Raw genomic sequence first — 288358 nt, forward strand, 5'->3', positions numbered from 1 at the left:
CTCAAACCAATTTGGGATGTGGTGGGATGTGTGATGCTGTCAAGTCAAATCTCTCAGAAATATTCTCAGCACCATTAAGAATAAAGGCAAAAGGTGGCCCAAGCCAGTAATAGAGACTGAATATGAGTAAATAGCATAACTATACGCTTTAGAATTCCTTCAACTGCTTCTGTCCTCTGTCACATTATCGAGAAGTGCTAATGAAGTCATCCATGTTCATGGATTACTCTGTATCAACTCTCGTACAGATATATTTTATCTTCATGTGTTCAAAAAAAATACAGTTCCAGAACAGGTTTGTCTTTTTTTTTTTACTTCATTCTAATTCATCTTCTTTTTTCTTTTTAATGCAGATGGATGGTGTGCAGCTTGTTAGTCTTTTGTCTTTATGGCAGCCTTGAAGAAAGTGAATGATGTTAAGGGGCCGATTTACTAAACGATCCTGCAATCACCCACCACACTTGTCTTTGAAGATATCAACGTTTTGTTTTATATTGCCAAAAACCATTGTTGGTCTTCCCAGAACATCCTAAACCACTGATGTGACCACTCCAAATACTCATGCTCTCTCTGATTAAACAGTTTTGATTTTGCAGCTTAAGGAATGGCCTCTCTTATCTGCATAAAGAGCTCCTTTGACCACATATTGTGGATTCACACAAAACAGTGTTCAAATTCCCCTTGTATGTTTTATTCAGTGACACGTTAATTACTTAAATGTAAAAAAAAATCCATTTAGGATGGGTCTGACAAATCTGTGTGTGTGTGTGTGTATTAGTAGGGGTGTCAAACGTAAGGCACAGGGGCCGGAAATAGCCCGGCAAAGACTTCAATCCAGCCAAATAGAAGGCTTTGGAAAATAACTAGCGCATCAATTTTTGGACTTTCAACTGTATCTGTAGAAGTCTTACAAGTTTTTGGGCTGATAAAGACTTCCCACATAGCCATTCAAAAATACCAAAGTATTACAGGGAGTGCAGAATTATTAGGCAAGTGAGTATTTTGTCCACATCATCCTCTTCATGCATGTTGTCTTACTCCAAGCTGTATAGGCTCGAAAGCCAATTAAGCATATTAGGTGATGTGCATCTCTGTAATGAGAAGGGGTGTGGTCTAATGACATCAACACCCTATATCAGGTGTGCATAATTATTAGGCAACGTCCTTTTCTTTGGCAAAATGGGTCAAAAGAAGGACTTGACAGGCTCAGAAAAGTCGAAAATAGTGAGATATCTTGCAGAGGGATGCAGCAGTCTCAAAATTGCAAAGCTTCTGAAGCGTGATCATCGAACAATCAAGCGTTTCATTCAAAATAGTCAACAGGGTCGCAAGAAGCGTGTGGAAAAACCAAGGCGCAAAATAACTGCCCATGAACTGAGAAAAGTCAAGCGTGCAGCTGCCAAGATGCCACTTGCCACCAGTTTGGCCATATTTCAGAGCTGCAACATCACTGGAGTGCCCAAAAGCACAAGGTGTGCAATACTCAGAGACATGGCCAAGGTAAGAAAGGCTGAAAGACGACCACCACTGAACAAGACACACAAGCTGAAACGTCAAGACTGGGCCAAGAAATATCTCAAGACTGATTTTTCTAAGGTTTTATGGACTGATGAAATGAGAGTGAGTCTTGATGGGCCAGATGGATGGGCCCGTGGCTGGATTGGTAAAGGGCAGAGAGCTCCAGTCCCACTCAGACGCCAGCAAGGTGGAGGTGGAGTACTGGTTTGGGCTGGTATCATCAAAGATGAGCTTGTGGGGCCCTTTTCGGGTTGAGGATGGAGTCAAGCTCAACTCCCAGTCCTACTGCCAGTTTCTGGAAGACACCTTCTTCAAGCAGTGGTACAGGAAGAAGTCTGCATCCTTCAAGAAAAACATGATTTTCATGCAGGACAATGTTCCATCACATGCGTCCAAGTACTCCACTGCGTGGCTGGCAAGAAAGGGTATAAAAGAAGAAAAACTAATGACATGGCCACCTTGTTCACCTGATCTGAACCCCATTGAGAACCTGTGGTCCATCATCAAATGTGAGATTTACAAGGAGGGAAAACAGTACACCTCTCTGAACAGTGTCTGGGAGGCTGTGGTTGCTGCTGCACGCAATGTTGATGGTGAACAGATCAAAACACTGACAGAATCCATGGATGGCAGGCTTTTGAGTGTCCTTGCAAAGAAAGGTGGCTATATTGGTCGCTGATTTGTTTTTGTTTTGTTTTTGAATGTCAGAAATGTATATTTGTGAATGTGGAGATGTTATATTGGTTTCACTGGTAAAAATAAATAATTGAAATGGGTATATATTTGTTTTTTGTTAAGTTGCCTAATAATTATGCACAGTAATAGTCACCTGCACACACAGATATCCCCCTAAAATAGCTAAAACTAAAAACAAACTAAAAACTACTTCCAAAAACATTCAGCTTTGATATTAATGAGTTTTTTGGGTTCATTGAGAACATGGTTGTTGTTCAATAATAAAATTATTCCTCAAAAATACAACTTGCCTAATAATTCTGCACTCCCTGTATTAGATAATCAATGAAATGACACAAATGCTCCTATTTTTTTTTCACCATCTACTAGAAATTGATAATTTCATTAATCAATGAAAACTACAGGAAGGTCTGGGCAATAACTTACCAGAATTTTTTTCTGCAATTTTACGCATTCATCATATAGGAAACAGACATTAAGATCAAAGTGAGTGAGTCTGACAGCTCTGCCTTAGAGTAAATGCATTTTAAACACTTTTCCCAAACATGAAGCGTGTCTTTGTTTAAAAGTGATAAGATGCACATGAAAACCAGAAGATGATGTGCCACATACAGTATACAGAAGGATGTTTTTACAGAACTTTGTTTCAACTTTCAGAGTCTATGATCATATTGAAGCCGTTTACAAAACATCCATCACTGATTATCTTCTGCTTTAAACTGACCAAGGCGTCAGTCTTTAATAACCCACGCAGAGTATTTGTCAGCAGTACACCAATAATAAGACTGACATATTTAACATGATGTTTTTATTCCAAATGCAGTACAGGTCATTTATCAAGCAAATCCAATAACAGTTTAATGGCTGTGGCATAAAGAGCTACAGGATTAAAACCCCTTAATTATGGCATTTCACTTTGGGCTTCATGCATTAGTGGCATACAGCATCAGCTCACACACTATGCTGGCATCATCTAATGGAGGCATAAGTGATCAGAAAGCTGAGACACACAAAGCTATGGCAGACTTTCACTTCAAACAGAAAACATGGCACATTAGCCTTTCGAGCAAAGCTCACACCTTTCACACTTTAATGTACATTACTACTATAGATGGAAGATAAAGTCAGCTATGTTGGGTCGTTGCATCAACTTACCATTAAGTGCAGGACCCAGAAATTACAGGATTTATATGTTTAGAAACAAAGTAGCCATCTAGTGGCCGTAAAAGGCATTCTGATAGTGATAAGATGCAATAACAGTCTATGATGTAAAAGAATGGAGTGTAGAAATCAATAATTCATGCTGTGTGTCCCTACAGTGCTGTAACTCACCAGCAAACACAAATCTGTGAGCCAGTACAGTCTCAGTGAGCACAAATCTACAGTCAGAGGAGCTGGGGCTGGTTTCACAAACGCTGAATATAGGGTTGAAAAGTTTAACATCAGCGGTCTCTTCCATGGCAGAGTCTCAGCAAGGATACGGTGCTCATACCTGTTTTATAAAATTAAACCTCTTTCTCTGAGCTGCATGGGTGTGCACAGACTGACAGCCTGTTTATCCTGTTGCTCATGCTTGCTTAGACACACCCATAACATTTAGAACTGCAAGAGATGTGGCCACATGTTACACTGTATGGGCTCACTCTTCAGCCACAACACCTGAAAACAGCTCTTGGTATCACTGCATGAGTGACAGCCATGATAAGAGGAGGTCAATGGAAATGTGTTTATTTGTTAATAATAATAATAATAATAATAATGTCTCTACATAATTTCTTCTGGAAGGAATATTCAGAGTGACACATCATTCAGTTAGGTGTGAGCTGCCTTTGGGGGTTTTTTGCTGCAACTATGCTTTGTCCTCTGCTCAGGATGAAACTGGGTGGAACTACTGAGAATTTATGAAATTCTAAGGACCTACATGTTTACTGATGAAATAGGCTACCTGCCCCAACAGGTGTAACAGAACTAATAGCAGCCACAAAGAGTTGTCAACACAGCAATCAGCGCTCACACACCCACACAATTCCTAGAAAGATCTAAGCTAATAGAACGGGTGGAAAGAGGTGTGCGATGCCTAGTCTACCACATCACAGCTGACCTGTGCTCAGAGAACAGAAGTCACATCTTTAATAAAGTGACACCTGAAGGAGGTTTGTGTGTCTTTTACAACACTTGTGCAGCCCACAGGTGCATTCCCAGCAAAGTTTGGAGTTAAAAGGCAGAAAAAGAAGAAAAAAAAAAGCCAGCTGACAATCAGGTTTTAGGATAAAAACAACCAATGAGCAAAAACATGTTTCTACCAATTCTCTAAGACATGGTGATTGTCAAATCAGCCCCAGACAAAGAGCAATACTGCTTTCACATTAGATTTTAAATTACAAATCCCAGGGCAGCAGAAGCAGGATCTTCTTTTGCCATTTAGAAATTTGGGGTGTGAGGAAGATCAAAAGAAAATGCCAAAAAACTGGCAGCAATTCAACATACTATCACTTTTACACAACTATGTGATTTCACAGCTGTCCAAAGCGTTTATTAGCATTCACCTTTGATGGTCGTCAGCTACGGGCAGCATTCTGCATGCAGCTTTGTTAACAGTGTTTTCCAATCTTTCGTGTAAGTTTTAAGAGCTGTGAAGAATACCACATGTTTCCATTAACATGCAATTGTGAAAATAAGCCTGCACGCACAAGGGATTTGCTAACACAGGAAGTTATTGGGATGATGATTAAAATATCTCGAATTGTGTATATAAACAAAGTGGTTCCATGAAACAAGCCGGAGAAACATGATCTGGACTTAAGAGTACATGGTGAGCTGGAGCCACTGAAAAGACACAAAGAAGAGCAAAGAACAAAACAATCAGTCAAATACTTTAAAACGGTCTGAACTGAAGTCAAAACCCACTGATACAAACAACAAAGATTACTTTACCTCTTGAACATTAACTTTGATGGTCCCGTTGCTATCCTTATCCAAGGTTTTGAAGGCACCTGATTCAGAACAGGTATTAAACTTCCGAGTCAATCATTCCTATCACACTAAACTATAAAGAATTAATTTAGTGATTGGTCTTTAAAATGAAACTTACGGCACATTGCATCCAGCCTTACGAGACAGCCAATGTAGTTGTCAAAATCCATGTTTCCACTTTCATCGCTGTATCTGCGAATGATCATCTGGTACAGCTGACCACTGAGAGGGAAGCCTAACGAAGAGACGCACAACTGTGTGTTACAATTAAGCAGTACAACAACAGGTACATGTGCATTATGTCTGGATAAGGCTGTGCTGCTTATATCTAGGGATGGGTATCGTTTAGGTTTTATCCGATACCGGTGCCAAACCTGTACTTTTGAAACGGTGCTGGTGCTTAAAGAATCAAGAACACAAACTTTGTCCTAAAACCTCTCATGTTTAACGGTTTTCCAATTTTTCTTTGGTCACTTTAGCCTTTTTGGCCAGGGTGAAGGGAGTATCTGCCATCAAACAAGAAGACAGCCGCATGTAACTACGACGGTGTTTGCTAGTTCACCTTACATGCATTAATGTGATAACGTGGTTAAACTACGTAACGTAAATTACACACGAACAACATTGAGCTACTCATGCAGAGAAGAACGGCTGCTGCTGCCATCATCATCCGTCATCATTTCTGCTACACTGGCAGGGCTAGGGGCCAGGACTCTCCTCTTCGGGTTCTTGGGGAATGTTGCTAACTCCGGGTCCGATAACAGGCACCACACCCGCAGTAGGTACGGTGCATTTCTCGGCTTTAAAAATAAACCCGCTATGCGTCGCCAGGTGTTTCATCAGATCCGAGGTCTTACCTCCTTTGCACAGTATCACCTTAAAGCACTTGTTGCAGGCTGCTGAGTTTGCATTGCAAGTGAAACAATGTGAGTCTACATACTGTATCCATTCCATTGACATTTTCAATCTTCTATTGTGAACATGCTGTTTTCCATTACATTTCATACAGTGTCCTAAATTTTTCAGACCTGGGGTTGTAAATGACTAATTATTAAACCAAGCCTCAAACTTTTTCTGGCTTATTAAACTAAACACAAACCTTAACATCATATACATACAACAGTTATTGTATGTATAGGTATTGTTTTTCCAGTGTCTCTTCTTAGAGGATTAAGTAAATCTTTTCCCTTCATTCTTGTGAAGTGCTGTGGAACCACTTGAACAATGCAGAAGAACAAAAAAAATTCTCACCAGCAGCTCTGAAAGCATCAGGCAGCTCATTTGCCCCAATGACACCGGAGTGATCGGAGTCGTGGGCCTTGTACACTCCCTAAGTAAGAACAATAGAAGCATTTAAAACATTTGTGGCAACCCAGGTTTCCTGGTAAGATCACTGACAACCTAAAAAGGGTAAAAGAAAAAAAGGAAAACAGCTGCTTTCACAACTCCCAAGCCATAAAGGTTTAAATTCAATCACCACCATATACAAGTTACAACTTGTATCTCCTTTCAGCCAAAAAAAAAAAAAAAAAAAATTATACAGATCACATTTCTATGTTGTAAAAACATGGCGGCTAACCAAATTAGGGAGAAGTTTGGCACAGTGTGTATTCAAATCAGCCCGCCTAAGCAGCTGATGCTGTAAAATCTTTAAGCCACTTATTCTTCTGTGACCCCTCCCCCTGCTGTAAATGGTTAAGCCTGGCCACAGTAATGCCTTAGACTATGCAACAGAGAAACAGATGTGCAGGATAAATAAAATGAAACTGTACTTGCCTGCCATCTTTTTATATTGTCCCAGAGGTGTTTGAATTCATGAAAGCCAAGTTTTCCAGTGCTGTCAGACTGAAAAAGCGTTAAGGCCAAAAGACAACAACTTCTCTAGTTAAGCAAATAGTTGCGAAGTTACTTGCACAGTGTTTGCACAATGGGTTTCACATGCCTTTTCAGTAGGGAATCCACCACATATTACAAATTTCTCATTTAACTTTTCTTTTCATAAACATGCAAATAAAAATGTCAGCTGAAACTTTGTGGTCCTCTCAATGTTCAACTTCCCAAACATTTTAATGTGATTAATCCTCCCCATCCACTGCTACAATATTATGTTGGCTCAGGAGAAAAAAAGTCTTTAAGTTTGAGTCCGTCAGATGTTTTTTAAATCCACAACTTAGTAATACATGAAGGGCTAGCTAAAGCGTTTTGTTATTGTTCAATTAGGACGATGAACAGAATTACAGAATATATACCCCAGTCAAACAGCCAACTGCGGACAGCAGAGATGAGCAGTCATTCCTGTCATACTACAACAACCCAGTGAACTATAACGTGCCTATAAATGTGTCACCCATAGTGCTACGTGCAGTGCTATATTACCAGACCACCTTGAACTGTTAAAAATGAACTAAAATGAACCGTTTCGTTGCCTTTCAATAGGCCATTCAGATTTTAACTAACACACTTCTGTATATACAATTTAACAGTGCTCAAGTCGTTTTCAAAAGACATATTTAGACATGTTCAAAGCAACATCCATTTCTGCATTTTGTAAAGTCGCCGTTCTAAATTGTATAATTGCTTAGTGTCATTTTTTACTTTTACCCAGATATGAACTGTGTGATGGGAGGAGCCTAGAACAGAGAGGGTAAAAGAAAATGTGTATGAAGGCTTCAATTGTTTTTGGTTTTCTCTGGATTTCAGTCCACTGCAGCTTTAAGGTTTTAGTAAGCCACAGGTATGAATGGGCCTGTTAAGCCAACATATCCCCACTTTAGTTGTCTGTTTCTATTTGTTCTGCATCATTTTTTAAACTTTTGCTGTCAGTGACAGTTCAATACTGTCACCCAGATTATATAAAACACACAGAGTACTAATGAAGGAAAAGATACATCCATGACTGCCACCATGCTCCTGCAAGACTCAATGCTGAAACCATCTGTCTTCAGATCATGATCTAAAACATAACAAAAAAAATCTATTAGTAAAAAAAGAGAAAGAAAGAAAAGAGACCCTAAAATGTATATGTATTCTGAAGAATTGAATCATAAGCACACTGAAAACAAGTATGACAAATGCAGACACATCTTACGCTTTGCAATGATTCTGTTCAGGATGTTCATCAGCTCGTTTGGGCTCACTTCCATATCCTACATGACAAATATGGAATATCATTAAAAAACATGAAGAAACCTGCAGAGACACAGCTGTATGGTTTAGCTAAATGATCAAAACAATATCCATATTACTGCTGGGTCATACACCTGATGTATAGGTTTGATTTTATTTATTTTAATGAGATGAGTTTTTCAAAAGAAGCATAACATGGTATACTCTTTTAACCACTGGGAAGGGCTCGGGGGCTACATTCAGCAACAGTATAACAGATGTTCCAAAACAACCCATGACTGTTTAACAGTTAACAGGTTAACAGGCATTGTGGGTGGAGCTCAAGCAGCTCCTCCACAATGACAGATGGGTTTATTGTGAACACAGTCAGGCTTTTTTTTTCCTTTTTTTTTGCCTTAGCTGGCCCAGCAAAACCTAAAACTCCAGCTGGGGATTGAATTTAATTAAATTTAAAGTTGTCTCCTCACATACAAAGTCTTGGATAATCTCGCCCCATCATATCTTAAAGAGGTTGTAGTATCATACTGTCCCAACAGAGCACTTCACTCTCAGACTACTTGTGGTCCCTAGAGTTTAAAAGTAGAATGGGAGGGAGAGCCTTCAGCTTTAAGGCCTGCAGTGCCAGCTGCCCATTAGAGCGCTGCAACTTAAAAATGTTTAAATGTATCCAGTTTAATTAGCCTATTGGATAGTGACCTAAAGAGTTATATTTTTTAGCTTTATTATGTCAGTAGATCAAAGTGAAATTATTTTTTCTAACTAAACCAGTATTCTTGGTTTGTGTCCTTAGCAGCAGATTAGAGTCACATATAAAAACATTGATATATTTTTCTGCATCAGAGTAATATATTTACATTCCTGTGGCAATAAAATGCATGGTGGGCCAGGTTATGTGTTTGGCATGAGTTACTACAGTGAATTATCCAGATAACAAGAGAGCCACTTTTAGGACACAGAAAAATCTTTATGCTCAACTCAGTTTGCGAAGCCATAAACTTAGCTTCATAGTACACCCGTCAGAAGAGGAAAAGGTAATTATTCAGTCAATGAAAAATAAATAAAACAGGTGTGAAAAATGGAATAGTCTAAGTTCAAACTGAGTTTTTTAAGCTGCATTTGACAGTTCTGCTGGACACATTAACATTAATGTCAACAAAAAGCAAACAGGGAATCCCAGAAGTTAGAAAAACCAAACCAAAACACCATAATACAATCTTTTGGCCATACCTCTTAGCACTAAATTACAATTGTATGTTTTCACATTAAAAATGAAACAGATCACTGCAAAAAAAAAAAAAAAAAAAAAAAAAAAAAAAAAAAAAGCAACAGATTTAAAGAGAAGCATAACTAGGCATTGCACTTACATCTCCAGCAATCTGTTGGAAAACTCTGCGGAACTGCTTTTCTTCTTCACTCTCATTTTGTGCTGCATACGTAACTGGCATGCGTGGTGGAGGCTGTGGGACAGATGCCCGAGAAAATATTAGAAATGCTATCACCAATCACCAATCTAGAAATTAGAAGTGATGGGCAGTGATGAAACGATGTAAACTCACGGGTTGAGAAGGCACAAACTGGTTTGGGTCGATGTTGCTACAAAGGCAGGAGCAGAGATCAAAAGCAGATGTTAGACCAACAGACTGACCAAATTTTTGCCTACCTGGTACTTGGTACTTATTTCAGAATCTCACCCAGCAGCATCAATGATGCCTCCAATAATCGCTTTGACAAAATTCATCTTCTGTCAACTGTGAATGCAAAATGCAAATATTCATTTGTTTTTTCTTGAATAAATATATAAACACACGGTAAAATGAATGACACCCTTCACAAACACTGAATCACACGTATCACACTCTTGATCAGTGGTTGTTGATCAATGATTATGAGAATTTGCATAATTATGATGAAGGAACTGACCTCCCAGCCCATTGTTCCTTCAGTGGGCTGGTTTCAGTCATTAAGCAAATGTAGTGTTTATAAGATTGGGGAAACCTGCAGTCAGCTGAGACTGAAAAAGTCATTTGGATGAGTGAGGAAACGTTTCTCCCACTGAAACCGCCCCGTCCAGATGAACAGAATCAACTTTTGGAGATTGGATTACCTGAATGATTGAGCATGCATCAAGACGCACAAACACTGTAGTTTTTAAACACACTGTTTGTTTTCTTCATAGACTCATTAATTAACGACACACCCAAAAGACCCTGTTAAAATGTTTCCTGATATGGAAGAAAATCCATGACGCACCCAGACTGAAACGGGATGAGATTTGGAAAGTTATCTTTGTTCTTCGCAAATCGATAATGACATCTCTGAACATATATGAGGGGTATAGTCAGTAAAACGTCCCCCTCTAAACAGCACTGCTAGATTGTGTGGTTAGGTAACGACGCAAACTGAATATATATCCGCATGCTATGTAGCGTTATGCTTCAAAACTAGCACTGTTTCAGGTCAGCTTGTTATTCGCCCTGCAGCTGCTCAGTGGCGTTAAAATATCGTGTAAAAACGAAAAACTCGTAACGTCGCAGCACGCACTTAAACTAACGATATACTGGAAAGCAGCTGATTTACACTTGCTATCTTAGCTCTGAGCTAATTCAGCTACACGAGTAAACATAGCCGTCATATTCAGTAAAACTTGACACTTAACTAAAACCGAACTGTTTTCATTTGTTCTATGAAATCGCTACGTTTAATGTATATTTACCTGTAACGCAGCAAGCTTTGTAAAGTTGACCGCAGGATATTTGGGGAGGCTTGCGTGACTTCCACTAACTCAGCTGGTAGGAGGAGCTCTTCAACACGCCCCAACTGACGACCACACATCGGAGGAAGGAGGAGGGCTGGTGGTTTATTTCCGCCTGTGCTCCGGGCTTCTATCTTTACCAAATTCAGTATGATGGAATACAAGTGATTTCTGTCTTTATACTACTCGGTGATACTAACAGCGTTTTATGACGTACCTTCAAATCGTTACCTTGTGTTTGTTATCAGACACGCATAATGTCATAAGCATGAAAATACCACTTCCCTTGTATTAGCTACTTGTATTTACAAAGAAACACATTTTCCATAAATTAGCTCTGTTTGTATACTCTTGTTGATAGACTTTAGATCTCAGTCAAAAATAATTCAAGACACTGAGCATCAACGCTAAGACAGATAAACTATGATACATTAATGCCAGGATTTTTTTTCCCTGCAAAGCCCTAACTGTAAAATCACATGATCAACAATGCCGCTTCTCATTTGTGAAGTGGGTGGGGCAGGAATCGAAAAAGAAGGTTTGATGAAGTATTTTTTTTATAAGGTCTAAAGACTTCCAACAGATTGTTGTAATTATTGTTGTATGTGGTTCCCAAACTGCAGTTTGGAGGACTGGTATTTGCCAGTGACCTTCTAAACCCATACACCTAGAGCTCCTGCTCATGAAACTGGAACACTTACTTGGTTGTAGTGGTTGCTAATGTAGTAATCCACTTCCTATTCTGAGTCATGACATGGCACATATAGTACACCTAAAAAAGGTGTGTACTGTGAAAACACAGTGATAGAAGCAGCCATGTCATGCTCACCTACTTTAACAGGTAAGGGAACTGGTGAGGCAGTGAGGAAAGGCAGCTTTTGAGGTCTGGGCCCTTGTAATTGTATTGATTCTTTTAAAAACAAAACAGTAAAACTTGGCACAAATAATTATCTGACAATCTGGATGGCATTTACTTTGAAAAGACTACAGGATTTCTACAAGGTTATGGCTGGACCTACAGTGCCCCTCACTGGATTGTGTTTGGGGGGGTATATTGACCCATGACTCAGAATTGATAAATGGTTGGTTTAGGCACCAGGACTGAATCAGATATACAGTAGGGTTAAGGCCATTGAGTAAGTTTTTTCTTTGTGCTACTTTCATTTCAAGTGAAGAGATAATTCTGTATTTTGTTATTTTTGTTTTATTTCCAACCCAGCTATGGCAGGGAGAGAGACTCTAAATCTAAAATCTATGACTGGAAAAGCGAGCGAGCTAGTTGATATGACAAAACAAAGGTAGATCTATTGTGTGTGCAGAACACCGGGTGAAAGGGAAGCAAGGCCATATACGAGCTAGATTCAAAATGATCTGCCATGGTGTACATTGGAAGGAAAATGGAGTTGGGAAATAATGAAGAAAGAGTATGGGAATAGTATTGTGGAGGTCGGGAGATTGTCAGATAGGATGGAAATGGTTGCGGTGAACAGATAAGTATTACATAAATTATGCAAACACATATTAGACAATCGTAGTAAATACAAAATGCATTTTTTATTGATCTGAAACATTTAATCGGAAAAGGCAAAGGGAATGATCTAGGACAAGATGCCAAAGGCAAGGCAACCTGTTAATTGTGAGTGCACAGCACTTAGTACTTAAAAAATACTTCAAGCTTGATTTTCATGAGTGAGCAATAGTAACAATTGTCATGGTCTGTGGTGGGTGGCTGGAATTTCCGTAAGGCTCCTGAACTTATCTGGGATCCGCCCCTGGGCAGGGCCAACTCCTCCAGCTCATGCAAGCCTGGAGCCTATTGCAGGCAACCAAGTCAGAGGGATTTAAGCCACACATTGATGTTCATTCACTGCCAGTTCGTCATCAACACATGTTGGTAACAGGCCGTTATAGTTCAAGTTCTTGCTGTGATCTATCTTGTTAACAAGACTCTCTTGTGCTGCAGTTGCTGGATTCACCTTGGCTCACGCTCCACCTCTGGATTCAGGATACCAAGCAATCATTTTGAAAATCTCTTTGTGCCTCACCTGACTGCCCTCCTGCCATCACACTCCATCTGAAGCCCCGGATCTCAGGTCAGCCTTTCCACGCCACTCAGCCTCCCCTGGATTCTCATCACCCCCCTCTCAACACTCCATGTCCCCTACTGCAAGTGAGAATTGCTACTCTTACAACTTGCCACTTCAGAGCTGCCTCCACTACTTCCCTAACTCCACTATCTTCTCTCTTCAGTCTGACTTCCCTGCTCAGCTCCACTCTGCATCTCAGGCCCCATTCCCTCGCCCTAGCCACGTTTCCCAGGCCACGCCACGTCAATCTCCACGTCTTATTGTTTTTTTTTGTCCTTGCTACGTTTCTTGCACTTAAGCCTAATAAATAATTGTTACATCATCTGCTGTTTCTGCTCTGGGTTTCTGCACCTGAGTCCTGTTCAGTACAGGCCACTCGGCCCCCTGACAGTAATACTATAATTAGTTCAACTGATATAAACTTTTCAAGTGAAATTAAAATACATAATTTGTGGTAACTATTTTTAATTTAGTTTGATTAGAAATTAAATGCAATTTAATCAGCACAATTTTTTTTCAATGCAATAACAGATTAATTTATCAATATGAACAAAGTCTGAAGCTCATTTAAAACACTAATTTAACTACATTCCAACTTTTCAAATCCAAAACAGTACTATATCCAACACGTGATCCTGGACAGTTCTGCAGAATGATAAACAAATATACTGACACTATTGTAGTTGAAGTTATTTAAGAATTATTATTTATTGTCAAACCTAAATTTATATTTGCTTGTTATGCAATTTAGAACTTTAATAACCTTACAATAAAACAGTAAATAACAGTCTCAGATTTAATATTCATTTGAAAAGTTTAACCTTTCCTTAAACTTTGTAAGACTAGTTACATTACTGAATAAGAAACACGAAATGTATTTATTGTTCAGTCTCAAGTGCATAAATCAATTTTCAATTCTCATTTTTTAAAGTATGAAGCAGGGGCGATTTTAGCCCATTTTTGGGGGTGCTTCAGCAAAATGAATCAAAGCACCCCCAAAGATTTCTTACTTTGTTGACAATATTTGCTGTTTGTGTGACACACTACTAAAAATAAAGCGTACAGTACTTGGTTGAGACGTAACACTTTAATAACAAAAGTATAGATAACCTCCCTCCTTCCCAAAATGGTTTGTTCCAGCTCGGCTCTCCCCTGCTCTGGCTCTAGCGCCCTTGCTGCCAGCGCGATGGTGGCTGAGACGCAGAGGTGTAAGTGCCTGGCTTAAAACAGGACATATTGGCTGCATTTAACCTTCAGTTACTCTTTATATAGTTAGGTAGGAGTCAGACCATGTTTCTTTTTAGCTGAAAAACATTACACCAGGTAACCTGCAGTGTTGAAAACGTGTTTTCCCACGATGTTTGCTGCCCTACAACCCGTCCTGCTCTGTAGTAAAATCAGCGACCGTCCTGTTGCTCCCATTGAAATGTATACAGCCTATTTAAAATCTAAAACTTATAATTGTCCGTAGCCTACTGTTGTTACCACTGTCCTGTTTGAAATGGATACTAACTAGCTAACTGACTGAATGCCCATTAACCTTATAACTCCTGGTGTGTGTGTGTGTGTGTGTGTGTGTGTGTGTGTGTGTGTGTGTGTGTGTGTGTGTGTGTGTGTGTGTGTACAGAGAGACAGCGAGGTTCATAATGGATATAGGGAAGTTTTTTTCAAAAAAGGAGCCACATTCAGGTAAAAGTGTAAAATCAAATGATCCGTTAATCAAGAATAATGTTGGATCAGTGTTTCAATGTTTATATCTTTTATTAGATGTTCATGTGGTTTGGTTATTTGCCTTTTGGTTGAAAATACACTGAGAGAGGACTTTTTGTTAGTGATCTTAATAGTATTTTTTTTTTTATATTAATTTCATTTTTCATCTAATTGAATACAATCTATTTGTGTATGATTGTCAGTCCAAAGAGGGAGAGAGGAAAGAGGGAATGTGAGGAGAAAGTACAAGGTCAGGAAGAACCAGGTAAGAAAACAGACAGGGAACAGTGACAGGCACAACACAAACTGTTAAACTGACAAAGAGAGAAAAAAAACGAATTTTACTCACAATCTGGAAGTTGTTCTCTCCCTATATTAAAGCTGCTGTACAGAATCTGCAAAACAAACTGGGTTGAAACATTTTTGACCCTCTTTAACAACATTCCAACATAACATTATAATTGATTGGGGAGATTAAAATTAATGATGTATTTTTATGTGGTTCAGCCACAACTCTACTAAAACCTCAGCCAGTAATAGGTAGGCCAACGTTTGGACCGTCCAGTTGTCTGTATGACTGCCGTAGTACGTGCACCACATTTGCGCACTATCAGAAAGAGCCAAACAGCCCTGGTGGAGTGAGGAGCTGTAAAGAGAAGCAGATGCTCTGTTTATATTCTAAAAATGTTTTAAGCTTGTTTCAAAGATTCTGTACAGCAGCTTTTCCAAAAGCACACATACACTTATCTGTGTTTCCCAAACTTTTTACAGTGTGTACCACTTGATTAAAAAATGTCAAGCTCTCCTAAGTACCACTATGAAAGCATGAAACATGAAATCTTACAACACAAAATTAGTATCTGCAGTAAAGATTTTTTCATGCATTGTATACATTCTACCACAGGCAAAGTTGCCTCCATTTTTATATTCTTTTTTTAATATTTTTTAATAATTTATTCTGTTTCCGGAGTGTTTTTTATGTATCTGTATTATATTATACATACACATTAAAAGTGAATCTCTGTCCAAAAAATGCACTCAGTTTACTTTTTACTCACTGTGAGCATCATTCATTATTCTCCCCCAGTAATTAAGGTTAGGATATGTTTGTTTTTTTTATTCCAGTCCATTCTTCTTTAGCAGCATTTAAATAACCTTTATCAGATTTGATGGTTTTGTTACAGACTTTTCAAAAAAAGTGTTTTGCTTTTCTTTCACAAATGTGGGGATTCAATTGTTAAAATGTACAAAACAGTGATGTCATGTTTTGTGACGAGGACCCAGGGACAGAGAGACTTGATGAATTTAAGAATGTTATGATTTAATAAAGAAATTTGCAGACTTGCACAGAGATGGTAAAATTATGATGACTGATAATGGAGACGAAGACAACAGACGACGAGGACAGGGAGGATGCAGGGACCGAAAGAGACAGGGAAAAAGTCTCATTGTGATGAGTAAAGTGTATCTTAGCTGGCTGGGCAGCTCTCTGGGTGCTCAGCACCCCCAAAGCTCTGATCCTAGAATCGCCCCTGGTATGAAGCACAAAAACAAACAATAATTTTTCGTTGCATTCAATCACAGCACATGAAGCTTGGTTGGAGGGTTTTGCTTCCTGATCCAAGCATTGCTGCCTGAATGAACCAGATTGAATGAAATGAAAGCATTTTTTGAAATGGACTGTTCGTAGTGTTAATGGAGCACTTCGCTCTCAGACTGTGGGCTTACCTGTGGTTCCTCGGATATTTAAAAGTAGAATGGGAGGCAGAGCCTTCAGCTTCCAGAGCTTGGACTCGGGTGACAGAGACAGACACCCTTTCTACTTTTAAGATTATGCTTAAGACTTTCCTTTTTGACAAAAATTACAGTTAGGGCTGGTCAGGTGAATCCACCCTTATTAAGCTGCAATAGAATTGGGCTACTTCCAATGCACTCAGCATTTCTCCTTCTCTCACCCCTTTTCACTCACTATGTGTTTATAAACCACTCTGTATTTAAATCAAATAAAATCACTTTTATTGTCACGTCACATGTGCAGGTACACTGGTACAGTACATGTGAGTGAAATTCTTGTGTGCGAGCTTCACAAGCAACAGAGGTGTGCAAAGTACAATAACATAAGAACAAGCAAATATAAGAATGGCTAAATCTGAGAATTATATGAATAAATATATGTACAATATAAGCGTGTATGCATATTACTGAATGTGTATACTAAATATGTATGTCTACGTGTGTGTATATATGTGTGTGTGTGTGTGTGTGTGTGTGTGTGTGTGTGTGTGTGTGTGTGTGTGTGTGTGTGTATACATATTTTATAAATTAAATAGAGTAAAAATAAAATAAATATATAAAATATACAGAGGTTGGTAGTTGGATATTGTGCAAAACAAGTGGCATTTATATACAGTATGGAGTGCATACTGTTGAAGTTCCAGTAGTGAAGGTGAGGTGTTTATGAAGTGTTCAGCAGTCTGATGGCCTGGTGGAAACTCAAACAAGATTTGAAGAATGAGATCACAGATATAAGAAGTGGAAATGAGCTTCCTCTTAAGGGTGGCTGACATCTCCCATAGAGATGGGGTGAGGAGCTCACCCCATCTCTATGGGGTGAGCTTTAATTTTTAATTTAATTCTTAATCTCTAGTTCTCATCCACAGCATGTCTTTTGTATGTCTTCCTCCCTGAGCCTGGTTCTGCTGGAAGTTTGTTCCTGTTAAAAGGGAGCTTTTCCTTCTCACTGTTGCCAAAGTGCTTGCTCATAGGTGGTTTTCTGATTATTGGAGTTTCTGTGTATTATTGTAGGGTCTTCACCTTACAATATCAAGCACCTTGAGGCAACTGATATTGTGATTTTGGGCTATATAAAAAATGTGGAGGAGTAGCAGCTCTAGTCTAAGTCCCTCCCAGATGGGTGAGCTCCTCACCCCATCTCTATGGGAGACGTCAGCCACCCTTAAGAGGAAGCTCATTTCCACTTCTTATATCTGTGATCTCATTCTTCAAATCTTGTTTGAGTTTGAGAGATCGACCAAAGAAGAATGAGCTGAGATTGTCAGGACATATGTGTGAGATTTGTTGAAAATAACAACCAACGACAGGCTGATATCCAGCAAAGGGATACACAATTGACTTTTAGCATAAGGGGATCATAATTTTGAACCTTGTAATTTTTGTTTTTTCTGAAAAAAATTTGTTTCTGTGTGCAAATTAAAAAATGTACTTTAAAAATTTCATTTGTCATAGGTGGCTGATATTTCTGTTCATTGTAAATGAGCAGGTCAAAAAGTCAAAAAAGGAGCAGGCATGATGTGGGTGTGTTTTGGGACACTGGAAACATCTTTCCTTTAACCTCCTAGGACCTGGCATCCACATATGTGGACATCACATTTTGGGCTATTTAGACCAAAACACTCAATTTTGCTCTACAAGGGCCTGATATACGAGGACATTATACTGCTACTGTTCTATCGAATTTTTTGACGAATATGTGGCTCTCTTTTTTCTTAGAAACAAAAATTAGGTGGAAAAAAAATCTGGTAATTCTTTGTTTTTACATTCATCAGGTCCCAAACAGCCCAAATATCAAAGAGAAATTAAAAATGCATGCCGTGGAAGAGTTCAGGTCTTTGGAGGTTAAAGACACTTTCAGAAAAGTTATAATATTGAATTAGATGGGTGTCAGTATTCGATATTGTACTATTCAGATTCAGATCAATGTAACATAAATCAGATGATCTGAGTTTTATTCATAGCTGTATTTTGAACAACATTTGAATCTTGATGTGCCTGAGCCAAAAGCTTTTTTCACCATGCTCACCTGCACCAGTCCCTCTCTCATTCATAATCAGTGATCACTCCTAGTGGCAGTTATAGCAACTACACTGGATAAAATCAAAAATTACCTTCACAGAATTACATTCAGAACAGTATCAGTAAGCATGTTTGCCTTCTCATTTGCCCTAATGTGCTCAAATATTTACAAATGCTAACCGGGTTGTTGTGACAGATATCACATATTGCTTTGACAACTGCCATTCAAGAACTGTGCCTAACAATATAGAAAAAGTGTAGCAATTATTTTAAAATTGAGATGAAATGCATAATGGTGAGCTGCTTGAACCATGTTCAAGGACAAACACAAACTATTGTCTAATTATAGTAACAGGACTGTATAGCCTACATATAGCCATTTCTTCATGTTCAAGATTAAAATACCGCAAGATTTTTAGTTTCACAAGATGTAGCCTTACCCATTATATTATAATCTATTAGCATTTAATTCTATCTATATTATTAACCATTATAATATTTTGTAATAATTAACTAAATGTAGTATTTCTTGGGCAAACTAATTGTTAGTCAATTAATTGTGGATGTCAATTGCTATAGTGACTTATACCACCAGATAACAACAAACTGATATTCTTTAGTATATGTACGACAAGTCTAGGTAATGATATTTGTCAGAACTAAAGGTATTAAGCCAATCAAAGGCTTCTGTTGTCATCTATTATTTCCTGTTATTCATGGTGTGCTATTTCTCTCCTGTGCCTTTTGTTTTGTGGCGAATCAACATTCGAATCTGTCCATGAACATGAACAGGCCTTCATGGTCATGTACAGTTAACTGTTGGGCTTAAAAACTACTCAGACTGTTATTGCTTAGGTTACATTATCCTATTCTGTATTCATAAGATTCATGTTGGTGCATCTTTAAGCATTCACATTTGGTCATTTAATAGACAAAGAATTAATAAGCAATGTTTAATGATTAAGCTCTGCAGTGCACTTAATGGTGTATAGATGGATAGAAGGACAGATATTCCTTGCCATAAATCCTTTCACTTCACTTTGTTATATGTATAAATAAATGATTTTATAGAAATTTATGACAGTTTCGAAGAGGAACTGGAGCACTGTTTAAAGCTTTTAACAATTCCTCTGAAGATTTGCCAATGGACTTCAGGCGTGTTTGAAAATGGCAGCACACCACATTGAATCATTAAACAGAGCTTAATGATAGTGGAGAGAAAATTGTGTCTTCGTTTATTCTAACAAAATCCTATTCTCTGATAATTGGATTGTATAAGCAGTGATTACTCTTTACTCGTAATAAATTATACCATTTTTTTTGTTGTTGTCTGGGAACAACTATGTATAATTTCTGCAAGCAATCATAGCTACAGCTGCCAAGTTAGAAGCTACTATTCCTCCACTGGCCTGGAGATGCTGACCATGAAGCAAAATACACCTGGTACTTATATAAATTACTTATGGAAAGGTTAAACATAAATAATTTGAATAAGGGTACAAAGATCAAAGATCATCACTGGCTTTAATTAGGCGTTTCCTGTCACGGCTGTACACAGGCCAAGCTGCATCCTCCTTAGGTTCAATTAGCTCCACATGGGATACCAGTTTATGTTTATCTACCACCTGCAAAGTAGCAACCCGTCACGTTATGACTGTAGAGCCTTTTTGTGTGAGGACTAATATGACAGTGTGTGTGTGTGTGTGTGTGCCTGTAAATGCAGAATAAAACCACTAAGTGGAGTCAAAGAGCATTTGAATGAGGTGAATGACAACGAACACACAACTGTATTTTTGCATCCAGGTATGAGCCATTTACCCAAATGTAGCTCAGCCATTAATCATCTAAATATGGACACTTTTTCATGGCTGAGATCACAGTTTTCTTTCACTATTGTTTATCTCTCAGTTTGCATTGCTACTTATCAACTAGGCTGGTAAAGCTTTGTATAAAATATAGAGCTTTGAGGCATAATTACCTTTTTATAGCTACAAGGTTTGTGATGGATTTCTTGAAATGAAATAAGAAAAAACAACCAGCTTTCCTGGTACAATGCTAACGCTACTTCTTTACTTCCTGACTTAATACTTCTTTGTAATCGTCACATTTTATGTTTCCTTCATTGTTAAATGAAAGAACTATGGACAAAGAAAACATTTTAATGTATTTTTCATGCATTTATCCTAGATAAGTGTTATAGCTCCATGACATGTTGACACTGCGTCTTTACTTCAAGAAACCGAGTTTGTCTCTGAGCTGCTGTGTTTTTATCATGGCTGCATCTCCTCTTAATCCCTCATGCCCAGCGCTATCATGGTTGCCTTGACAGTGGAGACAGTTCACTCACGTTCTCTGCAGCTACTTTGTCTCAGCTCTATCGTCTATTCCCACAGCACAAAGAAACAGCAACGTGTCCATGAAAAAGTGTTTCAGAAGTGTTAATAACTGCTGCTATCAGCAGTAACATACAATATCCCTCCTGTTTGTGTTCCTCACAAACTCATGTAGTACAAAAATGATTTGTTAGTATCGATGATGTCATTATTATTATTTTTTTCTTCCTGAAATCAACTCTGTAATTTTTTCTCTTGCTGGAATATCATCTGTAAGCTTGGCTATGACACCTGCTGTTTACTATAGTTCAATAAAATAAATAGAGTGCCGTCACATATTGCATCAGTAACACCTGCCTGCATATTGTGAATATACTTTTAATGCCGCAAACAACATATCCCATATGTCAGTAGTTTTCTATGGAGTATGCAAGAGTACAAAGCATACACATTTCCAGGACTTTCTGATTGCGTGACCTTCAGCATATATGCTCTTTAACTTTCTATTTACGATGTGATAATATCTGATATTTAGTGCAGGAACAGTGTTATGTATCCTTCAGATCCCACTCCAGCTAAAATTACTCCATCCATGAAATAGAGGTATCCATGGTTACTTCAGGAGCCATGTTATAGGGTGCTGAGTGTATCTCTGCACAGTTTCCACCTTTTTCTCTCATTCATCATTTGAAAGAAATCATTGTGCCACCTCAAGGTTTCTGACAGTTACAATTTGGTTTTGCAAATGGGATTTGCAGTGACTAATCTCAATAATATTGATGAAGATAAACTGACTATTAAATGTCTCTGAATTATGAATGCGAGGCATATTACATCTGCAGTTAACCTGCTTGACTCTGAGGGAGGGAAACGCATAGCTTGTGTAGTTCAGTGCTACACAGGCTGCAGGATGAAATATTGTATGGGAGCATCCCCAGTACGACATATTTGCAGTCTTCAGAACAACCTGTTACCTTGACAACGCAATTTTATCATTCAAGCCCATTGCTACCTTCTCTTACAGCAGGAATCAAATGTGCCTTAAACCTATAGTGCTGCAGGGTTTTACACCTCAATTCAAGGTAGAAATGAAAAATTAAATGGGTTAAGATGTGCAGAATTATGATTTCACTCCATCACTGCACCGTGTGCAATATCAGATTTGCCATTTCTTAAATTTACAGGATTTGAAAGATGGTTTATTCTATAGGGCTTAACAGAAAGCAGGTAAGGCAGACAGCAGAAGGTAAGGTTATAAGGACTTGAAATGATTTCGTTCTCCAAGAAATACCACATGAAATATTTTAAGCTTTTGGGGTACGTGCTATACGTGGCACTATGATAACTACAGGGGGATTGGACAGATGAGTTCATCAGTTCAAAGTGGCAACATGTAATTTCCCAAAATACAAGTGACCTCATGATGTTTAGCATTTCACCTGACTTATTCATGCGTAACTGTCAGGCCATATTCGCAAGTCAGTAAGTCTGATAATTCTTATGTAAGCTCCACGAGAGCTTTTCACGAGGAGAGCCCATCTGCTGTCGTTTCTTTTTCACAGAATTCCACAAGCATTCAGGAAGATTTCCCAAAGGCATCTAAATCAAATTAGCAATAAACATTTATCATTTTTATCACATGAGAAAAGAGATAAAATGCACATTTTAAGCAGGACTGGATTTATATGACTATTGGTTGATATGACAGATATACAATCTTACCAGTTTTAGGAAAATGAATTACTTACGAGTGCATTTTTAACCTATCGCTGCACAAACTGATGTGAGGTGAATGACTTTCAATAGCTGATGAAAAGGCATGCTTGAAGATTGCTTATTATTTACTTATGGCGTTTGGAATTCCTGAAAATAACTGAAGAACATATAATGCAAGTAGCTGCAGTGCTGTGCAAAAGTATGGAGCCATCCCTTGTTTCTTTATATTTTGCTTCCAGACTTAAAATAGTTCTCTGGGCTTTTTAAAGGTCTTTCAAACTTTCAAAGTTTCCTTTGGACACTGGCTGCTCTTTCACTCATTTTGAGCTGAGTTTTTATACCAGACCATTTTCAGAGGAATGTTTTTTGGTTGTTTGTTTGTTAAAAAAGAAAAGAAAAAAAACTTAACACTGGCCTATGAATTATTCAAGCATGAAGCTAACTCACATAACTGAGATAACTAGCTGAAAAATGTGTCTAATGTGTTTTTAAATAACTTAAGAAACTGGGAGGGTAGAGGGAAAAAGAAGAAGTGGCAAGCCTAAAAAAAAAAAAAACTATCTATAGCAGAAGGACAGTATCTGACAGTCATGTCCTTAAGCTGGTCTTTCAGTTTACTGAAGCCTCACCACTAGAGTGGAAGGGTGGCTACCAAGAAGGCATTTTTAATAAAGACGATAGAACTAGACAGTAAATTAGTGGCAACAGTTAAAATGGAGTGATGAATCAAAATCTTAACCCTCTGGTTCAAATTCTCAATACGTATGGAGGAGTTCAGGAGGAGAGAGGCGCAACAGTGAGTGGCTATCTGTAAAACACAGTGGAGCTTATCGTGGTTTGGGGCTGCATTTAAACCAGTGCTGTTGGGAAGCTTGTCAAAGTTGGTGTGATTATGATGCAACATCATCTGGAAAGCACTTGACAATTCCAAACACACCAATATAGTAAAAGTATACGTAGACAGGTGAACACAGAATGGAACACAAACATGATCTCCACAGAGCCTGGACCGCCACGCTTTTAAAGCACTTGTAATTGTATAAACTCAGTTAGCACCTTATATACTGTATTTCCATGTACAGTATTGTTGCACCTATTTTCCATTTTCCTAATAAAAAATAAAGAAGCAAGGGCTAGATCAGGACTTTTGCACAGTACCCTACATGATCGTTTGACTAATAATAGATTACTTTAGTTAAAAATAGTAAGGCGTAAACATAAACATTATACCGTGCTCAAAAAATAAATAAAAGGAGCACTTGTTAATCAGAGTATAGCATCAAGTCAATTTAACTTCTGAGATTATGATCCGGCTAGTTAAGTAGCAGAGTTAATCAGTTTCAGCTGCTTTGGTGTTAATTAAATTAGCAACAGGTGCACAAGAGGGAAACAATGAGACAACCCTAAAAATAATCATGGTTTTACAAGTGGAGGCCACTGACAATGTTTTCCTTCCTCATCTTTTTTTGACTGCTTTGTCACTAGTTTGATAAGGCCAGTCCACTATTGAGCCAGTCTTGGTATAACTTTGTGCTTTTACTAGCATGAGGCAATACCTGGATTCTACAGAGGTTACACAGGTTGTCCAACTCCTCCATGATGGCATATCATTGCCCCTAGCATGGAAGAGATTCCAGGAAACAGCCAGTTACTGTCGGAGAGCTGGACAAGGCCTTAGAAGGTCCTTAACCTTTAGCAGGAATGGTATTTGCTTTGTGCAATGAGGACCTGACTTCCTCTTCCTAGAGGATGAAGTAATTGATAACAAATCACACAAATCAAGTGTGTGATCATGTATAAGTTGTATAGTTTTAATGTTTTATTTGGGAACAGAATGGTGTGTATGTGTAAGTTTGGTGATGGAGTTTTTATTATGAATGAATGATGAATTTTTATGAATTATTATGTCTATTTTTTATGTTTAAGGACAACAGATGGAAATTAGCCCTTGGCTATAATCTGGTATGTTTACATTCATGTAATTTTTTTACAGTTATGTTCATTAACATGTACTGTCCTAAATAAATTAAATTAAACACTGGCCCCCAAAATCACCTGAACCAAATCCAATAGAACACCTCTGGGACATTATGTTTTTGTCCATCCAACACCACCAGGTTGCACCTTAGAATGTCCATGAGCTCAGTGATGCCTTTTCTCTAGGTCTAGGATGAGATCCCCCAGGAAATGATGTCGTCTCATTATGAGCATGCCCGGACGTTGTCAGGCATGCCTAAAAGCACTTGGGGGCCATACAAACTACTGATACCATTTTCAGTTACTACAATAACATTTCAGTAAAATAGACTGCCACATCATTTTTTGTTCACTTTGATTTTCTGAGTATTTTGGAATTCAGTGCTCTGTAGGTTGATCATTTTCTTTTTTTTGTCTTTTCTTTCCTAACAGATTACACGGTCCTTGTCAGTATATAGATACCCCACATGATTTTCTTTCCCGTTGAGATCTGATATGTTTTTAAAGTGTTCATTTAATTTTGTTGAGCAGTGTAGCAGTGACAATGATGTCATTTATTAGTTTAAGACTGCATTTTTAAGATTTAGCATTTTATTTTGGCATTCATGCCAGTTCATCAAGCCAAAGTCGTTAAATTTTAATAAGAGGTTGACATGCTGAGTAATCAGTCAACAGTAGCAAACATTTTTAGAAAGCTGTACATGTTCATCAGATAAACAAACATACTAAACAGTCCTAGGTTACATGCTAATAAAATACTAGCATTGTACTCACCAAAACAGAATCACACCTTCTTGGAAAGGCTGCATCAACAGCAAGCTAGCGTTTGCCACATGGTACCTCTAAAAAAGGCAGCAACACCATAAACAAGGTGGGGAGCTCCAGTTCAGTGAAAATTCACAAGGTGAGACCAAGCCTGTTGTTGTTTAATTTGTTAATGTCCAATAAGAAATTATAAAGTGTAGAAGCTAAACTTTTTCCAGCTATAGCATGACGTGAACAAGCTAAATAAAATATCTGAGAACCATTGTTAGCCCAGGTACTCTGTTCTACTTTGTAAACCAAACACCACTAACTATCTAGCCAGACAGTTAGTAGCTGCTAATGATTTTTTATTTGGCAAATGATAATATAAAAACCACAGACATTATAAAACACTGGTGTAAATTCTGATTCTGAGAAATGAAGCCATTACAGAATCCATCGTTTTATCTGAAGGCCACCAGATGGCAAAAACTTTGATTACAAAAAGATTTCTGGTCCTAAAGAAGTCTATGGGAAAATGACTTTCTGACCTGATCTTAATAAAAATGTTCCTGATGGGTTTATTGCCCCAGGGTGCATTTTGTGTCACGCTAAATAAAAGCTTAAGTCTGTTGTGTAAATATTGGTCATGCTGCATTTTAAAAAGTGGGGTTATGTGTGGCATGTTCACTGTCTAACGGTTTGTGATCGACAAATCATTTGCCAAGTCAGAGTCACTTACATTCATGGATAGAGCCTGGTCAGAGCGTAATTACTGACTCACAAATACACAAAACAGTGGCAGTAGATTAAAATGCTTACAGTTTTACTACAGTTTATGTTTAGTGCCACTATCTTGGATTGTTAGCTTGCGGTTGCAGGAGCTGCTCCAATTTTCCAAGTGAAAAATCCAAGTTGAGGGGACATTCCATATTCAAATTACAGCTTATTCAGGAAAGCACCATCAGGATCGAGGACTTTAACAGTGCACCCGCCCTCCCTCACCAGTGATTACTGAGCACATTTTGATTAAAATTAGTAAAACTAGCGCAGGATGTCTATCTTCACACTGTGTCACGCTTACATTCACTTACCAAAGTGTTTTCACTGCAGTTATTTTTGTATAGTGTGTCATCCTGACAGGTCAGTGAGTATAGTTATTGATCAGGTCATCGTAGCATAAATTCACCCATTTTAATCAACCCAGTAGGGTAAAAGAAAAATACCAGGGTAAAAACTGTGGACTGGCCTCCACCTATAAAATCCCCCGTTTTGACTGTGATCACAGAAAAGTCAAACATTTCAATGTTTCCCTTGAATGCTTAACTAAATGAGATAAAATGTTTATATTTGTATGTGAGGTCTGATCAGAGTCACTCAATGCAAGGCAACACAACACGCCGAGCAACATAATGATGTAAATATAGTATCGACTGTCTAAAACTCTGTCTTCAGTAAATAAACCCAGCTATTAGATAAATCCATGGTGTGAAATTGATGCCGCTTTCCCTCACGTAACTAGTCCGATTCCTCGTGTGAGCACTGCGTCTATGTAAACATACTCGCTGTTCACGTTTAGTGCGTGCTCAGATTCGGCTCTTCAGAAATCGATCTATTCATAGAACGTGTTGGTTGCAATTATGTAAACACTCAACCTTTCACTCAAGTGAGACAGAGCAGAGGGACGGGGTGGAGAATAAAAGCAACGGAAGACAAGTGATGTTAAAATGAACATTTATAATGACTCTTTGTTGCCGTCGCAAAAATAATCTTTAAAAAACAATTCAATTATTAACACTGAAATGCTGACTTCACTGGTAGTCCACGAGTCATAAAACACAACTCACTGAATTTTCTTTTACAAACACAGTACTACAGTTACATTAAATAGTCATTACCGTTAAATCTATTAATGAATAATGTTCAAATTAACTAAATAATAAAATCAATGACACTTTTAAAATCCTCTCATTCCCTCACCATAGTAGCTGTTTTCTTTTTATTAACGGTGTATCATTTAGAAAATATACTGCTTCTGAGATGTTCCTTTAACAAAAGCAGAAAACAGACTGGCAGCATAACAATAATGGTACATGAGCTCAAACATTGTACAATTAGGGTGATGTTTTTCAAGGGGAGTGGAAATGGGACGGAACCATTCCAGTGATCTCACATTTAGAATGTAGGCTGGCTGCCTTTTGGCTCAGTATGGAATTATTTGGCACTCTTGCTGACAAACATTTGCCATAAAAAGCTTTCGCACTTTTTCTAAAATGGCACAAGAAGGCATTTTCCTTTCTGAATATATTCAGAGGACTTTAAATGCTGTCCTAGAAAGCCCTTTAAGTAGGTAACACTGTGGACTTTCACAGATTCTCCGCGCTCGTCACAGATGAAAGACAGAACTGTCGTCGCTAATATCAAAGAGAACCCAATCAACAAAACATCACTTTGCTTAGGTTGGAATATTTGATCTTATGCTGTCAGTCCATTTTTTTTCTTCTGAGATGTAAAGAACAGAGGTTAAACAACATTAAAACCGAACCCCAGAAAGAAAATTTACAATGGCATGAAAATGTTTGCAAGGTACGGCATGCTTTACACTTAAGCAAGCAGTCAACCCCGCAGAGTAGTCCAAATAACTGGAAATGAAAGAACAGTCTGGCAGAGTTTGACAGTTAAAGTGGCGTAAAATATCCAACACATATATGAGTTCTCGAGGATGGAAAAGGTCAACAAAGTTCATGGGAGGTTCAGAGGGTCAAACACAATAATGGCCTCATGTGTGGTTGGCAAAGAATCCTGTATTTTCCTCAGACGAAAGGGCTCAGAAATACCTAAAAACCATTTAAAGGGTGGACATGGTAGCAGGTGCTCCGTGTAATGAAACAAATTGTGATATTGTGTTGGCTGAGAGTGTGAGACTCAGGTAGAAGAGGTTTAAAGAGAGGAGCGACCAGCCTTAGCCAGTTTGTAACATTTAAAACCAGTCCTAGCCTTCTTTGTGAAAGGGCTCCGTGGGGCTGGATGGATGTCCCGAATACATTTGGACTGAAAATCAAAAACAAACATCACAGCTTTTGGAATGATACCGCAGCTCGGATAGCGCTCGGATGGGAAGCAGTCAATGCAACAACAGGGGATTTGCAACACAGAATGAGACAGAAACATCACTCGCGTAACTAGACCTTAACCGTTCGAACGTTTCCTCTGATTTTCATTACGTTGAGGTGGCAGAGGCAATCTTCGTGTTTGCTGGTGCCGATTAAGTCTCTCAGACCCGGCCTTTGTGTCAGCCGGACCTTGAGCTTGCATCCTTCAGTCCAGTGTTTCGATGCCAGTGTGCTGGATGCGTTAAAACCGCTTTCAAATTTTGGAATTTCAAAGCAAAAGAGGGATAAAAAGGCATACAGATCCTTTGTGGTTTCACATTCTAGTGCCAAACAATGCACACAGTGATTGACACAGACCTCTGCTGAAGGAAATGTGAAGGAGAAGCCTTCGCGTGAGGGAACAGATGCTACTTTTCGATTTCGTCTGAGACTCCAGCCCTTTCCATCATTCATGAGACCCGACAGGATCAGGGAATAAATAAAGTCACATCATAGCAACAGCAAAGAATGGCAACCAAATCAAATCGACTAAACTGGTTTGCTTCATTTCACACCCAGTATGACCCACTGATCAGTAAAGTGCATTTATGCAACACCAAACAAACAAGATAATGTTGACAGCGAATCGGAAGTTGTGTTAAAACATATCTGATTCATGACTGTGGCCATGTTAGGCCTACCTGACTGTAGCTGAAATCTGTTATTGACATAGATATTCTCTACATGTATTTGACATTCCTGCCCTGAATTTACATTAAAGACCATTTGACAGAACGTAAAATAAAAGAAACAGGAAATGGTTACATTCATAGATTAGATCTGGGCTTTCAAGCTGTGACATAAAGAGATTATGGGACGTGAGGTTCAACCTGTTTGTAAAAGAAACGAATGCCTGATATCCTATAAACACAAGGAGCCAATGCACTGAGTAACATTTTCACGTTTGCTTGTTTCACATTTGTAATACTCCTCACTGTACCTAAAAATCTAACGATGCGTTCAAAGACGACTGACGAGGAATTTTGATCTCTGATGTGTTTTCGTGTGTGTGGTTTTTTTTTGTTTTGTTTTTTCGGGCCAACATGACAATAATGAGCTCCCTCCCAACTCACAACATAAAATAAAAAAAACAACTTTCTTTTTTTTGTTTTCTAAACATGAGGCGAGTAAAACTGAAGTGCTTTACATTTGACTGCATGCAGCGTTATGTCTTTGAACGTTTGCGAGACACCTCGCAAACTTTTGTACGTTTTTTTTTCCTCCATAATTTACTTTGATACCATGCAATAGAAGACGTGCAAAAAGATAACACCTAACTCCACAAACACATTTTTGATTGTTAATGGCTATGTTATGAATGCTTATAACATGTTATGCTTAGTCCATGCTGGCCTATAGAGACATTTGTGAGAAAACAGCAGTACTTAAGCCACAGGTCAAACAAACACACAAGGGATGCATGGAGTGTAAAACAACATGGATCCATAAAAATCACAATCTTTAACTCTTACTCTATGTACCTATGGGATAAAACAACGCACAAAAAGTTCTTTGTCCTTTGTTTTCTTAAGTCATGTATTTGATTATCTTTTCTTAACTTAAAAGACAGTGTTTGATTGGCACTTGATCAGCACTTCTAAACAAGTTATTGATATCTAACATTTGATCGCACATCTACAATTTCAGAAGCTGCAGAGGTCTAGTTTGGCACAGGTTGTACTATGGAGTCTATTATTACTTTTGCTATCTTACCAATACTGTATAGTATTCTATACACCTCGTTTTATGCTCCAGCCTTTTAGAGCATGTTTCTAATCAACAGACCAGACATCTTTTCAACTAAAATATTTTGTATAGTTTACTTATCAAATAGCAGCATTTTCATAACTTACAAAAAGTACATGTAAACCTATTCATTCAAAATCTTAGTAATTTCAAAGGTTCATACAACAGACATAAAACACAAAACAGGACAACATGCTACTATATTGCTTCCAATATTCTTTACATTTTCTTACTGTCAAACTAAATCATCAATGACAGAAATATGGACACCACCGGTCGATGATGAGTCATCGTAATGCACAAACAAATCGCGAAGCTAATCTTAATCAGGCTTAGTTGGCACTCTCATCATCCACACAAATATAACATAGTTTCACATTGTATCGACAACGCTGGACTGCATTTGGACTACAAACTAGAATAGCTACAATAAAGTACATATAGATCATATGACATGACATATTGTATTCCACAGAAATGAAGTCTAGTCATTTTCAGATAAGAGGATATGCATAAAGGATGTCATTGTTTCGGCTTGAGGTCACAAACGAGTTCCCACCTTATTCTCGCTAACCTATGCGCTCTGTCCGTACTATGCTTTCTTTTGGAGGCTGTAACTTGAGCTCAGCCAGTGTATGAATATTTATTCGACCTTGACTCGCTTTCTTTTGGGAAAAAAACAACGCTTCCTCTTCCCTTGAAAGGCCATAGTTCACTATCTAAACCTGTCTGCTTGTTCTTCTTAGAGAGGAAATCTGATACTTTGAGCTGACGCTGCTGGTTGGTCTTGGTGGGTGTCACAGTTTTTGGAGGCAGGTGTTTTCTATGCATGTTAGCCTTGTGAACTTTGCGGCCCGCAGAAATATTTTCATACCCTCATGACCTACAGTGCATAACTTGCCCACCAGCAGCACATCCAACACACCACCCATGAGAAGACAAGACAGGAGGAAGGAGAAAGAGGGGGAGAGCACAGTATAGGAAGAAGCACGGACAGGGAGTAGGACACAGGAGGAATCTCAGAACAGTGAGAAACGACAGCATGCAGGGGAATAAAATGTTGAGAGAAAGAGGAAAGTTAATGAGGGGCAGAGAGAAATAGCGTTTGGCACGATGTATCGATCAGAGAGCCGTCGAAGGACAGCTCTCTGCAGTCAAGCAGTCCAGTTGCATTGATAGAACATATCCTTGTTTTGTGCTTGTATCTTATTACATGCTAAAATTTTGGGCAGTAAAAGGTTAGCCTATGCTGTGAATTCACTGGTGGCCAGATTGGATTAATGGATGACTGCGAAGCCCTCCAGACACAAAGTGAAAGGAAAGATTTAAGAAGGCTCACAGCTGTTGCAGTTGTCACACACAATATTCAGACACAAAGAGTTATTTCGAATGCTTTCATAGCCATTTGACTTTCAAACATGATTCGTGAAAATGAAAAGGCTCTTCATTAAATTTTTCCAAAACATGGGTGTGGTTCTGGTTTTCTTGGACATAACTCAGCACCAACCCTCACAGCTGTGTATTCAGAAAGCTGATCATAGAGCTTGGGTTGATGGGGACAACAATTGAAAGATGCCTTTAGAGCTGGGTGGTGGGGGGGTGTGGACATAACAGGACTGTGCAAGAAAATGCGATGGGAATAATTTGTCGTTGGGAAAAAATGTCTGCTAATTTAAGTGCAGTGCATTGGTAAACAGAAACGTCACAAGATGCTTGAGTATAAATGCTCTTGTGGCAATATCCCTTCTGTCAGTATTGGTAGTTTTTGTGTATGTGACATACATGTGCACATTAAAATATACTTATGTCCCAAGCAGGGATAGACACACCTTACATTGTGTTCTTAATGTCTCACAGTGCAGTCTTCAGAGACCCAGTGTACTCAGGATGAACACTATGGATAGCAGCACAGAAGGAAGCCAAGGTAATCTTCGAGTGCTTGGAAATACTCAAGACAATTAGCCTGCCTGCCTCAGACAAACAATTGCCCATAAAAGACAACAATGCCAAAACATTTTATGTTGTAATATGTGCTTCACTTGAGGTTAGTGAGCGTTAACATGTTTTGGGAACAATAAAAGGCTGCCTGGATGAACTGCAGAATCATCCTTTTTTCCCTTTTTTGTCTTAATGCAAATTGGCAAGGACGGCTCACACAAAAAGTGAATCCAAGCCTCTTTTTTTTTTTTTATTTCAAGTGTCGTTTTACTTCCCTTTCATTAGTGTATGTCTCTTGACTATTTGGTACCCTTAATGTAAAGGCAATAGTTTCTTTGTTCACAGACATTGGTTCATACAGCTTTACTTATCAAAATGCTTTTGTAGTGCTTTGTTCCTTTTGCGAACTGAACTGGTTAGACACACTGCTTGAAGGTAGTCTGAGCTTTCAGTTAAATCTAGGGAGTTACAAATGTCTAAGGTAGAACAAAAGATTTGCATTGAATGGATTTAATTATTAAGACTGGATTGCTTTCTTCATCTTTGATCCTGAAATCGATCGTTTGTCATTACGTGAGAGGCTGCGTCAGATCCAATGGGCTACTAATGGCTGGACGAGACAGCAGCTCTTTTTAAAATAAGTCGCAAGGTTAGTCGCCACAGAGAGATTCTGATTCCATGGTAAAGGAGATATCAACCTAATTCTATAGCACCAAAAATGGGTTAAATGACATATTTCTGCATGTTTTGTGACTGAATATGCAACTATGTTTCAGTGTTTGTGCGTTTGTGGGAGCATCGTCTATGTGTGTTCGTGTAAAATATATTTATACATTCCTGTGTGTCTCCTCTATCCTCTCACATTGATTATTTAACCCCTGAACTATACTTGCGAACAGCAACAGTGAAGTTCAGACTGGGTTTGAGTTATACATTTCTTTCACTGCAACACAATATTTGATCCCTGTAAATAAAAAATAGCAATAGTCTAATAATGTTTTTACATTCAGATCAACCTGCAGTCACAGGTTTAAATAATCTATTTGTGTTTGAATGAGACCATGTCAATAAATAAAGGATGAAAATATAAAATACCCAGATTTAGAAACTTCAATTATGATATGAGCCAGAATTGAACATATGTCAACAAAGATGTTTTTTTTGTTTTTTTTTTTAGAAATTATTCTCAGATTGCTTCCCCATAAACTGAGATGACCTCAGGTGCGTGTCATAAAACCACACCCCTGTTCACAATGCCTTCTGCATTGTATACAACAAGCAAGGTTTGTAAAACAGCTCTATTAGCTGGCTGGAACTTCATCTGACACACTCAACTCACCGGGAGCCGAGGTTTGCAATGAAATTAAAACCAACAAAACCAAACACAAGAAATAAAATAAAAGCTATGAGGTTTTGGAGGAGGGTGAAACCCTTTGGCCTCACCCTTGAATCTGCAGCTTGGCAGTGGACCAGTTCAGCTTACTCTGATCACCATCATCAAAAGGACTCGACACAAACTTTTAAAAAACATCAGGACGTCAGTCCTAAAAACACATTCACATATCACACACACTTATCTTGGTTGTCTCCCCCACCTCCTCCTTTGTGATTCTCTCATTTGATACTGAAATATTGAACAGATATTTGGACGTTTCTTTTCTTCCTTATCCATTATGACTCTCTCTCAATTCCCTTCTATCTCTGTCTTCATCCTTTCCTTCTTTCCTCTTCTTTTTCCTTTTAGCCCACTTTTTGTGGGTTGGTAGCGCGCACGCCCTGCTCGTAGGTGATCCGCTGGCTGATCAGATACTGTGCTGCTTGCGTAGCGGCTGGCGACCCTGTTATGGTAACTTTACGGTTCCGAGTACCAGGAATGAACTCTCCTTTTTTGGAGATCTGGATGCGGGCTCCTGTTAGCTCCTGGTACTCTACCAGCGTTTTCCCTCCTTTCCCTAAGATGGCACCCACCAGATTCTCGGGCACAGCAATCTCAACCACGTCCTTGGCACCATCTGCCAGCTTCTCTGTTGCCAATAGGGAGGAGGCCATCAGTGGGGATGAAGCATTTAGGTAACCGTTGGAAGCCCCAGTAGCAGCTGCTAGAGACCCCAAGGAAAACCCACCGAGACCTGTAGCAGGGTGGCCCGCACTGCTGGAGGCATCGCTAGCATAGGAGGCCAGAAGGTTAGCTGCAGCAGCAGCAGCCGGGTTAGCACTAGCTGCTACTGCAGCAAGGACCCCTGAAGCAGCTGCTGGGTTGAGGCCCAGGCCGAGGGTGTTAGTGTTGTAGCCGTAGCTGGCCAGTGTGTTGAGAGCTGAGGTGATGGCCAGCAGATCATTACCGGATAAGCTGGACATGGCGGCAGGGAAGGCGCCCATTCCTGTCAATCCGGCCTGACCCAGAAGGCTAGAGGCAGTGGCAGCCGCTGCAGCTGCATTGGGCAGCACTTCGCCTGTATTAGCATAGGGGGAGCCAGTGGGGTTGGAATTGGCAACTGGGCCTGAAACATTGGAGTAACTTATGTTGAGGCAGCTGCTGCTCTGAGGGTCCTCCTGAATTTTCTGCACTATGATTTCCACGGCCTTTCGGTTCTGTTCGGGCTCCCCGCTGATGGTTACTACTCGCTCCTGCAGGTTGATGCCTTCTGGTTTCTGTGAGAGCTGCACCCAAGCCCCTGACTGCTCCATCACCGCTTTCACTGTGGCTCCACCCTTGCCAATGATCAGCCCAGCTGTGCTATTGGGCACAATCAATTTAGCCTGTAGAGAAACAGAAACACTTTGGTAGCAATAAAAGATAACATGAGGAATATACCATGCCTCAAATGGCTGACAGAAAGAGGGATGTCTCTCAGTGAGTCAGAGTACTATACCAGCCCCCGCTTTACTCAGCGATTTGTTAATCCCAGGGGTTTAAGCTGCAGCTGCCACACGGCTCTGTCTAGCTATGAAAGACTGGAGGTAAAAATAACCATATACCCTCACATTTTCCTGACCCTACCAGACTGTGGGTCATGGCCCAGAGCACAACTATTACTCACAACTAATAAACGAGGTGTTGTGGAAATGAAGTGTTACTATCACACAGTGAATACACACCCTAATGACCCCACTAACTGCCTAGGATCTCACCTGTTTGACTCGGTCAGGGTTGACTGTGGTCTGTGGCTGCAGTATGCTGACTGGTTCTGGTTTCTGGGCGCTCTGGGGCATCTCGCGAACTTTCTCCGCAATGAAGTTGTGGACACCATTGAGGGCTTCGACCGTACCCTGTATCAGACAGACTCGTTCTGTTGTTCCTGTTACGAGAGAGCAGGATAGGACAAACACAGCAGAATGGTTACTCTAACGTGCTCTGAGCGGGTACTTGGCAAGCAGATTTAAGGGATTTGGACTGAACTAAAATCTACATTTATGTTAAGATGTCTTGGCAATGAAGACTGCTCTTTGACATATCACAAAGACACCCAATTACTAAGCTATTGCTCGCTTCCTCCATTTATCCAATAAATAGAGAAACAGCTGAAAGACTGAGCCATGCTTGGTTAGCAAGCCATGGGGGGGAGAAGGATTCCTCTTGAATGATGTAATACTTTCAGTGCTGTAACACTCAGCTTGTCCTTGCCTTGCAGCTCTAATAGACTAAACACACAGTTGTCCTTCCTCTGGACTTTTTTCTACACCCACATTGATGACCCAACCGGCATTCTGTTGCCATGGTAAAGGGGCTGAGCCATGGAAACAGGTGATGCAACAGTGAGTCCTTTATACTCGCTTGCACGATTTTTAAAACACTCTTCCTTTTGTATCAAGCTTCCTGCTCTGCTTTTCTGTTTTCTGGCTGAAATTGAAATGTCTCTCGATTTCCTTTGCCGGCCTGGCATACGGATTACATTTGAGTAAACAATGAAAGCAACATGACCAATGATAAGAACAGCTGAAGAGCCTCATTGTTGGCATTTCCATCTTTAATTAAATTTCAATATTTTATACATATATCTGCATCTGTCCTCCAGCAATTTAGGAAATACTTAGTGAAAATATGTCACATGTTATCAGCTTCATGCCACACACATGTCAAATAATGTATTTAGACAGTCAATAGGTCAGTCCAAGCATATCAAGAAAATCTAATTGGACAAAAGTTCACATGTACTGCACTAGACTTTATTTCCTTTGTTTCTTTTGGGTTCCAGACATTCAGTATTGCATCATGTAAGCAGAACAATAAATGAAACGGCTGGAGACTGGTCCTTTTACATTTTATTAGGTGTGTATACATCGATCAACCACCTATATCAGCCCACGTCACATCAGAGTTAATTTACGTCTCAGAATCGACTGGATTGTTGATATCATCTCATCCAACTAAATTCTTATTGGTCAGACAGTTGACAGTGTTATTCTCATCAGGAGAAAGGCAATCACTTAACCCATCCAGAGATGGACTGAAATTCTACTCTTGAGTCAGCTCCAAACTAACTGACAACATGTCAATGAAATCACAGGTATGTCTGGATTTTGACAGAAGTCCAAAAGGCAGATAAAGTGTGCAGCAGTTTCCATATCACAGCTCATCAACCAACAAGTCATATCTAAAAACATTAAGTTACCATGTCTGTCAAATGAGGCGACTGTTGCTCAGAAGGTAGAGCAGGTCGTCTGCTAATCAGAAGATTGGTGATTTGATCCTTGGATCCTCCAGTCTGCACGTCAAAGTACACTTGGGCAACATGTTGAAATCCGAGTTTCCCCCGACACGTCTAACAGATCATGAATGTGTGTTTGACAGTTAGGCAAAGCACTTAAGCATAGAATAAAAGCACTGTGTCACTGGAGGGAAAAGTGGTAAAGAAAAATATGAGGGCTCAATTGGAGTAGAAAAGCACTATGCAAGTACCACTCCATTTATCATATCCCACCAAATGTAATCTTCCAAGCTTTAAGCTTCCATTCTGAACATATCAAAACTAGTATATTTAAACATTTTGGGTTGAATAAAAGTTTTATAACAAGCAGATGCTTTTTACAACTTCACTGCCATCTGCATCTGTCAGCAACAGCAGCTAAACCTAAAACAAGCCTGCTCACTCATCTAAGTGGAGAAAAATCAGAATATGTTACACTTTCTGTTTAAAACAGCAAGAATTAAGCTCAAGATGCTAATAAGTACAGTGTTAACCTAGCGGTAACACACACACTCATCACATAAATTGCACCCTGCAGCCCTACTTATGTCTAATGAAGATTTTTGTTGTTTTTGTTCTCCACACACAAAAACAGGAATAAGCTAAATTTCACAATCATTGTACTCTTACTCTTTTAACTCCTACCATACTTTTTCACACAGTTATAGTATATTAGCACCAGTGGCAACAAAAGCTCATTTGGCATCTCTTAGTGTTTTGCTGCACCTGCCTGTCCTTCATGAAATAACAAAGTGACAGACTGCAGCTTGTGCGTGCACGTGCTTCACTGGCTGCAGACTCTTATGTCAGCACATGTATCACAGAACACTATTAGCAATATTTCATAATGATAATGGATATCATTCATTATATAAAACACACAATACTTTCTAGATATATGCTGCATTGGGGGAAAAGCCCAGCCATTAGAAAATGAATCTGTGACTGAACAGTGGGTGTTATTCCCTATTAAGCCTAATTGCTTCCATTTCTCTATCACGTTTATTAATAGCAAGTATGCTGGAGGAAATGGTAAAAAGATTAATTCTTGTGTATGAATTGAACTTTAATATGCAGTCAGGATACGAACAACAAGGACAAAATCCCAGGAACCAGTCTGTTTGCAAAATTGAATCACACCCACACAGAACTGCGACTTCAATAAATTCACCTTAGCCTGACTTACTATAATTTTTTAGACTGAGCAACCTCATTCCTTGAAAAAGCCCCATAAACTAGGCCATCTTAAGTGATGTAACGCATCCTTAGAAGATACGTTGCCCCGAGTCTTTGTTGTTTCTGCATTAAATGCTGAAGAGGTCCTTCTGCTTTGCTTGCTACAGTAGTTATCAGTTAAACGTCTCTGCTTCTGCAAAGGTTTTCACAGATCAATACGGTTGTTTTTGCTAAGAGCACATCTCATGATGTGTTACTATAACTTTTGTCACTAATGAGTCACTATACAGAGGATGTGAAACTGTCTGAATTTTCCCCCCCACCCTTTTCACATCCTCGATTGTGTGCATCAGATGACAGTGTTGTAAGAAAAGCTCCACTCTTGAGTCACAGAGTAAGACCGGCAGCAACAGAGAGAAATGTGTCAGTGCCCCTGAGATCAAACATCTCAGTCTTCAGCTTTCCCCACGAGACCAGTGACTTAGGTCTTCTATCTCCATCCTAAAGTAAGAAAGTTTCAAAGTTTCTCTCTAGTTGACAGAAAATACACATCTGCATTAGCCGGTCCAAATCGTTTGCCTGATTTATTTAGACTCTTTGCCTGCCACACAAAAAATATCACCCATAATTACTGTCATCACATCAGCAGATTTTCCAAGTAATTATTCACACTACAAATTGAGCTGAAAATTCTTTGTTGGAAAGCTCCATTCTGAATATATTCATGCCATGTTGTTGCAACATGGCATGAATATCCAAAATGTAAACACTGATTTTAAATGTGGGGATCTTTTTGTAATCTGCCATTGATATCCACAAATATTCCATTTTTGCCTGACCAAAAGTTTCAGCCAATCCCACTGTCAATCTTTTAAAAAACACAGTAAACACATCCAGCACAACAAAATAAGCCACTAAATTAGACACCAATTAGCTTTATGCACTGGGTTCTAGGACACTATGAGACAAGTAGTCCCTCTTTCTCACTGTCGATACTAATGGGATTTCTGTAAGAAAAAGATTCTGTCTGATTTCATGAAGAGCAGCTATTCCAAATATGGTCATATCAGCACTAGCTGTGAGAACAGGAACCCCACACACCTGCTGCCCCACCCTTTTGTTTGCAATGGGAAGCTAATCAGGAGGAAGCTGGCTTAAAGCAGTGGCATTTTTTTTTAAACACCTAACACTGAAAATGTCTTCTCAATTATTTAAAAAGGATCAAGTTGTCTTTTACTTAAATTGAGGTTAGTAGATAACAACAGAAAACTCTTGTTCCCTAAACAGATCACATTCATTTGCCTTAGTTTTACTGCATATCTCCAGCAGTTCCCCACCAAACCAGTGGTGCCCACACCGTTTATGAACCACTAACTTAAAGGGAGAGTTTAATGTTTTCATGTTTTTTTCAAACTGTACATTATGCAAATTATTCTAATAGAATCCAAGCTGAAAATGAGAATAATAGTTTTATGCTACATGACATTTATGACTCAAAAAATAAAAGTACAAAATTTAAGAAAATAAGGTATTTGCAGGTAGCAGAACCTCAGATGGAGGTTCAAAAAGAAATTACCTTTCAGCGTACTGTCAAATAAATAAGGCCACTAACAAGTGACTAGACCAACTGCTAATGTAGCACAAAAGGTACTGTGTTACAGCCAAGTCGAGGTCTAGCAATACCTGACCTTACAATATAACAAGATCCTTCAGTTGTACCAGTCTCCAATCCAAGGCCAGTTCCATATACTTCCACCCAGGAAAAAAAAAAGACCGGTGCCAAAAAACCTGGAGGGCCCAAGCTTCAAACCAGTGACTAGTGGGTATGGGAGGGGCTACAACAAAAAATAAATTCTGCAATGATTGACATAGAGAGACAGATTGTACGCATCCATTACCTTAACTGCTGCTTGTAGTGCTACATAATTTTTAATTGTTAAACCACTGCTGTAATGTAGGGTGTTACTCAAAAGACAGAACCTGTTTGGAACCAGCGCTGCACTGACTGACATTGATTAAAAATGTCTATTTTGTTGGGTTTAATACTAAGTTATAACCAAGGTTATTATCCTTAACGAAAACTAACGAAATAACGAAAACTAGAAGTGAAAAAACATTTTCGTTAACGGAAATAAAAATAAAAACGAGACTTTGCGAAAAAAGGAAAACTAACTAAAACTGTAATGAGTGTTCACAAAACTAACTAAAATTAACTGAATTTATAGCAAAAATGTGTTTAGTTTTCGTTGATGTGTGTGTCATACAATAGTCAAAGGTGAAAATGAAGTTTAGTTTCCAGGTTTTGTTCTTGCTGTGTCTCATTATGCCAGCAGGTGGCAGTACGTTAGTCGAGTCGTCTGTGTTGCTGCTTCGTCCACAAAGCAGATTCATGTCAGGAAAAGTCGGGAGAAAGCGCCAGAGTCCAATTTGGGATTACTTTGAATATGACTGTGTTTTGGATAAAGCAAGTGTCTTGTAGTGGAAAGAGACAAATTATGAGGGACATTTCTAAAGGGAAAAAAATCCCACAACCCTTAAAGTGCACTTGAAAAGCTCACACAAGAAGGCTAACCTAGTTTACCTTGAGAAGGTAAGGGAGCACACTCAACCCTCATCCCCAGAAACAGAAGCTAACCCAGGCAAGGCAGCGTGATGCATCCCAAGACAACAGGACGGGGATATCTACACAACTGTGTGAGTCAATTGCCTTCCAAAAGTTTAGCAATTCACTTGAACCAAAATTACAAACACCCGGTGCTGCAAGAGTTAATAGTCTCATTGGGGCCAAGATATACCTTTTATAGTTGCCTGGTATCAATGGTTGTTCTAATTTATTTATTTATTTATTTATCTAAAGAACCCATAGGTGGGAATGTGAGTTGTCTGTCTCTGCGTGTTAGCCTTGCAACAGACAGGTGACCTGTCCAGGGTGCAGGGTATGGTAGCTTGAATAGCAACATACCCAATGATAAGCAAAAGAGAATGACTGATATGATGAAACTGGGATTTTGTTACACTTAATTATTGCAAACACAACTAAAACTATAACTGAAACTAATCAAAACTAAACTGAAACTATGGATTTTCAAAAAAATTAAAACTAAACTAGCAAACAATTGATAAAAACTAATTAAAACTGATATAAAATTGAAAATCTGAAGTCAAAACTAAATAAAAATAAAAACTAATGAAAATTGCAAAACTATTAAAACCCTGGTTATAACATTTAGTATTAGTTTTGCACCGGGCATTTCACAGCTTTCATGGTGTAACGTTATATTTACTTTACTCTTCATTCCAAAACCAACCTTTCAGTTTGAGGCTTGCACAGAAGTCCTGTGAAGGACGACGTCATTTGTAAATCTGTGTGCAGACTGCAACTCTGTGCATGGAAATTTCTATTCACGGTTTATTAAGCCATGTGTGCAAATTTACACACAGCTCTTTTTCCCTCGACAAAACCCAACAGGGGAGTGGGGGTCTGTAGTAAACTGACCTCTGAGTGTAAAACTGGTGTCCTTTTAATCAGCTGACCTTTGTCAATCACCAAGAACAGCAGTGATTGTGTTGTTTTTTTTAATGCAATGATACATCCTGTATTGTACTTGCAGCTCAGGTCATCTTGCTCTCTGCATCATATTAGCACCAGAAAGTAGAACAGCACAGACACAATAGCACACAATTATGAGTCACTGGAGGCACAGCCATAAACCTGGGAAAAGTTCCAGTTTTAATCAGTTTGAAATCCTCACCTATAGTGACACTGTCCATATGGGTGCATGAGTATGTGATGCACATAGATAGTAAAACAGAAAGTTTACTTTAACACAGTTTCTTTGTCTGCTCTTCTTTGAAGAAAAGACCTCATCTTATACTCTGTGGAATAGTGGTGGTTTCCAGCATGATGTCATGATTTCTTTATGATTAGACAATGAAAAACATACTTCAGCGACGTCACGACAACCTCATCTGTTCTGTGCTGTACAAATTAAGATGCTGGCTGAAGGCCAACTGCACAAAGTAAAGGGTTGAAATCTGGCTCTAAGTTTATGTTCAAATCCCAAACTCCCACGGGTCTCTTTGCAGCTGCTTGTGTGTGTGTGTGTGTGTGTGTGTGTGTGTGTGTGTGTGTGTGTGTGTGTGTGTGTGTGTGTGTGTGTGTGTGTGTGTGTAAAAGAAGGTGCAAGTAGAGATGTATATGTGCTTAATGCATAGTGTACAGCATTTATACAGGCTTCAGTAATACAATCAAGGAACATCTCAGATGAGGCTGGCAGGTCATTAAAGAGTCAGCATTCATGTGTTAAAAAGTGAGCACGCAAACTAAAGTTTAGCTAAAGAATTATGTCATGGTATCTGGCCCGAACTCTCCTGAATACCAGGAACCAAATCTGAACAAAACAGTGTGTGGAGAGGAGGGAAGGGGAAACTTGGCGTGTGCTGGAGAAGCTCGGGTGCAGCTGGGAGGGGTCAAGTCCACAGAGAGAGATTGAAATAGGCTATTTCTGGGCCTGCCCTGCTGTCCCCACGCTCACATACAATCATGCATCATCCACACCCTTCACTATCTCCGGTCATCCATCACAGTCGGCCGCAGCAGGGCCCGGTTGTACAGATCCCCACCAAGACTACTGAATTCACAGTTTGAAGCTGTCCACTGATGGGTGGGTGATGTGGGGAGGGTGAGAACCACTACAGAGACAACTGCAAAAGAAAATGGCTGCACTGGTTTCTTTAGGATGCAATTTTGAGCGTTGTGGTGAGCGAGCTCAGTCTGCTGGTGGGTGAGCAACGATGGTGTGAACTGTGTGCAATGGCATTAGCATGCTACGCTAACCCAAAATGCAGCAGATTCATCACTGAAGGTCACACAGATGTGGCGCGTAAGTTTAGGAATCCAGAAGAGTTAAATCAGCATCGTTTAGTCTCCACAGGCTACTTCGTAAAGCAGCGCTCTCAACTGTTGTACAGTAGCAGTCCTAATTTGACTTGTGTGGGCCAGAACAACCACCCAGTCAAATTCCTGCCAGCTCCCTCTCCCTGAACTCTTCTTCTCACTCAACACGATGATGAGTAGGGGGATGGGCAGAGCAGGTGGTGGCCTATGAGCACATCCAGAGACCAAGCGGGAAATAAGGATATACATATCACTCCTTTCATTTGTTCCAGTGCTTGAGTAGTAGCTGTAATCCATTCCCTCAAAATGGCTGGCCTCCTTTGTTGAGAATTTCAAGCCATGCCCTCCAAACATGTATCCTCTCACCGTGGTTAACAGAAACACGGTGGAAAAATATTTCCCAACACATCCTCATTCTCCTCTCCCCCAGCGTTCAGTAATTCTTTGCCGCAGTCCAGTACGTCCAATAGACTATGTGCACGTTAGCATATGCTACTTCTGGTGCGGAAACTCCTGTGGGGAGCTTTGTTTCCGGTGTTCTATTCGCACCTTGTTTACGGTCCAAAACAAGTTAAGCAAATGAACGAATCATGCAGCGATTTACATTTCTATAGATGTCTTGGGCATTTACCCAATATATCTGTAAATGATGTTCATCGACTTGTCGATATTTTTTTCCCCCACGCCTCAGAGCAAAAGAGAAAAGGGATTCAAATGTTATATTTCTCAGCTGTCCCTCGTTTATCGCGGGTGTTATGTTCTAAAAATAACCAGCAATAGGTGAAATCAAGTAGCCAATTTTATTTTTTGACGGTGCAAAACGTTTCGTGGACATCGTGGACATACAGTACTGCACTTCAGAGTCACACTGCTAGCGATCGATGCAGCGATTCTGTACTGTACAGGAGAGACGTCACGGAGGAGATCGTCTGCAGCGATCAGGACGCAGGACACAATGTGACGTAAAAATAAGCATGCAAACTTGCACTAAAAAATCTGCGAAACAGCGAGGTGAAAGGTGAACCGCGTTATAGCGAGGGACCACTGTAATTTTGAAGGTAAGTCACAACATACTCTTCGTAAATACTAATGTATAGAAACCCTTACCAGCAATCGTTCATTTTTTGTGTGGCTTTTTTTCACGGTTTGTTAACATGTAGTGTAGGTGTGTACTTGACTAGCTGATATCGACATAACGGGGAAACATCTGGTTTGACTATTCTTCACCTGTAGTTTGAATGCTGAACATTTGCCTGTTTAAATCATAAGACCAGTCACTATACAGAGATGTGCTTCTGAATGTGGACGATGTGTCTTCTGATTTTGTAATGCAGCTCTGCTTTCCTTGAGTGATGTAAACAACTGATCGATCTAAACTCTTTAAACGTCAAAATTGATCATTAGATTTTTTTATGACACAACAGTGGTGAGTGTTCCCACCTTCTGATCTTTGTAACTTAACGCGATCTTTCCGTTTCCGAGTTTTGGACATGATTTTGGAGTATATCTTCGCAGTAGCGATTGACCGCAAAGTAAAGCTACCGGAAATGTACAACCCCACATCCGGTCTCAAACCAGGAAGTTAGCATTTTCTCGTGCACGGGGTCTGTATATCACATCCAGGTCCCAAAGGAACAGGCCACATTCAAACGATACCGTGTAGTTAAATTAAAGGAACCTTGTGATGATCCTGCTGTCACCAAGCAAATAACCTAATACAAAGTGTTCAGTGTTCAAAACTTCAAAAAAAAATTTGAGGATAGCATGTAGCAGCTGCTAAAAGCAATTGGAGAACTGTCTGTAAGTCCAATGTGAACACATCTGGAGACTTTCTCACAAATCTACACACCTACATTTCCCATCAAAAGAGGTAATTTGCTCTTCAATACATCTAAACTAAAAGTACACTCCTACACAGGGATTATTTGCTTGCATCAGATATCACAGAAAACATCTGGACCTAATGAGCAGCAAGACGCTAAGCACCTGTTATTTTTCAGCAGGTTGAAGTGTCCTCTGAGGCATGAAGGACAAACAGCCAGACTCCTCTACAACTCAGCCGTTTTGTGTTTGGAGGATAAGATGGTTCAGCTTTGACCTCCGTATGATAGGGGTCAGTGAGCTGCACGGACATCCGTCTCCTGGTCTGAGTGACACCCTCCAACACAGCTAATGCTTTGGATGCATCTCCTCTGCAGCACAGCATTTGCACTTGCATTTCAGAGGAGGCGAACAAGATGGCAGCCCTGCATAATTTTTCCAGAAGTGCGAGACAGTTGATGTATTGCAATGATATAAATACATATAACAAATAAATGCGCAACCTGCTAGCTATGTAACCGCGCTGAATACGAGAAAGCTTGGCATTTCTTGAACCTGGTTCACCTCCCAGCAACGGGACTTTTGTTCCCTGCAATAATAGAGCTGGGCGAGATATCGATATTTTAAAAAGGTTAAATGTCATGAGAATGAGTTTTTATGGTGTTATAAGATTTCTGAAGTCTAAAATCATCTAATGTCAGCATTCGTCTGGGACCCTGGCAACAAACCACCTTCCAGTGTTACAAGCCAATAAGAATCTTCTCTTTTTTTCTATAAAGAGATTAAGTAACCAATAGCAGCTGAGCTAAAATTCGTTCATAGTCCTGCCCACTCACTCTTTACTTTTTTCTGGGGTCAGTGAAAGTGGAGGATCATAGCCTGCTGCTAACAGGGATTGGCTAGATATGCAACAAAGCAAATTTTTATCAACAAAGATCACTATCAGTTTAACTGTAGGGTGTACTTACAGTGTTTTGGGGGCTTGTGTTTTTGTTATACCAGGACCTGAAGCCATTCTAGCTGGTTAAAGCAACCAGATGCCGCTGAAAGCAAAATTTTACTTACGTAGCACAAACCCAAAGGCCCTACATGCAATACTGTCCGTGTTTATATGAAAAGAATTCTGATACATTTTTAAGTATAGCATGAGATAAGCCACAGAGTCATGTGTGGCATCTGGGGCTTGACCCCCAGATTTGAGGATCTGTGACAGCAAATAAAGTAATGAAAATTAAAATAGCCAATAAGTAGACACTTTCATGTTTTCCCATCACCTGAATACCTGTCTCCAGTGGAACACGACAACCCCGTTGTTGATTCATGGGTCTAATGTGGCTTGTGTGTTTAATGTAATTATTAGCTTTGACTGTATGCACACAGGTTAGCGCTCTAGGGAAAATGAAATGATGAAGGAAGACCCTGACCTGTACAAAGTTTAAGGAACAATTTACAACAAATAGTGAACTAGTGAGTGCGTGTTACTATCTGTGATGGTACTTTATGTGCGTCAGTCTACTTTCAAAGTCTACTTTCATGGCCACATTTTTTTTCTTAACTACTATGAAATATTGAATCAAATGTGGCCCAGAACCTAACACACTCAAGACACAGACGTGCTGCTCTGCACTGCTAAAATCTGGATTTTTGTAACTGTAACACTATCTGACAAGCTACTTATTCACATACAAGAAAAAGACTGCGCTAAGAATGTGGCTGTATTTACATGTTAAGTTATCGTTCAGAGAGAAAGAAGCCGTGGACAGTTTTTATTCAGGATTGTATCGGCAGCCATGTCGTCTACTAACCGACTGCACTGCTCCTATTGTCTGCGCCTCTGTCATTCACAGACATCTTCCTGAAACGGACAGGTGCAGCAGCTGTTCCAGTACAATTTGAGTCTACAGAAACTGAAACAGCTATTTTAAAAAAAAGACTAAAAAAAAACGACCATCTGTGTAGTATGTTGGGCTGATATTTGAATTTTATTCTGGGGACACCCGAGACTTTTAAAATCTGCCTGTATGGGACAATATTAGAGATTTTATGTTACATTACATAAAACATTTTCTACAGTAAAGCTCTCACTGCACTCTTCAGTATCTCTTTGCTTTAACTTCACTGACAAAGTTCTCCTGTAGCAATCAGGGACACACACACAGCGCCGCTCCGACAATAAGAAATAACTCAAAGTTTGATGCCGTGGGTTAATGTGAACAAAAACAAGAAGCTAGTAGCCAGTGGACATCGCTGAAGAATAAATAACTATTCTTACCTCACAGAAAACAGGGGCTGCTGGTGTGACTTGTGTTTTTTATGCATTTGGATACAAACTAACCATTTAAAACACCGAAGTCACACAAGGTGAGACAACAGCAAACAATCAACTCCCATGTTTTATGCATCTAACCTTAACCTCTTCATGGAAAGCAGCTGACAGTAGGTAAAACTGTGAAGCTTTTCTAGACATACACTGAAACTGTTATTGATTCTATTAATAGACTAAAGCAGTATCTGTAGCAAAGATTTAGCTCCTGTTCGAGTCCATGCCCCTGCCATCGACACACTGACTGTGCACCAGAATCTGATACAGCCCCACTTAAAAGAAACAGAGCCGTGCCTGACTGAGTGAAAACAGTTCAGACAATTAAAAATATATCCTCTAAACATCCATTAAGTCACCTGCAATCAAGCTAGGGTTATGTTTGATTTGTGTTTTTGCCACATGCTAAATAAGCAAATATTCCAATATTTGCAGACGTTAACAAAGTCTTATAAAATCATTTTGGCACTGCGGGTTGTTTGTTAAAATCTTTTTCCTCTTGGGTGTTCAAATAAGCAGATTATCTATAGAAAGGAGTCAGCATTCAACAAACCCTAATCATATGAGCTGCTGGTGACCTGGTAGATTTTGAATATCAAGAAGAAAATATGGAAAATGATTTTACAAAACGGTTTCTTAAAAATTGCAGCAGCTTCTGGTGGAAGTATTAAAAATGACTTTTACAATTTCTTTTTTGTTGTTGTTAACAGAGCACGCATATTTGCACTTGTACCATATATCAAACGCATATCATGTATCGCCATTCAGTCCTAAAGATAACGAGATGTATTTTTTTTCCCGTATCGCTCAGCCCTGTGTCATAGCCCCGTCACTGCCAGCACACATTTCTTGTTTTTATTCCCAACATCGCTGTCAGCAGGAAAATGTGAAAAAGTAATTTTATAAATTCAAAGAAAGTCTGGAATTGTCTGCAACTGTCTGCCACTGTAACATCTCCATGCATCTTTAGTCTCTCAAGGACAAAAGGATAATAAGTTCAAAGAGTTCATGATTACTGCGTGATTAAAATGTAGTGCAATTATTCCTGGGAAGCCAAATGAAGAGGAAATATCAAAATCAGCCTTCCACTACGACGTCGCTCCTTTGGCCGGGTGATGAGTCAGACGACTCGTGTATATGAGCCTTTGTGATCATCAATCTTAATTACCGAGTGCTCATTCTTACCTGGGTAGAAGTCTTTGGATTTGGACAGCTTAATGGTGGCACCCGTCTCTTTCTGCAGTTGTACGATGGTCTGGCCGCCCTTGCCAATTATAGAGCCGGCTGCATAGCTGGGGATCAGCACCTTCAGGAAGTACTCACCCTCCTCTGGGGAGAGAGACACAAAACGGGAAAGGGTCACATCTTATAAAGCATCTCTGCAATTTTTGTATACACCAAACTGTTACCATAAAAAAAGACTAGAGTAAGAAAAAATAGCTTTCACATAAAAATTATAACCAAGTTCCTGTATTACTCTGGTGAAGGAAAGATCTAGAAGTAGATTTTGTCTTTTGAGTCTTTGTAGCTTTCAGTACATTCACATTCTATCAGAGATCATGTTCTGTGTCCTGTCCCAGATTTCTTGTAGAGTAAATGATGACCTCCTTTCCAGTTTGCAGAGGTCTAAATTTATCTATTTTCAAGGAGTTTTTGCAACCTCTGACTGAATTCAAAGCCAAACCCAGTGTTACTAATCATTTCTCACACGTGAACAACAGGAAAGTAGAAGGAGCAGTTCAGTCTGAATCTGAAAATGTATCTTGTAAAAAACACAAACTCATTATCCATACAGTTCATGGATGCCAGTACAGAGTGAGCCTTTGTAATTAGAAGACGCGTGGAGAACATATGGGAACCAATCCCACAGATTTGCTCAAAGGGTATACTGCCAAGATGGTCTAAATCTCCTCCATTTTGGAAGGGGCTTCTGTGGCTTACATTTGCTTGTAGCAGTCAGTGAGTGACAGAACGTCAGTTCGAAGAATTTCAAACCCGCGTTTGCCTTTTAGCTTGGGAACTTCATTTTCCTACAGTGGCAATTAAGAATTAATCAACCAGTGGGCAAAGTGTCCTTCCAAGAAAGCCCCGATCATATTGAGTGTGTAATCTAGTAAAAAGCAAATCAGCCACATATTGAGCCCAAATGTAATAAAAGAACCTGCCAACAATGCATCAAATATGCTGTATTTATAGATGCGTGGCAGCTGGGTTTACCCACTGAATTACTGATATTATACCAATGACGTCATAGTAAACACTTGATACAGGTGCGTACTTAGTATACCAAAGCACTGATACATAATCTGCCTTGCACGCTGATCTGGATGCAATGACGTCATGTTCGATCCTTTTTCAGCTGCCTCAAGGGTGACGTCACTGGAGCGGGCAGAGATGTAAAAAGGCACTGTCCACGTTAGTCTGAAGAGATTTCTGATGCATTTTCAAGCACAGAGACAAGATCGCTTTTTGACAGCAAAGCCACGGCGTCTGTCACCACATCGCTGCGTCCCGTGTCAAGCCGAGGGTATCGAATGTTGGAGCTTGACCGGCACGGTGGATGGATGGATTGAGGTGGACCAACCTGTTGCCTCAGTCATGCCCTCATTAGAATCAGATGTGAATGAACATGGCACTGTGACATGAAGGGATTTCACAGCCTACACGTTACTTCTTCTTATTGCATTAATATGCCCCTCATGTTTCATTCAGACACAGGCTTGTTGTGGTGCACATCACCCAAAACCAACAGCTCTGACAAATGCACATGATTGCCATGCCATGATGGTTAATTTCACCTAATTGTCCATACTCGTGTGAGATGTCCAAATTCACAGGACTGCTACATTAATATGAAATGACACATATGAACGCGATGAACAGCTCGTGGTGCTGGTCAATACGTTGGTCTTCTCAGAACAAAAGGACGATTTGCAAAACTCACTCTAATCACCCCTGCTTCTCTCACAATGAGCAACAATAAAATGACCTTGGAGAACAAATAAGCGTGATTCATGACTGACATGGTCGCTGTAAAGCTTTTCAGCCCTCCATCACCCTATCACGAATATTGGCTACCGTAGCCACACAAAGAAATTCATTTGAGTGATGCTGATTGCAGGATCTAAACATCCAACGACCTGTTGTTGACAGACAAGCCCAAACCCACTGCGTAACTTTCTGCTCATCTTCAGCCAGAGTAAACCCAGCAGGGGAGGAAGCCACTAAGATTCCCTCCATCGCCCTTACAGCCACGTTTGCTGTCATTAGTCAATAATTAATTCTGTCCTAGTGTCTGAGATCACAGTAACAGGTTTTAATGGCGTCATGTGGTAGAGTAAACATGGCAATCTGTTGCTGCAATCCGCCAGGGAACGGGAGCAGTGGGGCACATTGGGAAGCTGAGCCAGTGGGGTGTTAGTTCAGACCCCTGCTTCCAGTGCTGGAAGGATGGCTTGGAGACGCGGACTTTGAGCCAAATGTGTTTAGTTAAGTCACTGGAGGGGGGTGGGTCAGAAGGAAATGCCTTGTGACCGTACTCCCTCCTTCTCACTACCCCTCCAAGTACCCATTCTGCATTTCAATGGACTAACCTGCTCCTGACAGCCAGCAAGGACGACGGAACTCAAATGAGCAATAATGAACAAACGAGCTCTCGGTGTGTAAAATTGCATGTAGTCTAGCACGATGGATCAATTCAACAAGTCAGACAAAAAGAGTTTGAGGCTTACCCATTCTGAGATCTGCTGCTTCTCAAGTCCTCTGTCAGATCGCCATCAATGCCGGGACACAATCTCTAAATGGGATCTTAACATTAGCCTAGGCATAGGTGCAATGGTAGTGTTGAGGAATGCGGCCAGTCGACCTTTTTCACCGAGGTCTAATTCATCAGTGGGTGCAGAAAAAGAGATTTCACCGCAGCATCCGAGCCATGCTTGCAGCTGGCCAGAGCCTCAATTGTCCAAGAAAATGCTAATGCAGGCTCTCGGTGTTTTCAGTGAAAGACGGCACGCATTGTTCAAGCCTGCATCGGTTTGAAGGGGGGGGTCTTCCCTGCCGCATCACCCTTTTCACTGCTCTCATCCATATTCATCGAGTGGCCTGTCTGTCTGCAGCAGCACGCAGGACTGACGCCTCGCTCGGCCAATGGGTAGCCTGCTTCCTCCAGCACGTCATATCCCCACCCCCTGATGCCGGTCCCAAAAAATTGAATTTTCTCCCCTACTCCGCCTCTTTTGACGCAGCACTATAAAGTATGGCAGTCCATTCACTCACTTTTTTTAGTGGAAAGTGACAAAGGTGAAGTGGCGGAGGGAGCGGGTTTCAGCGCTGAGCACAGAAGCATGTGGAGTGACCTTCAATAGTGGCTGAAGAGGTGTATGGAGAACATAAGCAGATGATGAAGGAGGTGGAGGAGGAGTGATCTGAGACGGCGTGCCTTACGCCACCCACCCTCCTCCTCTCCTTTTCCCCACCCCCAATCCCTTAGACGGCCATGTTTGAGAGGGCGGAGGGGCTCATCAACCATTGCAAATGGCAGTGCCGCAGAATGGTGGAGGGGGGTGATGAAGCCAATCACTACGACTATAAATCTTACACCGAGAGGTATCTCAAGCGAGCGTAAATGTGTGTAAAAACTGCAGCGTGAGCATGTCAGTGTCTGTGTGTGGACCTGAGGGTGGCAGGTTCATTTTATGGTGATTTCCAGGGAAACTGTTAAAAAAGCAGCCTTTTTCCTGGCTTTCTGATGACTTTCATCCACAAATCAAACCTGAGCATCGTGGCCCATTTGGCTTTGGAGGGAATGCCTTCCAGAAAATTCTAGCAGTCTCATTCACTGAGAGATGCTCTGGTATATAGACACAGTTCCCCTGTAGACTCCACTCCCTCCTAATGGTCTATCTCTCTCTGCTTTTCTCTGTCTTCATTTCTATCGCTCTCTCATTCTCTCTTTAACTGCCACCTGGCAAATTCACAGTCCGCTCACGTCACATCGCTCTGCAAGGGCACCTGTGTCCTTCCCACCAAAAAATTAAAAAAAGAAAAATAGCTCACATTCCACTGCCAACCTTTCCATTAGCAACATTACGAGATCATACCTAATCCCTGAGCCACACAACCTTTTTGGAAGGCACATGCTTGGCAGCAACATAGGCTCAGAGTGTGGGTAATTAGAAAGAGGAACGAATAAAAGATGTTCACTTTAAGGACAGAAGAGCAACGCTGATAAAAGAGGAGCAGTGTTTTTCCTCGTTCAGTGTCCACAACTCTTAATGCACAACCAGGGGATCGGCTTTGAAAGAGCACGGCTTCCTTCTCTTTGTTGTAACTGCCAGTCATGTTAATGATCGGTTCGGTAGGAATAGCATGATCAATATCAGACGTAGTCAAGGGCTTGGTGATTACAAGCATGATTGAAGATTATCAGGCTGTCTAGCCCTACTGCTAACAGAAAGGCTGGGGGCTTGCATTGTTACATGCGATGCATGCAGATCATATGAGATGAAACAGGAGGTGACATCAAAAAATGTTACATAAAGCAGAGGGGGGGATATTTATGAAACAGCTGTTTTGTATAGGCCGTTACAAACCTCTGAATGTGCATTTCAGGTAAGCAAGGATACGCGACTATGTTTCAGTGAAACTGTTAAACTCTGCCTTATTGCTTTGGATGCTTTTATTATTATAAAACACAGTATACACGTTTGCTGGGATTTCAGTATAAAGGCAGTATATGCTGCAAGGCGGCCATATAGAGGTGCTGCTTGACTATACTCAGGTTAGCTAACTAAACTGCAAATGTTACTACACTGGTTGTAAATTGAATTAGCCTTAAGTTGCCAGGGGCTTTTTAGCATGCATAGCAGCGCATCCTTTAGATTTTAAAGGGAAACACCATTTCATCGTTGACCACAGACCAAACATACATCTTTTCTTCAAAGCTGGACATGCTACAGTAAGCTCATAAAGTTCTTCAATCTTCACATTTATTTATGCACACTCATTATAATTTGCTATGTGAATTATCTGTCTACCTTTTTTTCAAAATAAGAGGAGGTTTGGGGATGAGACGCTAATGATTACAAATGGGATTTTCACTTTGTTTTCCTTGATAAAGCAATCAGGTATTCTCCACACTGATACAATCTCTTTCAGGAAGTCATCTGAATCACCCCTGAGACAACAAGACAGCCTCTTCAGAGTTAGACGTTCATCAGCACACGATTAATTGTGCGGCTGCGTTTTCTGAAAATACGATGGAGGCGTGATGCAGAAATGAACACAGAGTGGGGCTGGTAAAACGCTGTCTGATGCCATCATACAAAACCCAGCACTAAAAAACCTGAGCTGTCGGTGTAGTGATTTATATATATATTTTTTAGAATCTACCCAAATGTTCAAAATTTCAATTCACACCACCAGGATGGGAACAATGCGGCAATGTCTCTGTGCCGCAGCTAAATGGTGAAAACTCTCCTAGAAGCAGGAGCGCTGCGTGACTTCTCTTTTCTACAGTGGTTTTAGGGGTGCTAATGGATGACATATGGTGGTTGGATGTGTTCTAAAATACTGTCTGGTAGCTCGATGGTCCATGCGTATCTTGCTGAAATTACATTTCTGGGGTTCAGTGAAGTGCAGCAAAGATGCACTTGTACTGTTGGAAATGGGATATAATGCTGCCATCACTGAGTGCTGGGCTGTCAGGGACACAAAGACAAAAAGAATTTCAGTGACATATGGCGAAGAAACTGCTTGTTCTCTGCAGACGTCTAATTAACAACAAGTTCTCGAATAAGTGGTCCCTGTGAGTTGCAGACCAGAACAATCACGAGCTGGAATAAGATGTACAGGAGCTGGAATCAACCATCCTCACTGCTGCACTCCAGCATCTTACTGACAAATAATAAAGCATGAGCGCTCCACACTCCTCCACAAAAACAAATCAGGATCAATTTGTTCAAATAGCACTGCAGTGTTTTTGTAGTACCCTTCTCCTGCACCTCACCATTCCCCCATTTAAAATGACGTTTGCCTTCAATTTAATGCATAGATTCTCATGCACGATTCTGGACTACAGCACCCAGCTCTGCTTCTCAAGCACTTACATGCTTTCAATTAGTGTTCTAGTGTTTTACAGTTGTTCTTTTATCATTATACAGAGGCAAGCTAGAAGGTGGCATGTCAGACATCATGAGGCTAAAACAATTCCAAACAGATGCTGAGTTCTGGCTCAGCGCACACCCTATAAATAACCTGGGTTTACTAGGAATTGGGCCTGCAAGTGCTGATGAGCACAAACCCTACAGGGTGGTATGAGTTTCATCTGTTGGCTTTTTTGCTCATTTCATCTTAAAAGCACAAAAAAGAAAATGAAAAAAATCTGAAAACTCCAACTCAGCATAAATCAGGATTATGATGCTCCAATCTCACAAATCACCAACACAATAATAGGCTCTGTTGTTTCGCCACTTGTTTTAAAAGGCTCACAAATCAACACTAAAGTGTCCAAGATCAAAGAGCAGCTTCCTTTCCAGTGCGCTGCTAAAAGTTTGGCTCACATACTTGTCATATTTGTACTGGTCAAAGGTAAAGGTGAGTGCTTTGCAGATCCTATGACTCAGGGCCCAGGCATCAGTACTGATTCACATTCAGGGTAACGTTTGAAGACTGTGATGACATTTCTGTCACTCCTCCTCAGATTTGTCTATAGCCTCTGCAGAAGAAACCCGTGCCTAATGTTCCAACAGACACAAACTCTGATGAACAGAGACTTCGGAGAACTTTTATGTTAAATAAGGTGCACACAAATCATCAGCTGTCTACTGAATTACAACTTGCCAGCAAAAGCTCCAGATGTGGAGTAGAAAGGTTGCCGAGTTCAAATTCTGAGCTGACCTAAGATGAGGAGGCCGCTCACTCAGTCGGGCTGCTCGAGCATGCAGCGTATGAAGTAACAGCCATAAACACACTCAGTATCTCAAAGTGCCAAGTGCACAGGTGCTGCATGTTAAAGCCAACATGCCGCCCAGAACTGCTCATATGGGGCTTCGGTATCACACTGAAGGCTGTGCTTTGCCGTTGCGCACAACAAAGGCTCAGAGTTAATGTGGAGAAGAAGAGGTGGATGGGCTGCTGGTTATTGCTTTTCTCTTACCTCCAGTGTTGGTGCGTTTGGTACAGCCGGCCTCCTCAGCCGGAGTTTCCAGCGGCCGTTTGCGGGAGTCTGGGTTATCGGCGTCCATATGGGTCTGCTGCAGGCTGTGGAGATTTGGATTTGTGAATATCCCGTTGTGGTCAACGGCTGCTCCGCCACCACCACCACCACCGGCCATCATCATCTTTCCTCTCCGGAGCTGTAGATAAAATTGCGCTATTCCCCCGTCTTTCTCACACACTCACAGCGCCCTCATCACCACATAGCCGTGCACCGTGATATGAACGACAAGTTTGGGGGGCTCGAAGCGGTCTCAAAACGATAAACACCAGGATCAGGGTTTCCTCTTTCCTCTGCTCGTCTGGCTGGTCCCTCACGGAGCTAAATATAAGAATTCCATTGAGTGAAATGCGCTCTTTTAATGCGCTCTCCGTCGCTCCAACAGCATGCTCCTTATTGTTGACGCGCAAAACAACCCGCGCCTTAAAATAAAAAAAGCAACCCCACACTCCGAGAGAAGACAAGTGCAACAGCTTCGCAGAGGTGGAAAACGTCTTTCTTAACTTCTCTTAACGCCATACTTCTGTTTTAAGTCCAGTGCGATGAGTGCAGCTGTTGTTATTGTTGCCTTTGTAGTGCAAGAGGGGAGAAATATAGTTTGAGGGCTCCAGAGAGGACTACAGTGCCACAGACCGGCCAAAAGACACGGGACCAGATCAGCTAAGACTGATGTGAATTTGCTGCATTCCTTTTTTTTCTGTGTGAACACTGAAGTTATTTATTTAGTCCAGGTTTCTTATGGTCAGTTTGCCAGTTTTGTTTTTGGTTTGTTTGGTTGGTTGGTTTTCTTTTGAGTGAAGCTTAAGCCGATTTGGAAATCTATCTTTGCAATAATACATTCATACAAAGTGAAACATTTAAAAAAAAAGGGGGGGGGGGGGGATAAACATGGAAATGAATGTAACTTTTGAAAGAATTGTTTCCAGGATGTTTTAAATGAAAGAGTTCATGAAAAAAAAGGTAAACATATCAGAATGAAATACGCTAAACCATTTTTGTTTGATTTTGTTCATTCTTTTTAAATTAAACAAGTTATAATGATTTTCACTGAGGACAGACTTCCTCAGTTCTGTAGCCAAAAGTGGCCATATTTGGGTGAGAGGGTGGATATGCTAAGTTAAGCCTAATGCTTAACTAAAGTTTAGTTAACAAGCTACGACCATAAAACCCAAATATTTGCATAATAAGCTGACTCATAAAATCTTTTTCCTACTAATCTGATCAAAAACCTCTCTATCACATAGTATCACTCTAAAGGTAATTCCAATTCAATTCAGTGTTTTTTATACAGCGCCAAATTACAACAGCAGTCGCCTCAAGGCTCTTCATATAAAAGGTAGACCCTACAATAATACATACAGAGAAAAACCCAACAATTATATGACCCCATATGAGCAAGCACTTTGGCGACAGTGGGAAGGAAAAACTTCCTTTTACCAGGAAGAAACCTCTCAGGTTTCAAACCAGCTCAGGGAGGGGCAGCCATCTGCTGTGAAGGGAGAAAGACGAAATAAACGACATGTGGAAGAAATTCCATCAGAAATGCTCCAAAAGGAACCAACACTGACTCCAGCTGGCTGAGTTGAGGCCTGGCTAACAAACTATGTTTAGGACATCTGTCACTCAAAACAGTGACACCTCTGACTCCAGTGTCCAGTTCAATAAGCGGAGGTCACTTGGAAAAGGTGATCATTGTTTATTGAGATATAGGAGTTAATGTATTTGGCAATTAGACTGTGATGATCCATCACGGCAAAATGGAATCCGTCGGTGATAGGATTTAGGACAGGACCCCCGGAGTCCAGATGCTGGGGGTGGTGAAGATGAAAACTGAGGCACAGTTGGACCTCTGACTGAGGTGTCTTTGAGGTGGAGATGAGGAGGAGGTGGGTTCCACAAATGAGAGTCTGAAAGGCAGGAGAGCACAGATTTAAACCATACAACGTGGAGGCTGATTGGCTCACAGGAGACGGGTAAGAAGATGATTGGACTAAAGCAATAATGACACTATTGATATTTACAGTGCGGGAAAGTGGTAGTCATGTAAAGAACAGGAAGCAAAAACCCAGAAAAGCCGGCAGATGAATGATTACAGATATTCCTTATTGAACTTATGTATAAGCTTCATTTAGAAATAAATAATCCCCAAAATCATGTAAAGAGAAACTACCCATAAAGACCAAATTGTACTGGGCTGAATATATGGCACTTTTTCTTTTCCGCTCTAGAATTGGCTCTTTAACACAGGACTCTGTCATTTTGACTGACTGTTGGAGCCACTGTTAAGTGGCTAAAGAGGGAAGGACAGTTTTGGGCTTAATATTTAGCCCCCAGACAAATTGATTGGCAGCTTTTGTCATAAATTTAAAATCCCATTTTTACATACTGCTTTGCTCAGTTTTACATCATTGTTGGCAGAATATTGTATCCATCAATTTTGGCTTTTAGTGTCAGATAAAGATAATCAAAGCAGATGAAACAAGACTGAAAATGTTAGTTTTAGAAATACAAATTTGAATATCTTTATTTAATTAGTTCTTTGTGGCTACATTACAAATATTCTTGCTGCTGGATCAAGATTTAATTGATCTCTATCCTATTTAAATATGATATATATCACTACTCTTTATATATACAGAATTTTGCCCAACCTCTTGGTGCAGAGAACGGCAGTGGGTTTCATTTCTGAGCACTTTATTATAGATAAAGGGCTCTTCCCTGTGTGTTCTGGGACAGGATGTTTAATGTGGTGAAGGAAGTACTTCAGCATCTACTGACAGCAGACTAAAGTGGAAGACCAACACAGACGCTGTATAAAAAAAGAGAATGAGCAGGTTCTAATTCTTCAAAACACTATTCTAGTCTGCTGTGGCAAACATGTGCAGCATCAGAGCTGGTGACACCAACAGACTAACTAAACTGATGAGGACGACAGGCTCTGTGACAAACTAGAGACTATTAAAGCTATGTTAGACAGAAGTGACTGAACAAACTGTTGTGGATATTGGGTACTTCTAACCACCCTCTGTGTCACTTACTGGACAAGCAGCAGAAAACTTCCTCTAAGAGACTGATTCATCTCCACTACCACAAGGAAAGCCGCAGCAAATCTTTCCTCACTCAGTTTGTGAGCTCCACTCACTTCTAGTATTCTCTTCACGGCACAATTGCTAAGAAGGTCCTTTAAATTGGACATTTCAAAAAAAGTTTATAATGGATGCATCATTGGGAAAGATGTGTTCCCCTGGAACAGAAAACATTTAAGTTCAACAAAAATCAAGAAACTCATATACCCCTGTTACTATACTACAGCTTTACACACACACACACACATCAGGTGTTGCTATCCTAGTGGGGACATCTCATTGACATAATGCTTTTCCTAGCCTTTTCCCCTAAACCTAACCATAACCCAACTGTAATCCTGAAACTAAAACCACATTTTGAGTGTGAAAAATGCCTTCAACCCCGTGGGGACCTGGATTTTGGTCTCCACGTGGGCTGCTGGTCCCCACCAGTATAGTAAATTTCAGATTTTGGTCCCCACCAAGATAGCAAGAACTGGAACACGCATGCACACAGACACATACACACCAAGGTCTTCCAGGTCAACCTAATGATTTGTTGGTTGAAAATTGACTTTATAACATAGAAACTAGGATTCTTGTGTGTGGTGTGTATTGTCAGCATATCCACACCGCATAAAGCTATTTAAAACTACTACCATTGTTTCTACTGACAATCTATTGGCATATGGTCAATAATATATGGCAGTTCTAAATATCACATTATTTTACTATTTATTATTATTTCATTATTTTACTTTGTTTTGTACAATACTGTAACATTACAGAGATATCCACTTAAAACATGTCAGCTTCAATATATGTATGTTCCTGAATAAGTATCATAGTCTTTTTTTTCATTGTGGTTAAAGAGTGTCACAGTCTTAGAAATGGCTTTGTAACCATTCTTACACTAAAGGACCTCAATGATGTTGTTTCTCAGCTGTTCATGAGTTTGTTTAGAACAGGGGTGTCAAACTCCAGGCCTCGAGGGCCGGTGTCCTGCAGGTTTTAGATCTCACCTGAAACAAATGATTAGTTCGTTACCAGGCCTCTGGAGAACTTCAAGACATGTTGAGGGGGCAATTTAGCCATTTAAATCAGCTGTGTTGGATCAAGGACACATCTAAAACCTGCAGGACACCGGCCCTCGAGGCCTGGAGTTCGACACCTGTGGTTTAGGACATACATGACACATCATGTGTTGCTTTTTGGGATGTTTTGGCCTACATCACTTTGTCAGACAAGATTTTATTTATGTGTTTTCTCATTTCAACAGGTTTGACAGTAATCAGGCTTTGGTGATGCTAGTCAGCTTGGCTTGACCACTAAATGTGGTTAATCACAGTTAATTTATTATTATGACCGTGGCTCAGGGGGTTGGCAATCGCATCTGTAACCGGAAGGTTGCCGGTTTGATCCCCTGGGCTCTCTGTCCTGGTCGTTGTGTCCTTGGGCAAGACACTTTACCCTACTTGCCTACTGGTGTTGGCCAGAGGGGCCGATGGCGCGATATGGCAGCCTCGCTTCTGTCAGTCTGCCCCAGGGCAGCTGTGGCTACAACCGTAGCTGCTTCCACCAGTGTATGAATGTGAGAGTGAATGAATAGTGGTATTGTAAAGCGCTTTGGGTGCCTTGAAAAGTGCTATATAAATCCAATCTATTATTATTATTATTACATCATTTCCACGTACATCCATGTTTGGATAGCTTTTTTCCTGTAATAAATGTAACAAGTTTAAAAAACTGCATTTTATATTTACTTAGGTTAATTTTTGTCTGATAATCTGAAACAAGTAAGTGTGACAAATATACAAGAAAGGAAGGGAGAAATAAATTCCATGAACAGTGCAGGAGTGAGTTTCAAAGATGAGGGCTACTCAAGAGATTAGAGAATTGTCAGCATATAGAGACAGAATTATTGCAAGAATATGGTTAAAAGCCCAGTGTCAGCCTTGTACCTTGTATTTAGTATTACTTCCCATGTCTCGTTAGTTTTATTCAGTTCACCTGCTCCTTGTTTTCCCCAGCTCTGTTGTCTCTCCCTGACCGCCTCTTATGTATATTTAAGCACAGTTTGCCTCAGGTCTTTGTTGCGTCATACTGTTGTTTCCCATCCTGCATGTTGCTTATATGATTCCTGCTTGGATTTATAGCTTTTGTTTTTATCGGACTGAAATTGTTCAGATGATTGTTAGTGAGGTGAGAGTAAAAAAAAAAGTATATTTGTAACTGGACAATAACTATTTTGGTTTGCAATGGGTTTCTTAAGAACTGGAATTATCCCAGCTGTTTTGAGATGTAGATTAGGGAAGACAATATAATGACAATTATTAAAGTAGAAGAACAGGACAAATGGAATTTAACCACATGAATTGAAGTGGGTAAAAATGAGAGGTAGGTTTAATTTTCTTAACAAATCCAGATATTTCCTCTAAAGTCAGGAGTTCGGTGCTAGAAAGAAAAGAGGGGCTCAAGTGGTTAAAGAGTGGTGTTTTTACAGCAGCAGAAAGAGCCCTAGTATTCAGCACACCTGATTAGTGTTGCATAATATTCAGATTTAGCTGTAGACAGAGCATCCTTAAAGAGCATATTCTTAAGAACAACGAGACAGGTCTTTGTATGGAGGTGTTCCAAGTGGCAGCCTTTAACTTTAAGCTGAGGCAATTTCGGGGTGAAGCAGGGAGTGGACTGGATGTGAAAAACAGTTCAAAATTTCAAAGGAGCAGAAGACCGTGTAGTCTATTGTTAAAGGATACCTGTTCATCAGAAATAGATAAACTGAGTCTATTATGCATGCTGTCAATTCCATTGGAAAAGGCAGTGGTATCAATGTTTTTAATGTTGCAATATGAAATAGAGTGAAAAGAGTTTGTTTAGATAATAACATTAAAAAACAGCTTATGGACTGATATAGAGGTCAGATGTTACTCAGTTCTGAGGAATAACAGAACAACAGATAAGGCTAAAAATATGAACTTAAGAGTGGATGGGAAAAATCAAATTGCTCCAGGCCAAAACTATTGAGATGATGTGAAATCCCCTGTAAGATTATTAGTGATAGTCCATACGTACATTAAAATCACCCAGCAGAAAAACATTTCAGGACATGGAACAGACTGAATTAGCAAACTCAGAAAATTCACTTAAGAAGTCCTTGTTCAACTTGGGTAGGCGATAGACTTATCAAGTATAGTGGGAGTCTATTGTAAAACAATGGACTCAAATGAGGCATAGTTTTAGATATTTTTCTACTTTCCCCTCATTGTAGAGTATCAAGAGACCAGCACCACGACCACGCTCATACATACTCCCCTGCCCATGGAGAATAACAACAGGTGACTACTGTGGAGAAGATAAAACCATTGTTTTATTACACTGTCTGATTCTGACCAGATTCTTACTCTGGATGGCATTACAGTGGCCTCCAGTAACACTGAAGAATCTAGGAGTCGTTTTTGACCAGAATATGTCCTTCAGTGTGCATATTAAATGAATATGCAGGACTGCTGACTTACATGTGTGCTCTCGTCTATTCCCAGTCACTTCTGGTGTTCCCCAAGGCTCGGTCTTAGGCCCTCTAGTCTTCATAATAGGAGGAGCACCTCCTTACCTTTCTGATCTGTTAAGCATTACTTCTTCTGCCCGCTCACTTCGATCTTCTTCTATCCAACTTGCTCTGCCTTCTTTCGGCCTCACCATGGGAAGCAGAGCCTTCAGCTGCTCTGCTCCCAGCCTGTGGAGCTCTCTACCCCCAGATATAAGAAACATTGGTTCTCTCCCTCAGTTTAAATCCCAACTCAAAACCCATCTGTTCAAATCTGCATATTCACTGTAAACTAATTATTTTATCTTGTGCTTTTTGTTTTTTTTTATTGTTCTTCATTGTCATTGTTCTATTATGTGTCTTATTCTATATTAAGTGTCCTTGGGTGTCTTGAAAGGTGCTTTTAAATAAATAATGTGGTTCCTGGAGTATTTAAAAGCAGAATGGGAGGCAGAGCCTTCAGCTTCCAGGCCCCACTTCTGCAGAACCAGCTCCAGTTTGGATTCAGGAGACAGACACTATCTCTACTTTTAAGATTAGGCTTCAAACTTTCCTTTTTTTAAAAAGAATAAAGGTTGGATCAGGTTATCCAGAATCCTCCCTTAGTTACCCTGCAATAGGTCTAGGGATTCCCATGATGCACTGTTTGTTCTTTACTCAGCTTTTTCACCACTCTGCATTTAATCATTATTTACTCTCAGCATGTCTTGTCCGGTTCTTCCTGTTGAAAATGGGTTTTTCCTTCCCACTCTCCCAAGGCGCTTGCTCATAGGGGCTCATCTGATTTCTGGGGTTTTCTCTGTATTATTGAAGAGTCTCTACCTTGCATTATAAAGTACCTTGAGACGACTGTTGTGATGTTGTTGCGCTATATAAATAAAATTTAACTAAGCAGCCATATTCCATTTTCCAAGAGACTAAGCTGTTGATAGGATTTGAGTTCTTATTTTCTCTTTGAGGCCAAGTGGTGCTAGAGTTTTGTAGTTTGATTTTTTTTTTTTTTTTTACGTGTGACTGTCAAGCAAAATCTGCCTGGTTTGCGCTTTGGAGGGGACATAAATGCCTTCTCGGTTGTGTCAGCAAATGCATCCAGTGTGTTTAAAAAAACAATAAATGAATAAAAACTGTAAAAATCCTTTGTGAATAAAAAAGTGACTGCAAGTATCTTATAACATTCTGGTCCAGTTTCCACACTGGCAGTAATTCATCATGGTGGTCTCAGTCCCAGTAGTGTGAAATTTGGGGCATATCTGGGCCCCAAACCACGGGGTCTGGTTGGCCACTCTGCTTAATCTGGGCCTCAAGCTCCACCTTGGACACTGGTATTGCCGCCCACATTCTGCTCTGGTTTGTGTGGGCTGGGTCTGCCCACCTTGTCCTCATTTGGGGCGCAAAGGAGCATGTTTGCTGGGGTATAAGTTTGCAATGTTTATATTGTTAAAGAATAATTTAGAAAAAGTGGTATCTTGTCAGAGTGAAGCCATTACTACTTATGCCTAAAAGAATACAAAGCTTAACAAATGAAAGCCAGATCAGGTTATCTATATTGGTAGAAAAGCATTTTTTGTCCAGCTTTGCACATTTTCTGCATTTTTGAATGATGTGATTTGTTGTTTTCATCTTGAGGAGCCACAGTAACCAGTGTCATGAGCAGTAAAGCTGTAGCATTATTAATCAAAATAATCACCTTCTGGAGGAGCGAACGCTTGGTAACTGTTCTGCACTGAGCTAGACTTTAAGTGTAAGCAGCATACTTAAGATGGCAACTTGCGGCATGTTACAGAAGTAACAATGTGTTTTATTATAAATAAAATGTCAGAAAATATTTAACTTTATCACTCTACTGAATCTGCTAAACCATAAAAACAAACAAACCAATCAGCTAACCTCCTTGACACAGGGAAAGATCAAATCAGACAAAAACAGGATATAAATATGATGTCCTTTATTACCTGCAAATAACTGTACACTGTCATCATGTCAGAATTCAGCCTTTTTTACAACTATACCATGAAGCAGACCTGAGCAGTTACATATGACTTCTGAAACCAGTGTCTCTCATCAGCCTCCAAGAAGATGAACCCCTGAGAAAAATCTTCACGTTGCACCTTTAAGAGATTTCATTCTGAACCACCAGGATTTACACGTGGGGAGAAAAATGCAATACATTTGTTAATCTGAGGGTGTCTGCATTATACACTCCAGTTTCTGAGCTGGAGCCTCATTGTCTTCAGTGTGTTGTGCTCTCGCTGACTCCACCTCCGAGCTGGCCATTAGTGCTGACACCCTCTGTGTGAGCCGCTCAAGGACCAAATCAGCGGTGCTGGAGAGACTGTGCTGCAAAGACAAAGGGGAGTGAAATAATGAGTGTCTGCAGGGGTGACAACGCTAACGTGTGGATTAAGATATTTATTTTTCCACAAGCAGATCATGGTGATTCTTTTTCTTTGGAGCTTAATATGGATGCTTTCTCATTCCAGCTGCTCAGTGATGAAGAATAGCACTTGAATCACAAAAGCTCATTCTGAAGGCGAAATCCAACTAAAATCATTAATGAAGTCATAAACGTGGGCTAAAAACCACATGAAATCATTTTCCGTTTAAAGTTCTGCAGCTGGCAACTCGATGTCAGCTCAAATACTTCTTCTTAGCTTGAGTTCAGCAGGCAGTGACCATGAGGACGCTACACAGTACCATGACTGTCACACAGGTTTCAGCTACAAACCTGTAAGATGTGCAGTCCCTTCAGTGTGAGAACAGCCAGCTCTCTCAAACCATCTGCAGTTAAATCCAAGTATATGAGGGACAGCAAAGGACTTTTGAAGCTCCGTCTCCACTGCAGCTGAAACTGTCCATTTTGTCCACTTCCCATGGGCTGGAATTTATAACACAGCAATTCCTGCATTATAGAAAAAGAGGATTTATATATAAATCTATCATTTTAAATCAAAAAACAAAACCTATAATCTTTCCCTTTCAATCATACTCACTTCCTCCGTACCTACTTTGCCACTTTATTCATGAGCAGATCTTCTATATTCTTACAATCAGAAAATCCCATGAAGACAGAAAGCTGTTAGTGTATCCTGCTAACGATACGGTGCCTATGTTTCATTTATTCCTCTGAGCCAGCGAGGTCCATTTATATTCAAAAACTATTAAAAACAGATCAAGAAGTCACAACAATGCACCGGCTCATATCTTCCTTCTTTGCTGTGAACAAACAGTGCAGTTTGTTTTGAGTCAATCCCACACATCCACAGCATCCCGCTGGTGAAACTAATCACCAGAGTAGAAATAATTTTTCTACAGCTACAAGTAGTTCAATAAATGCACTCCTTTTTTCCCAGTTAAGACCTACAATAAGTAGCATTTCCATGAAATGACTGAGCCTTTATCTTAAGTGGCAAGCAGTGAAAAAGATTTGTGTTCAATGGCAACCATCAATCATGGAGCTAAGGGCTTCAGGCCAAGGGTTTAAGTATTAAGAGATGGATAAATACATTGACTTTTATTAAAAAAGTTAAATAAATAAATAAAATACAGCCTATCCATTAGTAAAGGTCTTACCTGTCCATATGTGCCCAACAGCACCTCCTTCTGCCCATCAAAATCCAGATCGATGACCAGAGCACAAACTACTGCATCCCACTGGTCACTTTCCAAGAGGCATGTGGCCTGGGACAAACCGTCCTTCTGGACATCTCTGCAATAAAAGACATGCAACAAAAAAACCTACAATTTCTTCGTCTTCAGAGAGAAAGCAAAACTGCACAAAACCAGTCATTTGTCTCTGACCTGTACACAACTGCCATCTCTATGGTACTGGCCACTAGTAGGTTATAGCTTTCCATTTCCACACCTGGAAAAGAAGAAGAAACAGACAATCTTGAGGTGCGCTGCAGATTCACAAAGTGAAGCAGAGATCAGATGTAACAGAGGAGTATCGTACCGGCCTCTGTGTGGAAGCTCAGAGGGAACAGCAGCACGGTAGAGATTGGACTGTCAAACTGGACCCGCCAGCTCTGCAAAACCTCTGACATAAACACACACATACACAATACTGAAAACACAAATACAGAAACACACTTGGAGTCATCAATGATAAAGCCAAATTGATGGATAGACACACCCATAAACTTAATATTGCATGGACGTAATTAGGATTAGGCTTCTTTTAACATACTTCAACAAATCTTTAATCGAACTAGACAACTTTTTATTGTAGAGAGTATTGTATGGTGGAATGTAACCTATGTTATGCTACGTGTGGGAAAGAATCTAATTTAACATTTTAAAGATTTATAGTCAAGAACTCTCACTCTGGTCTTGATGCCAAGTGTCATGTCTGGGGAAAACCAGACACCTCTCACCACCTTGCCAATACCATCGCTACAGCGAAGCATGGTGGTGGCTGCATCACGCTATGCAGCAGGAACTGGGAGACCAGTCGAGGGAAAGATGAATGTATCAATATACAGAGCCATTCCTGATGATAACCAGAGTGGTCTGGACCTCAGGGTGGGAGTAGATTCATCTTCCAGCAGGACAACAACCCTAAACACAGCCTCCATAACAAAGGAGTAGCTTTGGGTGAGTGGCCCAGCCAGAGCCCAGACTTTAATCCGATTGAAAGAGAATGGAGAGATTTGAAAGTGAACCGACACTCCAACCTGTTGGAGCTTGAGCGATTCTGTAAGAAGAAACTTCTCAAAAATAGGTGTGCTAGCTTGTAGCTTCATACTGAAAAAGACTTGAGACTGCAATTGCTGCCAAAGGTGCTTCAACAAAGGACTGAACAAAGGCTGTGAATACTTACATGTACATCCATGTCATATTTTTGGTTTTTCACCTTGTGATTATGGAGCATTGTGTGCACAATTTTGAGGTGAAAAATGAATTTCATTTATTTTTGGAATAAGGCTGTAATGTAACAAAATGTGTAACAAGTGACGTTGTGAATACTTTTCGGATGCACTGTATGTTCAGCATTCCTGCAGAGAAGCCGGGAGTTCAGTTTGACTAAGTCAGTGGTGGTTAAGGAATCATGAGACAGTCGTGTGATGGAGCGACTCTAAGAGGAACGTTCAAGTACGTTCCACTCGCCTCACCTAGCTCAGTCTGGCTGACCACAGCTAGCCCAACACAGCCATTCTGACAGCCAAACACCGAGAGCCGCCGGCCTCCAGCTATGCTCTGTATATCCATCCATAACACACTGCACAGAGAGAAGGAAACAAAAACGTGTTTACAGATGATACGTGTGTTTTTTTCTCGTATCGATAACAATAAAAGTATTTACCCAACTATCATAGTTTGCTTCCAAGAAGCCAAACGTTCTTGTCATTGTTAAAGTAGACACACTTGTTCAGGCTTTCTGGGAGTCATTCAAACTTTTTCTTTGGACACTGGCTACTTTTTCCCTTTTTTCAGAGAAATGCTTTTTGTTTGTTAAGCCATTATTATGATGCTAAATAAACAACAGCTTGATTAAAAAGGCACCTAACTCAAGGGACGAATCTTTGCTTTCTACACATAATAGACAACTTAGTAAAAAACTAATTTTAACTTGTATCATTAGACAGTTCGTTATTAGCGGTCCATCACAAAAAATACAAATTGCTCTCAGTTCATTAGTTTAATCTTTGGAAAATTTCCAGAGATGTGCCTGACAGTTTGACGGGCATAAAATTATATTTTTGTGCCAACGAGGTGATTCCCAAAGAGCTACAGTACTGGGAATAATTATTTGGCCTCTTCCTGATTACTTAGCTTTGCGTAAATCTATCATACTTAAATGTTTCAAATCATCAAAGGAATTTTTATATTCAAAGATAACCCGAGGAAATGCAAAACTCAGTTTTTAAATTATGAATTTAATTTATTTTATGAAGAAAAAAACTATTCAAGCCTACCTGACCCGTCAGAAAAAGAAAGGAAAGCGTCTGGCACTCTCGGAGTAATTCGGGTAGGCTGGCTGGGTAGGAAGGTTCCTGCTATTGCGGGTTTTTTCTGTTTGTTAATAATGGCTCTCACTGTGATTTGCTGAAGTCCCACATCTTTGGAAATTTCTTTTTTACACTTCCCAGACTGACAGATATCAGTGACTTTGTTTTTCATCTCTTGCTGAGTTTCTTTAGGTCCTGACATGATGTGCTGCTTTTTCTTTTAGAGCTCTTTTTCACAGTAAATCTATTCATTTCATTTTGTTGCCTGGTGTATAACAATGATCACTTTATGAGTTTTAGTATTATCTGTATTTATTTGTTTCGCGTTAAATCATTATTGTATGGGAGGTGTCAGGCAGGTATTACACAACAAATCCAACATTTTTTGAAGGCACTGAGCAAAGAACAAGACCAAAAACTGAAGACTTTCCCCACACTGAGGGTGTGAATGTGTGTCTGTCTCTCTGTGTTAGCCCTGCTGCAGGTTGGCAACCAGTCTAGCGTGTAGCCGCATCTTGCCCTATGGGAGCTGCCTCGAGCCTCGTCGTGACCCTTAATCGGATAAGTGGAATAAGAATGGATGATAGATCTGAAACATGTGGGACTTGTCTCTGTCTCATTGTTCAACTCTCAGTGTTGCTGACTGTTATTATATGCACCATCCTCTTCGTAACTTCGTATCTTAAAACATTCTTTCCACATTTCCATGCTTCCTTCGTTACTCAAACTTCAGTAAATGACACTATAATGACATTATCGTTCTTGTGTATAGTAATAGACCTGCTAACTGAGTACAAACAAACTGTACAAACAGTGATCAGAACAGTAAGCTGGATAATGTGGGAAATCATGAATCTGATTAACAGAGAAACACATAATGCTCATCCCTCATCAAACCCAATCAGCCCAGCGGCCACATCCAGAGAGATGAGAGCTGAAGGGACTCACTTGCTGGGAAGCTGCTGCAGCTCGGGGAAGAGTCTCTCCACTGGCTGCTCTTCAAACTGATGCAAGGAGGCGTTCTGTTAGACACAAGAGAGTCAGGCTGAATGCAACGCTGATGTTTGCATGATCAAAGTAAACATCTTCAGATATACAAAGTTACAACAGATTACAATCATATTTTATCTCCAATGCTTCCTGTAGTATTAGTTCTGTTGCATGCATCTATATGGTCTCATTTTAAATTATGGAAGACGATTAGGATTTTTTTTTGCACAGTTTTGGAACAAAAATCAGAATTCTGACTTTTTTTTTCATAAAATTCTTTTAAAAAGAATTTTTTTAATGATTTTTCCTGTCTGATTATATTCAGGTTCCTGCGTGAACACTAAAGCAGGGTTTACTTGCTGTGATCTTTCCTCCTGTTCATGCTAGCCATAACAAAATCCCTTTATTATGTGCTTCCAGTGGAGGTGACGAGGAAGAACAAAGCACAGTTCTTGTTTTCTGCTAGTATGAGGCTTCAGAAGTATGACTGAGACAAATCCAATGGCTGTTTGGTCCAACACTCCCTCTGGAATTTCCAGGGATGGTGTCCCTGCTGAGCTGCAGTGGAGCTTAGACAACACATAGAGTGGGTTTCACAGTAAACAGGCTCTCACTGTGGAAGACATTTTTATTTTTGGCTCTTCTGAAAGGCTGAAGCCAGATTTTACTTTATGTTCAACAATATTTTTAAAGAAAGATGTTTGAAGATTTTTTCCCCACAGCTTCCACTGGGAACACAAAGAGAAGCCATCCAACTGTTTACTTTCTGATGGTTAGACATGAGAGGTGATTCCCAACTCTAATGTCTGCAATCCCCTGCTTAGTCTGCTGCTACCGTGACTCCACATAATGGATAAAGGGACTTACTAGAGAATACATTGATACACAGATGAGAAGGAGACAAATATTTTAAGTTGTCATTAGAATGCACTGATCTGGTATTGTCTCTGACCTCCTTGTAAAGGTGGATCCTCTGGTCATGACCGCTTAGCAGAAACACCGTCTCACTCCCTCCTTCAGCACACTGCACTCTGACAGACAGAGGGAGACAAGCTCACTCACATGAAAAATGGTAAATGGACTGGTACTTATATACTGCTACCTCGATATATTTCTACTTAATTTGAGCACTAAATGCTTTCTACTTCGAGTCTCACTCACCCAATCACACATTCATACAGCTTCTATCTATACCTAAGCATTTTAATTGTACTGGTACTTTAACACAGACAGAAGGAGCCAGGAGTCAAGCTACCGACACCCTGACTGGTAGACGACCTGCTCTACCTGAGAAAAACATTACATTTACTATCCAGACACACACACACACAGTCTGTACTTAAACTGCTCAGTGACTGAGCACAGCCATAAAGACACTAAAGCCCATTCATGAATATTCGTGTACCAGCTCATGGAAAATGATGGACTCCAGCTGAGAAACTGAGTCAGCCTGCAGAAACACGATGATTCAGCACAGCAATAGGATATAAAATGTGGTAACAATAGATTTATCAGTACTTGAGAAAAACATTAAATATTTAACAGCACTGAAATCTCAGTTGTCAAGTAGCTAAAGTTGTAATGCTACCAGCCTGGAGTTGTGTTTCTGTATTTTGTAATGATTGATAATCATATAAACAGTCCACAGTTCTGCAGAATGATTATTGTGCATGTATTTTTTATTTACTTTTAATTGTTTTCCATGTATTCTTGTTTTAAAATGTCTACAAAATGTGTGATTTTTTTAGCAATTTTCTGAGATACTTTTAAGCTAAACTGTCCAACATGAATCTAATAGACTTGGGCAGGACATCAGCTCACCTCCTGAATGTGAGCCAGGATGTATGTGTGTTATTCCTCTGCTGTCTGTTTCTATGATAACAGCAGGGGAAGCACACAAACAAGCTTCTGCTCCGTCAACTAAAGTGGATTTTCTTCCTTGCTGGAATCCCAAACACAGGTGCCAGCATCATATTGATCAGCGTGTCATTTCATGCTGCTTGATTAGTAGGAGTACGCTGCAGCAGCACGTACACTCAGACACTGTCAGAGTTTTGGCCATTAGAACTCTGAACTCTTTCACCATGTAAGCAAAAACAGCATGAGCAAAGACATCACGAATATCTTTTACATGAGTCATCTTTCACGTTAAACTGCCAAAAATCACATTTTGCATATCCAGCTTCAGTCTGAAGCCCTTACAGCCACCACCTGTATTGTGCCTATTTGTCTCTTAGTAATTTCTGATTGATGCAACAGCCCAAAGGAGATCGTCATAACCTGCAGCAGGAGATCAGGAAGAGCTCGGTTTTCTCTTTTAATTCTTGGTTAAAACTATGTGGCAAAATCTGCAAGGTTAGTTACCATGGTGACTATAGTCAGCAAGAACTATCTTTGTACAGCAGCAAACTTACTCTGTGTGGTAAAGCTGGAAGGGCGTGAACTGCAGCTCCAGATTCAGGCAGCTCTCTGTTCAGAGAAACACGACATGATCAGGACATGTCAGCGAGAGCACAACACATACGCAGACAATGCATCGCTCACGTGCAATAGAGTCCAGGTTGAACTCTGAGCCAGGTTCATAGTCACAGTAGATATTTAGGAATGGAGTGGCTTTGTCCCCAGAGTCCTGCGAGGAGATCAGCCATGAATCAGTATGCTTCTACCATGGCACAGTTCATACTTCACACACGCTCTGATTTTAAAGTTACAATACCTTAATGAAGGTGATGCCCACCACCAGACCTCTCTTGGGTGGAGACTTGATGAAAGCATCGATTGATACGATCTCTGCATCAACTAGATAAGAAAACAGAGTCAAACCTTTTCAGCACTGAGCGACTACAAACAACAACGTGCATCATAACAGAATTAACATACGACCGTACACCGACAGCTTCATCATTTATTTCAGACTTACAGAATGATTTATCGTGTTTGTTTTTTCTGAAATAACAGGATAAATATTCAGAGAAAATGTTTCATTATAAGGCAGAAAATCTGTTTTGTTGCTCTGCGCTAATGAGAGAGAGATGCTCTCCTTCATGGAGTAAGATCTATATTGTTAACCTCCACCAATATCATCTACAGTATATTGCTCAGACCCTTTATGTTTACTTGAAAACTTTTTTAGAATACAAAATATATTCAGCAGATACACTGTGATGTCATTTAAAACGAAAACAAAAATGTATGCTCTACGCAAACTCTACAGACTAGAAGAAGAAATATAAAACGTATATTAAAGCAGTAAATATTCAACATCACCATTAAAATAAAGAACACATTCATGTATCAGTTCTGAAGAGTTCTTCACCACCCTTCACACCATTTATATGAAACGCAGCAACACTTTCTCTTCTGTTGTGAAAGTATTTCATTGATCATATCACAATGCCTTCATTTATTACCCGATTCACTTATTAAGCTCCCTGTACCACTGTATTTAAGTTTGATCACTATGGCCACTGATTATTTTTTTTATTTTGCTTTTTTCTGTTTTGTTTGATTTTCTGTCATTTGTATCTTTTTAGTGCTGTTACATTGTATTTATTCATACTGTATCCCAGCGGTCCCCAGCCTTTTTTGCATCACAGACCGGTTTATGTCCGACAATATTTTCACGGACCGGCATTTAAAGTGTCGCGGAAAAATACAACAAAATAAAACCAAAAGAAAAGATTTATTAATAACACACTGGAAAAGACCCAGGGAAACCAAGTTTACGATAAAAACGTTAAAAAAATAATGATAAAAACCCTGAAAACCATCAATTTTACACCCGGGCCTCAACTCTCGCAGCCTGGTACCAAACGACCACGGACCGGACCGGACTTGTACTGGTGCGTGGCCCAGGGGTTGGGGACCGCTGCTGTATGCTGTCTCAAATCGCATACAGCAGGAGAATATGTATATTCTCCTTTATTTAATCTGTTTTGTTGAAGGCTGGTTTTAAAGTTTTGGCTTCTGTGACACAATAAATTCCAGTCTTCAGCATAAATCAACAATCTTATCATTTTATAATAATATAGAAGGGATGCACTGATTGGGCGAAGGAAACAAAAAATCTTCATTACAATAACTGTTTCAAGTCTTCATCCTACTATCTGTGACATCTAATCTCAACAGAAAACCACGGGTGAGCTGAAATAATAAACATGACATGAGTCAAAAAGACTAATATCAGACCATATTTGTGCATTCCTATAGGTCATTCTGAAATATACAATCTGTACAATTGTTTAGTTGTTGCTTGAAGTGTTAAACTTCTGTAATTTTACGTGAGTAAAATATTCAGTGCACGCAGTTTACGTTGAAACACAGTCTTTCTATTGTGTTGTGTAGCTTCCTTACCTTAAGGACAAGCTCTGTAGCAACATCTATGTGCACATATCTGAGTACTTGCACAACAAAGGAGTAAAACAAGAGTTCTTTCCAGTCCCCACTCACTGGGGCCCCTATAGCTTCATTTTAAGTCGTCTATTGGTTGTTAAGGGGGGGAGGGGATAAAGTCTGTCAGACCTCAGAGACCCCAAAAACCAGGGGCCCCAATCATTGAACCTGTCTGTTTCTATGTGGCTTTTTTGTCATGCAAATTACTTTTTAGCCACTTACTTCCATTCACTCTTATTCCACAAGGACCATCTCATCACATGCTGGAGCCCTGACTTAACTGCAGCAGACTTCTGTACTTTGAACAAGTCTGCTGTTTACTGCACAGTATTGCCTGGATTGTGTCTTACGGTTCAGAACCAATGGGTGACAGCAGTTACGTCCTATCTGTTATGTACAGTCTATTTTCCAAACCCAGGGGTCAGTCCATAAGAAAAAGACTGTTAACACAGAGATGTTAATATACAGTCAGGTCTCTTCAAAGAGTCACACAAATGTAAGGAGTTTATAGACGACAGGAGAAGGTATAAGTTGTTCTGATCCAAAAATCCACTTTGACGGATGCTGTCTTCTATAATTGCTTTTAAGATTTATTTATTTATTTAATTTTTATTTTATTTGATAGAAGATCCAGGAAACAGGAAAGGAGGTCTAGGTCTAATGTTTAATGTGTAGGAAATAGTAGAAATAAACATAATTTCTTCAGTACTGAAACTTGAGTTCTTGAGCACTTGACCCGTCTTTCCCCTGCGTACCTGGGATGTAAGTGAACTGAACCTCCTTGGCCACTGGTCGGATCTTCTGCTGCAGCTCCTGGTATCTGAAACACACCACCTTCCCCTTGAGAGTGGCCGCTAACAGCTCCTGCTCCCCGGCCTGACACAGCCCGTAAATGTTGCTCTGCGACGGGAAGCGGCTGAAACTGTCCTCCACGAAGGGATACGACTCTCGGAGCATCTTGCAGGATACAAGCACAGTCACTGGTTTACATTAAGATTTGTATTAAATATTTAGACTTTTCCCCGTTCATGCTTGTGTAGTGGCTGCAGAGCCCTCAAACTCCACAACAATGAGTTGGATTAAAAATGTTCCCGCTCGTTCATTTCGAAATTCAGCTAACACTCTCCACAAATTGCATATCGACGCTAAAACAACTCAGTTAATATTATTTTATTCTGATATCACATATCCTCTAACGAGTGTCTCTAAGATATAATAAACAACTCGAATAGCCATAGACAGTACGCATGAAGAAAAACATCCGGGTTTGACCCGAGCTGCGTTCACTTTCATTGGAAATATGGGATTTAATATCTATAAGGGACTTGGGGGAGAGAAAACCCGGGCCACTGTGGACAAAACCGCTATCGGAATAATTGAAAATATTGCTATATTTTAGAAAGTAATTTTAAGGTAGATTTGTCGTTGTTCCCGTGAAATTTCTTCATTCTGTGGTCAAAACACAGCTGCCAGCTGACATTTTACGTGCATTTAAAATGTCACACATCCTTTACAGAGTGAAATCAGCCATTCTTTTTGAGGTACAAAAACGCTTAAATTGGTTGTAATTTAATATAAGCCTTCTCCCAGTTTGGTTTAATTCCTCCACTTTACTACGCCATGAAAGGCAGCGCGTGGCTTTTTTTCTTCGTGTAGTAAACGGGTCACAGATTCAGTGCATCGCTTGTATCGTGCTGCCATCTAGTGGCACTAAATCCCTCCTTTTTAAACAAGAAAGCGTGTGCTGAAGTTTTTTTGTCTGGGATTTTAATTTTCTGGTTGCATTTATTTCAGTTCTAAAAATGTCTTTTTCCACGTACACCTTTGACAATTCCTGATTCAGTATTATTATATGCATGTGTGTTTAATTAATGATTGCTGCAACAAAACAATTAGTTGCATGAATACATTGATGCTCAACCACCAGAGGTCAGAGCTAACCCACTCATGCAGATGAAGAAATTCCAGAGACGCGTAGTGCGGTGATTAGCACTGACCTCTGCTCAAGTCCAGGCAGTGGGTTCTGCTTCCTCCTACAGTCCAAAAACACGCGTGGGTTTAGGTTAACTTGTGATTCTGAATTGGCTCTAGGCGTGAATGGTTGTCTGTGTGTTATCCAGGCGTGCGGCTTGGATGGAACAACTTGCTCTGCTAAAACAGGCTTTCTGATCATTTCTACGGCGGAGGGTGAACATTAGAGCTCTAAACATTTAAGGATATTGTCTCACAGCATAATAAATGAGATGTGGGAACCGCCTTAGTTTACCTGCAGATCAAAGTGAAAATGATTTGATTGATGGACAGAACATGTATTTTTAGTGTGACCTGTGCGCTGTGAGCTGCTGTTCAAGCAGTCTAAAATATACTCAACAGCAGATTAGAATCATGCCGATATTTTATGCATGCACATTTCCGCACTTCACCCAGTCAAGTTAGACATTAGAAAGCTATACAATTCGTGCATATAACTCGTATTCCCCATCAGAGACTCAATAATGCACCTAAAACATGCTGTAAATAACAGAATAAGTGAAAAGGGGACTTCCAGCAGACTTTAAATCCTAACTCGGAACCTGCTGCAGATCAGGTTATGTGTTCAGTAAAGGTTAGCACAATGATTTAACGTTTCTTTTATGCCCGAGGATTTATCTAAGCTTCAGCGTCTGAATGATTGCTTAGATTTGATCAAACGTTGGATGGCTGCAAATTTCCTCCAACTCAACGAGGGGAAAACCGAAGTCCTCGTATGCGCCCCTGATAGGTTTCTATCGCAGATAGTGAAAGCTCTTGGTCCTCTCTCACTTTATGTTAAATCCTCTATCAGGAATTTAGGTGTCACCTTTGACTCGAGTCTCACATTGGATGGGCATGTGAAATCTCTGATTCGGTCTTGTTTTTATCATTTAAGAAATGTGGCTAGGCTAAGCCCGGTTCTATCTCGCTCTGAACTTGAGATTGCTATACATGCATTTATTTCGTCACGCTTGGATTATTGTAATTCTCTGTTTATGTGTCTAAGCAAAGGTTCTCTGGATCGTCTGCAGGTTGTGCAAAACGCTGCAGCTCGACTTTTGACAAAATCCTCCAAGTACTCACATGTGACACCGTTATTATCTCAGTTACACTGGCTTCCTGTTGAATTTAGAGTCGATTTTAAGATCCTGGTCTTGACCTACAGAGCTGTGCACGGACTGGCACCTGCCTACATCTTTGATCTGCTACAGCCCGATGTCCCTAGCAGGTCTTTGAGGTCATCTGATCAGGGCTTACTTGCTATAAAAAAATACTAAGAGGAGGACTGAGGGTGATAGAGCTTTTGCCACTGTGGCCCCGAGACTGGGGAACTCTCTCCCCCAAACATTAAGAACTGTGGACTCAGTAGCTGTTTTTAAAAAACAACTCAAAACTCACCTTTTTAAAACTGCTTTTGGTTAATTTTTTGCCCGTTTTATTTTCTCTTTTTAAATCTTTTTATGACTTGTAATCTTATGTGCAGCACTTTGTGATTCTGTCTTGAAAGGTGCTATATAAATAAAAATTTATTTATTTAAAAAAACAAGAACAATGGGGTATCTATCTATCGTCCTCCTCCCGATCTGATTTACTCCTGAGGAAAGTAGAGAAGATTAAACGGCAGGTCAAAGTCTCCTGAGTTTATGTTATTTAAAGCAAAATTGTTATTTGTTCAAACCATATAAAGTCCTCCAACCAGCATTGTGCTTTTCTAATGTAGAAATTTTAACAAACCAACCCAGGTAGGTCAAAGCATTTCACTGAGAATTGAGTGGAAGAAGAAGGCTGTGTATATAGTAGACACACATGAGAATTATTAATCAATAATTCATTTATTAATTATTACTTTTAATCAATTAGCTTAGATGAAGCTGAAGCGCAGATTAGTTTGTTCTTGCCTGATCTGTAATCACATTTGTTTGAGCGACGGAAGGATGAGAAGTCACTGATTCAACTGAAAACGATTTCTTCAATTATTTCTTGAAATATTAGATTAGACCAACCAAAACATCAGACCGTCTGTTTTAAGGCACTGACTTCTCGGGCGATTTTTCACCTTATCCATAAGAAAGCAGACTGTCCAGAGGTTATAAGCTGCGTCTGTGCAGCAGCATCAATACCAAACTGCTTTGCACAAACCCACGTTATTAAAGCTTCATATTTAATTAGTTTGAATCTTTATTTTGTTTTTTAAGTTTAGATTTCAGTTCAGTTTGGCATCAGCTTTTTTCACAGTGAATTTGTTCATTTTGTTGTTTGGTGCTTAGCAATGATCCCTTTCATGAGTTTCAGTATTATTTTTATTTATTTGTTTCTCCTTAAATCATTATTTAAGGAGAAACAAGGTATTACACCGCAAATTCAACATTTTATGAAATGTTTTGTTGCGCTCACCAACTTTACCTCCCTGGCTAGAACAAATACAAAGGGTTACCGCTTTGTTGTAACATCTGAAATTCCTTTGAAAGTCTTCATATCATTACAACGATGAACAATCTTTAAGAAGAAGAAGAAACAAGCTTTATTGGTCACATACACAATCATACAGAGTACAACATGCAGTGAAATGTGTCGTTTCCAAGCTGTAGACAACTTTAAACTTTCTAATATGGATCACAAGCACTTAGGACTTAGAAATGCTTGGAAAGTAATAGTTCACAACAGAAGTATATCTGTGGGTAACTGACATCAATACACTGTTAAAGGGTCATATGGGAGAGTAGAATCACTGCATCTATAGATGAATGCCTTACTGACTTATATTGGTTTTATTTCAGTTCTAAGTTTGGTTGCTCAGTTTGATTTCAATCTAAATGGAGAAACCCAGAAAAAAGAATCCTCAGTGACCTTTGTCTTTGTTGTCAGATCCTTGGACAGTGTGTGTTACAGTGTCCTGTGCATGTTGTGTTGAGGTGAAGCAGATGGAGGTGAGGTCCCTCATGCTGCTGCTCTATGTTGTGATGGTTCAGAGGTGGCAATGTGCTACACCCCCACTTCTCCTAATGCCACCTGCTAATCCACCTGCAGGATTACTGTCCACTGTAATCACTCATCCTTCACTGTGACACACCTCACCTCACAGTGCAACTCCTGAGTCATTAAACACACACACACACACACACACACACACACACACACACACACACACACACACACACACACACACACACACACACACACAGAGGGAGACGTGTACCTTGCTTAGGATGTTTCTTATGGCTGTAGTTTTATATGGAATGTAAAACCTGTTAATCAGGTTTACCATCACTGTGTGATTTATCACTTATTGGATTTGGTTATAATAGTGACTTTCATGCACAGTACCTGGACAAACTATTAATAAGCATCGCCAATATAAATATAAATTAACAAACCATTTGTGTTAGATATACAGACAAAGCAAAAACCAGAAGAGATTAACAATAAAAACATGAAGGAACAAGAAGCACTCTGAGAGCACTAACCTCTCCAAGGCAGCTCACTCTATGGGCAGTACTGTATGTACTTTTAAGGGGACAGTATCATGTTTTCATTTTGTTTACTTTGGTCTTTTTAAACATCATTTAAAAAGTTTTAGTGCAGTAAAAATCAGATAAGATTAGCGTGACAGATGTTACTTTGATTCCACCAACATTATGTGGGATTCCAAGATTCTTTACTTGTCACATGCATAGTCATACAACACACAGTGAAATGTGTCCCGAACTGCTCCTTGACTGTGCAAAACATTAAAAACAATAAGTCACTTTAAATAAAAAAAATGGAAATTTTAAATTAAAAAACTGAAAATGTACAATGAATGTTAAATTGCTTTGTGCCATATTAGCACAGCAATGTACTGACTGAGCTTAAACTAAATGACCAAAGTCATGTAAACAGAGTGATCAGAGCAGGCGATGGATAGTAGGTGTGGATTTGTAAACAACTGGACATGAATAACTTGAGCTTATTATATAATTATATACTACAGTATGATATAGAATATGCGTATCCAGTATATACACATTCAAGGCTTTCTGACAATTCACAATCTTTATATATATATTTGTTTAAACAGCCAAAGAGTACAGTTTCTCCACGGAGAATGAAAACGTCAGAAAACATCAGGTAAGCAAAATATCAAAAAACTGTCTATGTTCCAAACAGCTGCAGATGCACCTGCTGGAGACAGGAACAAAAGCATCAGTACAGACCAAGACAACAAATAAACAATGAATTAATGTTCAAAAAGTCTTGTTGGAACACATTATACAGGGAAAAAATCACACAAACATCAACTTGAACATCCCAGAATGATCAGTGAAGTTCTGGGAGTCTGTTTTAGACAATTCCAGCAGTCAGACACAATTTATCCTGTTGTCACTGTGTTTTACTGTTAGAGCGCCTAGATTTGACCCTCGCAGCTGATACTGTGAAATGCCGGAGCTCTTTGAAGAAAAATGCGATGCTCTCAGTGTGTAAACAGTAGCTTGGTAATAACAGACTTTTCTGTGGAGGCTATAATCCCAAACATACGCCCGGGTCAACCCAAGGAGCAAATCAATCCAATCCAGGAACAGTTTGAGGGGTTGTTTCATTCTCTAGATGTCAATCCCCTTAAAAGGTCTTTAGTGGGATTTGAGGAAACAAAATGTATATTACAGGGATGGAAACTTTACTAAATGATGAATGGGCTGAGACTGCAAAAGAAAATCTTTTAGAATAGAGTTTGATATTTAGTGATCGCATCATTAAGATTACTAATTATATTACCAATCTTATCATTATGCCAACACCTGGTTATCATGTTACCTGCCTTACCTTAAACCAAGTGTGCAGTGAATAACATGAAACATAACACATATGATAATAACTAATTAGTCCAGTAACATGATGTACAGTCAGAAACCTTTTGTCTGAGGTGTATTTTTGATTTTCTAATCCTGTTTTGTTCCTACCACAGCTTTGTCCAGTACGATATATGCTGACTTCACTGTGCTCGATTCTTCAGGCTGGGATTTTACTTCATTTGAAGTATTTGTTCATTATTTCATTGGAAATTTTAGCTGGTTAAATGACCTTGCACTGCAGTTTCCTGTTTCAGAGGGTGAGTATTCCTCAGTTTAGGTGTAGAAAAGGAGAAAGAGACAGCGACTAAAATTTAAGCTGTTGTAACTGTATGTAAGGACAGCGCTCTCACTGATATATGAATATGCTAGATTCTCTCTCTTTGTCTGTTTTTGTCTCTACGCCAGCAACAGTTCAGTCCCAAAAGTGAATTTCTACAAATCTGACTTGAATCATAACCTCATCTCAGAGTTGAACAGATTAGATGTCAGTGTTGATAGTCAGAGGCCTCAAGTTTATTCTTGTTAAAAGATCAGGTCAGGAGATAGTGACCAAATTACACATTTAATTAAAAAAAGAAATAGATTTGTGCAGCTCATTTATTTATTTTCCATATCTGTAAACACGTCTGTTGTCATGGTAAAAATAAACAAAAACAACAAAAATAAACTGATAACATCTACATAAATTCCTTCAGAGTCTTCAGTAAATATATTAATCTATAGAAATGTGGATGCAAACTTCAGCTTGACAGGATGACATACAACACAATTTTCTGCAGAAGCATGTGACTGCATGTCAGCCGTGTTTTATGAGTTAAACACACTTAACTTTGATAGTGTTGCCAAATTGGACAAACTGTGACTGTGTACAAATAAAATAAAACAGCTTGTGTAGATAACTACTGACTCAAGCTTGATTCTTTCTACTTTGAATATAATCTATACACAGATAGCAAATCAGCAAATGAAGTCAATGTTTCAATCCTGCATATACTGTTATGAAAAAAACCCTTTGTGATTTCTTTCTTTGTTTTCTTGCATATTTGTCACACTTACATGATTCAGATTTTCAAATAAATTTTAATACTAGACAGAAATAATAAAACGAACTAAAATAATTCTTTACAGTATTGCTTTGTCTTGATACGTGCTCAATCATCCAGGTAAGTAAATCCCAAAAGGTTGATTGTGTTCATCTGGCCGTAGTGTTTTCAGTGGGAGAAACGTTTCGACTTCTTCAGTCTCAGCTAACTGCAGGTTTCCCCAATCATATAAACAGGACATTTGCGTGACTGAAACCAGCTCAGCTCAGTGGACCAACACCTCAAATTCACCAGGGAGGATATGAAAAGTGGCAGGTTGGCTTCCATAGAAGCAGAAATTGGGGACATTTAAAAATTGATGTGTACCGTAAACCTACGCATACGGATCAGTATTTAAGGTTTGACTCTCATCATCCACTGGAGCATAAACTGGGTGTCATCAGGACGCTACAACGCAAAGCGAACACCAGAAGAACATCACATCAAGAAGGCCCTGAGTAAATGTGGTTATCCCAGCTGGACATTTGTCAAAGCTGGGAAGGTGCCTAAAGAAAGCTCCAGCCGATCCAGGAGAGAAGGACAACCGCTGCGAAAATTAGTAGTGAACCTGTACGTGTCAGGAATATCGGAACAGTTGAGACACATTTTTTTCTAAACACCGCATCTCCGTGGCTTTTAAACCCCAAATCCTTGGGGCTCCACCCCAAGGATCGGGTCCCCTGACACAAACATAGTAACATAGTGTACGCTGTTAAGTACCAGGAGGATTCCCAGGATTTATACATCGGCGAAACCAAACAATCTCTGGTGAAGCGGATGGCACAACACAGAAGAGCTACCTCGTCAGGCCAGGACTCTGCAGTCTATTTACACCTACAGGCCACATGACACTCTTTCAATGATGAGGATGTTCACATCCTGGACAGGGAGGAACGCTGGTTTGAATCAAGGAGGCCATTTACGTGAAAAGGGAAAGACCATCTCTGAATCGAGGAGGGGGCCTAAGGATACATCTTTCACCATCTGACAATGCTGTGATTGCAGCCATTCCCCACCTCTCTGTGAATGGGACTCATGGCCATTAATCAATGATCAGTTTACCTTGATCAGTGGTTGTTGATCAGTGGTTATGATAATTTGCATGTTATTGATCAAGGACCTGACCTCACAGCCCATTGTACCATCTTTTGGAATTCACAGTACTGATTTGATTCAGCTAAACTGGACACTTTTTGCACATGAATGGCCTGTTGGACTATTTTAGGTTATGCCAAAGCATCTCATCATTGTTTTAAACCCCAAAATAGCATATATCAATAAATCAGAATCATTTGGAACCAACAGTCTTTCTGCAGTTTCCATATAATCTAATATCCCCCTATATGCTAGCATGTTTACATTCAGGTAACCATGTTGTAAGAGACAGGCCTGAACGTTTAAGGCAACAAAGTGTGACTGCAGAAAATTAAATAATAGGTTCTGAGGTCGTCAGAAGAAGCAATAAGAGGCACAGCTTTCCAAAGTCAGAGTGATTAAAAATAAATAGAAAAAATAAAAAACAGCAAACACTGTGGCTCAAGTAAAAAAAAAAAAAAAATCAAAGTTGATATGAAAAAGACTAACAGACAAAAGAGGAAAACAGCTGGAAGTCAAGAGCCAAATTCTCCCTGTAAAGAACACAAATCCATTTTCTTCAACATCTATGGGATAGTGCCAAGAAATTATAATATAAGTGACAACATCTAATAATGACAGAAGGATTTTTTTTGTTGAAATATTAACACGGTTAAGATATGATATGATGAGATAAGGGATAGTGTTTTTAATATAAATTAAAAAGGTTAAAGCTCACACCTTTACCTTTAGTATTTATTTATTTATTTAAATTCAAATTTTAATTAATTAGTCTTAGCAGTGAGTCATGGAGTTCCACAGGGTTCTGTGCTGGGACCAACATCTTTCTTACTGTACATGTTTCTCTTAGGCAGTTAGTAGAACGTTTTATAATTAGAACACACAGAAGACATTTCCCCTGGTATGCAGATGAGTTATACTGAAGCCAGATGGCACAAATCAGTTAAACTATATTCATGGTAGGACATTCAAATTCACTCACTTGTAGTCATTCCCAGTACTCACTTGTGCCTCCCCTTCCTCTTGGGCACAAGTAGCCTTGCCTAAAAACCCCATCTTTGTAAACTACCATCTCTGACTGTCTGTTGCGTCGTGTCACCACATCCTATAGGGACACATCTTTTATTAATAAAATCAGTGGAAATTGACTTTAATCTCGTCATTCTGCATTTTTGAGTCCACCTGTTCTTGTTGAGTTTAAAACACATCCCATGTCAGGATGATGATTTCTAACTTCCAACTCTTAGATAAGTGTAATTCCCTATTATCAGGATTAAAATCTCTATCATTGGGTTTTTATGTGTAATATTTTTTTCTTGCTGCAAGGTCTCATCTTATCTTTAGATATTTACTTTCATAGTTGCAATATATAATTAAAATTAAACAGAATTAAATTAATGTGCAACCACGAAAGAACTGGGTGAGACAAATGTCTCTGACAGTACAGTGCTCCAACGGGTGTGAGTCCCAACTTGGCTGGTAGTTGGAGGCGGGGGCTGGTGGGCTGTTTAATGGTGTTCTGTGTGGAGCTGCTGGTGGCACCTGGTTTGCACAGAGGAGATTACTAAAATGTGTGTGTGTGTGTGTGTGTGTGTGTGTGTGTGTGTGTGTGTGTGTGTGTGTGTGTGTGTGTGTGTGTGTGTGCAGGGTGAGTGATTGGTCCTGACAGCGGTCTCTGTATTGCTGGCTGGCCTGCAGATTTAGCCGACCTGTTTTAGACACTCTAATCTGGATTAACTGCAGCAGTGTGTCAGCTGGGACGAGGACCGGAGCCTCCCCCACCCCCTACCCCTTCACCTGCTTTTCCTCTCACTTCCCCTCCATCCACCCATCCATCTGTATGTGGGTCTTTTCTCCCTGCCTTCCATCCACCTGGATACCTGGTCTCTGTCTTCTTTACCATCTTTCTGAGCTTTAAGGCCTCGTTCAGCACACAAATCAGAAAATGTTCAGTTTCATATATAGACGTTGGCTCACTTGATTCACTCTGAAAATGTCTCTGTAAGTCCTGTCTTGGGGGGAAGGGTAGGGATTAAACCAGCTCAGTCCTCTTCCCTATTTCCCTATTTGTTGTTGCAGCCGTAGGAAGAACTGTCCCACTGATGAACAGAGAGCACATTGCAATCATCAAGCGGGCAGTGTTTGAACACCACTTTTATTTTAAACAAACATAAATCAGTCCAAAAAGATTAGCAGTGTTTAATAAAAAGAACATCACTATTCAACAACACCAACGCCCTAAAAGAAAATAAAACAGAACGATTACATAGCTAAAAGTAAAACATTACTCTTTAATAAGTCATGATTTAACAATCTAATAAAACAACAACAAAGCTCGTCGAGGCCAGAACCCTATAAGCCTGTAAAGGTGCCTGTCAGTCACACATGTACAGTATGATACACTCACTCCTGAGGATGATTCTTTCATCACTGGCAACAACCTGCTCCACAAGAACAGTTTGGGACTAACGCGACCCCAACTGTGTGTTTTTAATCCATTCCCATGTAAACCCGAGGTGTCCCCTTCAGGTGCAGCAGCTCTGAGTTCTCTGTTGTGCGCTCTCTCCTCTCCTTCCAGTGCATCTTCTTCTCTTACCTTTTTTGGTTAAGTTTACCTGCTGACCCATCCAATTCACACCCCTGCAGTGCTGCTGCTGTTGTTCCATCCCGCACCGCCACTGAACGGATTGCTCTGTCTTTCCTCTCTTTATCTGGAGATAAGATACTTACTTTTGAGATAAAGCATATTATGATAAATCAAATGAGCTTTATCGCTTTTGTGCATCTGGGTGTTTGTGTGTGTGCGTGTGTGTGTGTTAATACAGCTGCTTTGCAGATAGATATAATCTGTGAATCCATGAAGTGTTGCAGATGTGCACCAGGTTCACTGATCAGGGAGGGAAAATGACTGAACATGATCTGTGGGAACTAACTTCTTGTAGGCATCATAGTTTTTATTCTAGAAATTATTTTTTATTTTGATAAACTACACAGGTTAGGATTGTGGACTGTATGTTTAAAATATACAATCAGACTGAAAATTATATATTTAATATGGTATATTAGAAGTTTGGGGGAGATATCTATATTATTTATACTTGGAGGACTTTCTTTGTATGTATTCAGGTTAGAATAAATTGTTCAGGCAAAGTATTGCGCGTGCCTGCCTCTGTGTATATGTGTGTGTGCGTGTGTGTGTGGGAGGGGTTTGTTGGAGACACTTGCTCCCTCTAATTAGCAGTGTGCGCCGGTAAAGAAATTCAGTAGAGCGACCTCACCAAGGCGCAAAGGCATCCGAAGGCCACTTCACCTGTGTGACTTTGACTGTGTGAAGTTGGACAGAGAGGCGGTCCGGATGCTCGCGGCTCTGCGGTGTGCTGCCCAGCTTAGCTGACAGTCGGTTACAGCTGAAAGAGCAGTTTAAGAAAAAAGGAAAGAGAAAGAAGAAAAAAAGCACTTTGACGCTTGTCTTGTGAACTCCTGCGCGCCCCGCTTATCCGTTCAGCGCCTGGCCTAGGACGCACCGACTTGTTGCCCCGGCTGAGCTCTGAGGGGGCCACGGTTGCTGCGTTGCGTGTCCGACCTACAAGTCAGCGAGAGGACTTAAAAGGCTGCTGTAAGGATGATGTCCTACATAAAGCAACCCCATTACACTATGAACGGGTTAAACGTGCCTGCCCCTGGAATGGATGTGCTTCATACAACCGTCGCTTATCCACGTAAGTTTGAACTTTTATAGGAAAAAACAAAAAATACGCATTTCTGTCCTCACAGTTTCTAGAATCACGTTTGTCAGAATGGTGCGTAAAACGCACAGGTTTCGATGCTTTAGCAAACGAAAACATTCTTTTCTGTTAGTGACCGATGCTGAATATAGTCTCTAATTATTACGCTGGACTGAATAAAATTGAATATTTCGGAAGAACTCTGTAGTAAGAGATATTTTGTCCGTCGGTCTTTAAACTTCCACATTATGCGGCTCTGTGGATAAATTTATACGTGAGATTTATTTTTTAATTAAATGGAAAACTATTAGTTCTGAATTCAGATGAACATAGATTGTTGTTGTTGTTACCGTTTTGTTAACTTTTCTTAGCGGCTTCATTAACGCTCAGATTGGTATTTTATATATTAGAAATTCTAATATATAAAATATTTGTAATAATTCTTGTTCTTCTGCAAATACAACAAGGCAGTTGGCTCTATGCACCATGAAGGGTAGACTCACAGCACTTTTAATGGAAATCCTATTTTATGAAATAAAAAGTCGCCGTTTCTGCTTTTCAAAGTAAAGGGAACTCCTCTAACAACCTCTGACTATGATACTTCATTTTGAGACTTATTCTATTTATTTTTTGTCTTTTCCGTGGGGAAAACATATTAACAACTGGCATGGCATAATACTGAGATATTTCTATTAATACTTTTTAGTATTTGTTGTCATCCACACACATAGCTGGAAAATAAAACTGTCCAAAGAATCACTTGAGCGCTTGTTGTGTTCTTTTTCTACAAAGATGATTCAAATCACTCACATAAAAACTCATAATTCATGCCACCCCTCTGTTGATGTTAGCACGATAATCCCCTCTCTATGTCATTTCTTTCAGCCACTCCCAGGAAGCAGCGCAGGGAGCGCACCACCTTCACCCGCACACAGCTGGACATCCTGGAGGCGCTCTTCTCAAAGACCCGCTACCCAGACATCTTCATGAGGGAGGAGGTGGCCCTCAAGATCAACCTGCCTGAGTCACGTGTCCAGGTACTGGAGAAGTAGGCTACTGCCAAGATGGAGGCCACTGTGTTCAGGCCTTGTGGGTTCCTCATAGTGAGCTGTGTTATGAACTTCTGCATAGAAGTCTATGTCTATGCCTCTGTAACCCAAACCTCTGATTATTAATACGTTATGACATGTCTGCATGACTGGTAACATGTTGAATCTATTTTGTTTTGGTGACCTCAGGTTTGGTTTAAAAACCGCCGTGCCAAGTGCCGCCAGCAGCAGCAGCAGAGCAGCGGCCAGTCCAAGCCCCGGCCTCCCAAAAAGAAGGCCTCGCCAGCGCAGGAGCCTAGCGCTCCTGATCCTGTTCCTAACCCATCTGGCTCATTCAGCCCCTCCTCAGCCCATTCTGGCCCCAGCCTGGCCCCGAGCTCCAGCACCGGAAACACTGCCGTGTCCATTTGGAGCCCAGCCATCTCACCCCTGCCAGACCCCTTGGCCTCCTCCTCGGCGCCCTGCATGCAGCGGCCCTCACCTTACCCTATGAGCTATGGCCAGCCGTCAGCCTACACCCAGGGCTATGCTAGCACAACCTCCTACTTCACTGGCCTGGACTGCAGCGCCTATCTGTCCCCCATGCATTCACAGTTGTCAGGCACCGGAGGTGCTCTCAGCCCCATTGCTGTGCCCTCTATGGGGGGCTCCTTAAGCCAGTCCCCAGCATCTCTGTCTTCACAGGGCTACAGCACTGCCTCTTCCCTGGGCTTCACCTCTGTCGACTGCCTGGACTACAAGGACCAGCAGGCCTGGAAGCTGGGCTTCACCACAATGGATTGCCTGGATCACAAGGACCAAAACTCCTGGAAGTTCCAGGTTCTCTAGAAAGGGTGTCAACATGCCACGTGCATCAGTGAATCCCATGTAAGATAGGGCAAAGCAGTTCTCCCAGAGGACTTAACATTGATTTCTCAGTTTGTCATTTGTAAGATTTTCTGTAGGAAATGCATTTGATTTAAAAGGTTTGGAGATGAAAAAATGAATGAGTGTCATCGATGCTGCCTGACTGCAAATCATGTCTGTTTTCTTCTTCGTGTTATCTTAAATAAGAGAACAAACGCCTTTAAACAGTTTGAAGGAAAAGACTGGAGAAACAACACAAGCTATCTCTTTCTCTCGCACACACACACACACACACACACACACACACACACACACACACACACACACACACACACACACACACACACTTACTTTGTGTTCCATTTGCATAGAGTGAAAGGAGAGCTTTTTGTCCTGGAGGAGCTCCTGTAGGTCCTCCTTCAGGGTTACGTTATTTTGAGCTATTTATTATTATTAATATTATTATTTGAAGTTCCATTTGAATATCTAATTTGACTGCATTTAGATCTTTTTTAGCTTTCGTGTTAAGTATTACAGTGTTCACCTTTAGTGTCATCATCCTGATCTGTTTGATGGAGAAAAAAATAGATTTTCTGTTTTAAATGTGACACATTAAAGTGATCTATTCTTTACATGTTTGCGCACTGATGATCTTTGGGATGAGTTCCAGTTTGAAAGTGTAGCTTTAGTGGATTTGGAAGACACAGTTAGGGGTCAGTGTGAAGTGGACTTTGGATGTAAAGTGGCCATGTTGTAGCAGTGGGCTCTGGAGCCGCCATGTTTGTCATAAGGCCTGCATGGCTCTCACTGTTCCATCTTGGTTATTTTAGCTTATCTGATTCTGGGAGTGTTCCAATCCTCTTAGAATCCCTTCAGCAATGCCCTAAGTGAATTAGTTAGGATTATTGCCCTACCTCCCTCTGTCTGTCACCTACCTCAGCCTCTTCTTCCACTTCCATTCCCCTCTTTCTCCTGTTTCCCTCCATCTTTTCTGTCTATTCTCTCCCATCAGCTTTGCAGTATTACTTTTTCCTCCACCTCTGGCTGTTTTCTCTCTTAAAGCCTTTTCAGTTTAGCTGCATCTCTGTTGTCATGCACATCTCCCAAAAACAGCTGTCTCACTGACCACAGTGCAGTTTAATAAAGTGCTTTTTGCTTACAGTTGTTTCATTAATTGTGTTAGCTCACTATCAGCTGAGCGGTTCCACTTATTTCACCGCTCCTCTGACAGTCCCAACATGATTACTGCAACACCAACTTACTGCTGACATCACATAGGAGCAGTTTGTGTGTTGCAGTAGGTTTGGTCAAATGTTTTAAATAAATTCCATGTTTTTACCCAAAAATGGAACAGTTTGCCATTTAAGCTGAGTATCACAAAAACTGTTCATGTCAGCCACACTAGCATAAAAGGTTTGATGACACATTTCTGATGCCATTCTGATATTTACAGTAATAAGTAATACCAGTTTTTGTTGCCATGCAAATGGTCTGATCACAGCCCTTGACTATGAAAATGTAGCGCAGCGAGAGTAGTGAGAGGATAGCAACGGACATTTCAAAGCATTTTTCTGCACTCGACACTGACCTAATCCCACTCTGTGCTCTGTTTAATCCCTCTGCCCTCCCTCTCTGTGGTGCAATTGGTTAATCCCTGCATCTGCATGCCCTGATTGGTTAACCTCTCTTGGACGGTGCAGTGCACTTGTAATCTCCCCCCTCAGCACAGAGTGTTTCAGACAGACATTTGCGCTGTAATCCCACAGAGGAGCAGATGTGATGGGGGATGGATGGCACTGAGCAGACCTTGAGGAAGGTGAATACGGGAAAGCTAAAACACCACAGACAGACTGCGAAGGAAAGCTTCAGGCTCTGAAGAAGAAAGAAACCTAATCAAGAAGTTTAAGTGTTATTACAAGTAAACGTTACAGGTTAAAAACATAACAGAAACTAAATGTTAAATATCTAGAGCCTAGAGGTCAGCCGAATGTACCTTCATTTCCAGTTGGTGCGCGGACTAAACTAGGCTTAACTCGGTTGTTTTAATAGAGTGGAGAAAATACAACACAGCTAAAAGTAAAAAAAAAAAAAAAAGATGATGATGATTATTAATATCATTATTATTTTATATCCGAAGTTTTTTAACTTCAAAACAGAGGTCAGATTTAAAAACATCTCCATGGTTTTATCAGTCTGCTTGGTGTCTTTAGTCCATGAACCAAGCTCACTGTGGGCAGAGGTGATATAAGAAACTCTACTCATAACCAACACATCAGATTTGTTTTCAGGGAAGTTTATAAAATGTTGGCATCACTCAAGAATTTAAGATAATCGATGTTGCTTTTGGATAGCAGTGAGGACTCTAACGGTGTCATTTCCATAGAATTGGTGGGGAACACTATCAAAGATCACATTTTTCCTGGCCAAAATATATTTCAAATATATGGTAAATATATGTTGTATTTGTGATGTTCAAAAAAAGTATATTTTTGAAATTGAAAATATATTTTTTTCAAACCAAAATGCATTTCAAAAGATATTTCAGAGTGAAGAAAACACATTTCCAACCTTACAGTAGAATGTATATCAAAGTATCCTTTATTTAAAATGTATTTAGTGCAATAATGATGATGATAATAATAATAATACTAAAAGTAACAACATGTTTTATGTTCATCTGCAAAAAACAGTTGGATTAAAAAAAACAGAGTCAAAGGTTTAGCAAGAATTAGGTTGTTTATTCATTTGCTTACAGTATTTCACATTACACAATATCTCACTATAATGTAGCGTTCACTTGACTTTGAAATTATCTGTCAGTGATACAGTAAACAAGATACAACAACTGCTATGTACACTTTAGTTTGTGACAATATATACAATATAGTACTTAAAGGAACACACTCCACTTTTTTTTGGAAATAGGCTCATTCTCCATCTCCCTCAGAGTTAAAAATGCAGCGTCTTCTTTCTAGATCCGTACGTTAATAGGGCTCTGGAGCGTGATCTTACCGGATGGGCGTAGCCAGGATTTTTGGTTGAGGCGCCATATTAGCAGGCCAAACAAATGCTTGCTGTGTGGTCGGTTGTAATGTTAGATTGCACTACCGGCAAGGGAATAAGCTTGAAAATGGGCTCTCTTTTCATTGTTTCCTCACCTGGAAGCATCATGAGGGAGCTTATGTGTTGGATGTTACCAAAAGAAGGCGTCTAGCCTGGATAGCAGCTGTGAGACGAGCTGATATTCAGATCTCTACGAGCCACAGATATCTGTTGGTGTGTTTCAGTAGTTTCATTCTGGTAAGTTCTAAATAAGTTCATATTACTCTTTTTATTTTCAATGCGCTCTGAGGTCATAGCAAATTAGAACAAACATGCAGAACTACCTTTATTTATAGAGTTGCTAATTATTTGGCATTATTGCAGAAAACCAGCCTATGAAATGAATGAAACAAATCCTGACTGGGTTCCAACACTACACATGGGGCACTACAAAATCTTTGTACATGCTACATACATACTACATGCTACATACATACTACATGCTACATACCACCATGCCAATCAGATTACTTTTTCCATGTGAGGGTGAAAAGGTGACCCTCCTGGATAAGATGGCAAAGGTTTGCTGCGTTTTGGTGAACATGTGCCCCAGTGTGTTAGTAAAACCAGGGAAAAATGCTCTTGTTAAATACTCTTAAAAGTCTTGTGCTGTATATGCAGTGATACATTTTCAAAAGAGACAGTAAATTACAGAATTACAGAAAGTGGGTGATATTATATAAATGCTGTCATGATTTTATGTAAACATTTTGTCATTTGTAAACTATACATGACATTGACTCTACATTGTAACTGATGTGATGTTCTATAAAGTGGTTTTAATTAAAAATAGGTAAACATTTGTTTGTTTCTTTATTCAACTTTTGAACAGTGGTAATTAGTAAGTACATAATCAGTAAATGCAAATTATTTACAGGCCCCCCTAAATTAAAACATTACGGGCTATTCAGAACAGAACTATGCTTGGAAAATATTTTTCCTCCACAGTAGCAGGTGGAATTTTTCTGTTTTGAGGACGGCTTCTTTTACCTGTCACTACAGATGGTCTGTTTATGTTTTGATTGAGAGCCTTTTTTTGGGCAGCTGAAGAGGAGAAGTCTATCTTATGGCCAACCTCTGGCTGTATCTTGGTCATATTACCCAGCAAAATCAAGTATGCAGGTTCATCTGTAACAGTCCTTGTGCCACAGATCCACACTGTTGCTTCTACTTTAAACAGAAGAGCAGAGACATGGGTGCAGGTCTCCGCGACTCCGGCCATACAGCTGCAGTGGGCGGCTTCAACCTTCCCTGTGATGCTCACAATGACCCATGGCTGCAAGGCTGGTTGATTCAGTCTTTGAGAGTGCAGTACCTGAAACACACACAGGCAAAGTTCAAGACACGAACTTTAATAAGCCAATAAGCCAACACAAATGTGTTGTGTCTACATTCAAATACATTAATCATAAATGTAACAAATAAAGTGTTTTTATGTATCCATATATAGAAAGCTGCATGTTATATTTTAAATCTGCATGTTTCTTTTTAGAAACCTATCAGCAAAAAACTTAAGTATGTAATGCAAGGATGTAATCACTTTCAAGAGTGAGAAAGCATAAAGTTCGACTTTAAGTGACAATTGTGGACACCTAATATGATAAGGCGATTCTGCAGGTCATTAATCAATGTATAAAACTAAAATAAAATGTGTCACTAAAATGTATTTAGTGACACAGCACAAAAACACGGAAGCAAGATGTGTAATTAGGATTATTTATAATAAATATGAATTAATTAGTGCAATTTCATTAACCATAGAGAATAACTAAATCCTTCACAATGTCACATCAGTGCACTGAACTCACTATGGCATCCATCTAACAGAGCTTTCACATGTTCTCACTGTAATTTCCCCTCATGAATGAATTTATGCTGCACTAATCTGAATGCTCGGAGGGAAATCAAACGCATTTTACTCGTAGTACTCAAGCTGACTTCACTTGGTTTGAATGACGGCGTACTCACAATTGCACCCAGTCCTTGGTGAATTGGATGTGCGCCTCCAGAGATTTATAACGGCGAAATTGGTGCGCCGTGTATGCGCTGACTTTACAGACAAGGTACGAGAACAGATCATGCTAAGTCAATAGCGGTTTGGTCTTCAGGGTTTCTACTCCACTGCCTACTCCACTTTCATACGGGTCCACATTTCCGATGCACGCTATTGTTTGCAAGTACCGTCTATTTGCATCTGGACATAACCTGTCTCTACACCGTCCTTTTCATTTTGAGCTACAGTGTGTTTGTTTTGATTCGTGGCCTGTCAATATGGTGCTCCCACAATGCATTGCGGCGTTACGTCAACTCCAAAGCCCGTTGCGTGCAGGAGAATATGCGCATGCGCATTGCCATGGTGATTTTAAAAATAAAGATAAAATGAAAAGTAATTAATAAAAAGTAAATATTTAAACATTCCCACAAATGTGCAATGAACGTGCAAAAATTCTGTTTAGTAGTTGTTGCTGTTTCTTTCTCTCTTTCTTTTTCTTTTTTCTTTATGAAAAATAACGACGCCTCTGAGGCGCGAATTACTACGTGAAAAATGGCGCCATCTTGTGGCCCCTTTCTGTCACTATAATTCATTCAAGGCTTTGTGGGAAATGCTTCACCTGTAAAAGTTTCAGTCACCGGCGACATTTTTTCATCAGCAGAATGTTGACCGTCATCACAATGAACCAAATTCGATGACGTCACAAAAGTCAGCTCAAAGCACAACCAATCAAAATCTTGACTTTGATCTCTGAAAATCCTTAAATAGCCGTTAGTTGGCAGTGTTCCTCACAGCAATCAGTTGCGATTAGTTCACATTTGCTCCGTGTTTTTAAACAGTTTGCTAAAGAGATTTAAACTCTTTTTCAAGGACATTTTAAAAGTTCTATACCAATCAGCTAAAGTTTGACAGCTGTACCGACCAGTTTCCTCCAGTCTATTAAAGCAGACTGTTTTCAAAAAATGGATAGAGGAGACGGCTCACAAAACCATGACGATGGTGAACAAAACCATGTTGGTGTAGGACTAGCAGTCAATGAGCTGCTTTTGGCACTGCTGCAACAGGGAAATCTTAGAGCAGTTGACAGGATGTTCCCCTGGATTGAAATCAATCAGTTGCGTGGTTTAGTTGATAATCAACTGCCACAACAAGAGGAGGCAGTTGATGTTCCGGCAGGAGGCATCGAAATAAATCCTCCCCAGGAAATAGCAGGACCCTGGGAAAATTATAGAGCAGAGATGGGAGTAGGCGATGGCATTGAAAGAAATCTACCCCAACAGATAGAACGACCCTTGGTCATTAATGGAGCAGAGATGGGAGTAGGAGATAACATAGAAAGAAATCCACCCCAACAGATAGAACGACCATTGGTCATTAATGGAGCAGAGATGGGAGCAGGAGATTACACAGAAAGAAATCCACCTCTAGAAATAGAACAACCCGTGTACAATAATGTAGCAGAAGAAGATCCAATTATTGACGAAATCAGGTGGTGGGAAGATGAGGGATCTGAGAGCGACACTGAAAGTGTTCCTGATAGTGACACAGATGATGATGGAGACAATGGCCAGGATGCTCCTGTGCTATTGCCCCCCAACCCAGTACCAGGCGGTTCGAGGAGGAGACCAAGGGAGGAGGAGGATGAAGAAGAAGAAGATGGGAGAGCTAGGAAAATGTCTAAACACTGAATTTTGAGCTGAGCTGGACAGTCAGTGTTGCACCCATCTTCCAAAGCTACATGTGTCCTACATTGCGTTTCTTTCTGCAGAGGAGCTTGCTTCCAATAAAAGCAGCAGGAACAAAGACAGGAAACAAATAAAAAGGAAAAAGTGAAAAACTGCAAAGCAGAAAAGGAGGAAACAGAGACTCAACGAAGGAAGATAAATAACAGAAAAAAAAAGAAGAAAATGTCATGGCTGTGTGAAGGCAGGCAGGAACCCAAGAGCAGGACTCACAGAGGCAAATTTGAAGTCAAAACACCCGTCTTTATTGGGTGTTTGCCGATTGAACAGAAAACTAACTAAACTGGAAAAGCAACAGACAGGAAACCGGGCAAACAGAACAAACAGAGTAGAATGAAGAACGACGCAACGACGAGCAGGGTAAGACTCAGACACTAAATACAAGAGGTGAACAGGACTGAAAGGAAACAGCTGGGAGACACGGCTGACACTGATTACACAGACGAGACAGGGAGAGCACAAAACTGAACACACTGACATAAGACACAGACCTTCAAAATAAAACGGGAAATGCACAGACTGGACTCAGAGACACAGTAACAGACAGAGAACAGAATGAACACATGGGCAGAAACTAAACAGAGGGAACACAGAACCCAGTGTTCTACATGTAACATGCTCAGAGACTGAATCTCGGCTGGCCCCCTCTGACCCACGGACTTAGTTTCCTGCCACCAGAGACCTGTTTACCAGACTTCCCATATACCACCCGTGACCCAATATGATTGTGCATACAAGTGGAAAGCAACATATGTGTCTCATATCACTGGTACCTTGTTAGATGGTGATGATTGTGGTCTCACTGGTCGCAGACATGGAGGGAGTGGTCCTATTGGTTGGCTCCCACATTAGGAAGGCGGGGTTGGGGCCTTCCTATTAGGGCTGGGTATCGTCACTGATTTCTAGAATCGATTCGATTCCGATTCACAAGGTCCTGAATCGATTCGATCCACGTTTCGATTCAATTCGATTTGAATCTGGGAAATTTTGCCTCCGAAAGTCAGAAATATTATAATTCAGATCAGTACATTTACATATTTTTGTATCTACAGCTGACACTTTCCAGACTTTATCAAAGGTGTGAGCATCACAGCAGATGCCTTTGTGTCAAAGTAGCTGAAGATAAAACACAGAAAAACATGAAGGTGATTTTCCTGGCCTGGGATTTTATAAAAATATTCTGCAGTACATCAAAAACAAAAGAAAACCATTAATCAGCATATGAACATTACCTCTGAAGTTACAGCGGTTTTATTAGAGACAGGCTAAGCGTTTTGCCATCCATCCATCCATCCATCCATCTTCATCCGCTTTATCCGAGACCGGGTCGCGGGGGCAGCAGCCTAAGCAAAGAGGCCCAGACCTCCCTCTCCCCAGCCACCTCCTCCAGCTTATCCGGGGGGACACCAAGGCGTTCCCAGGCCAGCCGAGAGATATAATCTCTCCAGCGTGTCCTGGGTCTGCCCCGGGGCCTCCTCCTGGTGGGACATGCCTGGAACACCTCACCCAGGAGGCGCCCAGTGGGCATCCTTGTCAGATGCCCGAACCACCTCAGCTGGCTCCTTTCAATGTGGAGCAGCAGCTGCTCTACTCTGAGCCCCTCCCGGATGGCCGAACTTCTCACCCTATCTCTAAGGGAGAGGCCAGCCACCCTTCGGAGGAAGCTCATTTCTGCCGCTTGTATCCGCGATCTCGTTCTTTCGGTCACTACCCACAGCTCATGGCCATATGTGAGGGTAGGGACGTAGATCGACCGGTAAATTGAGAGCTTCGCTTTTACACTCAGCTCCCTCTTCACCACGACGGACCGGTGCAGCATCCGCATTACTGCAGCTGCAGCCCCAATCCGTCTGTCGATCTCCGGCTCCCTTCTCCCATCACTCGCGAACAAGACCCCGAGATACTTGAACTCCTCCACTTGGGGCAGGAACTCATCCCCGACCTGGAGTGGGCACTCCACCCTTTTCCGGCTGAGAACCATGGCCTCAGATTTGGAGGTGCTGATCCTCATTCCCGCTGCTTCACACTCGGCTGCGAACCGTTCCAATGTGAGCTGGAGGCCCTCACCCGATGAAGCCAACAGAACCACATCATCCACAAAAATCAGAGATGAGATTCTGAGGCCACCAAAGCGAAAGCCCTCCGCCACTTGGCTGCGCCTAGAAATCCTGTCCATAAAAATGATGAACAGAACCGGAGACAAAGGGCAGCCCTGGCGGAGCCCATCACCCACCGGGAACGAGTCCGACTTATTGCCGGCAATGCGAACCAAGCTCTTGCAACGGTTGTATAGGGATCGAATGGCCCGTAGCAATAGGCCAGACACCCCATACTCCCACAACACCTCCCACAGGACACCCCGAGGGACACGGTCGAATGCCTTCTCCAAGTCCACAAAACACATGTAGACTGGTTGGGCAAACTCCCATGCACCCTCAAGTATCCTGGAGAGGATAAAGAGCTGGTCCAGTGTTCCGCGACCAGGATGAAAACCGCATTGTTCCTCCTGTATCCGAGGTTCGACTAGCGGATGAACTCTCCTTTCCAGCACCCTGGCATAGACTTTCCCAGGGAGGCTGAGGAGTGTGATCCCCCTGTAGTTGGAACACACCCTCCGGTCCCCCTTCTTAAAGATGGGGACCACCACCCCGGTCTGCCAGTCCACAGGTACTGCCCCTGATCTCCACGCAACATTGCAGAGTCATGTCAACCAGGACAGCCCTACAACGTCCAGAGCCTTCAGGAACTCGGGGCGGACCTCATCAACACCAGGGGCTCTGCCACCAAGGAGTTGTTTAACTGCCTCAGTGACCTCGCCCCCGGAAATTGGCGGGTCATTCCCCTCATCCCCAGCCTCTGCTTCCTCCTCGGAAGACGTGTCAGTGGGATTAAGGAGGTCCTCGAAGTATTCCTTCCACCGCCTGACAATTTTCTCAGTCAACGTCAGCAGCGCTCCGCCAGCACTATACACAGTGCAGGTAGAGCACCGCTTTCCCCTCCTGAGACGCCTGACGGTTTGCCAGAATCTCTTCGAGGCAGTCCGAAAGTCTTTTTCCATGGCCTCTCCGAACTCCTCCCACACCCGAGTTTTTGCTTCAGCCACTGCCCGAGCCGTATTCCGCTTGGCCTGTCGATACCTGTCGGCTGCCTCCGGAGTCCCACAGGCTAACCAAGCCCGATAGGACTCCTTCTTCAGCCTGGTGGCTCCCTTCACCTCTGGTGTCCACCATTAGGTTCGGGGATTACCACCACGGCAGGCACCAACCACCTTGCGGCCGCAGCTCAATGCAGCAGCTTCGGCAATGGAGACGCTGAACATGGTCCATTCGGACTCAATGTCCCCAGTCTCCCTCGGAATGCTGTTGAAGCTCTGCCGGAGGTGTGTGTTGAAGATCTCGCAGACTGGGGCCTCTGCTAGACGTCCCCAGCACACCCTCACTACGCGTTTAGGTGCACCAGGTCTGTCCAGCGTCCTCCCCCGCCACCTGATCCAACTCACCACCAGGTGATGATCAGTTGACAGCTCAGCCCCTCTCTTTACCCGAGTGTCCAGAACATATGGTCGCAGGTCTGGTGATACGATTACAAAATCAATCATCGACCTACGGCCTAGAGCGTCCTGGTGCCACGTGCACTTATGGACACTCTTATGTTCGAACAGGGTGTTCGTTATGGCCAAACTGTGATTAGCACAGAAGTCCAATAACAAAGCACCGCTCGGGTTCAGATCAGGGAGGCCGTTCCTCCCAATCACGCCCCTCCAGGTCTCGCTGTCGTTACCCACGTGAGCATTGAAGTCTCCCAGCAGGACAACAGAGTCTCCAGGTGGAGCACCTTCCAGCACCAATACATTTATATAAAAAAATCGATTCAGGATTTTAATGAATCAATATCACGTTATCCAATCCAGAATCGATTTTAATCGATGAATCGATTATTAAAACCCACCCCTACTTCCTATCACCATTGTGCTAACGTAATTATACAATAGCATTTACAACACCACCATCTTCAAATAGAAAAACACATTATGGAATGCTATCAGTTGTGTATTGGCCTCCCCAAACCCTGGACCTCAACATTAGTGAATAGTGGGATCATCTTGACAGAGAAGGGAAGGAAAGGCAGCCAACATCCAAAAGAAGAGCTTTGAATGCATGTCTTTATCCTGTCTTCCTTCTCACCCCAACCGGTCGCAGCAGATGACCGCCCCTCCCTGAGCCTGGTTCTGCCGGAGGTTTCTTCCTGTTAAAAGGGAGTTTTTCCTTCCCACTGTTGCCAAAGTGCTTGCTCATAGGGGGTCATATTGTTGATTGTTGGGTTTTTCTCTGTATCTATTATTGTACGATGTACTGTACAATATAAAGCTCTGTGAGGCGACTGTTGTTGTGATTTGGTGCAATATAAATAAAATTGAATTGAATTGAATTGAATTGAATTGAATTGAATTGAATTGAATTGAACTGAACTGAATTGAATGTCCTTCAAGAAGCCTGGAGAACTTTTCCTGAAGACTACTTTCGCTATAATAAAAAAAAGAAAAAATTAAAACTAGTTTGGGTGTTGTAGTCCTTTAATAATCAAGGAAAAGTAGTAAATCCACAATTTAAAAAAATGCTTTTATTATAAATAATCCTGGTGTGGATTAGTTACTTACACATCAAACCAATGTTTTACAGGCAGAACATTGCTCATCTGAGTTTTTACAGACCCAGAGTGAAATTCACACAAGTTCAGCTTTCATTACCTGATCAGTGCGCCACTGAAGCAGACCCACTCTGCTCTGTCTTTGAAGATTCACCATGAGAAATTGGCATTCCTTGCTCTAACTGTCCACAATATGAAAATCACAGGAAAAACCGACATATCTTTTTTTATGTTTGTTTTAACCCACTATGGTGCCACTTAAAATCCCTGTGTTTGAACAGTACACTTCAATTCTGCTTTAACAGCAATCCTTGATGTGCAGGGAAACATCAGGGTTAGCAAACTCACAACGAGTCTTCTTTCTCTGGGCCACATGTGTAATATTTATGTTTTTGTCCATCGAGCCACTCCATAGAGCTTCACCGCAAGTCATGTTTAATTGCAGCAGAGAATAAACACCAGCCTTCAGACCAGCTGCAAAACAGAAAAATAAACACGTGGACAAAATGCGTGTTTGCTGTAATGTAAGTTAATAAAGTAAGTTACATATCGCAAAAGCCAATAGCTCCTCCACTCACACAACCACTGTACACAGCGTTCTTCCAGTCAGATATGCCTCTGTGCTGTAAGTGAAAAACAGGTACAAAAAAAGACAGTTATTACAAAACACTTTCAGTTATCACACAGAAAGTGTTTTGTTTTTCATCTGCATGGCAGGAGGTAGTAATGGCAGATAATCAATTAATCATTAATCAGCATATATCTGTAAAAGTATTCTCATATAAATTACCATCACTTTGTTCGGTACTTCTAACGATTTGTTAACCTATCCTTTAACCACTTCTGCAAACAGCCTGTGCCTGACTTTATCATAATACATTACATGGTGACAATTGAACAAAGCATATAATTACAAAACCAGGTAGCAGTGGGAATGTGAGCATGATTTTGGAAGAAATCATAGAATTCTAGGAAAAAAGGGTGGAAAAATGTTAGCAGCTGTTTCTGTCTTTATTCCAGCTGTGTCCATTTGTTGGTGACAAATGTTGCTGGATAGTGATGTGGACATAAGCATACCTAACTGAGTGTGTGAGGCAACATTTCCAGCAGTGCTTGCAGTTGTAAAAATACTATATGCAATGCTAGATGAATATTATAACTGTTACTGTTTTAGGAGCAATAGATTATTATTTTTACTCCTGTTTTTTGTTTCCTGATTAAAACTAAATAAAGAAAATGTTGGACTTTGATTTGTGGGGAATATATTGTGGTGTTATGGCTAAATATCTATTTTAACGTCCATCCCCCTTAAAAAAATAAGCAAAATGCTCTCATTTTGTCTGTCTATGCTTTAAGAACTGCAATAGTCCTGTATTCCTAGAAATATGAGTATAATATTTTAACTAGGGGCAGCACGCCCATACGGTAAAAGAACTGGCTGAGTAGCAGCATATCACTGAAAATAAAAGCGAACCGAGCCCTGAGGAATGCCACAAAAAACATAGACAACACGGACGCAAGTGTTATCTCTGTCTGCAGAAAAGGTAGCCATTAGCTTACCCAGGGATCTTTTAATTCAAACCCAGGTTTCGAGATGATCCAGAGAGTGTATTGCTCAACGTTTGCGACAGAGTTGCTCAGTTTTAGTGCTTTTAAATGTGCTTTCTCTGTTAAAGCATAATAATGATACTCATAAAATACATTAAGTAAAATGAAACTGAAATCTCTTTCTCCAGTACCTTAGATAAAGATGTTCACTTACAGATTTTTATAGAACTTTTCAGTAACTGAGGATCTAATTTTTCTGCATTTATAGATAAGTTTAATTTACTATCATTTACTATATTCTACTATAATAGATTAATTTACTATAATAAACAAATCATTTTATGTTCAGTAATTTTTTTATATTCTCATATTCTGAGAAGAAACTTAGTAGAATAAAAATATAATGAAATATGAAGTAGATGAGAATATTTTATTCCAAATACACCAGATATGGGTGGGAAGGAAATAGTAAATGGTCAGGATATACAGTAGAAACATGTGTCGGGAAGCGTGGATTGCATTCCCTCTGTATACATGTAGATTTTCTCCAGTGGAGATTCAAAGAATGAATGTTTACAGCTTCATGCTGACAACAGAGGGACCAGGTGTCCTACTTTATGTGGAGCTGCACAGCATTGTCATGTTTTATTGTAAAGTCTGTCTTTTGTGAAATAAAGAAAGGACTCACCCTAACGTCACAAGCTTTGCAGGTTTCCGTGGAACAAACTAGCACAAACAAACAAAATGCAACAGTTAAAAATATTAACAAAGTAGGTGACACCAGTGGGAGGTAATTCTCAAAGTTTTTGTTTGTATTTTGCCTATTATTTATTTATTTATACACAGGACACATGAATCTCTTATGCGCATCTATACAAGCATTCCCACTGAAACTGAGGAGCAGACAATAAGCAGCTTAAAGAGTTCATTTTTTAAATTCCTTAGATTCCTTCTATGCTTGCAGTGGGAAAAAACTGGACTCCATTGAAATAGTTCACAGGCACATTCAGACCTTAACATGCTAAATACCAAACTGTGACCAGCATAGTTTTGTATGTCCAATAATAACATTTCTTTCACCTCTCACCTGTATTAATTTGCCACACGTGGTGCTTTTCCCCCACTTATCTCTCCAGGATTTGTTCACCTTACTTGACTCATGAGTGATTTCAGTGGTGAAAATACTTTTATGTAAATACATCATTTTTTACTACACAAAATTCAGTTACTAAATATTTTGCCTGTGAAAACCCTGTCCCCATTAGAGGCTCTGTACGATGTTCTGGCAGCGTTTTTTTCCTACTTTTTCTTTGAACATGTGTCACTTATGTTTATGGACTCTTTTATTGACGAGTTTGCTGGCCGTTAAATCCTTATTTGTTTAAGGTCTCCCCCATGTGGAAGTTTGGCTTCTCTGCACTGATAAACAGCACAGCTTTCTGTTCAGATTGAACTGCAGCATATGTAACGCAAACATGACGCACAAACTCTCATCCATGTGTTTTAACATCTATTTATTACCACCATAATATGAGAAATTTGGAAAATACAAAGATCAGCTTATTTATACGTCTGAAAATCTCAAGGAATAAGAAAAATATAAAAGAAAAAAGTATGAGGTTATACTGTGCATCCCAAATTTTGATAAGGGACAGATTATATGCTCAGGTGTAGAGAAGCTGCAGGAGACACACAGACCCTAAACATGCAGAGGTTCACTATGTCAATTCATACTGGTGTGACAAGTATAATGCTAATCTGTGGTGACAGAGAGAGATGGAGGCTGAATGTGACGACTAATCTACAGTGAACAGAAGAGGAGACAGTGAGACCCCGCCCCCTCGTGGCTGCCATTAGAATTGAAGTTTCCTTGGAAAATGGAGAAGCCCTTCCTGATTTTCTATAACAAATCACTGCAAACAAAAAGACCCTAACTGATAATGTTGATACTATTAATTGCTTTTTACTCCTATTTTGATAACTGTATAAGTGGTAAAGGAGGAGATGCTCCTCTATGAATTAGATGTGTAAAAAAAAAAAAAAAATAGACACCATATCCACAACAATAATATTCTTAAGAAACCAAGAGATTTTTGTTTGAGCACAGCTGGTTTGGAAGATCAGTTTTCACAGGAGCACACAAACAAACGAGCAGGTTTCACAGGTGACGGAGGTGCACTGAAAAGCTACAGCTGCAGAGCAACAGGAGAGTCGGGGTGCAGAAGGACGCACTGAGCAGGAGGATGTTCAGAGGGGGCGGAGGCCTCGGGACTAGTTTTAATAGCACCCTGCTGTGGAAGTTGCGGCTCCCCTTAAGCAGACTAACCCCTCGGCCTTGTCCCTCTGCTTTGGCTCCGTTTGCCACAAAAACTGCACCTGCTCAACTCCAGGTGAGCTTACTGATGGGCTTCCAGATTTGAAGTAGCTCCCAAACCCAGGGATGCATGTTTGCCTATGTGTGCACATGTGCATCTGATCTGCCAACCCTTTACATGCACGAAGAAGGTACCCTAAAACATTTGGTGAAGACAAAAAAAATTACAAATTGATCAGACTTCAACATATTTCTATCTCTTCATAATCAAGATTACTCTAAAGTCTACCGAGAAGCTGGGTAGGCTGGGGAGAGAATGGAATAGGGACGGGTGGAGGTGGGTGGATGGAGTAAAATGAACGAGTAAAGGCAGGGATGGGTAAAGAAAAATAGGACAGAGATGAAACATCAGGGAGGCCATCTAAGCGCGCTCTCCACGGATGCGGCGTGCCAGCTGGATGTCTTTGGGCATAATAGTGACACGCTTGGCATGGATGGCACACAGGTTAGTGTCCTCAAACAGACCCACCAGGTACGCCTCACTAGCCTCCTGCAGGGGACAAACACAAACAACATTAGCAGTACATATTAATGATGTTTTAATATAAGAGAAAAGAACCTAAACTTTGATCTGCTGCATTGGTTTAAGTGTAGTCCTTAAATATCGACAGCTGAAAGCACGTAATTCTCTAACAGCCCCTTAAAAGTCATAACAAAGGACAAGACAGACTTGCATATAATGTGCTGATACCCTTCAGAGTTCACATTACAAGTTAAACTCATGGACTGAACATTTGGAAACCTCTCTACAGAGACACATTGATGAATCAAAAATTAGTGCCGCTAATCGTACTAAGTGCTAAAAAACAGTTTGGGAAAAAAAAAACCCTAATCAAACAAATTTAGAAGAATAAGGCAAGTGATGTCAAAGCTTCTACTAGCAAAAAAACAAACTGTTAACAGCATGGACCTCCTTCCCACATCCAACATAGCAGTGTGGCTTCACCTGCAGAGCTCCAATGGCAGCGCTCTGGAAACGTAGGTCAGTCTTGAAGTCCTGAGCAATCTCCCTCACCAGGCGCTGGAAGGGCAGCTTACGGATCAGAAGCTCAGTGGACTTCTGGTATCGACGGATCTCTCTCAGAGCCACCGTACCAGGCCTGAAACGCATGACCTCAAGCTCAGTACAATTATTTATTTATTTATTTTTACACCTGTCAGTAATGTTGACAATTAAGGCTGAGTCTCCCTAATTAAAATACATTTTGTGGCTCCGAGCAGAATTTGCAGGGTAAAGATTGCTCATTAAACGTCTGATATGATAAGGAGCAATTAATATGACTCAAAATGAATGTTACCTGTAACGATGGGGCTTTTTGACACCACCTGTGGAAGGGGCGCTCTTGCGGGCAGCCTTGGTGGCCAGCTGCTTACGAGGAGCCTTTCCTCCAGTGGACTTACGAGCAGTCTGCTTGGTACGAGCCATTACGACAGAGTATCACCTGACGGAATACAAAAAAACCCAAACAATGTATCTGTTTCTATTCGCTTCATCATGACATTAATCATTGCACACTGGACAAATGATCCTGCTAAGCTAGTGGCCTTGAACTCAGATAAGATAAGATAAATTATTTAAAGTTTCCAATATTCAGTGCAGCAGCTCTGAAATATATATAAGTAATTAAAACATACAACTTCTCCCCTTTTACCAGTTAGTTTTATTTGTTATCAAGTAATTATGCATTTTGAGTTTTTAATATTTTTGTATCAATTATTAACGGATTTATAATTAAACATGTTATAAATACTTGTTTCTTAAGTCATTTTGGACCTCCTGATAAAACTTTTCCCCCGGGTTTGGCCGCTGCACAAACACAAAGACTTTAGCCAATCTAGAGACTGTGGGATCCCAATTTAGCCAATCACAACCTTCAACAGGCCGTCACTCTGAATCCCACCAATCAGCTGTGGCTCCACTGTACACCCAAACCAATGATGTTTCAGCCAGGAGTATTTTAGGGCGGGACAAGTATTGTTAACTCCGCCTCATACCGCAAGATTATGGCCGCAGACCGAAACGAACCTACCAATACACAGGCAACGAGCGGGATGTAAACTTTGACATTTTCCCACCAAAACAAAAAATGTGTGCTCGCAAGAGCATTAACAAATCGTAGTAGACAAGTGAGCGTATCGAAAAACAGTCAAAGACGGATGAAGTAGAGGTATTTTAAAGCGAAAAAGCGAGGTAGAAATCGCCGCTGAAAGTGGACTAGATATTTCGGCAGTGGAAGTACTGAGCCGTTTTTCCTCTGCCTGGGGAAGCTGCTTTCTCTTTTCACAACACCATCGAAAAAACACGATATTAAAGCAAAAAAATAAGTTTATCTACTCTATTTTCTTCACCAAATGGTGACTATTGTTCTTAGTTAAGAAATAATTAGGGAATTTTTTACTTACCGGGGGTGAATTTTGTCTCTTTTCTTCGCAAGGATAGAAGTGTGTTCTGGTTGTCTGGCAGTGTCAGATATTTACTATCTCTCACACAATGGAAGCAGAGCGAGCGGGAGCAAAATGGCGCCCGTGTCAATCATCTGTCTCCCACAATGCAATGGTAACATTTGTAAACAATCTAACTTCATTTCCTCAAGTTTTCTCCTTCAAACTCCAACGATGTAGAAAACAGTAGATCAAGAAAATCATAAATAATTACGTTTTCGACTTTTTTTTAACGCTTTGCCTCAAAATCGCGTGTTAACAAATGTAAAACGCAAAACCAATGACAGAATATGATAAATATCAGGGAATAAGGCACACTTTGACTTCGAACAGTAGGGAAAGGAGAAGGAAATGGATAACACTGAACATTTTTTTTTATAACAAACCAAATATTTGTTATTCGCAACATAAATTAGTCCAGATTAATTAAAAAATACATTCAAGTCTAAAGGAAAAGTATTTCTCTTTATCGTGCTAAAAATATAATGTAAGTGCGCTAACCGAAATGAAAAAATATTACTTGTCTGTTTTAGTAATTATGGATCTCCGTTATAAATTCAAACGAGAAACTGAATTCAGATGACAAACATGACAGCTGTGTCATCATATCAGTCCTACTGCAATTGTCTTTTTTACACGAGGTTTCTGATCAGTATATGAAACAGGAGGGAAAACTAAGTACAAGCACAACTCCAAACTCTGCAGTTCTCTTGCCAAACCTGAGAGTTTCTGTTCTTGTGGTGGTGGAATGATTTCACCACATTCTCCTTCATGTTGGTCACTTTTATGCATTAGACGTTATACCAAAGTTGGGGTAAGACAATTACATTCATTACATATGCTTTATGTTTTCATAAATGTTTCTCTGGAAAGGAATTAATATTCTTATGCATTTTAGATCCCCCTGTTGGTCAAATTGAGAAAGCCGTGAGGTTTGTGGAGCTGTCATTTTAAAATACATATGGCATTCTGGTCATCATCACAGCTGAACCAGGGATTACGTTGCATTCTCTTGATTCTCCTGCAGCAAGCATTTCCTTTTCAAATAACAGCTTACCCCAGATATTTGTGCTTCATCCACAGGAGGGGGAAATGCACCAAATAACTGGTCAATGCCTGTGAATCTTCAGTTGTTTTCAGTCCCGTTGCACCGTGTGTATAAAACAAAAGGACATATCCATGCATTCTGGCTTTATAAACATTTGGGAACAAATAGGTCGTTCCAAAGCACTGAATGTAATTTGAGCATGGTCCTGCAATAAGATGCTACTGTTCCAAAATGTTCCTTCCGATATATTCCACCATCAGTTGTAACTGGTGTTTTTGCAAACTTAAGAAACCAGAGCAACTCAGCCACAAAGTCCAGACCATGTAAAGTTACTGAGCCGGGTCTCCAACTGCAGAGCTGCATAAAGCCACCAACACTCTGCTATTCAGTAAGTCATGTGTTGCTCTGAAAAGAAGTCCATCACAGCGCATTTACATCAAAGTTATTATAGTTCAGTTTAGTTTCATTTGACTCACCTGTCCATCAAAGCCTCATCAGGTAAGCTGTGTGTGTAAATGTAGCTGAACCAATAAAGACTAAATTACATTTAATTATAGGGAACACAATATTGTTTATTTTTGTCAAAAGTATAGTTTATTTTCATTTCAGCTAACTGCCATGTTTTATCACACCTACTTTTTACTGTAATAACTTATTTCAATCATGTAGTAAATAATTGGGTACATGGAGAAAACAGTCATGTTTCTTGCAGCAATGGTCTGTCAGCAGGAATTGGTGTTCAACATCCTGAGCAAGGCAAACTGTAGGAGACAGGAGTCTCTTTTAACACTAGACTTGGACTACATTAGAAGATGCGGCTGCGATGCTATGAATGCGGTGCGTCATGAACGTTTTTATTTATCTTTTTCAGAGAGACAGGGGAAAGGCTGACTCACACGACTACATGTGGACTTTGAAAATACCACCTGTATTCATCAGCATATAAGTGTGGAGACTTTAAATTTGTCGACGGTCGGTCTTTATATTCAAGCTCTTTATTTGCTCAAAGCATCAGTCATCACTCTAGTGACGTCACTAATTTAAGATACACTCATAACACTTCTGATATCTGCGATTCTGTTTTCGAGAAACATTCAGATCCACACAAAAGCCATGGATTCTATCTCTTCCTGAACAGTTTTATTTATTTCATATCTAACTGTAGATAACTTCTATTTTGAGACGAGTGTTTTCACATTCAAGTACATAATGCCTTACATCAACGCCCCATCTGAAAAGGTAGAGGCTTTACATAAGGCAAGAGGAGCAGAACCTGCAAGCGATATAGAAGTTAAACAGTTACAGAGTACAACCTGGATTTAGACATAGTTGAAACATATTGTAATCCATCCATTATGCTTACCCCGAAAGGGCTTATAGTATAATACCAAATGAATGTACTATACACTGATTTCCAGCCCGAAAAGAAAATTGTCCCACATATCCTTAGAAGAAAAAAAAAAAAAAAGAACCATCAAGGTGATACGAAACTAAATAACCCACAAAAATCAAAATAATCCTTCAACCTTGACATATCGAGAATCGTCATGCATTTATGTATTATGACAGGAAAAATAAAATGTATGGATTGCAGGAACAAAATTTAAGGCTCATCCAAGTTTTTCCCCAACAAAGCAGCAACAATGTGTTCTTCCCCACATTGTTCAGAAGGACATCGTTTCCAGCTTTATTCAGTTAGCACAGAAAGTACCATCAATCTGATTGGGGGGGACAAGAAAAATAACCCCTTACAGTTCTGGTGCTACAACAGGCATTCATCCACGTTCCCATCTTTATCCCATATGTGCAAGAACTGTGCCGAGTCATTTGGTCCCTCTTCTAATGAAGAACACGAGTACCAACACATTCCATTAGAAGTCATTGTAATCAGTTTATAACAAAGTTACGTAAAAATGGCACAGTCAGAGAAAATAAAGACATTGACAAGCACTACATTAACTCAAAGTACCCGGCTGCAGGTCCTCATCCAACCTCCTGCTCAGATTCTTCAAAACAAACATGGACACGCTGCTTTTGTCGCATTAGCAGGAGGCCCTGCGTCGACCTACACGTATCCTCCGCCTGAAACGACTTGTGCTGTGACATCCAGAGAGAACGCAATGGATAGAGAAGTACACAGAACTGTTCTGTAAGAGATAGAGTGCATGCATTTCTAAAATGCAAACCTTAGTCCCAGTTGATGCTCATACCCAGCGACACACCATATAAAAAAAACAAAAACCAAACTAAAATCCCTTTTTATGAGTGTTTCTATTTGTATATATAGTATATATAATTTACATTTTTGTGGTTCCTATTAAAAGTACCTCACGTCTTTCATATCATTATACATTTATGACCGGCTACTGTCTCAATCAATCACAACAACAAGACCTCATGGACAATAATTTCAGGTATACATTCAGGACTTTCTGTAAAAAGTCTTACAATATTCTTTACAATTCTTTAAAAATACAGAGAAGCAAAAATATTGGTGATACATCAGTCCACTGTCCTGCAGAGGCTGCTCAACCATAGCTCAGAGTCTTTCTTCTACACAGCTTAAGATTATTTTACACCTCCCCTTAAATGCTTCACTCTGTATGAATCTCTGTCTCGGGCCTCTGCATGGCCAGGCTAGTCTGGATAAAGGCCCCCTGACCTAGAGCTGTGGAGTAAGCTCTGTTGTTGTGGCTCACTGGAAATCCTGGGGCTGGGTAGGAGCTGGACGCTCCATGTTTTTGAACAGGGGCATGAGGCTGAGGTACTGGGTGGTAATCGTCCAAGTTGTCATAGTGGGACTGCACTGCTTTCGTGCTGTGTTTCTGACACGAGTAGTCTCTGTCTAGGTCTGCTTTGGCCTGGCTGTAGTGCTGCTCTCGGACGCTGTGCGATCGCTCGGGTTTGGAGCGGCCGATTTGTTCCCTGGGGGCTGATGACTGATCGTCTGTGCTGTGAAAGCCGCTTGATGTTTTCACTTTGCTCTGGTGGTGGTCAGAATCTGGACACTCGTAACGCGCCTGAAAGTTCCTCTTGTGTTTAGACCTGCTGCCGTCGTCTCCGGGCTCATACTTGGCCTCGTGCCGACCGCTCTCCTGCTGGTGAGAGAGACTGTGGCTCAGAGCAGAGGGGAGGGAGTGAGAGGACTGGCATTTCTTGGAGCTGCTTTGCTTGGAAAGTGCATCAGGCTTGTCACCCACTCCGCTGCCCTGGACATGCTTGTCAGTCTCCATATACATGAGGGCTTCAGGGTCCGACACCATTTGTCTGGGCAGGTAGCGGCCGTCTTTGCTCTCAGACGGTATCAGCACAGCTTTGCCTGGGTCAGATTTACTGCGCAGGTGCAGGGTTTCATAGCCTGATATATCTGCTGGTGTGAACAAGCCCACGTTGTCATATTGAGAGAGGACGGGGCCTTTAACCTTAAGCCTGGCCCTGCTCTCCCTGCGGATAGAATGCATACGCAACCTTTCGGACTCCTCTGGGTCCCAGGATAAGTAAGCAGCAACTTCTTTGCTCCCATGCCCGGGGGGCATGTCCCTGCTCACAAAACTGTGCTCCTTCCCAGGAGGAAGAATGTGGCGAGTGAGGTAGTGATACCCAGTCGCCTTTCCACCAGGACGCCCAGGAAGTGTTCCTGCATCTCGGCTGCTGTAGGAGTGAAGGTGCCTGACTCTGATAGTGCCGTATGGGTCAATGTCATAGAAAGGCGCCTCCAATGGGCCTGAACCAGAATATGGACTGTAGCGGTACTGGACTCGTCCGTTCTCAAAGTAAGGCTGCAGCTGGGTAACATGGTAGTCTGCCTGCGAGGACTGCTGCGGGGGCTGCTGGTAGGCTTTGCACTGGTACACCGGTCGGTGGTAGAAGAACATGTCGTCATCTGGAGGAACTTCAGTCCTCTGGATGGGCACTGAGCGAATGCTGGAAGGAACATGGAGCGAGTGCACTCTGCGGATGGTGGGATAGCCATGGGTTCTGTCATGACTGTAGCCCTGGTGCCCAGGCCCTGGGGCTAGGTAAACACTCCTGGGGTTTCCTCTGGACTTGATGGAGTGATGGTAGGACCTGGGGCCTAAAGTGCTGTATCTGTTATCTATTCGGGCACTGTAGGGTATCTGAGGCTCAGACTTTGACACATAGGTGTGTGGAGGGACACTGTCTGGTTGGTAGTGGTGTGGTATAGACTGCGGGCCCAGAGTTACAGACCTCTGGTGGTAGTATGCAGCTCCTGGAGGATCAATTAGGACGGGTTCTCCTTTAGCGTGGTACAGGTAGGCTGGCTGGTGCGTGGAAGATTTACGAGGAGAAAGAGGATGGTGAGGGAGAGCATCCTCCATATGGCCAGACGGAGGACCTTCACCCAGGATATGGTAGGAGGTTTCACTCTGGCTGAGTGCTGCTGTGGCCAGTTTGCTCTCTATAGTGCGAACAGGAGGGGCAGGAGGAGTGGGTCCATAGGAGTCGTGATATTTTCCAGACTCTGCACAGGGCTGCACTGGCTTTATGGCCTCCCAAGGTTTCTCCACAGGCTCAGCAGAGGTGGGTGCGACTCTTGCGCTAGCCTTTGAGAGATGAGGCTGGGGTTGGACTAATGTCTGGGAATGTGTGTGAGGCTGTGTCTGAGCTGGAGGTTGTATTTGGGCTTGGCTCTGTTGCTGAGTTTGGGGTGGTGGGACTGATCTTTTCAGCTTCTGAGCTGGCTGTTCTGGTGGTTTTGGAAGAACTGGGGGTGGTGCCTTCTCCTCTGGTTTGACCTGAGAAAAAGAGGCCAACACAGGATAAGTCATTATTTATATCAGGTTTAGGAAAAAAAAACAAAGAAAGAAAAGAAAAATAAGAGTTGTGCATTTTTTTTTTTTATAATAGCACAAGACTTTTCCAATATGAACTGTAAGTATCTAAAGTATCAGAGTATTTGAATGCAGAGTAGTAGTGGTATACAGTCAATTATTTAAAAAATACCTATATGCATACAGGTAGAGACTTGCAGCCTACACCGAGGATAACTTCTGTCAAAAATAGGAGGTGGTGCTGAGAACATACTCAATCCCAAAACAGTGAGTTTTGAGATTCACTGCTAGGACCTCTTGGGACCAGCCAACATGATATCCTTACCTCAGGACCATGCTGCTGTAAGATTCCACTCTCCTTGTTGTTGCCACTGGGGGTTGTGGCTGCAGTGGAATTGGATGAGCTACTATGAAGTGGGACTGGTCCTGTCACAGGCTGCTGTCTTTCTGGACTTTTCCTGGTTGGAGAAGTCCGGCTGGGTGATGTGGAGAGTGGGGCACAATTGTAAAGTGGAGTGTCTGGTGGGGGGTCCACTTCTGTCTGCGATGCAGTTATAGAGGACTTGGCACTGTCTGATGGCTTAGTGATCATGCTGGTTAACTCTGGTGGCTGGTGTTTGTTTGAAGGACTGGAAGTGGAGGGATGAGATGAAACTGTGATCACACTTGTAGCAGCACTGTTTGGTGGGGGAGTACTTCCTCGTCCAGCTCCGTCTTCTGAGGCAATCTGGAATTGTAGGACAAAAGGATGTGGCGAGTCCTGGAAGCTGGAGGCCTCATGCGGCTGCAGAGGGGACAGCGGTGTTGAGGGCTCAGAAGACCGCAGTTGAGACTGAGTGGACACCTGCTGAGCAGACTCAGCCAGGGCCAGGGCCAACATGCGGGCAGCATTTTTAGGAGGTGGAGGAGGAGGGACAGAAGAGGGTGCTGTAGAGTTGAGGGAACAAGGGGTTGGGTCCTTTGAAGAGTCCAGAGTTGTGACTCCTAGTGGGAACACAAAAAACACAAGGGAACTATAGTTGAAGCATGAATAAGCAAGAGCTCTAGGTGATTGTGGAACAGGCGGGAAGGTTTTAAGGTGCTTTAAGAGTGGGGAAAAGGCGGGGAGTAAGTAAGGTGCTCAGACATCGGAAGAAAAAGGTTTAAGATGAAATCCTTGCAAAGCTAAACCTGGCAAAAAATACATACAAACACTTTACTTTTATTTTCATCTAAAGAACAGGTCGAAAGTATGCATCTCATTCGCTGCCCTACCTTGGTGCTCTTGGCTATTAGCAGCTGGTCCCTGCTGCACGCCGTCCTCTCCCTTTACCTCTCGGCTGTCCACACTGTCAAAGGCTGCCAGTTTAGAATTCAGCTCCATTTGAAAAGCTTCACTTAGCGATGGCTCAGCTACTTTCAGCAATACACTGCCCATCAATGTAGGAGAGTCCTTGCATATCGAAGGAGAAGATAAAGACTGTGGAAAGACAGCCTGTCCAGCTGTAATCTTCCCACGTGTTTCTGCGGACAAAGTGTCTGAAGTGACAAAAGGTGTCAAACTGGCGGCCTTTCCACATTTAATAGGTGACACGGCCTGTGTGGGTTTATCAGTGTACGAGTAAGACGCAGTCAGCTTCTTGTTCTCTGCCTTTTCCCCTGTAGCCACGCTGGTATCTGTGGATAGCGGGGAAGTCAAGCTGCTGATGAAGGAGGCAGAGATGAGATCAGAGCCATTGGTCTTGCCACAGATGTTGCCCCGGTTCCTCTTTAAAGTGGAGCCCTCAGCCCTGACCGGTGAATCATCCAGGGGGAAGGCATAGGAGGTGTCAGGGAGACTGCACTGGAATGACATGGGGTCGAAGTCCAGGGAGGCCATCCCGATGTCTGGAGGGCTGAGGTCCACGTCTTCACCTGCTGAGCGTGGAGGCGAGATAAGAGCAGGCACACAGATGGGTCCGTCGTCTCCGTCGCTGTCTTCTGTGCCATCCAGGTTATCATACGAGTTGCAGTGCTGCCGGCTGTCCAGCAGCTCGCCGTTAAAAGAGGCTGACAGAGCATCGCTGCTGGAGCGCGGTCGCCGAGGACGGTACACCTTGGACTCGCCTGGCGGAAGAACAGAACACAAACGATAAAGATAACGACTGATTAAGCTTTCTATTCCAAGTTTAAGTGAAGTGGAGGTCATAAATAATTACCTTCAACATTATGCAGGGAACTCAGTGACTCTTCACTTTTGGCTGACCTTAATGTTGCAGTGTCTCCTCTTCCTCCTGAAACACAACCATCAACATTCACTGCTGTCACTTTGGTGTATTTTGTTAAGCTCTTGTTGCTGCACAACGCTGATTAGCTCCAGACAGTTTTTACTGCAGATGCGGCGTGAGCACTCACCAGCGAGAGCCATAGCCTTCAGCTCATTAGGCTCACTGGGATTGCGGTGCAACTTCCGCTTGGACATAGAGGAAGACTTGCCCAGGTTAAAGAAAGAACGCCAACTACCTACAGGAGACTTCTTCGACTTGTTAGGCGGTCTCTTCCTATAATAGAAAATGATGATGGACAAGAAAGTCTTGCAGTCTCACCAAAACACCAGCAGAAGGAGCACCATGCAAGGTTTTTCCATTATAATAGACATTAATAAAACAGGAAAACAGCTGACCTCTCTGTGGGAAACTCAATGACGGTGTGGAACTTGCCCTGCAGAGCAGCTGGACCTTCACCCACTTCAATGTACTTGCTGTCTTCAGTGACTGGAGAGTTGATCTGAGCCTGGGTCCTGGCCTGGGCCTCCTCTAGACTTAGAAGTTTTGTTGAGGGTGATGAAACCAGCAGGGACTTTGGCCGTGACAAAGAGTTGTGACCTGACAATGTAGCAGAAAAACGATCAGTGGCAAATTATTTGAATTTAGCTTAATGTGTGCACGCTGGCGGGATGTCTATGTACCTGCTCCCTCTCTTATTAGTGAGCTGAGTTTAGTGCTGAAAAGCACATCAACATGGTTCAAAATGAACTCCACCACTACAGACTGGATTCGAACTTCCATGAAGGCTGCTGTGCCGCTGAAGCAGGCGGATTCAATCTGTTTTGACCTGAGACAAGAGAAAACGCGAAAACAGAAGTGAAATTTTCTTTAACTCAGTTAAAGAAAATTGGAATTTGAGTAAAACCATTTTGAGATGAATTTCCAACATGTGATGGCTGCTTAAACCCTTCAATTCAGGCAGAATGACTCATTATAAAAAACAGACAGAGTGTACTTTGTGTGGCAAACATTAGAAATCAGGCCAGTCTAAGAACCCAGAGTGTGTGGCACCAAAAAGAACAGCAACTTTTATTTCTTATACTTGAAATTAAAAAGCTCATTAGAGGCATCTTGAAGTCTCCAGCCAGTTGAGCAAATGTACAGATGAAGAGTTACAATTCATTCAACACAATGAAAGAAAGCAGGATGAGCTCTCACCTCAGCAGGTTGGGCGCCCACACGATGGCAAGGTTCTTACTGTGCATGTTGGTTATGTAGCTAAATGCTGCCAGGCGGGAAAGGTGCCTCATGAGGAACTCCAAGGTCCTAAGAATCACATATTCAGATTCAACTTGCTCCATCAGTGATGTGCACGCTAACGGACATGATAAAACTATGTCTTCAGAGCATCAGCGTTTGGCTTTAATCCCTATTGGAATGCCAGTTGCAAATTTCACACAGTCTGGGAAATTCAATTAATCCTAACACAGACAAAGATTCCACTCAATGCAACAGCATTACAGAAAGCTCTGATTCTAACACCATCAGACAGACAACTGAATGCACAGCCAGTCTGTAACCCTGCAGCTCCTTAGCCTGCCAATGGGGGGCAATGTGCCTCTACACTAACCTGTAATGCGGTGGCGGAAGCTGCTGGATGACGTCATGGATTTTGATGAGTCGTTCTTCGTCTGTCGCTGCTGATACAGCCTCCTTCGAGTGAAAGCAAAACAAGAGATTAGGAGACAGGGAGAGACTGACAGTAATGGGATTTGGCGCTATGTCCACATTAAGCTTAATCCATTGATATCCCAAGTTCATGCTGATATATAGGGCACAGACAGAACATCGGTCTGTAACCGCGAAGCCCCCCTCCTCAGTCTAGCTGCCATAGCAACCAGCAAGTATTTACTTCATCCTGAGGGATGCCTCTGGTGTGCTTGGAGAAAGTTTTTATTCCAAGTCACACACAGTGGTTTGCTGCATTTTTAATGACAGGGTGTGTCGAATGCGGTGCTATTATTTTAGGGGTGTCTATGGCCCATGACTGGAGGAGGAATTTCAAGAATTCCTATAAGATAAACCTGTTTTATTTATTTTCTATCGAGATCAAATTTGAAAAGTCAGCAGTCAGTCACGGCCAATCTGCAACAGTTAGCAGCCCTGTAGCCCACATTAGTGTTTTACTTACAGAGAACTTCTCGTAGAGCTGGTAGGTGAGCAGTGGATTAGGCAGCTCTCTGAAGTAGAGTTTACAGAGCGAGCCAACACAGTGGATGTCCTGGATGTAAACATCTTTGGTCAAGTCAGGGATCTGCTCAGAGTCAAACTCATGCCTGATGGGAGAGAAAAGGACAAAGCAACAAACTGCAGTCAACAAACTAACATGTGAGTGCTGAGACAGGCCATGAAACGGTTCTACTTTCCAGTAGTGTTTGCAAAGATCTTTTCCCAGAAATGCATCAATCTTTTCTCCATATAATATTACACAATGTCAGAGTGTCACATGGGCTCAGGATTGGCAGAGCAGGTCATCTACTAATCTGAACGTTGGTGGTTCGATCCCCGGTTGTTCCAATCTGCATGCAAGATGCTGAACCCTGAGCTGCTCCTGATGCATTCATCAAAGTGTGATCATTAGAAAGCATCAACGTGTGTGTGAATGGGTGAGAGAGACATGTTGTATAAAGTACTTTGAGTGCTGAGTCCCAAGCATTGGATGTTAGTTTGTGCCTCCTTACCGCAATTTCTGGATATTTGAAGCAATTCCAGACAGGCGGTAAATGCCGTCCACCACGCCGTGCTTCTCAATGAATTCCGTGCAGCTCTTGAGGACCTGGGGCACTGTCAAACAAAAACAACGGCAATTCATCATTTTCAATCTTTGCTGAGCAGCAGGACAGAAGAAGATGCCAGGATACTGAGGGTGGACCAACTTTTTTGTGTTTTCTGATGGAAAAACACTCTCGGAGCTAGAGTGGACACATACGCATACTGAATCATGCATTTCTTGACCTGGTACTGTTAGGTTGCCTTAAACCATTTTCTGTTTTGATGCAGGCAGTCTGTAAGGAAACTATCAGCGTGTGAGGCAACCAATCACCGAGCCAGTGATTGTGTGGTAGACAGCTAAAATCACGAAAAAGCTTAGTGTCTCCTCATTCTCCTTCAGGAGCTATGCATAATACAGACATGTTATTCGTCTATGTGAGCGTGTCTATGGAAGATAAGGACACTGTGTATATGTATGAGGAGGCCTCCCCACAGCTCACACATCATTTTAGATTGACAGAGTGGGACACTTGCTGAAGCAGCTGTTCAAATTCCACATGTAGCCAGAGAGAAAATAAGGCCATTCATTCAATGTGAACAAACAAGCGGATATTCTACCGCACAGGAGAGGACCGAGTGGGAAGAACTTGTTACAAGTATCTCTTTCCACAAAGATGCACAGCATGTGTTTAAATGTGGAAATCACTAGACTGTTTCCTCATCTTTTAAAAGCACTTTAAACTGTTAACCTGGCCTGTGTTCAACAAGAAGTGAAAACCCTTTATCCCCTTACTCACGGATGTATCACATGAGCTGGGTTTTGAAAGATGGCATACAAATTACAAGAAGGGCTACAATGAATCTTTATGTTGTGCTGGGAGCAAGCGCTGTTTCCTACAGACGTCTGTACAATCATACTGTACTTTAGAACCAGAGGAGTCACAACATGATGACAGAAAGAACGCAGGTTTAAGGCACTTCCAAGGCAAGATAAGTAGAATTCATGTGCCTTTTACAGATGACGACAAAATTATTAGCCCCCCTATGAAAATGTTATTTTTTTAAATTGTTTTAAGTATTTCCCAAGTGCTGTTAACAGTAGCAAGGAATTTTTAATACAGCTTTTCCAAAAATTACAGTTTTATTTTGGAACCTTCGTAATATTTTTTCTTTGGACTCAGAAACAAAATGACTTCATCAAAACTAAACAGTTGCAGAATCAAAATTTATCCAGGCTGTTCTTTAAGGTGTCCGTTCTGCAGAAGCAGTTGTTCTGGGGTCTTCCTCACAAGTAAACACCTTAACTGTCTGACCGAGCACTATGTGACTGAGACCTCACGTCTCCCCTTACAAGGTAGGGCAGGATTTCCAGAGGTCAGTCCAGCTCCTTCACCCACAAATGTGTGACAGAGCACCCACTGATAGGCGACTATACTATTACATGGTTTGAACTGTGATCGCTGTAAACAAATGTGCTGGCCAAATGAGAATCCTGCACGTCCACACATGCAATGTCATCCATTAACCTGAACAAATGGGCTTTTAAGCTGAACTAAAATTAAGTTACTGATCAGTGCTCAACAACAGAGCAGTATTATTAAGCCGGTCAGAGCTGATGTTAAGGTGTAATCAGGCCACCATTATGACCATTATAGCCAGATACCAGGCTGCAGATGGACTTTCAATACAGCAAACATCTTCAGTGCAACCAGATGAGCTACAAGCTCATATTTGCATGCCGTATGAGGCGGACGCCATTCAAACAACTGTAAGATAACAGGTGAAGTGAATAATAATCTGGTTATGCTGCAGTGTTCTTCTGGGAAACCTCGGGACCTGGCATTCACGTGGATGTCACAGCATCCACTCCTAAAAGCCAAGGCTACAGCGTGGCTACCATGGCTACAGCGGGACAAAGTGTCTCCAGCAGGACAGAGTGTCGGCCAACGGGCAAAAAAAGGGCTCTGGACCAACTTCAACAACGACAGCTAAGGCGACCCAGCCTCTAAACTCTCCAAGCAAACTGGAAAAGTAAGATAGATGACAAGAATGCTTACCAGTGCAGTATCCTAATCTAGAAAATGAAAGGTTTTACGTAGACTGTCAGAGTAAGCTACATAACCGCTCAACATGTAACCACTCTGTGCACAGACATTTGGACTGTAATTTCCATTGAAATTCCAATATTTGAAGAGCAAAAAAGCTTTTTTTAGCCACAATTATGCGATTGACTACTGATATCATTAACGGTTTCAAACGCTGCAGTTTTGTAATGCTCTGTCACTCACCATCATGTCCCGAGTTGAGGAGGTGTTCTCCCAGGTCACAGCCAAACACCCTCTCCCGGAGGATGCCTCTCTGCTTCAGCTTCTGCTTGGTGGGCCTGGACTTCATGAAGGAGCGCAAGAAGGTGATCAGCTTCCCGTGCTTTTTAGACACTGAGGAATCAGGGAGGGAGGAAAGGAAGGACACATTTTAGATCCCTCACACAGCAATAAGTGAAGGCTCAGATTTCCCACAAGATGCATCCATGCACTACAGCTAAACCCCCAAGATCGCTTCAGGTTGTCCCATTGTGAATTTCAGCTTCATTGTAACGGAAACTCCTCTTTTATGCATCTGTAATTTCCTTAAGCAACGTCTTCATTCGAACGCCCTGTAACTGTCCGTCTGGACTTTTCCAGGGAAGCAGTAGGGATAAAGGGCGCCGTTTGTTCAGGGAAGGAGAGAAGCCCCTAACTTCTCTCTAACAGTGTTAGTGAGCTCAGAGTGTGTTTATGATTTCAGTTTTAGCACTAATTGTTGTTTTATAGTCTTATATTATAACGGGGTCGGAACCAACCCCAACGACACAAAGGTCATAATATCTGCCAGAGTTTTTTATTTAATATAACATTTAAGAGGCACTCTTATGCATTTAAAACCTAAAACTGGGTCTGTGTCGACCCTAACAAAGACGATGGGTAATGCTGTGATTTCCTTACTGGGAACGTTTTTCATTTTCACATTATATCATCTAGCCACGGATCACTTTAAAACTCTTAAAGCATTATCAGCTGCCCTTCTGTGTACCTCCACCACACTGGAAAGCTTCAGAGTTAAGCCTGAGTCATCACAGAGAATGAAACCATGTCTAATCTTTTGTGTGTCTGCCCTCACAGACGTCAGCGGTCTGCTCTCAGCTTGTATCAACCACTTCAGTCAAGACATTCTTTACTTATTATTGTTTTGTTTTTTAAGTTGCCTCTTTTTGATCATTATACCTTCCAACCCTTCACACTAACTACTTGTTTGACTTTCTGTCACCCTGAAAGTTATTTTTTTCTCTTTAACTTGGAGAACTGATCATCCATGCTACTGAAATCTGACACAGACTGCGTTGATTGAGAATAACAAGCAGTAAGAACCAGTGAACGTACGAGGAAATCATCTAACACCTATAGTATCTACTGATCACTGACTTCTTGAAGTGAAAGCAACATCTGGAACTTATATATATCTTCCAACTGACTCTTGCCTGAGTGGAAAAACTGATGTGTCGCATCAGTTTTTAAAAAAACTTGTGTTCCAGGACACATTCCTTCAACCCGTTCTAAATGCAGTCACGATCACAGCCCTTACACTTCTCATGTGTTTCACCGATTTATATTTATTTTACCTTCATATGAGATTTCTGTTATCTCCAGACTGGAAGAAATGTACAAGTTGCAAATTCCATTAAATAGATGCCGAATCTTTTTTAAAATGAGGCTTCTCTTTGCTGCCTGTTGCCAGACTGCGTTCTGCTACCGCTGCAGTCCAACTAAAAGTAGGCCACTGCTTACCGATCTCAATGGCCAGAAACGAAACAGCCCGAGTGAAAGAGCTGCGTTTGGAAGATGATGTTAAGACAGTAACAATATCTGAGCAGCCGTTTGATTAACAGACGTTGTGAAGACTTTAGGTTGCCCTGATAGAGATGAACTCAAAGATGTCCTGTTGTATACATCATTTAAAAATAAGCAGCCACTGAGCGAGAGCCACTTGTCAAGAAACTATTAGGTGAAAACGGATTAGAAGCTGCCTCTTCTGCATATTAAAAACACACTGTTGAGGCAAACTGCAAACTACGCTGACTTAATTGACGGTCCGCTGAGTACATTTAGACGCAAACATCCAGCTGACAGTAAAAACTAACAAGCTGGTGGGAAAGGAAAGTTACTTTTGAGCTTAATGGATTTTATGGTGCACACGGGGGGCGCAAAGAGGAAGTGCTTCACTGGTACCGACTCTCAGTACCATCAGTCCAACTACTCCACAACATGCTACCAATCCTGTCAATGTGTGTTCACTGACGCTGAATCGTTGTCAGCTAAGGGCTTCCTACTCCAATCACATAAACTGTGTGCAACAAAACGTTGAACACTGTCTGTAGAGAAGCATTTTAATGAAGGAGCACAATCAGCTCTGAATTAAGAACTGATCGCTCCATTTCAGGAGAAAGCAGGGCTACAGTTTACCCCTCAGGGAGAGATTCCTTCTGCTGCCATGCCCACACACAAAACTGCTGAGACAGCACAGTTGACTTTCTGTTGAGACATCAAAAAGGGCCTCAAGTATGTTTTTGGTTTGTTTGTTTGTTTGTTTGTTTGTTTGTTTGTTTGTTTGTTTGTTTGTTTGTTTGTAACTGTGCAGGTTTACAATGACACGTTCCTTTTTAAACAACTCCAACGTTCTGTAAAACCTGAGAAAGAGAAGTGCAAAAACAACCATGATTCTCTGCAGGACGGACAGAGACTCCCATCTGCTCACTGTCAAAGGAGATGACAGCCCGGGGGCTGAGCGTGCTCGGCACTGGAGCTGAAATCCAGCTGGTTAAAAGGCTTTTAGTTTAACGATAGTGGGACTGACGTAGGCTTTAAAAAAAACTCTCTCTGACATTAATTACACGATTTGTAGCTCGTGGCACCTAAGGGGGTAGACTGGGTATCCCAACAGGAACATTTTTAAAACCAAAGAAAAACTGAAGCCGCACTCACAACAAGTTTCTCACCACTCACAACTGTGAACATGACAGCTTGTCTCAAATAACGCTTCAGACCATCAACATAAAAAAGGACATTAACATTTCATTACATGTTTCAGATAGCTTATACCTTATCCTAGCACCTTTGTTGCACCACAGTAACAACATCAGAGCATCTGCTTCTTGAGAAAGTGGTATGCACTTCCATTTCCTTTACTGCTCCAGGCATAGGTGGATGTCCTGGATTTCTTATTTTTGTTATTAGTTTCCATTCTCTTCTCTGATCGCGCAGCCTTGGCTTATTACACCAACGTCTGGGGGTGGAGACTGAATTGGGTGGTCATTTATATAAATTGACAAATAAATAATTACAAGTTGGGGTGCACAAGAGCTTTTAAATATTACGTTCCAAGTTGTTATGACTCTAGCATGAGTTATTACTATGTATGAAACAAAAAAGCACCAATGCTGTATCCTACATTGCCCATGATGCCGCTGGACATTATTTCAATAGATCCTCCCCATGAAGTAAAGTTTGAATTGTGAGCTGCAATTGTAATAATTTCAAAGTAAGGAAACAGCTCAACTCAAACTCAGATGACATCAATATCTGATGACAATTCTGCTACAGGCCTTGCAACGTTGCAGCCACCCCCAGCCCCTCTGGGTTCTTATTTAAGTTTTAAAGCATGATCTACATTAACTTTAAATTCAGGAGAACATGAAAAACTGCATGTAAAGCAACCTTGCCCTCCTTGGAAGTTATATCTCTATGACCTTCTTTGCTGCGATGACTCTCTTTTGATCACATCTCTGTTCACTCTGATTTGACAAAACTCTGCCTGAGATCCAGCGAGCATATGCAACGACTGACAGACACGAAGAAATCATGAGAGTCCATGACTGAATCTTGCTTCCACAACAGATATGACAAAGCTAAACACGGAAGAGGATGGTTATAATGTCCCAGGGTGACTGACAGGTTTCAGTTACTGCCCTTAACAGACTGTAACTGTGACGAGCTCTTTCCCCAAGAGACAGGCTGTGACAGGCTGGACTAGGCAAAAAAGGAGGCCAAGCATAATTGTAGGAACAATTAGCAACATAATAGCAAACATCAAGCTTCCTTAACGCTCTCAAACCCAAAACAGACCACCTCATTCTTTTTAATTAGCAGGGAGCTTTTCACAGGACACAGATTGGGGTGCAGCTTCAGAGCAATGCTAGAGTGCTACTGCTTCCAGACAGAGCAGAGCCCGGCAGCACACTCAAGCCTGAGACATTTAATACAACAACTCTGTATTAATGTTCACTGGATACACAACCATTGACAAGTGTGGATACAGCTCACTGGGGCGTCAGGATGCTATTATTACGTTAGCTAGGATCCCCGAGAGAGTGGAATGGTGGGGAATTCAGACACTGGCCCCTCCTCTTTAGCACTCCGTGTAGATCATCAGATTCAAACATCTACGTGCTCTGAGAATAAAGTTTCCAGCTGAAATTTGTTTCACAGATGTGCCAAAAATATATTGGTTTACATATTAGTGTATTCGTCTTAAAGTCAAATCTTCACAGGCCACCAAAAGTATCTGTAAACGTCTGCGAATTTCCAAGTTAGCACTGTGCACCAACTCATCAAAGCAGCGCCAGAAAATACAAGCACACACACTGCTTTCATTGTAACTTCATTGTGTCTTGAAAAGTTCGTATTATACTAGGAGGAACCGCCAGAAAATTACATTAACTGTATGAAAAAGGGACATTTGTCCACTGAAAGGCAACTACTGCAGAGAAAATGTCTGCATTACTTGTAAAACTAATACAACATAACAGGAGAAGATGCTGTGCTTACAGCTATTAACAAATCACATGTTGGTGTTTCTGCATGCCTGTTCACTGTGCACAACAGAGCAATATGTGCCTATTACAAGGCAATGGTGAGTGATAGTGACCCTTTTGGACAGAAGGCCCAAGTGTGCAATGGTATCAGGAGCAAAATGCCTCATTGTTTCATCTCATGGGGAGGGAAGAGGGAACAGAGGGGTGGATTTAGCTGGGTTCTGTTTGGCCAAGCAATTATTGTTTCAACCCGAAAATAAATAAGTAAATGCAATGTATTTATTTCCTAACATTCTGTGCAGTTTGTCCTTAATAATAATGTATATAGGCAAACATCTGATATTCTTCCATGAATACATGCTGCTGTATGTTCTGACTGACAGAAAGTGTTTTTATTCTATATTTGCAGGTGGTGATGCAGCCAGAGTTTGTAGTATGTGGGCTCAGGGCTGCCCGAGTATTGTACCCAATCTTTTCTAAGACCACTTTTCTTCACTGTTATTTTATTTAATTATTAAATGCTCCGATTTCTTCACACCTTTATAAAACGCTAATTTCAAACGTTTATTTTTCTAATCCTGCTTTAGAATTATACGCACAGTTTCCAGCATTATACAGCTCACTACACCACCACTAAACATGTCAACGATGAAAGTAATAGCACCTTTCCAACAACAGAATAATATCTGAAAGTGTCGGAGCTTTGCAAAACTGAATTTATGACAAAGCTGCATTGGTGTAAACTGCACACGTGTTGCTAATAAAGTGCTCGCTCAGTGTATATTCAAATTCCAGCGATAGAGGACTGAGCTGTCTTTGGTTCTGAGTAATCATCTGCCGCTAAATGTTTAACCAGATAACACGTCTACATCCTATAAACCACATATTTCAAACGCTGACGCAAAGCTTCCCTGAAGTGCAAGTTCAGAGCTATAAGATGACATTACACGAACATTTACTATGTAATTATACGTTACTAGAACCTAACACACTTAACACAATTAAAGAGAGAGGAACTGGAAAAATACGGAGTCATACAGCACAAAAATTTTCCCCTAATTTCTTTAAAACCCAGGATTAGCCTTACGTCATCCAAATCCCTTAATCTATATCAAAAAACGAGAGGAAACCCCGAAAGTTTCCGAATAAAGGTTAGCTCCACAATGTGAACTCGAAACAAATCAAACGCATTTCCTTACCTCTGTTCCATATCACTGGACCTGCCTAGAAGCGTTATGACAGTTTTTCCAAAGTCCAAAGTACAACTTGGCTTTTTCTTTCGCTAAAGTCGCACCTGTACAAAACGACGGTGAAAACTCCTCTAAAAGCACCGAGGTCTCGTCAACCAAGACATTAAAAGTTTAAAGTTTAAGGCTGGAGAGCAGTGAAACACCGCAGACTTTATTTTCTCGCTCTGTCAGAGTCCGAATACAGCTGCAGCCTATCGGTTTACAACCACGCCGCTGATGCCTTCACATGCTCCCGGACACATGGGCTTTCGTAGCTTTTACCGGTTGTTTCGGACGAAAATAACGAATTATTATTAATTATTAATAATTTTGTTAACTTGGAACAAAAGATTTAAGCTACTTTGATGACTGATAAGACGCCATGTCATGTAGGTGATTGTAGCCACCTGTACTAAAGCCTTAAAGTCAATTTCCCTTAAATACTGCCTTTGAACTGCGCTAAATACCCAATACTTGTAACAGCATTGAAGGCAACACCGGCGTCAAAGCAGGCAAGAGGTGCTTGCACAGTGGAAAATGCTACTTCATACGACACACTCCTAACAAGCAGCATCCATAGTTTTATTCTTCGTAATATTCAAGACCTTCAAAGGTAATTAAAAAAAACCCCCAATAACTCTGTAATTAGTTTTTGTTGTTGTTTTCTTTTTACTGAGGGGGGATTGGGTGCATTTGAGAGACTATGCTGGTACATAAATGGTTGAGCTGAAGCAAATTCCAAAATGACTTCTCGTTCTTACCCCCCCTCTCCTACCAGGATCATTTCAGAGACCTCCCAGCCTGACACAATCAAACCAGACACACAAGACCGACTTGCCCAGTGCCTCTGGCCGACTGACCTCAAAAAGACACTCAAACACTTTAAGTGTGGTTAAAAAAACCTGTAAGTATTTAGCTTAGCCATGACGTTATGTCAACTCTGCCCCCTAAAGACCCCCTGAAAGCATTATCTTGTTATTTCATTAACTAGCTCAGTCCCTCAGCAAACAAACACTCGGAGTCAAAATAAAACTATTATTTAACTAACTGTTGCTAACCCAAGATCACAAGACTCCAGGCAGCCCGATTCACTGCAAGTGACTGCTTTAAGCTGATGCATATTTAATGAATTACAGACACATTTCCTTGGATAATTACAGTATGTTCACTCAAGTCCTGAACTGAAGTATACACTAGTTCTTTGCAATGCATTCCCATTCATTTGTTTTTTCCCCTTATGAACACGCCTGCACACAACAGTTCAGAGGGAAGTTACTCATCTGCTGAGCTTTAAAAAGATACAGTAGCTTCTAATTTCGTGTATCAGATGTTTGAGTTTTTCTGAGCATCTCCAACAAAGTGTCCTCCCCTTTGAAGTTCCCAGTATCAGAAGCTGCCAACACTACCTTACAGTAGGTAGGCATTTACCACTATTTTATGTTGTTTACCTACTTTAAATCATTCAAATTTAGCAGTGGCATTCTGTATACTCATCAGTGTTACCAGTTTAAAATTACTGGAGGAACGTTTTTCTGTAGAACATTTAGTTTTGCAACCTCTTACGTACAGAGCAGAGGCCTTTACCACTTTCTTTCTGAACTTCCTACGAGAAGGACCTCTAATAGAAGCCATGGGGCTGAATAAACAAGACACAGTGAGCATGGCGCTTTGACCTTTAGGACAAAACACATGACAGAACACCTACAGAGCAGCAGCCACACATGCAGTGAGATTCAGAAAACGCAGTTCATAGATTTTAAAAATGAAATTTGTAATACTTTTATGTGGTTTGAGACTGCTTCCACCTTCCTGAGTGCTATTAATATTTACACTGAAATCAATATACAAGGAAGGAAGTCTTGGTGTGGTCTTAGTAATAACTGGATGACATGGGGGGTCTTCAGCTAATGCAGCTCACCTGAACCTTCCAGGCTATTAAAAGCTGGCTCAAATGAGCTGTTCAGCTTGTGTCTTCCACTTCCAATGTATGTGTTTTAAAAGGCACTTTAACCACCAAACAGCTTAAAATGGGATGAGAAAGTAAAAATATTTACATTACACATGAAGAACTTTCACTTAATATGTACAACTCAACTGAGACTTTAGCTTATCTGTCTCCTCATAGATCTTGCAGACAGGAAGTAGTAAATTCCTGCCCTGCTATCTTGTACCATATAACAGGATGAGAACTTTGTGCTACACTAAGCATCACACAGCTGGTATTTTGCATGGACATGAATAATCCATTTGACTTCTGGAATGCCAGAAGTACAAGGATGCCAAGTTAACTGGACAGGAGAAGAACACCATGCTGTCTGAAACATAAACACGGTAGTAAATATTAATTCTTACAGTTTGGATACATGCCTCTATGTTTTTTAGTCGCACAGTTATCATGAGAAATGTATTTCTTTAATGAGGCTTGTGTGTGTCAAAATAATGTTGCAGTGCACTGAAGTGTGAAAGAAGTCTAACAAGTAAGGATCTCTATTAGCAAATGTTTTCTGTGTCACTGATGCAATGACCTTCCTTACACGCACAGTCAGTTTACAGCATAACCTGACTTGTTAGTACGTAATCCAAGGCACCACCCATACAAAGGTGCAGTTTACAACAACAGCGTCTCATTGACGCTGCAGATAAACACATTACGCAGACCTTGGACAGTCTCACAGCACCAGGAAATGATCTGAGATCCTTTGGAACAGGAGACAAATCTAACTCTGTCTCACACATTCTCTCCTCATTTCCCTCACATAAGCAGCTGTCTTGGCTCATATATGCTCACAGCTGCCCAAATCACTGGTCCCCAGACATGATGAAGCCTGCACTGAGGAGGGGGATGGGGGGGTGCATCTGGGTCAGTAACTGGTAGGTCTTATGGGTTGTCTGGGGAGAAAAGAAGTCAAACCTTCCTTGTTTATTGAAAGTTCACAACTCTTTTTTTCCCCCCTTTACCATGAAGCTAGTACAGTTTGATCCCAGTTTCCACTGCAACACAGGGCGAGCACACGGTATGAGGGATTAATAGCTCCTAGCTTGTATGGTCTTTATTTTAACTGGAACAGCACAGCGTGTTAACAATTTCCATCATTTTACTGGGAAGCGGCAAAGGTTAGTGGTGAACTGCGTTGATCTGGGCAGCGGAGGCATATTTTTCCAATGTTGTGTGGCTCCCTGCAGGAATGTGCTCTTTCAGTCACCATGGAGAGGGAGACAGATTCTTACTGTTGCAGGACAAAGCTTAAAGCTCAATGGATGGGTTTACAGGCCTTCACATTGTGAAAGGATTAAATAAATCAAGGCTGGCTGGGACCTAGCACCACGGTACCCTGCCATGGCCTTACAGCTTTGACCAAACAGACGCACACAAACAGCTGGCCCTCATCCAGACAGGATATTCAGCAACAATGAGTAACCTGGCTCACCCCTAGACTGATTTACATACACCTAAAGAGGCCATGGCAGTGAAAAGAACAGGGGCTGGAGGGGGAAGACTGTTCACTTACCCCCCAAATCTATTTGCGAAACTTAAATATATTAAGCAATGCTATTTTCTTTTACAGACAGATGATACAATGTGACATATTTAAACACACCCATAAAATATCCACATAGTAATAAGGACTTTGGAGTGAAAGAAAGAAGTGTAACAAATTTAAATGGAAACATGAGTTATTTGCATTTGACAGATGTTTTCAAAACAAAGATAATAATGTGCCGAGTCAAGTGAAGAAAACTATAAACAAACACTGCAAAAACCTCCACACTTCCACACTATTGTGGCTTTACTGGTAATATACAATCAGATGGTCGACCATCAGAGTGTGGAGGAAAGACTGTGTTAAAGGTCAAAGAAAAGGTTTAAAAGAGCAACACCAAAAAAGTGCACAAGAAATAACAGCACGTGTTAACAAGTGTACTGTGACAGGCACACAGACTAGTCCTAACAAGGCGACACAGTGCAAACACATCACTCAAGGGAGAAGAGTTAATTTCTGGTTAGCAGGTGGTGGTGGTGCAACACACCAAGGGGGTTTTTGATTGCTTTTTTTGGTCTACCTGAACTTATGCTGTAGTGGTTTAGCGGGTCGGCCACCCATGCACTGTCCTGTATTACACTCTCCATCTCCAAGTCTGCATGCATCCCGATGGACAGATGGGCCAACAGACATTTGGATGGATGGATGGATGATGGAGACATGAGAGAATCAGCAAAGGGAGAGAAGCACTTCAAGTTAGAGAGCAGATCAACTGTGCACTTTGGAAAACTGAGGAAATGACACTTTAAAAGAGCAGGTAACAGAACACATAATTATAGTTGTAGTAATGAATTATACTGAATGAAAAAAACTATATGAATTTAAAAAAAGTGAAAGAAGTTCAGTTTAACTTTGAAGTTATAATCCTTAGGATTTTTATGAACTCACATCTTTTTTTTAAATTACATACCTACACATAAGGTAATGATTATACTGGCTTGCAGATGCACACACAAACAGCTATGAACAAGAAGTGGCTTCTTTAATTTCTTTTCAAATTTGCCTGAGAGAAGCATGCATACCCCTCACCACCTTATCACAGTAAAGTGGTCAGGTACAATGTGGCTTGGGTGATGGTCAAGGGCCAAGTGCAGCCCCCATGAGGGGCTGGAGGGGAGTCTGGTCAGAATGGAGTTGCCCTCGGTGAGCAATACGTCCTGAATGTCATCGGCAGTTATGGACTGAACAACAGTTCAGAGTGCCCAGCCTACTTGGAGTTGCTGGGTGTGGTGCTGAAGGGTGCTCCAACTGATGTCATTGTCCTACTAAGAGACATCAATGCTCACCTACACAACGACAGTGAGACCTGTAAGGGCATTAGGATGAATGGCCAGATTGAGTTGAACCCAAGTGGCGTTCAGTTATTGTTGTTATATGTTGCCAACTGATCACTACCCAGTGATGTGATGGAACAGGTGGTGGGAGAGAATGCCAATTAGGTCAGGCGCACCCAAACGTATCGTGAGGGTGTTCTGGGAGTGTCCCAGGAGTGTCCCAGGCTCTCATCTCAATTTCCACCTCCAGTAGAACTTTGACATCATCCCCGTCATCCCAATGAGCTGGCTGTAGCTCAGGAGGTAGAGCAGGTCATCAGGCTCAGCAGGCTGACTGGAAGGTTGGTGGTTTGATCCCCTGCATGCCAAATATCCTTGGGCAAGATGCTAACCCTAAGTACAGTATATGTTAGTTAGAAAGCACTTAAAAGCATAGAAAAAAGTGCTTGTGTGAATGGGTGAATGTGGCATTTTGTATAAAGCTATATAAGAATCAATCCATTAATCAGTCAGGCCATAATACATTAATGTTTCACACCCTCATTGTTGAAGGAGGCGCTGCAAAGTGTTCGGATACTGTTGTGCTGTCCTATAAGCAGACGGTAGACAGTGGAGCCATCAACTTGAAGGCAGGCCGAGCAAAATGCGGTTTTTGCAGTAGCTGATCTAAAAACTCTTTTGTAGGAAAAGTTTGGTGAGCCCATTGAACAAGACTTTCCATCTGCCAAAACTGACTCAAGAAAGGCAAAGCAGTGCTCTACTCACAAACTGTGTAGTACAGGGGCAACTCTGCTATCACTCTATAACCTCCTATAACCTCTGGGTGGGTGAGCCCCTGGAGTGTAGAGTCACCCTGTTCCTTAAGACCTTGGGTGTTACAGGGCCGTGTTAGCCGACACGCCACTGCAATATCAGGTGGACATCTTGGGCAGTGCCTGTGGAAGACTGGAGTAGTGATCGTCATCCTTAAGAAGAGGAACTGGAGTGTGTGCTCCAACTACACAAGGATAACACTCCTCAGCCTCCCTAGGAAGCTCTATGCCAGAGTACTAGAGAGGACAGTCCATCCGTTAGCCAAACTTTGGATTCGGGAGGACCAATGTGGTCCGGATCACGGAACTCTGGACCAGGTCTTTATCTAATCAAGGAAATTCAAGTGTGGATGGGAGTTTAGTAAGCCAGTGGAAGTGTAATTTGTAGACTTTGAGAAGAGTCTACAAATTACAACATAGCAACAACACAGGCAGACCCATTCCAGGGTCTGCCCGTCAGCCTGCAGTGAGCTCTGTTGTCAGATGGAGGCAGTGTATAAAGCATGCATTACAACCAGTCTGTGGGCCACTCTTGCTCGTGTTGTTGCTCCATCAACCAGGGGTGCCTGCAGAATGTTTTGATAGGGGTGGGCCACTAAATGTATTAGGGTGGCACATAAAAAAAAGGAATGAAATGACTGCAGGTCAGCAAAAACAACTTTTAATTAGATGAATAATGGGGTGGTTTTTATTGAACTGGTTCTAGTGATGGAAGATAAATATGACAGCAATTTCTTTTGTTTACTGCCTGCAGAATTTGGGGAGCTAGTTTATGAAACATTGTTAATGCCAATAAATCAAACAGGACTAAAATCTTAAGGATTATAACTTTACTTATGCTCATCAAATTTGTGATGTACAAAATCATAAAGAAAAAAAAAAAGTGTAAATGTGAAAATACTTCTATATGTATGTGCGTGTGAACAAGAGAGGGTGGTGTGAGCAGACAGGCAGGTGGAGTGTGTATACCAACACGCACAGGGGGGAAAGAGACTCCAAGAAGCAGGCGGCAGGCCAGAGCAGGGGGAGGCTGAAGCAGAGGAGTCACAGTCAAATGCAACAAATCAAAACACATGCCAACACTACTGTACATCCATGTGCAATGAGATAGCAACAGCATTAATGATGTACTGAGACAGTGGAGAGCAAACGATGCACATTTTGAAACATGTACAAAAACATTCCACTTTTTAATCTGTGACTTATAATAATACTCCTGAGCCAAGATATTCTCGTTTAGTGTCCTGTAAATACTACAGTTGGCCATCTGCACGGTTTCAGGAAACAAAGACTTCAGCTTAGGGCTGTGCGATATGACCAAAATCTCATATTCCGATATAAGACATTTATCGTCCCGACAACCGTATATATCACAAAAATGTTACATTTTCTGTAAATTCTGTGACTCTCAGGCAACTTTGCTTGCGTGTTTTCAGCTGGGCGTCGTGTACCTGGAGTCGAGTGTTTTGACCGATGCGTGAAACCATACATTTTTAGACATAAGTTGTAACGGCCGCCTTTTTCTTTGTAGTTATTACACGGCGTGCTGCGGGGAAAAGCCTGTTCTAACGTTTGAGTCTAAGGTTTATTTTGAGCACCTGACGGCTCTTTTTTGCTTACATTACAAAAATGGTTTTGAAATAATATTAAGACGCTCAAACAGAAAAACATTAAACACAAATATATAAAATATAACTATTTACAGAGAGACAGGAATAAAAAGGACCCTTAAAGTGGAAGAGCCTCAGGGAGAAGGAGGAGAAAAATAAGAACATTGTTTCTGCCCTGGAGAGCTGCTGCCTCATCAGAAAACTACTTATTGCTAGAATGAATGGCTTTGGCCGGACCCTTTGAACTGGGTCAGAGCATCACGTCACCAGGCTGATTGGTTGTCACACGCGACTTGATGCTGGAGTTCAGATTTTTCCAACTCGAGCAGTAGACGCGATAAGCGCGAATGCACAGAATGCACCACACAAAATGCAGCGCGTATTTTACTTCGCGCTTCAAACGCATCGGTTGCGCTACTTGGTTGTGCGAATCAGGCAGAAAAGCGTTTTCGCGATGCAAATCTACTTCTAAAGTTTCGCGCGACCCCCAGTCGCGCTTCATCGTGCTCCTTCATTGACTTTACATGTAAACCTGAAGCTCTGGTCGCGTCTATCGCGTTCAGTGTGAACGCACCGTTAGGTCCTCGATTAGTTTTGACTGGTCCTTCTGTTTGTCATCATTTCAGTTTATTTTGAAAAATCTCAACAGGATCTTCAGCTTTATTGTGAAAGGTTTATGTGGAAAATAAACAAGCGGACTGCAGAGCCACACGCTGGGTTTCCCGTCATTGTTGCTAACAGCAAAGCATAAAAACAGTCGCTTGTCCGTCCGTAGTGTGGTTATTTTAAATTTAAGAGAAAGAGAGAACTTTAAGAAATTAATATAGCCACTACAGTGACCATCAAAACAATATAAAATATTGCTGTAAACAGTTTATGTTGCGACACCATGAAACAAACGATAGCGTAATATGAACGTTTTCATATCGTCATCCGATATATATCGAACAGCCCTACTTTAGCTCATACACTGAACAGAAACCCAATCATTGAAGAATTAATCAACAATAAGAGGAAAATCTGGTGTCTATATCAAAATCAAGTTCCTGACCACGTGCAGATACTCTGATATCAGAAATAGGGCTCATGCAAAAAACAAAAACAAAAAAAAAACAGCAACAAGCATTGAGATATTTCTTAAAAGCAAGGGAGTGGGACAGCAGGCACAGTCTAGCCTCGGACTGAATAGAGTGCTGTGTGTGCACTGCAACAAGATGCATTTGGTATTAGTCACAATCTGGAAGGATCAACAACATTATGCTTGATACTTGAGCTGCACATCAGATAACATGGGTATCGAAAAGCTCCAGAAAGCCCACAAGCAATAACCACCCTCTCTACTTTAACGGTACACTTTATTTTTCTTCAATTTCTTCTTTTGTCTTGTGTCCTCACTTAATAGAGACCCCAGAATGAGGCTTTGGTATGGTTTGGAAAAGCAGCTCCACTTGCCCAACCCAATGCCAGCGGGCTGGCTGTGACGCTGAGTCATAGTGGTTGAATCAATGTTTAAATTTGGAGCATGTGATGTGGATTTATTCAAGACATCTTACAGCAATAGGATCTGAGCAGCTATTTCTGATGACAATGTTTAGCTCAAGCCGCTAAAAACACTGTCGAGTGCTCTCTTTGATTCTGAGAGGGTTTGTGTTATACACTTGTCTTTGACACTCTCTGGAGTGTGCTAAAGAGCTTATCTGTTTGCTCTGGACAGCAATAGATTAGCAGTTATTTGCAGAGGATTTGCATATGGCTGAGTCAATAAATCATGATTAAAGGCCTCTTTCAGCTGATCATGTGTCAGAATTACAGGCTTCCTTTCACAGTAAAATCATAACCTGCTTATATATTAGACGTCTGTAACAGAGTTCTTATTGTTCCATTTCATTTTAGATTAAAAGTATCAACTACAATATTACCAACAAATATTTTTTCCCAAATCATATATATTTTAATACCCAAATCATTAAACTGACCCAAAGAGTCTGTTAGACCACTGCATGCACACTAATATATACCCAAAGTCAAATCACTCACCACAGATCGAACTCTTTCCTGAAACCTCAGCGATATCAGTGAGACATTAACCGCCATCAGTGATAACACCCTTCTAACACATTTCCTGTTAATAGTTTAAGAGGAGAATAAGTACCTGGTTTTGGCACTGAGTTGGTCATGGACTGTGGCACTTTGTCATTTATGAGCTCCACACACTCACTGGGGAAGAAGCCAACCTGGAAAGAGTTACAGCACAGAGAGAGGTGGGAGGAAAGACAATCACATTTTAGAAGACAATAATGGCACCCAAGGGCGTAGAGATGTTAAGGAGTGGTTGCCATATCAGTTATATGATTTATGGCTGATTTTTACCATTTTGTCATCACGTTACATAAACACTTCCCTTCTAAACTGAAGCAAAACTCATAAAATCATTACAGTGGGTCATTTAGGTTTGTAGCAGGTTTTACATTTGAATATGATCACATTAACTTTAATTAGCAAAAATAGACATTCAGGTTGCCCAAGGATACAAACAAAACAAAACAGTGCAAATAATGTTAGCAGGTCAGACTACATGGCAGTCTGGAAAAAGTGGGATTCAAAAGGGTCTGTTTATGACTCAGACACACTCAGATTAAAAACAGGATGGCAAACCGCCTTGTTGGTTGATGACTGCACTGATTTTTTTCTGCATTTGCTGACCAATTGGAAGCAGTTATGGGATTCAACAATGAAGGGTGTTGCATGCTCAGCCTCTGGGTGAATCCTCTCAATCACAAGGCAATTGCACACGTCACCTGGTGGGTGGCACTCTCTCCAAACGATGGCGGCCTAACTCTGACTTTATACATGCAGATAGACTGAGCAAAACTCATCTACACATGTCAGTGTTAAAAAGGAACTTGAACCAGCTGGTTTCCACCTGGATGCATTCTCACTGTATTCTTACTGAACATAAAAGCGAGGTTGCAGAGCACCTATAGTATCTTGCAATTAAACCAGCATCCTGGAGAAACCACGTCACCATTTCCCCAAAATTTCCCAGGTGTGGGACTAATAAAGGATTATCTTATCTTATTTGCAGGAATTTCACTTTCACTTTCAAATCTATTGAGCCCATTCAATCCCAACCAGCAACCTGACAGTGCTATCCCTCAGCCTCCTCGTACGTACACCTAAGGTATCAATTTGAAACTCCTACATCACCTCGTTCAAGTTATCGACAATATCCTCCCATCAGCCTTTTACGGATGGGGGTAAAAGAAAAAACAATACAATTGCAAGTTCATTGCACATCAACACTCCATTTGTACATAGTCACTGTGTTCCCAAGTGTGACTGTAGTTTACAGAGCTACAAAGCCTGTAAAGAGGAATTAAAAGCCACCCAGTGTCAGAGCAGTGAAGTTTCAAAGACTGAATGCCATGTCAAGAGAAACTGTCATTGAGGATTTTACTGTGGGCCAGCCCAGGTGGACCAGACTGTGGAAACCAGTTAAATGTGCGTCAGAACCCTGATAGCAGAGTTTTGGACATGTTGCAGTAGCCTATGTGGCATAGTGGCACAGTAGCCTATTCTAAATAAGATTCCCTGACGGAAAGGAGAAGGAAGGCTTCAATTCAGTGACAGGATAAAAAAGTAAGACCAACAACCATGAGCTCTGTTTTGTTGCTCTTAAATCTGAAAGAATGCGGACAGTAAGAAACAAAGCTTGCAAGCTAGTTAAAGCACACAACACCCTATGCTGTGACATGCAAACTAACATGCCTCCCTCTCCTCACACTCTCCTGCCTTCCTGCATCACTACCTGGTGTTTGAAATCCTCCAAGGGAGTTTTACTGTTCACTCGACATTTACTCTGCATTTCTTTTTCTTCTTTTTTTTTTTTTTTTTGGGGGGGGGGGGCTGCTCTTTACCCATTATGGATTTTAACCTAAAGTTTACATTATACAATAAAACACAGGAGTATTAGTGGTACAAACAGGCCACTTCTGGCATCATCAACTGCCCCCTACTGGTGGTGTCATCAGCCATCAGTTCTACCAAGACACCCTAGGTTTGAGTTTCACTTTGTTTTTACTGTTAACAAAGTTCAAATGTGACAAATTGAGTGAACCTTTCATTCATATAAAACATCTATAAGTATAGACCAGCCTACACGTGTTCAAGTGTTCAGAAACAAAACAGGAAGCTAGCTATTTGTAGCTAGTTAAACATAAATAATCAGTAAACATCCTGCTAGGGCTGGACTGTTCACCAACATCACATAACCTTTAAAATATAGGTTCTCAAACTAAATGAGGAACAATTAGTTCCTCATCGCTGTAATCACAATAGGATCTGGTTATGGTCAGGAAGCAAAAACTATACATGTGGGTATGTGGGGATTGTTCCAGATCCTTTCATAGACATAAACTATCACACTGCACCCACTGTTGCCTGGGGTGTTGCATTTATTTGGACGGAGCCAGTCAGGAGAAGCAGCGGGGGTGATAATGTTGGGGGATCTGTCAAAAATAAAGACTTGTCAGGCAGAAGGCCGAACTCTGCGTAAGGCAACATCTTCCAGCCGATGATGTGACCTATCAAAAACCTGGAAAAGCAACTGCTGTAAAATTAGTATTATAAACTTCCACATCGGGCTTTGGTGTCTTCTTTTAAGCGCATTAATTAATTAATTTCTAGATCATTTTCACTGTTTCACCAGTTAAGCACCACCAACGCAGCCCCCTGTTTGGCTTGAATGCTGGCCTCCTTTACACCTGAACACCCACTTAGCAAATCTTGCCCACAGTGTTTTGTATACACTTGTCTGGGTAAAAGTTTCATACACACAAACACAGTTCTCAGTACTGTTCTCCTGTGTTATTGATGACCTTCATTTCAAAATACAACTGTCGATTTAAGTGTTTTCTTAGACTGATAGGATTCATGTTAAATAGTGATTAAGCAAGCTTTTTGACTAACTTCATCAGTATTGTGACTACTTTGACCGACAGGTATTTTAACTTGGGCAGCAGCAGCTGATTGGTACCTTACCTCCATTAACTGAACAGGACCTCCGCACTGCTTTTTATAGTGTTTATGCCTCTTACAATATTGCCTGCTCCTTGGTATAGATTGTCCAACAGGTTTGTGCTTTCCGTGAGTGAAAACTAAGAAATTTTGAATGTGCCAATGCCCTCTTTATAACGCCAATTAGTTCAGTAGCCAATAAGAGCTAAGTGGATGCATGAAGCTGGAGCCAAATGCTATTAATATGGAAGCAGTTTGTTTAGTTAATGAAGTTTTAATGACATTTGTAGAATGACATAGGGCTTTAACAGTATGAGCATGTGTCCAATAACAGCTATGCTAACAACACCATAGTATGCTCCATTTGATTACTTAGCAAATCAATTCTTTAAATTACTTTATGTGAATATTAGCATACAACGTAATTTGAAAATGGAATGCCTACGTTATTCTTTACATTATATATGCTAAGAATGGCATCACATATATTCTTACATTGCAGCTAAGAGACAGCTAGCTAATTCTGCCACTAGCAAAATTAAGTCTTAGTGTTAATGCTAGTTGGCTAGCTTGCTAACAGCTAATGCATTATACCTACTTGTGTACTAACTTCTGTATAACATCAAACAGTCTTGATTTCAGGCATCAGTAAATCAATTGCACAAGGTAAATATACATGCTAACACTTACTTCTTACAGTAACAGCCAAGATATCGGGGTTAGCCAACTACACAACATGTATCTAGCATTGGTTGGTTTGTCTCATCAGTCAACTTAGACTCAATATAAACACTGAAAATGTCCATTGCAGTTTTCTAACAGCTGTGGCTGCCAGGTTACACACAGCTCCTTTAACTTCAGTCATGTGCTGTTCATGGTTTTATCTTCTTTTCACGAAACATGCAATATTTTTAGTACCAAGAGAAAATCATGCAGTGTCATGAAAAAAGATAAAACCATGAACAGCACATGACTGACTATATATGCACACAGCGTAGGAATATGAATTAACTCAGATGCACCATGTAATCTCCCCCAAAGCTTCACATGAAGGTGGATTTGTATCTCCCTTTGCCTTTCAGCAGACTCTTTAATATTTGAAGTTTACTTTACAAAGAAGCTCCTTGTCCTTGAAAACCTCAAATACAAGTCATATCAAAAGTTTACAGCCAGAGGGAAAGAAAGTGCGAGTTTGTTTCAAGGTGCTTTGTGAGCAGCGTACCTGAAAACCATGCTTGCCCCTCCACCATGTGGTGTCCTCTTTAGGGGGCATGTCAATCACAGACACGATGTCGCCAACCTGCAGAGAGTAACAAGCTGACATCAATGATTGTTATAACTGAAACGACAATACATCTAAGCTGACTTCCTCTTACAAGTGCATATTTAGTAAGGATTGTTTAGAGCTGAAAAGCTTGCCTTGAAAGACAAAAAAAACAAACACCTACTCAGTTTTCATATTTATTTACTGGTAATATCTGGACCGAAGGCATCTTTATTGCTGTTTCAGTTTGTTTTCCTCTTGTATCACCATCTGTGTAACATTAACTGCTACAAAGCCAGTTTAAAAAATAGGTGTAAAGAATTCACTCTCATATTTTGACACAGAGTAAGTGAGAGTGTGCGCTAATACTAGTCATCGACAAAACAAGCATTCATAAGCTGTTAGCTCTATCAGGGTTTTGCCTCAGTAACACAGCATGGGTCTACTAAGAATTTTAAGGTGCAAGTCACTGGACAGTCACTTTTTACTGTTTAGGGAATCAGCATGTAGAAATCTTTATTTCCACAATTTAATACAGCTTTAAAAAAAAAGTTTGAAACTCCAGTACAACTTTTGGAGAGGGAGCAGTCACATGCTGTTGTAATAAAAGTGATTGTGAATGACCATGGCAGACCCAAACATGCTTTGCAGCATACTTTATTTCTCGCACACACGGTTGCTGTAACAGTACACTCAACGGCTGCAGCTCTCCTGCTGCCAGCCGTACGCATCAACACCAAACACAGGACCCAGTGCAATATTTAAGTCGGCGGGGCATGATTGCAGATGCCGTGCAGGAGGCATCTTAGTCAGATGCAAGAACCACCTTGTTGCAGTGCTATAGGGAAAACAAGTATTAACCATATTAACCTGCCTAAACATGTTTCATCGCCAACCTTTGGATCATCTCTGTATCAGGGACTTTCTCCTGGCAGCAAGCTAATGAAGCTGAGGCTTGTGTGTGATGCCTCGTCCCATCAGTAACCTAACTGTTCTCCACAGCACTTTGATGGCTCAAGCTTCCTGGAGCTCACTCTTCTGTGTGTGCTAGTGAAGGAGCTGATATTAACAGAATGATTCACAACCATCAGGTTCTGTGGAAGCCATTGCCCAGACTTTTATATGGCAACGGCTACAAGGAGTCACAAGTGAGAGCTGGGTGCAGTGGACAAAAACAGAAAGTACATCATGTTCCCCCATCTCTATTCTCTATAAACGCTCATGTATGTGACATGGTTGAAGCTACAGATTTGTTTCTATTAAAAAGGAAAAAGGCGTGACCGTCACCTCAAAGGACAGCTCGTCTGAGGCCTGGGCTGTGTAGCGCTTTATGACATGAGCAGCAGCAATCGCTGGAACATTGATGGACGATTCTTCGTGAACCAGCAGATGATTCCCCTTATTGTCCACCTGATGAAAACACAAACCCAAAACGTACATGTCAGGTTAACAGAAGCAGCCATCAGCTAACAAATGCTAATATAAGAGTGCACTAAATATGTTTCTATTGGTGCTTCCAGACTGAAAATGTGTAAGGGTACAAAGACAACCTGCAGGGCTTAAGTTACAATTGATAGGAATAAATTAATACCTATGAATGTTTGAAGTTCCTGGTAATATTTACTTTATCTATATCAATAAATACTAGATGGTTATGTGTAACTTCAGCAGTCCTTTAGTTAAATTATTCCTTTACAGGAAGTGTATTTACCTCCATCCACGTGAGGGCAGGCCCACAATTGATCTTGTTGTCAGCAATTGCTGAGAGCCGGGAGAGGTAAGCCAACAACATCTGGGAAACTGACTAAACATGGACAAAAACACAGAGAGCAGTTAGTGTCATTACATTTACTTCACAATAGTGCCATTTACTAGTGCAACAATTCATTACAAACACAGTAAATTTCAAAGTCTGCTGCCAAAACAAGTCATTATAGTTAAAGATCCCTTTTAATGGTTTAAAGTCTGCTTGCTTTTGCTATGTGTTCACAAAGGCAGCACATTTTCCAGCTAATGATGAGGTCTGCATAATAGTACACAAACAACTTGAAATGACTTTAGCTCTGACCTAATGTTACAAGGGATATTTAGCTTTATAGTTTCTGGTACCACAATTCCCCAAATTGAGACATTATAAAACAGTAAAACTTTGATCAGCAGAATGTTTGAGATCAAAGTTCTGTCATGTAAAAACCATGTAAACCACGGCTTCCTACTATCGATATTAATGCCTCATGACAATGAATTCTAAGGGTGATCGTGGCTCAAAGAGTTGGCAGTTCGTCTTGTAACCAGAAGGTTGCCGGTTCGAGCCCCGGCTCAGACAGTCTCGGTCGTTGTGTCCTTGGGCAAGACACTTCACCTGCTGCCTACTGGTGATGGCCAGAGGGGCCGATGGTGCGATATGGCAGCCTCGCTTCTGTCAGTCTGCACCAGGGCAGCTGTGGCTACAACTGTAGCTGCCTCCACCAGTGTGTGAATGTGAGAGTGAATGAATAGTGGAATTGTAAAGCGCTATATAAATGCAATCCATCATTATTATTATTATTATTATTATTATTCTCTGATCTAAGCTTGAGTCTGGCTCAGAATACTGATAAAAGTCTGTAACAGCAAGACTACAAATCACTTTGGGATTTAAGCCATACAGGTTTCCACAAATCTACAGTTTCTGCATACATAATGTAAAAATAATAAGCCTTGAGGGTGTTGATCAAAATAAGGCACTGATTTTGCTCACAGTCCCTGGATGCTCCAATACCTCAGACTGATCAGTCAGACTGTCCAATCGAGGCAGCTCAGGCAGCTGTGAGAAGCGTCGGTCGTAGATGCAGAGGTGCAGGTGTTTGTCCAGGACACGAAAATCCTCATAGCTGCGCTTCACAATCCAACTTCGACCCTTCGGAACAGCAATGCAAGCGTAACCGCCAAAAAGAAGAGAGAACACAAACAGTTGACTGAAGGGATACATATTTCTATTAAATTGGGCTAAGGTTAAATTCAAATGATTAAAAGCAGAGCTTAGCTGTCAGATACAACATAAGCTTGAGAGTAGGAAACATTTTACATGCAATTTGCAACAAATGATAAAGAGTTCTTATATATGTAGCACTTCATTGTTTGTCTTGTTAGAGTTTAAAAGGCCAAGTCTGTACACTGTTTTACAAACGTTCCTCATAAACAGACTGATAAAACATGGAAACAAATTATCTGTTCCTCTAAATCAATGGAAGAGTATCTAAGATTTAAAAAAATGTTTTAAAAAAATCTAAAAAGGGGCTCATGTCGCCCACAGATTTGTCTACTTTGTATTAAAAAGTATTCACTGATCATCGACACCTTATCCAGCCCTCGCTTGTAGAATAAACAATAGAATGATTTTGTTCTCAAACCACTAAATTAAATCTAACTTAAATAACAGTTGCTCCGTGTATTGGCTATTTCTGTTTTAAACAACAAGAAACCTCAAAAACCCTCTCAGAGAAACTAGTGTTCAAAAAAAGTCTTCTGCTTTGATCTGGCCTAGAAAAACTGTCTTTGAGGCAAGGACTTGCACGAGTGGGACTGCAGTGCAACACTCAGCCCACTGATTCCAGTGCTGTTTTAAAGAGCTGGCTGGGAGAGATGCCACTGGGAGAGCTCTGTTGGCTTGGGGAACTCGATGCTTCCCTGTCCCACTTACAGATGCTTCTCCAAGTTAACCCACCTATCTGGGTTTGTGGAACTGAAACTGTCTCACTGCTGTGCTTGTTGTTTGTTTGGGGTTAGGGTTAGTGTAGATTTAGCAGTAATTCCAATGACTTTAAGTAGTTACAATTTCCAAGTGCCCCGCCACATACTTGTGTGCCATTGCCATGGTGCTGCAAATGGAAGATAATCTGTACATTTGAATGCATGAAACTGGTTTGCATGTCTGTTTGTTTGCTGTACTTCATGCATCTGGTTGAATCCAGTTGTGTAAAGATTTGTACATTTTCAATTAATTTTAAATAAAATCAGTGCTTTTCTTAAATTTAGCCAATTAGCTTTGAAATTTAGATTTTTCAGTCAAAGTAAAAAAAATAAAAATACTCCATAAAAAAAATGCAACAACCCGTTTCTAGTTCTTTCTGAAAATGAGTCGAAGGATTTAAACGGTGAAGCCTTCCTTCCCACATTCTTCAAATCACTCTCCCAGCTGTGGCATTCATCCACAGCTCTTTTCATTTCCTACATAACTTTGATTTCTTTCAGATAACAGCTTAGGCATTTCAGAAATGACCTGTTGAGAGGGAGAAGTCTGCTGATATCTCAACAGGTGCTATTCTACATTTGAGGTGTATGTGTTCGGCTAAACAGGAGCCTATGTGGTTTGTGCATTGTTATACAAATTATAAGACACACTTAAAAAGTTGAGTGACTGCAGTACAAAGAATAAATAAATAAATAAATAAATAAATAAATATGTTCAGGTTTGTATGAAGCTAATATCTCCATCAAGCTAGTCCCATTGTGTGCCAGCACATAGTGCCTCAAAGCACAGGTATGACCAGACCAACAATAGTTGCTCAGCACCCACACAACTTGCCAAATATCATCTGATTCTCAAAAATTAGATTGAAAAGTTGCCATTTTGACATAGTGGAGAAGACTTGGCATACATTACTGAAGTTTATCTAAAAAAAATAATTGAATGGGAACTTTAGAAGTTGATCCAAAATGACAAGGAATACTTCATCACTGTGCAAAGTTAGAGACAACAACAGTCAAATTTAAAGCAGGTATAATTTATTGGTTTTATATCAGTGCAGTCACTACACCTTCTCACAGCATGTGCCACCGGCAGATGGAATGATGGATGATATTGAGACTGAAAGACGGCACAGAAACAGCAGCAGCTCAGGAACAAGCCTGTCAGTAAAGCATGTGCTGAGTATGGCCTAGAAATCACAAGGTCAAAATGAAATGTGCCCCCTAGGGTGGTTGAGAATGACCAAGCTAAGATCATGTGGGACTTCCAGATAGAGATGGACAAACTGGTGATGGCACTTAGGGCAGTGACCTCCAAACTGGGCAAGTGGTTCCAGCAGATCCCATTGACAACATCTGAGATCTCTGTCCAGAACAATGCAGTCCTGGGAACAGCTAAGATGCTATGCAGGACCCTCAAGCTCCCGGGCCTCTGGTAGAGGACCCGAGCTTGAACAATAAAGACTTCCCACAGCCAAGTTTGTTTTTTGTTTTACATACACACACTAATGCACCACCAATGCACAGGAGTTTGCAGTCTTACCTGGCAGTAAATATGAACCAAGTACACCAGCTCCTTAGATTCATAGCCATTCCGCGTCACTTCGCTTTGTTCATCGCCAAGGGACAGCTGAAAAACAGAGAGAAGGTCTGAGGCATTCGATGAGCATAACATGGGTTACTTCAAGCAACTGTGGTTCTTTAAATATGATTAAAAAGTATTGGTTTATCTTGCCTTGTTTTATCACATGCATCTCTGCCTGACATATGTGACAAACGCAGGCTCACGAATGGTTTCAGGAGTAGTTTTGTGGGCTTGGGCCATATCAAAGTGCCATCCACACACAAACTTGTAATAGTAGACCTCGGTCCTCAGTTAACCGAAGTCAGTTCATTTCTTTTTCTAACGTTACATCTTTCTCTACAGAGAACTGCTTTGGCATGATGAACTACAGAAGCACCAGTGACCTGCTGAGCTACACTCAAGGCTCTGCCCCATATATTAGGATGGCCGACCAGCCCCTCCATACTTATTCTAAGCACGTTTTTCGGTGCCCAAGCAAGTAGGGAAGTTTTGTTGAAATGCTTCACTCTCTTATCAAAAAAAACAGGGATTCATTAATGCTTGGTTACCAGGGTAACCCCAGTTCTCTGAAGACCCAGCTCCACTTGCATGACCAGTCATGGACGCTCTACTACCACTATGCCTGTTTAATATACACACCAGTCACTTCAAGAACACTCCCTCATTTCTTAAAGAACAAAGGACATTGTTTGCATTGCATGAAAACACACAGATCTATGGACATCTGTCTGAACGTGACCCACAGCTGATGGACTTTTTTGTGGTTGAGCATCCACTCCCCGTGCAGTGGTTTCCCTCTGGAGAGCAAATCTGCTCTGGTGTTCAACACACCAGGAACATGAGTCGGCAGGAGGTGCTTGCTGCTCCACATAATCAGGCAGAAAGAAAGCTTGTGTAATGTCATGAAACAAGTGCATCCCTGACAGTTTATATACACCACCCCTGTTGCATTCTGTCCTGACCGAGACATGACAATTTTTCAGGAGCAGCAAGAAATAGAGACCATGGTTCCCTTGGGAAACAGAGCAATGTGCAGGAAAATTTTCTTCATGCAACCTCTCGATAGAAAACCCTGAAAAGAAACTGTTCATTTCAAGGTCCAGATATTTAATATTCAGAGTGGGAGACGGCACACTCTTGATACAATTGATGATGAAAATCAAGCCAGACAGGCTGCATAATAGTGCCTGGGTGTTTTTCTCCAGTGCCTCTTCACACATACTAGAAAATCTTTCAAATATACAAACACACTGAGCCCTGCCGCCTGCCAAGGGTTCAGAGTTGCCTTAACATACTTGGAGAAAACCCCAAGGGTGAGTGCCAGTCTGAAAAAGAGGGTCTGCTATTCTTAGACTATGCCCTAAAGGGCATTCAAAATTATGAATTTGTATTTGCTGAAGTGAGAATTTAGGGAACATAAATCCATTTAGGTATCCATTCATTATCTTTTCCAGTGCATTGCTTCCTGCCCTTCAGCCTACAAGAGAAGAAACTTTGCTGTCCAAAGCCCTTTCAGCTCCCCCTGCACCCAATGAACATGCCGTGCTATTGAAACTGGATGGTTTCATTGCAAACTGTAACCTCTGGCAATGCATGTCATGCTCTATGGTCCAGGACCACTCTAATGATCTTCACAGGAAAGAAAGTGAGTACCTGGTGTGGAACCAGGGGCTATTATAAAAGGGGGAGGGGGATCCCATGTCCTTGAAGTGATTGGTCTGTTTTAGAAAGATGTGGTGGTAGTGGAGCTTCTGTTATTGGTTACGCCACAAGGTGCTTCCCATAGTGAGATACTGAGTGTGGTTGCAAAGAGAACCAGAGGTTCTTTTTCAGTGTTTCTTTATGGGAATGTAGCTCACTCCTGGATTGCGTCAGCAGTCCTAAAGCTAAGCTCTAGCACTTCTCAGGATCTCAAGCTGAACCCGAGGTACAACATCTGTCAGACAAATTCAAACAATTGATGTAAATTATGATCCTGGAAATAAAAGGATATAATGATAATTAAAGTTATGAGCTCCAAGTGAACAGAGGCAACGGTCAACATGCTGATGGAATATAGTAGGTGCTCGCTAAGAGCAAAGTACTCCATTGGGGTGATATGGTACTATCAGGTAGCCAAATATCTTATAGTTATAGGAGGTAAATTTGCAAAAATCACATGAAAAGTGTGTAAGAACAGCCTAACACTAGAAACGGTATTCACCAAATTTATAGCACATGTTGTCATATCATCTGGCACTAGGTCTTGTATGCAGAGACACCTCATAATTGGGGTCTTCCAGTGCACATTGCCACTATGACATAATTTGCGTAGCCATGGTGACAGGTTGCCATCCCACCAGTCTATACTGAGGCAGGGAAGACTGGTTGAACAGATTTAATTGTTCAAAACCGCACGTCTTTGTGTTCAACATACTGTTATTGTCTCTTCTTTGATACTAGCCATTTAATGAAACAGCCTCATGTGGTTTCCCAATCCCTCTTTTATACCAGTGATACAAAGAAAAGTTGAACAGGTGTTTTAATATTGCATTATATAAGAGCTGGTGCTTTTGAACCTGCTCTATTTCCCATAGGAGAAGCTATCGTGTCAGATAGTTGTGCTAATGTTTGCAATCACTGGCTCCACTGCAGAGATTCAGGAAGTTCAGAACTTAAAACAGCATTTTCAGGGCAGCCCATCCATCCATCTATGAATCATTTGTCTCGACGTCAGAATAAAAATAAATACAGAACATAAAGAATGAATATATATTCATTACGTTCTGTACTTGCAAAGGTGAATGAATACCAGGTCAATGCCATTATGTGTCACTTCTATTCTCCCCAAATCTATGCCTGGTCTTTGGTTGCCAGTCTACTGCAGGGAGGTTTGGTTGCTGATTTATTGATAGGAATTAGTTGTACTACTGAGAAAACTGAAAAAGTTTGCAGACACTCTTATTTTGAATAAAAAAGTGATTACATTTTGTAAAATACAAATAAAAATTTATTTTTTTTTTAACTTTTGTATTGTTTAACTGTGAAATTGTGAAAGAATAAGTGACCTGCTCATGAAACATTTTTATCTTCTATCCCATTTGCTGCATCATTATGTTAGATCTGCATTTTGTGTTAAGACAAACAAAAGTTCTGCTTTCACAACAGCAGACATAAAAACTGAGATCGAGGGTATTTATGTGCTGTGTGGGTCCACTAAACAGAGCCTGTCGGAACAATGTCATTGTGCCAGTGAGGGGGACGAAAACACATGGAAGTGTTCTGGATCCCATTAAAGCAAGTTTGATTTAATACAGTTGTTGAATATTGACTGGTCAGCCTCAAAAGAGGGAAACAGAAGACAGGAAACAGCCAAGGTTAGCTGGTTAGCGCCACTTAACTTTCAAAATAAAAGCAAGGGAATTGTTTACAAGTAAAGCATTGAAAAGGATAAAAGCGAATAAAACAAAAACAAATTGAACTGTACTTGGAAGTTAATACCCAAAAACACAGCGATGCACTTTTGGAACAAGTCCACAGGAGAAAGAGGTCCCAAACGTGGATGGGACGTGGAGAAATTTTCAACTGTTTTTTTAAAAAATCTACTAAAAGTGTTCATGTTAACATCAGCATTTAATGTTTTTCATGATAGGAAAGTAAAATGCTACCTTCGATTAACCTGTTAACATCAGGGAGTCAGAACTAAACAAAAGAAAAGTATTTCTGTCAGTACTTTTGATCTTGGATTGTTAGCATTGATTAGCATGATTCAATATCATGTAAAAATACAACTCAAGTGAAAAACAGCAACAAAAATCTAGAGAAGAGGTGGTGATGGGCACAAAAAGAGAGATTGCGGGTACCCAAAGACAAAGAAGGCTGCATGCAACTGTTACAGTAAAACCAATAGATGTCAGTAGTTAATCCTAGTTACAGTGGCTGCTGTAGGACCAACAGCTCTGGCTGACAACAACGGGAATCAATGAGCTCGTTTACGCACATTTTCGTATGTTTGAACCTGACTTCAGTTCAGGGGATCAGGCTTGAGGTGAGGAGGAGGAAGAGGATGACAATTTATCCAAAAACTGGTCACATTCTCCTTTTCCTTTGTGTTTTCTCTGCTTTAGTTAAGGAAAGCCTCCTTAGATGATAGAGCATAGATATGATCCTTTATGTTTTGAGTCAGACAATGCAGAATCTGGCTGATCACCTGGCCTCACAGAAATCATCTGAGGCTGATGCAAGTTTTGGTTTTCCAGGTATCAGGAAATACTTAGTTTGCTAAGTAATAAATTGGCAAAGTTATCACGAACTGGGCTGATGGTGTAAAAATGAATGGCGTGTCACCGGCTGCTCACACTGCTTAAAAACACACAAACAACAACAAAAACAACATAAAAACCCATCTAAAGTCCAGCTGCTCAGTGGTGACTGGACCAGGGCGAGACGTGGTATTGATCTACTGGCTTTTAAAAAGTATTTTGGTCTGGACTGCACACATGGACCAATCGATAAAACAGGCTGTTATCAACTTAGAACTAGGACACTAGTGTCACCAGTATGACTGTATCGTCTAACCTGACAACGTTTTTAGTGTTTATAAATGATTCATCAATGTCATTATCAAAGTATTCTTTATTTTGAAGATTTGTTTTTTTCATGATCTGTTGATCTCAATCTGACAAAAAACAGAAAATGCAGGAAGTGTAAAAGCACTGCTGCAAATTTAAAAGCCGCCTTTTGGATAAGTTCAGTTTACTTGATGGAGGTTCTACTTCCTTAGAAGTGGCAGTTATACATATGAGGTCATTCTTTATCCTATCCAACCCCATAATACTGCTCCATGCAGTCTTTTGTCTTAGTGACTTTTATGTGACTGTTACTGTCAGGGTTTGTTTGGTAAAGTTGTTTCTCAGCAATAAAAAGGAAAGACATGAGGTCATTCAATCCATCAGGTACTGGCTTTTTAAACAAAAGCCATTTTGTCTGGTTTCTGGCTTCTTTCAGTTTTTGTGTATTTTGCGTTCACTGTTTATTTCAATTTATTGCTGTGCTTGTATGTATTTGTTATTACTGATTGCTGTGTATAAGCCAAATTGCCTCTCAGGGACATTAAAGTGCTACTCTGCTCTGCTCTTAAGCAAGTGGTGTGTATGCGTGATTATAAGTTGTTCCACATGATGTTGCTGAGCATCAATATTTTGCACCCAAAGTTCTTTTGGAAATGCTTCAGGGTGCAGTCACTGTGGAACTTTTTGATTTAGCAATATCCGAGTGTGTTGTCATGCAAACTGTGGGACTCCATCCAGCACACGAAAGGCTCTGTGCTGTTTCTGCGATACATTTATGTGCATGTGAACGGTTACGACTCAATTTGGGATGATGAGGAACTTTCTGGTCACAAAACACTTAAAGGTTAAAAAAAAATGTTATGTAAAGAAGATGATACTGTGAACAAAGAGAACATCATGCCTCTCAGTGGCAATCTCAGGATCACCTTGATTGTGGCAGGGATATACATACAGCAGCTAATATTACCTGAGAAACAAACAATACTGCAAAGTAATGCCAGCACAGCATTAGCAGGGTTACAATAAGTCACAGAGGCTTATGTAGCTAAAATCTATTGTATAGCAAATCAAGGCCGGTAAAAAGAGGAATAAACTCCAAGCTTAGAGTCAGATCTGTTGGGTTTGAAGCCAGAATACTAACATGCTCAGAAAATAACACAAAGTAAACACAAAGCGAAGGATTTCTTAACTTCCAGGCAGCTGTCACATTAACCACAACAATAAAATCTGACTGGTGAATTGAATATATTGATGATCTGTTCTGCTGGGAAACCTCTGGTCCTGTGATTCATGTGAATATCACTTTGATATCTCCCAAACACCTAAACAAAGCTGCAGACCAAGCACAAAGGCAGCAGCCTCCCTATAGCAGGACAATGGCTCCAAAATCTTTTAAATACTCAAATAGTCGTATTATTTCTATGGTTTGTTAATGTTTTTTAAATATATTTTCCTTTTTTTACTAGTGCATGATATGATGTAATAGGTCTTTATCATCAGAAGGTAGCAGTAATTCAGCTAGATGCTGATTTCCTGGTTACCACAGGGGAACACCAGTAAAATATCTGTGGCACGGTGAGACTACATGTCTGTTTCTCTCTACAGTTTTGTACACTAATAATGGCAAAAACACTTCAACACTAGTTTCTAGAACATTACACCTAATATGATTCACACTGTGTATGAACAAAACACAGACTTTTGTTTTATTTCCCAGAAAGACACTTTCTCAAACTATGATGATAACGGTTAGAGAGACCCTGGCTGTGATTCCCAAGTCCCCGATGATCATCTCTGCTGACAGCATGTAGAAATTACAGATAGCATCTACTGAATAAACGAGGCTGGGGGTAAGTGAACTGCAGGTTGGCTCCCAGCTGAAAAACAACAGAACTGAAGTGAGCACCCCAGAGACATTTTCAGCTGTGATGAAGGTTTTCAAAGCAAAGGCAGCAGTTTTGCCATTTCAGCAAGCACGTCTGCTTTTATTAATAACTTTTGAAGAGAACCTGCAAATGCTCCCATGCACCCAAACTGGGAAGCATGCTGCACACGTTACCTACCATTCTAGGCCTGTTTTCTGCATTTCCTGCAGCTCGCCACATTGCAGTTCGCTTTCAATCCAACCTGTGCTGCACTAGCACACATTGTCCCTGTAACCACAAAGGCAGCTGCAATCTTGCCAGTACTTGGCAAACTATGGTTTCAAAAACCACAGCTCCAGAATAATAGCATAGGAACAGACTGCCTTTCACAGGAAATGAGAAATACTGAAGAATTCTGGATATACTGGTTTAAGTTCAAAACCTACCCACAGATAACAACAAGGCTGACATGAAGGATTTGGATCAATGTCATGAAAATCAAAAGAAAAACACACAAAAAAAAGTCAAAACAACAACAAAAACCCACACTGGTTTCCTCACTGTGGTCATGCTGTGCTATATATGGTCATACTGGGGAAAAATATATATCACTGGATGGTCTGTCCCTCAGCTGTTCTTGTTTACAGTGTTGTAAAAGCTGGCCTGTGGAATTCCTAAAAGAAAGAGAAAAGCCCTTTCACGTTGATCATTTTCCAAAGACATTTACTTGGAGATCCGTGTTAAACTCAGCTGTCGCTCTAACAAAGGTTTCTGCATGCAGTGCCACACCGATATCTCGGCCACAAGCTTTTTTTTCACGAGTCCTGCAGGCACACAAGGACAACGGGGAAGCACAGCTCTGTAACCGCAGCAGCAGAACATTGTTACAGAAAGAACTGAAAGGGCAGAAAAAGCCCTCATACTTACAGTAGGTCAGCTCTAGTTTACGTTCCTTCCCTTCATGCAGCTCCTTAACGCTCCAACACCTGTCCAGTCTCTGTTCCTCAAGTCTAAGAATGTACATCCAAGCTTGGGTTTCTCTGCCACGGAGCACAATTCCCCTTGGCGGGACGTAAATGTCAGCTCCCCACTTTCTTTCACATACAGTGTAAGCACTCCCAGTGTGGGATCCGGAGAGAGAAAGAGAGAGGAGGGGGCAACAATATCATCAGCAGCTGGTGTTAGAGGATGAAAGCCGGTTTGGTGGATTACTCAACGGGACAGCTTTCATCTCCTCCATTTTGCCTTCTCTTCCATTCCACCATTGGGATGCCCAATTTTAAACCTTCTTTCTCTGGAGGCTGGCACCCAACACAACTTTGAAAATCTGACTAGCAGCAGCAAAACATAAATGGAAACAACCTGGTTTAAATGTCCAAAAAACAAAACAAAAAGAAAGATGTGTTCTTTAGTCCTGTTTTGGCAACCTCACCGTCTGCTCTCCGTGTCCTGCACCACATGCTATTCTCTTTTTTCCTCCTCTTCCCTGTCTGACATGCTGGATCACCCCTCCCCCTTCTCTCCTCCTCTTAACCCTCTCTGCTTGGTATGTTCCCAGGACAAAGAGCAGGGATGGAGAGAGAGAGGAGCAGAGGAGAAGGAAAGGGCAGGAGGGGAGAGGGTGTGCGTGCACTTGCCAGGGAGCTGTTTTCCCTCCTTCCACATCTGCAGTCCTCGCTGTGCTGTCCTCAAGCAAAGTGGCATCTGACTGAAAGTGATCTACTGAGGAGACATTCAGCTCTTCCAAGAACACAATTACCATGACTTCCCATTATTAAACTTCAAAATGCACCCAATTAAGCTTTTCAATAAGTGATGATCTGCAAATGCAGTAAATAATGGGAAGCTATTCATATAACCTAATAACCTAAATAAGCTCCCAGCCTACCCCACTTGCAAAGTAGAAATAGAGTCACCAAAAATACGCTCTGCTAAAGGGTCTGCTCCCAGCCAGCTACCTTAAAAAAACTGAAGCAGAAGTTGAATCAGCTGTGGCAACTTCACGTGTGCCATCCACATATAAGATGGATTAAAAAGAGACTGCAAACAGCCTGGCTTACCAAAAAGGTAATAGCCACGAGGGTACAGAGCATCTCTCAGTTCTGCGTGAAAAACATGCAAACAAACAGTTCAAATATCCACACAGTCCAATTCAACTTATGGGTACAGACTGTGGCGGAGGTGTGGTCCCTGGCTCAGCTGCAGGGGAGGGGTGGTGCAGTGAGCTCAAGGGGCGGTGCCAGGCAGGTGAGTGGACAGGTGGTGGTGATGGCACTGACGAGCTCTCGACTGTTTTTAGTGACGCTGGAGTGGAGAGGAGGAGGGTTCTTCAGAAGGCGTGCACAACGCCGAAGGAGAGCAGCAGTGGGAAGTGTGTGTGCCAAACCCTAAAAGTACACTGGTGTGTGTGTGTGTGTGTGTGTGTGTGTGTGTGTGTGTGTGTGTGTGTCCGTGTGTCCGTGTGTGTGTCCGTGTGTGTGTGTGTCCGTGTGTGTGTCCGTGTGTGTGTGTGTGTGTGTGTGTGTCCGTGTGTGTGTGTGTGTGTCCGTGTGTGTGTGTGTCCGTGTCCGTGTGTGTGTGTGTCCGTGTGTGTGTGTGTGTGTGTCCGTGTCCGGTCCTTCTACGCAGATTTCTCAAGATGGTGTGACGATCACAAATAATATCTCTAACACCACCTGCTGCACTTTTACCAAAGGAATGGGGCAATGTGACAGCAGTCACCACTGAGCCAAAACTTTCTAAGCCTTCATAAAAACACAGATTTCCACATAAGCCGTGAGCCATTCCTCTCAGCTGAGACGCCTGCTCTGACCGACTGCTGGAGAACAGCTTCACTTCGTTTTCTACTATAAGTCTGCTTATGAATATCAAATGATAATCCAATGATGACCCAGTTCATTCTGTCTCTGCTCTGCTGTGCCAGTGACAGGTTGGACTGATTTATCCAAACCACATGCGCAGAGGTCAGATATTATTGTTCCAGGAAACATCACTGTAGTCCAACTTGCAGACACAAAAAGCTAAAAGCACTGATTGAACACAACTATTTCCCACGTTCCTGTGTTGGCTATGGAGAAAATACAGCAGTGGAGAAATCTCAAGTTTTGTTTCTGACTCTAAAATTAGTTATTAGAGACACCCAAGTTAGGTTGAAAAGAACTGCAGTCAGGCACTGAGTGTGTGGGGTTTCTACTATACACACCTCGCTGACGGACAAAAGTTGTTTGCAACACGCACTTCCAATGGAGACACGTCATCAAGAGCTACAAAGGTTAACCTCATGGTGAGCCTTGAAGACAAACCACACTGCCTAGAAAATATTTATGCATATTACACATTGTGTCTAATCCATCACACAGATACTGAGATATTTCAGTCCAGACCAACGTGGCAAACAGATGGCTCGACAGAAACGCTACCCTAATGTGTGAATAAAAATAACAGTGTGATCGGTATCAAGCATTTATGATATTTTTAATTATACGTATAACACTTCAAAATAAAATACCAACATTATTTTGATGTATCTAAATAGAGCAGCAGTGCTCGGCAGCCCAGATTGCTCTACTTTGTTTTCTCTGCTGCAGAGCTGATCGGTCCAAACGGCTGCAAGAACCTGACACAAAAGTGTCAGGCCAATAAATTCGCCTGCGCTACTACGCAAACAGAATGAGTTTATTAAATCAAATTTCTCTACTAGTTATTAAAGTGTATGTCAGTACACTAGGTCAGAGCTTCTTATTAATGTGTTATGATTACAGGCTGAAGTTTGCAGAACATAAAATATGACTAAAAATAAATGGTGGGTCTCCAGTGGCACCATTTTCACACTGTAGTATTTTTACTCGGATGTAGAGCTGAAGGGGTTTTGAGTGCACGGCTGCCTGTGGGCCTTTGCTGCAGTGTGAAGGAGCTGGATCTAAAATCATTAAAGCTAAAAAAATAAAAATAAAAATGGGGGTCTATCCGTACTGAGGAGAGCAATGGAATTTAAACAGGGGGAGAGAGGTCGCTGTTAGGGGATGAGATGATGGTTTGGAACAAAAAATCCTATTTTCTTACTTTAGCGTACATATATTTGCACACAGATTATAAATCTATACATTTTGGAACTTGAAAACAATTCATTGTTTACACTTACATGCAAACATATTCAAGTTATTTGATGAACATGCAAACTCTCAGCTTTGATTTCAGGGCCTGAACAAAAGTACGACAGGAATTGGTCGTTTCTAAACACAGTTCCCTTGTTTGGGAGCTTAAATACAATTTGGAAATTCACCCAAAAGCTGGTAAGATGCGTGCATTTCATTCAGTATTTTTTTATTTTATGAAGCCCATAAAAGATCTGGAAAAGATTCGAAGTGCGGTATTTGAAAATGGATGTTGCTGCAGTGAACCTACAACATGGACTCTCAATTTAAGTAAGATTATCAAACAAGAACAATCCAGACACAGGGTGGGAATTTTCAGACTGTCAATACAACATTCTGGGGGAGAAAAGTGCATCAGTGAGCTCAACATCTGCACGAAACCCAAACGACCATGACAGCAGTAATCAACATCTTTGGTAATGAAACATCTGTTACAGCAACCTTTATTGGCACTGGCTCTCCTGCACTGACTGAGTGAAGACAAAAGCACAACATCGCTAATATTCCAAATAATACGCTAATATTTGTCCAAATGCAGAAAGTTAACTGGACGATGTTTCACAGGTCAAGGACCCAAAATAGACGAAAAAACTGACGAACACAAAGGAGGACATGCAAGCACTTCTCTTCCTGGGTTTATGTCACTGAAATGATTCTGTTTCACATTGGAATGCAGAAAACACCAAAGAAAAAGTATCTCCATGACAAGCTTGCAGCTTTGTTGTCTTAAGCCCAACTTCATTTTTATATGAGCAGAAATGAGTAATGAGGCTTTGTGAATGTGCTTTCAGCACTTCTAGGAGTTAACCTCACTCTAGGCCCCGCAGGTCAGGACAGGACAGCGTGGTTTGTCAAGTGTAAAGGCGGAAAGGGAAATCAATCAGCCCAGAAGAGCTGCAAATGTTATAGGAAGACAGGGTACAGGGAACAGAGTGGACCGGTAATGTTTCTTCTTTGTGGGAAAATCATAAAATATAAAAACAGCACAGTGGGAACATGTGCCTGCAGACGTGATCTATTTGCCTTATGACCAAATCCTGTTTTGCACATGCATGTGATACACATTAACTGATCTTAATGGTCGCTGGTGGGGAGAGCTTTCCCTCTGCTTCACAGGAAATGTTGCGTCTGATATGTCCAGTTGAGCTCAACAAAGAAAGAAAATATAAAGACATAAAGCATCATAGCTACGTGGAATAGACCCAAGAGCTCAAAAGCACTCCTGATTAATCTAAAGAGGACCTATTAAACCACTGCAGCATGAAAAAAGTGGTTATTTATGTTATGTTTCTTCAAATTTTTCAAAATGGACTGATCTGGAATATAATGTATTTGTGTATTCTCAGCACAAATTAATTTAGAACATGATTTATATTATTCTATGTACAACGATGTGTTGATGGTAATGAAAATTTAAGCCATTTCCTTATGTTTTCTTTTCTTCTTCTTTTTTTTGTTTTTTTTTACCTCAGTTCCATTACCCCATAGGTAATGGAATTGAGCGGCCCTCATCACCCTTCCTCTAGTCTGTCACAGGAGCAGGTGATGTATTTGCATGCATGTAACATGTATAAAATGTAGGCATAAAAACATTATTATACTGCCCTTGAACAGGCACTGCTCTAGTTAAAGGGAAAGTGCTGAAGTCTAGCAGTATTTATTAATGCATTTGTTACATTTGTTGTTATTGAAACTTTTAGGACCTTTCAACCTTTGAGTTCACCTCCACTCTTCAGCTTTATACTACTTTAACTTTGAGTGTGCGCACTCTTACCCAACTTGCAAGATGCCATTCATCAATGTCTACAAGCACTGCAACTCTAAAGACCTTTCACTGACATACAGCATTGTGGTGCTCAAATTATTTCTGTGTCTCATGGTTATTGTGTGTGTGTGTGTGTGTGTGTGTGTGTGTGTGTGTGTGTGTGTGTGTGTGTGTGTGTGTGTGTGTGTGTGTGTGCGCGCGCGCGCATATGGGGGCTCTGGCTGGTCTTTTGTTTCTCCAACAAGGGCAGAATGCGTCCAAGCGTTACATCATCCTCAGCTCACAGGCAGTGGAGAGCGGTCCTCTGAATGAACATGTGACAAAGGGTCTGACATCATCTCTCTGTCGGCCAAGGCCCTCATTCTGTTTTCTCCAGGCAACCACACAGTATGACCCTAAATATCATACAGATGGAAACCCATTAGAAAACCTGCAGGTTATTGTTAAGTGTCCTGTGTTTCTAAATGACGGGTTGCCTGGCTGTATGCTTTGGAGTTGTACTGCAGCTGATGGATTGGGTCCCACTGGGGGGGAGGGAATGCATCTCTCACGGTGCTTTGTGAGCAGAGGGGGTGACTGGGCAGGAGAAGCGTATTTTGTGTCGATGCTGGGGATGGTCTCGAGCAGGAGATGGCTAGAAAGCCGAATGGAGGAGTAAGAAAAGAGACAAATAAAGACAGGCCCTCATCACCCTTCCTCTAGTCTGTCACAGGAGCAGCTGAGACACATCAGCTGTACAGCAACGCACAGCAAGGCGGCCTAAAGGAGCCCTGAGAGGGACGTCAGTCTTCGTCACATACATGGCTGCACACACACCCTGCTACTGTTATTCACCCACACACAAATCACACCCTCAATAACTGCCTGAACCACCATCAGCATGAGAGAGGGGGCGCTCTTTCACATGTGTCTGACAGCCCTCTGCGTTGGCCTGCGCCTGCTGTGTTTTGCTTGTACGTGTCGTCTTCCAGGTTGCTGGTAGGTGCGGTAACTGGGAGCACCTGGCCACGCTCCTCGGAGCATTTAAGATGTGGTTACCTCAGCTTTCTCTCTCTCTCCATTCACCCTGCACCGTGTTATTTGTCTGGTTGGTTTTGAACTGGCTCACATTACACACCTAACATTCAATCACTCATCCAACTGCTGACACACTAACAAATGCCAATGTAAAGTTTTATGTGGTTAATAACTTTGTAAACCATGTCTCTCCCATATTTGTTAAGGCTCTTGAGCGAGACCATAACAGCTGTTAAACTGGTTTATTTCCATGATTATCCACCTTAAAAGTCACACTCAATGTTTCTTACTATAAGTCTGCCATAATGCACTTTATGGCATTGTACTTGGTTCAGTGTTTCAGTCCTATTAGTGTCTTCAGTGCTGTTGTGTGTGTACAAAGGCGGTGCTGGAACAAATCGCACTACTACTCCCTCTAATGCATTTCTGGGAGAGTACTGTCCTGCTCGTAGTAGTAGTGTACTATACTGTGCTGAAACGTGTTGAAGCAGAGGCAAACAGATTGGCTGATGCAGACTTCATCCTACACCAAGATAATGAGCCAAAACGGAAGAAAATAAGGCCGAAGGCTTCAAATAGTGTAAGAGAAGCACAGATTGTGAGCACAGACCAAGTGTGGGTCTGATGACCTAAATTTCATCATCAGACGGTGAGTGAGGCAGTCCGAGCAGCCGTCCACGTGCTTGCCTGTTTTTTGTGACCATGTCAACTTATCTCTGGAGACTTTACATTACAGTGTTATAACTGCACCCCAGACAGAGATGCATAACAGAAATGACTAAATGGCCTTCACATCTCCGGCTGTGTTAAATAATCAAAGTGTTGCACATTTTTCTAACAGCCCGTTACTGTCTGTCTCACACACACACACACACACACACACACACACACACACACACACACACACACACACACACACACACACACACACACACACACACACACTACAACCTTTAGCCATTTCTGACGCCTGTGAATAACTTAAATACTGTTAATAATCGTACAGATGACAGCGGTCAGCACCACTAACACCGTTTCTGGAAAGGACCTGTTTGTGTGACTTTCACCATCTCACACATTTTATTAGTAAAATGTGTAACAGTGTGGTCTTCAGTGTGGTCAATGTGGAAAAGGCAGGGCAAAATGCTAGGCTAATGAGCAACAATAAGGGTGAGTGGTGCTGGCTGGCTAGTTGGCAGGCACAGTGGGACAGTGGTGATGAAGTCAATACATTTACTTTGCTGGTCTCTGGCTCCAGACTTTGTCATGCAGCCCTTGGCCTGCAAGGCTGGGAGGGGCTAAGAGGAAGAGCGAGAAGCTGGGGGCGATTCTACCGAGACATCATGGAGGGCACAGACTATGGGGGGGCAGTGCATGCATGGGCCAACACACTGTGACAGTGTGCCAGGTCACAGAGGAAAGGCCAGAGCCATTCTGACAAACAGTATTAATTAAAAATTAACAACTAATATAGAATACAAGGTCGAGTCTTCAGCTATCAGTCTTCTAGAGAGGAACCAGCTTCTAGTTTAGTTTCAGGAGACACACACTTCTATACTTTTAACATTAGGATTAAAATATTCATTTAGCTTAGAGCTGGATCAGGTGCTCGGGCTGCTGAGGAACATCCACGATGCACTGAGCACCTCTGCTCTCCCCATGCATTCATTTCTCACTATCACAGTCATAAACTTTTGTCTTCTGTAGTTTACAGTTTGTGCTTTGCTCAATTTGTTATCCTCAACTCCGTATGCTCTGCCTCTTCCTGAGCCTTAAAGGCTTCACACTACCGTCGCCATGTGCTGGCTTATAAAGAATTACCTAATTATTGGGGTAATATATCTAATATTGTGGGTCTTTACCTTTTAAAGCTCCTTGACTACTGCTGTGACCTATACAATGAGAACAGAACGAAATCAATCTGACCAGAGTATCTAAATCTGCCCTTTCATCTCACATCCAACTGTTCACCTGTCATTTCATTTATCGCATGCACTGATATCAACGTTGTTTTAGATGGTGTGTATATCATTTGGTGCAAAACCATATCTGTCTCAAGTAGATTAAATAACCAGCAGTGAATTCAGTTGGCTGAGGTCTCTTCTGCATACTTCAGATTCCAGCCTCAAGCACTAGCTTCAGAAAGAGTGGAGGACAGCATACACAGCAGCACAGAATGACACAAATATCAGCAGGGACTTATCCATTCTCTTAGGAATGGTTTTAGCCAATGCACAGAGGATTTAAAGTGTCAGACAAGGTTAATCAATACCAATTCATCCACCTTCTCTACATCCAACTTAATAGGTTTCTAAGTTTTGACATTTAATAGATTCTCAAGAGTGCACCAACAGTACTGTGCCAAAATCAATACAAACTTTCATGGCCACCCATAGCAAGATGACCTAAACTGCATTTTTTCAGACCACTCACTTTGATGTGAAGTCTGCGCTAGAGCCGCCTGAAGCTAGTTCAATTAAAAGAAAGGAAGACTTACTCATCCTAATGAGAGCTGCAGAGAAACAAACAAGAGTCCTACTTGGAGCCATCACTCCTGCTTCTGTTTGCTCCAAAACATCAATGTCTGCCAAATCAAACTCATACATGACTGTGCAGCCACAGGGCGCCAGGATGTAGCTAAGGTCACAGATTTAGTCCTTATTATTACTACCACTACTGCTACATGTGTTAGACATAGGGTGCCGACATTCAAAAACATATTTTTTTTCCCCTCTAAGTGATGAAATAAAACATTCACATTTATCATAATCCAGATGAAAACTCCGCAACAGGCCAGTCACCTGTCCATGATGTACCCCACCTCTCACTCTATGACAGCTGGGATACGTTCCAGGATTCCTTTCTTTAAGTAAAACCTATTCTGAACCACCTGTGGCTTCACATAAGAACCACAATCAAACGTATTTTTTAGAGAAATGCCACAAATGACCTCGTTGGAAAATAAGCTCAGACAAACGTCATAGATATTTGTAGAAAAACCTAAATATACTATTCTTTGTTCATATAGTGTAGCATTGAAGTGTCAGCTGTCAGTTAGTAACAACCTTCTATCTAGTGCCATTGTTTTTAAATGCTTTCAGAAGTGCAAAAATTAGGCATAATAGTATTTAGTCTCGAACAGCTGTCAAGATAAAAAGATATTTTTTTTATATTTTCCAAAGATCATTTGTGATGCATTTGTGTCTGATGTCACAGCACCATCATCAAATCAATTATAGTCTTTTTGGAGTGACTCTATTCAGATTTGTAACAGCATAGAATGTACAAAAAGGAAAAGCTGCTGTCATTAGATCCTTTCTGTATGGCCTGAAAATCTTTTTTGAGCAACAGTATTTTAAGGCAACAAGTTTCTCTAACATCAAAGCAACTAAATAAGCAAAAAAGTTCAGCACTAGATTAATTTGGAAGTCTTGTTAAGGTACAGTCAGACAGAAGAAGGTTAGAAGAACCTTACTTTGTCAACACCACTGCAAGGTTATGCTTTTGTTTTCATTTATTTAACATTTAAACCAGATTCTTCCTCTGAGGAATACGATGTCTGGACTAAATTTCACAGCAAGTCACAGTTGTCAATACACTGCAAAGAAACCCTCTGAGGACAAAAGCAATGCATGATATTGTTTTCATTTTTTATAGTCTGAATCTGAATTGATTAAAGTGTAAGACTGCATCGCATCATTTTGGCTTTTTAAAACCCAAATCGACACAAAAATGTGTAGCTGGCTGCACTCAAGTGTGCATACACTATTCAGCACTTGTCATTAACCAAATCTCCAAAAATAATATGTCTGAAACGGCCTCTTTTACGATTACATCAGAACAGCACTTCATCAGCAGCACGACTGGCTGAAAACCCCAAACATGTGACCAGTAATGCCACTTCTTTGTGTCAAAACGGAGCAAACAGTGAATCAACACAGAGCACACGGACACGTTAAAATGTAATGAACAGACCACTCTGTGAGCAGCCACAGAGAAGATTTAAAAGACTTTGAAAGTAAAGGTTAAATTTTAAGCCATGTCTCCATCTTTGCCAGAACGACTGACAGTCTGTCAGTCAAACGTTCCATCTACAAAACCAGCATCATAAGAAAAGGACTGCCACGTAAGTGGTGCTCTCAGGGCTTGTGGGAGTGTGCCATTATTATTTTTCCACAACAAAACTTTGTGTGACTCACATTCTCCTCTGGCAAAGATTTTTATTATGGAAGTGAAATAATAATAATGGAATAAGTATTCCAGCAGAAGGCCCAATTCCAAAGCTGAACCTAAGTCCTACCCTGCCTCAGTCCAGCACAGAGGAAACATAAAACCTCACTGGACCTGCTCCACATACATTACTATTTATTTGGGATTTTTTCACTTCAATGGTGGAGATGCATAAGGAAAAATGAAATATAGTTAATGTGAAAATCTGTGCTGTTCATAGAATCTGTGAAGAAGATGTAAAAATGTGCAGCAGCGTGTCTATGAAACACCCTGAATGATTTCTTGGGCATCAACATTCTCACTTATCATTTATAAAAAGCTTTACTATTTATGCCGTGTCAGAATCATTAGGGAACAAGTAAATAGAATGCAGTTGTGACCAATTCATTAAACAAGCAAACATGTTTGGTTGAGGCGAGATAAGACATAATATATTGAGTGACATGGGGAACAAATAGCAAATAATTAATCCCTAAGCAAACACAGAAGACATGAGTTTCCACTGGGGTTCAGCTGGCTCAGAAGAAGAGGCAGGAGCTGCACTGAATACTAAAAGTACACAGGAGGCAACACAAAGACACAAGGCTACTTAAAGGCATATGAAAACCAGGAAAGGATCAGCTGGCCAAACAAAAGGACAACCAATCTACTGGCTGTAGACAATTTAAATTAGCTTGAGATGTATACAATGAGTGGACGGGTGGAGTTAGATCAACAAATGACCTGCATGTAAAATATAATACAGCAAACTCTCACTCTGCCGTTGCAATAGCAGTGGGTTTGATTTAGCTGACTGGTGACCCCTACTGGCTTCTTGTAGTAATGACAAGACTGGCTGGGTAAAAAAAGCTCTCACTAGAGTTGACTGCAGCACAGTTCCTCTTGACAATGTGTTTAAGGATTCATAAAATAGATATTTTAACCTCACAACCCCACCAGTCACCAAAGTAAGAGTCAGAGATCAGCTGTATTTACTGCACTGTGGTGCTGAACATCATCATCTTTCACAAACGTAAAGCACAACTTCAAAATTAAACATTTAAAAGATCAGTGAATAAATGTTTGGTAAAACTAAAATAAACTACTGTATTTTCCGTACTATAAGGCGCACTTAAAATCCTTTCATTTTCTCAAAAATCAGCAGTGCGCCTTATGTTAAATTCTGGTTGTGCTTACTGACCTTGAACTGATTTTATGTGGTACATGGCGCACATGAATCTGTCAAAAATGTTTTAGTATGACTTTGCTAACCTACAAAGCCGCACTGCTTGATGGGTTGTTGGAGCATTATGACTACTGTAGTCAGGAGCCTCACAGAGTAATCTTGGTCCGAAACTCCGCCCGCTTCAGGTCCCAAAAACAAACGAACACTGCAGCATCACTGAGAGTTAAAAACTGTCTAAATTATTTCATCTTTAATAAAATGATCAGCATTGCTGCTTTACCAGGTGTAACGATTAAGTTTAACATCCAGGCATCAATGAAAACAGGATTTATTACTTTTAACTGAGTTAGAAGTTAGCAGGAAGTTAGCTTGCTAGCTTCCACCTAAACATGATACAGCATGTTCTGTCTGAGAGATTTCTGAAAGAATCCAAACGTACAGCTCTGCTATCACTTCCAACATAAATGAAGACAGAAAACTAAACAGCAGTGACGTTTGCAGGGTTACTGAAGTTGGGCTAGCTGGTATATAATGATGTGCTACGTGATCGCTAGCTACACAGCTATGTTAGCATAACATAAACACAGTGAAGCTGGAGGATGAACGCTAACTTTTTTCCCCACTCGATAAAAGTTAACGTGAAGGTTCCTGATGGTCAGGGACAAATGCAATCGCATAGCAAGATGCTATACACGGGCCAAACTTCAGTCAGGAGAACAACTGAGATAATCGATCGACAACACAAGGTTAGTCATTAATATACTGCAACAACACGGGAATAGAGCAGCTGCCAGAGAATTCAACATTAATGAATCAATGGTACGGAAGTGGAGGAAGCCAGAAGAATGAGTAAAGTTTGACTTATCTGACTGTTTTGTTTCGCTTAATGCACCTTATAATCTGGTGCGCTTTATGGTCCAAAAAATACAGTAAAATAAAATAATCAAATGAAATATCAGACATGCCTGTACTACAGGGGCACAGGCTTTTCACTGAGTTACTCAGGCATTCCCATTTGATTTTTTTTGTTTTTAACTAGTTAAAAAAAAATCCTTTTCCACACAGAAAGTGTAACAAACAATTCAAATATTTAACCAGGGTGCAGGTGGGATTAAAAAACACTTGGTTCACAGTTCCTAGTTTGGATATTTTAAAGCATGGGGGGGACTTTTAAAAACATCAAAACAGATTTCAAAGACAACTGCTGGCAAAGCAAGTTGTGACTCAGCTTGGGACTCAACAGCCACTAAGGTTAATAAAGGCAAAGACATGAGGGAGCCATGTGGAGGAATCTCCAGGAGAGACGGTGGTAGAAGAAAACTTTTTAAAGATCTTATATTTATATTATATTAGCGAAATGGGGCATTTAAGGAACCAGGAAACCACAGCAAACACCAACAATCTCCATGCATCAAAGGCAAAAAAGTTCTACCTGACATCATGTGGAGAAGTCCTGCTTCATTCAGTCTTTACAAATATCATCAGCCAATTTCTTCTCAGTGAGAGCCAGTATTTTTCAATAAGCTGTGCAAAGGTTCATCCACAACATCGCTGACATTTGTGGTGCTGTAATTTTAAACTCATAATCCCAATCAAAGTTTTTAAAAGCCAGCTTTAACCCTTTCTCATACCAGGTGTTTGTAAAGCATTAAGAAATTCAAGAGAAGGAATCAAAAAGCTTCAAGACTGTACCTGAATTGTACCAAAGTCCACATTTTCATAGTGGAAATGAGCACACTCTGCCAGTTTTGGGAAATGGCCCTTGGTGAAGCAAAGTCTGCAAATGCAACACACACAGTTTGGTTAGCACTTCATTCTCTTCATATGGTAACAGCTTGGAGTGTGTATGATTAGCAGAAAAAGCCGAGGGCAATGCAAACAGAGGGAGCGAAAGCACGAGGCAGGCACAGAAACAGACTCGATAAACAGCCAGTTTGGAGCGATATCAGAAATGGACAGAGGAGAAATGTGAGAGCTGTGAGCTTGTGTGTCCACGTGCCCACTCACTTCTTGACATTCTTGACCTTCATGCTGGCTGTGCTGCTGCTGCATGAGCGCATGAGGGGCTCAGTCCTCAGCTCAGGGATCTCAGCACTCCTTGCCTAAAAAAACCCAAAACAAAGCACACAAACATGAGCTCACACTTCCAGTCCGATCCAAAGCATCGATTTAATGAGGGGAGCCAGCTAATTCACACAACTGCACATCATTCAGTTAATTAGGTTTATGTGTAGCACCAGTTTGCTTAGATCAGATCAGGTAATGACTTTCCAAAAATCCTAACAGCCTTGTGTAACCAGTGCTGTACAGCAATATGCTGTTTGACTCCATCTAATGTGTTTGGATGAGCTGAGCCCTGCTGATCCTGCTGACTGACACATGTGCAGCTTGTTAGTTGACTGGACAACAGTATGGTTCCTTTGAGAATTATTATTTTCTCCCAGATCATCCTGGTCGTTGAATTGCTTCATATGTGCACTTTCCGTTTGCTGTTTTAAACTTCATATTTTTTATTCTCGGACTCTGGCAGAGTAATTCTGCATGATTCACAGGACACATTAATCCTTATTTATCTCAATTCACCCTCTAAAACAAGCCCCTCTTCCTTTAAGCCAGCTTTCTTCTGATTTGCTGCAGAAGGTTTGAACAGCAGGTGGGAGGGCTTTTCTATTCTCACAGTCAGAATAGTTTTATTGGGGATATCCCCTCACTCACATCATACAGAGCCAAGAGCAGAAAACACAATTGTTAAAGATGTCTGAAGAATACCTGTACACATGCCAACTAGGGCCTGATGGGTGAAAATGGGCACATCTACGAGGGTGATTGTTGTAGTTCTGTTCAGTGTTTACCACGCCAGCCGTGAGCAGCAGCGCCTCAGCTGGTAGCGGAAACGCTAACTTAGCATGGAGGAAGTTAACAGTCAAGCAACAGCAGCGTGAGGATACTTCACGCCTCCATCACCAACAGCTTTTCTTTATATGCTTGCAATAATATTTGACTAAACTGCAGACTGTGGTCAGCTGACAGCTGAGCAGCTTCATCAACAACAAGGCTTTTTTGTTTTCTTCTCTCTCATATGTTGCTCATTCTCATTCTCGTTATGTTTGATTCTGAAGCTTTTATTGCACTTCCTATAACATAACCTGCTGCCACCTTGATAAATATTTCACTTCTCTTGTCAGCTTTACAATGTGTGTAAGGATGACTGTAAATAACAGCAGTATGACGCAAATCCTCCTCTCACACCGAACTGAAATAACATGACTGCAAATAAAGGAGATCAATCAAAATTGGATCTTCACTCTGTTGTTGTTGTTGTTGTTGTACTAATAATTACTAGATTCATTTTATTACATTACATAGATTACATTTTATTTTCGAAAGCAACACTTAAATGCAGCCTGGCAGACATCTGTAGCATATTAGTGCTGGAAAAAGCTACATTTGTGTATCCCTAATTTAAATATATAGTAATTAATGTCATTGAATGCCTCACATACATGTGGTTGATGGACAAGCCGAGGGAGTGTTTCAAGGTCTTTGCACACTTACACATGTTATGAAACAGCGTTCAGTCCATAGTGTGTACTGTGCAGACTTAAAATATCACAGTCAGTCCTGTTTTTGTATGAAGATTATTCCAGAACCGACTGATTTTTTAACTCATGCTCAGTAGCAGGAATCCAGTCAGGAACTGTTATTTTTAGTCATTTAATTATTATACATAAGATGGAAGAATCTGAGCATTATGAACAATAACAACAACAGTTTGACTTGGAAACTATGTTGAACATCTAAAAGCATCAGGCACAGTTGGTTGAGAAGCATTTCTGCAGTCTCTGACTAAAAGACCACTCCCCACACAGATTCACCGACAGCCACTCACTCTGGTTGTTATCGTGTTCAAAAATAAAGCCATTCGCATCATTTAGCTTAAATTAGACTGAAAATCAAAAGCAGATGTGGTAAGCAAATCACGAAGAGTCTGGGGAATCTACTTTAGTGCAAGCAGATTTTAATCAGTGGATTTACTCGCTGTGAAGCTGTGTAAGAAAACAGGAGCATGACTTAGGCAAGCTTACAGAACTGTGAAAGCTTCATTCATTCAGCTTGTAACCTCACCACAGCCGCTGACAGGTACGGTGCTTTGCATATGCGGTCAGACCACTGAGACTTTCTGCACCACCTCTATTCCAGGTGCTAAAAGGGCCCAGGCAGAGGTGAAAGATGGAGCACTTGTAGCTGTTTCTGTACAGCAGGATTAAATTTGCTCTCTGCCAGTGCTGCCAGTGAGAAGGTGGTTATATTGGTTACTACTGTTTTAGTAACAGTTAGTAACAGTTTTTTACAGTTGTGAGCTACTAACATCGTTTTTTGATTTCATTTTAAAGCTACATCGCCCACCTCTGTGTTCTATATCCATTAGGTCCAAGTCCAACATCACTCGCTACAATTACAGTTGTAACTTTTTTACCACTACAGACAAACACTCTGTGTATCTGAACATAAACAAGTGCTTGTTGGTAAGACAAAATAAAATCTAAATAAAATAAAATAAAAAAACAAACCGAATTATCTTGTATCGTTGCTAAAATAGGAATGTTGCATGTCATGTAGACTGCAGGTATTTAAGTTGCCGATGATGATCACGTTGCACGGGTGCGTGCGTGTTTTGTTCTACTAGAATATGATCTAGCCTACACAGTGCACCAGGGCGTTGGTGTGACAGCTTACACCAAGTTGTTCACACTTCTTTTCATCATGTCTTCCAACCACTGGAGACATAAATGATGCATGGTGCCCCAGTGGACACAGCCGTATCGCAAACTGAGCAAACAATCGCACACATGCAGTATTAAAAGCCCCGCCTCTCTAAATAATATTCAATAGGTTGCTCAGATTTCTCTTGCTGTTTCTCTTCCTCTCTGTTGCCCGATCGAAATGAGCAGTCGTGATACCGCTCCAACCACGCGCCAACCACGGGTGGCTCGACATGTTACCATGGAGACGGCCTCATTTTCACGGTGCTGCCGATGCAGGAAGCAAGACCCGAACTAAATAAGAGGAAAGGAAATAATGAATGAATGGCGTCTGGTGAATGGGACGAGCACGGAGAGATGAAATAATCAGACCGATCTGTACATGACCGATCTGTGCGAAGAGCTTGGAGTGTGGTAGGTTTAGAACACCAACAGTCTGCATTAAGGTTCAGCAGGCTTTTGGGAGCAAAAGAGAGACAGTTTTCAATACGAGAGACAGACATGTCATCGGCCCAGTGGCTTAAAAACAGACTGATAAGGAAGTGACAGGCAGCAAACAAGCCGACAGGGTGGGGAGGTGTTCTCACTGGATCATGGATCAGACGTGTCAGGAATGACTGACAGGAGACTTTACTGAAGTGCGGTGATCACAGGACAAAACAATAAGTTCAACTTAAAGGTTTTACATAGATCACATTTGACAAACACAGCAAAATGAGCTGGCGACACAAATGCATGGCAAAAGTGAAAGTTGCACAATTTCCCCTGCAGGCTGGACTCATCTGGACCTCAGACACCTGGATTTTGGTTCCCTTTTTCTTCAAAGCTTTTTTAATGTTTGCAAATACTAATGATGTATTTTGTTGATGGAGCTGAACTGATGGTAGAAACAGTCCTGCATTAAATGTATACAAATATATTGATTTGTTCGTTTTTTTAATAAATTACACTCATGTCCAGCTTATTGAATATTGACATACTGTCAATAACTGCATGGGGTTGATGTATAGGGTTATTTTAAATGGTAAGGACATAAAATGCAGATATCCAGATAGCGTATGCCATTATAAACAAGCGTAAGTAAACTATAGGGGCAAAAGTATTGGACCACACCTCTTAATCTTTAAATTCAGTCACATTGGAACATTGTAGCCATGCAGTCTACCTTCATAAACACTTGAGAGAGAATGAGTGGCTCTAAAGGAGCTCGCTGAATTTCACTGTCATACTATAACAGGATGCCACTGTTGCAACAAGCCAGTTTATGACATTTCTTCCCTCCCGAATATTCTACCATCAACAATCAGCAGAACGTTACAGTGATAAGCCTGCTTGATATAAGAATCTTAATCCTTTTTCATTTACTGGTTAAAGGTATATTCTCCTTATCTGGAACAGTCTGAATACAGGAATACAGGAAATTGTGTCTTAAGTGCATTTAAAAAACAAAACAAAACAAAAACACACACACACACAAAAACTTAAAGTCCCATCAGAATGAAGGAATGAGGAACACGTACAGACTCCTTGGAAAAAAAGATTGCATCAGATAATTTTCACAGGCCACATTTCTTTCTAGATGTAGTACTCACTGACAAGCAAGCACTATTAACCTGGTTTATAACAGTTCTTTAACACCCTGTTACCATCACCCAGCGAGGGGGAGTCACCCAGCCACAGGGTGATATTTCAAGCAGCTCACTCTGAGCATAAGTGGGTAGGTTTAAAAAGAAAGAAAGAAAGAAAGAAAGAAAAAAGAAGAAAAAGAAAAGATGGATGATGCTTCTAATTAAAAATCCATGTTAAAAAAAGTCAAGTGTTTCTCACCATGGCACTGATGGTTTCCTCCCAGTCTGGTCTCTCTCTGGGATGGATGTGAGCCAGTTCAGGCACAAGGTCGTCGTCCTCCAGATGACGTCCAGGTCTCAGACCCCTGCAGCCAGACACACACAACCAGAAGCTTAGAACTCAAATGGCACACACTGGACTATTACAGTATCACTCTTAGTGTATGTATATATGTTAAAGTGCTATGCCAAACGCCCGGTATAACGGTCTTAACTTCATGAAATGTGAATTTATCCAGTACGAGTGAATAAATAGAATCCCAAATGTTGCTTTTCAATGCTTTTAAATCTAATATATAGCTTTATTCCTTTATATTTTGCTAGGAAAATATAAAATAATACATTTGGGATTATTGTCATACTGAAAAACAAAGACACTGCCAATCAGACGCGTTCCAGATGGTATTACATGGTGGATCAAAATCCACTTTTCTACCTTCATAATTCCATCAAATTTTGACAAGATTCCCATCACCACTGGTACGACACAGGCTGGGTTTTACGGATGGTTATAGACTCCTGTACTAGTATGCTGACCACCTCTATGCATACTAAAGACAAGTTGAACCAGAGATACTATATTTGCATTCAAATATAAAGAAATATTTTTTTCAAAAAAATGGGGTGGGCTCAAATCTTTTGCACAATGCCACCAGCCCTGTGGAGCATACCGAGGTGAGCTGTAATAACCGAGCACTCTTCACACTTCCAGTTCTTTACATGTCACAAGTTTTAATAAAAGAAAACTATCAATAACCAAAACCCAACTCTCTTCAATGGGGTTATTACAATAACATTTCTTTCTATTTTTTATTTTTTTAAAATACAAGCTCTACAACAATTACTACGTTTACAAAATTCTACTGCAGAACAGCATGTTGGGTGATGCTAGCTAGCCACATAGCATACCGGTTTGTTACATCTTCATGCATGCTCAATCACTTGGGTAAGGAAATCCCCAAAAGTTGATTCTGTTCATCTAGACGTAGTGTTTTCAGTATTCTTCAGTCTCAGCTGACTTTCCCCAACTTTATAAACAGTACATTTGCACAAGGGCTGGCACTAGCACCACTGACGAACAATGGGCCATGACTTCAGTTTCTTGGTTATTAATGCAAATTGTCATGACCATTGGATCAATGGCTGAGTACCATTCACAGAGAGTTGGGGAATTGCTGCAATCATGACACTGAAAGAAATGTCCCCCTTGACTTCCCAATCAAACCAGTGTTCCTCCCTGCCCAAGATGTGTAGATACTCATCCTGGCATGAAAAGTTAGCTCTTCTATGTTGTGCCATCCGCTTAGCCAGAGGTTTTTTGGTTCCCCCAACGTATAAATCATGGTAATCCTTCTGGCACTCTATTTTACTCTGTCTGTGCTGGCAGAGCAGATCCTTGGGGTGGACATGTTTCTCCCACTGAAAGCGCTGCGTCCAGGTACACAGAATCAACTTTTTGGGTACCAGTTTGTTTATTTGACTTCCCCATGCAGTACCATAGATCCTCCCAAACATCACATCTGTGGTGCTCTTCAGGACAGGAGCTCACTGAACTTCACTTCAAAGTTATCCTACAGACTACTATCCTAGCAACATCCAACGACCTTAGAGTCTCCCATCAGACTGTACCTTTTGCATAAGATGTAGTTTTTTTGTTTGCTTTTTGTTTGTTTTTTATTATTTCCTTATGTTCTGGGTTATTTGGGTGTGTGAAGAAGTAAGTTCATATGTAAGTATGTTCAGTTTCGTATACTTTGAGACCAGTGCCTCAGGTACTAAACAAATCTATCAGTTGAATTGTTCACAACTGTGTGGAATGCCACTAAATGCCACTAAAATGAATCACTTATTATGCTTTAATCATTTATATCCAGTAATCAAAAGGATGTGAAGCTTGGGTTTATTTTCAATAAATAATAATGTCTGGAAGTGTCATTTTAAACCTATTAAACTGCAGAACATAAAATGCTGATCCTTAAAAGAGGATTTATCACTTGTCCATGACTATAAACTTAATACGTATGGATTTCTTTCCCCTGCTAAAATGGACCAAATACTGCTGAACGGAGCTTTAGGAAAACATCTTAAACTATGATAAAATGACCGTTAGTTGCAGGTCGAATCATGATTCAAGATCTTTCCTCTTTAAAAACAGTCAATGACAAAAACTGTGGAGTGCCGAGCAGCTGCAGGGTCCAGTTCGAGGCATCTCGAATGTAACAGTCAGAAAATGAAACATGACATGAACAGTGGATAATTTGATGAGGGCAAATGAGTTTGCAATACTCTGAGAGAACAAGTTGAAGTTGATGAGACATCTGTCTGAACTGACCTTGTTTCCATAGAGCCGTCTCTCGCACACACACACTCTCACTCATTCACATACAAACAGTTGCCTCAAGGATGTGTTTTAACCATTGTAGACAAGAGAGGAAATTGAAAGAGGGGGGGGAAAAGGCAGTTTTGGGAAGAATGGAAGATCTGCAGTAGCTGCAAGATGACAGACCAAACTAACTCTGAGACAAGATCTCTGCATTGAGATAATTGGACTTAAGGGCTCGAGACTCTGAGACGAGATATTGGAAGCCAACTTTAGCAATGACTACATCTCTTTACTCCCAAACCTTTTTACAGTATTTTTCATGTAAATTACTTCATCATTCACTCAAGGTATGATGCTTTTCTTCTGCCTGACAATTTAATGTATAGTCAGAGATTTAAAACCAGGGCTAAGACCCACTGAACAATACACACTCTATACCGACTGACACATTCAACAGTCAACAAAAGTAGTGTGAAAGCATTTTATTCATTCCAACTGCAGCAAAATCCCAAACAAGGTCCTGAACATTCATCAGTACAGATAGGACCTGATTCCCTATGGGCCCAATAAAGCCAGTCAACCTAGCAAAGACCCTCGCTGAAAAGCCTGAGAAATAAAAAGCCTTGATTAGACATGACTGAACAACAGGTCAGGGAGATATAGCTGTCTGTAACTGCACTGCGCTGATTGACCTGAAGTGAGGAAACTGACTTAAACTGATTTTACTCATAATAAACCAAAGTCCTCTGGTTTATGATGCTGGGCCCTGGTAAAGAAGGCCCAGCAGCGGCTGCACGTCCTCTGTGTCCTGAGGAAGAATAACCTGGAGGCCATCTCCAGATCCTCCTGTGTCAGGAAAACCAGGGTCATCACAGGTGACCCCTTGCACCCCACCCATCACCTGTTTGACCCGCTACCCTCTAGTTGGCGCCTCAGGTCAATCAGGTCCCACATTTCCAGACTCACAAACAGCTTCTTCCCCCGGGACTGTTAACAAACACTATATCCCCCCACACCCCACTCTGCCCACCCACCTCACCAAACTGAGCCATGGTCTTAACCCTCATCACTCAAGCCACTCACACAGACTCTATTCAGATGAAGTCTTTTCTTTGGACTACTTCCAAGCACCATCTAATATGTGCCTCTCTCTTTATTTTGTGTGTGTGTGTGTGTGTGTATATATATATATATATATATATATATATATATATATATATATATATATATATATATATATATATATTTGTTTTGTATCTATATCCCTCTTCATTGTATTAATTTCTCCTGTTTGCTAATTATTCTTGCTGTTTGCTACTTATATTATATTCCAGCATTGATAGTGTGGAGCACCCACAGTTTCGTTATGTATGTACAATGACAATAAAGGCCTATTCTACTCTATTCTATTTTATTTCAGGCATTTTGCATTTGACTCATTATGCATTATTCAATATACTAGGTTGATAAATTTAAGAGAGGCTACTGGAACAGAAGCAGCAGAAAGTATTGTGGCTTTTATTTATTGGCAAAATGCCACGTTCTCCTTGATGGAGAGTCTAATAAAGCTACTCCATGACTCAGTGATGTCACGTCCTCCTTTAATGCAAGATTAAATATTTAGTGAGAGGTAATTCTGGAAAGTTCTAAAATAAAGGGAAATCCCTTTGAATGTTCTTCAGCTCTTTAATCTCCGTCCTCCGGCCGGGCCTCCCAGTCAGCGGAGCTTCTTTCCTTCCATAGTAACCAAATCCAACTAACATTTGTTCTACTGGAGACACTAGAGCGCTGTGCCCAAACACACTGCTGCGGCAGTTCTCTTCTAAAGAGTGCTGAATCTGAACCAGAGCCATCGAGAGCTTTGGTTGGATTGTGTAAAAGTGTTTGATAAAGTTATGGAGGGAAGGTATAATCCATTTGTCATGGCAACGAAAGGTATCATGCTAGCTCATCGTACATGTGCTGTTAAAAGTGTCTTAGTCTGAAAGTATGTGAGTGCACATAGCAGATGTGTCCACACATCATTCTTGGAAAGAAATATTTTATTTTAAAAAAATGTGATTACAAACAAATCAGTTTGCATGAAATGTTTCATCCCACAAACAACCAATACTGGATGTTCTTGGGTGGTGATGAGAGAATATGGATATATTGGATTAGATTTAAAAATAAAAATAGAGTGTATGTGTGAGACGACACTGTTTATACATTACAGCAGCATTCCCATGTATACTGGACACATCAATCCAATACCAAAGTATCTCTGACAGGCCAGTATTATCTGGGCTCTTCCCTGACTTCAGTTATTTATCCTGAAAGTCAGCTCGCTGGCCACACGGTAAATGATATGAAATAACTTGTGAGAAGGCCTTCAGAATTTTTTGACTACTGTCGCACAGCCTGAGCATGATGACAAGCTTTGAGCAGCACTTATCAGGGAAGGCTGAGGAACTACTGACAAAGTGTGAAGCACTTTGAGACACCACAGATAAAGGCCAACCGTTTTAGTGCATTTTATTCGCCCAGTGCCACCTTTTCTGTTCAAAAGTGAAGTGAAATCACAGACTTCTCAGAATGCCTCCGAGTTTGCATGTAAAAAGAAAGAGACTGCCCTCCGCAGCTTCTCTGTCAAACATTCTTATAAGACTGCAGCCAGAAAAGCTTGCTCATCTTGAACAGCGCTCGTCTCTGCTTTCCTGCCTACCTTCTTCCCAGCCACAAAAACAGATAAGAGGAGAAACTGACAGAAAACTTCCCTCTGCTAAGCTCCCGGCCTGCTGAGTCAAATATTTCTCTCTCCAATTGTGTAAGATCAAATGCAACGAACTCCACATACAAGACTGTGTGAAAGTTTCAGTCTTGACTAGTTTTCCAGCATTTCCATCAGCATCACAATTTTACACCACGAAAAGCAACAGCAGCTTGTTTTTTGCTCTGAAAATGAAAGCCATGAATCTCTCCCCACATTTATCCTGAACCTCAACTTTCTCATTTCTCCTCTATTAGGCTGCCTAAGTACTGGAGCCACTGAATGTCTGACTCAACATGTCCTCAGCCACAAACAGAAATCCTGTGGTTTTTCATGCATTTTTAGGTCCGTCTGGTGCAGGTCTCACCCTTCAAATGAAGATACTAGTTTGAAGATAAAGAGGACGCTCCATTGGAGACTATGACAGCTACCACAGGGCAGGCTACTCCCTAGACACAGAGACAGCAGTCACAACCACACATGTGGTCATTTTAACCTAACCCAACGGCGCATGTTGTTGGACTAATGGCGTAAACCGGAGAATCCGTAGAGAACCCGTGCAAACACAGGGACAACAAGCAAACGCCACAGAAAGACCCCAGCCAGATGGTGGATACAAACCCAGACCTCGCTGTCAGGAAATGCTGTGCTGCCCTCGTTAACCAAGTCCTGTGGACAAATACCATAAACTGTATTTAAAAGATGTGTGTGAAACCAACGTGGAAGCATGGGGCAGCTCTGCAAAAAGTCCATTTGCATAAAGATCTACTGTTCAGCAAATTAACTACAAGCTCAGTAAACCCTTTCCTGATGAGTCTCAATTGCTATTTTCAAGTCTTATGAATATAACGTGAGGATCATGTTGTGCATACTGGTCTCATTAGAATAACAGAGGATAAAGCAGGGTTTGCTTTGGGGAGGTGTTACCTTGAGATTAGCCTACAGTACGTCTCTGTTAGTCAGACACACCGTTCATTTATCACGTCCAGCACCAAGACAGAAACACCAAAAACATTTACCAACACCTGCACTTTACTAATCTGTGGCTACATCTATAGTTTGTATTTTAAACATTGTGCTATAAAATGAGAGTCTAGCCCACTATCATCATGCTTTTCCTTTTTCCCCAGAGGTTTGAAAAGGACAATAAAACAACTGTGGAAAAGAAAATGGTTACACCACTAATAAACACTCTGAGCCATTACTGAAGCAGACTTTGCAATTAGCAAAACTAATCAGGCCAGGCTGTGCAGACACAAGCCACCAGTATGTACATTACAGGGTTGGCTGAATAGTTATTAGAGGGCTGTGGCTGTAACACCAGAGCAATAAGTGTCATCTTCAAGTTATTTGAAGAGACCAAAACGTGAAGATATTTTGTTTACCATCGCATAACAAACAGAATACCCCCTAATACTCATTAATGAAAAACTAAGACTATGTAATGTTTTAGATTCTATGATTGTATAACCAATAAATATAATTGATTAATGAGTGACACGCGTCAAAGAAGACAAAAGAACAAATCTGTGAAGCCAGATCTGATGTAAGGAACGACAAATAAAACACTTAAATCCTGTCATGGTGTCAGTGAGTTTTCCTCAGGTTTTCAGGCACTGCAGGACTGATTGTGGCTTTTTCCTATCATAGCGTCGTCTCTCTGTGTAATCCCAGACTGACTGATTGACTGTGATGGTTGGTTATGACGACGACAACTGGACGCTGTGGGGACACCATCTGTTGTTCTTCTTTTGGCTGGAGTGAATGCTTATGACTGAGTGTTTAGGCTTGTTCTCCTGCTGTGAAATGAATTTGAGATGCTTCCATTACAGTTCTGTAGTACCTTTGGGACTTGGGGTCAACTAAACTTTGAGAGTAATTTCCATATTGATCTGAGAGTCACTCACAAAGAATGAGTCCAGAACAGCATTTGAAAGCATGAATAAAAATATTCATGCATACAAGACGGAAATCACTCACTTGACGAGCAGTAATTTGCAAATGAAGGCGAGTCTAAAGGTAAACGGCACAAAGTCAGAGATGAGACATGAATAAATACAGACAAAGCACAACAACAACTAGTAATGCCAGTTTGGGTGGCTCTGATCACTATTTATGAGAGCAACTCTTAAGAGCATAAACATGTTTTCTGTACTGAACTGAACACACATGGATACATGCCACTTTTAGAACTGCCAATATTACCCTCCAGAGAATATCATGGCACTGGTTTGGTGAAAGAGATATCCAGCAAATAGCAAATGGGGGCTGCAGGGAGTATACTGCCTCATGTTCGGCCTCACAAGAATTAAGTGAATTTGTTTAGTTTAAATTGATATTTCAAGTGAATAATTTATCCACAAGGAATAAGCTAGTGAATCAGCACATCCAGAACTGAAAGAAAGCAGTTTATTGCACTGACGGTGACAGTTGTTTCTTTCGGTTCCTTCCATGACTTTGTGTTTTAAAAGTGTGCAATTTAAAAACTCAGCCAACTTCATCGCTATTACAGACAGACTTGCTAGGACACTGATTAGTCTGTGAATCAACATACTGTACTTTAACGTGAGAAGCAGCTGGGCAGGGCCTGGCTATCCAATATAACATAACCAGCTTCTAGGAGTTGCCTCTGGCTCCAGAAAATTTTTAAGTGAAATTCGAGCTCGGTTTCGGGACATTCAATCACTGAAAGGGAATGACTGAAAACAATGGTGGGGAACTGAAACTGGTTCCACCTCCGTGACGCAGAGAGACTTCCTAAGCCTTTGGGCTAATTACAGTCAAAAAGGAAGCGAAAGGTTTTAACTCTCTGCAATTTCTATTTCTTTATGTTTTATATACAGTGGAATGTTTTCTCTGGCAAGAGGCATAAATGAGTCTATATCATCTTTGGTACTGGAACAGTATTCACATTTCAGATATTCAGACGTATAAAAGGCTTAGGAAGTCTGTCCCTCACAGAGGTGGAACTAGTTTTAGTTCCCCACTGTTGCTTTAATACATTTCCTTTCAGTGATTGAATATCCCGAAACCGAGCTGGAATTTCACTAAAAACCACACACACACACACACACACACACACACACACACAAAAAGAAAAGAAACACATTTTAATCTGAGTATAGCATAACGTTAACTTGCAGGATATTGTCCTGGGCAGCCGAGTAGCAGAGGGTGTTGTTAATCATTTTCAGCTGCTTTGGTGTTAACAAAATCATCAACAGGTGCTCTGCAGAGGCAACAGTGGTACAACCCCGGGAAACAGCAGTGGCTTTACAGGTGGAGGCCACTGACACTTTTCCCTCCTCACATTTTCTGTTGTTTACAAGCTAGGGTCAATGTCACAACTGACAGCATGAGGCGATATCTAACCCTACAGAGGTTGCACAGGTAGTCCGATTCCTCCTGAAGAGCTCCAGAAGAGCTGGACAGGGCTGAAGAAGGTCCCTAACCCATCATCAGGACTGCTTCTTTGTGCAAGGTGGAAAAGGATGAGCACTGCCAGAGCTCTAAAAAAAAATACCACCCTCCCAACCAGACTGGCCACCCCAGGTGCCACCCCGAAGCTAAAACAATAAAATTCAATCAAATATCAAATGGACGGTTATGTTTTCACAGTGAAGCTCAGATATCCGAGTGTAAGTGAATGCAGCATCGGCTTTTGCACTATGAGCATCACGTTAGCAAAGGAAGGAGAGCCAAGCGCGAAAGACGGCACCGCAGAAAACAATTTTTCGGCGAAAGAAAATGAGGAGAGAATAAATGTCCCGGTAAGTAATATTAAGTTTGTTGAGTTTAGTAAACTTCGGTGAAATTAGAATACCAAAAAAAAAATAACACTTAAAGAATTATTGCAACCGTCGGGTATTTCAGACAGTAGGCTACAGGGGGGAGCTAGCATAAGAGTTATGAGTTATACGATATAATCCAAGTTGTAACATTGCTGTATGGAGCTGCAGATTTGGTTGCAGGTTAACATAGCTGGACTGGCCATCGGGCATACCGGGCATTTGCCGGTAGGCCGATGTGTAAATATAACTCAGTTGTTTGGTGAATGAAACCTGAAAGCACATGCTTTAAAAACAAAGGGTTGCGTCCTATTCAAGACAGATGAAGGTATGGCCTCCTGACATTTATATGAGTAACTCTGCATTCGCCTTAGGTGAACAGAGCTATCAGAACCTCACAGTTCTATCATGAAGCACATCATATCATTGCCTGAATGTGATCACCATAAAGCCTCTGAAGTGAGATCTCTGGGATTCTGACAACTCCAGTGCGGAGCTGTGAAACTGAAGCACAGAACCCTTGCATCTCACGACTACCATGATTACATCATATATTACACCTTTTTCAATACCGGTGAAGACGTTGCTGGGTTCAGTGCCGAAATGCCCAACAATCAGTGTTATCATTCAGCTTCATCATTAAAACCATGTTTGATTATCACACTTTTAATCAGTCATGGTAGACACTGCTGTAGCTCCACCAAAGCCTGACAACTATGCAGGCAACACAGTAACATTTGTTTGTTTTGTGTCTACGAAAAAATGGCAGAACTCTGTACTCGTGGTGCTCTCTGGAGATTTTTCAGCTTCTGAGAGGACAAAAATCTGCATTTTGGTTGATTTTGGATTTGACAAGAATGCTAAGAGGCAGCACAGTGATGTGGTGCTTAGCAGTGGCACCTCACTGTGAGCGGGGGCTTTCCCGTATGGCTTTCCCTGTGTGTTTTCTCCAGGTAACCTGGCTTCCTCCCACAGTCCAAAGACATGCAGGTGATCAGTTCATAATGTGGGAACTCAGAGACATTATTAATGTTCTGTCAGTAGATGTTACAATGACAGTTGTAAACGTGTTGGGGGCTAGAAAACAGATGATAGCCGTGTTAACCAGCACTCTTCTACACTACTTTGATCTCTTTTTGTTTTGCTTTGTTTTTTTTAAACAACAAAGCAGCTGGACATCAGCTTCGTCAGATCAAACTGAAATATAAGCAAGCATCCAAAGCAGGGTGTAACCGCATTCTGCACCGGGATGTTGATACCGACATGGAAAAAAAACCTGCAAGCACAGCTAACATCAGCCAGCAAACTAAACTGACTTTTTGTGCTTGCAATGTTATACATGGAGCAAAGCACCTCACATATCAGCAACTACAGAGGAAATGTATTAGTGGTTTCACACAGCTCCAAAATGGATTTGGATTTTGAGGTGAATTTGTTTGGCCAATTCCTGACTTCATCCATTTATAATTTGCTCAGTTTAAAACATTTTAAAGGTTTTCTGTCTCAGAAAGAAAAAAAAAAGTCCACTAGTTTTTTTTTCTCTTGGTTTAACAACTAACAACGTGGTTTTCAGGGGTATCAGTTTGCATTTCTTCTGCTACTGCATATAACAGGTTCCACAGGTGTCATTTTCCTCCCTTATTTTAGATTCCCATCTAACTCCAAGTTAAACAGGATTCCCAAGGTTCCAAAAGCAAAGTTAAATACATTTAAATTTGTGAGACTGTTCATTTCATGTTGCAAATAGTTTGATGCACTCTGGTTTTTCATTTTAACTCTTGCATCACCTCACGTCTTGGTCACAAAGAACATCCTGATAATGTACAATAACTAAAATTCTAGATATTAAGTTAATAAGACCAGACCATTTTTTATAAAGTTTTGATACTTATAATTTTGGGTTGGATAATCCGTGGAGCATCAACTGGAAACTAACGTGCCTGACACAAAACCTCATTTGGAAAAATGGCATGTTCTATTCAGGGCATCAACATGTGAAAATTCAATAGAAAACTGGGCTTTTTTCTCTGACCGGCTATGAAATATCAATAATAACAATAATAATAATAATAATAAAATGTTTTTTTGAGCAGATCAAAAGTAAAGTCTGATGCATGTCATTTCCCATTTAAAGGGAAAAAAATCTGGGAAAGCACAGAGCAGCAATAAATGGATAGAAAGACAGCAAACAGGGTGGAATCCATCAGTAGGCAGCGCACAGGATTTCAACCTTATGCATGTTTTGGATCTCATCCACAGGCTGGAAGTCTCTCCAGTCAGCCAGCAGTTTAGCTGCCATCCCAGTGAGGCAGTTTATCTGTCCTACATATGGCATCACAGACGGGACTTCCATCCACATATTTCTACCAGTTACTAATGAACTGTTTTCATCCTATGAAGGGGAAGCTCTGATCCGGCATGTTGTTGTGCTCCAGCTGTACTTTTAAACAGCACTACAGGGTCAGCAGCTATCAATGCTCAACTGAAATATGTCTTGATGGCTCCATAAATATTTCTCTGCTATTGATTAAGTATATCTGTTGCTCAGCAAAAACTGGGCATGGAATAAATGCTCGACTGTAATAACCATTAACCAACCATTAAAGAGTAGCGTGGCTGCTGGGCAGCATAGATTATTAAAAATCTAAGATACGTATGTGGATATATACGGATATATATGAATAATGATGCTGTTGGGTCAGATATGAACTTTGCGATAAGTGGCACACTTTGTAATTTTTATTACAATATTATTATTTATGTTAAATTCAGAGGTGGACATGCTGATTTCAAGGTCCAAACATTCTCCTTTCAGAGAACAGAATTTATGGTTTCATCAGTTATGGGATGTTGTTCAGGTCCTGAAGCGGCCCCAGAATATTACACCACCAGTCAAACCATGGTTTGACTGGTGGTGTGCTGTTCGGTTTATGAAATGCTGTGTTAGTTTTATGACAGATGTAATGAAATGCAGACCTTTAAAAAGTCTTGTGGATCATTAAGATGTTTTTTGGTAAAAGTGAGATGATCCTGTTAGTCCAGCAGTGGCTTTCTCCCTTGGATACCTTTTTTTTTTCCGTTCTCTTTCTTGCTGTTGAGTCATGAACACTGACTGTTGGCGAGGTAAATGAGGTCTGGGACAAGTGAGGGGGTAACTACTTTTTCAGAAAAAGCCAGGTAGGTTGGACAGCTTATTTCCCTTAATAAATGTAATCATAATTTAAAAAGTGCATTTTCCTGGGTTATTGCTGACTAGTGACTAAGGACTAAAAGATTTTAAATCTCCAAGCACCAGTGATTGGGTCCTTGTACCTTTGTGCTCATTAGTGTGAGAGAGTTGAGGGGCTTTGGGGTCATGTAGATCAGCGGTCCCCAACCCCCGGGCCTCGGACCGGTACCGGGCCGCGAGAGTTGAGGCTCAAGCGTGAAATGTCTGGTTTTCAGGGTTTTTATCGGTTTTCAGCGTTATTTTGTTATCGTTTTTATCGTTAACTCTGTTTTCCTGGGTCTTTTCACGTGTGTTATGAATAAATCTTTTTTTCGGTACCGGTACTAGTTTTATTTTGTTGTATTTATCCGCGACACCTTAAAGGCCGGTCCATGAAAATAATTGATTGATTGATTGATTGATTGATTGGTAATTTATTTCAACATGTGAACAATATACAAGTACATTTAGAAAAGAAAATAATGTCAGGCATAAACCGGTCCGTGGCGCAAAAAAGGTTGGGGACCGCTGATGTAGATCCATTCACTCTTAGACATTAAGAGTGAATGGATCTACATAATTGTATGTTACGAAGCTGCACATCACATGTGGAAACACATCTACTGTCGGCTTTCTGTTGCCCTACGACACAGAATGTCTCTCTCAGCATAGGAACATTGGACAATGTACAATTGTGTTAAAACAACTTTCTTTTTCACGGCCGCACATCGTATGCCTGGATGTTGCCACGGCAACAATGTTCAATGAAACACTGTTCAATGAAAAGTCGCAATTTCCATAATGATGCATTGCAAAGCTCTTCAGAGGACACGAACCGAATCTGAATTTGAAGCCTCTCTGATTAATTCACTTGGAAGAGTTTGTTAAAGGGGACGTATTCTGCTCATTTCAAACTGCACCTTTATTTCTTTAGAATTTGCTGGAGCAGCTTTGCATGATTCCCAATTAACACATAACTCCTATGTATCTTATACTGGGCCTTGGTGCCCTTTAAGGCAGTTTTCTTCTCACTGGCTGCCCCTCGCAAACCCAGGTTTGAAAAACAAGTGGGTGGGACTTCTGCGCTATATAGTTTTAAGATGCTTGTTTTCGAGTCTGGACATGTACAACATGTGCTACATATAGGAAAGTTATTTTTTCTTATTAGGACATTTGTCACCACATTGCCCAAGATCCAAACATCATGTTTCCTATTCAAAGATTTAACTTGTCTCATGATTAACTTCTATAGTCACGAGACAAATGATGTTATCCTCAATCAGATGGCATTTCCTTCCCCATAGACTCATAAGCTGTGTATGCTCTGTCAACCCAGCCACTCTGTTTAAAGGGCTGCAACGTAATATGTCTCTGAACATTTTGCAAAATCAAAACAATCAGAAAGGAGCAAAGACAGAGATTTCCCACAATGCAACTCAAAATGATCTTTCATTAGACCCTTGCTATGGTAATTTCCTCAGATCTTGCACACTAGTCTCTAAACCTAATTGCCAAAAACACAATATCACAAACGATGACAACACTATGACATAATCAAGGATATTTCCTCAGACTTGTCAAAGCAGAAAGACTCAGTTGTTTTAATGTGTTTAGCAGTATTAACAACAAAAAGTAAATGTATATTCACAAGTAAAAACTGACATACTTGCCCTTGGGTGACATGTTAAAAAACATGCTGCACTCTCAGCTCAAACCTGCACATCTTGTGAGCTCAGATAAACATCAAGTTACTCATTAACGTTTTATCAGATCCCTGAATCAACATATGAAAGCTATACCCCCAGCAGCCTGCGCCCGCCTTAAATTACCAGCAATGTGATCCATTTGGTTCGTTTGCATAGGCCTCCTCCTGCACTCCATCCTGCTCTGTGGTCCGCTTATCCCAGACTTGATTACGACATCCCAAAACAGCATGCAGCTTTACAGCATTCAGCTCTGCGTCACCTCCTGAGGCCCTCGTGTCCCCAATTGGGGTTCTCGTCACTCGTCAGTCCCGGCTCCTGATCCTGTGATCAAACTTTGTCCACCACGATTCAGCCGGCTACTTTTATACTGCACTAGGTCAAGCCAAAAACCTTCTCCTACCCACACAGAAAAAATAAATAATCTGCAGTGTCAGGTTGAGCAGACATACTCCTGTATAGATACTTTACACATCATCATCATCAGGAAACATTTAGCAAAAAAGGAATCATCCAATTCATAGTTTCGCTTGGCTCATCTTCACCTCTTCTAATTTTTCACCAGTTTGCTCTCACTAGTAACGTGGGACCACTGTCTCATATATGCTAAGCTGCTGCTGCCATGGTAACCTCAGTACAGGATTTAGACCCAGTTCAGGACTGGAGGGGCATTGAGAAAGGGGCAGGTGGAAGAGCTGAGCGGCCTTAACTGTAATCCCCAACACCATGAGCAAAAAATAGAAAAACTAAGCTAGACAGCACATCTGCAAAAACACAGACAGATGCACACGACACGCCACTAATCCAGCAGCGAGAATAGCCCATATTAGCAGTAACGTTGGCGAGATAGACAGAGGCCTCTGTCTACCTGCTCAGACGAACAGCATAAAGGTGTAGTTCAGAGAAGGCTGCAGAAAATCTGTCTTCGTCAATCAAATGCAAGTGGTGACTAACAGAAATAGTAAGGAAATAACAGCTAAATGAGTCATTCCCTTCATTATGCAATCTCACATTGTATAATGTGTCAAAGGAGATCCCCGGAACGTGTCGGAGATTACTTATACCTCAGTGGTAGAGAGCATAACAACCGGAATGTTCCAGGAGCACCCGCTGGCTCATGATAGAGCTCGCTATGCACAGGGAGGCATACCTTGGAACAGCAACAGCAGTGTGTGTCCTAAAACATCCCTGTGAAGCATGCGTGTTTACTGGATGAAAGTCCATATGCGTTTTTGTGAATGTGCATGCTTGAGGGGAGGGTGTGTGTGACGACAGTCCGTGTGGGTGTGGGTGCACAGCTGTAGAGATGACGTAACTAGCTGAAAGCTGATCTACTCAGCCTATCGATGGGGACACTGGTTTTTGGAGCTGGGATCTGGGAGTCTGAATGAGGGGTTTCCAGCAGTGATGGCTACTGCACAGTTGCTATGGGGCTTTACGGTTTCTGTGTGTGTGTGTCTGTGTGTGTGTGCTGGAGTGTGAGGGGGGGGCTGTACAAACTCAACCTATCAGCAAAGCTACAGCGCTCAGGCACGTTTACCAATGCCTCCCCCTCCTCCTCTGCATGCGCATACCCTGGTGTCATTTCTCCTTCAGGCACAGAGGAAGCCAAGTAACTCCCCCTTGTGTCATAGCGTGAACACACACACACTCTCACGAGCACAAACCAGATTCTCCAACTATCAGCTGAAAAACTGAACTGCCTGCCAGTGCATTTGCCTCACATGAAGTGAGAGTAATGGTACAGAAGACGAGACACACGCATGCACAGAGAGAAGAAGATAGGCTCACTTACTGTAAGTAAGCAAGCACACACACACACCCCTTCCCATCCTCCGACCTCACCCCCAAAACACACACACATGCTCACAAACTCTCCATACCTGTTTTCTGAGTATAAACAAACTAACATGCTATTCAAAGCCCTAAGGTGTGGTCCTTCTCTTCCACACACTCTCCACTCTGATGGAGAACGTCGGGGGCAGTGTGTTCCTGGGGGTGTGTGCCAGCCTCATGCAGCTCGCTTACCTGTCCAAGATGTCATGGCTGGATGTGGCTGTGGCTCCCAGCAAACCCAGTGCTGCACTCCCCACCGCTGCGGCAGCCCCGCTGCCTGCCTCCATGATACTGACTCACTGCAATGAGCAGCCTGCCAGAGAAGCGGAGAGGGAGGGGGAGAGAGGGAGGGGGCGGGAGGGAAGGGGGAGGATGTGAAGAGGTAGAGCAAGAGGGAGAAAGAGGAACGAGATAAAAAGAAATCACATGTAGGAACTCAACAGGGGGGGGGAAAGCAGAGGGATGGAGAGGAATGTGGGGAATAAGAAAAGAGACAAGACTGAGAACATGATGTGGTGTAAAAGGTACACAGGAAAAGATGTGCGAAGACAGGGCGGGGTGGGGGGGTGGGTGAGATTGGGGTGGTAGAAAAAAAACAAAAACAAATTAACTTTAGTCAGCAGACCAGATAAGTCATGACTTTTGCACGACAGGATTTTTTTCTTTGGTCCCAACACATGGAGATTCTGGCACACGCTGTCCAATGTGAACCAAAAGTCAAACAACATCATCAGCTCCATCGGCTTTCCCGCTGCAGTAGCTGTGCTGTCTGAAGTCTCCATCCTCAAACAGTCTTTTTACAGTCCTCGCATCTTTTGGTCAGCCATTCTTTTTCACATCTCCACAAGTAGGTCTGATTTCAAGGAAAAGTTCCAAAAACATTCCAGAAAGTCCTAAAAGGTTATAGCAAACGAATGCGTTCTCCACCCTCATCAACGTCAGCCACAAACTACAAGCAGAATGCTAGCATAGGATGTTCAGCAATGCAAATCTCACGCCAAAAGTTACTACGCTTACCAAAAAGCTCAACACCGGCCTCTGACTGGTCGAGTTGGTTGTACAGCAGCATTTCAACTTATCCATCATGCGCAGCGATTTCTCATGTTAGTCTGGTAAAAAACAGTTTGTTTGCTTTACAGTCTACTGCAGAAAGTGGCAGTTACTCTTTGGTAAACAACATATCTGTTAAATGAAGGAGTGAGACAAAGTAAACACATGCAAAGAAGTTGGTGGTTCGATCCCTGGCTTCACCAGTCTGCATGCCAAATATCTTTGGGCAAGATATTAACCCCAAGCTGCTGTCAGATGCATCGGAGTACGAATGTGTATGAATGGCAGTTAGTAAGCACTGAAATTATAGAAGACTGTGCTTGTGCGAATGGGTGTGAATGTGTGAATATGGCATGTTGTATAGAGCGCTTTGAGTACTACGAAGAGTAGAAAAGCGCTATATAAGAATCATGTAATTTACTACTTACCAGAAATTATTTTCTGTGTTGAAAAATTACTACTTCCTAATATCTTCAAGTGCTTATTCTATCAAGGCAACAGTTCGACAAAGATTTAATTTACAGTAATGTAACATATCACGAGAAGATGCAAACCCTGATATATCAAAGGCGCAAACAAGGAAATGTGAGGCTTACAAACTGACACCATCGATGCATCCATCACTTATAACAACTAAACAACCTGTACGTATAGCTATAGTTACCGTTCACTACTGCTCTTAAGATCCACCTGCAGCCTTTGAATGTTTTTAAACCGAGAATCTTTAAATGTGTGTTCACTTTGTTCTTTGTTTATTAAAATCACACCTTAAATCATCTTGCTCCATTTAGCGGATGCAGGTTATTATGTGTTCAAGCAGAAACATGTAGGAGCTGAAAGTCCTTTGAAGTTATTACACATCAGACTTATAACCTGAACCAAAACTATGTTTTTCCTTCAAATGAATGAATTGCAAAATGCTTTAAATTATTTTGTCATCATGTGACTATGGAATAAAGTTACTACCTGAGGGGTCTCTGCACGTCATAGAAACAGCTAGCACTCCTTCCTGTGTTCAGTGCCAAGCACACATAGTGGGAGCATTGTACAGTGATTAAGGTGACTTTAGGGAATATTAACAGCGCTCATCACCCACCCACTGAATCATCACCGTGACTATAATCACAGGAGAGAACATCTTCGCATCTCTGGTATTATCTCTGTAATACCACCCACCACAAAACCTCCCAGGGAAATCTTAACATGTCAGTGCAACAAAATAGATCACAGTGACACAACAGGAATGACCAAGAACTTTACATCCCCTGGGAGCCAAAGAGCCAGATTTCTGTGGCAGTCAATGGCTACGCTCTGTAATCCCAAGAGGATGGTGCCAAGAGTGGGGCGCGAGAGGAGAAAGCGTAGGAGGAAGAGGATCTTCACAAGCCACACTGAAGCAGCTGGTTCTACATCCGAGGCAGACTTGCCGGGCATACGTAATCCTCCGGCCTCTCTGGTGCACACAGAGTGTAGCTCAGGCAAAAAAGGCACCATGTTTAAAAGGCACATGTCATCTATTAACATGGATAGTAATTTAATGCCAGTATTAGAGACTCCAAATATTTGCCTCACCTTCTTTTGAGACATTTAAGTGACTCAGAGATCTTTGTCCTGAAAATAACAAGCATGCACTTGAATCCAGAGTGATTAAGCTTCTTCCAAACCAATCGAAAAGCGACGCACTCTTTTGACCTGTGACCGTCTTTGATATAAGCAGTAAGTCTGAATGGAAAGATGATAAACTTTTCTGTATGCTGCACAGTGCAGTTCACCTTTTTTAACCACCACATTATTGACCTGCAGCACGTGGCTGTATTGACTGCTATGCACAAGCGGACTGGCCTGGCACAACCCGGGCAAGTTGTTGACATGGACATGGGCTTCATGTTGGAAACACAGCTTGCCCTGAGCTACTGTTAACTCACACACAAAGGCAGCTCATCCCATTTGACATTAACTAGATGTTTTTTGTGTGACTTCATCCGCCTGTTTATGCTGTGAGGTATGGAAACACATATCCCTTTAGGTACCGTGTGCAGACGGAATGAAGTGTGTGCATTTGTTAACAGAAAGCGAGTTTGTGTATACCAAGCAGGCAGCCAGGCACAGCAAAGCAGGGTGAGCTTCCCACGAACACCTGATGCAGCAGAAAAAGCCACAACATGGCTGACCTTGAGAGAGGACAGAGCCTCAGCTCATCTCACAGGAGATTAAAAATCAAGATTCAATAGTCTCTACACAATAAACATCCTCACTCTAATCTGAATGGCAAAAACAGGAAATCTTGAGCTTACTAGAGCCCAACTGGGAGTGGTTAGCAATCTCATCTCACAGCAAAAAGGCTCTAGGTTCAGACCTCCGGGGGGTGTTCTACGAAGGAAGGTCAACATAGTTTTGTTTGCCTTTGCTGGCTCACTCTCCGCGTTGCTGTTTATTTCCACTGTGATGACTGAACATTAAAGCTCTGACATTTTAAACTGATTGAAGAAGTATTCTTGGTTTTTGTTCTAGTAGCTGTATTTCCGGACTTGGCAGATTATAATAAAGAATACCAACATTTACACATTCGCTGCACCAAATGAATACATGCTCGTTGCTGTGAAAATGTGACCCGCTGTTTCAGTGGTTTTACTTAGGTACGGCTTAACAACTTGCACATTCAAAGTGAGAATATACAATGTACCTCAAACATACTGTAAATTAAAGGCTCTGTGAAAAGTTGGCACTTCCAGCTGATGTTAAACCAAAACTCAGAATATAAGATGCTCCAGAACAGGTTAGGTGTTTAGTTCAAGTTACCACAGTGACTTAGCCATTCAGACTTTATGCTTGGCTCGCTCAGCCGTTTATTTCTGTAGCAGACCCTTCTGGTATGTGGTTGTCTCTCTCTGGTGGCCCTGTGTACCCCAACTTTTACATTCTGACACTGGGATAAGCTAGCCCCCTGAGCCTACCATGCATTAACGGATCATCAGGACAACTAATTTCTTAGTCGACTAAACAAGGAAAAAGAATTAGACTAACCGACTAGTCTAAAACTAAAAAACACCCTCATATATCAAGTTAAAGTAGTGAAAAAAAACTAATAAAAAGGGCATTCCAAACCATTAGTCACCATTAATCATGCCGATTAACTGTGCAACAGCTTGCATCATGCATTATCAACATTATGCGTTATACTCCAGACGACGAAAAAGAAAGACACTTAAAATAAACCAATGGAAAGAATATGATATTAAAAAACATGATACTACAAAAGATGTTCACGTATTACTCAAACACGACAAATTAACAGTAGAAAAACTGATAAACCTAAGTTTATTACCCCGAGGTCGTATTAAACGGCTACCACATCTGGAACCTACTAGTAACAATGGTGATGATTAGTCAACTAGTCGAGCATGTTCCTTTACTTAGAATAAGTCAATGTTCTAATATTTTCCGGTCCACGTACATGTCTTCTTTCATGTTTAATCAAACAAACAAACATAAAAAAAATAGATATGAAGATGTAATTATTGTCTCAATGCAAATGCAACCATCCATGCTCCCAAATGTATCAGCTAGGGGACGCACCAGGTCCAAAAACTGGAACATGGAAAACTGGAAAAATTCAGACAATGTGACGGTTAAGATCTTAAGTTTACTTGTAGTTTTTCTTTAAAAATAAAAATCTAATTCAATTACATTTCAGTTTAAGAAACGAGTGTGAAAATGTTAATTCCCATAAAGGTCACATTTTAACTTTTTATCTTTTGCCTCTGTCACTTTCGGTTCAATGTCACGAAGCAGAGCGTCTCCGGAGTGCGGTAGTGAGTCATAAATATAAACAGGTCACTCAACATTAAATCAATATCAGCAAGGCGAAGTTCACTCATCCCTCCTTCACTTTAAGCCACAGCAGCTACAATTTAAAGAGACACAGACTTGATGCTCGTCTGCAACATGAGCTTCTCTCATTTACCTTTTCTCTGTTACAGCTCAACAGTAATTCTAGCGCTTCAGATTTGTACAGTAACGACTTCAGCATTAAAAAAATAAATAAATCTGAGATTATGAGATTAAAACAAAGCAGAAATTGTATGTCTATAAACAGAGCTGCATTGAGTACTGGACATTAATTACTGAAATGATAGTAGCATTGAAAAGAAAAATGCTGTCATGGAAGGAAAGTTCTACTTTGAACAGTCTGCATTTAACTTTGTTTTCTGTTTAATGCTTTCACTCTATTTTTTAAATCTGTTTCCATTTTTTTTTAACTTCCTCCTATTTTGCTGTTCACAGTACGTTCTTCTTCGTTAGTACTGAGAGCAGTCTTAGATGATTTAGGCGTTAGTGCCCCCATCGCTTGCTGTAGTGTATTAAAATAACACATTTACTTGGTTTTAGAATATGACACGTCAATAAAATTCTGCATCGACGATTATGTCGGCGAATCGTTGCAGCCTTACATACACGTCTGATGCAACTTACCATCTAAACTAGCTAGCGATAGCATATAATTTAGCATGCTACCCTTTTATCCTTGTATAGTAATTTCTGGCTCCAAAAAACACCAAACTTTGACACAAAAAGAAGATAAAACAAATCAATATGACATGAGATGTCACCTCATCCTGGAGAAATGTGAGTTGAATTATTCGTTTGGTCTCCATTTATCCTTTTGTGGACACCATGTAAATATTCTAGTTGTTTCATCATGTTTGTGTTTAAGGAATAATCTAAACAGACTTTTAGGAAGCACAAACATTAATAGTAAAAACCTCCACGAAACCTTGAATGGAAACCACTGAAAAAGCTCAACTGTCCTGTATAATGAGTTATAGGATGGGTAAGTTAGAGTTTTAAGTAGTTCAAACTTTCGAGTTCAGGGAAACTGTTTGACAGGTGAAGGGTGCTTTTGTGCTCACGCTAATCCATCACCCTGTGGCGCGATGGATCTGATGTCACCTCGACTGGCTTTGACCTGTCGCACATCTCTTGATTTTTGTAACATGGTGCGTTGTGCCGCTGCCGCCGCGGCTGGGCTGAAGACAGAGGAGTCTCAGGTTGCACAGAACCTCAGAGATTCACTTCCTTCTATAAATACAAGTGGCTGTTATAGATGTTACTGGTGCCACGTGAAGCGACCAACACGGCAGGCATACTGGAGCTTAAAGGGGCTGATGGAGAACTGCAACAGTCATTAAAATATCTGAAGTAGTAGATTTGGGTACATACAAACACGCCACAACCATAGAGCCATTTCACTACTGTGGCTAAAACACGCCAAAGGAGCGCCAGCATGTAGTCGCCTCCTGTTCTGACACCGCTGACCTCCTCGACCTCGAACACGCACAGAATGATAAACCACTGGGGGCCCATCCAGTGGAGCCCTTTCCCTAACTTGAAAGACTTCAAATACATTGATGTGCAAATTAGCCAGTAATGGCAACCTGGACACTTCTGGAACAGTTTTTGACAACCTAGCAACAGCATTGAGCTTTGAATGGAGCATTTCACTCCAGTGTCTCTGAGAGGCTCACTGAATACCAGCAGTATGCAACCATTTCATGCTTTCTGATACGGACAGGCAAGCAGCAATTTGTAGAAGTTGTCTTGCAAAATGAAGAGGTCATTAAAGTTTACCACGACAAACATCATTTAGAGAGTCTGAGCAGCAGGCCGGCTCAGTTCTGCCACATTTATCTGTAACAGTATAAACAGAGATTTGTCGACTTTTCATGCCTCTTTCCCAGTACATTCACACTGAGCAGGGATTAAGAGTGGTGCTGGGAGGTGTACAAAATAGGAATTCCACATATAGCCTTACCAGTAAAGAGACACAACGGCCCAGTGGTTATTTTCAAATAAACTACTTGAAAATACCCACTGGGATCACTAAAGAGCACATCGGCAGGGGGCCTGCACTGTAACTGTGCACCCGTCATACTCACATCATAACACACTTTCTACATGAACAGATAGCAGCGTGTGAAACAAACTTCTAATTCAAAGACCTTTCCTCTGATTTTTTTTCCCAGAGCCTTTTTGCACTAGCACCTACTCGGCTTGGCTCTACTGTTTTTGTTGTCCATTACAGTAGAGTACCACCTTAATGTGGGTGGGATCATTGAAGAAATGCAGGACCGGAAGAGATCACTTTGATCCCCAGTCAAGTAGGTACTAAAAAAAGTACTAGGTAATAGGTACTACCACCTCCACCTAATGGAAACCCCTAAAAACCAAGTGGTCGAGTTAAGTGGAAAAGAACCAAATAAACTCATGCCATTACCAGCATTCATGCGTGTGCGTGGTCTTTATTTGTCAAATAACTTGTGTTTGTATCCTGCTAACCATACAGGAAGCATAATAGTCTGTAAACAGCTGAGAGGGGCTCTGTAACCTCATTTAAGAACAATAAAGAGAGGGAGGATGAAAATGAAAGCAGAGATGCTCCAAAAATGTGTAACCAATAGAGGACCTCTGTCTGCTGTGAAATGTGGGTGTGAACTTTTGCTAACATAATTTAAAAATGGTACGTTTATGTTTTTGATATTTGTCTCTCTTTTTTCTCCCAACAGATAATTTTAAACCTATACAAAGACCCAAATATCAAAAAAAAAAATTAAAAATGGAGTACTATGTTGTTAACAACACTCCTACTGTAGGAGCCACATACTGCATAAGTCACATCCACTATTTCACTCACAGGTTTATTCAACATTTTAAGGAACATATTTTAAAATCAAACTACCTTTTTAAACAGTGCCCGGGTTCTTATCTTACTCCCACGCCACTGCAAGACTGACATTTACAGTGACTTGTGTTTTTTGCTTAATGAGGTTCTTCCCCATTTCCAACATTCCTCCCACTGTGTTAAACTCTATTCTGCAGAGCCTCATCAGCACTGGGAGAACCATTGAACCCTTGAGCTAGTGCCAGCAGCAATGTACAACAAAACAGTGTGTGGAGAAATGCCTTCACACAATCATTCTAAAGGGTACAATGTGATACACTTGTGGCAGGAACCACTCTGATGTTTAGGAAACCTTTTTGTGTACAACTAATGAATGTGCCTGCAGTGTTATCGCTGCAATCAGCCTTTATTCTCCATTCATGCAGGAGTAATGCCAGGAGCAGAGCTGCCTGTCGATTAGAGAGAAACTGCTCTGAAAGGTCACACGACACGTCTCAAAGGTTACAGGTTGGATCCTCAAGAGAGCCATCTGTTCTGTCAAAGCGTCCTTGAGGAAGAAAGTGAAGTTTCTCTAACACCCAACACAAGTGAAAACACACAAGAAAACATACTGCACTGTCTTGCATTAAAAAAAGGTCTCCAATAACACCACACATCAGTTACAAGACACAAAGTAAACTCTGCAGCATCAAATATTCATGTGTGACGGTGAATGAAACATGTCAGGTCCATATTTAAGAAAATATTTCTCAGTTATAATTAAAGCACCACCTGGAACCCATTCATCCAAATAGTGTCACCAACAATAAGTGCTTGATCAAATATGGATTTTTACAGGAAATTTTTAACTCCCCAATATTCATATTTGGATGTAAGCCTCAGATTAGACATTCTGATTCAACTGAAGGGTAAGAAAGACCAATGACATTTTCATTATTTTATCTTTAATAGTTTTTGTTCGTTTCTTTTGATTTTACTGTAATACATGTACTGATTTTTCAAAATCTCATCTCTGATGTACACATAGTACTACATAAGATAATAATTTAAAAAACAAAAACTCCTGATTCAGTTCAGTTTTAGAACAAGGGAACCCGTGGATCTGAAGCCACATGCAACACAACACAGCATTTGTGTGAAATTACAGTGAATTGAATTAAATGAAGGCCGTCACTTGTTTAAACGTTAAGAGAAGCTCAGACTTGAAGCCTCCCTGTAATACAAAAGCCATCCTTTATGCAGTTCCGTGGCATTTAAACCAGTTTAACATGCTGGCGGGTGGATCTTCTCCCAGTTTTGGTGTGACCGAGCCTTTTGAAAGCAGGTAACTGAACTGACTTGACTGAGGAACGTGTAACCAAACCATGACTCTTCTTATTTTGTTAATTCTTTTTCAGTTAATTAGGTTAACAAAAATTTAAAATAGTATATTTTACAAGTGCTTTAGTTATCATCACCAAATACTTTTTTGGGCAACTTGCAGTTCATATCCTAGATGTTCTTATCAGATTAGCATCAGACTAATCAGACTAGTTCTGAATCCAGAACACGAGTGAGCTAGAGACCTTAAGGCAACTCAAAAACACACATTTATAATTCATAATAGTGTTGCAGTGTGATCCACGCACACAGAGCAATATGAAGGATATAATTAAGCTTGATTAGGATGTGATAAAAATATTTTGGTCAACTGAAATTATTAAAAAATACATTTTAAAAAGATGTTTGAAAAAAAAAAAAAACAACAACTTATAAATCTAACTCAAAATAGAAATACACAGGAAATGTCTTTATCTTTGTTACTCTGGTGAAAGGGCTGACTCGGCACGTCTACATAACTGAGTCGTGTGGCTTTACAAAGTGTTGTCCTGAATACTTACTCCGATTTTCCTTCATTGTGCCTCTGACAAATGTCCCTTATAGGATGTTCATTCTAAAATAAAGGCTGAACTAAAATAAAGCTTTCAGACAAAAACTAAAACTAATTAGAAAATACAAAACTGTAACAACTACAACCTTCAGTCTGTCGATTTTATAAATGCTTTCTTTTGTATGAGTTTACTGAAAAAAAATCTATTAAAATTGTTAATATAATGTTGTATTCTTCCTTACTGATTAAAAGCACTTATGTTCTTGATAATGACGACACTATTTATATGCACGCTGCCTCCTTTGCACTTTGTGTGTCACAGTTCTTTATGTTTCATATCAAACATCTTGATATCACTGTGCACTTTATAATCTGGTTTCTTGGCCTTCATTTAGTTAAGGAGGCAGTTTTACTAGCAGCTTCATGTTCAATGCCATGTTGGGTAAACCCTGAATAACATCAAACAGCTGCTATGATTTGTGTTCCTCTAGTTTGCTTCTTACATCATTTTTTAACTCAGTAGCACAACGTTGTCCAACTTTACACCTCAGTCATTGAATAACCTTCAGAGCACTTTAAAGCTGAAATCTTGTGTCTCCTTGAGAGAGTTCAGAGCTCATATAAAGACCTCTGTAACTGCTATTCATAAGCTGGACCTTATATTTGGATTATTTTGACTCGTCGTTTTGTCCGTATTGATGTTGGGTTCACTTTGTGTATGATGTTAGAAAGGTAGTGCTGTTGAATTGACATTGTTGACCTAATTCACATCCTCTCAGAAGCTACAGTTTTACATTGTTACAGCAATTACCATTATCCATTAAATGTCTCGTAAGGCCAAAGCAGCTGCTCTTTCACTTGTTGCACAGTCTTCTTTTTAAAATGAGACTCCTATGAAAGAGCAGGCACTGAGGCCACTGCTGACAACAGAGGGAGAATTTTAAATAATGAGCATCTCCCTACACAGAGAATCATTTTGATGAGTTGCCACCCAAGCGCAGAATGAACTGTATTTATAACGAGGCTGGGGCCTTGTGAAGTTATTGTGAATGACCACCCATAACCCCAAAGCAATGGTATAATGGTAAATAGCAAAACACAATGTGAGAGTAGCACGTTAAGCTAAAAAAAAAAAAAGAAAGAAAGAAAAAAAACCATCAGTTTTAAGAAGAAGTAGGGCTGTGCGGTATGATCAAAATCTCATGTCCCGATATAAGACATCTATCGTCTGATAATGATGTAAATCACAAAAATTTAACATTTTCTGTAAATTCTGTGAATCTCGGGCAGCTCGAGTTGTGTGAAGTGTTTCCAGCTGGGCGTTGCGTAGCTGGAGTCGAGTGTTTTAACGATGTATGAAACTATACATTTTTAGACCTACGTTTTAACGGCCGCCGTTTTCTTTGTAAGTATTTATTACACAGCGTGCTGCGGGGAAAAGCCTGTTCTAACGTTTGAGTCTAAGGTTTATTTTTTAGCACCTGACGGCTCTTTTTTTGCTTCTCATCCGTAAATAATCTGCTCTTTCACGTGATTCAGTTTATTTTGAAAAGTCTCAACAGGATCTTGACCTTTATTGTGAAAGGTTTATGTGGAACAAGCGGACACGCGGTGGTTTTACCGTCGCTGTTGCTAACGACAACGCATAAAAACAAATGCTTGTCTGTCTGTAGTGTGGTTATTTTAAATAAAAGAGAAAGAGAGAACTTTAAGAAATTAATATAGCCACTACAGTGACCATCAGAACGATGAAAAAAAATATTGCCGTAAACAGTTTATTTTGCAACACCACGAAACAAACAATAGCGTAAAATGAAACGATAGATTTTTTTATATCGTCATCCGATATATATCGTTATATCGAACAGCCCTATAATACAAGGAAGGCACTGGCAAGCACTACAGCACAATGTGTGCAATTATTCATGAATTTTGCCTGAAAAAGAGGCCTGCCCAAACCATAGCAACCGTTAATAAGCAGCCGATTTCCACAGGAAAACAGTGGATCAGGCAACGTCGATTAGCTGAGTGATGGATTCACTGACTAACCTCTGCAGCTCTATTTGACTGTTATAAAGAGACAAAAACCTGTTTGTGCTAAATGACCAAAGAGATTCATGTGATGCGTGGTCTGCAGCGAGCCTGACCTCATCTGAGTAATAGTTGGATTCCTGTTAGACACACACCCAAGTGTGAATCGCGGGAGGGGATGAGCTCATTAAAACAGAATCTGGTGTACTTTCAAAAAAATAAAAACTGTGTATGAAAACACCCTTTTCACTGCTCTACTTCATTATCACTGCCTTGCAGCAGGGAGGGATAATCCAAAGAAAGAAAGCCAAGATGTGATTCACCTGGACCAGGAAATGTATCCAGACAAATAGAACTTATTGCAGCAAACAGACTAAGAGCAGGCAAAACATGAGTGTCCTTGAAGCTGCTTTAGGAGCCCTTGTGTAGGACTGGGTAAGAAAATCTGATAATTAGCAGGTAAAAATCTGATAAGGTACCCACTCGCAACACCACACCAAGGGGTGAACACGCTTAGTGAATTACCACAGGAGATAATACAATACAAAGTGAGATGTGGATCTAAATTACCAAGCTGAAAAATGAGCAGGCAACAGAAAGACCAAGAAAAACATGCATCTGTACTCTAATGATGCAAAAACCACAGTGAGGTAAAAGTGCTCATTTCAACTGTCACTTAAACATCTTCATCTAGTTAAAATAAACAAAACTCAGTTATCAGAAGTAGGTTACTTGTCAGTCTTTCGAGTGACTCCCATGTATGCTCCTTGGTCTCGCTGCTTTCATTGCTTCACATTCACACAGCAAAGTGAATTTAAAGTGGTGCATCTGAAAAGGGAGCAGCTTGGCAAATGGCAGCAGAAACATGAAAAATGTTGTTGGTGGCAAGAGAAAAATCTCCTTCATATCCAAACATTTCCCACAAGTGGCGAGGCTTGTGTAACACAGGCCTGTCTGCAGCTCAACGCGGCAAAGACCAAGGAATTGATTGTGGACTTTTAGAAGGACCAGGAAAACCTTGACCCCTGTTTCAATCCAGAGGGTCAACATGGACATTGTAGAGGACTATAAATACCTCAGAGTACACATAAACAATAAACTGGACTGGGTTAAATACACCACTGCACTCTAGAGGAAGGGCCAGAGTAGTCTCTGTTTTTTCCTAAGGCAGCTGAGGTCGTTCAACATCTGTCGGACAATGCTTAGGATTTTCTATGAGTCTGTTGGGGCCAGTGCCATCTTCTATACTGTTGCATGCTGGGGCAGCAGGTTGAGGGTCGCAGATGCCAACAGACTCCATAAAATGATCCACAAGGCCAGTAATGTTGTAGGGATGGAGGCGGACTCTCTTAGGGTGGTGTCTAAGAGGCGAATGTTGTCCTGGATGAGGACAATGCTGGATAATACCTCCCTCCCACTCCATGACGTGCTGGCTAGTAACAGGAGCATCTTCAGTGATACACTGAGATTACCAAAAAGCACCACTGAACGACACAAGAAATCACTCCTGCCTGTGGCCATCTCCCTCTACAACTGCTCCATCTAATGCACTGTAAACATTGCAATAGAGTTACACCCTTTTGCACACACGCTACGTTAAAATAGCAAATAAAGTTCACATTTAGAGTCAAATCTCAATCATATCTTCCAACCCGGTAGTATTTTTGTCAATATTCTTGATATTTATAATCACCTCTGTAATATTCTTGATATGTATAATTGAGTGATTTGTATGTGTATAGTGCCATTTCTTAAACTTGACACATTGGTGTTTATCTGACCAATAAACTGGTCTACCTTCTATGACTCTATAGTGATAGTGCCCTCAGCCATCTTTTACGGTGTGGTCTGCTGGTGCAGCAGCATCTCTGCCGGGGAGAGGAAGAGAGTGCCAGCTCTGTTCTAGGATGCTCCCTGTTGGACAACACCTCCCACCCCATGCAGGAGACCCTGACAGAACTGAGCAGCTCCTTCAGTGGCTGCAGCACCCACGATGGTGGGCAGAGAGATTCCACAGGGCTTTCCTTCCTTCTGCTGTCAGACTCCACAACAAGGACTTCGCAGCTGACCAAACACACACATGTGCAATAACACCAAGTACAATTCTCTCTTTCTGACAACGTTGTATTTTATTCTATTGTATACAGTATCTTATTCTTACTACCTTATCCTATTCCGGTGTTTTTCTTCATTTTTGCTACTGTAACTTAGCAATGTCCACTTTCCGCTGTGACACAAATTTCCCACATGTGGGACTAATAAAGGTTATCTTATCTTATCCTATCTATCTTTTCTTATCTTGTAAACTCTGTAAAATATTGTATTATTTAAATAGTAGGGGTGCAACGATACACAAAATTCACGGTTCGGTTCGATACTTTGGTGTCACGGTTCGATATTTTTTCGATACAAAAAAAAATGTTCATGCCTTTTTAATTTGTCATTTATTAAAATTATAAATATATATTTTAACTCAAAAGTACAGTTTTTAAATTTAATGTTGCTGAAACAACAAAGTAATAAAAAAAATAAATCTGATCAAGAAATTAGTCATCTTTGGAAAAGAGAGTTTGTTACAGAGAAATGGCTCTTTCCAAAATAAAAGCTATACTATACGCTTCTTCTGAGCTATATTCTCAGCAGCATATTAAACATATCAGGTCCCCATAAGGAGAATCATGTGCTAACGGCTGTCTAAATGACTCGGGTAAAGTTTGTAGCATGCGTGCTTGTTGTTTTTGCCTGCTTCCACTTGTCTTTGCACTAGGATGCTGTCAGAGTAAATGTGCAGTCATATTCGTTGTGTTCCCACTAGTGCTGTCAGCGTTAATCTCGTTGAAATGACGTTAACGCCACAACACGGCAAATCTCCATTAACGAGCTACCACGGATCGCCCCGTGCGTGGGGCTGGACGGCAAACACGTTAACGAGCTAACTGCGCTAACACACTAGTTCCCACCAATGTAATTGAGCATTGCGTGGCACATCCGACATACTGTTTTACTTTAGTCCATGAGGCGCTTACCTTCAGGGTCATACGTCACATGAAGACCAAAATAGTTCCAAACGCCAGATCTGAATGAGGGTGGGGGAGGTTCAATTTGCCATGTTGCAAGGAGAGCTTAACTTCTGTCTCGCTAGCTTGCCCTGCACTCAGTGAATCTGCGTTCGACTACTCCGCCTGGGCTGCACTGTCGAGCGCAGATCCACTGAGCGCTCAACACAGACAGCATCGTCAAAAGAAAAGTTGATAAAATAAATTAAAAATGTTGTATTGTTTGATACATATGCGTACCGAACTGAAAGCACTGTATCGAACGGTTCAATATCGATACGAGTATCGTTGCACCCCTATTAAATAGTTTAGTGTGTTGCTGTTACTGTCTTGGAGCAAATGTAACCCACATAATTTCCTTAGGGATTAATAAGGTATTCTGATTCTGACCACCCACAAAGACATCAAACCAAGGTGAAAGCTTACATACAGCTGACAACCAGCTTCAGCCGTACTATAATGTGGCAGATATATCGGTCCATATGAGCTTTTTTCCCTAATATGTATGCATCCACATTTATAAAGGCCAATGAATGAAGATTTAAAAAGTAAAGCGGAGACAGGAGAATTTCTTCAACCATGTTATTATTTTGATATGATGTTTACTCACCAATCGGCATAGCAAGTGTTTGCCACTAACCCACCCATACGGAAAAGAAATAGTAAAAACTTATATGTGATTACTCATGAAAGTGGCCACTTTCATGAGTAAATCATATAAGGCTTACATGATTTACTCATGAAAGTGGCCACTTTCGCATTACTTTCATACATTGTTTTAGTAAGTATCCAAAACATACAAGTTTCATTATATAATTTTTCAAGGGATCTTATATCTGTTTTCACACTTATATGCTTTTCATACAAGTTTCACACAAGACAGATACAAACTTTATAAGATTTATATATATCTTTTCCATATGGGCAGAGACTCATGCAGTAATCGACTATTTGTTGCGACAATAAAACAATCATCAGCTGGGCTCTAAACTATATCTAAATCTATCTGAGGTGACCAGAGAGTGACCTTTAAAGTTTTTGTTGGTATGAAGAGCCAACATCACACAGCCTCTTTGATATGAAAATGCTTTGGCTAACTCAAGTGTGACAAAGCAAAGAGCAACACTTCAGGCAAAATGTGCTTTCAGCCTGTGTTTATCAGCTGTCACAGGATGGTGTTTACTGTAAACTGCTTTCGTGTTGTGCCCTCTCACTGAAGAAAGCACTATTTCACCACACAGAAACAGAAACCACGTGATCATCTCCTTGAAAGTCGGTTATATTTTTGTATGATATTGCAAATATACACTATTGCTGAAGCGGCTCACCTTAACAGACTGACTTCAATCCACTTTTTAATTGTGCTGGACAATCCTTGACCATGTCTTATTATTATTTAAAAGTATGAGCCCACAAACACATAGTCAGTAAATATATGAAACATGTGATCCCTGGGTCACTTGTGTTTAGCCTCAGCTCAGCCATCAGTCATAGTTAAACACGGGAACTTTGCACCGACACAAGTGTTAAACCTGTGCTGTGCTGCGACTCTGAGGAGGGTGGGCATATGGTGCCCGGTATAGCGCAAACCACCTACTGTAATGTTGATTGGCCTGTTTCGCCATATAATGATCAAACAGTTGGGGCACATAACTTTTACACATCTCCACAGTGAGAGACACGGGGCTTATTTTCCACTTAAATGCATTTATGTAGCAGTTTTATCCAAAACAATGTGAGTGAAAGTGCTACATGCAACTTGCGCCCACTCACACACACTGATGACAGTAAGCTACCATTCAAGGTGCTGATTTAACCACTGGGACTGATTAAGGTTTCAGTGTCATACCCAAGGTCACTTTGAAATGTGCGGCAGAATCACCTGCCCTGTGAACGAGCACAGTCCATGCACCTTCCTTACCTAACAGCCTGTGAACCCAGTGAAGCGGCGCTAAAGTGAAATCCAAACAGCACACAGCTAATTTAGAGTTAGAACAACATCTATTTTAAAAAAAGCGTGTACGAAGTTTCATCAGGGGGAAGCTCCATGAATCAACTAAACAAACCATCTTCACAGAAACAGAGCCCACCAGGCATCTTAGAAATTGCACCTGTATGTGAACAAATCCTTTACAATGCCACTTAATGGGTTTTCCAAGTAGTAGCAGTAAAAGCACCAGTTTGTTTGGAGTCTGTTTTTAATTATTCAGACAGACCCATTACCCTACAGCTTTACAGGAGACCCAACAGCAGCGGCACAGTCCAAAGACAAGGCAGAAACCACAATGAGAGCCACTTCCACTGAGTCTGGGGCTTCATATTTATTTTATTTATTATTTTATTTTTCATGGATTCTGCAGTGAATCTGTTTAATGGCCTGCTTTGGAGTAATTCTGCAGCAGCGAGAAGTCTTTTAGGCGTGTCGCCACCGTCGCGTAGACAGGAGAGGAGAAGGATGTGGCAGGATGGCATCCCGGCCCAAACACGATATGCTGAGTCATGGTGACAAACACTAATAAGCGATTTATCAGGAAACCTAGGACATAAATCTCCCGGAAAGCTAAGCTGAAAATACTGCCGAAACTAATCCCCCGTCCAAGCCGAGCATCTCTCCTGTCAATTATTTCTGACAGAATTCACAGCAACAGAATAGCATGCTAGCCATGGCTCACTGACCAGATGCATGCCTGCATGTCTCGTCTTCATTACCATCTCTCCCGCACTGATTAATGAGGCCAGGACAGCTCAACTCCATTACGAAAAATATACACAAGAGCTCAATCAATCAACAGCAGACAGCGATCTATGGCTTGAGGCAAGAATAAAGCAAGACTTTTTTTTTTTTTGTAGAGAAATTAACCAAATAAAATCAAAGAGAGATTCTTTCCAGAGCTGGACGGCCAAATAACCTCACAACACAAGTTGCACAGTCCCCGCAAATTACACAAAAACCTCCTGTTTACAAAACTAAACCTTCCCAACAGTTTGGAAAAGGCAGGCGCTGTCTTTTCTGCAACAGTACAGTACTGTCAGGACTGGATTCTGTAGAAAATATCCTCCCCAAAGGGGAAGATGTGATAGAACTAAGGACCAAGCGAGCAAGGTGTGACTGATTTTAAAAGGTCAACTATGAGGAGCGTGTTAGATGGTGAAATAAATTTGGACTGTGTTGCTAACTTTGACAAATGAGCTAAGGCTAATGGTGAGAAACAATGTGAAATAAAATAAAACATCTTCACACCATCCCCTCTGTAATATCAAGTCTGTATGATGTCTGTGTAATGTCCAGTTTGACCAATTTACATCAAAGTGAGAACAGTGCAGCCAATAATCCAGAAAATTCAGAGCAAGCGAGTGAATGACTTCAGACAGTATTTCAACCAAATAATGAATAGCCAACAAAAGCATCCGAACAACAATATATACATTTATGTGCATCCAAATAAACTGTGTGAGACCTACAGGCTTTCCAAATCAAAGTTTTTAAATCCACAAAGAACTTTAAGCAGAAATTTGTGGACTGAGACCCACGTTTGGCTTGCAGATGAATGTGGTAATGTAAACAAATACACAGAATATAAATTCAGAATATAAAATTAGGCAAATGCTGGTTTCTACCCAGCTAGCATGACAGTGCTCATATGTGCTCTCAGTGATCTCCATTCTCCAGCTATCAAGTAAACCATCATCAATATTTCACATAGTGAGACCTGCACAAAAAAACAAAATCATGAATTTATTTTTCATGAAGAGAAACAAAGTAGGCTAAATAATTTAAAGCTTTGAAATAATTGCCAGAAAATTCAATTGTAAAAAACAAACAAAACTGGAGTGTTTATTGAACCGTCTGACCGGTTAACAAATAAATGTATCTAAGTTTATAACAGTCAAAATGATACAAGTTTTGCATGTATCATTTTTGGCTCTTTTGATCATGCTTTGATACATTGACCAAGGTTTAAACTAAAAAAGGAAATACTTTAAAAGATGCACATGTCTGCAGTGGAGATATTTGGACTGAAAAGGTTGCCCTCTTATCTGCCAGGTCAGAGAGGTCATCCTTCTCTGAGGTCTGAACTCTGGTTGGTGGTTGGTGCTGCTTTCACTTGCACAGCTGTTTAGTAAAGCCTCGTCTCCGGTGAAAATGACAACCTTTCTGTTTACTGAAAGCCGTCTTGTGCTCCATCTTAGTCTGTGACGCTAGCGCGGAGAGGCTTTTCTTTGTTTGTTTCTGTACCGCACCTGTTTAATCGTTCGTCTCCTTTGAAACAAGTTCTCCACAACAGCTTTGGACAGTTTCCATTCATCGCTGGTTTTGCTGATTGTGTGGGGCAGATGCACGACGTTGAAAACTTAGGTGTTGGGGCTCTTTAGAAGTATAGTGTACCCATAATTTAGACATGAACTTTTTTTTTTGACACTGAACAGAAAAGATTGTTTTTAAATGACTGGCTGGCTAAAAACATCTGTTTCAAACTGGCAGATAAACAATAAAAACAAAGCAGATTTTTGTTTTTATTGTTTATCGAACACGAACAGGTTTATCAAAAAATGACTTCGAGACACTGAGTAATCTGCTCTTTACATTGACTTATTCTGTAATTGTAAGCTAACGATTAACAAGAGAAAACAACTGTCACTCACAAGAGCCGCCTACTTAATTATGCAACACTTTGAGAGGAATTCTCAATTCTCTGCAGTTTTTCCCCCTAATGGACTCCGTGAGCTGCAGGGTTACTCGGACTCAGAACCTCCAGCCAGTGGAGAGCTGGTTGATGCAGCACTCCAAAGATAAAGTGCCGTTTTACCATTTTAAGATTCTGTTATAAACTAAAACGTGAAACAGGTCTAATTGCATTCAACCATGGTAGGTTTCTGATGGTGTCCTTCAAAAGGCCACACTAAGACTCTAAAACTCCTAATAATAAATGTTCTGAAGTCGTTTTCCCCAGTACAATTACAACATTAAGGCACATATCTCTATAATCGTATCTGAAACATGTCCTGTTGAAGGACACGCTCTATTTATCAAAGTGCTGCTGAATGTGACCACCTACAGTTCAGACCTATGAAAATGAAAAAAAGTCTCTTCATAAAGATATACAGTTCTTCTTTGAGAAATTAGTATGAAAAGCCACTGATCAAAACAGTGTTTCCCCTACAGACACACAAAATGCCAGCACACTAAAGCATGAAGCTGCAGGAGTTGTGACTTTCCATTCAAGACGAGCAGCAATTTCAAATTAGAGCGCACTGTGAAACAGGCGAAACAAACAGGCCATCACATTAGGCTAAACAATTCAAGGAACGGTGAAATTTACCGTTCTTATGGAAACAACACGTAGGAGCTTCGGGATGTTGCAATGGAAACAAGCGTGCAGTTTCATTTGTTTAAGAGGTTTGATTTTTGGGGCACTGAAACTGCTGAAACCGGGTGCCTGTTACTTTTGAAAACGAGGCTCATGAAAGGATTGAGGATGGACTTGAACTTGCTGTGAGATGCAAAATCAAAACAAACTGGAAGACGCTCTGTGCATTCATCAGATTTTTACACATAAATGTGGATCTTAATCAAGATTGCAACTCTTATTACTGGATGCTTTAACTTGTGTAATGTAGAAAATGAATGAAGGTTTACTGAACTTAAAGTAAGATGGTAAATATCTCAAGAGAATATAAGCTTCATGCCTAAAATGGAGAGAAACCCTGCAGCGCGGTTCATTTCCTGCTGCTATTTTGCACATTTCAGTATGACATTGACCTTCAGTAGTGCATATTCATGAGGTTATTTGAAGCTTTGCAGGAATTAGGGCATGACAAGGCAGGTTTGCTCAACATCCTTGCAAGACATCACTCTCGGAAAAGGTGCAGAATTTAAAAGACAAAGGTAACGTCACTGTTCACTATTAGAGGATTTCTCTGTCAACTCCTCTGCCAAAGTTGTGAAAATGGGACTTCAAATGTGGTCTTTACAATTCAGTCTCACAATGATGCCCTCATGCCCGCTAGCCGACAGTTTGCCATTCCAGAATAAACTCCAGATGAAATCTGATGTGTGATGCAACTATGTGTTTTTATCTGCCCTCTTATGCTTGATATTTGATGCCTTGTTTAAAGTCTACTGTCTTCAGCCTCTGGAGACTGGATGTCAAGAGAATGACCTTGTTAATTCAATTCACCTTTAGACGATGAATACAAAGTCTGTCTGCCAAGGGACGGTGTTAAATATCACAAGCAGGCACTTTACAGAGAGCGCTTCTGCTCTACACATCTTTGATGGAGTGTGAAACATGAGCAGGTTTTTCCCCCCCCACTGCAACTTATTTAGTCATTAAAGCTCCTCAAAACATTTTAAATTAAACTTGAATCACTGATTTCACCAAGAAAATGTTAGAGCTTATAATATAACTGATCTCTAACTCTTTGCAGCACCCAACCAGTTTCAGCCACTCTGGGTCATTAGCTCACACTGGATACACAGAAATGTTGTGTCTACTATATTGCACAAAAACACCATGACTGTCGAAATGAGCCCATATATTTTCCCGAGCCACTGCAATCACCTGATATTTTAACAGAACTGCCACATCATTTCAGCTGATTCATTCAACCTGACACTGTTACCTTGGCCAATGAGCAGACAGCACAGAGAGCATGTTCAGTCCACCCTGTAGTTGCTAGGAGCAGTTAACTTTTTCCAACACAATGTGCTGATATCCAAGCTGGCAACTTGTACAGCTATTCATCACATCCATACTGAAAGCCACCCCTAATTGAATGTCAAACACACAAGGATGTAACTGTTAGCTAAATGATTATCAATAGATTCACCTGAAGGAGTGAGAATGAAGGATGTAACTGGAAACCTAGAGATCTAGAGGAAATACACACATTAGACTGATTAAGTGCTAAAATTATATTTAAATATCCATTTACACACGTTCACTCAGTATTTAATATGCACTTTAAAATGCACTTGTAGTTGCACTAAACTGTACAGTGAATCTCAAAAACAAAATGTTAGGATGGTTGCTAAATAGCCTGCTAACTTTACTGTGAGGTATAACGTTAGTAACATTAGGTAAGCATTCATCCAACATTAGCCATTACAAACATTTTGGACCATAACAGACTCTACAACCACAATGCAGCTGACTGAAACAAAATGGTAACGTGCATTTCAGGATAACATGAGAATAAAACTTTGGATGTTGTTAGCATTAACTCTTTGAACAGATCTCAATAATCGTTTTGTAAATGCTGCACTTAATTTAAATAGTTTGCTCTTTTGGTCTGAAAAGCATTATGGTATTGTTATCACAACACAAAATAACACAACATGTTATGCAGCTATGTGTAGTTTTTAAATGTTCCACATTTAGTTTTAAATGTGCGATTCCTGTGTCCACAGGGGTACTGTGGGGTTTCCTCCCACAGTCTAAGAACATCTATATCTGGTATACTGGTGATTCCAGATTAGCCATGGATGTGAGGTGGACAAAGAGCATAGAATAAAGTGTTGTATGAATGTATGGAGACATTTATCTTGTAGCTGAAGTTTCTTTGACTGATTTGTAAACTAGCAAATTGCCAAATGCTACTCTGGGCATGATGTAGGCAAATGTATTTAATGATTCCCTGGAGTTATACCATGAATCAACTTTATTTAAAGTAAAGCTACTGCTCTTTGTCCAGTCATCTACACAGAGGCTTCTGTGCAAGTCTGTGTGTAACTGAGAGCAAGAGACTATGCTTGGGCTTTTTGGCGTACGTCGTTTTCCATAAAGCATTTTGAGCTGCCAAGTGGTACAAAAAGTCGTATATACATAAAGAACAGAACTGTTAAAATGCAAAAGTCACACGAACAAGTTTTCTGTGAGGTAACGTTGTTTTTTGGTGCTGTGTGCTTTCCCCACTGACATCAAACACGATTAAAGAGTCACCAAGTCTTTCAAGGTGTGTTTGGCAGCTTAGAATATAACAGCATCAAGTCCAACCAAACCTGTAACCAAAGCTCGTTTTACAGAAAACAACAAGAAAGCATTTAGTTATGAAGAGACACATAAAATAAAAATATCAAATGGATTTAAAAGACAACAACAGAACAGCTTACAATTTAAACATGTTTGTTACCTATTCCAAGTCATTCAACCATAATATAACAATGATTTGACTTTTTTAAGAAAACATCCTGACTGTGTGATAGCGCGTAAAACCTTACGCATTATGAAAGAAAATATAGCGACTGTGATATTCAAAAGGAAACTTACACAGATGCAAAACTAGGGGTCACCAATTTGCACACTGAGAAATGAACTCTATTTATTGCACATCATCTTGAATGAGCTTAAAATAAAAAGTTCAGGGCCTGTAACACAACAGATAACAGCCGTCTCATTCAATAGGATAACTGGGTGCAAAAAAAACAAGGGGATGGAAACAATGTGCTTCACTCACCAGACATTAAATGTCGTCTGCCTCATGATAAGCAAGTAAATAGCTCTGACTTCTACCAGATACTGCTGTCACAAAGAAAATAAGTGCTTTCAGTCCCAGCTGCACAATCTCTGAACATTACACACATACAATTTAGGATGGAGATTCTACAATAGGAACAATGTGCCACTACCTTGTCACATTACTGCTATAGCAGCAGCGGGTGTTTACGTTCCTTACTGTGCACAACAATTAGATAAGCCTGGGCATCTCTGAGAGGAAGAGAGGTGTCTGCCTGCGATGACGATTCAGTAACTAAAAACTAACAATCTTCAACGAAGCACAGTACTTCACCCCAAACACAGCAGAGTACAGCAAGGCTACGAAGGAGCAGATACTAGCAGTTGGTGACGAGCAACCCAAAGTAAACCTACGACTTCACCGAGTGCCCCTAAAGCACGCACTACATGTACTTCATATGAAAGGGGGGGGAAAACGATGGATGGAAATTACTCATGTGTTCACATGGTGGAAAAGCAGGGCCGTAAGACACTGGTTAAAATCCTCAATCCAAGGCACAAAATCCCAGCTATATATATTTTTCAATTTTATCAGGTGGCAATATTGTGCAGGCTTAAGTGAACAAAAGGCAAAGAGATCTGCCAGTGTTTATTCTGAAATCATGCAACTCTTCAAATAAAACCTCATTCTCTCTTATTTTATGACTTTTCCTGAAAATGATTTATTCATCATATAGTGAATTTTGGGGTGTGTGGGCTAAAAAGCAAAAAACAGGCCAACAACCCCGAAGAGACTCCTTTTTAACCCCGTAGAAATCAATGTAGAACAACAATTGTTGCAGGCTTTGTTACTTAACACATGCTGTTTACACACATTTAATATGAAGGTTGCTACATCACGATCCAGTGCAACTGGGACTGCAGTTAGATAAAGATGAATAATTATTGCAGTGCTGAATGAGTCGCCGATGGGACAGTGAGCCTGGGCAAAGCAGAGCAACGTGGGGCTTGTGTGGAGAGCTAAGCTAGGCAAGGATGAAATCCTGAGGAGAGAATCTGAACTGGAAAGGTTTCAGGCCTGAAGAAAAGAGGTGACAAGGTGAGGTGGAGCGGTGTGGACAGTTGATGAAGGAGAGCGGTGGACAACGTGAAAAACCTTCACCGTTCTACTTTTACAAGAATTTATTAAAAATGTGTTTCTTATTCTGTTATTCCTCCTTAACTGTGAGGTCTAAATGTTCAATGTGTTTCACACAGAGTGCTGTGTTTTTATTTTAGTAACTGTGTGGGTGCGGGGGAAGCTCCTCCCTCACTAAAGTGAAGCACACGCAATGTCTGACAGGAAGTTTTGGTTTTGTTATGCTTTTATTTTGAAGTCCACTAACCACGCTTTCTTTTGAGGTCAGCTTCTTTCATCTGAAAGGAATTCCCTAATTATCCACCGTCAGTGGGGTTAACCATTAGATGAGAGTGGGCTGAATCTACAGTTTGATTTGATTCCGTTTGTTTATTATTTAAATGGGGTTTGTTTTGTAGTCAGATGTATGTGGGGCGTGTTAAAATGAGTCCAGTATTTCACTGTATGCGTTTCTTGGTAGTGCGTCAGGGAGGATCTCTTAAATTTTATTGGTGGTATGATCGGTAGCTATTTAAGGAGGGTTTTTGGGGGCTGGGATGTTCATGTTGAGATGTTGAACCTTGGTATCTTTAGGGGAAATATATTCAGAGACTGGAAAACAACTAAAGCCTGTTGTGGTTGTTTTTTTCCATCATCTGGTCGCCTTTATGTTAACCACGACTGCTACATTAACTAAATCATTTTTATGCATAAAGATCTTCAACTGTAATTACAAGAGTTACATTTGGCAGTTTTGCTTAACATTTGTGTAACCCTTTATTTGTTGGTAGATTATACAGTATATTTTACCTTTTTATAATGAAGTAAGAAAAAAATCCAAATTCTTTGTAACACTAATAAAACACCTTAAAATCTAATCATAAGTCCTTATTTTGACAAATGTTTAGGGGTGGGGGAAAAAATCGATACTGTGTAGTATCGTGATATTTTGTTTGCTAATAATGTATCGATACAGGGACAGCAGAAATCGATATTTTGTTACAAAAAAAGTTTTTGTGCTCTGACTTCAGAGCATGTTGATCAGCTCCTTTTTCTGAGCAAGAATCCTGACATTCCTTCACTGTCCAAATGTGTTTAACTTTTTTTTTTGGCAGCAATAAACATGACAGTTTACTTATTTTAATTTAAGACATGTTTTATTTTAATTAAGTTTAAAACTTTTATTTAATGTAAAATTATATTTTGTTTTAATTTACTTTCAAATTCTTCAGTTGCTGAATGGGCTGCATAGTTTTCAGAAATTACATAGTTCAGAATAGCTATAATTGTACCAGATGGTTGCTCAGAATCTGAATATCGCAAAATATTTTAAAAAATTGCAATAATATCGTATCGTGCGTTAAGTATTGTGATAATATCGTATCGTGGGATGTATGGTGATTCCCACCTCTACAAATGTTACTAATAATTATAAAAGTCATTATGATAATTAACATGCCACCTTCACCTCCAGCCTGAGTAAGTCCAATGTTAATCATTATTTCTTTTCCTCCATTAGCCTAACCACGTGATTGTTATTTCAACCATCAAGACACAAGTAGGGGTGGGCAAAATAAACGATATACGATAGAAATGATATAAATTTGGCCAACGATAGAGATTTTGACTATATGGCTCTATCGCGATAGCGCATGTTGATGATGTCATCAAGCTGCGCCTGTTTTGGTCGAAAGCATCGCAGCGGCTAAAACCATTATCATCTAAATTATGGCGGGCGACAGTCATAGCAAAGACATGAAGCACTTTTGAAATATGAGGAAAGCCAAAAACTGCGCTTCCTCCAAATCCGTACCATTGATTCATTAATGTTGAATTCTCTCGCAGCTGCTCTATTCCCATGTTGTTGCAGTATCTTAATAACTAACCTCGTATTGTGGATGAATAATCTCAGTTGTTCTCCTGACTGAAGTATAGCATCCTGCTATGCGATTGCATTTGTCCCTGACCACCAGAATCCCTCACGTTAACTTTTAATGAGTGGAAAAAAAGTTGGCGTTCATCCTCCAGCTTCACTGTGCTAATGTTATGCTAACATAGCTGTGTCGCTAGCAATCACGTAGCACATCATTATATACCAGGTAGTCCAACTTCAGTAACCTGCAAACGCCACTGCTGTTTAGTTTTCTGTCTTCATTTATGTTGGAAGTGATAGCAGAGCTGTACATTTGAATTAGTTTCAAAAATCTCTCAGTCTGAACATGGTATGAAATGTTTAGGTGTAAACTAGCGAGCTAACTTCCTGTTAAATTTAATAAATTCTGTTTTCATGGATGCATGGATGTAAAACTTAATTGTTACACCTGATAAAGCAGCAACGTTGATGATTTAATTAAAGATGAAAGAATTTAGACCGTTTTTAACTCTTAGTGTTCGTTTGACTTTGGGACCTGAAGTGGATGGAGTTTTGGACCCAGATTACTCCGCGAAGCTCCCTCACTACGGCAGCCGTAATGCTCTGACAATCCATCCAGCAGTGCGGCTTACCAAAGTTGTACTAAAACATTTTTAAACAGATTTCTGCAGCCAAAATCGGTTCGAGGTCAGTAAGCACAACCAGAATTCATACATAAGGCACACTCTCGATTTTTGAGAAAATTAAAGGATTTTAAGTGTGCCTTATAGTGTGGAAAATACGTTATACAGAAGAAAAGAATACATCGCGATATATATAGTTACCGCACATGCTTCAAATTATATCGCGATATGAATTTTAGGCCATATCGCCCAGCCCTAGACACAAGTCTTCCATTAAAAACAAACACTGACATTTTTAATTCCAGGATCTCAGAGTGCGGTCACTGTAAGTGCTTAGCAACTTGTTGCCTACAAGTGCAACAAGGAAGGAATGTGTCTCTTTAATTTCACCTCTTCTATTCCAGCAATCATAACAGACTAAACCTTTTTAAACAGCACAGTTGAACAACCTGCAAGACTCATCAGTTTTTAGAGTTCTTACCTTACAGCTAATATAAAGTTATTTTTCTGCCTTTAACTTCCTCCAGCACGTCTAATGGCACTGAAAGATCTTAGGGGATAGGCTCAACCATCTTATAAACTTTAGGGATCTCAATTACTATATTATTACAGTTTCTTCACTTTACAACACAAAGCACCTCGAAGAAACTGTTGTAATTTGGTGCTGTGTAAATAAGACCGAACTGAACTGAGTGACAACGGTGCACACTTGACACCGTCTCATCAAAGAATCGTCGCCCTGATGAAATTCACACCCTGTCTGGTTTCACAGCACTGCACACCTGACCAGTCGCTGCATAGAGAGCGGGGTTGTTGAATTGTTTTACAAAGTTAGCGTACAGCTGAGCTCTCATTGAAATGCTTCACCTCTGACGGCACAGCAGAGTTAGAATGGCAAGTAACAAACGTGCCCTCCACGCTGAATGAAATCACCAAACTACTGACAGCTAATTTTTGTTAGCTGTCAGCAGTTATAGAGCTAGGGCTTAACATGTTCTTGTAGTTATAATGTACTGTGAAAACTCAAATGGTGGATTTGAAGTTATACAACTCCAGATATGTCAGAAACTTTCTGTGAAAGGTCTTGTTCTGCTCCCGTTAATGAGATGTCAGACAGTGACAAAGGTTTTACATTCACACCACCATGCTTTTTGCACAATCTGCCAGTAAAGTAGACAAAATAGAAAGCAGAGCCATGCACAGCGGCTGCACACAGACAGTATGAAGACCTAAAATTACTGTGGTGACGTATGAAAGTGACCGTGAAACAAATTTTCATTTTTCCTAAAAACTTTTATATTAACATGCAAAATGATATTTTTCATTTATCCAACAATATTTTCAGTGAATTTTATTGTGGTTGAGTAAGAAGTTTTTACTCACTTGTAACACATTGGTAAATTATTATTAAACTTCTTACCGTTTATGCATCAGAAAATGCTCAATCAACAACATTTCATAGTTTTGAGAGATATTTGCAGCCTGGAATTAAAACAAACACTCTGAATATCACTAAGTCTTGCTGTTTGTTTCCATTGCATCGTTGCCTGGCTGTTTTTGTGCTTTTACCATACTGCATCATTATTATAGAGCTCATCAAATGTCAAATCTAAACACAGAGAACTGGTTTCTTTCATCCAATCAAAAGTTCGTAGTTTAAGTGTTTATGAGGGCTCCTTGTTTATACAAATGAAGTACTGACCCTAAGTGCTGTGATACATGACCTTAAAAGTTTGGGGGAGGTTGATTTTAAGGGCTGAGGTTAACTCTGCTGAACTCTGGTTATTATCCACACTTCGGTATGAACAAAACAAGAAGAGCCAAGCACGTATAGACACGAGGCTACGTTATGACAAAGAAACTGGAATAACTTTGTGACACGAAAAACTGCAGTTAGATTTAAAGTTCATTCCTCTAAATAAAATGTGATTAAAACATAGAAAAAATAGTTTAATGCAGGAACAATCTTCCTCACCTTGAATATGCGAAAACACAAGCTTACAGAAAGTATTCAAGAGGACGTTATTCTGGGCTGCTAGTCAAGAATAACATTTATTAGTTACAATGTATCTGACACAATGGGTGGCACTCAGGGTACAGACAAGACGTGTATACATACACTACGATCATTATATATACAAATTGTAAAACATTGTTCTCCGGGCTCAGTTTTTTGCTGCAATCTTTCCTTCAAGAGTAATTCAGAAATAGAAGGTACAGGTTTTTATCCTGCTCACAGAACAGTGGCACTCTACTTTCACCAACACCTTTCCCCAGCAACTGACACCAACTGCTGACAGAAAAATATCTGAGGCAAATCGCTGACAGCTTCCAGTGCTTCCCAGAACGATCTGCTGAGTTTCTACACTTTTCCTAAGACGGTTGCTTCACACAACTGGTTGCCAACAAACTCCTGAATGAGAACTTTAGTTTCCAGATCCGATCTCATTATCCTCTGCTGGGCCATTGTGGAAACACCCTGGCAACTTGCTAATCAGCGCCTGTGTCAATGCCAGGATTGTTTACGGGGGAATGGAATCTCCTCTGGGAATGTCACAGCATCCTCAGAGGACTGAGAGTGTGCAGCGAGCTTGGAGCAAGATGCTTTATCCACACTAAGAACAAGAGAGCCTGCGGCCCCATGTATTTGTGGGACAGGGCCCAAGGACAGAAGTGTATGCATATTGCATCATTAATGAACATACAGAAAGGAATAATAATGGACACAGCCCCGCACAGTGCGTCAGTATCTGTGCCTGGGGTCAGAGGCCACGTCTGGCTTTGTGTTTGTGCGTGGCTGTCGAGGACTGAGACAAACAAGGAGACCTTTCAGGGCGAAGGAGGTTTCACGTACTCGGGAAGACAACAAAAGAAAGCAGCTGGTTGCATAACAGGAGAACGAGGACAGTCAGTGTCCTTTGAGTTTTGGTTCGTTTCTTTAACTATTGTGTCTCAAACCAGACGGCACTGCATACAGGTCGACTTTAACATGCATTTACTGTTTGGATAAACTTCACATTGCTTTACCATTTCCTTTCTGTATACAATACGTGATGAAAACCTTTCAAAATAAGATTTAGCCAAGGTATTTTTCAGACCATAAGGCGCACCGGATTATTAGGCACAACAAGCAGTCAGATAAGCCAAACTTCTACTCAACTCATTCTTCTTCCTTCCTCCACTTCCGTACCATTGATTCATTAATGTTCAATTCTCTCGCAGCTGCTCTATTCCCATGTTGTTGCAGTATATTAATGACTAACCTCGTATTGTGGATGGATTATCTCAGTTGTTCTCCTGGCTGAAGTTTGGTCCATTTACAGCATCCTGCCATGCGATTGCATTTGTCTCTAACCATCGGGAAGTTAGCGTTCATCCTCCAGCTTCACTGTGTTTATGTTATGCTAACATAGCTGTGTCGCTAGCGATCATGTAGCACATCATTATATCCGGTCATTAAGTGATGACGTGAGGAATCCTACTTCCAGGCCTAAAGTAGTCTGCGTTTAATATGGCTTTTGTGTTGTTAACATGTTTAATGTTATGTATTTTCTTCTATTTGATCTCAAAAAGCTCCTAAAACAGTCAATGATCACTGTTGACCTCCCTCGGCTTTTATTACCGCTAATCATTTATTTAAGCTCAGTTTTTAAAACCTTACGATGTAACTACAGCCCAGCCCATACAGCAGTATATGAATGACTAACCTCGTATTGTGGATGGATTATCTCAGTTGTTCTCCTGGCTGAAGTTTGGTCCTTTTACAGCATCCTGCCATGCGATTACATTTGTTCCTGACCACCGAGAACACTCACGTTAACTTTTATCGAGTGGGAAAAAAGTTAGCTTGCTTATATTATGCTAACATAGCTGTGTCGCTAGCGGTCACGTAGCACATCATTATATACCAGCTAGCCAAACTTCAGTAACCCTACAAACGTCACTGCTGTTTAGTTTTCTGTCTTCATTTATGCTGGAAGTGATAGCAGAGCTGTACGTTTTAATTTGTTTCCAAAACCCCGCAGTCAAGACATGCTATATTGTATTTAGATAGAAGCTAGCGAGCTAACTCCCTGCTAACTTCTAACTCAATTGAATTTACTAAATTCTGTTTTCATGGATGCCTGGATGTTAAATTTAATTGTTACACCTGGTAAAGCAGCAAAGCTGATCATTTTATTAAAGATGAAAGAATTTAGACAGTTTTTAACTTTCAGTGATGCTGCCGTGTTTGTTTGTTTTTGGGACCTGAAGCGGACGGAGTGTAGGACCCAGATTACTCCGAGTCCGTGAGGCTCCTGACTATGGTAGTCGTAATGTTCCAACAATCCATCAAGCGGTGCGGCTTTGTAGCTTACCAAAGTCGTACTAAAACATTTTTGACAAATTCTTGAGCACCGTGTAGCACATAAAATCGGTTCGAGGTCAGTTAGCACAACCAGAATACAAACATAAGGCTTATAAGGAAGATTATAAGATGCACCGTCGATTTTTGAGAAAATTAAAGGATTTTAAGTGCGCCTTATAGTGCAGAAAATACGGTAAGGCAAGGCAAGGCAAATTTATTTGTATAGCACAATTCAACAACAAGGTGATTCAAAGTGCTTTACAGAGACATTAGAAACAAAAACAAATAAAAAGCATGATTTAAAATTGATTAAAACAAGCAAACAAACAAACTAACTAAACACACATTTCACACCTGTTCGCGCGATCTGAACCCTTATCGTAAGGGGAGCTACCAGTCCTTCTGTGGACGAGCTACTTTCTATTTTAAATTCCCTGAATTTAAAATACTCTCTAGACCCAGTCTAGACCCAGCTGGGGAGCTACCCAGAGCTCTAAACCCACTTAACAAACAAACAAACAAACAAACAAACAAACAAACAAACAAACAAAACAGTATATAAAATCAAAACAGATAAAATCAGAACAGTAGATAAAATCAGTAGTTAATGTAAGTTTTGAAATTTAAGCTCAACAAACAAACAAAACAGTATATAAAATCAAAACAGATAAAATCAGAAATAGATAAGATCAGTAGTTAGTGTAAGTTTTGAAATTTAAGCTTAAAAGTGTGGATTTGGTGCTTTATTCAAATGCAGCTGAGAATAGGTGAGTCTTCAACCTGGATTTAAATAAACTGAGTGTTTCAGCTGATCTGAGGCTTTCTGGGAGTTTGTTCCAGATATAAGGAGCATAAAAGCTGAATGCAGCTTCTCCGTGTCTGGTTCTGACTCTGGGAACTGATAAAAGACCGGATCCAGATGACCTGAGGGATCTGGAAGGTTCATACTGGGTCAGGAGGTCACTGATGTATTTTGGTCCTAAACCATTCAGAGCTTTATAGGCCAGCATCAGAACTTTAAAGTCTATCCTCTGACGGACAGGCAGCCAGTGTAAAGACCTCAGAGCTGGACTGATGTGGTCCACTTTTTTGGTCTTAGTGAGGACTCGAGCAGCAGAGTTCTGAATGAGCTGTAGTTGTCTGACTGATTTTTTAGGTAGACCTGTACAGATGCTGTTACAGTAATCAAGCCTACTAAAAATGAATGCATGGACTAGTTTTTCCAGGTCCTGTTGAGACATCAGATCTTTTATTCTTGAAATATTCTTGAGGTGATAGTAAGCTGACTTTGTTATTGTCTTAATGTTTTTTTCTAAGTTTAGGTCTGCATCCATCACTACACCCAAATTTCTCGCCTGGTTTGTGGTTTTTAGATGTATAGATTGAAGTTCTCTGGTGACCTGTAATCGTTTTTCTTTGGCGCCAAAGACTATTACTTCAGTTTTGTTTTTGTTTAGTTGGAGAAAATTGTGGCACAACCAGTCATTAATTTCCTCAATGCATTTACCAAGAGCCTGTACAGGGCCTCGGTCTCCTGGTGACATTGTGATATATATTTGTGTGTCATCTGCATAGCTGTGGTAGTTTATTTTGTTGTTCTTTATAATCTGTGCCAGTGGGAGCATGTAAATGTTAAACAGAGGGGGTCCCAAGATGGAACCTTGGGGAACTCCACATGTGATACTTGTCTGCTCGGATGTGAAGTTACCTATTGATACAAAGTATTTCCTGTTTTCTAAGTATGTTTTGAACCAGTTTAGTACAGTTCCTGAAAGACCTGCCCAGTTCTCCAGTCGTTTGAGTAATATGTTGTGGTCAAGTGTATCAACTGTACATAAAAGACACTGAATTTATTTTTATTTACTCCTAATAGAACCTTAAAAAAAAAAATCATGATACAAGTGCTACGTCATACTGCACAGCGCTATAAGAATTTGATTGAAGATATTTGGGATAGTCTGACAATCCACCTGTAAAATGGCTGGTACAGCCATCTCACCCACCATGATACCTGGTGTGACATAACAGAGTGCTTCACCAACAAACACGCAGTAAATAAAAAAAAGCTGACGACACAGTTTCATTAAGATCTTATTTAAAACAGAAACTAACTGAAACACCACAGTTCCAAGTCATGTTTGGTTTGGAGAGCAATTACTTATCTAGTATTTCATCTTGGTCATGTGAACAGTCTTGTTATAAAAAATGACACAAAGCCGAAACAGTTCTGAAGCCTGACATTTCACCATTTCACAAAGGACTAATCCAACCCCTCCTCATCCTAATACGGCCTGATAAAAAGCTTAGGAATTCATCAACAAACAACTCCCTGTGACACCAAACTGAAATGAGACCGTTTGCAGTAATAACCAAGAAAAACGCATCCCAGAGTGGAAGAGCTTCACTTGAAGAGGGTTACACAGAAATAACTGTGGTATATTCATGGAGTCTATAGATAGCTTTGTCTGAATAAAACCTAAGAGTCATTTGATGAGTAACATATGATCTCTTCCTTTTTTGGGGGTATGGCTGTAGATTTTCTCATGAGCTTGAATCTGGCTTTAATCCTGTCAGCTGTGAACACAACACTTATTCAAGCTACAATGATAACATTGCTGTACAGGAATCCTGTTCCAAATCTCAATATCACAGCTATCGTTCCAAAAGTGAAGTAAAACAATTCATTGAATAGAGCAAAACCCAAATCTTTAACCCTAAATTACTCACAAATGATGACATGATTTACTATGATTATCCCACTTCTGCCGTGTCATAATGACCCTATGACATGAAAACTATGCATCCACCCATGCTTTTTGACAGCTGCACTTTATTGTAAAAGAATGACACCAGACTCATTGCATGGTGAGTTTTGCATGCCTAAGTTACAAGCAAGCCTCTGTCCACTCTGTTTCCACACTGTGTGTACATTTCAGCCAATCGCTATTGGATATTAAAACTGTTGTCTTAACGCTGAATACCTGTGCAGGCTCACTAAACTGATCCAGAACTATTCTATAAAACCAGACTTAATATGTTAATTTCCAGCTCCATATTGTTATTCTTTAACTCTTCTAGAGTAGTTTTTGCACAGTCACAGCTCAATAATTATAACATTTATCTTTTAAAGGGTGCAGCAAACAAAAGCAACACCGCTTCCTACTGGGTTCAGTTAACAACAGTCCTGTGACATGATGAAAGAAGAAAGTGATGCAGGGTTGTCTTTTTTGTTGTCAGTTGTAAATAAATAAAATAGAAGTACAAAAAAAAATCTATACTAAACTTCTTTAGTTATGGTCCACTTATGCCACAAGATAAAGGAACAGATCTGTCTTTTTTTTTTTTTTTTTAAAGCCACAAGAAGAGCAGTGCTGTCTCAATGAAAGGGCAGCGAGAGTCATATTTGGATCAGATGTGCGACTTGACCACAAAACCGAAGTACGACACAGCTATTCAGCCATCTCTCTACACTTTGTACTGCTGGAAAAGAGTTGGCTGAGGGAAAGGTTCGTGACCAGGGAGTTCATAACAAGTCGGTTACTTTAATCAGGCAACTTATCTTTCTGGCCTGGTGTCTTTTACAATAACGCAATTTGTGATGTCACTGTCTGTTCATTTTTTTGTCGTACAGAGAAAGAGTCTGGGACATTAAAGTCTTGCGTTTTGCAGATGAACGGTTAAATATGCACTGTTGATGATGGCAACACTTCAAATGATTTTAAAAAATGATTTTTAGTATTACTGCCGTCGTGGAAACATCCTTTTCATAGTGTTTGCAGTGAATGCTTCCCTGCTTCTTTGTTGGACTTTAAATAGCCAAAAATATCTCCACACTGACAAATTTCTCAGACCCGTCGTTTCACCAATGCGCTCGTGTTTTTGAGTCTTCAACTGTGTCCAGTTCGTGTTTGGTAACACTGTTGCTTAAGTTTCCATTAACATTTCCTACTCCTAATATTCTGATGTGTACTGCTGTCAGGTGATGTGCCAAAAACTGATTTCCAGTATTTGCCAAACAAACCAAAAATAAATGATTGTTTGCATTTAAACTGTTGTAAATTACTTGTTAGCCTATAATCTGTCACGCATAACTCATTTTGAGCTAGCAAGAATATTTCTGTTAGAATCGGCATACATTTTTCAGCCAAGTGACTTTTATATATCCTTCAATTGTCCAGGTAAAAACTGGCCACTGAAATTCAAATGTGTTTTAGGAGGACAGGATATTTTAGGAGGCCAGAACTGGACTGATTACAATGTAGAACACAGAGCAGGTGCAATAACGCAGAGTCATAAGGATAGCTGCACAACAGGGCAATTCTTTAATGTAAAAATACAAGTCCTTCATAAATCCTGTTTGCTACATCCCAAGTATCAATAACCAATGATATTCTATATTTAAAAAACAAAAACTACAGCTACTCCTCCTACACTCTGCATCAACCTAACTAACATGTCTAATTCTGTTCTAACCAAATGACTGTCGAGATGCAGCACTACTCATCATCACGAACCTTTTCTATTCTTTCATAACATAGATGGAACTAATTCTATCTATGTCTCATATTTCTGTTAAACACAAGTTTGTTCCCAACAATTAACATTATTTTAATCACAGCTACATGTCCCAACACTGTCGCCAAGTGTTTGCTTATAGAGGGTCACCTGGTTGTTGTCATTTTCTTTGTATTATTGTAGGGTCTTTACATTACTAGATTTTTTAAAAATGAATTGAACAGAACATGTATATAATAAAGAAAAAGGTTAGTCAACCTTACAATGGGTTTATTTGGTCAGCTGCTCCTGCAGTAAAAGGAAATTGACTGCAGCTGAGGGTAAAGTTGCAAAAATGTAAGGAGCCACCGTGAGACAAGTGGGGTTATTTCTTGATATAAAAGATACTGAACTAGAGCAAAGGGTTAGACCAGAAAAGACATCAAGCACCGACATGCTGGAAATGCCAGTCGTCACCGAAATGTATTTAAGAATTCAGTGTTTGTTCTCATAAATACACACCGAGGGGGGGGAAATGGAACTGCTGCAGTCATGTTTTCTCGCTGCACTGAACCGTGACCCTGACAGCAAAATACTTAACAAACCATAGCTTGTAAACTGTTCCAGCCCAATCACGGTGCAGGCTCAAACGTGATAGGTTTCACAGGCATGCTGCTCCCACTAATCATCCATGCAAACTGAGAAATGTTGCACAAGGGAGACAATTACAAAACAAAATCTTCCCCAGAAACTTAACTCCAAATGCCCTTCAGCAAGGCATTTAGTTCCTGAATGTGGCAGCGATGTACAGCTGTGATGAATGAGATGATGTTATGTGTACAGTCCTCTGTGTTTTAAGTTGGTTTGCCTGATTAAAAAAAAAAAAAAGGAGCGAAGGCTTCAATACATGTCTGATTAAACTGTAATCTAATACAAGGCATGAAGCATCAGAAGACCATGGGAACTGTGGATCAAATAACATGTGAGGGAATAGGAAGCTTTCAGACACTCCCATATGGATGACATCTAATTTAAAATTCAACATTTGAAACGAAATCATTTTAAAAGAGAATACCAAATGCAAAGAAACAGGGCCAACTCCTTCTTACTGATATATAATAAACACCCAAAAAGAGACTGCAATGAACTGCAGTACTGTACGGTAGTAAACGTGAAATATCAGATACATCTCTATATAAAAAAAGAGCAGTTTAATGTTAGCATACACAAACAGACACAGGTCCAGGTGAATGCGGCATCACCTGGTTCAGAAAACGCCACACAGTCTGTGTTTAATCCAACTCTCATACCGGTGAAAGTGATTAACTCTTTTTAAGTTCGGAAATTGTAGAGCCGAACAGAACAAAATATCACAAATATACCCGAAATTCTCTTGTTCTTAACATCCTGAGCGTGGAGCACACAATTAAAGCAAAGCGCTGTTAATCTGCCCCTTTTTCCAACTAGATTTTCAATATAATTTGCACAACTAGGGGCACTTAGCAACTCCACGCAAGCCTCGCTTAGCTGGCGAGACATTATTCGCGCTGTGCCCGAATCCCCCCTTCAGACACCACCATCGCCACCGTCTCATCAGCACTGCGGCTCTAAATAACGTTATCTAGAGGGGTAAAAAAGCGAGCAAAGCACGTAGTGCGAGCATGTAGCATGAATGTACTAAAAGTACCTGGTTTTGTGGTTGTGGTCTGCGGTCCCTGACCACCGCTGACTGGCTGGCGAGGGGAGCTTAGCTCTCGCCGTCTACGTCTGGAGCTTCACCGCTGTTAAATTCCCTCCTCATCGCAGCTTAACCGGACACACTCATACACGTCAGACACTAAGTATTTGGAGGATATCATTGAGCGAGTCCCCGGCCTCGAGGAGAGCGCGCCAGTGGTCGTGATCACAGTTAGTTGGGTTAACACTAAACAAAAAAAGACTCCCCCGGGACAGCAAGGCGCACGAGCCCTTTCAGTCTGTCACTTACTGTTTCTCCTCTGGAGGGAAAAAACGATCACCGCTATCTTCCTCACAGTTTTCATTCCCGCTGGAAGCCCGAGTCAATTCCCCATTCCCTCCAGTCACAGGACGGTATTTCCAGAAGAAAACTTGTACAAAAAGAAACCCTCTTCTCCGCGTGCACACCTCGGAGTGGAGCGATACTGGCTGGAGCGGAGGAGCGGCGCTTTCTCTGTGCTGCCTTCACCGGCTGTCGGAAATGTCCAACCCCAAAGCATGAGAAAATAGGACACAGGATTCGCCGTCATACTCCGTGATGGTGTAAGGATGACACTATAGCTTAGCTGATAAGTGTTTCGGTGGTTGAATAAACCTGCAGCACCATATTAAAAGAATCGATATTCCAATATAAACCTCGTTCAGACTTTTAAAATGCCACATAACCAGGCAGACACCAATACATCTATTCAATATATCCAGAATGCTCCGTGTCTGTGTCTGAATTAACTGAACAAAAGCCTGTCAGTGAGATGAATATTATCTTTGTGCTCGAATAAGCATCCTAACAAGTCAGACAGGGGTCATGTCACATAAATAGTATTGTTCCCAACTGTAATGGTCAACATCCTTTGGTTCCCATGTGCCAGTCTGATTCCATATTATGGCACCTAGAAGGCTCTAAAAAAGGAGTCATACCCAAGTAACAGAGGAAGGCCACATAGATGTGGAAACATGCCCATAAGAGGAGACTTTTATTAGCTACAGAAGCCGATTCAGCATCTACATGTCTGTCTTTTATATTTGCCAGTAAAAAAAAAAAGTTGTTCTCAAATACAACAATGCCTCAGTACTCTTGTCTTCTGTTACTCCAAAATCATCACAGAGAACTATATTTCACATTACTATTGAATATTCTGTGATATATTTAATTTTCTCCGGCACACACAAACGCATAGGAGAGAGTATATAAAAGTATTTCATAACATGCAAATTTGTACCACAAGGTGGACTGCATGCACTGAGTCAATGTAACTGCCATTTAACCAGGCAAATCCTCGAGAACGTGTTCTTAATTACAGTGGTGGCAGGGGAAAAGACAAAACCTCTCGAGGAAATATGGGTGGAGAAAATTCTACGTTTTAAAGAAGAGCAGCATACATCTGAAAACGTTTCAGCTGATGAAACACTGCCTCCGGTTACGAAGCTCTTAGTTAACACTTTCAGAGGATGATCATTAGTCCTGAAAATTATTAATATGAGCCTTTCTTCCAGAGGTCCTGCTGGAGGTTTCTTCCTGTTGAAGGGGAGGTTTTCCTTCCAGCTGTTACTGAGTGCTTGCTGGGGGGGGGGGGGGGTGTCGTCTGATTGGTGGGGGTTTTTCTGTGAAGCACTTTTAGGCGACTGTTGTTATGATAGACTATAGAAATAAAATTGAATGCATTAGAAAGAAAAGAGTGGCACGCTTTGTAAAATGCACAAAGTGTTAAATTTGGAGTCTTTCGTGAATCTTCCTGAAACACATATTCTATTCAAGTCCAAGGATTTATAAATTACAATTAAAATAACTGATTGTTTATGTGAGCAAGTGATGCATACATATTTTCTTAGGTTATTATCCCAACCTAAAAACACAAAAGCAGCTCGTTCTCAAAGAGGACTGTGACTGTGAGGAATGTGAAGTGTGAAAACAACACAACTCCAGAAAAGCTCACTGCACTATATTCATAATACGTTGGGTTGCTACCGCCCTGATTTTACTCTACACAAATAAAGACTTTGCTACCATAGCCACCTGCAGAAAAGGCACAGACTGGTGAATAAAAAATTCAAGAGAATACAGGGAGGTGCCTGATACTGCAAATAAATGGAAATGCAATGATCACACTTTTTGAACGGTTATTCAGCACTTTGACTGAGTACTCACATGGGTGGGCAGCTTTTAACTTTGCTCAGTATTTCTTCCACAGTTGCTCAGTGTGTGGTTTTTTTTTCAGCCATGATGCAAAAGCAGGAAGTCCAGATGATCAGATTGAACAGTTTATTTCAAGAGAGCTCAAAGAAACAGAAAGGTCTTGTGTAATAGATGTACAAAGTAAGATGGATATGGGCCATTTCAGACACACACACACACACACACACACACACACACACACACACACACTAACAGTATAGACATTGTGAAAAGGAAGTGTGATCTTCTGAGAGTACTTTGCTTCCCAGCAGAAGAGAATTCAGAAACTCGAGCAGAACAGGCTACACCAAAAGTTGCTTTTGACCAGTGTTTCACCAAAGCATCCAGTCACTCACACATCAAAATGCCTGTCTTGGAACGTCCACTGATATAAAGCAAATTAGTCATATTTGGTGTCAGTGGTTCGACAGATGTGTGGGTCTAGTAGGAAAGATTTACATACTTTTTATTAGTCTCTGTCTCTCTTCCACAGCATGTCTTATATCCTGTCTTTCTTCTCCCACCCCAACCAGTCGCAGATGGCCCCGCCCTTCCCTGAGCCTGGTTCTGCCGGATGTTTCTTCCTGTTAAAAGGGAGTTTTTCCTTCCCACTGTCGCCAAAGTGCTGCTCATAGGGGGTCATATGACTGTTGGGTTTTTCTCTGTATGTATTATTGTAGGGTCTACTTTACAATATAAAGCATCTTGAAGTAACCGTTGTTGTGATTTGATGCTGTATAAATAAAACGGAATTGAATTGAATTGAATTTACAGGGATGGGATATATAGTTTAAAGACTAAACTTCAGCTGTACTTGTGAAGAACAGTTAGACAGGCTGACAAATCAGGCCTATTTCCTATGGAAAGATGGAGGGTGATTATAAAAACCTTGTCACTGCAGAGAGCTACTAAAAGAGGATCAAAGTAAGGAAGAAGGAACCTAAACCTGGACACCCAGTCTCACCTGCTTGCTCTCGACAGATGATCCCAGGCCAGTTTTAGTTCGCTTTTCACCTGGCAGGCTTCGATGACAGACTGTCTCAGCCTGAGGATAAAAGCCAAACACCTTCCTGTCAGTTCTGTCAGCCCGAAGAAACGTCCAGCAGTGAAGCAAATGACCTGAAGCCACCAGTCAAACAGCAGTCTGGACAAGGACTCCAGCGCATCCACATTCGTGACTCCAGTCTCTGTAGCACAAGATGTACTGACTTTGCATACATTACACAGATGACTCACACATTTTGTGGCTTTTAATGACTCAGCCATTAGATGCACAACAAACCTATCCACTCTCCTGAGGAGCACAGTGACACTGTTACAATACACATGTGAAGGTTATGCACACGTACAAATTAAGCCACTCATATGTTATAATGACAGAAGTCATACCTTTCATTTCAGCACATGACGTGTGTACTGTACATCTGAGAGCGAAACTGAAGAATGACTTGCACAGCTTCAGAATTCAAGGCCAAAACTACCCACACTCAGTGGCCCTTTATATATAATAAAATGTGTTATATAAATAAAAATGCCATTACCAATGTAAAGGTATCTGAATCTGTGTATAAATGATGTAGCTGAGCTGAGTATTTGAAATGTAAAAAAAGTTTATAGTATGATTTAAATCACTACATTGAAAAAGAACTGTGACTGAAACTACAGAACTATCTGTATTATTAGTAATAATTTTATTATTATTATAGTTATAGTTTTTACATCACCAATTTTTGCAACTATCTGGCAAAAAGCTGTTTATAGACACAAGTTTGGAATGTTGATTCTTGGAGGACGTTCACTTTGTAGCGAATCACAGATATGATGCAAAACTGTTTTATTTTATAGCTGAAGATTCTGGTTTTGTGAAACAAAAAAAAGTAACCTCCTCAAGTTTTTATAATGGCCTGAATTATGTGAGCCATGGATTCACTATTGAATGATTGTATTCTTCATCAAGCTGGTTCCAGCTTTGCCAAAAGAAACCTTGTCATAGAGCTTTGTTTTTCATTTCCAGAATTAGTTTTCAGTCAGAGTGAGATCTGGACTGTTTTTCCGGCTCGTCACAGAGCTGATATTCCTTTTCCAGAGAAAAACTTTGACACTCTTTTCTCACCAGTACTTTCTTCTATACTTTAAGTGCTTTCTAACTAACATCCACACACATTCATACTCTGATGGATGCATCTAAGAGCAACTTGGGGTTAGAATCTTGCCCAAGGACATTTGGCATGCAGACTAGGGGGAGCCAGGGATTGAACCAGCAACCTGCTCTACCTCCTGAGCCACAGCCTCAGGCTACTTATATCAGAACTGGCAGTCATCTGTCTCGTGAACATGGCTTCAAATTTTCATAATGTTCACACTTATTGAATATTCCATTATTCAAAAAGTGTAATAATCCTGCATGAAGTTTTCTGTGACCCAGGAACCGTCAGGTCACAGGACCATTGCTCTGCATTCATTTAGTAAAATTTATTTTTTTAGCAGCAAGGTTTTCTTTTACATAGGACTCAGTTCTTCTGCATATGAAGAAGGTGCATTCATCATATAATACCATGCCAACAGATCATTCTCCTCGGAAGCTCTTCAGCTGCTGTTAAACTTTCACTTTGAATGAATGACTCATTTGAAAGTTTTGAGTTTTCTGAAGACTGCAGAAAATCTCAAGACATGAAAGTTTCTGCTTTATTTTTAAAGCAAAAACTGCATTCCAATCTTTCTTCTACAGTCAAATCTTCAAAGACATTACCTCTATAATGTCTTTGAAGATAGGTATAACACTTGCTGTATTTTAGTACTCGAGGATAAGAAATTGTAATTTTAATGATACTGTTCACCAAGCTGAATATAAGATCTTTTTAATATAAGATGGAGTTGAACCCCCTTTCATGCCCCTGTTTAGAATCTGTGAACCTGCAAACAAAACCAGCATGAAGCCCGTGTTGTTTATTAAGAACAGAATCTTTAACTTGTTGTTCGTATTTTCCCACCAAGCATGGCACAACTATTCCTGATATCATCATCATCATCACCTGTGCGTACCATAAAATCAGAACCAAACCTGATTCAATCCTGCCCCCTTGTGACAACACTGAAATACAGAATATCACAGAGCCCAATGTTGATCATTTTTAAACTCCCAGGAAGAGAACCGTTTAAAAACAAAACTGAGTCACAGTAACTAAGAGATGTGTTCACCAGGACGTGTCTCACTCAGAGCGGAGATAATCTACTCACGTAAGAAAAAAGTGCATCGAAAACATTAGCCGTGTTTCTCAGTTATTTAATCCCTTTGATTTCAAAGAATAATTGGAATATAAAATGATTAAAATCAACATTTATAAACAAGATAAAATGTGACAGGAATATAAACAGAAGGTGGGGGCTGCATTTACATTGTGCATTTATATTGTACATTTCATCGTTTATTCTGGTTTTACATTCTCGCCGTTGTCAGAGTTCACCAGTACTGATAAAAAGTAGAATCACAGGCCATTCATGAAAAGAGCGGAGCATGAACTGCGTGCCCTGCGAGGCAGAGAAATACTGCAGGAGCTCTTTGAGACTGATCGGGTGAAGAGTGAGGCCAGAGGAGGGAAAGCTTGCTTTCTTTTATCTATCAGGAGACCAGGAGGTGCTGGTCTCCTGCTTGTCTTGATACATGGAGGTGCTCATTTAAGCTAAGAACAATTCCGATATTTTTATTTATTCATTTCCTTCAGCACAAAATGTGTGTTTTTGAAAACATTAGAAACTTGCCAGCATGTTTCTGTCAATTTAAATGTCTTTGAAATCTCCCCACCTCTCAACTCTCTCCTGCACTTTGAAGGTGACAAACCACCGTCCCTACAGTCGTATTTATCAGATATTACCAGAGCTTTATTAACTGTTTTTTTTCCCTCGCTCAACTTCTATACATGTGAATTAGAACATGTCTTGCTGGCTTAAAGCAACACAATTCAGGCTGCGAGTCTTAATATTTCAACAGTATCTAAAAAGCCGTCTGGTGACAGCAATCAAATCACCAGAGCAAAACAGCAGCATGGCGAAAACCCGACCCTACTGCCTAGGAGAGTATGAAACATACACAGTGATGCATTTTGGAAAGCTTGTTAAGCAGAAGACAGAAGGACAAGAAGATCCAGGGGCTTGCTTCGAGTGCTTCTCATTTTGTACTCATTAGTGTCCTCTCATAGTTTAGAAAAGCAAAGCAAATAATGGCACAAAAACTCCAATAAACTCTGCCTGACCTGCAGTTAAAAAGTAAAAGCAAAAGAACTCATTCTATTTAGAAAATGTTCTGGGATTGTTAATTTTCAAAATTTCATTAAGTGCTTAATATAAAAGAGAGGCCTTCAGTATACATTCACCACATCATCTAAACCTGCCTTTGTACTAAACCCATTTATTTACTGGTAGATAAACGTGGGAGCGCAGGGCGTAGCAACTCACCGTGGCAACTGTTCTCTAGTATTGCAGACATTTTGGCACCAAACCCTTATAGGCACAAAGAAGCAGCCTCAGGAGTCTATACTGTGTTAACAGGCATCTTTGTAAATAAGCGCAGGTGTAATACAGTCTTTATTAGATCTGAAGTGATGCCAACTTTCTCCTCTTGACTCAAGTTCATAAACAGTGCTGAGAGCAGAAAAGAAAAGCACACAGTGCAAATGGCAGAGAGGTTTCAAACTATCAGTGACTGGCAGCTGTAACAAAAGATGGAAGGGACACTATACTGTAACCTACTGAAGCATCAAACGTTTTCAGTGCTGGCTGAAACAAACTGATTTGGGTTCAAATGAATACTCTGTAGTCACGCCTGTTTCTGGAATGTATGAAAATAAGTCTCTTCCATTATAGTTTTTTTCAGACTGCTGTTTGGTTTCCTCGACTTATGTAAAATTAAGATGCAAAATGGAAATAAAAGTGTTTCTTTCCAGCAGAGGGCATGGCAGAAAAACCTTACATGAGTTCATGTTCAAATTTCACATTCTTGTGAGCACACAAACACACGTGCCGTCACATGTATTGTTTAGCCAGTCATTATTAACTTGTCGAATGGCTGCTGTATCAATCTTCCCACAAAGTAAGTCGTTTAAAGGAAAGGCGGTGTCAGAAATACACCTCAGATGGCTCTGTGCCATGTATTCTACATTCACACACACCTGCAAATGACATTTAAGTGCATCTAATGGGTGAAGTTCACCCCACTGAGGTGTACAATAAATGCCAAGGCATCAATTAAGTACTTACAAGCCAATTTTGTGCAGTTTTGAGAGACAGAGAAGTTAGCTGACACCATCAGTCTTAGCGTGGTAAACTCGAACCAGCTGGTACGTCAAGGTTGTTTGTTCAAATGAAAACGCTGAAAATTGCTAACAAATAGAGTCCGACTCTGGTTTATCCATCCCCACCCTCACATACACACACACATGCACGCACACACACACACACACACACACACACACACGCCTCACACGCTCAGCACACTACTCCAGCTGTGACAAACACTGCAGTGCATTTTGTCTCGATGCAAACGAGTGATTTTCACATTAAGAGTTCAGACTGACGTCTGTGCGCTGTCTCTGCTCGGATGCTCGCTGCAGCACATGCTGGGTTTTAGCCGGTGTCTTCCTCGGCGTTATGGCCGAGGAACTTCTCTGGATTGGAGGTACCTTCAAAGCGCTGCGAGGCAATGGCGGCTTGATGAGACATACTCTTCCTCACAATGTCGCCTTTCCTCCACAGTGTGATCTCCTGGAAAAAATTAAAACAACATACATGGTGGTGTGAGGGGGATGTACTGTTGGTAAACTCTCAGATCTATAAAAGTTCAAAATATTAACAATTAACTAACTGCAAAATATCCTCAGATTGCCAGAAGAATTATAGTCTTTTTTTATTTGCCCCATGTGCTCTTATTTACCAGTAATTGAATCATTCTCAGTTATAAACATTTGTTCCTCTCACATGTTTTACCCTCCTCAGTGCCTCTGTGCACACAGATTGGGGCGTGTGGCCTTGATGCCAAGACTCTGACACCCAATCAGCTTTGTTTTCCAGCTAGAGTCCCAGGACCATGATTGGACAGAAGCCCAGTCCTTGTACTGGATACACAAAACTGTACTGATTGATAACTGAGACTGTGTGTTTTCAGAAGTGCAGAACAGCGCACATAAATTTTTCATTGTGCAAATACTTCCTTCTTTTATTCATCTTGGTCATTATGAACTTTTATGCACAAGCCGCTATTATACTTTTTTTTTAGCCATGAATGGATGCAAACATTTCCTCTGTTTTCTTCTTAACTTATTAGACAACAACAAAGAAACAGTACACGTCTCCCTGGAAAAGTGCAGAAAAGCTCACTTAGTTTTGCTGGTCTCAAAAAAAGGAAAAATAACTAAGAAAATCAGAGGATCAGCTGTGAACTGCTTCAACTGGGCAATAGAGAAACTGCATTTCTGGACTGGCTTCAGTTTTCAGCCCGTGAAGTTGCTGCCTGCCTGTAACCCTCACTGACATCGCCAAGGGTTCTTTTTCCCAAACCACAGAAAGCTCGTCCAGAGACACAAAGTCATTATAGATCTATAGTACGATATTTCTAGAGTACACATTTTCTTTACTATGTTTAAAGTGGTCATATTCCTAGATACTATGACTAAACACAAAGTAGAGCTCCAAGAACGACACAGCACTCGAAACTGCTTGAACCACAACAGCTGGAACGTCATTAACAGTCACCTGTGTGAGTGAGCAGAAGAACTACAGATCTTGTGTGATCTCACTGTCTGTGTACCTGCTGTTTGAAATAGCGTCTTTCCTCTTCATCTATGAGGACCAGATTAAGGTAGTACCTCACAGAAAACTTCTTGTTAATGTCCCTCATTGTGGGGGTCAACTCATAGCCTGCCAGAAACAGCCTGATGGGGATGGACTCTCCTGTAGCACAAGACAAAAGCAGGTTTAGTTTGCAACAAATGAGATCTGCTGCAACAAGCAGCAGAACCACAGACCATAAAAGGCCTCTGACCTCACCTCTGACGGGGGCACCATCCATTATTTCATACTTTGCTATGGTGTCGTTCTCATGGTAGACGTTAGGGCCTGTGCCAGTTGTCTCCCGCTTGATGATGTCAATCTCCATATGTCTGATCTTAATCCTCACTAGGAGGAAGTAAATCTTCCCTACAATAACATCTTTTAGGTGATACCTGCAAGCAGATGATGGAATCTGTTAATATTCTCTCTTGCTTTGATCATTTCAATTTCTGATTGCAAAGAAAAAAGAAAATCATACTTGGACTTATTGTACTCAAACTCTATGTGTAGACAGTCCTCAATGCCAACTTCCATCTTGATGGAGGAGTTCAGCTCGGGGTAGGTGCTGAGTGTGTGAACCACAAGATCCAACTCTTTGCTGATGTCGTTGAGTCTCCGGCCTACTGTCGCCCTGAGAAAGTAGCTGGAAGCAAATGCAAAAACATTTGGATACAAGAGAAGAGCTAACAGCCAGTAAGCAGCATGTGAGGTTGCACTGACCAGTACACAGATTTTCATCTCTGTGTGCACAGCATGCCCCTCTTTAGATGCACTGTTGCATGCTGCAGGTATTGCTGCAACAGAGAACACCAAAGTGTACAAGAAACACACAACTTTTACAAGTGAAGGCAAACTAATGTAGCAGTTTATCTGCATTTCAGATCATATTTTAAGTAGTTCTTTGTAACTGACGTTTAGTAAAACAAGCTGGGGTTGGACCAGAGCACCTGAAGATGCTTTTCTTTACCACCAACGTTGTTGAAGAGGTAACAGCAAGTATTGTTATGGTTTTGCATGTCATGAAGTAATCTTACAAAGAAACTTCAAAGATATCTTTGAACCAGTTTGAAAACCTCACATGCAAATTTAATGGGAAAAAGAAGCCACTTGAAGATCTTCATGAGTACACACTGTCTCTCAATTTCTTAGTCAGGTGCACCACTTACTCAAATCATCTAGTTTCAAAACAGCAAGATAGTGATGATGAAAAAGCTCAACTAAAGACTTAAAAGTGGACCTTCCCGGTGCTTGAAATTAGGGCTGGGTATCGTCACTGATTTCTATAACGGATTCAATTCTGATTCACAAGGTCTCGATTTGATTTAATTTAATTCAATTTTGACTCAGATAGTCAGAAATATTATTATTGTAATCATTTATCAGTACTGACACTTGTCAGACTTCATCAGAGGTGTGAGCATCACAGAGGATGCCTTTGTGTCAAAGTAACTGAAGATAAAACAGAAAAACATGAAGGCGATTTTCCTGGCCTGGCTTTTTATAGCAGATAAGAAAACCATGAATCAATATATACCTGATGCTGCTGAAGTGAGGTTTTTATTAGAGATAAATCTAAGCGTTTTGTAATTTGGCATAATTTCAAAAAGCTTAAATTTTCTTCGGTAGTGAACAGAAGACATTAGGCTCTCTTGACAGAGAGCATTTTTTAAAAAACAAAAAACAAAGATGAGAAAATTTATAGCATTCTCACTCCTAAATATGAAGCAGGAAATTGAAGATGTATAGCTTAGCATATACGAATGAAAAACAGCGTAACACCTCAACTGCACAAAGGTTAAGGAATGTCCAGCGTTACAGCACGCCATCAAAAACATGGAACAAGCCATTAATGATTCCACTTGCAGAGGACAGAGCAGAACTTACCGTAACTTGACGTTCTGACCAGTGTATGATTCGTAGGGTTTCTCCACATGTGTGAACTCAAAGTCAAACGTCTGTGACTGTGTGAGCTCCCCTGGTCGAGCCAAGTCTTTCACCAGAGACACAAACTCGTGATGATTCCCCCTGTCATAGTACATTTCTGGAAACACAAATTAACAGTGTCACACATTGCCCATCGCTGAAGTCATTTTAAACTCTTTTATCTGAGGAACTGCAAAGACAATTGTGTACTGACAGTCCTCACAGTGACCACTTCTCCCACTGTGCTGACGCACTGACTACATGGTGCAAGCTGAATTTCAGCAGTGAAATGACTGGTCAGAAATGAATTTACATACTTTATAATTATTACTGTTTGCTTTCCATTTCCTATCTGCTCACAACTATTTCAAAATCAACTGAGATACTTTAACATGCAAATGAAAAATGCTAATCATTTTAACCAACTGAAAAAATGACTGACAGCATGATGTTTAAACTAAGCAACGCTGTTACTTGAAAAAATTTATTCTAAGTTTGTTTTTAGCGTGAGTAGCACATTTGAAACAGTTTGTGCAGGCCTGTGTTTGTTGCATCACTTCCTCTTTTAACAACTGTAGAGGTTTGGGAACTAAGGAGCGTGAATGCTGTAGGCCAAAATGCTTTCTCATTCTTGCTTGTTAAAGCATTGCAGCTGCTTAAAAGTGCAGGACACTGTTTGTCATGTTCATGTTTCAGAATGTGTTTGAAGTTTCCAACAGGTGACAGGTTTGTACTGCGGGCAGGCCAGTTTAGCACCCAGATTCTTTCAATGCACAATTAGGAGTTGTGATCTGTGGAATATGATTTGGCTCTGTTTTGCTTAAATAACGTAGACATTACCTACAGAAACGAAAAATACAGCAGTGTATTCTGGTCCTAAACCTCTATATATACACTGCATGTTTCTAGAGTGCAACAAACAACAACCAGCTTGGATAGAGTGTAAACAAACAAATATGTAACTATATATAAGAAATGTCAGAGAAATCTGTTTGAGTTTGTCTGAGAGAGAGTAAAAAAAATATCCAGTGTAAGACTGGATATCTGCAGGGTTGAAACTACAATGTGCAGAACCATGGAATACAACACTTACTACACCCTGCTGTGCGTTACCCGGTTATTTTATACCGGTTGTAAAAGAGAACCACCTGAGTAAAATAACCATTACAAAAGCTGATGTTTTAAAGAAGGTACATATAGGGCCAATTCTAATAACAGTCTGTGGCAGCATAAACCCTTATTTAACATTAAAATGCAACTGCTGGGATTTGCTAAAGAGGCATGGTGTCAGTTTTGTAACTGAAAGTTGTGGACAGCGGTATTTTTGCAGCTGGTCCTATGGCATATATAATTTCAGGAGGCGAATATTAACATTTGCAGCCTGTAATTTACTAAAAATGACATTAAATCTAACACTGAAGAATTATGCCTCTTCCGGTTGTGATGCATTCTTAGATGAGGTTTATTTGGAATAAGACAGAGGAAGAATAAATGCATAATTGGCACATTGGGTGAAGGGCTTAAAGCGGTGACTGCAAAGCCAAACTTTGGCTGTCCTAAACTCTTCACTGATTTCACATGCTGAATGGTTAGAGGTGAGCCCTACATCATACTCTCCTTCGCTGGGTCTGCTGGTTTTTTAGCTGCTAATTTGTGGTACTTAGCATTAATGTGGTGATTGCTGAAGTGAACTGGCTGGGCTTTTGTATATAAATATAGCCTAGTTAGTAGACCATCCTGCGACTGCAGCATCACAGTAATTTGTCCCAGTTAGTAAATCTGTCCCATAACCAACAAAATTAAATTACTAACTCTTTCACTCCTCTTTGTTTCAGATTTCTGTGAGCAAAGTAAAATTCCTTCTGTCCATTACTTATCCCAGCTGATCCAAGACAAGATACAATACAAAACAAAACAACAGACTAATGCAAACTGAGTTGTACAGAGCTAAATTCATGTTAGGAGGTTATGGTATGAAGTGTAATAGACACTTAATAATAACAATTCCGTGTTGTTGTTCTTTTGTTTTTGTTTTTTGTCTTGGTCAACACCAGTCTGACGGCCTCCGACTATGAATTATGGGATGGCACTGATCACAGCGTTTATCATGGCCGCCACAGAGACACTTCCAGGTCACTTAAACGGTATCATCTGATAAACACTGTTTTAAACACACGGACACAACAATACACAGTTCGCCGCACCGTCAGAAACGCCTTTAAGCAGTTTCCTTGAAACTCTCAGCTCTCAGGCTGCCATCTTTGATTGAACAAAAGTAAAAGTGACAATCACCTAATACTTCAGTTCTTACTTACATGTGATAATCTAGGCACCGAAAGTGCGACTTAACAAAAAGTGAACGTTACAGAAGATGTTTAAAAGAAGGGCCAAAGGTCACTGAGACGTAACGGCTCTCCAATGGCTGACGAGTCAGCTGACGTCGCTCGCGCCCACATCTGTCACGAGACCCGACACTTCAAATAGACACTTGTTACTGTAGTACGGCCGAACTTTAAATGCGTTTCTTGTCACTTTTTACACATTAAAGCTGTAAAATACACCATGCTGATAGTCGTCAGTACATGTAGCTAGCTACCCAGTATTTCCTGTCACACTTTGGCTACTTCTGTCTGGGGCTGAATGTGGAATTCAGGCCTAGCAGCTGCTCACCTATCTGGCCGATAAACTCGATTTTGATGCCATTATGCTCCAGCCTCTTTCCCGGGTATTTGAGTGTAACGTTGACTTTTCCGGAAACAGTTTCCCCGTCGTAGAAAAGGAAATATTTGTCTTTCCTGCCGTCTTCGCTTCTGTGCTCAGCTTTCTTTCTCGTTTCGGCGTCATTCAGAACTATATCTATGTCCGCACTCTGACCAAAACCAAAAAAGCTCATTGCTGCTCGTTAGTCAAGCGAAGCCCTGTGGCCGGATCCCGCTGGAAATGCGCTGTCTTCCTAATGAAAGAACACACTGTAGTTTGTTCTCGGTTTGCCGCGAGGAGTCCAGCGCGAGCTGCTTCCCAGATTATTGCATATTTTGAGTTACAACCGCCTGACTACGCATGCGTCTACAGTCACGTGAAGGAAATTGTATTCTTTGTAGTTTGTTTCGTTTCTCTGTTCATGAATTTTTTTGACAAATTGTACTCTCGGTGCTAAAATGTAAAAATTATAACGAGCAATATTTCGCTGAATGCCAACTTTTCAAACAATGGTAACCCTCCCCTTCACCCCACCTCTGCACCTTTCAGGCGCAGTATCAACAGGCGGAAGAAGCCACAACTCCTGGCCTCCTTGAGTTGCTACTGCCCCGCGTAAAGTCTTACAGGTGTTGGAATTTCCAATTTAAACACAATTTAATGGCCTTCAAATTATGATTGACCAAGATGTTCTTGTTGGAGGCTGAGGCTGTCCCAGCGACCGTAGGGCAAGAGGCAGGGTACACTCTGGACAGGTCACCAATCTGCTGGCTAACATTGCCACACCTATGTGTCATTCAGATTAACCGATTAAACTAACCCCATGTCTCCGGACTGTGGGAGAAACTCACGAAGACACGAGGAGAACAAGCAAACAACTCACAGAAACGCCATGGCTGGATGATGGGGTACTTGATGATGATACTGGGGTACTTCGTGCTGTGAGGCTGTGTGTGCTGCCCGCTTCTTAATATACTTGGTATTATTCTGAGTATAATTATGTTTTTGTTTATGTGGATATAGTACATTTGTACTATTCATCTACATTTTTTAACAAAATTTGTTTACATTTTTAGTAAGTGTGAGAAAGTGAGAAAAGAGTTTGATCAGAAGTTTACTTTGTTTTCCAAAAAAACTTTTCTTTTTCTAATTGTACTGTCATGAACTTTAACATTAAACATTCTAAATATGAGATGTGTCTTTTAAATGTGTTTTTAATATGTTAGTCTTAAAGTTTCTCACTGCTTTTTTAATTATTTCCCACGCCTGTTTGTGTTTTTGCAAGCCTCAACTTTCTCTGCTTTTAAGATCTGGTTTCATATGGAATCATTTGAGTCCCTCACTTGTTGTGTTAGTGATGCAATCTGTGAATGGGATCATGACTCAAACAGCCAAGTCAATTGGTAGAGAGTGTTTGGTTCAGTTCTGATGGTCTGTGTTTATGACTCCATGCCTCAACTACAATGCAGTAGCTGTGTTAGCTATAGAAGGGTTACAGTTTGGAGGGGTATTACTGGTATACTGGGTATACTGGTACTCATATAACACCTTTCTACTCAGTTTAGCACTGAGAGAAATTTGTACTGCAAGTCTCATTCACCCATTAACACACTCTCATACAGAGTTTATCTATGCCAAGCACTCTGTTGGGAGAAATTGGGAGACAAAATTGCATTGTGAGCAACTCGGGAGTACACAAGGATACTTTGAAAGGAAGAGTCAGGGATCTAACCACCAAAGCAGACGAAGGAGAATCTAATGTAACTGCACCACGATTCAGTAGGTCTATATTTTTTTGCTTGGATTTGTTTGCTAAATTTTATTTCCAGTGTGAGGAAATGTGTCTCGCCTAATTCTTACAAATAAAAGAATGGTTTGTACTTTTATCCAAAGAGCAAGATTAATTTAACAATGAATTGCATCACTTCTCAATTTTGGTAGATTCACTGTTGCCAAGGTATCTGTCTCATATCAGAATAGGAAGAGGTTGGACTGGTACAGCCCTGGCCTGAATGAAACAGTATTGGAGCTTAGAAAAAACTTACTGTATAGAAACTACGCTTAGAAATGTACTAAATCGACTTGTGTAAGTATAATGATGATGCATTTCCATTCGTTTTTAATCCCCTCTGCTTTTGACTCATATTGACTGCATGTTGTACCAGTTTTAAGCACTAGAGGTCAGGAGTGCACAATTTTTAACATCCTTATGCAAACTAAGCTCATTGTGGTGTCTGGAATGACTGCAGTAACAATAAATCCACAAACACAAATCTTTTGCAGTCTGTTTAAATTTTGTCGTTCACTCGGTCTCTCCAATGAGTGGGGGAAAAGGGAAAACTGGCTCCAGGATTTCCCTGGACCCGGTTCTCTAATGGCACTGCTAGAGGGCAAGGTTTAACCACAGCAGGACAGATAAACCTGAGAGCCCTCCTAAATTCTCAGGTTTTTGCAATTGAGCTCCTGATGTTTTGTGCCATTATTTAGCATTTAAAAAAATATTCATGTGAAAAATAAATCCTCACCCTCATTGCAGGCACGTCATGTCTTTTTCACTCTCAGATTTGAACTCTTGGTGGGAAATCCTCTAAGACCTTTAAAAGCCAGCACAGTGCTGCTGTTTTATGCAACCTGTAGTTTTGGTAACATGAACCACATGCTTCACACACATCAGTCACAGCAGTGTTTCAGATATGAAGTGAGTGGGAACAGTTATTAAATTGTGTGTGTGTGTGTGTGTGTGTGTGTTGCTTTATCTCATTATGAGGCTAACTGCCTAATTAGTTCTGGTGGCTTACAAAGACAGATTAAAATGATCCTCTTTTTGTGAATAGCTTTAGAATCCAACATGAAAATAGTCAAACAGCCCCCTTAAGGCTGAGAGATAGAAATGTTCTTTTAAAACAATGACTCATTTTTGACAGCATTTTTCTTCTAAAATTGTCCTGCAACAGCATCACATGAATTGTGCAACTCCTTTTTGGACAAATGACTAAAAACTTTTAACAAGCTGATGCCTCCTAGCTGTCATGGTGCGACTCAAACCAATTATTTCTGTGACGATGGGAGTGTGAGGTGCAGCTGTAGACCCTGCTTGGACATGGACACATCTTGCCAGTGTGTCCTTCTGTCACATCCTACTGTGATATTTTTTAAATGGCCAACTTCCCTCTGTCAAGTATCATTTTTTCCCTCACTGTGGTGTCTGCTCTGCATACACTGAATGCAGCCCTGTCCTCTGAAAGGTCCCTGAAAATGCAGAATATTTGAAGATATTAGAGAGAAATGAGGTGAAGACTGGGCAGATTAACCAGTTTAGGGGCAAAGCATCTGCTGTGGGCAGAGGAACACCTGTGCTGTAGCTGACATTTATTTTAATAAAACATTATATAACAAATAAAGGTGTAAAAATTAAGTTGATGTTGGCTCCTCCACAGCAGTTATGGATCCACACACTATAGGGTCACAGGAAGGGATCTCTCATTATTTATTCATTTTCCCCCCTGCATTGGAAATTGTTAGATTTTTGTGGTCAGTAATTCTTTCAATCATTCGCTCTTGCATTAAATTTGCATTCAAATCTATGATGAACTCTCTGACTGTCAGCGTATTCAAACTGTGGAATGGTTGCCAGAAGTCCTCTTTCCTAATAAAAGTGGTCATTGCAAACTGAATATGTGGTCAAGGTGTGAGAAAGATGTGGTGTGGAAACGGCGGTAACATATGAATGTGAATGTGTGAACGCTAAACGGCATCACCATTGTTGCCCAGGAATCCAAAGACTCCTACTGGGTCCCCGCCCTCTGGGCTTGTGCACCTGGAGGTGGTTGAGTCTTCACATCTGCTGGCAGTCATTCAACACCTCTGCTATTTAAGGCTGAAGAAATCCTCCAGTTGACACCAGATTGCACTAGCTGTGGTAGTGTGGTTCAGCTCCTCGTACTGGCCCAGTGTTCAAGTTTGCCTTCTGCTGTTCTGCAACTCAACCTCTTCTCTGTGCAGAAGGCCTGTGTCGAAGAGTGGCCGAGAGACCAGTGTGGCAAGATTCCCATGAGAGAGATTCAGCGGACTTCCCTTTTGTTTGTCTCATTGTCTGAATACCTGTGACCTCGCTGTGTTGAAAAAAGCTGGTAAACTTCTATTCCGAGCCCAGCGATCGAGTCCAACTGTGAGAGCGAGGCCCGCCTCGAATAATATTGTAAAATATTTAAGATGCAAGTGAACAAATTATACAAGAAAGCGAAACAGGCATAAACCTGTGTGTGTGTGTGTGTGTTTCTGAACTCCTCACTTGTTTGGGTTGTAATCACACCGTGGCAAATGTTGCTGTTTTCCTTTAACACTGTAAAGGTCAGCCTGCTGGTTCTGAGAACAGATCTTCCTGTTGGTATAAATGAACCCCCGAAATGTAATCAAACTGCTGTTCCACTGACAATAAAACTGTAAGCAGCCATGTTTGTGGAACGTGTTGAGGAGAGTTTTGTGCACTGTGTCCTGCACACAGACGGCAAACAGAGGAAACCAGACACTTCGGGGTTTTTTATTTTTAATTTTTTTAAATTAGTTTTAGTGTGAAAATACAGCTCTGTGAGCTGTATTTTTAATGGAAGAACCAAAACACACAAACAGTGTTTTAATATCTTAACCCATTCTCAGTTAATAGTAACACACTTACATCAGTTTGATGCTGCACACAGCAAATGCCACCTATAGCTGTTTTTCTTAGTCTTAACAAAGAACATTAAGAACAAACTTTAAGGTTCACAAGTTTTACTGAGTTCAGGTTTATTATCTAAATATTTAAAATGTATCACACACACACACACACACACACACACACACACACACACACACACACACACACAAAACTAAAGATTTTTCCTTCATAATTATTTCCTAGGCCTCATGCACTTCTTCCACTGTGGGTTCATGGTACTTCTTGTCATACTTCAATTGTAATTTGCTTCAGTGGTCCTCGTTCATCATTTGACCCAAGTAAGATCTCTGCGTGTTTGCTAAGAATTTTGAAAGACTAACTTAACACCATAATTTGCTGGATGCTGACTATTACAGTAGAGTTACCAGTACAACTAACCACAGATGTGTTTCATCCTAGTAACTGTTAGATGAGTAACACTGACTCACATGCTGCATGACTTTCAGAGCAGCGTTGTGTGCTTTGTTCAGTGAATGAACTGAGTGTGCTACATTTAATCATAATTTGAACACAGGGCTTGCTGCCTTCTTAAAAGTAGGTATTTTTTCATCCTTCTGCCTGACGATAAAGCGAGCACTGATTGATTTTACTGTGAAATAAATAAAAGTGTTCAGTAGCTGTGATGCAAAGGACGATATATTATCCTCTCTGGGCTCATTGATTTTAGTGCTCTTTATCCAGGAACCTGCTGCCAGTTGGCACAGTCACCAGAAAGGAACAAGAAGGCTTTTTGCAGTGTGGAAAGTGGAAATGGCTTAACTCCCACTAATAGATTATGGCTTTAGATCAACAAAGAGCAGTCGGTGGGATATTGGATGGACCAATAGGATTTCTGTGAACAGTGGGGGGACTGTTGAATAGGCCAGGAGGATTGGAACAAGCAGTGAAATGACAAGACTGGCAGTGCAGATCTAGAATCCTCACTATACTCACACCATAAATAGAAAAGACACAAAACACCTTTGTGATATTAGAAGTGAGTTTTATTAATCACAAATAGAGTGGTTCTAAAATGAACAAAAAATAACCCAAGCAGGCCCCAAAAAGACATTCTGCTGCGTGTACATTTGGATCAGAGGATCAGGTACGCTGTATATCAGTCTTCCAGCAGAGCTGGATCACTGGAACGCAGCCATCCTTAAACTGAAAGACAGCACAGAGTGAACCTGCCAGTATAACCTCCACCATCACTGCCTGGAAACAGCCTGCAGACACACTCGCTCAGGACTCCCTGTCGAGTCAGTGCAGACCTGTGTAAAGATGCGATACAAGACTTCTTTGCTGTTTGTGAGCTTAACTGTCCATGAACTCTGGATTATAAACTTCACTTACATCTTGCAGAGTCCCAGTTCCTTTATCATTGAATGGGTCAGCTCTTAATTTCATCTTCCTTTCTTGTAGATTGGTGCCGTTCTTAACGCTACACAAGGTTGGTGTTTCCTGACACCAACTGTGCCCCCTCGTTTTTGTACAGGGTAAATGTTTAAACCCGGGATGTCGGACTCATTTTGCATCAGGGGTCACACTTTGGTCTTAAGTGGACCAGACTAGTAAAAATTCCCTTTCTGTAAATGTAAATAAGTGTAGCTGCACATTTAATCCCTGCAATATCTCAGTATACAAAAAAGAAGTGCAATTTCACCAGCACGTCTCAGTTTTACTACATGATAAAGAAATGCTGCTCTGTATAATAAAAACACATGCTAGCATGACTCTTTGGGCTTAAATTGTAAAAAAGCAAATGTGTAAAATGACAGAAAACGTTCTGGTTGCTCATTGACCAGACTGTCCTGGAGAAGAGCAAGTTTTTGTTAATTCACAAAAAAAATGTCCAGTTTTACTTACTTTACCATGGATACAGGCTTTTGTACTTTAGATAGTGGAAAAAAAGCAGTAACTTTTCTGTCATTTCATTATTTATTTATTACTTTGATGCAGTATGAAAGACTGTGGGAGAGGTCTTCACCCTTAGGACAAGCTGCAAAATTTATGAAAATACATTTAAAAGTCCGAAACGTGTGAAAGATGTCCAGCGGGCCGGTCTTATGACCCTGAGTATGACACCCCTGGTTTAAACATAGTGTTGTGAAGACCTGAAACATTTCCCTGCCAGCACAGAGAAGAATAAATAACATACACAAAACAAAAAGAAAAAAGTCAGTACTGACTAAATTGGTCTTTCAAATTTTCTTTAGGGATTTTATTTTGAAATACCAATCAGTGTTAGAAAACCTGGATAAAGACATTATAAACCAGAGCTCACAGAAACCGCCCTGCTGTGGGTTTCAATCTGTTTTTTTCTAATAGTGCTACATGTCTTTACTAAAAATAATTCCCACAATATAGAGGCACTATTATTTTTCACTTCAACGCGTCTACAGCTCCAAATCTATGTAAAAAGCTATTTACAAATTTGCAGATATGTAGGGGAGTGGAGACTTTTGGTGTCATCATTCCTCTCAAACGCCGCGCTTATGGTTAAAGAAAAGGAAAAACACGAAGCCGTGACTGCACGGCAGAAGCTAGAGGTGGGACCGTGCACGTGAAACCGCACTAGTCTGAAGCCTGAAGGCACTTAAGAGGAATGAACTATGCACAAATGACGAGGTGAAATGTCTGATTCTCACCACACTGTGCAACTGCAGCAGGACTCATTTGTGACCTTATTTGGGCTAATAGTACACTTCCACAGTGGAACACGTTAGATTCAGTGTTGATGTGCAAATGACCGGCAGATCGTCTCTACCACAACTGATAATTGGTTAACATTTGACCGCATTTCCTCTGTTGAAAACCTCGAGCACAGCTGAACAAGAGATTCTTCTTATCTGCATGAAGGTTACACGAATACTAACCGACATCAGCTGCCTTTAAAAGTCTGGTTAGAGAGCGAACACTGAGGGAGAGAACTGTTTGTTCTCAATGCTTTTAAAAAACTGCCTCAAGAAGCTCTTGCTCACGTGTTCTGAATGATCTGATAAAATGTTACCCTTCTTTCAGTCCTACAAATGGAAAGAGTTTCATATCGCCTCAAACGGGAGTTTTGAAAACATTTTTTCACTTTACATGATCTTGCGAAAGAGAAAAAACAAAACAAACAAAAAACACCAAATAGCTATTTACAATTAGTACAAGCGTTAACCCTCCAGACCCCCGACAGCCGAATCTCACTGTAACACTGCTGTCAGCTCAGTTCTGTTCACCATCAGCTTTGCTCAGGAAACCAAAAGGCTTCAACTGAAACCTGAAAGATTTATTTTTCTCTCCAATTAAAACATCCAGTCGCTAAACCCAGGAATAAACCAGATGCAGGTCTGTCGTCGTGTCATGTGTTTCGCTCTGTTCTCCACCCGGCTTCAAATCTTGCTGAAAGGTCTGAGACGCAGAGCTTTGAGCCTGAACAGGGTCTTTTATTCTGAATACTAAATCACCATGCTGAGTGACTGATAAGCGCAGAGTTGCTCAAGGGACTCTTCTAAAATGTGCTTTTGCACATCTGGTGAAATCAGACACACAGTTGTGAGTAAGCCACTGGCTCCGGTGGCTGTGTCACACAGCTGGAACACAAAGCAGCTGTGCCATGTGTAGAAGTTAACTCTGTAAAAGACGCTGTTCCAGCATGTGGTCTACCTCATGTTGTTGGGACTTTCAGTACCAGCTGAAGATTCAGTAGTTTAAATAACCCGCTAACAGCTTTGTCTTGATTATCAGCAGAAACTATTTTAAATACCATTTACTTTGTCAACAGTCCACAATCATTCTTGTCCATCTTCTTTCGGGGTCTGGAAGGTTAACATACAAACCCTGTATTAATATTACTATGATTAATATAGTGAAGAAATCTACATATGTATGACAGCTAAACTCGACAGCAACTTCAATATATACAAGATTAACAGCGAGCAGAGAAGGACACTTAAAATCAAGAAAACGCAGCACTGATCGTGTACAGTGTTTCACAGCATTTGACTGGCACTCTTCAAAGCATCTTACTAAGACTATCTACAAACATCAACATGGAAGTCTGTCATGACACAAGCTGGACAATCCCAGCCGACAAATTCAATATGTAAGACCGCCGATATGCTACTACGAGCCAATTTTCACTTGTTTCTTTCATCTGCAAAGGTGTAAATGCTTACAACTTTATGCAAAGGGGTTTGTGTTACATCATCTCTTTTAATCCCACCCCCAAAAACAAAAAAAACCCCAAAACATGTTAGTCATTTACAAATACTTAAAAAAGTAAACCTTTATATATAGGCATTTTAAAATATATTCCATCAAAAATAGTCTGACAAATTTTAACAGTAGAAAAGAAATGTTATAGAAATGACAAAAGGTTTGAAACTGAATGCTGCCAGCAGACAGAGCTGTCATGATAGACTGACTGTTCTACTGGACACAACAAACACGTGACTCCTGCTCGCCGCCTGCTTTAGAGTTTAAAACCATGCAATCACTGTAACTGAAGAACGCCAGAATTTAGCAAAAGAACTCGGTTGAAGATAATAAAGTTAAATGAATCTCAGTCCCTATGCGCATACTATTTTTTTTTTTTTTACATATTATTGTCATATGAAATCCCACCACATTTGGCAAGCTTGTGTAATTGGATTTCAGGCATGCTGAGAGCTCGGTGCACGAACTGCGGCAGCTCCGTGGTCGGACAGTGTGGAGGGCAGACCCGTGTGTCACAGCTTTCACTCAGCACAACAGCCCCCGTCGTCTTTTTCAGATCACAAACGATGACTTGTGTCGGAAATCCCCCTGCAGACAATGCGCAGGAAACAACTCATCGTTATTACATTATCACACGGCGCCAGAGCACCATTCTTTCCACGCTTCTCCTCTCAGTGTGTTTGCTTGTCTATTTGGCACAGATCTTATTGTCCAGGCTTTCTGCAAGTTCGCTTAACAGTTGAGATTTTTTGGACCTTTTTAGTGCTGCATAATAGAAAAACAACATTCTGCCAGCTGAGGGGAATTTAAGTGAGACAGGTGTCGGAAAACAAACTCTTTTAGTCGACCACGACATCAGCACTGCCTGCCGTGAAATGATGGCTCTCATTGTTCCCAGCAGACTCCCGTGTTCAGTGTTGCTGAGCCGATACCTCATACAGAGTCTGAATTTAACTTTGCAAAGGTTCTTCAAAAAGTAATATGATGAGGGGCAGAGAGGCCCTGTTTTCTCTGTTACAGGCAGCAACACGATGCTAAATATTTGGGTAGCTGTTGCTTTCAGACCTGTGCAGACCTGGAGACTAAATACAGCAGCGTAATCACCGCTGTCAGCATGCCGCACACTGTAGTTACAGTTACAGGCGAGTCCTTCAAATGAAAGCTTTGAGAAAGCAACCAAGTAGTAATACTTTCATTTCTTTTCTCCAATCTTTGAATTTAATTGAATTCTGTTTTCATAATGAATTAGTGACAGAAACAAAGTTTGTCTTTGGACACTTTTTTACTCACTTTCTGTCCGGTCCTTGTACCTGATCACTTTTATTGATACATGAATCATTCAATCATAAATATTAGCACCTAACTAGAGCAGTATAACAGACTGCATTTTCACTTTTTTTGCAATTGACGTTTAGCAACAAAATGCCTAAAAGTACAAACGGCCACACAGCCAGACTATCTACTAACCTCATCCTCCGTCCTGACGTAGTCCACTCCATCTCCTTTAGCTGGAACTTTGTAACTAAAACACACAAAGCACATCCGGTTTTTGGGCGACATGTGGAAGTGGTGCTGGTTACAGTTACATTAGTAGTCTGGAATCTTACTTGTTCCCCGTCTGCTGTTGGCTGGAGAAGTAGCCTTGTTTGTAAGCACAGCAGATGCCCACCGTTATACATAAGAGCACAACGACCACCACCAGCACTCCCAGGATGATCCCCACTATGTCAATATCATCTGTGGAGTTCAAATGCGAGTAAAAACTTAAACACTGACGTTTGGATTCCTTTCAACAAATCTAGTACTATCTGCATTCAATAAACACAACAGATTTATTTCCAAAGGAAACATGCATACTTACACACTTCCATCTTCTGGGGTGCACACTGAGTGTGCCCTGCATCATTCTTCGCTCGACAATAGTACTCGCCTGCGTCTTCTTTCCTGACTGAAATGAACTTCTGTGTGAGACAAAAGACAAACCTCTGCTTAATGCAAACTCCCTAAGTGAAGCTCATAGTCTTTTTTTATGCAGACATTTTATTCTAATTAATATAATAGATAAATATAGGTGAGTGGAACTACGCACAGGCAGGATGCAGACGCTGTTACAGAGGGAAACAACTGTAGTGACCGTTACTGTGAGCAGAGGGGACAGACAGGTAGAGATTTGCATTGTGCAAATACAGAGACAGTGCCATGAGCATGTGAAGAGATGCAAGATAGGAAAATTAAACAGACTGCTGTCTGCTGCGCACTTTGGATTCAGCGAAGGACGGAGTTAAAGCTACATCTTACACACACATATATATATATATATATATATATATATATATATATAATATTCACCCTGGTCATACAAGTGAAACTTTACATTTAAAAATGACTGGGCGTCTTTTGGATCATCAGTGTGTGGTAACTGCACGGACATTCATGCTCCTCAAGTTATTCTAAACATTACACATTAAAATGATCAAATAAATGTAAACACACTGATATCAGTGATTTCAAAGTGAACCGTGAAGTAAAACAAAAGCATCTGTTGAGTTTGTGCCCACCTCTCACACACACTTATAACGCTAAGAATAATTCTCAGACAAATTGTCATCTTCATACAGTTACCGTCACCCATTTTCCAAGTGTTAAAAAAGCCTGAACGTCAAAGTACAGGTGTTAACATTGCAGGTGGATTAGGTGTCTAAATACGTCGAGAGTGCAGGAAATGATCACGATGACGTGATCCAAACATTAAAAATCAAACTTGGACTGAATTTAAATACAACTGTTTAAGAGATTAAGGTATTTTAACCTGTAAATATTAGTAGAGTATTACAAAGAGTTTCAGTTCCAGCTTTTTAAAGAGAATAAAGCTGACACTCCCCTTCTAAACTATTTCACCAGTTCCAATCTCTGCATCAGTTGGCTGCCATTCCTCTCCCATGTGGAAATAGCAAAGGAGTGATTACTGTGTTTACAGGGAGCACTCTAAAAATAACGAGATAAGAACAGTAGAAAAAAAACATTCCTTAAACCTCCTTAGTTTACAGCACTGTCGTCCAGTACGTTCACTTAAAGACAAACGGTGAGCGTGTGTCACATCTTCGCTGTGCTGTAAAGCAAGAGAGAATAGAGGAATGTGCAAACGAGGACAGCAGATTCCCCTCATGGCTCAAGCACTCTCACGCCATCAACTGTCTCCCCAAAATATCTGCCTCCACCCCTGGGCGTCAGGCCACCGTCCCTGCTGCCCCGCCCTTGGCGCTCATATCTGCCCTTGTCCGAGCACACGCACACACGAGTACTAACCAGAGTTCCTGTTTCTGTACTGAGCGTGTATGAGGAGTTGAAGAACTTGACACTGGTCTTTGGGTCATCGGGGATCTCCTCCATGTTCTTGAACCACTGGTACTGAGACTTGGGGAAGCCCTCCTCCTCCACACAGCTCAGCTCAGCCGACTTCCCCAAAGGCACCGATTTCGGGACGCTGCACTTTGGCACAACTGGCTTCACTGTGGGGAAACAGAACATACGATGACTGTCGCTGTAGCGAGTGTTTGTACAGATGGGCTTTTCTGCTCTGTAAACAACGGGGAGAAATAAACCAACACAATCGACACGACGCTGCTGGCTTTATGACTCTGAAGGTTAATGTCACCCTGACCCTGATGTTTGACTGGAGTGCCAGGATTGACAGGGAGTGGACGGGAACGTGATTTTCGCTCCATGCCAGAAAACGCCACCAAAACACGCGGCGCTTGCTTTCTTTAGCACTGCAATTCCGAGCAGATGCAGTTTCAGAGGTTTCCTTTTATAACCTAGAACACGCCTTTGCAGCTGGGCAGGTCTGGTCACAACGCATCCTCACATGTATGCCAAAGGGTTGGTGCAACCTACAACACGGTTTCATCTTACAGCATCCGACGTGCGAATCGTTGAGCGAGGTCTGTCCTTTTGAGGGCACAATAATGACTTGCTTTCTGTGTTTAGAAGCATTTTCTGGCAGTTATCAGTAAGAGAGAGAGTGATCAGTGGCACAGGCAGGTTAAAGTACCTCTTACAACCAGGTCAATCAGAATCTCATCAAAGGCCTTTTGGTCTTCTGCAGCAGTGACCTCACATCGATACTTGGCTGTGTCTGATCTCGTGGCGTTGGTTATCAGTAACGTGGCAGGTTCTCTGATCACTGCTCTGTTCTCAAGGTCACCTGCCAGAATAAAAACACAGCAAAGGTGAATATTTACAAATATGTAACATATAGAAACTATTTACAGACTACTTCATGTATTACCATAGATCTTCTTGTCAAAGTAGACATAGCTTGGCCCCCCGCTTGTTATCTTCTTCCATTCAATTCTGGGATTGATTGTGGAAATGGACTCAATCACACATGATAGCTCAACTTCTGTAAGCAGAAACAGGAAGTGATACGAGGACATTAATTCAAGATCAATGACTGGTTTGTATTTTTTTGAGGGTCGTCAGTCTCGAGCTCTTACTGTCAAACTCATTTGTCCACGGTGAGGCATTATTTGTCTTCAGCACGACTGCCAACACGCTCAGGTAGCCTGCAAAGCAAGATGAAGAAGGCAATATAACTCTCCAGACTGTCATGATACAATACCAGCTGATGCTGGGCTTGTTTTTAACACTCCACTCATCTTAAATTTCACTGACACAATAAAAGGGAACTTAAATGTCAATTCCTACAAAACTGTGATGATCTAAACATAGAGGCGCTATTTGCCCTCGTTCTGTTAATATCTTCCCTTTTTAGCTGTATTGGTTAAACCACTGTGTGTGGGTGTGTGTGTGCTGTTTCTATGCACAGTGCGGGGAGGCATGTGCCCTTTTCAGGGCAACCTCACCAAACCAGTAGGTCAACAGCTTGCTGAGCCCTACTCTCTCCCTCTATCCTTGCTTCTACCTTCCCCTTCCTCTCTCTCTGAGCCCGATGCTGCCAGTGTTGGACTAAAAGTGCAAACAATGGGCCATGGATGAATCATCTCGACAGCCTTTGGTCAGCAAATTAATTCACACAAAGTCATTTCCATGTCAAAGTTAACTTACCAGCCTGCTCATCAACACTTGCAGGGAGATAAAATGATGGCCTGGCTCATGGATGCAGAGTCACCAATAATCTATTTTTACTAAATTTGTTTATTGAACAAACACTATCGAGATGCTGCAATCATATCTAGTACTCTGGCTCAGTAAACAGGCTACATAGAGTCCAGACATACAGTTGTGGTTATATACTCTCATAGGCATGAATATCCTGGTAATTTGGGCTTTTAATGATTTCTTTGAATTGTTCTGTTTTCTTCCAGGATGGAATGATTATACAGCTTTAATGGCTTTAAAAAATAAGATTTGGTTGCACAGGTTTGAATTTATTTGGATTTTCTCAAATATACAGAATGGCCAAAGTATACTTAAACAGAGGCTCAAATATAGGCCTACATCCCTACTAATATTTTGTTAAATGTCCCTCAGTATGTTGTAGCTTTTTTCTGGCCTAATTCTAGCTGGATATTTGGTCACTCTTCTTCGGCAGAATTGGTAGCACTCATTTAAATTGGTTGGTTTTCTGGTACGGACCTGGCTTTTAAGTGTAGTCCAGGCATTCTGGGAACTTAATGGTATCCATTCCAAAAGCAGTTTTGGGATTACTGTACAGCTGGAAGTCCCAGCTGTCACCAAGTTTCACCGGCACAAAACAGTCCCAAGGTATGATGCACAGTGTTGCTAGGTTTGAAATCCTCATCTTTATGGAGGATGTGGCTCAGCTCATAGAGTGGGTCATCTACTAGTCGGAAGGGCAGTGGATTGATCGTTATATAAAAGTGCTTGGGTATAGATCAAAGTACTGTAAAAATGTGTGTGTGATTGGCTAAGTAGTAGTAGAAAGTGTGTGCAAACGTACATTGAAAGGTGCAACGTTACAACTTTATTAGACCACTTTTCACAAAAAACACAAATATTTTACAAATCTGTTAAAAACTTGTGGAAAACTAAAAATGACTGCACTAACATGTTTTTCTACACAAATTTGAGCCGTCACGCACGACTTCTGTTATCTTGAAATCAAGATAACAATATTTAGACTTACTGCTTGTCTATTACAGCACGGTGAGGAAGCCAAATGCAGCTCCTGCTATTCTTTAAAGCCTTTCCCCAGTCTCTCCACCCAAACCCCTATTTAAAGTATTTTTAAACCCACACCTAAAAGTTGCAGAAAATATTTACAGTTGGTGCAGTCAGTTACTAATTAGTGGTGGAAAGGGTGTTGGGCCTCTCAATCAAAGAAACCTGCTCAAACAGGGATAACGTGACCTCCACCAGCTGTCATCTGGATGCACAGCAGTGTGTAGGGTCACCTGCTAAAGCAGACAGGATAAGCTGATTAGCCCACAGTCTTCCCGGAGATCATAACAAGACGACAGCTTGTTTTTAGCTGCTGACTGTTATAAAACCTTGTCAAAGAAACGGTTGCACCCATGTGTGACAATAAGCTTAATTCTAGGAGTCACGTTTTGTGCACCAGGCTCACACTGAGACTAAATATGGCTATTTTAGCATCGAGTACCATTATAGGCTACTAATTTTGCATAGCCAGGCTACGCTCATCATATGAAATTTTACACAAAAACCAGGATGATAACAGACGGTTTTTTAATTAGAAAACACTGTTTCAAATACTCCTTCACTCACATATTTGAACTGCTAAGAAGGTCAACAGCAAGACTTTGAATTCAGCTTCAGGGTGCTGCTTTACAACTTACCCTGACCTCTTGGTGGCAAAGGAAGGGAAAAATAAAGCAGAAAGGATGTCAAATGCATGCAGACTCACATTCGAAGCTATTTGAAGGAAAATGTTCAGCAGTACAACGGCGCTCTGGACTGTAATAAATATTAAATAAATACAGAGACATATTTGATTTTTTTTGCTTGTGTTACACAGCAACACAGAAGGCAAAGTTTGGTCCCAAGTGGGACAGAGTTGTCTTCACAACACCAAATGAAAAAAAGTTTCCTACAGCTCCAGAAAGTATGACTGAGAACTTCAACAAAGAGCAGCACAAGAGCAGAATTAGAGTATGCACTTTTTCACAGAAATGTGGTAATCCAGTGAAAGCATGTCGCCTCTTTAACTTGTACTCCACCGCGCTGCGCGCATAAAAAGGCTGTGCGCAGAGCAGAAATGCTTCCCAGCCTCCACAGTTACTGAGAGCTCCTCGTACCCGAGCTCGGCTCTTGTTATTTCATTTGATGAAGAATCACTGAAGGGTAATCTTTGCTTTACATGTGCAGTGCAACGATGACTGAATCCACAGCTTCTTCATTCATGCATGCACTATATTTACTGACAAAAGTTTGTACACGTGATGGAATGCCACTGCTTAATTCTGGTTTTAAATTTCAACTGCACTGCAAACTGCATAACCTAATACTGAATCCAAGCATGCGAGAATGGCAAGAGTCCAAAATCTCTGACGATGGTGTGTTGTAATAAAACCAGAAGTTCTTTGTGAATGATTAAAATTAAGTTATTTAGTTCTACGACTTTCCATTAAACACAGCATTCAGTTTCATCTACAGTTAGAGAGAGGCAATGAAGTCCCCTCCATTCCCTGACCACCTCCTTATTTCAGACAGTATTAGTGCAGATTAGGTTCCTAAGTGAGCTTGACGTAGAGATAAAAAGCTTGAGAGGTCTTCTGTGGAAACAGCTGTCCAAGAATGCATATTAAACCCCCACTCAAACAGGCTGGCCTCTAATATAACGTAGGGTAGAGACCCTCCAATAATACAGATAGACCCCCTATGAGCAACCAAACTGCTTCCTATCAGCAAGAACGTCACATGTTTTGACCCCAGAATAAAATAAAAGCCGAACAGTCCAACAACTGCTTTCTATCCTTTCAGCAAAGACTGCATCTTTCCCAGCTCTGTAACAGCGAGCCACAGCTGGACTGGCTAGCAAAGTATCAGGAACTGCTGACTGGGTGTTATGAGAGCGGTGTTTCCCATCTCTGCTCCAGCCTGTCTGACACATCCTTCCCTGATCATGCCAAACTCATCCTGTCTGTCTTCTGCCATCCCTGAATAGCCTCTCAGGTCTTCTTCTGCTCTCCTGCATCAATAAAGCCAGTGATAATTAGAGGTTCAGGTCATCATCATGAAAATGGGATGCAACTCTTACTCTATGTGTTATAGCTAAGCAGTGCGTGACCGGGTCCGGGCGTAAGCTGGGTGTAATGTCAATTCTTAGCTTTTAAACCATGCAGGTGCTCAGTGACCTACATATGCAATTATTTTCTTTTTTGCTTCTTGGTTGGACACAGCTGTGAGAGATCAGGGAATCTGCAAATCTGCATCAAAGTTTTTTTCTTTTAATCTTCCTTGCTGCCTCCATGATGGGTGCAGGGTTTTCTCTATAATCTTGGTGTAAAGCCCTCATAAACCCCACCCCAGGTTTTACATCACTGAATAATACAATAGGCACAGAGGAGTTGGTTATTCCTTGATAAAAAAAAAAAACAACCCTCCATTCTTTCAGTGGTTTCCCCTGGGACGCCGCGCTTGTTTCCTGTACCGCTGCTCTGTAAATCCGGCGAGATGAGGCCGGTATCATAAATAGAAAGATTCAATTAGGCAACCCGTGATATTCCCCGTGGAACATCTCTACCTTGTGCCCTTGGAGAATATTCCCACACCCTTTGGAAGCTCAAACATCAAAGTACGCACACCCAGTTTTGCATACTATCAACAGTTGCTGTTTGGAAAGTCTTCACCTGCTTGAGTTGCACTGATCCTCTCAGCCAACTCTGACTGTCTACAAGCAAACGGGACCACCAAGGAGCTTTTAATATTATATGTTATATGGAATCTTTAACAGAAAAGAAGGACCCTCCTCCTCCTTTCACAGCCTGTCACCAACCACTGACGTCTCCAAGGCTGTATGATAAGCATTACTAACATTACTATAGTGTCACACATTTTCTGTTCTGCTTTAAAGACACCAAAGACTAGCTTTACAGCCTTTCCACACAGATGCAGGATGAGCACGTGCATTCAAACACGTGTAGAAGCACAGAATGGTTAAAAGAACATACATCAAATGTCGCATAGCTACTGTTACATGAACAACATGACCTACATACCGCTAATAGGTGTTCAGCATCTTGATTCCAATTTAAACATAAGTAAACAAGCTAACCAATGAAGTAAACAACAACATCACTACTGAAGAGTACGAGTGTGCGGTGGTGGAGAAATGAAGCATGTAAGTGACACGAGAACCAAACTCCTGTTCCCACAGTGTCCCCTCACAGCGATGCTGCCTTTTAATTTGCAGGCGTTTTGACGTTTTAACCAAATCTTGGTTAAAAATCACTGTTTACATCTTTGCCTTTTTTCCCCTTTTTTGTCATGAAACTTTTTTTCTTGAATTGGATCAGCACAAATAAACCTTTTTAAAATAATTTCTAAAATTACAGAAATTACTTTATCATAATAAAGTCACGCACCAAGTGATGCTCCTTATGGCTCGGTCACGCTAGATTAAAAAGATGACCGCAACCTCCTGTTGACTAAGAAAAACTGATCGTTGTCTGGTTTTGATTTTTATTCATATTTGGTGGCTGATTTCAAGTAGTTGAAATGATTAACTCAACCACTGGGCGACCACCTTTGATTGCAGGGTGACTGCACAGGTCGCCTGGTGGGAGGTATCAAGTCTCCTAACGATCGCGCTTGAAGATTGGTGAAATTTTGCAAACAGCTGCAGTCTCCTAATTTTTAAAAGAAGACAGACTGCCAGTACATTGCAATCAATCTGAGTCAGGCTATGCTGATGAGCTTAAGTTGTCTGCAATGCATCTCTTTGCAGTAAAGGACATATTCCAATATAAAAGCAAGGCCGTCCTGCAACTAGTCATTTTTTTTTCTCTCAGTCAGAGCTTCACATCTTTGAGGCTTCACATCTTTGAGGCTCTGGCTGGACACTGAACTTTAGTAGTTAACATAAATTTCTGTTTAATGTGAATTTGTGTGTGAGCATAAAGAGCAACAGACTTGTAACATGAAGCATTTTGCAGATTTCCTATTTCTAGACAGGCTGTACATGTTTGCCAACTTGTTTTATTTCTGTTTTATGACACATTAACGTTGCTTTAACTGACTGAGCGTGACAGACCTCCTCCCTTGGCAACAAGTTATTGCACATGGTCTAGTTTTGCCTAATGTGACTGTAGCATTAGAGAGCCAAATAAAGACATGCCCTTCACAATTAACACCGTGCAAAGACAGTTCTGATTCTGCCTTTACTGAAGTATCGCTTTAAGGAGTTTCTGTTGGAATTTCTTTGCAGAAAGCGCCCAGTAACCCAGTTTATATTCTCATACAAACTGGGTTACTGGTTTTGGCACATGACCGGCACATTTGTGGTCAGTGTGCATAAAAGTTCAACGTAAGCTCCGAGCAGGATCAGGTCAAACCAGGGAAGAGTGACATTTTTAAAGTGTTGAAAGGAATAAAACATAAAACCACACCATGACATTTAGAGGACTGGGTTATACCGATGTCACCATAAGGGACAACTTACTACTAAAAGTAAAACAAACACAATACATACTATAGTCTGTAATCACAGATTTGTGTTATTTTGCACCTTTACATTGTTATTTGTTATACAACTTCTATATAGTACCCAGTAGTTCTATGAGAGTTATAAAACTGTAAAGAGTAATATTTCTCAGTCCATAGCTCTTTAAGCTTTGGACTGAGACACTGGTGCCCTGACAGGAAGTAAGCACCAAGCTGAACAGTGTATTGCTGAATCTCTCTCATGTTGTGCATACTCTGCCCTGAGGAGATGCTAATTTCCATTTGATAAAAGTCTATGATTTCAGCTGGGACACAAAGCCTGACAAATTAATTCATAAGAGCATCGCATATTACCATAAGCTTCTTTCTCAGAGACGATTACAGCTCGATCCTAGACAAAGCATGCTCTGGTGCTCCAGTTCCCATAGCAATATTGCTGATATTTCCATAGTAACTGGATTCTGTTTCTGTCTTAGTCGCCGTCTCCCTCCCACCACCGACTGATGACCAGTGCTTGACAGGATCCCACCTGTTTTGGTAGCTGTGGGTGAAAGTGACTAAACAGATCTCAGAAACTTTCTTACAAGGGAAAGGTTTTAGGGCTGCTGGCACGAACCATGACCCCAGGTTGTATTGTCACAGCTGTGGCCATCCAACGGGGCTGGTGTGCCACATAAACCTTATCCCCAGCCACTGGTGTCTATGTGTGCTGTGAGCTCTGAAAAAACATGTGGACATTATAGAGGAATAACTCCTAAAATGTTGCATCGCTGTGTAATCTCATTGTTCGATCATTTGGGAAAATCAGTTTCTATCGACTGGAGAGAACCTATTTCTTTCAACAGTCTTTCACTGACTGATGTCTGTTCCTCTGAGCAGGACATACAACAATGCGATACGACACGCGGCCTGTTTTTCTCCTGCCGAGCTTGTAATTTACATCAATATTCACTTAATCTACTGTATTACTGTCAGAGTTGTCTATGTGTGCTATACAGTCCTGTGTAAAACTAAGTACACCCAATAATTCAATAGCTTGTTGAACACCTTTGGGAGCAATAATTTGAAGTAATCATTTTCATTATGATGACGTGTCCATGGTGTACCCTGCCTCTCGCACTAGCACAGCTGGGATAGGCTGCAGTCCCCCCCACGACCCTGAAAAGCATAAGGGAAAGAGAATGGATGGATGGATGGATTTTCAGTATGACTTTATCAGCCTCTCAGTGGGAATTTTGGTCCGCCATTCTTCAGTTGTTTGAGGTTTGTCACCATTTGTTTATGTTTATATCTCATGGTCTCAGAATTTCAGTCAGGTTCCGGTTCGGACTGTGATTCGACCACTGCAACATGTTGATTCTTCTGATTTACAGCAATTCTGCTGTAGATTAGCTGGTTTGGTTCGGACCATTGTTCTGTTGCGTGACCTAATTTCAGCCAGGCTTTAGCTGTTGGACAGATGGCCTCATGTTTCACTCTAGAATACTTTGCTATACAGACAAGTTCATGGTGACTGGGAGGCACCCATGTCCCATCATCAGCCTCTCCCTCCTGTGTGTTGAGGATCTCGTGAGAATTAATGGATTTACGAATGCAAAAAAATACCATCGGATTTTGATCTATAATACCATGTGGAAGTGTCTGATTGAAAATGATCCTAAACACACCACCAGTAAAATCATACATGGACAGAAGAACACACAGTGGAACGTGATCAGTCATGGACTGGCCTCCCCAGAGCTCAGACCACTCTGTGGATCCACTCTGTGACAGACTGGATCACTAACTTTACGTTATGTAATGTTGTTTGGGTGATTTGATGTGCTTCTGGTAGGGTTCTGTGGAAAAAAAACAAGCCAATTTAACAGACTGCTAGCAGGTAAGCTAAGATGCGCCACAGCATAGTGGTTTACACAACCGCCCAATAACAGGAGCTCATTAGTTTGATCCCAGAAAGAGACACAAATGTGACAGGAAGGAAAAATCTGACAAATCAAATATGTTTTCATCCCACTGTGGTGACCCATTATGATTAAGAGAGCTGCTCAAAGTAGTTTTAATTTCACATTTAAATGTGAAAGTTACAGCCAACAACTAACTTAGCTCTGTTAAACAATAAAATAGAATCTGCTCAGTAAATAACACTGAATACAATATTACATTCATATAAACTCATCATTCTTCTTCATTATTTGTGCTAAGCTAGAATGTATTTTCACGTTTATCATATAGACATCCGAACAGTAAAAAACTAAGTTCCTTTACAGGACAGCACATAAATAGGCTGAACTGTTCCTTTAAGGTAAGGACTTTCCAGTATTTTTGAATCAGCCCAGTTACAGTGGCTTGTACTGTGGCCAAGTGGCACTGAGCCTGCAGAATCATAATGTTCAGAGATGAAAGTGTCCAGGCCAAGAGTGTGTACAGAATGCTAAGCGGTCTGGACACAATCAGTTTTAATAAGCACAGGAGCAAACAGATGAAAGCAAAGAGCAGGAAGCGGAGGTGAGGGAGATGCATGCTTATCCATCTACATTTGTGGGTATAGATTTAAAAAAAAAAAAAAAAAAAGTTAACTTAAAAGGGTCGTCCTTATTTCCTAAAACGATGCGTTTAAATCAAATAAAGCCAGTAATCCTGATGGTTACACTAAGTCTCCCTCTAGCCTGCTCATCCTGGACTAAGAGCGATGTTTCAGACAAGCTTTTTATTTCCACCAACTATTCGACCCCTGGTGAATAAACTCATTCTGTCTGACTAAAAGTTCAAAGAGATTATATCTTTTCCAGGTGCACACAAACATGGTTTACTTTTCCCTACAAGGACTTGTATACTAATTTGTTCCGCATTTACATACGAGGCTGCTGCGAGCCATGGTCTACAAGTCCGACTAGGTCTCGTGTTGGTGAGCCCTCTGATCTAGGAGGGTCAAAGACTCGGCCTGAGCCAATGAGAGGACGGAGGGGGTGAGGAACGGGGAGGAACCGATGGTGTCACTGAATGCCTGGGAACCTGTCACTTTGTGTCAGTGTTAATGTCTACATCTGGCCTGCTCTCACTTTAACCTCAAGCTAAGTATGACTGGCTCACAGGACTGGGCCAGAGTGGAGGAAAAGCAACTTTTTCTCCTCCACCTTACAGTGCCTTTCACTTGCCACTATGGCAGTCACTGCAATGAATGCTCCGCATTAAGGGATTCAAGAACAGTTTAGGAAACATGGACGCATTTAAGACGACTCATATTATCCTCACATTACCACCCTTTAAGTCTCTTTCAACTTTTAATAGCTTTTAGAAGACTCGGGTCTCACCTTTCAGTCTCTCATAAGAGAATCCCACCTGGAAAAATTAGTATTTAAAACTTCCAAGCAATGCTTACATTTGAGTGAAATGTAAAAAAACATCTTTTTTCCAGTCTTATAAAAACATCCTTGTAAAATCAGCATTTTACATTCTGTTTTCATCATTTCTAAGTCCCTAAGAGCAGAGGCATGCAGTGACTTTTACACAAAAGCAAGCAGAGACCCCTCCCAGACCCCTTCCTCTATTTAAGACACGTTAGATCAGATTAAAACACACTGTTTTGTGCTGCCTGGTTTTTTATTCTCTTAAATATGCTGACAGTCTCCTGCACCTTGCTGAACTGTACATGGATGTCTTTCTGTTTTTGCACTTCTTCTTTGTTTAAGAACTGTAAAATATTAATACTTAGTCCTTTTTCATCACATGTTACACGGTACGTACATTTATGTGGGACTATACCACCAAAATATGAGATGTGCACTCCAGATTTTAGAGCTCTTTGTGAGCTCAACAGTTTTCGATAGAACTTGCGAATGCTGAATCTAAAACTTTCAACTTTTAAAAAAACATCTAGGTGTAATAGGACGTCTCAGAAATGGTCTTCTTAGACAGTTATGTTCCAGCAGAACTGCGAAAGACGTAAAATCAGTGCAAAATGGTTCGCTGGATTAGAAAGAAGCCTCTTACATCATGTCCTCTAAACAATCTGATAACACGCCTTTTCACTTTTCAAGGCTACTGAGAAGTCTACCAAATTGTCTTCTCAGCAACTTTTTGCTGGACCCATCTTGGGCTACATTGGATCAAATCTCATGGATTAAGCACGGCCCAATTTTCAGTGACTATTTTTGGACTAAATAAAGGCCACGACTGACTGACCACATTAAGCCGAGAAAACAACATCCATGGACGTCTGGTGCTTGGGGGAACTTAACTTTATCCATTTCCTATGCAGCCCTTTTGTTCCCATTAAAAACAGGATTTTTAGCCAGTGTGTCTATGATTTAACCTTCCTGACAAATTGCAGGAAAATATAAGCTGACACAAAGGTACTGACAATAGCACTGTACTTATTTCTCTCCTTTAAAGATATAAATCAGTCGTATAGAAAATGTCAAGATATATAACAGACTCATGATTCTGTAGAATAACCTGTATAATGACTCATAATATTGTGTTTTTGTGTGTGTGTGTGTGTACATATCGAAACTGTGACACCAAAGCATCGAACTGAACCGAACCGTGAATTTTGTGTAGCGTTGCACCTCATATATACGGTACGCATATGTATCGAACAATACAAAATGTTTTATTTATTTGATCAACTTTTCTTCTGACGATGCTGTCTGTGTTGAGCGCTCAGTGGATCTGTGTTCGACTACTCCGCCTAGGCTGCACTGTAGGGCTGCTCGATTATGGCAAAAATGATAATCACGATTATTTTCACTGAAATTGAGATCTCGATTATTTGACGATATTTATTTAACCCTTTAAGACCTACCATAGAACCAAGTCCGCCAGAGCTTATATTATTTTTTTACATGTTGTAGTGCCATTTTTGGGAGCATTTCAAGTTGCTATACATCAATACAACTGTTATAGTCCATATTTTAATGATATGTATGCATTAAGTCCATAGTAACTACATTAATTGCAAAAAAAGTGCAATAAACTACAAAAAAAATTGAAAATAGTTTTTGTTTTTTTTATACATATATTTCTACTTGGAGAAATTTAAGAGATTTATCCCTCAAAACGTTAAATACAAAAAAGTTGCAAAAAATAGTTTACAACAACAGGAAATTTATTTTGAGTGTCTTCATAGTTTTATTTTGGAGATACAGCAATTTTTATATACTGCAGGAAAAACAAAAAAACAATCCTATGATGCAAATTTGCAAAGAAAACAGCAGGTGCATCAAAATAAAATATTTCCAGCAGTGCAATTTGAGTTCTAAGCATCCCAGAAACTATTCAGAAAAGTAAACATGACTTATAAAAACACCAGTATAGGCTTTTAAGGCCTACAAGTAAAAAAAACTACATTTTCTGCGAAAATGGCGGTCATGCGATAGTTCGCGCTGACGTCTGTTTCAATGTGGGAAGTGTTACAAACAGCTGATCGGATCGGCAAAGCCTGTTTCTGGAATATTATGTTTTTGTTCCTGCAAGCGCTTTTTATGCAATTTTTGCAAAGCTATATGTGGAAGGAAACCGTGACCGAGGACAAGCTGATGGCATGAGATGTAAGTACAACTCCTCCGGTTTCATATGCAAAAAAAAATATTCCGCTAGCTTACACGGTTCAGGTTCTACAGGGATTTAAAAATAGTTACACAAACTGGAGCGTGCCGCTCTGACCGCCTTTAAAGAGTTAACAATAACAATGTATTGAATAATGACTTTAAAAAATAATATAAAATAGTGTGCAAATACTGATAACAGTGCAAATGTTTGCAATATAAGAAATAAATGAAAAATGTAAACATCTATGTTTAGTGAACTTTGCAGTGTTGCTCTGTGGTGCAGCTACTACACCGGAGCAAAGTTTACACACTGTGTCTACTTGATCCACGTCTACAATCCGAGGAGACTTGTTTATACCCCACAGACGGACAGCATTTGGGCAGAACGTCCTCTCTGTTAAGGGTAGCCATCTGTGGAACAGTCTTCCTCAACCCATTAGAGAATGCTCTACACTCAATTTGTTTAAGGCAAAGATTAAAAACTGGTTATGGACAAATCAAGTGTGTGATCATGTATGAGTTGTATAGTTTTAATGTTTTATTTGGGAACAGAATGGTGTGTATGTGTAAGTTTGGTGATGGAGTTTTTATTATGAATGAATGATGATTTTTTATGAATTATTATGTCTACTTTTTTATGTTTAAGGACAACAGATGGAAATTAGCCTTTGGCTATAATCTAGCATGTTTACATTCATGTAATTTTTTTTTTTTTTTACATTTATGTTCATTAACATGCACCGTCCTAAATACCGTAATTGTCGGGCTATAAGCCGCTACTTTTTGCACAAGCTTTGAACCCTGCGGCTTTTAGTCAGGTGCGGCTTTTCTATGGATTGTCCATGATTTTTGTCATATCGTAAGACGATTTGTTTTGTTTGTTCCACTGTTGTACGGCACTACGTTGCCTGGCGGAAGGGCATGTGATCAGACACACAGTATCGGGGTTCAAGAGTGGTATGTTGGTCACATGTCCATCCGCCAGGCAACATAGTGCCGTACAAGTAGCGCGAAAAACAAACTTCAAAGTAGCGCTACGCGTTCAGCGGGAGGCGTGGGTGACGAGCGGCAATAAACTTGCGAAAAGCAAGTCATGCTCAACTCCACCGGTGGATTCTGACAGCGTGGAAAAGTGTGAAAACATCCATGATCACCAACGGATTTCGAAGGGCTGGACTGCTGCATGATGGAGAGGAGGACACCACGGCCCTTCTGAGGGTGTTCGACTCTGACACTGACAACGAGGATTTGTTTGGTTTTGAAAGTGACAACGAAGGAAAGAAGCTGAGAGTGGATGACGAAGCCATCCTGAGCCTGTTCGTTTCCGACACTGGAGAAGAGGACTTTGGTGGTTTTAGTGCGCAGGAAGATGGTGGTGAATGACTGACTTTTCTTGAGCCTAAAAGGTAGTCCGAATCTATTTTTCTGGTGTGCTGTAGGTTATTGTTATGTACTACATTTGTTACTCATTTATGAAGCACAGTACATGTTTCGTACTTGTAATTACCGCTACTTTTACATATACCTAAAAAGTTGTGCAAATATGTACCCATAACTTGTTTTTCAAAATATTAATAAAAGAGGTGTGTCTCCAAACAGCCATCTCTTTCCTGACAATTCCCTTTGTGCATATTCTCTTACATATGATAAGTCAACATTGAAACACCTGCGGCTTTTAGTCAGGTGCGGCTAATGTATGTACAAAACAGGATTTTCCCCTGATTTTAGCTTGTGCGGCTAATATTCAGGTGCGCTTTGTAGTCCAGGAAATACGGTAAATAAAAAAAAAAAAAATAAAAAAAATAAAAAAAAGACTCCGCGAACCCATAATATTTCCACACCACTGAAGTTTTTTTTTTTTTTTACCTCTCTTTTCAACCAACGGCAGTCACTCTCCTCTCCAAATAACTTCTGCTTAGCTTTCCGAGCTTCCCTCGGGTCCTCTTAATTGTTGTGACGCGTGTTCGAAATGCAGAGAGGTGCGCTCGATTTGCCACACGGAGCAGCGCGAGAGTAAAGCACGAAGGAGGGGCTAATAATCGGCTCAGTCATTTTTAATGATCGTTGAAAGCCCAGATCGTAATCGTGATTAAAATTCGATTAATTGAGCAGCCCTACTGCACTGTCGAGTGCAGATCCACTGAGCGCAGCGCAAGCTAGCAAGACAGAAGTTAAGCTTGTTGCAACATGGCAACTGCCTCAACGCTACCCGAAATTGAACCCCCCCCCCCACCCTCATTCAGATCTGGCTTTTGGAACTATCTTGGTTTTCATGTGAAGTATGACCCTGAAGGTAAGCGCGTCATAGACAAAAGTAAAACAGTATGTTGGATGTGCCACGCAATGCTCAATTGGTAGGAACTAGTGCGTTAGCGCAGTTAGCTTGTTAACGTGTTGACGGCGTCCAGCCCCACGCACGGGGCGATCCGCGGTAACTCGTTAACAGAGATTTGCCGCGTTATGGCGTTAATGTCATTTTAACGAGATTAATTAATTTTTTTTATTATTATTTTGTTGTTTTCAGCAACATTAAATTTAAAGACTGTACTTTTGAGTTAAAATATATATTTATAATTTTAATAAATGAAAACTTAAAAAGGCATGAACTATTTTTTGTATCGAAAAAATATTGAAACCGGACCCCAAAGTTATGAACCGCACCGAGAGGACTGGCTTGTTGTATTGTTGCACCCTACTCTATATGTCTTTTACACACACAACACACGTGTGTTGTGTATTGTTATATATATATGTATAGTAGATATATATATATATATATATATTGTATAATATATATATATATATAGATATACTATATATATATATTATATATATATATATATATTTAGGGTGCAACGATACACAATCACGGTTCGGTTCGGTTCGATACTTTGGTGTCACGGTTCGATATTTTTTCGATACAAAAAAAATGTTCATGCCTTTTTAATTTGTCATTTATTAAAATTATAAATATATATTTTAACTCAAAGGTACAGTTTTTAAATTTAACCCTAACCCTTGTGCGTGTTTTTTATTTTGACAGTGAATGCGCACCTGCGGACCACTTATGTGCAGCCCTGGTTATTTAGCTCGTCATATTGCAGCCACAGAAATTATTTTGTCCATGAAACCATAAAGCTGCACTTTCTTTTTGCCTTATAGTCTGATTTGTCATAACTTCTCCGTTTTGTGGTAAGCTTTTCTTTGGCTGTCACTTCTTCACCCTGACCTGTCTTATTTGGCTCAGCAGAACTAAAATATATATGCTGCTGGTTTTACACAGCACTCACATAAGCTCAGCGATTCTCTGCGCGATCAACCTCTCACATGTTTAAGCTTGCTGCGGGAGATTTCACTTGTCATGTTTGCATAGTAAGCTAACGATTAATAAGACGATGTCAGAGGAATTGGTGCACAAATTATCATCACTCACCAATCAGTACTGTCGCTCTCTATACACAGTTCACACGATTGCAAAGTGAAAGCAAAAAACAAGCGCAAATTCAAACGCGATTTCAATATGTCACATATTGACAGTGGCTCACCGATGCCAATGACATAATTACCCAGCTACATTTCCAAAAGAATGCAAAAGCATTGACATATATTTTTCCTTCCCACAATAGCCCGACGGGCAGGGAAGAGATAGATTTTGGTAGCCCGACTGAAAAAATCGCTAGCTCCGGGACGTCGGGCTAGCGATATTGCAAGCCCTGTATCTAATTGAGGAATCACTCATCTTTGGAAAAGAGAGTTTATTACAGAGAAATGTCTCTTTCCAAAATAAAAGCTATACTATCCGCTTCTTCTGGGCTATATTCTCAGCAGCATAAGGAGAATCATGTGCTAACAGCTGTCTAAATGACTCGGCTAAAGTTAGTAGCATGCTTGTTATTTTTGTCTTTGCACTAGGATGATGTCGGCGTAAATGTGCAGTCATATTCGTTGTGTTCCCACTAGTGCTTTCAGGTTAATCTCGTTGAAATGACCTTAACGCCACAACACGGCAAATCTCCGTTAACGAGCTACCGCCGATCGCCCCGTGCATGGGGCTGGATGGCCAACATGTTAACGAGCTAACTGCGCTAACACACTAGTTCCCACCCATGTAATTGAGCATTGCATGGCACATCCAACATACTGTTTTACTTTAGTCCATGACTCGCTTACCTTCAGGGTCATACGTCACATGAAAACCAAAATAATTCCAAACGCCAGATCTGAATGAGAGTGGGGGAGGTCCATGTTGCAAAGAGAGCTTAACTTCTGTCTTGCTAGCTTGCCCTGCGCTCTTCCTTCTGTCTGTGTTGAGCGCTCAGTGGATCTGCGCTCAACAGTGCAGCCTAGGCGGAGTAGTCGAACGCAGATTCACTGAGCGCTCAACACAGACAGATGTGAGGAAGTTGATATATTAAAATATGTTCGATACATATGCTACCGAACCGAAGCACTTATCGAATATTCAATATAACGAATATTTACCCTAATATATATATATATGCTTATTATATGCTTTTATCTAATAATAGGTCTTTTGCTGAGGCAGTACTAATCACATGGATCTACTGTCTGAATACTGAAGCACATATAAATGCATAGTGTACTTTGCTATTAGTGTGCAAACACTCTTTAAACATGAGCTTTGTGTGCTGCCCAAGTTTATCTGGTCAACAAGGCATTTAGAAATGATTAACCGACACTGAATGATCTCCAGTGATAAGTTTACTCATTCATTAAGTCATGTGAAACATCTTGGTACTAAGATAATCAGATGGCTGTTGTACAAAAATAGTCCAGTTGTTTGGTGTCACACAGCCTCTTCACATGGTCCCAGCGGCCCTGCATGCCAATGGAGACCTTTGTTTTGTGCCACAGTTTGAGGCTCGAGGAGTGAATGAATGCCTAATTAATCAGAACAATGGTCAGTGGGTGCTGTGATGCCACAGCCATCAAACGCACACAATGTGGAAGTGCAGACCTAAATTCTCTGACTGAAAATCAAGTCGTAAGATCCTGATATGCCATCGATTTGTATCTGCAATGCAGAGTAATTCCAGTGCTGCACTCTTTTCCGAACTAGAATTTTAAACTTGATACTGATACGCAGGAAACTACTCGATACCTGATAACCATCATGGTGAAGACTTTGACCCCATCCTGCAACAACAGAATAGCGAAAAAGTCATATCTGGAAAAAGTTAACTTGTTAATTTTCCACTAATTTTCCCAAATATAAGTTATATTTAGCTAATATAGAGGTTTCATTTGCTTTACAAAGTAATTAGATCATTTTATTACAGATCATGAAGCTAAAATATATTTTAGAGCCAACAAATAACACAGTACCTAACATCTGAATAGCTTAATTATTGTAGAAGAAGAGCATTATGGAAACATGTGGTACTACTTATACTAAAATAAGACGAACTGGTCACAGGCTGATTTTACATCAGCTGTGCTCTTCTGATCGGCCTGGTCTACTCTGGATTCCCCTCTTTATTTGCTCGGATCAGTTCTCCACACTCCGGCTGGATATCCAATCAATATTTCATACCACGACGCATTCAGCCCTTCAATAATTATTCATCTCTTATCTGACTACAGTCCACTAGCCTCTATATTAATGATAACAGATGGCTAATGTCGCTATCGGGCAATTGCTAAGGGGGTAAATGTTGCTAATATTAACAATTGCGCTAGCCGGGTTAACATTTATGATAACTGTTTAATACTTCAATGCTGTTGAAAGGGAAGCTTTATTGATCTCTTGAAATCCCCCCAAAAGCGTTGCTCAGTTTGACACGGACCCCTTGCAGTATCCTGTCATGTCTGGCACCGTGGCGCTGGCAGGAAATCCCTGTGGCCATGGATGTGGGGGTGCCACTGATCAGGCATGGTGTTGTTTGTGCCCACGGATGTTTACCTGAGGATCTGGGGAGTTCAGGCCCTTTATTTCGCGGGCTTGTTTTTGGTCTGCAACAATGTTTGGACAGATATTACACGTCCTTTCTCCTTAGACTTCAGTGAGTTTTAATCGAGTTTCCAACAGAACATTACACTGTGATGACATAATCCATATCATCGACTTGAGCTGTGGTTTTCATATTTGGGCTAAATAGGTGTATATAATCTGCATTTCTTCATAGATTCTAAATGTTAACATAGAAATCTGTTAGTTTTAAAATGTTGACTGATGTCAGTGATGTCACAGGTGTCTTGGGCAACCTATATTGGTGAGCTATTCCTCAACAGAGTAAGAACAGGTTAGCATTCAAATGCCCAGACACTATTTATAGTAGCTGTCAGCAGCAACCACCAGCAGCCTGCTAATTAGTATCCCTCCCAGGTAGGAAGTGCACACAAGAGTTGCTCTGCCTGACTTTCACGGTCACTGAGAGAAACCTTGACCATGCTTCATGACGAAATAATTGGGTGCTCATTTTTCTAGTCTAGGTCAGCCTCTTGAGGGAGACAGTGACAACGCCTTGTCAAAACAGATTGAAGCACAAGGCCAAGAGGCTGAGCGGGCCTCCCCTGGCACAGCATCTCTGTTATGCGAGCAATCTGACATGCCACACATGTTGAACGTCCAGATGAATTGGGGAGCTCCATGGCGTCAGCTTAAAGGAGATCTAACAGGAGGGGGTCAGGGCTAATTCAACTCCCTGTAACAGTTTTTTTGGCTACAGTCAGAGTCAAATCCCAGGCTTGAATATGAGCTGCTACCACGAAATTCTGTGTTAAATCACGCCACACTCAGTGCCAGAATTAGCTCTTCACCACACTCCGCACAGATGGCATCAGCGGCGCTCGTTGCAAATGCTTCGCATTCTAGTCCGGGCTGCCCGACCCCTTCCTTAATCCTAATTAGGAACACAATTTCCGTGCAGGCTTTTTCCAACCATGATGAAAATAAACATTTGTATGGCTACAGCACAGGCTTATGGGTAATAGTATTTCACAATTCTAGGAATCCACTGATTGTTACGACATTTTAACTGATCAAGAGTGAGCTTTTAGAAATAACTATTGCTACTGTGCTGTAACCTATATCCTGGATGGATGACGTTCTGCCGCCTGTTCCTTCAACCACACACCATAACCCACCCCCCCCCCGTATACTAACAACCCGCTTACACACATTTGATCCTCAGCAGAAATATTCCTCTTTTTCCGAAGCTTTCCATCAGCACACCATAAAGGATTAACCAATAATTCCCCAAAACATATAAAGATCTGGAAACACTCGCATCTGCAGCTATCAAGCTAATCTGGATGTTGGCATATTAACACAGGTCCTTTTCTGACCAGCCAGCAGTTCCTTTACCTAATAATGCCCTATTTGGCCAACACAGTGACAGAGAAGTGGGGGAGCTGATCCACTCTGCCACAGCCTGCAGAGATAAGCGCTCATTGTTGAGTGCGTGGATAGTAAGCGTAGCCGGTCACGATGAGCTAAGGCTCGACTGACAACGGAACAATAACACAACACCACGCAGCCGAGACGTGTTGACTTAGCAGGTCCAAAAGGTTTAATCTGCCTGACTTCCTGCGTGCTCCAAGGATGCCTGCTGTGGGCTAAAATGAAAGGGTGGTTTGTGATGTAGCTTTTAGGGACGTGCCAAATTTGTGTAACTATGCTGACTTCTAATTCTGACTGTTTTCATCGGAAGAATATTCCCCCAGCCTTGCAGCTTTCCGTTTATTCCATAAATTTTAAGGCTGCATTGAAGTGTAAGACAAAAGAAGATAAAGAAAAATGCAGTTTATGGAAAAAGCAGAGACCTATGAAACAGGCAGGTGCCATTTTTTTAATCATACCCTACAAGTAGGCGCACTTGGCGAGTATGGAGAAAAAATGTCATGTATTCTAAAGTCAATTAAAGAATGGAAGAAGAAATTGGCATCAGGAGAGAAACTGCTTTGCTTTAATAATGTCAATATACTGTGGGGATGAACAAAAGTATTTTACCAGTACAATATAATCTGCAGTATGATCATTGCTTTAACAATGTAACCGATAGTTTTAAGATGGCCTTAAGAGGTTTATGCATACTGTTATCATATTAACCTTGTATTCCAGATGCAGTTGTAACTATTTTATACACATTGCATATCTGTGCTTCTTTTGAGTGGATGTTCGGTTCATTAAGGGTCTTAAGCTTCACTGGCATGACTGTCCAGGTGATACATACTGAGGGAAACTAGAACATAGAAGGAATTGCAATACATGCTTACAAAACACTTATATCAGGTCATTTTTATTATCGTTTATAAGTTCATATTCTTGTATTAAGCCTTTAGTAGAGGTTCTTGATTAAAACATTTATTCAGTAGATGACATATACATAGTTTCAGTTCGGTTATTACATATGTGAGAGTGGCTTCTGTCTCTCTGTCTGGTGAGAGGTCAGGAGCTAGTCGGCGAGGTGAAATAGGGTGTGGTTAGGACACACACACACACACACACACACACACACACACACTCGGTTAGAGAGAATCATTTATAGGTGAAAGTTTAATCATGTTTTGCTCGGGGTTGCAAAAGAGCAGTTTGTCGCAGAACTGCTGCTGATGTGTCAAGATGATAAGCGAGCATCCGGCAGTGACAGGAAGTACCTGCCGTGAAGACGGCAGGTACTTCCTGTTTAACTGTGTTAAAAGTCATTGTGGTTTTGATCTGACCTATGTATGAAATGGATCTGACGTTGAGGGGGCGTCATTAAATTTAAGCCCTGATGGTATAAAATATATGCTTATGCTTTGATTAGTGGAAGATCATCAATTGCTGTCTGCGTACGCAGTGATCTTCCCACGCGTGCATTAAATTATCGTTTGACTTCACCCGGCCGGATCAGTGTGGTTATTCTTCAATCACCTCTTGTACCCTTCCTCAATATTGAACCCTTAACAATACCAAAATGTATCTTCAAACCCTATAACAGAAACAAATATAGCCAATGAAGAAACATTTCTAATGTAATTCCCCAAGCTGACATTCTCCTTTTCTGATACTGTACAATAACTGGGTTTTCAGCCAGTAACAATCCAGCAATTCAGCTCAAACTGAGAGTCTACTACTGCATACTGCTGTCTGTTATTTCTATTTAGTTGTGTTACTCTCTCCACTCCACACCCACATGTTTGTGGATGTGTCATGTGTTGAGCTGGCAAGAGACAAGTGAAGTGAAATAATAACGATGCTGACAATAATATGTTATGTTACCAAGCAGCGTAAGGCAAAGCCAGAACAACACAGAACTAAAAGGAATAGATCAGAACATAACAGAACATACTGTCTGTGAGGACGAACCAATATCAGATCTCTTTGTCAAATGCTATTTTGCAAAATAGTATGTTTTGTTGTACGGTAGCTGAATATGGATGCTAAAAGACAATACGACTGACATGGAATGTCTTGAACTATTCACCTGAATATTTGTGGCACAAAAATGTACGACGTGGCAACAGGAAGCTTCTATAGTCTTCTAACAGGGCCTCCCAGCTGGGTTCAGCTTAGTCATCAAGATGCTATCAGTTCAATAAAACAGTATTTCTAAAGTCTATGGTTACAACAATAGCTTCCTTTAAGCTAGCATTTGTTTGCTTTCCTTGAACAAAAGCCACCTTGTGCAGATGAGGACCGAATGCAGGAAAAATAAGTTAGACTGATGTAATGATGTATGTCCGATCACTGCTGGAGACAATAGGACCCTTTTCTTTCTCTACAATTTAAAAACACTCAAATATTTTATTATGGGTACAATTTATGGGTACAACTGCAGAGCTCCTTCAGTGACAGACTGCTGCATCCTAGATGCACAAAGGAGCGTTTCCGCAGGTCCTTCCTCCCTGCAGCTGTCAGACTGTACAATCAGAACTGCTCCCACCAAACATAGATGTTTACATCTGCGCTGTAACTGCAATAAGTTAATCAACCGATTCGCACTACAACCTGGGTTTGCCTCTTATCTGTAGTTATTTTTATTTAATTTAATAACTGTACAATACTCTGTATATAGTAACCATTGTCCTTAATGTAAATATGTAAGAAAAATTGTGTATGTTTCTGTCCTGTTTGTTTGTATATGTGTCTTTTTGGCTGCTGTTACAACCAAATTTCCCTTTGTGGGACAATTAAAGGATTATTCTATTCTATTCTATTCTATTCTAATTTATTTCACAGAACTCTGAAGGACTTTCAACAGACAACTCAGTCATGAAGTGCCCTTCTTTAGCACTAAAAGCGGATATATGCCATCTAGCTACATCATACAGCAATACTTCTACACGGGGCTATTAACAAACTCCATGTGCTGTTAAGTGTACTTAGCGTTTTCGATTGTTGTTTACATTTCAAATCTCTAGCACCAGGCAGAAGAGAGAGTCAGCTGATTGTGACAAAGAAAAAGAAAAAAATACACACAAAACCCCCCGAAAAGTCAAACAGTCAAGTAAAGAGTCACGAGGTCAAAAACATGACTGCTGCAAAGGTTTACGTTCTCACAAAGATTTCCTGTACAGCAGACTGTGACAACTGCATGATGAATAATCCTGTGGGAAGCTGTTCTGACTGTTTTGTTGTTCCTTAGTAAGCGCTAACGTGGCGGACATGAGGAGGAGTGCAGAATGTGAGGTCGCCAAAAGTACGTCACTGTGTAGGAAATGACTGGTCACAGGTGAAATGAGCTTTGAAAGGCAGGCAGTATTGAAGGGACTGCCCCACATTTTTTGACTTTAAATGAAGGAAGCAGTGGGACAAGGTTATGATCCGTAGGAAAAGAACGACAATGTTCTCATTGTTTCTTTAAAACAGTCTTTGGAAAGCTCTGGCTTTTGATTAAAGTGATTAATTGTTGTCTGTCAAAATGTTTGACCAATAACATTTTAAAACACTGAAACTACTACCAGTGCACGGCTTTACAAAAAAAGTCACAACATAAATCTAAAAATTGTTTATTCCAATGTGAAATCACTTCTAATTAAAAGGGTGGAGATGCCTGCTGTCATACAGCACATTCTGGAAACACAAAAACATTCCATTCTGCAAGACACAGAGCTGCAAGCAAACCCTGACTGTTACTCATTTCAAGAGACAGTTGTTTATGTCATATGCCTATGGTCAAAAGAGAGAGAGAGAGAAAAACTAAACTAAATACTTTGCCATCAAAGTGTGCAACCCACGCAAGAATTTGCCAGCGAGCAGCCCACTCAGACAACAAATGTGTGCAAAGGCATACTATACACTCAAATAGACTGCACAGGCTGGCTGTGGCTGAGCTGGGCGACAGGGAATGCTGCTTAAACAACAGCTGGGGAGAGAAAGCATGTGAGCCTCCTGCTGCTGGCCACTCCCCTCCCTTTCGCTCCCACTCTGAGGGAGCACTTCCATCACCTGCTCAGGGAGGAATCCTTGATGGGTTTCCGTGGGAAATACCAGACAAAAGCAACAGACCGTCCAGCGACCGACCGCTTCGTGACATCCATTCCATTTCCAGGCTGTTACATGAACTATGCCACTGTGTATACAGTCGCATAGCAAAGTCCTAAGGTGTGCGGCACGTGAGTGGAGAGCAACTTACTGGTCCTGGGAACAATGGACAAGCAAAGATCTAAAAGTACTTTCATGGTAAGAATAGAGGACAGCTGGTGACCTCAGTCACCTGCTGTCTTTGCCTGCGTCATGCGTAACTACTTAGTGTTCTCCTGCATACTGGGGCCGAGTATGGAACACGTGCCTCGTTCATGATCAGTCTGCTCTTCGTGACAATCATAGCAAAGTCGATTGCCCCTAATACGAGGAGAATGAGTTAAAAAAAAAAGCAAACAAGCAACAATAAATTGAATCTCTTTTCCCTATAGGTAAGAAATCAGAAATGTATTCCTAAGCAGCTTATAATGCACTTTCTGGTGTTTTTACATGGAAATCCAAAAACAAAAACCTGCACACATCTGCCGCTCGATGCAGTAATGAAATCCAAACCCTGTGGAATGTATCTCTGTCTCTTCTCAGAGCGATAAAAATGATAATGCTTTTGCTTACATTCAGTGCAACTATGGAATGACTCAGCCGTGGGTTAGAATTGATAACCTACCTGTGTAATAACTAGGGATGGGTAGCGTTTAGGTTTTATCCGATACCAGTACCAAACTGGTACTTTTGAAACAGTGCCGGTGCTTAAAGAATGGAGAACACAAAATTGGTCCAAAAACCTCTCATGTTCAGCTGTTTTTTTCTAAAAAGATAACAATGTTAGCCTTTTCTGCAGCTATAGGGCATATATGGTATCACTCTTGGCTGGAAGCAGTGCTTAAACAATGGAAAAAACACAAACTTTGTCCAAAAACCTCTCATGTTTAACTGTTTTCCACTTTTTCTTTGGTCATTTTACCCTTTTTGGCCAGGGAGAAGGGAGTATCTGGCATCAAACAAGAAGACAGATGCATGTAACTACGACGGTGTTTGCTAGTTCACCTTACGTGCATTAATTTAATAACGTGGTTAGCCTACTCAACGTAAATTACACACGGACAACATTAAGCTACTCACGCAGAGAAGAACGGCTGCTGCTGCTGCCATCATCATCCGTCATCATTTCTGCTACACTGGCAGGGCTAGGGGCCAGGACTCTCTTCTTCGGGTTTTTGGGGGATGTTGCTAACTCCGGGTCCGATAACAGGCAACCCACCCGCAGTAGATGTGCCCGGCGTGAGGTCTCGCAGCAAGCTATCAAATACAGCGCATTTCTCGGCTTTTAACTAAATGCTATACGTCGCCAGGTGTTTCATCAGATTCTAGGAGTTACCTACTTTGCACAGTATCAGCTTAAAGCACTTGTTGCAGGCTGCTGAGTTTGCATCTTTTGCTGTGAAGTACAGCCAGACTTTGACCGCTTCGCCTTGGGCATTTTTAATCTGTAGCTCTGCTCTAAAAGAACGTACGTACCTGGGCCCGCCTACTATCCTCGGAAAGGTAAAATGATTGGCTAGAATCCAAAGTGTATGACATCTCAGGGGAAAAAAAGCACCGAAATAAAGCACCAAAATGTGCGCTGCTTTTCGGTCTGGTTACTACCGTTTATGTCAGAACCGGTGCCATTACCGGTACCCATCCCTAGTAATAACTGCAAGTTAGAACGTAGAATAGAACAGACTTACTGCACTGAACCAGCAGGCAAAGCCCTTATAAGCTATGATAACAACTCATTCTGCTTAAATTCATCATCTCAATAATCTAAGGGAAACAATATAATAGAACAGACAGAAGTGGTCTAGTTCCATTCATAAGGCTTGTTCTACTCAGATCTGATTGGAGCCTTTGGGTTAGATAGCAGCACATCATAGCAGTCCTTCAGAGCTCATTCCTCTCTGCAGAGCAGTTCTCACTGAACATTACCATGATAGCAATCGCCCCAAAGGAAACCGCCCACAGATGTGAACACTGATGATCTTGAGTGTTGATGATAAGGGATAAAACTGTACAGTCACTCAGTTCCACATGAGTGAGCCTGTACAAGGGAAGGGAAGGACAGGGCGGTGGTGGTAGATGGGGAAGTTGGGGGGTGGGGGTTCATTACACTTGAGCGCTAGCTGGACGGAGGCCGTTTCGAGAGGCTTGTCAGCAAAGCGATATAAATATTTCCTCTGAAAGTGTGCCAAAAAGCTCAAGAAACCATAAGATCATTGTTCTAGCTCATAATAGATTGGGCCAGCATGAAAAGCTGTGAGGGGGCTCTGGGTTCAACTTTGGGGTGGAGTGTGCTGGCTGTACAGAGGACTGTGGCTTGCTGTTTGTTTTCCTTCTGTTTCACCTCACACAAAAGGAATATACAATATACTGAGGCGCACCATCAACTTTACATGGCTTTTGTTCTCATTGCTTACTGCTGTTGTTTTTTTATTTTCTCAATAAATTATTTGTTGGCTTTTTGCTTTTGTATGTTGAATATTTTAGGAGCCACACATCTGTGCTCTCTGTATTCTTAGGTTTTAAGAGAATAGCTCTCAGAAGTGGCTTTGTTTTTCAGTATAAGCAAGGCAAGCAGGGGCCTGCCACTAATGTAAAAACTAGTGAAGCACTTGAAGAACAAGGTAAAGTTTTTACCTCAGCAAGCTCTCTCCTGTTGGTACTGTCTGGAAAAACAGCGCAGCATTATCCTCTGGGTTTTTATATTATATGTATATACATATGTAGTCCAGCCTTAAGGTTTAAAATTAGCCATATTTTGATATTTTTCCCTTCACTAAAAGTGGTGATTTTTGGTCATTATATCAGGCAAGTGTGCATTCAGTAAATAGCTTCATTTTGTTTTCAAAAGAACCAAAAAGTGGACGCTAATAACACTCTTGGACCATTTGAATCTGATTTTAGAAACCACATAATACCTAAACTGCTAAAGTTATGAACAAAGATCCTGGACAGACAAAGAGAAAAGCCAATAGTGAAACAATCGTGGAGGTTTTTCAGTTCTCTCACCCCACTTGAGCATAGTTTATGGCTATTAAAAAAAAAAACCTAAACAATAAAACTATTTTGCTGTTAGCTTCCTTTATGCAACGGCTCTGTCACTAGAAACCAATGCAGTAGCGATAAAACACAACTGAACTAAATAAAGTGGCTTAATGAAAACTGCACCTCAGTAGCAAGTATTCAGTACTGTATATGCTTACACGTGCCCAAATCATTCATTGCAGGTGTAGGGGCGTTCCTCGTTAGTCGACTAAAACGAGGAAAACAAATTTGACTAACTGACTAGTCTCAAATAAAGACTCAGATATCAAGTTAAAGCTGAGAACCATTTAATGCCAAAAACTCTCTAAACAAAGGCATTTGATACGTTTTATCGTCCTTAGTTGGTGTAACTTTGACATGGAAAATCGTTTGGAATTACTGCTGCCGCACGTGGAACCATTTGAAGTTGCCATTTTAGCTATGATAATGACAAAGGAAGTGGAGCACCCTCATTAAAGGAAATGAGCAGATAACCTCATCGTCTTGAAAAAAGCTGCTCTTATACAGGATATGAGGTTTAATGTAGACAAACACTCAATTTAGTCTAATTACTACAGTTACAGGAAAAAATACAGGAAATTCCTTAAAACAGAAAGGCTGTGAAATATCTACTAGCTCCTCCTCTGCTTCTAATTCTTACCCCTTTTTTCTTCTTCTGTTTCATTTAGTTCAGTTTAAGGTGGAGTAAAGCATTTAAAATTGAAATTTAATATTTACAGAACTCTTGTAAGTGCTTTTTGGGTGGATAGTCTTGTGTAATCTTTTTTTAAGTTCAGGAGCTAGAATTACAGAATATTCTCAGCTTAATGCTTCGGTCTTATAAACCTGACCATTTTGAACCATCTGTTCCATTCATGACGAATGCCTGACAAACTCCTGAGTCATGGTGAAATCCACACAAATTGCTTCTTCCTTTTCCCCCTCCATAGCTTTCCGTGTCACGGAGACGAAGCAGAGCCACATGCAAAGCCCCCTCTATGGGAGCTCAGCCGGGCCAGCCACCATGTTACAAACTCGTCACCTATGTCTGGCATCCTGACAAATATTTAAGGCACTCACTTACCCAAAGTATGCCCTGACACACATGTGGCAACAGCGCTGTGTATACTGAGCTTCTGCTCAAGCATAATTCAAAGCAAAGACCTAAAAAGCGAGGCTGATCCAGGCATTCATGATCCTTTGTGACATAATCAGGAAATTCCATTCATGCGCCTACATATCAACCATTTCACTTTCTTTAAATATTTATTTTACTTTCATACACCAACACTTAGACCCAGGGTAGATTTTCCCCACACTTCATTTTTTGGATGCTGAGAAAGATTACACAGATGAAGGTCTCTATCATCATCATCATCATCTTTTCTGACCCGAAAAACCACTGGTGTACAGAAATCGATAACATTCAGATCAATGCCATTTGGACCGCTTTCTACCACAAGGTACTTTGGTAAGCTCCAAAGCAGCCAAAGAGTGCTATCAATTCCAGTGCAGCCTCAACATATTTATCACTAAGTAGCCCAGAAGGCATAGTGCTCACACCATATGGCCACATGGTCTGGTTACAATCTGTCCATGCTATCTGTCCAGTCAGCTGAACGCAAACTGCACTTCTGTCAGTGCTGGTGGGCTTTGTACAGCACCACAGCTATTGATCACAAATAGATACAGCTTTTGGAATTTGCATTAAAAATATTGTTTATGTTTTTTAGACTCCTATGTGATAACTTGGAAAGATCGAGTCCAGTCTTCTGTACAGCAAGCAGCACAAAGACCGAAACCAGTGAATTACTGTGGTAACAAAATCCCCCAGCATTTTAACTTCACTTAATGACATTTCATAAATTTCTGGTTTCTAACCTCTTCGATTCGGTATTTTTCTGATTTGAAAATATTTCTTGGCTCTGAGCGGTTGCCAGGCAACAAGATGAAGCTGCATCTCATTGAATCTCAGAAAATAATAAAATCTAGACACTCTATCACATCCTGTTGCTTGCCTGTTTGTTGTAGATTTAGGAAACAAGATGTAAGAAAGGTGCTTTTTTGTTTCATCTGAAGAGTCAAAGACCGTTTTCTGTACTTGCGGTCAACCAAAGTCCTTTCAGAAGAAAACTTCAGCCCTCAACAGGAAACTTTAAAGTTGGGACAGTTATTCTTAAGCATCATCTTAATTAAACCCTCACTTCAGTGATTACCTACGCTCTATGAAACTGACTCGGGAGGAGTACAACATTCATTAGAATTAAACATTAGAACAATATAAACTTTGTATTTGTAATGTATTGTTATAATTTTATTACATTATTAAAGCACAAGGTTCAGTTAGCAGTTCACAAAAATAAATACTTTTACTTTCTTCCTCTGAGTACATTTCTGTACATTTTTTAAATTTTTACTTGAGGACAGAAGTTGAATCAGTTCTTGAACTTTGACCAGAGTATTTTTAACACAAGTATCTGTACTTCTACTTAAGTACAGAATGTCTGTACTTTTGCCACCTCTGGGATTCTGCATTATTTTAGGATGAACTTGAGATCGTGTTAAGAATTTCTGCAGATGACTGGATGCTGAACTTTGACCTTTTTACCTGAAGTATTTATGTCCTAATGAAGTGACGTTGGTGTAAAACAAATATTTTCTAGTTGCATCACTACTCTCTTTCTCTGTCACACGCACTGAAACACTTTCCATCCCTTCATATGTTGTTATGATGAAACTAATGTAATCTGTATCTTGTAATATGTAACTTAATCATCACAAATGACTCATTGGATGAGTTCCAAGCAGTTAAATCCCCTCACAGGAGACTTAGCAGTATGGGAGAGCTATACCGTTAAGTATGATGCTTCTACAAAGTGTCTTTTTCATGACACGGAGACTTCTAACCACTAAGAAGTGATTCGTTTGTCCTTATCATTTAAAACGACGATGCTGGACGTTGTTCTAACATTGTTAAACTGCCCAGTGTGTAATGAATAACCTCATTTTTAAAGCTGAAAACGTCAAGGTCCTGGTCTTGCCCACTGGCTGACCCACACTGCTGAGCCGGGCTGTTTAAAACTCACTTTGCAGTGCCTCCAAGTGGATGCCACTAACTCCCATGAAATCCTCTGATATTTAGCATCACTACTAAACTGACTAGACCAACCCCAAAGAATTAACATTCACTTGATGTTTTAAACAACAAATTATAGTACAGCCCAGGATTACTAATAAAGTCCAGCATTTCTATAGTGTTTAAGGCTTCTATCTACAGCCATTTATAAATAGTGGTAATGTTCTGTTTTGGGACCACATGTATATCTGGAAAGGTATGATGATGCTGGGAGTGCTTCCCTACTCATGCTTCCAAACATGGAAACCTTGAGGTAGAGAGAGCAGCAGCAATGTTCCTGTTAAAATGAAGTTTTCCCTTCCCACTGTTGCCAAGTGCTCACTTATATTGATTGTATAATTGTTGGTGTTTCTCTGTATTAATGTAGGGTCTTCTTACCTTACAAAATAAAGTGCTTCAGGGCAACTGCTGTTGTGATTTGGTGCTATACAAATAAAATTGAATTGAATCAGCTGAGCAATTAGCTCACATGGGCAGCACTGAAATCAGATGGTTATTATTGATTGCTTTTGATTGTGGTCTGAGCTTTACTTTCATGGCCAGCCAAACTAACCCCATGTTAGATGCCGTATGCTTTTATTTAGACACCACATGTCTGGCAGGTGCACTCAGATCCCCATTCAACCTCCACAGAAACATCACGCAGGCCTGATATTAGCCCGGAGGTGGTGGCTGGAGGTGTAGAAACCTCCTTGTAATTACAGACTAACAGATGTGAGAAAAGGAAATGAGCTTTAAGCCCAACTGCTTCTGTGTAGCAAAGGGAGTTCTTGCTGTAATAACACGTGCCGGTATACTAGTCTTAATTACAGCATTGTTACCTAGCACAGGTGAATGCTCCATACATGCAGTCCGTCATCCTGTCACCTTATTCTCATGTTCCAAGCAATAACAGAAACTGGGGAACTTCCAAAAGCTCTTTACTCAAAACAGCCAAACATCATATTTCATCCCCGGTACAGCTTGTGCTGAGAGGCACAAGGTCATGCTCAACATTTCTGGAAGCTTTAGTTAGAGAATTGGGAAACCCCAACTCAACACAAGATAACACACATTTATACTCTCACACAAAGAGGTTAGGATCTCAGCAGAGCTCCCTTAATATCTAATGTTATTTTTGTGGCATACATCATCAGATGAGCTGAAATCTTTTTTAATTCACTCGGAGAATAACATTTACAGCAAACAGATACAAAAAACAAACAGATTTCTTTAAAGCCATTTGGTTTATCCTGTGACATCTGAAGTCTCTCTGCTTCATTTTCTTTCACGTGAACACTTGTCTACAGCCCCACCACATTCAAAATTTAGGGTTGATTTTAAGATTTTAGTTATCTATCATTGTTATTTCAACTGTTGCTCTTATATTATATCATTTATGGAACTGAAAGCTGAGAGAACTGAAGGGACCACATAGGGCTGCACGATTAATCGTTAGAAAATCGCGATCTCGATTCATACTTATGTGCGATCTCATTTCCAAATGACAACGATTTAAAAAAAAAAAAAAAAAAAAAAAAGACGACGACAATTGTACCGCATTTTACGTTTCATGCAGATACGTAATCTGCATGAAAACAAGTGCTCACTCTTCCTGCTCAACAAATGACAAGGGCGGAGCCTTATACCACGTGATACAGAACCTGGCTGCTAAAATTGGCAGGGAAAAAACAACGGAGAGCACGTCAGGGATGACGAGAAAGTGACAGGAGAAAATCCGTCCCGGTCAACCACCCAAACATCAATAACGGGAACCTTATACAGCGCTTCCCTATCCCCTTCGAACTCCCGCAGGCACAAAGAAATTACGGAGGCTATCACTTATCACCTGACCAAAGATATGGCTCCCACCAACACTGTGCAAAACGAGGGATTTAGGAAAATGATCAACATCCTAGACAAACGCTACACAGTGCCGTCCCGCAACTATTTTTCTATTGTTGCACTACCTGCTCTATACACGCAGTGTCGAGCAACGGTGGAGACGGAATTTCAAGCAGCAACGACAAAATGTGAGACATTTGTTGTTTTTATGTTCAGTCTCAACTGTTACGAAGTTGATGTGCAGTTAAAAAGTGCAATAAATATTTATACTGGAAAAGAAAATCGTGAGAGAATCGTGATCTCAATTCTAAGCAAAAAAATCGTGATTCTCATTTTATGCAAAATCGTGCAGCCCTAGGACCACATTGGAACACTATTAAGCTACTGTACATGCACGTTTTGTGCACAGTTGATAGTAGATGTGGTTTTGAATGAACTGTGATCAAACACCTGAGGTTGTTTGATGACGCTGCCTTGTAGCTATTTTTAGACAGTAATTGCCCTTTTGTTACAGCCTGCTAAACAAAAGATGAATCCAGAGCGATTATCTGGTTATGACTCTGAGCAGGAGCACAGCCTCCAGCTCTTTCCTTTCCGAGCGCAAGCGGCTCAGCCACATGTAGTTCACTGCCTCTTCCATGTCATTAATGAAACCCCTAATCACTTCACTAAGCTGACAGCATCCCAGTGTTTGATCGATATGGTCCCTTTTGAACTATTGATGTACTCCAGCAGAATTCAGTGAACACAGGAGCAGGAGAATAGCCGTGGTGTTTCCTCCCTACACAGGCCATGTGAACAAAGAGAGATAATCAAACAGGAAGCCTGTCTTCTGCCATCCTTAGCTTTGGCAGCCAGTAAGGACTCATCTTGGAGATTATCCTGTTTATCTAAAACACCCTAAACACCCGGTAATAATGTCTTGTCAAAATAAACAACCAATTAGCCTGCTATCACAACAGAGCCATAACTTCCAAAACTCAATACTCCACAACACGCAATTTTTTTCTCACGAATGTCTCCCTTGTCTAAACCTCCAGTTGAAAATAGGACCATGCTGACAAACAAAGCCAGAATTTTTACATTCCTTTTACCCACCGAGGCCATCAAGATTTTCATTTTGTTTTGTTGGCGAGCATGAGCTGCCTGGAGGCTGGTTCTCATGCTAGTCTTACTGACATTTGAAGCATGCACATGCTTTTTTGCCATTTTTGGAACATTATGTTTACCTTTTACACCGAGCATCTTCAACGCTCAGGTACAGTGAGAATAAATGTGAGCAGGACAACAAGCCAAATCCTTCTATCTGTCAAGCTAAAGTGGATTTGTGTCTCAGAAGATGTTTGATGAATGCCTTCAACTAACAATATTGGCCAGCTTTCTGTCCTCCCCCTTTCTGCTCTGCTGATGAGCTGGGTGAGGTCAGCCGGCTCATCAGCAGTGGTCCGTTTTATCTCCAAGGAAAACAGGTGGTTGTGATTGTCAGTCGGTGCTCATGTGATGTAAGGCATTCTGTCTACATATGTTTTCTATTTGGTATGTTGCATTTGCTAATGCGCAGTCAGGTTGAGGAGGGATGCACATATTTCTGGTTATGCTGCTGTTCAAAGCACCACGACCACCACCCACTCGTGCACAGTTGTTTCAGGTCATTCCACACTAAGATTCATGTGGCACTCCCCCATGGAGGGATTGCACAAATATCCCCTCGACTTACAGGAATGAATTGGGATTTTTTGTCAAGATTATTACACAACTTCCAGTTAGGCAACAAGCACAAAAATGCATAATTGCTTCCTGGAACCATGATGAATGTGTTGGTATTGCACCTCTCACTCAAGGGTGTGGAGCGACAGACTCTCGACTCATACCAGGCAAATGCTGTGTAGCAAGGGACTCCTTTTGGTTTGTTTGCCCCGTTTTACTCTGCCATTAGTAAAATGTCAGACTGTATCAGACTTGTCCACAGGGGCCACAGCCATGCCATTCAGAGAGCGCTCCAAACATTTGCTCACAAGCTTTGGGTGGGGAGAGAAGCATCTGACAGCTAGCAGCTTGTACGGGAGCTACTATCAGCATTCATCTCAGGGTGCTGCCACAGTCAGAGTCCTGCCGTGACAACTGACAAATAAAGAGCCAAGACTTTTTTCTTTTCACAAAAATGTTTAAATAGCATAATGGGGTCCAATTACGTGTGGCTTAGCCCATGTTCAAAATTCTCAGAGTGACATAATGACATTTAACAACAATCTAGCAGTCTGCCGACTCATAAAAATGTCAGCTGTTCAGAAAGAGACTGCAATACTTCAAGAGTGAAGGATGGTTAATTGAGCCTCTAAAACCATCTGCACGATTTCAGTCTCTTTCCAGGTAACAACATTTACATGAATACAATGTTTGTGAGTGAATTACGAGGCTGTAGTTATGTAACTTAAAAATGCAACAATTACGTTTGGTGTGCGTTGCTCTGCACAAGTGTTTGTTATAAAAGTGAGCTTGTGATCTCAGAGTTTATATTGATACTAATCCACTTTGAGCATCTTCCAGTTCCACACATTTCTTGGCTGTGCTGCTGGCAGGAAGGTTCTGGCAGATGTCTAGCACTTTCTTTGGAATATTTTACGTGAAATGGTTCAGGTGGAGCCAGCAGTGGAAAACGTCAGTGCATTCCATTAGATCAGATTGGAAAGTCTGCTGTAAGCATGTGTACTTAAAATAATGATGCCCCTCGTCTTTCCCTCTGATGTCAGATGATTGGGCTGATATGTGCAGCCGTGTTCAGCCCGAGCTGGGTTTAGCGTTCGCTTGGCTGACTAGGGCTGTGTGGTCATTAGGATGATAGCTACCCAAAGAATGCCACGAACAGAAAATAACAAGCACATCTCACAGAGACAGATAATAACACTGAGCGTGACCAACAGCAAAAGCAGAGCTAGTGACACTCATTTCTCACTGAGTTCTGCTCAATTTTAAAACTTCAAAAAATAAATTGGGAGCAGAGCTTTTTCAACATACAAGAAGCATTCTAATTACAGTCGGTACCTATTAGGAATCAAACCCTTTCAGTACCAATTAGTAATTCATAAGATGGCTTGTGGCCAGATTGTCTAGCCAGATTCATTCCTTTTCTAAAAAGACAGTGGCGATGCAGGCTGGGAGCCACTGAGACCACATGGCTAAGCCCCGTCCAAGCAAGACAAAAGAAATTCTTCAATCTTTACCGGCTCACTGTCCTCCCCTGAAAATGTCAGTTGTGCTGCCTTGTCACAGAGTTTTCACAAGGGATCATTCATTAAGAGTACTGACTTTGAAATATATTGTAAATAAATAAGTAATCCAGCACACAGCCTGGAGGTATGTGCTGAGAGCACGGCAACAGATTTCACTGCTGCTCCTAATTAAAGCAAAGAGAATAAGCCCAGTCACACACGTGCGATATCACAGGAAAGGTTCTTATTTCTGTACCCTTTGATCAATATGTCTGTTCACATCTAAGGGGAAAAACCAGCAACCCATTTCATGTCACGAGATTCTTACCAAGCTCTCAGGCATTCACACAAAAACAAGGTTTCCTGAATCATTTACATATCAAATTAAGTACATTTTGTTGCATTTCTTCACCAAGCTAATAAATAAAAATAAATAAAAATGAGATTAAGGAAGGAATTAATGCCTACGACAAGACAGATACATATCGGAGATGCAGTCAGTTTTCTATAAAAATCCATCTATCTAAATTTAAATTGTATTTTTATGTTGGGATATGAGAAAGAATTTTTTTAAAGTAACTGCAGCAACAAATATTTTGTTTCCTCACTGTAACACCATGAAACCAGTGGAGCAAATACATTTCCTGTTATTACTATACAGATTTTATTATTATATTAATTATAGCCTAGTCACCTAGTGACATCATTTGAAATAGCTAGCTAGCTATAACAAGGTCACAGAAACTAATTTCAACATTTGTTGGTAAAGCACCAGCTTGTAGAAAGAAAACAACAGGAGGCAATTTGATTCAGGAAAGCATCCTGATGTCAGCCGCCACGTCGTTATCTGCTTTGCTGTCTACTTGTTCCACCTCAGAGAAGAACTTTGAGGCCCTCAGGAGCCTGCCACTCCTTATTATTACTTATTATTACTCCTTATTACTCCTTCACACAACAGATATGGGCGGGTCAATCTAGATATCGATAGTATCGATACCAACGCTGGTATTGTCAATAGATCAACGCTTTGTCTCTATCCTCCAAGTTCAGCATGTAGCCCACTGAATTGTGTTAAATTATTTTTTAGTAAATATAATATAAACAAACATGCACTATAAAAAATATAGTGCATGTTTTATTTATATCCTATAGCACATTTAAAGAACAGAAGTTGAGCCAAAGTGATTTATAAACAGGCACATTTACTTACTTCCACTGGCAGTGGGTTTAACATGTTATCTGCATCCGAGGAGCCGTTTCAGCCATCAAACTTTTTCCCACTAGACATTTTTTGAACAGTAACTTTCAATCGAACTGAACCTCAGAGACTGGCCTACCATTTTCTAGCTTCATAATGACTTTGCTCATTGGTGTGTGAACCTTTTCACAGAGCACAGTATTTGTTATTGTCCTTTCAGGATGTTTAAAATGTGTTTTTCTGGCTGTGTGGAACAGACTGTTGGATCTGTTCATCTTTGTTTTGGTTTATTCTTGTCTGCTTTGTGCTTCGGGGTCTGCTCGTTGGAAGACAACTCTGTTTAATTAAGTTTCCAGTTGCATTAGATGAGTGGAATATTTACTGAAAATCAGACTCAGACTTGTTAAATAAAATGTGTATGAAGTATACTAACAATCTTTAGTCTAGTACCCCCCCACCCCCCCTCCCGCCCCCAACCACCACCACGCAAGCGTAAAACACCTTCCGTCTATAGTAGCACCCTGAACTTCAAGGCCCTTCCCCACGGCTCTGAGCAAATAATAAATTTTAAATTTATGTAAAATCATATGAATGAGTATGACTTATTTGTCTTATGACAAATATCGTCAAACCGTGTGAGGAACGTGTAAAGGAACCAGGAGCTCGCGCATGAATATTTAAACAAACCGCTCCGCTCTTACAGGTGTCTGTTTTTCTGTTCTAGGTATCGGACTGATAAAGTTATGAGGACTTTCAGGTGGACACGGTAAAAAGAATTAATTTTATTTCGGTTTTGTAGGTTCACCAGCCGTGTCGCGGTTTGAAAGCGTTGGAGTGGAGGAGAAGGATGATGAGGAGGGGGGTGGAGGACGCTTTGCTGGTCTGCCTGGCTCCTCCCGCGGTCAGCCTGCTTTTATTCCGCTGTAGGAAAAATCCGTTATCTCGCGTCAGTACTTCCAACATCATCACCGCAGCTTCAAACCCGCGTTAAATAGTTAACGGCACAAGCTACGAAACCGCCTTAATTCATGTTTAATTTCCCAACGAAAAGTTTGTCTTCATGCTGTAGAGAAACTTTTTCAGAGCCAGGACACGCGCGCACAGAAAACGTGTCGGCTTAGCGACTCCAAATGTGCCGCTAAACTGAAGATCTGAACGTTCAGCTCAGACAGCCCTGCTTTCCTGATGTGTAGTTACATGTAGATATATCTGTCACTCCTGTTAACGGCGGCATTATTCCAATAAAATCAATACTTGAGAGTAGTCTGAGCGATGTTTTTCAGTAACAATGGACGCTTCAAACAATCACTCCAGCCGTGCATTTGCCAGACTCGCGTTGACATTAAGTTAAAAATGGCGACTATTTTGGTCACTTCATTAACTATATTTACTTCACGTCGAAGAGACCGAACTCGCTGTCAGTCTGGTTTAAGTTTAACGTTAGTTGAGTCTACACGGTTACTTCTGAGGCACTCTCTTTTCCACTTACTGTTGGTGTAAAAGAAAAATCGACCAAACAGATGTAGTAGTGGATGGCATTTGGCGGCCACCTTCCTCGAGCGGATAAAAGACAAAGTAGTAGTCGGTTAAAATAATTTTTGCACTTACACTGAGTTGAGAGGAGAGTCAAGAGCCAAGCCAGACGTGTTTTCGCCATCTTGGAGTCGATGCAATGCTCTATTTGGCTGACTGTACATGCGCAAAGTAGACTGAAGAGCCTTGCTGGGGATGGAGAGAGGGAGAGAGACATGGAGATAAACCGGAGAGAGAGAGAGAGCGCGCCAGGGAGGAGGAGGAGGAGGGAGGGGGGAGGGGGGTTCTATTATATTAGGTTTCCATAGCTACCGAAAGCATCACTCACACAGACTAGAATTTATAGTTGACACAATGTGGGAGGCCCTCACTACTGGGGCCATATGCTGTAGTTATAGTAACTTATCTGCAGTTGCAGATAAATAGGGTACCTCTGCCTTCTGTATACTGTATTGTTGTGTACAGCATTTTGACTGAGAAAATAAAAATATCAGGTTTCCTTGACTACATTAAAAATTTGGTAATATGAGTACAAAAACACACATTGACAGATAATAAAGGCCAGCAATAAAACATGAATCTGTAAATACTCTTTCAGTTCTAGAGGAATCTATCATGTGTGAAATGCTGAACTTAACACTCTGTTACTGTGGCCAATAGTATATGGCCGGCTTTAATTAAATATTAACTTTACCTGGCCGGTCCTGCTCATACCTGCTTGCAACTGTCATCCCATTGACAGCTGCCGTATCACCTTGTTCACATGAAAGAGCAACCCCAGTCTTGTATGTCATGTCTGTGATGACAAGTGATGCAGCCTGAAAAATGCTATACGAACTGTTCCGGTTCGTTCAAACTGTTTCACAACAGCAAAAATAATCTCATATACTTTAAGCTGCTTTTGTCTTTGACAGGATCAACCAACATTTGTCAGTGATAGATCTCATAAAAGCCTCGTTTAAAATAAGCACAGTGCTCACTGTGTACATCATTACTGCAGCAATTATATCTAAATATAGAAGTATGTCTAATAATGCTAGAATGCATTTGAATTGTATTACATAACATCAAAATCTGTAATTCAGGCAATATTGTGGTATGAATCAGGTGTAGCTGTTTCAACCACACGCTTGTGTTCAGGCTCTGCTCTCTAGGTTTGTATTTGGAATCTGTGATGATGTAGCATTAAAACTCAATTATCAAAAAAGGGGCAATCAAAGCTTCTCAACGTTCCATAAGCTGTGTTTGTAGACTAAGGGAAACACCAAATAATATGTACAAACCCTCCTAACACCAAGATTACAAAGTACCAATAAGATATAAATATGACTCTATAATGTGTATATAAATACTTTGATTTAATTTGCATCTTCAATAACGTTTGGGAACTTCAATCATTATGTATGAGATGAAAATCTAAAATCTTGCCTTTCCTACATTTTAACATAAAAAAAAGTAAAAATCAGAAATTATGCTCATCTTGTTGTTGACAAGATGACATAGAGCTTATCTCTTTTGTTCCAGGTTTTGTTTTTATTATTTATTTAGTTTGAAAACTCAATCTTCTCAGAGTCATCCTGCAAATATCCAATGTGATATCATTTGTCTATTTGTCCCCACTTTTTCCTTTAGTCAACATAAACTTCCTTTTTCAGTTGGTCATAGAGCCTCAGGGTGCTGGACTTCAGTTGGACTTCCCGTTTGGCAACTAGCTAGTTTTAGCTTTCCTGTTTATGTGCTATTCTGGCTTCTTGTAGCTCCACCTGCAAGCATTCCTTATCCAGTCCAAATGACTGGACAATGAGCTCACCTCCTCTCCTTAGCTCATACTGGGTGGCTGTAGCTCAGGTGGCAGAGCAGGTCAGCCACTAATCAGAAGGTCGGTGGTTTGATCCCAGGCTGCCTCCTGGCTGCATGCCAAATATATTTGGGCAAGATACTAACCCCATGTTTGCCTACTAGTGGTGGTCAGAGGGCCCGGTGGTGCCAGTGTCCAGCATCCTTGCCTCTGTCAGTGCGCCCCAGGGCAGCTGTGGCTACAACGTAGCTACCATCACCAGTGTGTGAATGTGTGAGTGTAGTGTAAAGCGCTTTGGGGTCCTTAGGGACTAGAAAAGCGCTATACAAATGCAGGCCATTTACTTATCCAGTTCAAATGACATCCTGAGGTTAGGTGGATCAGTTGTGAATATTTTATTTAGTCTCAGCCTACAGTTTGATGTTCGTTTTGTACAGGAGGTTGCTGATGACCACTTCAGTCCTGAATTCATATCAACTCTTGGTAGTGAATGGACTTGGGGGGTTAATGTATATGCGGAAGAGCAGCAGGGACAATACGTCACCTTGGTATAGCACACAATTGATGGTGATTTGTGTGTTGTCTTCCACAGTCCCAGTAAGTCCCTGATGAATGTTATTAGCACACC

General features: G+C 40.7%; 8 protein-coding genes and 2 long non-coding RNA genes across 19 annotated transcripts; 3 read left to right on the forward strand and 7 right to left on the reverse strand.

Annotated features, from left to right (window-relative positions):
• Window positions 1-3005: 3005 nt before the first annotated feature.
• Window positions 3006-11158, reverse strand: capns1a (calpain, small subunit 1 a). Its single transcript, XM_040012080.1, has 11 exons — window positions 11027-11158; window positions 10005-10061; window positions 9870-9906; window positions 9678-9770; window positions 8276-8333; window positions 8076-8140; window positions 6964-7032; window positions 6439-6517; window positions 5306-5422; window positions 5149-5207; window positions 3006-5040 (listed from the first exon to the last, which is right to left on the reverse strand). The coding sequence occupies exons 2-11, from the start codon at window positions 10049-10051 to the stop codon at window positions 5014-5016; spliced, it is 651 nt and encodes a 216-aa protein (XP_039868014.1). The 5' UTR covers window positions 10052-10061; window positions 11027-11158; the 3' UTR covers window positions 3006-5013.
• A 481-nt stretch (window positions 11159-11639) lies between these two features.
• LOC120721623 lies at window positions 11640-13474 on the forward strand. Its single transcript, XR_005693211.1, has 2 exons — window positions 11640-13235; window positions 13316-13474. It is a non-coding gene; the product is annotated as an uncharacterized LOC120721623 (long non-coding RNA).
• Window positions 13475-31198: 17724 nt separating this feature from the next.
• Window positions 31199-58541, forward strand: LOC120721638. The gene is made up of 3 exons (XR_005693213.1): window positions 31199-31318; window positions 55127-55134; window positions 58531-58541. It is a non-coding gene; the product is annotated as an uncharacterized LOC120721638 (long non-coding RNA).
• nova1 (NOVA alternative splicing regulator 1) lies at window positions 31540-55967 on the reverse strand. Of its 2 annotated transcripts, none has more exons than XM_040012101.1 (4): window positions 55339-55967; window positions 48369-48512; window positions 35414-35580; window positions 31540-35041 (listed from the first exon to the last, which is right to left on the reverse strand). In XM_040012101.1, the coding sequence occupies exons 1-4, from the start codon at window positions 55520-55522 to the stop codon at window positions 34022-34024; spliced, it is 1515 nt and encodes a 504-aa protein (XP_039868035.1). In that variant the 5' UTR covers window positions 55523-55967; the 3' UTR covers window positions 31540-34021. The 2 variants fall into 2 exon arrangements, with proteins under 2 accessions (XP_039868035.1, XP_039868044.1); XM_040012110.1 differs by lacking the exon at window positions 55339-55967 and adding an exon at window positions 50915-51610.
• A 5399-nt stretch (window positions 58542-63940) lies between the features above and the next one.
• Window positions 63941-74615, reverse strand: kptn (kaptin (actin binding protein)). The gene is made up of 12 exons (XM_040012131.1): window positions 74096-74615; window positions 71665-71747; window positions 71493-71577; window positions 71363-71417; window positions 69901-69979; window positions 68907-68980; window positions 67122-67228; window positions 65963-66046; window positions 65809-65872; window positions 65581-65716; window positions 64736-64909; window positions 63941-64347 (listed from the first exon to the last, which is right to left on the reverse strand). The coding sequence occupies exons 1-12, from the start codon at window positions 74295-74297 to the stop codon at window positions 64183-64185; spliced, it is 1308 nt and encodes a 435-aa protein (XP_039868065.1). The 5' UTR covers window positions 74298-74615; the 3' UTR covers window positions 63941-64182.
• A 10936-nt stretch (window positions 74616-85551) lies between these two features.
• On the forward strand, window positions 85552-90538 carry crx (cone-rod homeobox). The gene is made up of 3 exons (XM_040012144.1): window positions 85552-86078; window positions 86970-87121; window positions 87323-90538. The coding sequence occupies exons 1-3, from the start codon at window positions 85982-85984 to the stop codon at window positions 87959-87961; spliced, it is 888 nt and encodes a 295-aa protein (XP_039868078.1). The 5' UTR covers window positions 85552-85981; the 3' UTR covers window positions 87962-90538.
• An 11970-nt stretch (window positions 90539-102508) lies between these two features.
• Window positions 102509-105920, reverse strand: h3f3c (H3 histone, family 3C). Its single transcript, XM_040012201.1, has 4 exons — window positions 105789-105920; window positions 104684-104827; window positions 104332-104485; window positions 102509-103875 (listed from the first exon to the last, which is right to left on the reverse strand). The coding sequence occupies exons 2-4, from the start codon at window positions 104809-104811 to the stop codon at window positions 103747-103749; spliced, it is 411 nt and encodes a 136-aa protein (XP_039868135.1). The 5' UTR covers window positions 104812-104827; window positions 105789-105920; the 3' UTR covers window positions 102509-103746.
• Window positions 105921-107987: 2067 nt separating this feature from the next.
• Window positions 107988-222403, reverse strand: arhgap32b (Rho GTPase activating protein 32b). Of its 9 annotated transcripts, none has more exons than XM_040012164.1 (25): window positions 222121-222402; window positions 184729-184849; window positions 168910-169015; window positions 164327-164421; window positions 164012-164096; window positions 143532-143618; window positions 141000-141158; window positions 139971-140063; window positions 139547-139669; window positions 138218-138295; window positions 134132-134213; window positions 131349-131399; window positions 128804-128878; window positions 118954-119103; window positions 116635-116737; window positions 116085-116229; window positions 115524-115606; window positions 115112-115219; window positions 114595-114740; window positions 114310-114511; window positions 114042-114187; window positions 113846-113920; window positions 112923-113753; window positions 111994-112652; window positions 107988-111632 (listed from the first exon to the last, which is right to left on the reverse strand). In XM_040012164.1, exons 2-25 carry the CDS (start codon window positions 184821-184823, stop codon window positions 109470-109472), a joined length of 5940 nt encoding a protein of 1979 aa, XP_039868098.1. In that variant the 5' UTR covers window positions 184824-184849; window positions 222121-222402; the 3' UTR covers window positions 107988-109469. The 9 variants fall into 9 exon arrangements, with proteins under 9 accessions (XP_039868098.1, XP_039868104.1, XP_039868089.1 ...); XM_040012170.1 differs by having other exon boundaries at window positions 141021-141158; window positions 221821-222402; XM_040012155.1 differs by having other exon boundaries at window positions 221821-222402.
• A 4907-nt stretch (window positions 222404-227310) lies between these two features.
• On the reverse strand, window positions 227311-235838 carry vps26bl (vacuolar protein sorting 26 homolog B, like). The gene is made up of 6 exons (XM_040012227.1): window positions 235459-235838; window positions 232750-232906; window positions 231344-231508; window positions 231082-231257; window positions 230843-230985; window positions 227311-229800 (listed from the first exon to the last, which is right to left on the reverse strand). The coding sequence occupies exons 1-6, from the start codon at window positions 235679-235681 to the stop codon at window positions 229663-229665; spliced, it is 1002 nt and encodes a 333-aa protein (XP_039868161.1). The 5' UTR covers window positions 235682-235838; the 3' UTR covers window positions 227311-229662.
• A 5329-nt stretch (window positions 235839-241167) lies between these two features.
• Window positions 241168-286181, reverse strand: LOC120721717 (junctional adhesion molecule 3B-like). The gene is made up of 9 exons (XM_040012214.1): window positions 286008-286181; window positions 248881-248949; window positions 248673-248786; window positions 248436-248588; window positions 247691-247893; window positions 246246-246345; window positions 245992-246121; window positions 245852-245906; window positions 241168-244972 (listed from the first exon to the last, which is right to left on the reverse strand). The coding sequence occupies exons 1-9, from the start codon at window positions 286147-286149 to the stop codon at window positions 244937-244939; spliced, it is 1002 nt and encodes a 333-aa protein (XP_039868148.1). The 5' UTR covers window positions 286150-286181; the 3' UTR covers window positions 241168-244936.
• Window positions 286182-288358: the final 2177 nt, after the last annotated feature.

The sequence above is a fragment of the Simochromis diagramma genome, unplaced genomic scaffold, assembly GCF_900408965.1.
Source record: "Simochromis diagramma unplaced genomic scaffold, fSimDia1.1 OVJJ01000123.1, whole genome shotgun sequence".
In the NCBI taxonomy this organism is placed as follows: domain Eukaryota; kingdom Metazoa; phylum Chordata; class Actinopteri; order Cichliformes; family Cichlidae; genus Simochromis; species Simochromis diagramma.

Bases quoted from the DNA above. Each gene is read 5' to 3' on its own strand.
- capns1a (XM_040012080.1), bottom strand. From the start codon at position 10,051: ATGAATTTTGTCAAAGCGATTATTGGAGGCATCATTGATGCTGCTGG. The intron at 5,423-6,438 runs GTGAGAATTTTT...TCTCTTCGTTAG, and splicing joins TGATGCTTTCAGAGCTGCTG to GCTTCCCTCTCAGTGGTCAG. The intron at 5,041-5,148 runs GTAAAGTAATCT...GTGTCTTTTCAG, and splicing joins TCAAAGTTAATGTTCAAGAG to TGGCTCCAGCTCACCATGTA.
- nova1 (XM_040012101.1), bottom strand. From the start codon at position 55,522: ATGATGATGGCCGGTGGTGGTGGTGGTGGCGGAGCAGCCGTTGACCAC. The intron at 48,513-55,338 runs GTAAGAGAAAAG...CTCTCTCCCCAG, and splicing joins CAAACGCACCAACACTGGAG to AGGAGGGTGAGTACTTCCTG. The intron at 35,042-35,413 runs GTGAGATCCTAG...GTTTCTCTACAG, and splicing joins ACCCTGACCGAGTCAAACAG to GCTAAATTGATTGTGCCCAA.
- kptn (XM_040012131.1), bottom strand. From the start codon at position 74,297: ATGCTCCGAGAGTCGTATCCCTTCGTGGAGGACAGTTTCAGCCGCTTC. The intron at 67,229-68,906 runs GTGAGTCCCTTC...CTCTCTGTGCAG, and splicing joins CTGCAGCAGCTTCCCAGCAA to TGTGTTATGGATGGATATAC. The intron at 64,910-65,580 runs GTAAGACCTTTA...TCTATAATGCAG, and splicing joins TGTTGGGCACATATGGACAG to GAATTGCTGTGTTATAAATT.
- crx (XM_040012144.1), top strand. From the start codon at position 85,982: ATGATGTCCTACATAAAGCAACCCCATTACACTATGAACGGGTTAAAC. The intron at 86,079-86,969 runs GTAAGTTTGAAC...CATTTCTTTCAG, and splicing joins TACAACCGTCGCTTATCCAC to CCACTCCCAGGAAGCAGCGC. The intron at 87,122-87,322 runs GTACTGGAGAAG...TGGTGACCTCAG, and splicing joins TGCCTGAGTCACGTGTCCAG to GTTTGGTTTAAAAACCGCCG.
- h3f3c (XM_040012201.1), bottom strand. From the start codon at position 104,811: ATGGCTCGTACCAAGCAGACTGCTCGTAAGTCCACTGGAGGAAAGGCT. The intron at 104,486-104,683 runs GTAACATTCATT...CATGCGTTTCAG, and splicing joins AAAAAGCCCCATCGTTACAG to GCCTGGTACGGTGGCTCTGA. The intron at 103,876-104,331 runs GTGAAGCCACAC...TGTCCCCTGCAG, and splicing joins CTGCCATTGGAGCTCTGCAG to GAGGCTAGTGAGGCGTACCT.
- arhgap32b (XM_040012164.1), bottom strand. From the start codon at position 184,823: ATGGAGGCAGGCAGCGGGGCTGCCGCAGCGGTGGGGAGTGCAGCACTG. The intron at 128,879-131,348 runs GTGCGTGTTGGT...GGATGCATGCAG, and splicing joins TTGGAGTCTCTTTCCCCCCT to ACTTGGAGATGGAGAGTGTA. The intron at 114,188-114,309 runs GTCAGCTGTTTT...TTTCTATTATAG, and splicing joins ATTGAGTTTCCCACAGAGAG to GAAGAGACCGCCTAACAAGT.
- vps26bl (XM_040012227.1), bottom strand. From the start codon at position 235,681: ATGAGCTTTTTTGGTTTTGGTCAGAGTGCGGACATAGATATAGTTCTG. The intron at 231,509-232,749 runs GTAAGTTCTGCT...ATTTGCTTCCAG, and splicing joins GGTCAGAACGTCAAGTTACG to CTACTTTCTCAGGGCGACAG. The intron at 231,258-231,343 runs GTATGATTTTCT...ATCTGCTTGCAG, and splicing joins TTTGAGTACAATAAGTCCAA to GTATCACCTAAAAGATGTTA.
- LOC120721717 (XM_040012214.1), bottom strand. From the start codon at position 286,149: ATGTCTCTCTCCCTCTCTCCATCCCCAGCAAGGCTCTTCAGTCTACTT. The intron at 248,787-248,880 runs GTAAGAGCTCGA...TTCTGCTTACAG, and splicing joins GTGGACAAATGAGTTTGACA to AAGTTGAGCTATCATGTGTG. The intron at 246,346-247,690 runs GTTAGTACTCGT...TGTCTCACACAG, and splicing joins GTACAGAAACAGGAACTCTG to AAGTTCATTTCAGTCAGGAA.